This window comes from Peromyscus maniculatus, chromosome 5, assembly GCF_049852395.1.
Source record: "Peromyscus maniculatus bairdii isolate BWxNUB_F1_BW_parent chromosome 5, HU_Pman_BW_mat_3.1, whole genome shotgun sequence".
Lineage (NCBI taxonomy): Eukaryota > Metazoa > Chordata > Mammalia > Rodentia > Cricetidae > Peromyscus > Peromyscus maniculatus.
Genome location: NC_134856.1, coordinates 65,346,798 through 65,602,725, shown reverse-complemented (window position 1 = coordinate 65,602,725; position 255,928 = coordinate 65,346,798). Strand labels below are relative to the sequence as shown.

At 43.0% G+C, this 255,928-nt stretch overlaps 1 protein-coding gene, 1 long non-coding RNA gene and 1 pseudogene across 2 annotated transcripts; 1 reads left to right on the top strand and 2 right to left on the bottom strand.

Moving 5' to 3' along the window:
* Nucleotides 1-31,835: 31,835 nt before the first annotated feature.
* Nucleotides 31,836-244,505, bottom strand: Mpp7 (MAGUK p55 scaffold protein 7). The gene is made up of 17 exons (XM_006973903.4): nt 244,349-244,505; nt 176,433-176,576; nt 144,101-144,219; nt 107,156-107,233; nt 104,300-104,380; nt 88,857-88,988; nt 87,587-87,668; nt 86,537-86,622; nt 85,382-85,456; nt 85,057-85,253; nt 84,561-84,625; nt 59,455-59,625; nt 47,921-48,001; nt 38,855-38,948; nt 37,696-37,804; nt 35,402-35,545; nt 31,836-34,715 (listed from the first exon to the last, which is right to left on the bottom strand). Exons 2-17 carry the CDS (start codon nt 176,467-176,469, stop codon nt 34,536-34,538), a joined length of 1,731 nt encoding a protein of 576 aa, XP_006973965.1. The 5' UTR covers nt 176,470-176,576; nt 244,349-244,505; the 3' UTR covers nt 31,836-34,535.
* Nucleotides 76,537-77,529, top strand: LOC143273363 (uncharacterized). The gene is made up of 2 exons (XR_013051424.1): nt 76,537-76,641; nt 77,393-77,529. It is a non-coding gene; the product is annotated as an uncharacterized LOC143273363 (long non-coding RNA).
* On the bottom strand, nt 208,324-209,392 carry LOC102913045 (large ribosomal subunit protein uL23 pseudogene; annotated as a pseudogene).
* Nucleotides 244,506-255,928: the final 11,423 nt, after the last annotated feature.

Sequence of the window (255,928 nt, the reverse complement as noted above, 5' to 3'; positions counted from 1 at the left end):
CTCCTCCCAGATGTAGTTAGCTTGTGTCAAGTTAACACAAAACTATGCAGCACACAAAGAATCAAAGGAGTCCAGCCTCATCCGCCTCAGTGTGACCTGTGTTATTCCTTGTTGGTATACACTGAACACCTAACTCCATGGTTTGGAAGTGAAGTTGCCCCTTCTCCTTACAGGTAAGCCTTCTAGACACTCAATAAATTCTTTTTAATACTGATTTGTGCTGGGCACCACTCCATTGGCCATTTGTGTGGAGAATCTGTGGTGTCTGGTCAGCTGGGGCTGCCAAATCAACTTTGACTAACGAGAGACCTGTGTTTCACTGGTGCGGTTGATGCTGCTTAGCTGGAGCTGAGACATTATCGTTCAACATTCTAGCCAGAACACGCACAACCAGAGTTCAGTGATCTCTACTCGGGATTCCAAAGCAGAAAAAGACTACTGTCGTGACACACAGCATGCAAAGATGAACGAAGACAAAAAGGTGGGCGTCCTTCAGTACATAACCATCTATAAGCTCTGGAGAAGTACAGGATGCATACAGTAGGCCCTTTAAGTCATGATAAGGTCAAAATCTTACTCGAGGAGCAGAAGGAAGAGGTGGTTGTAGTTTATGGAAAGGTCTTTTTGTTGTGGTGGTTTGCCTGCAGTTTAGGTTTTGAGGCAGGATTTCCCAATATAGGCCAGTCTGGCCTCAAACTCATGGCTCTCTTGCCTTTGCCTCTCCAGTGCAAGCATTGTAGATGTGTACTACCACGGCTACTTACACAGGAAGATTTTAGGCATGGAGTGGTATGTATGACATGATTTGTGATGGGGGAGGAGGGCCTGGGGATGTAGCTCAGGTGGGAGAGCACTAGCATGCAATAAGCCCTAAGTTCAATCCCCAGGACCCCATAAAACCAGCATTATGGTGCATGACTCGTCCCAGTGCTCCAGTCTCTTGTGGACTTCTTTCTTGGCCCCTCCTTGGTTTCCTCCCCCCCCCCAGGTTTATTCTGTTCCCCAAACAACCTTCTCCATTCTGACCCTAGCCTCAGGAATCTGGCAGATCGATATGTCTACTGTCAGGTTGGAGTCCGTTACTGGCTACCATCATCCTAGACCTCTACCCACTGCTGGGCTACCGCTGACCTAGCCTAAATCTGACCTTCGGGAACTACTTATATTATTTTCCTGGCAAAGTCCTTCAGTCAAGCCCAGGTCTATCTTAGCACTATAGAATTTTCTCCACCGTTTATTACTAGAGCTGCGACACTCCATCTGTTTCTCATTCCTGGGACTCCTCAGGTATTAGTGCCTCCCTATCTCTCCTGCCTGCCCCCACTATACTTTGCCTTGAGTGGTCTCCTTAAAGCCCCTCTTTCCCCTGTCTCTCTAAATTGAGGTGAGGTATGGGAGGGCGGTGAGTCCCGAGGGGTGATCACTGGGGCACTTTCCAGAGAGCTCACCTGTGGACGTGGACCTATTTCCTCTGACTTCCGTCTGACTGTTACTATTCAAAGTTAGACTGTCCCCCACAGTCTTGTGTTTTCAACACTTGTTCCGAGGCTTTGTGGCATTGATTTTTTGTGGTTATGGAGATAGGCCCTGGCTGTGGAGGTAGGCTGTCACAAGGAGCCTCTGAAGGTTGTATTCTCACTGGCTCCACAGCCCTCTTCCTGGCCTGATGCTGTGAGGACAGCTGCTTTCACATATCCCCACCGGTGTGAACCCAAGGCCATGCTCTCCTTGCCACGATTGTCTGCCTGTTGGAAAGCATGGGCAAAGTAGCTTTTCCTCCCTTACATTGTTACTGTTGGGTACTTTGGTCACAGGTGGTGTGAGTCAGGTAATTATTTTCCAGTTCAAAGGTATACATTTTCATAACCTGGATTCATTCCTCACTCTGGATCAAATTGTCCATTATATTTTTTTGTTTGTTTAGTTGGTTGGTTTGGTTTTCTTGAAGCAAGGATCTTACCATTTGTTTCAGACTTGCTTCAAACTTGGAACCATCCTTCCTCTGCCTCCTGAGTCTGGGGTTACAGGTGTGTGTCACTATGACTGGCTGTCTTTTGTATCTTGAACTAGTGAAATAATTCTACAACTTATTGCTTAGGAATGTGGACTATGGACAGTAACATACTTTGAAAGATCGTGGTTGGGGAAGAAGTTTTGGGAATTTTTTGTGTGTGTGTTTGGTTTTGAATTTAAATACCTCTATGTTTTGACATGTCACAATGAACCTATGTTTCTGAGTAAAAAATTAAAATGGTATAGAGACAATAGGTGTGGTGGTTTGAAAAGAAATTGGCCTCCAAAGGGAGTAACACTATTCAGAGATACAGTTTGGTTGGAGTGGGTGTGGCCTTGTTGGAGGAAGTGCGTCACTGTGGAGGTGGGCTTTGAGGTCTCATCTATGCTCAAGTCACAGCCAGTGTCTCAGTTCACTTCCTGTTGCCTTTGGATCAAGATTTAAGGATTCTCAGCTCCAGCACCATGTCTGCCTGCACACCACCATGTCCCACCATGGATTAAACCTCTGAAACTATAAGCTGCCACCTCAATTAAATGTTTTTCTTTATAAGAGTTGCCATAGTCATGGTTTCTCTTCACAGCAATAGAAACCCTAACTAAGACAATGGGTAAATTGAAATTATATATTAATTAAACTTGGGATGGATGTCGAGTAATTAGTGCATGGGTTATTTTATATGAATTAAATAAGTGATTTTGATTTTAAAATAAGATTGTATAATTAATTGACATTTGGGTTTGAAGCAACTTCATGGGTGAAGGGCATTTCACCTGCCCCTTCCCTAGCATTCACATGTTCTTCAGAAAGTTGGTCCTTTGACTGGAAAACATGAGCAAGGAAATGATCAAATGACCAGTATCTCGCACTAAGGTATGGAGGGGGCAGGGTAAACATGTTACAGCCTTCAAAATCATCTAAAAGAAATGGGATGAATATTTTCCCCAGTCTGAAATAACAAGTAGATGGTAGGGTCATTGATATTTTTGGTAAACTTCATGCTATACCACTGACCTGGTTGGAGAGGGTCATTGTTGAATTTGGCAGCCTTCATCCTACACCACTAACTTGATTTTTTGGGGAAAACCCTGGTGTATTTAGTAAACTTCCTGCCTCACCACGGAGTTCCAGTCATATACAGGCATCATGAACATAATCAAAATTTGCTCAAATGATAGTGGAACAGGAAAGTGGAGGGGCTGAGCTAGGCAAAACATGTCCATAAAATGTGGGTGACAGAAAACAAGAGTTAAGTGGCTTAGCAGAAAGTGGGCGTGGCTCAGCGGAGTGAAAGCCAACAGAAAAAAAAACCTTGTGCATCTCGGACCCTGGAAAGACTCAAAGTTGTGTCTGAAGTCTGGGGAGTGAGTGGGCAGAAAACAAGAGGGCCATATATTCTGAGTAGCTGGGCCCTGCATGCTTTTCCTCCAGCAGAAGGGCTTGTAACTTGGGTGCCAGCCACAACTCAATGTAGCAGGACTACAGACGCTGAATATGGAGGGCCTCTCAGGCCCACAGGCCCTCTTTCCCATACTGGCAGCCTTCCTTCCATCTCCAAGCAGATCTGAGAGTGGCCAGCCCGAAAGCAAAGACTGACGGAGGGTCACATTCCACAGTCTTTCCGTCAAATCCTTCTTTCCCCCAGCTGCCAGTTATACATCTATGGACTCAACCAACTATACATCAACAATACTTTAAATCATTTATTATAAGGACATGGTGGCACAATCCTTTGATCCTAAAACTCTGGAGGCAGAAGCAAGCAGATCTCTGCAAGTTCCAGGCTGGTCTATTCTGTAAAGTGAGTTCTAGGCCCTGTCTCAAAACTATATGTTTTTAAAATGTTGCTTCTATTCTGAGTATAGATATACTTTTTTTTCCAGTCAATCGTTTCTTATACAATTAAACATAACAACTGTGTATACAGAATTTACTTTGTATTCTCTAGGGTGAGGACAATAGGATGTAGGGCCTAGAAGAGAGAAGTGTGGCTACAGAGATGTGATGGCAGCAGAATTGTATCTCCTTTCTCCATAGTAGAATTCAGTGATGATCTCTATGAAACAGAAGTTCAGCCATCACAGTTCAAACAAATGGTTTAGGAATATGGAAATGTTTGAGCAACATGCAAGACAGAGGTTGAGCATGGTTTATCCCAGTGACTGAAGGACACATTATCAGATGAAAGGACAGAGAAAGGGTGTTGTAGGGACACAACAGAGTTTTCCTTAGCTGTGAAGAAGAATAGTTTGGTCATTCCATTTCCTGAAAAATGATGTAACTGAACATCATAATATTAGATATTATAGATCAGATTCAGAAAGACAACTATCATGTGTTTTCTCTCATTTGTCCAGTCTAGATCTTATATAGGTGGATGTAGAAGGGGGAGACTGGGGAAAGGAATGAAGTAATAGAAGAGGAAAGTGGGATGTGGAGGGAGGGGAAGGTATAGATAATACATATTCTCAAAGTTCTGATACACTTGAAAGAAATCATCCTTATGAAACCCATTAATTAATGAAACTATGCCAGTAGAAAATTTAAAAAAAAAGAGTCAATAAAACAATTATAGTACAAAGAAATGGAGGAGACCCAGGGGTGATCATTGCCTAAGCTTTGCTCTTGCTCTTCATCTCCGGGGCCAGCCATTTGTCAGGAGAAGGAGATGAATCCAGTTGCGATGGTAAGAAAGCTCCTCTCAGAGGAGGTGATGTTTCTGTTGGTGTCTACTGTCACTACAATAATGCTGTGCCATCAGCTCAGTGGCATCTGTCAATTTCTACCATGCTTGAAAAGCTGTGGGCCACCCATGCTTCCGGTTGCAATCTCGCTCATTAGTGCTGTGGCTGTGTGGCTCTGGCCGCAGGCTGTTCTCTTCCACATGTCTCATCCTATAAGCTACGCCAAGGGGCGTGGCTACCTGCTGCATGCTCTTGTCCTGTGGATCATTTCACAGGCTTTCCCACTGACCAAAAGAAGTCAAGTGGCTAAGCGTCAAGCCAAAGGGTAGGTAATGTAATTTGTATGTTTAATGTCACTCAAAGGCTCGTGGGTTAAAGGATTGATCCCCAGCATGGCACTGTTTAGGGATGGTGAAACTTTTAAAAGGTGGAGCCTAACGGAAGTTTAGAGGTCCCTGTGGTCATGCTCTCACAGGGAATTGTGGAACCATGGTTGCTTTCTCTGTCACTTTCCCCCACAAACTTTGAAGTGATTGGGATTCCTCTAGACCACAGCATGAAAGCAATCGTGCAGATGACCATGGACTAAAGCTTCCAAAATGGTAAGGTAACTAAACCTTTCCTCTTTTTAATTTGATTACATCAGGCATTTTATTGTAGTAACAGAGGGTTAAAACAACGACGAATTATTATTTGCTCACCACAAAGTCATGGTGAAAGTACAGATACATAGTACCCCTATGAATGCATAAGGAAATATTATGAATATTAATTCAACCTGCCAAAACTCATGTCAACACTCATTCATCAAACACATCCTTATCATGCTATCATTTCTGTTATATCCAGCCTCTACCAAACGTATCTAGGATGAGTAGTAGAATTAATAGTTCAATTTTTCCTCTCTGTGGCTAGAGAGAAGCTCACTGGTTAAAAGCATACACTACTTTTGCTGAAGACCTGAATTCAGTTCCCGGCACACACCTCAGGTGGCTCACAACTACTGTAACTCCTGTTCCAGATGAGCAAGCACCCTCCTCTGGCCTCTCTGAGTATCCATACCCACTTGGCATATACTCATACAGACACAGGCACATACACATAAATAAAATAAACCTAAAAATACCCCACAAAAGGTATTTCTCTTTAGATACAGTTTTCTTAAATCTTTTAAAAGTAAATTGATATGTATGAATTCTATTTTATTCTAGGCATCTTTATTTTAACAATACGGAGTATCACATAAAAATTTGAAAATGGTTACGTGTCAAGCCACACTTATTCTGGATGTTTTTAAGGTACAAACTGGGAGCAAAGCACCCTGGAATGCAGGCAAGATTATTTGATACAGAAACTGCATGGTCTAGCCAAGGAGCGATTACTCTAGAAACCCTCATGGAGAATAAAGGATTTAACGTGAGACTTGATATTTTGGAAAAACAAACCAAGGATTAATAATATCCGGGTGATGTCTCCCAGTATCACCAAGGGAAACAATGAAGACTTCTCAGGAGAATGGCTTCCAGATGCACAGTAAATCATGTATCCATACTAAACATGAACATGGCTAAAGGAGGGTCTTTCTTATTTTGAGAAAAGAAGCATTCTTGGGCGGCTAGATGCATTTTACCCTTCAGACTTGTAGCATTATTAAAGAGGTAAAAGCCAACCCTATTCGCCTAAGTAATGAAAGGACGGAAAACTATGCAATGAAAATTAGCTTTGCCACTTGACATGATTTATTCACTTAAAAAATAAGCAGAACAAGGTTCATGGTGAAATTATCCGTTGACTTCATTGTCTGAAATATATCCGAAACTCTTGAAGTGGGAGAAGGCTAATTATAAAGCAGGAGGTAGCATAAGAAAACCAGTGTGACGCTGCCTGTGGGAACATTCACAAATACGTAATTTTAAAGAATCTGGAGACTGGAAACTTATGCCCTCAACCACTGACATCCACACATCCTTCAAAGAAGTTCAGGTATCTCCAGAGTTGAGTCGCCATGCTCCAGTGGCCTTTGAGGTCTTAAGTCATTTCCTCTGAGGAACTGCATCATGGACATCATGGATCTCAAGAATCGATGCCTGCCAGGACCTGCTACCTTCAGAGACGGCATCAGAAAGAGCAGTTAGTGAGGTCACCAGCCTTTTGTTTTCCACACTGAAACCTTCCTTATGTCACCCGGCAAGTCTTTGCACTTCAGCATTTCTTCCCTGGGACTCCTGGCTGGACTGAAAAACAACAGCAAAAGCCTCAGAAACAAAGCAAGTTGCTAAGGGATGCAGACAGATTGTATTCAGATGGGCTAGTATGGGAACCAAAATATCTGTATTTGCTAAGGAATATTCTTTTTAATCAATTAAAGTTCCTATAGAAGGCATTAAGCACAAATGGACCATTTGGCAGTTTCCACAGATATTAAGTACTTAAAGGAGGCAAGAGAGAGAGGAAGTCTAAATGAACCAAATTAATCTTCTAATAGCCCGTTTCCTTCCTAACTGGCTAATCAGATGCGTGTAGGCACAGAAACACAGATTAAGAAAACATATGCCACATAGGACCGCTTGCCATTTGACGGAAGTACTTTCTCTTCCCTCGTGTTGATTGTCTAAGTGTTATGGTAATATCTTTGGAGCACATGGGGGTGAGGGAAGCAATGAGGCTATTTTTTCCTTCCTTTGCAGGAGTGTCTACTTCTGTGACTTCAGTAAACTCACTGCAGATTAGCTAAGATCAAGTTTTGGTGAAAGAAACAGACTCCCAAGGCAGTGGTTTCCAGAAGAGAGAAAGTAATGACTCACAACGATCTGTGAAGAGCTTAGGGGTGAACAATCAGGTCTGTGGGGAGGTCTCCACTCTGCAGCCTCTATGTGACCCCGCCTCTCCCCCACTGTGCAGTCAGGTCCCTAAGATCCTCTCCTTGTCCAGCCATCAGTGCCAACAGGGATGAGAAAAGCATGAAGAAAATGGAGAAGACTGAGCTGTCATCTGAAAGAATAACTTCATGCTAGTTTTCTGTTTCTGTTTCATTGGCTAAAACTAACCACACAGATTTTTGCTTTTGTGTTAGTAGGTGCATAGAAATTTAAGTTTGTCATATTTTCTTGGTACTTCTTCCTCTGTGTGCATTTCAGACAAATATGAGATTATCTTCCTTCAATCTCTAGCAGGGCTGGCTGAGAGTTTCCTTTGGCAAATATCTGCTTAACAGCAAACTCCACTCTCTCGCTTCCTGATGGCTTGACAATGTCAGCTTCATGAAGAAAAGACAATTTTCTTTCTAGGCATAGAGCTTTAGGTTGAGAAAAGTTTTTCTTTCCTACATTAAGCATGCCAGTCCACATTCTTCTGGATTTCTTCCTGTTGTCAAGAGAAAAGCACATCCGCTTGTGGAGTGGTAAAAGGCAATGTTTCTCTTTATGGATCTGCCTTGGTCTCCTGTGGGGATCTGCCTTGGTCTCCTGTAGGGATCTGCTCTTGGTCTTCTGTAGGGATCTGCTCTTGGTCTCCTGTAGGGATCTGCCCTTGGTCTCCTGTGGGGATCTGCCCTTGGTCTCCTGTGGGGATCTGACTTGGTCTCCTGTAGGGATCTGTCTTGGTCTCCTGTAGGGATCTATCTTGGTCTCCTGTAGGGATCTGCTCTTGGTCTCCTGTAGGGATCTGCTCTTGGTCTCCTGTAGGGATCTGCTCTTGGTCTTCTGTAGGGATCTGTCTTGGTCTTCTGTAGGGATCTGTCTTGGTCTCCTGTAGGAATCTGTCTTGGTCTCCTGTGGGGATCTGTCTTGGTCTCCTGTAGGGATCTGCTCTTGGTCTTCTGCTGTGCAGTTGTACATGGTTTATCTAGTGGTGGATTTGCTTAGTTTCTATCCTGCCTGATTTTTCATTGTGCTTCAGATTCAGTCCAGAGGAAAACACTTCTCAGTGATTTAGTTCCTGTATTTCCCTTTTGTTGCTGGAAGGCTTCTCTCCAGGTTCCACCAAGCCCCACAGTCCCACAATTCGCATATAAAATAATCACTCAGACGCTTATATTACTTATAAACTGCATGGCCGTGGCAGGCTTCTTGCTAACTGTTCTTATATCTTTTTTTTTTTTTTTTTTTTTTTTTGGTTTTTTTGAGACAGGGTTTCTCTGTGTAGCTTTGCGCCTTTCCTGGACCTCACTTGGTAGTCCAGGCTGGCCTCGAACTCACAGATATCTGCCTGGCTCTGCCTCCCGAGTGCTGGGATTAAAGGCATGCGCCACCACCGCCCGGCTGTTCTTATATCTTAAATTAACCCATTTTTATAAATCTATACCTTGCCATGTCACTTGTGGCTTACCGGCGTCTTTACATGTTGCTTGTCCTGGCGGTGGCTGCAGTGTCTCTCCCCCTTCTTCCTGTTTCCCCAATTCTCTCTCCTTGTCCCGCCTATACTTCCTGTCTGGTCACTGGCCATCAGTGTTTTATTTATATAGAGCGATATCCACAGCACCTTTTCTCCCTCTTTTCATCTTGGAGCCACAATTAGACACATTTCTTCTCCACCCATCTTTCTCTTAATTGTCTCACATTCGAAAGCTCATTTATGTGATACATTTTGTATCATTTCTTTGTGACAATTGACCTTTGAGATCATTAATTCTCTCTTCAGCTGTGTTTAATCTGATGCAAAGCCCACCCACTGGGGGCTACTTGTTCATTTCAATTATTATATTTTTATTGTCTAGGTGCTTCACAGATCCTCATTCAGACTTAGACAGACATTCTGTACAGACATTCTGTCAAAGTTTCATTTCATTTATTTAATAATATGAAGAATAATTTTATAACATGTGTCTCAGAAGCCTGTCTAAAGAGCTTGAGTTTATTTCTGAAAGCTACAGTTTCTTTGTCCTCATCTTTGTGCCTTGTTTGACAGTATTTGAACTGACTTTTTACCTTGAGATGGTCATTTCTCTCAGGAATTTACTTTTGAAGGAAATTTTTGGGGGAAGAGAAGCTTGTGAGGAAGCCAGGAAGACACACAGAGATATGTCTGAGAATGAGCACTGGTATTAGCTGTGCATTTGGTTCATTTTTAAATTTGATAATATGTCATGCAATGTTTTCCTTATAAGCCAATTAATCTCTGTACTATTTTGAATGATACATAGAATTCAATAATATGAATATATTATTAGCAATGTTAATCCTTAAATTAAAAAAAAAATGGTACTAGGTATGCGTGGTACCACACTCCTTTAATCCCAGCACTTGTAAAGCAGAGGCAGGCAGATCTCTGTGAGTTCAATGCCAGCCTGGTCTACAGAGTGAGTTCCAGGACAGCCAGAGCTACATAGTGAGACCCTGTCTATTGGAATTAAGTACCACAGAGAATTTGCATTTTTACAGCTCTGTGTGCTTTTATAATCCAGCATGTTCATGTGTGTGTGTGTGTGTGTGTGTGTGTGTGCGCGCGCGCGCGCGCGTGCACGCGCGCGCACGCACATTCCTAAAAGTAGGACTGCTGTGGCAAGGAGAAAGGACATCTGAATATTAAAAAAAGTTACATGACTCTTTAATTTAATCTATTCACAGTTCATCAGTATATAACTACAGCCTTGAAAGCACTCAGTGTCCTCGGTCATTACATTTTGCTCATGATGGGAATATAATTGCTCGCTCCTGCTGACATTTAACTGCTAGCAAGGCTGAACATGCTGCTGGCATTTATTGACTATTTGCTTTTTCCCCCTTTTTGAGACAGATGCTCATTTACTTTGGCCACGTTTATGCCTTTTTTCTGGGTCATTTAATTGCAAATTTTCAGGTCCTCTTTGAACTTTAGAAGCTAATAGTGCCTTCTTTAAAACATCGTACACAAAAGTACTTTACAAGCATGAGTATGAACTGGCACAAACTAGTGCTAAATGTCTTTCATCATAAATCAATGGAATGAATACTTGACTTGAAATGTAAATATGTGTATCCTAATCAAGGCCAGAGAAGCTGTCAGTGGTAACTGTATATTTTAATGCTGTGAAAATGAAATCTGTTTCTCTAGGCTTTTAAAACACTGTTGGAGAGTCCTGTCCTAACTAGTTCTAGTCAGAATTTTAACATTTTACTAGAGGGATCATTATTTCAAGGAAACTTCTTCCTTAAAAAACTGTCTGAGTTTAATATATAATGGGGTTTTCATTGATGGTTCCATTCCCATTTATCTACAACAGTTATACTTACATGTCATAAAAATACTTTGTAGGAGCTTTTAATAGTGTTGGGATTTGGAATGGTACTAATTTTATACTTGGGGGAAATGTTTACTATCTCAAATGACTATTCAAATTTGTTTTCTGAAAAAGGTCCTGTTTGCCTTCCTCAATCAATTCTTTTTGTAAAGTTATAAGCAAGACTTTGACAATTATTAAACAGTTATTGTAGCTATGGAAGTTTCTTACAGGTTTTAACAATGTGTGAGGGATTGGCTAACTTTGTATGTTGAAATAAGTGGGAAAGTAAGAAAAAAAAAGCCGGGTCTCAGGCTAGCAACCCTAGTTACTTTGTAGGCTGAAGTGCAAAGAGCACAAGTTCACACCCTGCTAGGGCCACAAAGCAAGTTCAAGACCAACCTGAACAACTTAGCCAGTCCCTGTCTCAAAATAAAACTTCAAAAAGCCCGAGGATGATGGAGGACTTGCCTGGCACCAGAAGTTCCTAAGACCAATCCAACTACTGCAAAAACAAGTTTCATACATGGTATACAAAACGACACAGTTTTGGGGATTTGTAAAAACTGTTTAAATTCCATAGCATTTATTTAAATACTAATACTTTGCAACAATCATTATTAATACTTATTATGATTAATAATTATCAATTTTATTGCATTTAGTGCTAAATATTTATTCATTGTTTAAAGGTATTATATTTAACTAGGAATTCACACAATTTCATCAATGTATATCCCATAAATTACTTAAAAGAGGAATATGGCATTGCCTAAAAATCTAAGCAGATGCTGTAAGAAGAAAATTGGTTAGCCCTATAGGAGCTCAAGATAAGCAGGATACAGAAACCATATGTCTTAGAAAGTTCCCAGACAATCTGTCAGCAAACATATACATTCACTTGATCCAACATCGATCTACAAATAAGAGAGACGGCAACACCGCCTGAGCAAATCCTGCACTTCACTGAGATCACTGTGCCATCTGAGCGTTCTTTAGACTTCCATATCAAGGGTTCTTTGTTACTTCTTACTGTAGACACATAAAACCTTTAGTTCCAAAAGTTTAAATTCTATTTTTTAAATCAGATTCAGTTGATCATTCGAAATGACGAAGACAGGATGAGGGGAAAGGTCTTTTGGAAGTAGAGTTCACTAACCCAAAGACGTCCTAAAAGAGTGAATGCTGAATAATCGGCTTCCCCAAGGTGAGTTAATGACTGGTAAGCGTTGTAACCTTGGCTTCTTGAGTTAAATCAAGCTTTATTTATCTGATGTATTATGAGAGACACTGGTGCTTGCTGGTAAGTCATTACAGTCAGGTAATCTGGAATCTAGTGTAGGTCTTTCTGGCTTTGGGGACAGGTTGCTGTCCAGGACCCAAAAGAGTGAGATCAGAAGGGAAGATAGTACTGCAGATAGAGGAAGACTTCAGAGATTCTAGTATAGGAACCAGGTCAAACCCAGTTGGAACTTAGGACCCCCCAAATCACAAGAGAACGACAGGATCAGAGGGAGCAGATAGACGTGTGCAGTGATTGTACCTTTACCCAGGGATCCAATTCACCAGGATGCCACCAGCATGGAAAGAGAGATGAAAGACGTGCTTTCTAGCCTACTCTAGGCTCACCTGCCATCTTCCCTGAAGATAATTCCCTGGAAACATTTCCTAAACCTAGTAAAACTGCCAAGTTCCCCTCTGCAATTGATCCTGCATCTTATAGCAACAAATGTGTAAGTCATAGCAAGTACTGTGCCTGTTACACAATTATCCTTGTTTATATGTCATGCAAGTAACCATGTCATCATGTTTTAAAATCTCTTAGTTTTCTATGTTGAATATTGTCTAGTAGCCACTTCTAAGACAATTTACAGATGTTAAACACAATCTGTATGTTCCATTTCAGCACAGTGCCTACTCAGTTTTGTCCTTTTGTTTGATAAATAATTGACTCTGTACTTAAATCAGTACACAGGAAGTTTCATAGACGGTGAAAACCAAGCAGTGAAGCTTCAGTTTTAGAAAATGCCTCAGTTGAAAGGAAATGTAGTTTTTCTTTTCATGTAGACTTGTGTAGCACGAATCTTAACAGGTTTTATTAATAAAAACAAACCTGGAGCCAGGTATTGGGATAAATGCTGGAAGATCAGAGAAGCAGAACAAGCCACAGCCACCTCACCTCGCCATTTCCTCAGCTGATCCTGTTTCCTCAGACTGGAAGCCTCTGTGTCCTCATCCAAATGGCTCTCAGCTGAACTGTGCTGCTCAAAGCCTAAAAGCTTAACCAGCCAAATGCTTTCTAGTTTCTGGTCTTCACACCTTATATATCTTTCTGCTTTCTGCCATCACTCCCTGGGATTAAAGGCTCACTTTCTGGGATTAAAGGTGTGAGTCACCATGCCTAGCTGTTTCCAGTGTGGCCTTGAACTCAGAGATCTAGGCAGATCTCTGCCTCTGGAATGCTAGGATTAAAGGCATGAGTGCCATCATTTTCTAGGCTCGGTATCTAGTGGCTGTTCTGTTCTCTGACCCCAGATAAGTTTATTAGGGTGCACAATATTTTGGGGAACACAATGCCACCGCAGACTTGTATAATCAGATTCCCATGGAATTAAGAACGAATCCAATGTGTTCAAAATACAATAAGATACTTCTGCCTGACAAAGCTGAAGGGGACACTTTCCACATTCTAAGAAGTGACACAAAAATCAGGTGGGATGCACACCTTTAATCTCAGCACTTGGAAGGAAGAGGCAGGCAGATCTCTGTGAGTTCCAGGCCATCCAGGGCAACATAGTGAGACCCTGTCTCAAGAAAGGAAAAGTGACCCAAGGGTGCTGAACGGTTTGCCCCATTTTTGTCCTTCAATATATATGGAACTTCAGTTCTGAGAGCAAAATCCAGGCAAGTTCCACACACAAAAGTCTATGACTGCTTCCAGGAACAATGAAATTTGTGAGTAAAAGTGAAAATATGAACATAAAAGGTTTACTTCTTCGCCTTAGAATTCTGCTTATAAGTATTCATATCCACATTAATGTCAGATTTACAAAGCATGATGGAAAATTATACACACGCCATGATTTATTTAAACTATGTAGAAATGTGTGGAAAAGGGGACGGCAGGACTGGGAGGATGGCTCAGTGGGCAAGGCGCTAAGCATGTGGACCAGAGCTCAGATCTCTCGAACCCACATAAATGCCCGGGCCTGGCAGGTTTATAATCCTGGAGCTCAGGGATCAGAGATGACATCCCCAGAGAAAGCCGGCCAGCTGGAGTACCTGAATCAACTCCTGGTTCAGGGTTCAGTGAGAGACTCAATCTCACTAGCCACGATGAAGAGTGATAGAAGACAACACATAACTCTCATCTCTGGCCTCTGCATGCATGAGCACCAGTGCACACATGTGCCTTCACATGTGTGTGTCCACACACACGCAAATGTGCATACACACAAACATACGAACCATACATGTACACACCCTTGCAAAACCCTCCAAGTCTAGTGGAGGCTTTATACTCTTGCATGATTAGAGCCTTGGTTGCTTTGTTTGTTTTTGCCTTGATTTTCCATATGATAAATGATGTGATGTGCTACTGTTACTACACCCTGCAGTTATAACCCTTCTTTATTCTAATTCACAGTTCCACTTCTACCCTTTGCTCTTTGTTGAGCACCTGCCAAAGAAACTGCTCAAAAAATAAGTTCTTATCGATGTGCAGCTTACCCACAATTTGGCAGAAAAGGAGTTCAGCAGTTCTCACAGTGACAATCTGGAGACATGGCTGACCTTTTTCCCAGAATGCTATCTGCTCTGATTTGCCAGGAAAGCTGTCCCTCCATCCTTTGCCTGTCCCCATACATCTCTGTAAGTCCAGTCTTCGCTACAGTGTGTGACCTCCAGAATTCTGCCTTTCTCCCTCCAGGGTTCTCTCTCTAGAAATTATTCTGTGCTTAGCTTCTGCCTCTAAGATTACTTAGTAATTCCATTCCACCAAGGCACTCAGAAAACAAAAAGAAATAGAAATGAATTGCCAGGAAATACCCTCCTTTAATATTAATGTTAAATAGCCAAGTTACATAACTCTACACTCTAAAAGGAAACACTAGTGATTTGTATGAGCATTGTTTATGTCTTCGTGAATATAAATTAGAATAGTCCAAAGATCACACTGTGGCAATACTTATCAGCATGTTACACCCATATACCCTTGAAATCTCTGTGTTAGAAAAATGTTGTTCCACACAGGTTGCTAAGGAATCTCACCAGGCAATGGTGGCGCACACGTTTAATCCCAGCACTCTGAAGACAAAGGCAGGCGGATCTCTGTGAGTTGAAGGCCAGCCTGAGCTACAGAGTTAGTTCAAGGAAAGGCTCCAAAGCTACACAGAGAAACCCTGTCTCGGGGGAAAAAAAAGAAAAGAAAAGAAATCTCACCGAGTAAAAATGTCTGTAGATGTCACCAGAGCAGTGTCTGTATTGGCAAAAAATCTGTAAGTAACCCAAATTGGCCCAAATATGCCACTGGTTTAGAGAAATACTTAATACTCATGGACTAGTGCACCACTATTAAAAGAAGCGAAAGAGAGAATATTGACGGATAAATTCTCTTAATATACGTAAATATTTTAAGTCAAGATATTAAGGTGAAAATGCTCTCCTAAACCAAGTCCCTCAAAGGAAAGCACCATGGAGGAACATGGCCGGCCCATGGCACAAATGATACCTAGGGTGCCGCAGCACGCAGGCTGAGGGGATCCAACACTTGCTTCAGAGGTCTAACTTTTCCAGACCCAGTGATACGGCCACTTGCTCTCCTTTCTGGGGACAGCATGCTGGTGGTCTCAGCAGCTGAGTTCACTGTCCTAGTGAGTAGTCACAGAAGCATGGAGAAGCCGCTGAAGCCGCCCACCATCAGCTGGCCCCGTTGCTGCCCATACGGCGAAGCTCAGTGCCCAGGAACAAGGGCAGACCCGGGCCGGCCACAGAGAAGGGTCTAGAGAATTCTGCCGCACTGTGCAGTCTCCGTGGCTTCAGCAGCCCCCTCGCAGTCCTGCTTTATGCTGAGGCCAGCTGCGTCTGATTTCTCAAGGTTCCCGCGAGCACGTGACCCCGATTGCTGAAGTTTCTTTCACTACATCCCTTCACAATGCGGAGACATGAGCTCCCGGCTCTAACAAATAGCACCTGGACGCTCGCGTCCTGTTTCCTTCTGAAGCAATCGAAAACACTTTAATACAAAAGATTTACGACAACTTTTCTATTTTTTTCCACATTATATGTCTGCTAAATTCCAATTTTTTAAAACATTATAGAGAAAGCCACTGGTGGAATCACAATGTCTAGAAATGTTAAGTTCTCTGTAAAAATAAGGCCACTCAAATCTTGTTAAACTGATACTGTATTCATTGTGCCTCTTAATGCCCACGTTCATTCCAAAGGACTTATAAAATGAAATCATCAAAAAGTTCCCAGCTGCACAAGTCTTTTGAAACTTTCTGTCGTAACAGAGTCTGCCTTACATATTACAAAAACATGCAAGGGGGCTTAAAGATAGTTTAACAAAAAGACTAGAGAGGGAGCATGTCCAGGTGGCTTTTTAAGTGTGGAACATAATAAAATGGGGTTTAGAAAGTACTATGCCAAGACGTAATAACTAGAAAACAAGAAACTCCATTTACAAGCTGAAGTGTAACTTCAAGTCGTAAACAGAAGAAATGTTGAGAATGCAAAGGAAAATAATGACAAGCACACTTATTAAATATGGGGCCGACAGAAACCTTCAGCAATACATTAGTGGTGTGTCCACATATTTCAGCTCGTCCTTCCGTAGTCCTAGACCAGTCACTGCATAAGTCAGGGTCCAATCACGCAACAGAAGCCACGAGTATCTAAACCTGGTGCAGGAAACCGGTCACCCAGCTGCATGCTCAACAACCAAGAAGGAGACAAGTCAGAGACTTGAAGTCCCAGATTTGAAAGCCACTGCCTCCTCTCTGTCCGTCAGGACACCAAGAACCAGGGTCATCAGTGCGATAGGAAGAGACTGGGTATGAGCGACATAAAGAGTAGGAGGAAAAAAATAACCTAACTTCTCCCTCCCTCCTGCCCCCCACGGTGACTATGTCATTCCCAGTTTGGGGACTATCAGCAGAGTGGGGGCGGTGGGGTGAGCATAGCTCCAAGGATGAGCAGGACAGGGCTGTCAGTTTAGCAGATGCTGGCTGTGTTCTGGTGTGGTCCGCTGGGAGGGCTCTATGTCACCCTGCAGCCCCGAGACTCTCCCAAGCAGTACCTCTGCTCAGAGTAAGTCAGTTTATCCTGACTGCTCTTCGCCGTCTTGACAGTGTCGCCCAGCCACGGTATGGACAGTGATATTTCAGTTTGTGCACGCACACTTTTAAAAGGGCCCATTTGGCTTATAGTCTGGCTGTCTCACTGTAATTCATCCACTGGCCTTTGGGCAGAGCAAACTTTACAACATCAGAGGCAGGATAAGTGGAAGTCCAGCTGGGCAGTGGTTGATGGCATCAGCCTAGGAGGGGCACTAAAAGATCAGTGGGGCATTAAAACATCTGTGTTTGAAATGCCACTGGCTAGAAATAAAAAAAGCAATGACACATTTCTCAAAATTTTCTCTAAGGAAGAAGATAGACAGGTTGTCTCATGGAAAGTTTTGATTTTTATTTTGTATAGGTATGGGTGTTTTGCCTGTATGTATGTTTGTATACCACTCAAGCGCCTGGTCCTTACGGAGCCCAGAAGAGGGCATTGAATCCCCCTAGAACTGTAATAATAGATGGTTGTGAGCCACCATGTGGGTGCTGGGAATTGAACCCTGGTCCTCTGGAATGGAAGAACAGCTCGAAGCTCGTAACTTCTGAGCCATCTCTCCAGCCCCTGGTTGAGCTTTTAAATTCACTTTCAGACACTGTTTCCTACCAGATCCCAAGCAAAAAGGCTGTTCTTTGTATCTGCTTGGAAATAATTAGAAAGCAAAATTTAGTCAGTAAAGGAAATTTCTTAGTTCGTGTCATTAAAAATAAAGAGTTGGAGCAAACTTCAGTCTTGGTCCATGGTCCAATGAGATCACCAAAGCCTCTGCCCACTTCACATTGGTGGGATGTCTCCTGGGAGGGGATGAGAATGCCCCTTTCATCAACACTGGACGGTGAGTCTCTCCAATACTCTCTGCCAGTTTTATGACTTCTCTGCAAACACAGATGTACCCTGTCTCTCATTTGCCTTGTCACTGCTGCATGACCTAAGGTGTTGGGATGGCTGAGTAGTGGGCGTTCAGGCCAGAGTCGTCTGCTGTTACAGCAGTTCCCACTTCCTGCCTTCCCTGACTCTAGCCTAGCTTGTGAAGAATTGAGCATTTTCAGTGCAGAAAGGGCTCCTGCAGATTGACTGTCCAGGCCAGTGGCCAATCAACAGGAAGCTCTCCCAAGACAGACATAAGAACTTCTTCTCCCACATAGCAAGACCACCTGCTACTAAACCTGATTCAAAATGAAATTTTGTAAAAGGGTAAAAACATATAGAAAATGTTTTTGCTCATCTACTGCTCACTAACGTAATTTTGTGTGAATCTGTAGTCTTCTTTAAATATTTTTTCCACATAAATGTTAGCACCAGGACATGTGGGATTTTTCCATTTCTGTTTATCTTTCATTTTATTTTATATTATACTACTTTAAAAGTTTATTTATTGTGTGTGTGCACATATATTTATGCCTGTGCATAGATCAGAGGAGAACTTGCGATCTCTTCTTCCACTATGTGGTCCTTGGGCTTGATCTCAAGTCATCAGGTTTTACCTGTGAAGACATCTTGCTGGCCTCCATATAATTTCATTTTTGCCATGTTGGGGACCAAACCTAGGGTCTCTTGCATGCTAGTCAAACACTCTACAGCTGAATCACATCCAAAGGTCCTCTTTTTCTAAATTATAATGTGGAGTGAGAATTTAAAAGATTCTGTGAAATATCTGAGAGAGGAATCCTTTTACATTTTTATGATTTCCCCTAATTTTTATAGTTTGAGGCCAACCGTAAAGCAACTGACCTTCATCAAGTCCTTCCAAAGCATTTGATTTTTTACACTGAGGGGAAATCCTACCATTTTCATAACCATTCACTGCTTTCTATAATACTGTAGTGTTTAATTTAGCTATGTAGTTACAGTATGTATATGAATAGATACGTTTATGAACAAAGACACATTTGCTAGCCATAAAGGCCAGATGGTGGAAGGCTTGGTAGTTTAAGAGGAGCACCATGACCAAGGCGATGCTGAGGACTGTGGGCTTCCTGATGGATTACAGAACAGGGTATGAAGTGGCCAAGCATGTGAGTCCAGCAGAAGCTGGTTAGAACAGCAATCATTGTGGGTTTGTTTTTTTTTTTTTGTTTGTTTTTTTTTTTGTGCCTCCAGGAAAGCAACTCATAGTCTAAGCTTGTATTCCTCATAGAGACTTTGACTAAAGGTCACAAGATGTCTTCAGAATCTCCCAAATCCTGATTGTTTTCACCTGTCAGCTGTCTTCCTCTGATAGCCTTGGTAGATATGTGATCAAAGTCTCAAAATAAATTTTCAAAAAGATGGGGGCTGGAGAGATGGCTCAGAGGTTGAGAGCACTGGCTACTCTTCCAAAGGACCAGGGTTCAATTCCCAGCACCCACCTGGCAGCTCACAACTGTATATAACTCCAGATCCAGGAGATCTGGCACCCCCACACAGACCTACATGTAAGCAATACTCCAATGCACATAAAAGTAAAAATTTATATAAATAAATAAAACATTTTTCAAAAGGATTTCAAGGAGTGTTTTAGTTTTGTGTTGTTGTTTGCTAGAACAGACAAAGGTTACCAACTCACAGCTTCAGACAGAGGAGAAGCAGGGCAGCTTCCACCATCACAGTGCCTGGTGTCACAGTGCCGTGAGCTACACAGGCTTCATCCAGATATCTCAAACCACCTGCAGTCAATAGACATGGACACTGGTGGTGGGCCCACTTGTGATTATGGACACAATGTGGAACTCTGGGCTAAATAAAGGCTAGAAGGATATAGTTACAGCTGTGGCAATAGCCAGCACATTACCCTCAACTCTAGTTCCAACTGTGGGATCAACCAGCACTGCATGAGCTGTGTACAGCTTAGGAGGAGAGAGAAGACTCCTAAGAGTCTAACCCCAGGGCCTTCCTGAGTGAGCATGACCTTGTGCTGGTCCAGCTGTAACTGCGGTGGGCTTGATATGCAAATGGCCTATGAGGGCCAGCATGATACCTGCCTTGACCACCTGTGCACACATGGTCCTCACACCTTTGCTCCAAAGGCTCAGGGTTTGGCTCAGGATGCCCAAAAGCTGCCAAGCAATGGCCTCAGATTATGGGTGCATGTAAAAAAGCCCAACTAGGGACCCAATGCCAGTGCCTGTCTGGTGCCTCCTGGCTTTTGTCTCTCTACCTCCAGAACATCACCAGGCATGCGGCATAGTCCAAAGCATGAGTTTCAGGGATGCTTTCTTGAGTGGCTCCTGCTTTGGCTTTCACTTGGACACGGCCTGAAGCAAATGATGAAGCCAAGGCTGTGGAGAAAGGCTCCCGGGTGGAAGAAGAGAAGGAAAAGGAAAAAGAAAAGAAGAAGAAGAAGAAGAAGAAGAAGAAGGAGGAGGAGGAGGAGGAGGAGGAGGAGGAGGAGGAGGAGGAGGAGGAGGAGGAGGAGGAGGAGGAGGAGGAGGAGAAGAAGAAGAAGAAGAAGAAGAAGAAGAAGAAGAAGAAGAAGAAGAAGAAGAAGAAGAAGAAGAAGAAGAAGAAGAAGAAGGCGGCAAGGACAATTCAGAGATGGGGGTCTCAACAGCCCAGGATGAGAGCAGCCACACTAAGCACGAGTATAAGAGCTGGGATGAGGGAAAAACAAGAAACCAGCAGCCTCTGGACTTCATGGTGGAAAGGATTCATCTTGCAAAATTCTCACTGAGAATACTGAACCCTCTGCCAAGACAAGAGGGCCAGCCATCTTGACAGCACGTCTCCCGAGGAACACACAATAAGTAGCTGGGCACCACGCTCCCCGGGCATGCTTTAGACTACCTTCAGGGTAGCCTCAATCACAAGAGGAAGAAAAAAGAGAGGCCCCAAAAATTTATGGAGGCTCTCGATAGTATGTTCCAGGAGGCTAAAGAGAACAACCTGACCAATAAAAATATCACAGGATAACAACCAGAACTGTAGGGTCGTGGTAGCCCTCAGTACCATCAACAAGCTCCTCATCCTTGAGAAGCTGCATGCGGCACTGTTTTACAGGCAAGAACCCTTAACCAGGGCCCAGAAGAGGAGCAGGGTGATGTGGATAGACAATGGCACCCTGGATGAAGGGGAAGGATTGAGCAATGGGGTTCACAGGGGGAGCAGAGAGCAGGGGCAGAGTGCATGCTGGCACACCCTGCCTCTCCACCCCCACCCCTATTTCCCTAGCCTCTCCCTGGCTACTGTAGCTCCTAGAGGAGGAGGTGTGGTACCCTAGCTGGGTGGTGTGCTGCAGTGTCAGGAGCTCTGCATCCTGGGCTTCAAGATGGAGGTCCACAAAGATGGTGGTGGGGCGGGGGGGGGGGGGGGGCTGCCCTGTAACCCATACCTAGGGCAGGCAGGGCCTATATAGTGAGGTCAGAAGCCAATCCTAATGAAGTATTTTTCACTCCCTACCCACACTACAGAATCAGTTCTAGGTGCCTTGTACTGCTCTCTTATACAATCCCACATTTTAGAATGTATTCTTTGTATTCCGTGTGGGCACATTTTTTCCCTCTGATATAAATGGCCAGGAGTGCATTTGCTCAGTGCTGTGGTATTCATGTGTTTGCTTTGAATAAACTGCAGTTTTCCAGAGTAGTTGTACCGTTTTACATGCTCATTGGCAATGTAGTTTCTATTTTTTCTGCATCCTCATCAGTGTGCTTGGGCTACTATTGAAACACCGCCAAGCTCTGGGCAGCTTTGACAACACACACTTGCTTCACCCCGTCCCAGAAGCCAGTAAACCCAAACTGAAAGTGCCCTCCTGTTAAGTCCTTGGATAGCGCTTTCTTTCTGGTTTGTAGACAGATACCCGCATGCTTTTTTTTCCACATGCAGAGCAGGCTCCTGATCTCCTCCAAAGTTACTAATGTCCTCAAGATGGCCCAAATCTCAGGACTCATTCAACCATATTCATTTTCCAAAATCCCATCTCCAAAGAGCATCCAACTAAGGATGTGGCTTAAGTCTGAACTTAGAGGACACAACTCACAGATACTGGCCAGGGTAAGCACACGTCTCCCCTTTTGTGTCCCTCTATCCCAGGTACCCACAGAGCAGTAGTTCTCAGGGCTGGTTCAGGATGTGATAGTCTTAGCATCACTTAAAGCTCCCAGACTTCCTTGACTCCCACACTGTGGTGGGGCCCAGAAGCCGGGAAGTGGTGTTTTAACAGGCTCTCTGGCAGATTCAAACACCACTGTCTCAGAGAACCGCTCCCTTCCATCATCTCAGGCACCTCAGATCTGGGGTTGGAGCCCAGAACAGTCTTGTCAGTTCAAGCAAACATCAGGCCCGCATCAAATGTTCCCAGAAACCTCCTATTCTTCCAGCTGTTGGAATTGGTTCCTGGTCCAGCTGGTTTGCAACTTCTAATGGAGAACCTGTCTGAAAATAAAGCCAGCCGAAGGAAGAGAGTTAGCCGACAGGGCCAAGCCCTGGACCTCGACCCACAGACAACCAAGTCTTGATAGTGCCGCTGTTGAGCGGGCCCCATTCCAAGCCAGCTCTGCTCTGGGCTATTCAGATACAAGAGCACACTGCATTGGCACACAAGCCAGTGTAGCCCAGGTATCGGGACACTCAGGACCAAAGGTGTAGAATCCACATGCTAGTCTATGCCAGTCAGTGAGGATAAAGTAAATAAAAATAAGGCTACGAAACCACCCAAGAGCTTCCTCTTTACAGATAACCCCGCCTCCTAATCTAAGAAGAACTCTCACACCCTCCTCTACTCACACAGAGGAGGGGGCGGGCTCTCCTGTGCGGGGCTGAACACACCCTTGGTGCTCTTCCTGTCTGGAAGTCTCAAATATCAGCCCCAAGAGCAGTGCTTTGTTTTATTTAAGTAATTTTTTTATCCATTTTACATACCAACCACAGATCCACCTCTCATCTATCCTCCTGCCCCCCACCCCAGCCTTCCCTCCTGACATGCCCATCCCCTCCAAAAGCCAAGCCTGGTACATTCAGTTGAGGCAGGACCAAGCCCCTCCCCCGCTGCAGGGAAGCTGAGCAAAGAGTCCCACCATAGGTAATGAGCTCCAGAAAGCCAGCTCATGCACCAGGGACAGATCCTGATCCCACTGCCAGGGGCCCCTCAAACAGACCAAGCTACACAACTGTCTCCTGTATGTAGAGGGCTTATTCTGGTCCTATGCAGGTTCCACAGCTATCGGTCTAAAGTTCGTGAGTTCCTACAAGCTTGGTTCAGTTGTGTTTGTAGATTTCCCCATCATGATCATGACCCCCTTGAAGAGCATTACTTTTTTCTTTTTAAGAAATTTTCCACATACCATCCACAGACCTCCCCTCCCTTCTTTTACTGCCCCCCCAGCCCTCTTTCCCAAGCCAACCTGCATCCCCACATCACCAAAATCGAGGTCTCCCATGGGGAGTCAGCAGAGCCCAGCACACTGAGCCTAGGCAGGTCCAAGCCCCTTCCCACTGCACCAAGGCTCTGCAAGGTGTCACACCACAGGCACTGGATTCCCAGAAGCCTGCCCATAGACCAGGGACAGATCCTGATCCCCCTGCCGGGTGCCCCCCCAAACAGTTCGAGCCAGACAACCGTCTTCCATATTCAGAGGTCCTAGTCTGGTCCCATGGGGGCTCCACAGCCACCAGTCCACAGTTCATGGGCTTCCACTAGTGTGGCCAATCATCTCTGCACGTCCTCCCCTCATGATCTCGATGACCCTCGCCTACAGAATCCCTCCTCTCTCTCATCAGTTGGATTCCCGGAGCTCAGCCTGGTGCCTGGCCGTGGATCTCTGCATCTGCCTCCATCAGTCACTACTGGACAGAGGAAGAACAGTACTTCTACAGACTACCCACTGGTCCTGCTCTGTCTGGCTCAGTGAATCCCTCAGTTCTCACACCTTGCCACGAACTGGTCAGATGCTCTGAATTGCAGGCAGGAGGGAGGAAAACGCAGCAATTCAACACTTCTGTGTTCATCTTTCAGAGATGGAGAGGCAGGGGCATATAAACCAAAGGGCAAGTGGCCAGAATGCAATCATGCCAGCTCTAATTGATGCACATGAAGTGCTGGGAGGCTCCAGTATCAAGCCAGAGGGACCACAAAGGGCATTTTTGTAACATAATTAGTTTTTGTTTTTTGTTTTTTTTTTGTCTTATCCCAAAGACGTTCGAGAGTCAGGTCTCTACAGTTCATTTTAATTTTCTTTCAGAAAGTGTATCTAATTTTTTTAAAAAAAATGTTATGGAAGTACACTGAATTATGAGAAAGGGCACAATATATAAAGGGTATACTTTGATGAGTTCAATCTATCTTAGACGCCATTACCACAATTTAAATGGCCAGCAGAACCAGCCATTCCTGCAAGTTGTTTGTGTCCCTTTCTGTCACACCCTCCCCCATCCCCTGACATCACTGATTGGTCTTCTGTTGCTGTAAATTTAATATTTAAATATTCTAGAAGCAGAATCACACAGCATATTTTCTGTTCTCTGTTTCTTGCATTCAAGACAGCTAGAATATTAATAGTAATCCATATTATTTTATATTTCATTTGTTTATTCCTAGTGTGGTATTTTACTCCACTGAATGAACATGATAATTTATAGACACTTAGGTTGACTTCAATTTGGACTACAAATAGTACTAAGACAAATATTTGTGTAGAAGTCTTTTCATGACAAGATGCTTCCACATCTCTCTAGTAAATGTAGGAATGGAAGGGCTGCACGCATGGCGCTTAAGAACCAGGGGAATTGCTTTCCAGCTCCGCTTTCCTTCCATCCAACAGTGAGGATTCTAATTGCTTCACATCCTTGCTGAATGTCACTCTGCACTCTTAGCCAGCAAGTGTATACAGTGGTGTCTCTGTGTAGTTTCGATTTGCATTTCCCTGTTGGCTGACAAAGCTGAATGTCTTTCTGTGTACTTAGGACACATTTGTGGATTTTCTTTTGTGAAGTGCATGCTTGCATCTTTGCCCATTCACTATTATCAAGACCCTGGGGAATTTAAGCAAGAGAGTGGCATAATTGAATTTATGTTTCAGAAAAATCAAACAAGCAGGAAATAGTGAGGGTGTGACACTTGGCGAGGCCACAGAAGAGGGATGCAGAGGTGGGGAGAATCAAAATATTTAAATATTTTGGAAGAGCTAGAGAAGACGTTAGCTAGTATCGGGAGCAAGAGGCGCTTCTGAAACAGTGACTGGCATGGATTGGGTACATACCTTGTTTGCATGTGAGGGTTAATCAAGGAGTGAATTTGACTCCGCTGGATGTAAGGATTCCGAGTTAAAGAATATATACGTACCCAATACAAATTGTTTCAGTGTGAGTGTTCCTTCTGAAAGCTCGGGAAGGTTTATTGCTGTTGTGATGGGGTGGTAGTTGAGACTGCTGTGGACTTACAAGTGTCCAAGCCACGAGGCTGTGCCCTCATGCATGGATAAATTCCTTATTCTGGAGGTTTCTTTCTCCTCTCTCTTTCCTCCCACCCCCTCTCCTTTCCTCCCCATATCATGTGTTTTAAGAAGCATTGCATCTTGCAGCATTACAGGGTACCAGGTGGAGATTTTATGCCAAAAATTCCAGTGTAGGGAGGTAGTTCGTTGGAATGTTACCTGAGTGTAGCTTAACTTTTCTCCTTGAGGGAAATCAGATCAGATGGACATGGAATCCCTCAAATCTATTACTCTCCATGTCTCTACACCCTTTTAACTTTTATCCTTCGTCCTTTAAAGACTGTACTTCAGGAGACTATCAGCTTATTCTTCCTAACTCAGTGTTTAAGTCTGTAACAATGTCCATTATTTTCTTCAATTTTATTAGATGTTTTGTCCTTCACAGCCTATTCATAGCCTCTCTGTGATAGTTATCACATAAATACAGTATTAACAGAATTAAAGGGATGCTTTGCTATAGCTTGTATATTTTTAATTCTATTTTTTTAATTTTGAAAATAATTTCACACAGGTACGAAATTACTAACCACTCTCATCCTCAACCCTCTCCATCTTCTACTACCTCCCCCTCTTTCCTACAATTCTTTCTCATATTCATGTTTTTTTTTTTTTTCCATTTGTGAATCACTGAGTTAACCCAGGGCCATCTGTGTTACCATGATTTGGAGCTTTCTTTTGGGGCCTGTCTGTGGTGATACTGTGTCCCCCAATATATTGTGCACCCTGATACACATCTGGAATCAGAGAACAGAACAGCCACTAGATAGAGGCCGGAAAATGGTGGTACTCACCTTTAATCCTATCACTCAGGAGGCAGAGATCCATCTGGATCTCTGTGAGTTCAAAGCCACACTGGGAACAGCCAGGCATGGTGACATACTCCTTTAATCCCAGGAAGTGATGGCAGGAAGCAGAAAGGTGTGAGGACCAAGAACTAGAGCCTTTTTATGCTTTTAGCTTTTAGTAGCAGTTCAGCTGAGATCCATTCAGAGGCTTTCAATCTGAGGAAACAGGATCGGCTGAGGAACTGGCAAGGTGAAGTTGGCTGTGGCTGGTTCTGTTTCTCTGATCAGATTTCAGCGTTCACCCCAATAGCTGGCTCCGGGTTTGTTTTTAATTAATAAGATCTTTTAAGATTCATGCTATACTGTGGGCTCAACAGTGGTACACACTGAAGACCATGACTCACTCTCTCCCAGAACATATGCATAGCTAATAATTCAGCCATAAGGGGAAGCATCCTGTGGGTTCTTCACCCACCCATGACTGATTGTTCACAATGGCCAAGTGTTGTGAGTTCATGATTGAAATGACTCTGTCTAATCGAGAGGACAGTATTTTTTCAGCCCTTCATCCTACCTTCTGCCTCTTATACGCTCCCTGCCACCCCACAATGTTCCCTGACTCTTTGAGCAGGGAGATCTCAATCACTAGTTATGCTAAGCAGCTTGGGCAGCCATGAATCTCTGCATTCACCAACATTTACTTCAAAGAGAGCCTTCTTTGGTTCAGGCAGAGCACAGCTTTTGTGCAGGAGTATAATAAGCACAGGTGTTTAGAATGTAGCTTGATGGCGTGTCAATGTAGTTAAACAACACTAGGGTCTTCTCTTGAGCAGGTGGTTAACTGGACTTACAGTACAGGCAATGGGCTCCCTCCTGTGGAATGGCCCTCAAATCTAATCAGAAGGCAACTGGTTACCTCTACAACAATTGTGCTGCTGTTTCATAGGTTGGCACATCTTGCTCAGTAGGTTGGTTTTTGTGGCTCACAGGGTTTATGACTGGGTAAGCTCCATCAGCCTACACAACACCTTCCAACACTTGAAAAGCTGGCCAGCGGGGAGAAAGCTGCCAGCTCACTTCCAGCTTGTTTGCTCAGCATCTTACAACTGAGGTACAATACAATCCCATCCTTCAGTTCTGGTGGGCAACCAAGAGGACCAACAAAAGCCTCCATTGTATGGGGGGGCCTCTGGGGCCTCACAGTCCAACTCTTAAGGGTGCCTCCTACACTACTCTCATGGAAGGGAGAAACAGAGGAAAATCCCTTAAAATAAAAACATATATTTTGATTCATAAATGCTCAAAACTGGCTTCCCTGGAAGGTAACGGTGATCCAGTGTGTGCAGTTACTGCACACGCCACAGCAAGAGTGCACAGACGTGCTACACTGGAGACTCAAAAGCCACCGTGGGATTTGCTAGTGTCACATTATGCTTCAGAAGGGGCAAAAAGCTTCCTTAAGTTCTGGCGGGAGAAAGAGGTATACTCTTTTGATTTACATGGTTGTGCATTCCTAGAAAAGTCAGTAACAAAGCCAAAATCCTACTGGTGTTATTCTTTCCCAAGTTGCTGGAGCCAGTATTTTCTATATACCTTTAGAAGCATTTTTTAAGCTCCATCTTGGTCTTATTCCATAGATTCTGATGGTTTCATTGTTATTTTTCTGGATAAATTGAAATTTCATTTTATTTCTGTGGTTAGTTTTATCAACTTGATATAAACCTAGACATATCTAAGAGGGAATCCAAACCGAGGAATTTCCTCCATTGGATTGTCCTTTGGGCATGTCTATAGGCATTTTTTTTAAATTAATGATTTATGTAGGAGGGCCCAGCCCACTATGGGCAGTGAATCTCCTGGGCAGATTATTCTGTATGGCCCAGGAAAGCTACTTAACAAGCAATGAAGAGCAAACTAGTAATCAGTACTTTTCCATGGTGTCTCACTCAGTTCTTACTCCCTGATTCCTGCTTGAGTTCCTGCCCTTTTTTCAATGATGGACTGTGATGTGGATGTGTAAACTCAATAAACCCATTCCTCCCAAAGTTGTTTTTGCTCACGATGTTTATCACAGCAACAGAAAGCAAACATCTTTGAGATTTCATCTTACCCCAGATAGAATGGCTAAAAGAAAATAAATACTGGAAAGGAGGTTAAGAAAGAGGACCCTTATTCACTTTTGTTGGGATTGCAAACTGGTACAGCCACCCTGGAAAGCATTGTGGAGAATTCTCAAAAAGCTAAAAATAAATCTATCACATGATACAGCTATACCAGGCCTGGGCATATGCCCAAAGACTCAATGTCTTACTCCACAGACATGTGTTTAGCTGTGTTCTCGCTGTTCCACTCACAACAGCTAGGAAATGGGAATGACCTGAATGCCCTTGAGCCGATGAATGGATAATGGAAACAGTACACATACACTATGGAATACTGGTCACTGTCAAGAAAAGTGAAATCATGAAGGTTGTAGATAGTTGGATGGAGCTAGAAAGTATGACGTTGAGTGAGGCAACCCAGAGCTAGAAAGTCAAAACACAGAATAATCTCTCTCGTCTGAAGTTCCTAACTACAAATCTTCCGATATTAGTATATACACCTGGAGTAACAGCAAAAACCAGGAAACCAAAAAAAAGGGGGGGGGGCATAGGGCTGGGGTAGGAAAGGGGCTCTAGAAAGAGGAATGGGGTGATAAATAGTTGATATGGAAGTGGAAATGGGGAAATGTGGGCGGGGCTTTAACTGGGGAGGAGAATGCTGGAGGAAAGGAGTGAGGAGGTATAAACAACATGAAGGATGTTTGAAAAAGCCACAGAGCAGTGGTTCTCAACCTTCCTAATGCTGCGGCCCTTTAGTACAATTCATGTTTTGGTGACCCTCAACCATAAGGTTATTTTTATTGCTACTTTATAACTGTAATTTTCTACTGTTGTAAATCATGATGTAAATAACTGTGTTTTCCAATGATCTTAGGAGACCCTTGTGAAAGGGTCATTTGACTCCCCAAAGGCGTTGTGACCTTCACGTTGAGAACCACTGCCATAGAGCATTGTATTACTTTATATTTGCCTAAAACTACATGCAACACATGTAAGTCCTAACTTCATGCTAAATACTTATTATCTTTATACTCTCATTTATAAAGCTTCTCTTTGCAGCAGGCAGAGAAAATCACAGAAACCACAACTGGTCAAAATTCAGAGAACAACAGACCATAGGATGCCCGGCCTCAACTGATACATCTACAACACAACCCCTATACTTAAGGCTCGGAAAACATTTTTGGAAGTGAGGGGAGGGGTTATAAGAGCCAGAGAACCAGGAAAACTGCTGAGACTGTGCCTTCTGGAAATGACAGGAAAGCTATACCCATGAAATTTCAACAGTATGGTTACCTAAACAAAACCTGAACAAGGATGCTACCAATTGACATGCCAACATGTATGGGAGCGGGGAAATCTCATGGGGCTCCATCCTTAAAGTCATTTAATGACTGATGAGAGAGGGAGGAAACATCCTCTGCAGGGGTAAGCATCCTAACTGGATATCTAATACCAACTGGGCAGTCCTGAAATCATCTACATAGAAGCAACACTAAACATACTCAGCAGGTTGTATGTTTGCATGTATATATGTTGTATATATGCATGTATGTATTTATTTTTGTGTGTCTGTGTAAAACAATAATAATCAAAGGAGGCTAGGGATTTGAAATAGTGTGAGGGCATGGGAGGTGCTAGATGAAGGAGAGGATGCTGGGGGCATAATTATATTTTAATTCAAAATAAAGAAAGCCAACTAAGCAGGGCATGATGACATATATATGGTGGCATGGTGGTATCATGATGTGCCTTTAAGCTCAGCACTCTGGATAGGAAGAATGGGGGAGGGCATATGGATTTACACTTTGTGTACAGGTGTTTAACTCGGTTGTTTCTCCTAACTCCAATGCAAGAGGAACATGGAACCAGGACCAAGTAGCATGATCACATGACTCACATCAGTCATGCAAGACTGTCACGATTAATTCAGACCAACTTTAGCTTTCCTGGGGTATTTTATCTCAGTAACAGGAAAAGAAATGAAGACATAAGGTCCCCAGTTTCTCAGCTGTGACGTATGAGACAGACAGCCTCTCCCTCAGCAGTCAGTCAATCACACAGGCCTCCCATGACAAACACAACTCAGTCAGGCAGTGATGATGCAGTCATACAAGGTGGGTGGCATGCCAACAGCTTCTGCCTTCCAGGACTTTAAGCCTTAGGTAAGAAGGATGGCAGAAGGAAGGACAGCGACTCACCTAGAGGGTCTTTCTTTCAAATTGTTACTAAGTAATGCTATAGCAGAGCCAGTGGCTTCAGAATAAAATGTGATTTGCTCCCTACTAAGAGTTACCTATTAAGTAGGATGTGTTGTGTGGCGGAATGCAATGGAGCTTTTCCAGTAATAAAGCTTACTGTAGAAATTACTGGCTGTGACTCCTGAGTTTCTTACTCAGGGTGAGGAAGAATTCTCACCTATGACTAAACTGTGATGTGATAACCACCACCATCAAATGCAATTCACCATCACTGAGTGCTTTCATCCCTTGTTTTTGTTTTTGTTTTGTTTTTTAAGTACTCAGCATGGATTCTGTTACTTCATGCCCAGAGCATGTGATATTTGCTATTATTATTCACCTCTCCCTGGTTAAAAATTAAAAAAAAAAAAAAAAAAAAGGATGACTAGAGCTATTCAGTTTACCCACCAAGGTCTCAAAGGCGGTAATAGTCAAAACCAAAAATCAAACAAGAACTTTAGACTCCAGGCTGGGGACTCAAAGCAGTGGTAGTCATATGTATGACCAGCATGTGAAAGGCTCCAAGTTTGGTTCCGCCCTACAAAAATCAATTGATCACTCACTTGATCCATCAACTTTGGCTTCAAACACCAGACTCTTAACTGCTATATCAGAACTCTCCCTGTGGAAGCAGGGCTGGACTAACTATAGTGACTGAAGCAAGGCCAGTATTAGACACTCCATCAAGCAGAGGACATTTGGTTCTCCTGGGCCCAGCTGACAAGGTCAGTTTCCCGTAACTGAATCAAGAGGTGGATGTAGCATCCCGATTCCCAGTGGAGAAGGTGAAGATGGACATTTCCAACACACTCGTCTGGACCACCCATCCCATGCTCCTACACATCTTCAAACTGCTATACTTGCAGACCAAGACGAGCGAGTTCCATCTGTCCACTAATCTTGATGAAAGCATTATTTGAAAAGAAATATAACATTCAATTTTAGGCATGGAAAGATCAAATAAATTACATCATAGTGAAGGAAGGAATTTGTTCCACCGTGGAAAAAGGAACACAGGGTAGAACAATTATAGTGTGCTCAAGTGCTAAACAACTTTCAAGCAGATATATTGTTTGAAGATACTTTATTAAGATTAAAAAGAAACTTTCCATTACATTTATCTATAAATCCATCATAGGCCGAAGGAAAAATAAATAAAAATCTGTATCTTTAGGGACATTTTGACTCCATAGTTTTGTAAATCTGAGTTTACATGTTTGCTCATTTTAAATCACTACAGTTTAGGTACACGCAATGATTACATAGTACCAGGAATGTCAGCCTTATGGACGCCAAGTTTCCATATTACTCGGGGAAACCATGGTTATTGTTTCACTTTTATCTCTTCACTTTTAAGCCACTCTAACTGGGAGGTGGACAAGGAGAACAGCATTCCACACTAGGTTCAATTTTAACTGTACGGACAAACACTGAAACTCTGCTTTTCTCTCTAGTAGTGGCTGACACTCCATCCCAGGAACGGGCTGCTGAAAACTAGGAGCAAAGAGTTCCTCTCCTTGGTGGAGGGAGTGCTGAGGTCAGAGAGCAGAGAGAGGCCTCTTGCTGCAGGTATCAACAGCCCTTGGTTGGTCTGGCTCATTACATTTTAATTCAATCTCTTTGTAGCATCACAGCAGCGGGGGGAAGGCTACAAGCCACCCAATTTCTTACACTGCTTTTATTGCCATTGTTTTAAAGAAATAGTGTCTAGCTCTGCTCTCAAAGGTGCAGACATTTGTATTTCCATAACATTCTATCACCTATACTACCTAGAAGGACTCAATTTCCACTGCCCTATACAAGCTCCACCCCAAAATGAAGAAAGGAGACAACAATCCCCAGATGAAGAAAAACAGTCCGGGAAGATCTCTCAGAGGAAGGAACATGGGATAAAGTAGTCACAGAATGTCCTATGCTGGCACACATTCCTTATCACTCTTGGTACAGAAACTCGCTTTATGAGAAGTGTAGGCATCGCCCACGGGCTGACATATTCCACCCAAAGCAACTCTTTAAGACTTGTGCTTCTAGATGGGGCCACACCGGTCATTGGCTTCAGAACAGGAATCTGCTAGCCATCCTATGGTAAAACGGCATGGCTTATTGTTGAATTAATAAACACAGAACTTGCATGGACCGTGCTCATTAGTCCAATGATCTGAATGTTGGGTGTGAATGAACAGTGAGGTCACTAGAGCAGTTTCTGTTTCTGCTTCTCACAGTAATTTGACATGTCTTCAGGAAAGCTAGCAATGGCCACTATCAAACAGCAGTGAACACGTAACATGCATGTGGGCCTACCTGCCAAAAGGTCAAATATTTACACGGAATGTTGACCTTGTTTATAAAACTACTACTTTAAATTATGATACCTTTACATACAATTTATTTTATGAATAATAGCCTTATTTGATAACTAAAAAAATATGCCTTTCAAATATTTCACAAATATATAAAATTTCCCTACATTTCATTTTTCTTTAAACATGACATTTAAACTCTCTACAAAGCAACAAAAATAACTTTTGTATGAAAGTCACAGGTGTGATGATTTTTCTATTGACTGAATCACACTGCTCACCAGAATGGCAGGAGCTCCCTGAACTGGGGACATTTGTAATATTGCGAATTATTCACTTGCTGGAGACCTAAAACATCAAAGAAGAAGGAGCAGTGTCATCTAAACTTTTAAAAATCCATCTTCCTTCAGAACAGGTTGAGATGGAATCGGCCAATGTTAGCCATTTTGGTGACAAAGAAGTTAACACAATATAAGATTTCTAAAAACACACTGCGGCACAATTTAAATGTGTGGTGATTGCACAATACAGAAGCATGATCACTTTTTCCTTAACTGTACTCTCATATGTGTGCTACGTGTTTTAGACTACTTATCTCATTCTTATAATTCGTTGAGAAATTCCAAAGCAAGAGAAGAAAACATTTTGACTCCAGCAATATCTTCTGAAAAGTAATAGATGAAAACAGAAGGTGCTTTGTGATCATTATTGCCCTAAGATATCACCACTCTTACTAAAACACGGGGAAAGGTTTTTATCTACATCTATAATATTATTTAAATCCATTTCCAAGCCTGTTGCGGTGGCAAATGTACCCGTATTTGGGAGTCTGAGGCAAAGGAGGGCTGAGTTCAAGGCCAGTGTAGACAGCACAGTGAGACCCTAAACTTAAGAAAAAAAAATTCAATTTTCCCTTACAGCATATTTGCAGCATCTCTGATATGTACTCCAAAGGATTCCTTCCCTAAGCTATAATATGTGAGCTACTCCCTCAAGAAAAAAAAAAAACAACAACGCAGTTTCTCCTTTGTTTTTAAATGTGCACACTAAGAATATACCTTGTGTAGAGGAGCAGTAAGAAGACGGGGTCTTATTTCCAGCTCAGTTAAATCTGTAGCTGCTAAGTCCATGCTGTCAACCGCAAGCATGCAAAGTGAAGGGCACTGAGCACAGGTGGGCATGGACTCTGCTACATACTGCCTCACAACAGAGACAGAACTAGACTAAAGACAAGCAGGAAATTCAAAGTTCTGCTAAGAACATAGCACTGCGCAGATTTTGACTTTTAGACTGTACAGTCATATGCTTTAAATAAGGCCATAAAAAATATAAACAAAACCGAATTAAAATTTTATGAAGACTTTACATCTATGACAGTGATACGGGTTTTAAAAAATCCTACCCAAAACATGGTAGCTGACCTAATCATGCACTCTGTAAAAAAGACAATTATGGAAATTTCCTGAGTTATGAATGTAACCAGCTCACAGGGACCCAATGGGTATCAGTCTCTAATTTGTCAAATGTTGTTTTTAGCTCATTGAATGCCACAGTGAGATCATCATTTACTATGACTTTGTCAAAAAGATGGCCATATTGACTTTCCATTATCTGTGCTGATTTAATCATTTCTTGAAAGTCTTCTTCCTACAAAAACAAGGATTGACAAATTAAGTAACCAGGCAATTGTATCATTTCACATCAACAGAATGTTTTACAACTTTACCTGAAGCTGTGATGTGTTCAGACTTTTAACCAAGCCCAAATCAAAATCATCTTTCCTATCACTACTTTTTCAGGGATTTTAACTGCTAACACCAGGTATAACTGGACTCTCTGCAGGGTCATCACTAATGAACCATCAGCATAGGCATCAGGGCTGCTGCTGACTCAGTATGCATGCATAATGCTGTTCTTTGTTGTTGATGCTTTTTCTTTTGTTCATTTGGTGGCACTGGGAGTGAAGACAGACTTTTGTGCATGCTAGGCTGCCCTGAAACAGTGGTTAATACTACTGCTGTGGATATTGGTTGGAGACAGGAATCCTGCTCTGTTGACCATGCTGGTTTCAAACATGGCAGGCAGAAAAGAACGACCTGTAACTATCAATTCTCCTACTGCCGTGTTGTGAGTGCTGTGGATTACAGGGGTGCATTACCATATGCAGCTCTACAAAAAAGTAGAACATCGATTCATAAATACCAAGAAGAATTTACAATGCCATCGTTCAAAAATGCACAGACCAAAACACAACTGCCTTTTGAGAGTTATGGATCACAACTTCAACTAAAGCACTGTGTGCAAGCATTTCAGCTAAGCATCATGACACTTACCGTGAAGGGCTTCGCGGTCGCTTGGTCATCCCTGCTTGAAATAATCTTTGCATTTTTTCTTGTCTCTCTCAAACGCTCTATTGATGGAGGCTTTATAAATATCACATAGGGTTTGAACTCCTGTGTCCTTAAATGCTTCACTGTCTGCAACAGAGAAAAGATTTTCTTTTCGTATTTCTTCATAATCTCATACATTCTGGATTTTCTGAGGAAAACATTTCTTAAAATGATTCTTTAATGTCAGAAGGTTATTCTTCAGTCAGTTCTTGACAATTAAGGTGGCAATCTAACTGAAAAGCAGCTCGAGAATGCAACTTCCACTTTAAACATTTGGAAATTAACCATCACTACCACCGAAGGCAGCAGCTAAAACCACCAGAAAACTAGGTTCTAGACCAAGCTTCTAAAAGATGTGATGAGGTTGGTAACTTCCTGTCTATAGTTGTCCGTTTCTTTCTCTGTTAGAAGCTGGAGTCTGCACACTCTCTGCTCTCCAGGAGGTCTGCCAGCACCTCATGCAGCTCGTTTTGTTTTGAGACAGGGTCCTACTATGCAGCCTGGAACTGTATAGGACTGCATAGGAGCCTGCCTGGGATTCCTAATACTCTTGTCTCAGTTTCCTGAGTGCTAGATTACAGGTATGTACCAACACATGTGGGTTGTTTTTAATACATATTTTTTTCCCCGTTTTTTGAGACAGGGTTTCTCTGTAACTTTGGAGCCTGTCCTGGACTAGCTCTGTAGCCCAGGCTGGCCTCGAACTCACAGAGATCCGCCTGGCTCTGCCTCCCGAGTGCTGGGATTAAAAGTGTGTGCCACCACCGCCCAGCTATTTTTCATATTTTATTCTTCTCTCATACAATACAGCCAAACCACAGTTTCCCATTCCAGCTCTCCCCTCCCCCTCGCCCCTCCCCCAAATGTACTCCTACTTCATTTCCCTTCAGAAAAAAGCCGGCCTCCCAGGGATATCAACTGAGCACGGCATAACGAGATGCAGTAAGACCAGGCACAAACCCTCATCTCAAGGCTGGGAGAGGCAACCCAGAGGGAGGAAACCCATCCCAAGAGCAGGCCAAAGAGTCAGAGACACCCCTACACCCACTGTGAGGAGTCCCACAGAGACACCCAGCTATACAGCCGTAACGTATATGCAGAGGACCTAGCTAGCATAGTCCTATGCAGGCTCTGTGATAGCCGCTTCAGTCTCTGAGGCCTGATGATCCCTGCTTAGTTGATTCTGTGGGCTGTGTTCGGGTGTTCTGTGTGGGGGTGTCCTCAACCCCGCTGGCTCCCACAATTCACACCTGGGCTTTTAAGTGTTGACGTCTGCAGACTGAACTATAGTCAAGAGTAACTGGCAGAAGGGCCAGAACTGATATTATTGATGTCTCCATGAGGGCCTCCCCAGAGTCGGAATATTTCAGACATCCCACTTGTGAGGTTAAGCCGATGGACTCCATGTGTTAAAAGAGAGAATGAGTGATGGCGAGGATGAGGGGAGGACGGCAGAGTTGGGAAGGCACAGAGGTGCCGGTGAAAATGCACTTGGTGAGTCTGGAGTAAGCAGGCCCAGTACATGGGCAGGGGGTTCGGAACAAGCAGGGATGCCTCATTCTTCCTGGGGCCTGGACAGAAGGCAGCTTCCAAGTTGATGCTAAGGATCCTATAATTCCAGCTTCTCCATCCCTAAGAGGTGTGGAAGTCCTGCTGTAATTGGGAGGCTAAGCATCCCAGAGCACCACCATCATTAGAAGGAGACTCTTTGGAAGACTAGGGTGATGCTGGGCTTGGGTACCAATCAGAGGATGAGTTGGATGACATAAGGAATTGAATGTTTTCACTCACTAGCTTTCTTAGTTCAAAGTGCCCACAAGAGGCCCCTGGGCGATACACAAGGTCCCTCTGTGGCATCTCAGAGAAGACATTATTGACCAGTGCTTCACAGCTCTGCTGGGCTTTAAATGTCTACATTGTGTACAAGATCAAATTAGAGCAAGAGAACAATGATGTAAAAATGCCCCTGTCAGATTATAAACACTGAGAATAAGGCGTAACACAAAGCAGACTATGTATGCACCATTTGTAAAAGATCCTAAATGAACATGTAATAGCCAGCGAGCTTGAGTGAATAAAAACCAGAAACTGACCTTGGGGCTTCTTCCCCTCTTATTTCCTAATAACATTAGGCCTTTATTTTTCTTAACCAACCTACATGTAAGTGAGACTTCATGTGAAGTTCATCCTAGATGCTGTAGGAGGCTCACAGGAAACTGCATGCTTTGTTTACTTACATGAGGCTGGACATCCAACAGACAAACTTTGTTCTTAGCTAGGACGGAGCGAACTGAGTCTATACTTGTACCATAGTAGTTGTTTTTATATTCACCATATTCAATGAACCTGCAGAAAATTAGACACTCATCAGAATGGTTTGTGAGTATGAAAAAAGCAGGTGGCAAGTTACACTTCATAGGCAAAAGATATTTTTGCTGAACATGTAAAAATTTTCTTTGCTGTATTTAATAAAATAAACAGAGCCAAGCATTTCAGCAAATGTCAATTTAAAAAAAACCTTCTACATTTTCAAATCAGTAACACTTGCTTGTATTACACTTAAGCCCCAAAAAAGTACTTTGGTTCAGCAGAGCGTTAACGTTTTCCATCACCCCCTTCAGAACTAACGCAATGCAATAAAACAGCGAATAAGCCAAACAATAGAAACTACTGGAATTTCACTGCACACTACAGAGTACCAGAGCTGGGCACTGGAGCCACAGGAGCTGGGAGGTGGCTAATGGAACCAGGGCAGCGATTATGTGCTATAAAAACACACTCGTAGGGCCAAGCTTGAAGAAAGCATTTTGATGTTTCAATAAAATCCCATAATACTGCGTGAAAACACACCCTACTGCTGACGCCCTGAGTAGCCACACCTCAGCAGTGGAAAACTGGGGGAGAGTGGGGTAGGAGCTAGCTGGAAAAGACCGGGGTGTGCAACATGGCAGCTTTGTCCCAATGCTGTGACGTGCTGGCGCAAGACTGAGGTGTGCATGAAGAAGATTACGGGGCAAGCCTATCATATAGCTGGCCATTAATTTTTAAAATAAAGTCCTACCCAAGTTACATGTTGAGATTCAATTACTGCACTGGAAAAAAAAAGTCACAGAAACACACTGAGAAATTTCCCTCATGCTTCAAAATAATTACTATGGGTTTAGCTGAACAGAAATGTAGTAACTCCCAGGTACTAAAAAAAAATAAAAAATAAATAGATGTGAACATCAGTAATTGCTAACTAAACTACCACTTTTTAAGGGCTTCAAATATTACTGTAATAAGTGAAATGCATTTTAAATGGAAGGGAATCCTAGGCTATCTAAAACTAGATATACAGGCACCAGCTTAAGAACAATAGTAATAGAAAAAAAATTCAACCTAAATTTCACATACTTGTTATTTTGTACATCTGTCTCAAACAAATGCTTGGAAATAAAAATATATTCCACACCATCACTCTCTTGGCTTCTTCGTGCTCTAGTGGTGTCTGTAATTTGATAGAAAAGAAGTTGAGAAAAGTCTACATCAGTTACCTTAAAGTATTAAAAAAATCAAGTACATTAAGTTAGTTTCCTGCACGAGATTTAAAAACACATCGGAAAAAAAAGTGAATTAGCCGCTAAAATACAACGGAGTATAAATTCAGACTTTTCCACTGTTGTTACAATGTTAAGGCTGAAGATCGAAGTGCACCATGGGTTTGCTCATTACTCATACCTTTAAAGAATCTTTTTTTTTTTTTTTTTTTTTTTTGGTTTATTTGAGACAGGGTTTCTCTGCGTAGCTTTGTGCCTTTCCTGGAGCTCACTTGGTAGCCCAGGCTGGCCTCGAACTCACAGAGATCCGCCTGTCTCTGCCTCCCGAGTGCTGGGATTAAAGGCGTGCGCCACCACCACCCGGCTCCTTTAAAGAATCTTTAAGAGGAGTAAATACATAAAAGTAGTCGTATGTGTCGAGTTTAACCCACTCCCCAGGAAATCACCTTTCTTTTGCAAATAACTTGCTTATTTTGTCATGTCTTATCTTTCTTTGCTAAAGTAAGCATACTGTTGACTGTGTGGAGGGCTAAGCCTTCTTCACACAATGCACAGCGCATACCTTCAGTGTTCTGTTTTACTCACTGAATGGAATCAAATACCTCTGTGTGTTATTTACCACTCCCCCCAAGTCATTAACAACAGCATCTTGCAACCTTTTGCCAATGTTGCCTACTTATTTTTGAGTGAAGGATAAAGGAACAGAAAATGCAGGATCGTGGAAAAACAATGACCAAACACAATGCTTTCCCACATGGACACACACCTGAAACCCCACCACAACCTTACCCCGGCTGCTCTTACAATCAAGAGACCTGGATGCCTGACCGTCATCTAAGAACCTTAAAAATACACAAATACAGGAAGCCTACAGAAGGCAGAGAGCCTGCATGGGAGCCATGACATATACCAGAAACGAGGCAGGGGCTAGATTTCTGTAGGTAGTCTGGGAAAAGGGCTATGCAACTAATCACAGATGTTACACTGAAAACACATGCTGGACTTAAAAAAAAATGTTAGGTTACAAGAGTGAGGTAGGGAATGTCAAGGAAGAGAAATAAGAGGGCTGGTAGCTGGGTAAGAGACAGCCAAGCTGAGCAGGTAAGAGAAAGGACAGGTGCTCTAGGAAGAAGGGCAGTGTTGGCAGGCAGGCTGTCTGTCTGTCTGTCTGACTCCCATGAAGCCTTGGGAAGATACTGATGGTCTCTCACATACTCATGCTTCTTCTAGCGAAGCTCAGTGTAACTGACTAAATTGTGGGGAAAAAAATGGCTTTTAATGGAGGAGGTTCCCCTGTCCCAGAAAAGAGACTACCCCAGATCACCCCATGGATGAGGAGCTAGATATGAGAGAGCTACGAAGGACTGAGCTACATCTTGGTAGCTGTGTTAACGGGATACGCCATGATGAAATACAAGCTAGACCCACACATGCTGAGAACAAAGAGCAGTTTGACAGCTGTAAGGTTGACAGGGGCCATTCAGTCCTGACTGGACAGCACATATTCAAGATCAGCAGCCAACAGGCAGAAATCAGAGATGGGCGGGGTGGACTCCAGCCACCCCTTACTGGATGAGCAGCATGTAACAGAGCCTGACTATCGACCTGGCTGGACTACGGGGACACACCCCCAGCACATGAGCCCTCCACTGGCTTTGACTCAACATGCTCAAAGAATTAGTCCATCTCAATAGAAGGCATGGCAGTCTGTGTTCAGTTCCTGCCCCAGTCCTATGAAAAGCCCCAGGCAAGCAGCTCCAGGGTTTCTTCTGCCTGGGAACCCCCCTGGGCTCATGGGGATTTCTTTCATTTTTCCTGAAGTTTTCTAAGCAAAGGTTGCTTTCATTCCACTCACTCCCACTTGTCTGTGTCTTTAATATTCACTGGTGTGAGGCAGCAACCTCTAGAACCACCACCCCCGTTAACTTTTGGAGACCCTTGAGTTCTAGCACCTGAGTCCCCAGGCAGGTGAACCTGGGTTGAAAATGGCCCTGTCATCCAAAACCAACCAAACAAACCCAAACCCCAAACCTTCTCAGCAGAGTCCACAGGGTGGTTAAGAGTGTGGCGGGAACCCGGAAGTGGGGAAAGCACAGGAGGGAGTATGTTAATTCTCTTTAGAAACCAACACTGGTCTAAGACTAACTTCTGCCCTTCTGCATACAGCTCAAATTCAAACCAGCAGAATTTGTTTTAAGAAGTGAGTATGGGGACTGGAGAGATGGCTCAGCAGTTAAGAGCACTGGCTGCTCTTCCAGAGGTCCTGAGTTCAATTCCCAGCACCCACATGGTGGCTCACAACCATCTATAATGGGATCTAATGCCCTCTTCTAGCATGCAGGTATACATGCAGATGGAGTACCATATACATAAAACAAATAAATCTTTAAAAGTTAAAAAAAAGAAGTGAGTGTATGACTAAAATATACAGATCTTAGTCTAACCTCTGAGTAATGGGATGGCACACACACACATCACACACATACACACACACACACATATACACACACACCATACATACACACACACAACTACACATATCATATACACACACCACATACATCATACACACACACACACACATCACACACACACATACACACACACACACACACACACACAGCCTAGGGTATCATTATTCAGAAGCCATCCACTTTGTTTCTTTAGACAGGGTCCCTCCCTAAACCTAGAACTTACCAAGTAGAGCTATGCTGGCTGGCCAGAGAGCTGAAGGGATCCACCTGCTTCTGCCTCCCTATCACAGGAGTAGAAACACACGCCACCACTTGTGGCTTTTTTTTTTACATTGTGTTGTGATGACTGAAGTCAAGACAGCCTACTTACAAGCTGAGCATTTTCCCGGCGGAGCCAACACCCCAACCAGTCTTGTAATTTCTAAAAACACTAGGTCTATGGTCCAGCCATCCTCCTACTGACTTGTTCAAGGGAAACAAAAACCTATGTCTTTTCAAGTTCTTGTGCACAAAGTTCACCATAATGCTGTATCAGTTAATAGTCAACAGTGCAGGTGGTGGAGGAACCTCAGCATCCACCACCAGGTGAACACGCAGTCAGACTGTAGTATTTCCATGCCAAAAGATGCCACCCAAGGATTGCTGCTGTTTGAGATTGTGGGTGTAGGGCAAACTCATGTTAACTGGAAAAAAAGAAAAAAAAACCCAACCAAACAAAAAAGCCTGTGCAAAGACAAATTGGTTTTCACTGTGTGGTTCAACCTGGAATGCCGAGGATTACAATGAGTCCCCAGTGATGAGTGCCGAGCAGCACCTGACAGGCTGGAAGCGGCCCAGCACAGGCACCGGCATTTCTGAGATGGAATTCCTCATTATGTCTGTGATAATACGTGCACATGTGCAGACAGAGGCTGAAAAAGATCTATGCCCATTTCACATATTTCAATTCTATCTTTTAATAATGTTTAACAGAAAACTATGAACCGGGAAAAGTAATTTTTTTTTACTTATTTGTTGCGTGGGGGTGCATACCACGGTGTGCATGTAGAGGTCAAAGGACAACTTGTTGGAGTTGTTTCCCTCCTTCCGCCATGAAGGTCGTAGGATCAAACTCAGGTCCTCAGGCTGGGTAGCAGGCTCCTTTAACGGATTAGCCATTGTGCCAGCCACAAAGCAATGAATTTTTAGGCCAAATAATTCAGTTATGATCCAAATCCTAATTCTCTTTACCAAGCCAGCAAATATATTTTAATACAAAGCCCCTTCAACAGTTTCTCACTCCTCCCCATGGGACACCGAGAACTGGTGCTGTTCTTAATGCAATGTCACAGTCTTTCCAAAAGTAGGATTAAGGACTGATACATTTTATTCCATCATGAAAACAAGCAACACATTTTACAGTAGGCAATTATTTTGTTGAGTGTGTATTACAGGATACATATTCAAGAGTAGAAACAATATTTAAATGAGTACTTTTTTCTGCTTTGGAAAGGGAGCTAAATTCATTTATTATTTTTTGCTGTTGATATTTGCTGGTGTTCCTTCCCAAACACTGAACTAAAAAACAAAACAAAGAAACAAAAACCACAACACTGGAAATCAAAACTGAGACTTTTTTCTGCATTAATTTGCTGGTAATAAAGAAAAGACTGTGCTTGTCCAACTATAAGAGCTTTACATCATGACTGAGCATGTACAGCACACATTTAGAGATCATTGCCCTAATATACAGAGGCCCCTGAACCTACACACACACACACCAAATGAGACACTTTCAGAAGTACACCAGCTAGTAGGTAAGCAAGACATCCAGGACACTGAGGCCAGCTCCCAGAGTTAGCCATGGCTCCTGTTCCTTTACCGAGAAGAATTTCAGGGCTAAGTGTAGGTCTCCAACTCAGTAATAAGGGATAATGCTAAAGGAAGCCCTCACAGTGTCTGTGAGAAGATGACAAGGGCTGTCCTGTTCTAGAAAAACTCAGGTGAGGTATCCTTTAGACAGTGAGGTCTTCTAGAACATGGGTAGTTCTAGCTCTGTGAAAACACCGATGCTTGCCTATATGGGAAACCTCAGAAAAATGAAGAGGAAGTGTTGGCAATGATGGAAGGGGTTCAAAGCCTGGACGAAGGATTTGGAACCTACAGATCCAAATGTATTACCCATCTACTGCAGAACCTTCTGTTAGCCATGTCTTAGCTGTTAGAGCCCAAGAATAACAGCATTTACTAGATTTAGTATCCCTTTAAAGTACTGTCACATGCTGCACGATGACATCATGCATTATGGAATGCATACTTGACAGTAGCCTCACAGATTATCTGGTGACATTCTTGACAGCTTAGTTATACTAAGTCCAAATGATAAAATTGCACAAGGACACATTTTCCAAGATGAGTACTTTTACTAAAACATGTGACTGCCATTTTAAGTGGAAAAATGATATATTTGAACGTAGTTGTAAAAACAGCACAGACTGGTGCCACACCCTGGTCCCTCAGCTTCCTCCAGTAATATTGACACAATTGTAACACAGCATGGAAACCAAGAAGTCAAAAGTCAATGAATTATAATTAGTTGAACTATAAGAGTTCTATCTAACATTTAAAAACCAGACTAGGATATAGGAAAGTTTATATACAAGTCCTATTATGAATGTGTGTCAATATTATATGTGTGTGTGTGTGTGTGTGTGTGTGTGTGTGTGTGTATTACAAAGACTAATAAAATCCTAAAGATCAGCATAACCATATGATCAGGGCTCTAACACGAAGCAGAGCACTGCCAGCCTCTTCCTTGAGCTCCCTTCCTAGCCCATCTCCACAGGTTCTCTAACAGCACACACTACAGTTGCTGCACACTTAACGCAGTCTCTCTTTTGGACCTGTTTTCTTTTGATACAGCAAGAGCACTTGGTAGCTTTAGAAGAAGCACAGGTTAAAAATGTAAGACTGGAAACACCAAGGAATGCAAAGAGGGCTTTGCAGCTGGATATGAGATGACCAAGCTGACCTGACATGAAGAAGGACAGGAGCTGGGAAAACAGCAACGTTACTGTCACCAGGGGCACTGGCTTCCCCTCTCATGAGCCTCCACCAAGAAGCACACAGAGGTCAGCTTTCTGTATATCTTCGCTTCTAATGCAGCTATCTATAGCAGAGGAAATGGTATGATCAGCTTCTAAGAAGTCCCTATTTGTCCTAGAAATAAGACAGTCCCAGATCATCCTGCAGGCAGGGAGCTAAATATGAGGCAACCACGAACCACTGTAGGTATATCTTGATAGCCGTGGTAAGAGTTGACTCCCTGGAGAAAGTAAAGGAAAATGGTCCATACTAGCATTGCACGCTGGTCATGTAAACATGAGAAGACAGCATAGCTTAACTAATGTGTAGAAGACCTGGCCAAGGTCAGAGACCAGTGATGCCTGCAAGGTCAGTGAGCTGCAATGCTGGCAGGGGCTAACATAAGCTAACAGAGTTATCACCCTGATTGGGCAAGCAGCCCAGGTATAGCGTGTTATCATCTCCCTGGGTTGCACCAAGGGAACATGCACAGTTATGTGGGGCTCCCTAAGTGGCTTGGCCCATGACATACTCAGAGAATTAGCCAATTTTAACAGGAGTCATCTCACTCTTGCCCATTTTCTGCTATAAGCCCAAAGGCTCTAGGCCAGTAACTCAGTGGCTTTTCCTCTCTGAGGTCTCCAGAGTTTCCTCTAGTTCCCTCATAAAAACAAACAAACAAACGAAAACCATGTTCTCACTTTCTCTTAGTTGTCCTTAATAAAATTTGTTTCCGCTTTGCTTACTTCCATGTGTCTATTGTCTTTAGTAACACTGACAGACAATGAACTCAAGAGCGACTGACTCAGGTTGTCTTCTGGTGACTACTCAATGTCTGGCACCCTAGTTCCCCTGATCGCATACACCTGGGCTGAGACACTCCAGTGCTCCCAAAGATCTGCATCACTCTTCCTCAGTCTACTCTTGATGGACTCAAGTCATAGTAGAGTGCTATCCCCAGGCATTCTAGCATCTGTGCAAATAAGCTGTGATTTACCTATCTGCTCATTACTGGTGGCACCTGGGTAACTTTCAGCTTGGGACACTTATAAAAATGTTCCTAAGAGCATCAGAGTACATGTCTTTTGTTGCCAGCACACACTCTTCCACTGGGTGTGAAATTAAATTCGTGGCTCCTATGGTATTTGTGTAGTTTTATTGTACTTAGTTATCTAAAGTGTTGACTTGAGTTCCCATCAATGCACAGAAGTTACACGGCCCCACATCTCTTATAATCTACTGACTCTAATGGCTATTTACCACGTGTTTCAGAAAAGAACATTACAGAAGTATACATCAAACAGAATACTACTATCATCAAAACAGGAAGTTTTCTCTAAAATTCCAGGGTCTGCTCAAAGTATTTTGCAAAGCAATACAATCTGAAATTGCAAATCCGATCTTCAAGTATATTCCTCTCGAATTAACTAGGACACTCAGCCGCTGCTCCAGCTGTACGTGCCTGACACCACAAATCACGTGGGGGTACTTGCTGTAGACACACAACTAACTTAGTACACCTTCTCCTATGAGCCTGAGGGAGATCTTACCAGGCCTGGGAAACACTCTACATAGGAGTCTTTGGCATTAACATGTGTAAAACCAAATCCAAGCAGGAAGTAACTATAATGAGGGACTTTCTGGTAAATCCAAACCCTGGAACTTTCTTGATATTTTTTTGAGAGGATCTTAGTGTCTGGTTAATCTGAGGCCCAAGTGCTTTGTTTTGGAATTCTCAACAACACTGCAACTATCACAGCAGGCTGTATCCGATACACAGTACTTACCCTCAAAGGAAACTAAGTTTTTCTATTTACTGGGCTGCAACAGTTTGAAAGGACAGTGCTACACAAGAAGAGAATGAGAAGTGTCGTACTTTGAACATGAAGTGTTCCCATAAGTCTATGGTCTGCTGTTCCACAGCTGGCAGGACCATTTTTGGAGGCTCTGGAGCCTTCAGGGGTGGGGCCTGACCAGTGGAAGTAGATTACTAGGGACAGGCCTTTGAAAGTATAGGCTGGCCTCCAGTTCTGGCCTTGCTCTATGCTTCCTGGTTCTCTATCAAGTGCATAGTCTCAGCCACACATGACCACAGCCATGCCTTCCCCACCAGGTTGCAATCAATTCCTTTGCTCTCTGAGGCTGGTACTATGTTCACACTGAACAAAAGTAACTAACTCGAGAAGTGATGTCATAAAACCTGATTCCAAGCACAAGTGGAGCATTCTTTCAGCCAAGTTCCTCCTCTGTGATCTGTTCTACGATGCTGCATGGGGGTTCTAGAAATCAGGACACATGAAGGGGAAGACATAGAAGGAAAAGTGGCAAATCTATTTTGAACCTTGTAGGTTTCTCCCACTATTATGCACCTGATAAGGTTAGCAATTGTTTGGTAAAAATTTTCTAATTATCTGTACATTGGAATTCAACATCTGTAAGAGGAGGGAATTAAGAGGAAAAAAAACCAACCTGCAGAATTCCACATATTCACTTTCATCTTGGTTGTTGAAAACCAGAAGTTCCCTTACTTACAGCTAAAAGTGATTACAAACAGTAATTTGGAAAAATGTAGTAACAAGAAGTAACTGGAGGTAGCAGAACACTATAATTTAAAAATACAGTTGAACTCTTCCAAAACTAGAGAACATTGCTAAGGGCAATATACAAATGATTTTTTTTTAAACGCAGCACTAAAACCACTTGAAAAAGCCAACATTTCAATTTGGCCTTTCAGGCAGCTTTCTAACATCAACATATTAAGTAGTCAAATGGCATTTATTCTGGAGATCAAAATGTTTCAAGTATCATATTTCATTTGTAAAAATGCATATGAAAACCATTTTTATAAAAATAGATCTAATTCTGTGTACCCAAAAGAAGCCTACCATGTTTGGTCTATTAAGCTATGGAAAGCCTACTTAAAATGCTACCTGCCAATTACTACATATAAAAAGTAATTAAGAAACATTGGTGCTATGAGAAGTCTCCCCTGGCTCTCTGTGGTTTGGTCTTTCTAATCATAAAACTGGTGAAAAACTTTAGAAAACACTAGCACTTAGCTGGGGGAACAGAACAGTAAGACTTTTATTTAGAAGATAATTTGTAACTATAGGTTGGTGTCATCTATGCATTAAAAGTCGCCATAAAAATCTCAAGTAGGTAAGCTGAAGTAAAGAAGTAACCCATCAATAATCTGTGGAGTGTGGGGGAAATCCTTGAGTCTCTGGTGCCCCTGTTCCTTCTCCATATGTGATGTCACTGTGTACCGCTCAGGGATGAGGATGGTCTAGAGGAGAAATGTTGAGAACAGTAACCAGCAAACTCCCTAAGCCATTAACAACCACTGCTAATGTCCCCAGAGAACCAGTGTGCACTAGAGGACTCACGGGGCACTGTTACACCATAGTGCTGCGTGTCACTGATCAACAGCTTCCGCTTCAGCTCATTCAGGCCGACCCCAACGGGACCTGAAAAAGAAGGCAGAGAGATTGAGAACAAGGGTCTAATCCTTCATTCCAAGCAAGTGGTCTATTTCTCGCTAAGCTGTACACATTGAAAGAACTGGGTTTCTAGAGTTACTTCAGAATAATTTATATTCTAGAAAACTTAAAATAAAACATACTCAAGAATACCTTAGCTATTACCAAGTAATCCATATACAACAGCCTAAAATATATTCACCTACAAATCATACTGTACAGTCCTGAGTGATCACTTCATTTAAAAATATTTTTAGATTTCAATAAAAGGAAAATCATTGGCCTTGACTTAATTTTGGATACAAATTTAATTATGCATTTTAAATGTGCAAGCCATGTTCATGCTGAGCTCTGTCATGACATCCTACCCTACAGAATTTCAGACAGTCCTAAGCATCTGAAAGCTGCCACAGGCCTTACACATTTAAATCAACCAAATGCACAGACACAGAACATATGATGAGCAAGGCAAATGGCATGTGCTGTGTCCAAGAAAGATGGCAGATACACATCGCATTTAATGAAAATGACTAGTCAGTGAAGATATGAGGGCTAAATAAAAACCATCCAAAGGGTGGTTGTGCACACTAGCCTGAAATCAAAAGTCATAAAGATATCAGCCTCAGGGTTGGCATTCCTTCCCCATCTTAAACCTCAGACAGCTTGTGGTTAGGTCTATGGATGAACTGTAGAGAGAAGTAGACAGAGCACCTACCTGAGGCCAGCCTGCCCTGAGATAGGTCCCCACTTGCTCCTATCTAAACCTCTCCTCCTATGACACCAGAGAAGGTGACCCTGCCCCGGTAAGGTCAAGTACACCCTCAGTCTGAGTCACAAAGCTCCCTTTCTTGGGAGAAGGGTCGAGAACTCAGTACAGTACAGGAATACAGACTTTGCATTCCTTTATCTCCCCTTTCTCGTCATCTGTGGGCCAGAAGGATCCCAGGGAAAGGATAGTGATGGACTTACAGGCACACAGAGCTGAGGCCAGCCAAGCGGGCACTGTGAGTGAAGGGAAGCAAAGGGGCAGGACTGGGGACCATGCTTTCCTTCCCTAGTGGCACTTCTAGCCCCCCGCTCCCCATCCCACTACTGCCTCCTACCTTCCCTTCATGGTTGTCCGGAGCCTGTTTCTCCATCAATGCCCCTTTGTTCTCTAAGACTCCATGAGAACTCAATGATATGCTCAAGTGGTGCTCACTGTTACTATAACTTACTAGGACATACAGTTCCCCTCTCCAGATTAATAGGCTTCCCTAGCAATAACATAACAAAGAAAAAAAAGGAATGTAATTTATGACAATATAACTTGCATTTCAGTATATATGCACTTAGCATGACCAGAAGAAAAACTTGCAACAAAGTCAGATGACTGCACCCACTTAGGAGTTCAGATTTAAGGGCTCAAGAGCCATCATGTACAAACAAGAACTGAAACAAGGCCCCTGGGTATAGACAGACACCATAATTTGGGTAAAAACCATGACCAGGTTTACCGGAACATGAAGTATCATGGATCTGCTACTGATGTATTCTCCCTAAAGCTATGTTAAAAGCCTGGATGGCAGCTGATGTGACTGGATCATAAGGACTCCACTTGATCAATGGCTGAATGGTGGAGCCAAGTGAGAAGGCATACCTTGACCTTGGAGCCCTTCTCAGTTTCTCTCTTCTTCTTGGTCACCATGCTATGAGTAGCATCCTCCCCAGCACCCCCAATGCCCTTCCTCTCTGGCACTTCCACATTGCCAGGAGCCCCAAAGCAATGGAGTCAGCTGACCACGGCTAGACCCTCTGAAACCATGAGCTCAGATCAACCTTTACTCCTTTTAAGCTGCCTGCTCAGGTGTTTTGCTGTAGTGACAAAGGTGTCTGTCATAACGAGAAAGAGGGAGGCAACCTTCACTGACAGGAGGACAGCAGGTCAAGTGAATCAAAGTGAAATAATACAGATGACCAGGCTTGATTTAAGGGCAGCATGAGAACATGAACCAGAGTGATGGAAGTGTATACAAGACCACAGAAGGCTGGCTTCTAGCCCTCCCCTAACTTTGGGTTATGTACCAAGTTCATGGGTTTCCTACACTTTCCCACTTCAAAGGACCTACCCCACTAATTATACATGCTTGCTTACTTGCCTTGATCCTCTAACAGACTGTGAGGTCCGCGAATACAAAGACATCTCCTGCCTCACTCACCTACTATTTCCACAGCTGGCAAATTATAGGCACTTAGGTGTCTGTTTCGTGTTACTGGAGCAAGAGCCCAGGGTCTCACATATGCCAGGCAGGTGTGCTCCCAGTGTGGCACATCCTTAGGGCCCAAATCATTTGTTTACATTTCACGCAATGTGTGCTATCATGGGGGTAAAACGGGAGTGAACTACAGGCATGGGAGTTGAGGTTAAAAGGCATTTGCACCTAGGTCACCTGGATGTGGTGGTCAGGTCATACATTCAAGGACACGTCCTAAATGTGACTTTTAATCTTCAGCAAAAGCAGTGAGTTATGAAGGGAGTTTTAGGAAGGAACTTTAGTTCCCTGTATCCTGCCAAGGTTCACAATTCACTAAGGAGGAGAGAGCTGAGATTCCTGTGTGAATGTCCACAAGGCAAAACCTGACTAGGAAGACAGATCTCTATGGCGAGTGGCAAGCAGACAGGCACTTACTGACGGAGTGACTGAAACCACAGGGAGGCTATGCATTCTATAAGGTGCAAAAATATAAAGAATATAATCTTGAAAAAAAAAGGAAATGAGTGTTTCAATGGAATACCATTGTATCTTCCGTGTACAGATGAAGTGAACCCAGTTACGTATGCCCCCAAAGGACGCCAAATACTAGAACATAGAGGGCCCTGCTCCAGGAAAGAAGATGGTGGGAAACCCGTGTTTTTTCATAGGTCTCAGTCCTGAAGCTCTTCCTAGAATGAGAGACTCTTTGAGGAGAAACAGAACTCTCTTTATTTCATGCACTGCCCAAATCACAAGCAAACAAACTCAGAACACACACACACACACCTCAGCCTCCAAAACCAATGATTTATTTTAGCTCAGGAGAAAAAACTAGGTGTCTGACTTGGTAGGGAATGCTATGCCAAGCCCAGGATGTCACTCTTCAATTCTGGCCACACTCACTTTCAGTCCCGTGTGACAACTATGGACCTCACCCTCACAAACCAATTCTAGCCACCCAGTCATGAAGTTACACTCACTCACACCAGGAATGACTAGAGGAAAGGATTTTGTCTGAATCTCCTGAGATTTAGATTATTCTAGATCCTAATCTGCAACGGTAGACATAGTCTCATGAAAAGCCCCAAGGATAGAATTTCAAATCACTTATAAAACTGCTCATCGGACGCACGCAAGGCAGCTTCCTTGTAGGGCTCCTGCTCATTTTGCACCCGTGTGGGGAAGAATGCCAGCCTCTTATTGACTCCAAAAAACAAAAACAGAAACCCACATTCACACCTGCACCATATAACCCCCATTCATGAGGAGGGTGAAATCACATCACTTTTAGTTGGCTTCTTTATATTTAGAACACATGATCTATGTGCAGACAATGTAGTGATATGAACAGATTAACTCATACATGTGCCTCTGCTAAGAAGATTCACTCTGCTCTTCAGTATATGAACCTTTACCATACAGTGAAGTGCAGTCATATGACGTTATAGTTTGTTTCCAGTGGTTCTTGTTAATGATAAAGTGGATCAAGGTTTATGCTCAAGATCTTCAGTTCACAGGACTGGTTTGATGGACACTTTAATAGGAAAGGCCTTCATGTGGCAGGCATCTGTTACACAGGCCATTAGGAACCTTTAAAACATCTCCCAAAGTGTCACTATCCTCACTTTACAGAGGAGAAAGCTAAGATAATGAGAGGCCAGGTCTTTTTCTAAAGGGTACACTTGAATATGGCTCCCAGGTTATTCCAAAGCTCCAGTGACTGACAAGTCTACATTTCTCTACACTGCCTACACTCTTACAAAACAATGTAGATGAAACACAAAGTCAGGCTCTGCGCTGCCTATGGCGAAGGCTTCCAATGTCCTGGGCTTGTTTACTCCTTCCTAGTGCCCATACTTTCAATGGTGATTGTCTATCCTTGTGGCTAAGAAAACTGGTATCAATAAAATCTGCTGATCTCTCAACACACATTCTGAAGATACTCTAAGACACTGTAGGAAGGCTAAAATAACCCTATGTGTATACCAAAACTGAGCAACTTGGATGCATCTATTGCAATATTTTTCATTTACAATCACAGAAAATCAAACACAATGATATGCACAAGGGAAAGCCCCCAAGCTCGCTGAATTAACTTTACCTTATTAATTTGGAACTGAAATGGTAAACTAAGGTTGATTGTCTTTCTCTTTTTAAAAAGAAAAAGTGCTCATGGTCAAGCCAGGAATGCCATTCTGCAGCTGATTCTTAATAGAAACAGTCTCTCGTAGGGGAAGGAGGGAGGTTCACAGGACTTGGGTTTGTCATGAAACTGAGAAGCCCCAGGAAGCCAAGAAAGTTGTGTAATTCACAGGCCCCCCCTCAGGGTCACACAGCAGGAGCACATAACTCCACCAGGAGAAGAACCTTGTGTAGGGAGCTCCAGGGGATGCAACTCTTAAGTCACTGTCCATGCTGGGCCTGCCAGTGACGCAGCTGACCCGGAATCACCCATGCCCTTGTAAGTAACCCCAACAAGTCCGTTGGTTTGATGTGCTAGACTTGTATGGAGCTGTTTCTTTGGTGTGTTGTCAATGTCCTACTTGGGGTGAATAGATGTTCATGTCACCCCAGGAAAACTTACAGAACAAATGTAAATTAATTATATGCTTCATTTAAAAAACATTCTGTAGGGCTTAGGATGGAACTCAGTGGTGGATCACTAGCCTAGTATGCTTAATGCACCAAATTCAGTTCCCATATACTGAGCAAACAAATGGGTTGGAGAGACTGCTCAGCAGTTAAGAGCACTGGATGGACTTCCGGAGGACCTGGGTTTGTCTCAGCACCCACATGGTAGCTCACAACCATTTGTAACTCTTCTTCTAGCCTCTGAAGACACTGTATACAGGTAGTACACAGACATATATGCAGGCAAAAACACTCACACACATACAAATAAATCTATCTAGCCAAAATTTTTTAAAATGCATTTTATAAAAACTTAGAAAATCATATTGGGAAGAAGAAAAGGCACTATGTACATTAGACCCACATTAGAAATCTTTGGAAAAACATACTTAATTATTCTACCTTAATGAAAACAGGCAAAAAAGTGATTTTGTTTTAAAAAGCTAATTCATTTTAGCCAAAGAAATGCTGACCCGTACAGTATCAATAAAATGATAGAAAAAGTCCTCCCCTAATTTTTTGTGTTCATTTGTTTTCCAAGACAGGGTCTTATTGTGTAATCCAGTTGGCTTTGGCCTCAAGATCCTCCTGAGGCCCCTGAAAGCTAAGACTATTGAAGATGAATGTGTAAGAATGCCCCATGAATGTGACACCTCTTCTCCGATGGCCCTCAAATCTGTACACCTCATGCTTCACCACCCTGGCTTCGGGTTTTCATCTTTTTCTTTCATAAACATGCTCAAGGATTTTTCATTTCTGGTTCATTGTTTTGAGGCTCTCACTGTGCAGCCTGAACTGGTCTCAAACTTGTGATCTGGCTCCTCTGCTTCTAGAGTTCTGGGTACATAGGCATTGGCATCATACCTGGCTCGTATGCTTATCACCTGTAATGGTCATTGCATATGGCTCATTTTGTATCTGAATGTTAGCATAGTACACATTCAAAACTAACTTATGGTTGACATGGTTTTCACTCTGCAACAGGGTCTCAAGAAAGATCTATATTGTGAATCAGAAACAGTCACATCCAGCAAAAAAAAAAAATGCTAAAGGAATAAAGAATCAAGATAGGTCATGATGCCAGAGCCCGGAGTGATGCTGTGAAAACAGATAAAGTATCCTGCAAGAATGCACCAGCAATATGTTCTCATCGGAGCACAGAACTGCAAGACTACACCTTCATCATTCACTGCACACTGGGGTTTCAACTGTCTCCTTATTTATGTGGCAGTGCTATTTCAGAATGAATATTTATGATAAAGATGATTGATGTACTTTTATGGTGCAAATAGTTTTTATTGCAATTAGTGAAATATGGTATACATATATATATATACACATATGTCTCACAGTCTAAGGAAGAACACAAGATGCACAGAATATTAGCATAGTGTTTCTTTGTGTGTGAGAGAGAGACAGAGACAGAGACAGAGACAGAGAGAACCCAGAGGTTGATGCGAGCATCCTTTTCAATCACTTTCCACTTTATTTTTCGAGGCAGGGTCTCTCACTGAACCCAGAGCTTCCAATCTTGCTAGTGTAACTACTCAGCTACCCCAGGGATCCCCCATCTCTGCCTCAAGTGCTAGATTATAGGAGGACCACCAAGTCCACCCAGCTTTTAGGTGAGTGCTGGGGATCTGAACTTCAGCTCTCAAGCTTAGCAAGTGCTTTATCCACCAAGCATCTCCCAGCCCCTGTGTATAGTGTTTCTTAACGCTGATGAGTATCAGATTGAATTTAATAATTTAAATATAGGTGGTGCCTTACAGATGAAAGACTTAGCATATTAACAATCTATTAGCAAAGTAACTAAACAGAGAAAGATAAGTCAACAGGGACGGACAAACTACACATGCAGCCACTCCAGTAACACATTCGTGATAAAAATCCTTCTTGTTTATACATACTTCTTTTTAATATTTGGATTTACGTCCAATATTAAGTGGAATATTGGAAGGACATGTGTTGCTCTGACCAAGCGCTATTTATGTTTTCTCCTGCTCTTTGTACATCTTGGGACAAGCCAAAAACGGTCTATTACACAGAGAGTTACTGGCATGGATGTGGCTTCTATGATGTATCCAACCCCAGAGTACTTACTCTGCTTCACACAAAAATTCTTCCGTATTTCCCTACAGACATTTTTTTATCGTACTTGGCCAGACTTGTTATTCTTTATTATCCAGAGAAAAATACCAGAATTACTGGAGTCTGCCATAGGACCCAAACTGCATTGTTACTTGAAAAAAAAAAAAAAACACCACGCTCACTCATTTGATTTACTGCAAGATAAATCCAACCAACCCCCTAGGTATCTCTTGGATCAGACACATGCTATAAAGTGTCTACTTATCATATTGTAGCAATGCTCTTTTATTGCTCTCGGCATAAAATAAAAACAGCTATGCTATTATATTTGATCCGTGTCCATGGGATGGTCATGTTAGTGGGTGGCTGCAGTTCTGCGCTGGACAATGACAAATCAAACTCCACAAAGTTGAGCTGCGTTCACGGAGATTCAAGTCAGAGCTCACTTCCTCTGTCACTTTCATGAGAGAAGAGTGTTCTCAATGAGGCAACAACTCATAAAACAAATGCCAAAACATGACATGAAAACAGAGGAGAAGAAGAAAACAGAACGTTTGCTGAAGGAACGTCAGTCTAAAGCAGATGTGTGGACCCACCTATGTTCTCGTCCCCCTTCCTTGCCAGCTGGGACAAGAACACAATACAACTGAAAGGTCAATGGTGACTTCCTTCCTTCCTAACCCTTCTCAAGGTGACCTTTCACTGGGGATAACAGGATCTCACTCAAAATCCACTCTGTTCTAGTCCCATACTCAAAATTCCCTTAACCAGCACCACATGTCACCCACTATGGGGCACTTACCACCTCCAGTAGCTACACAAATGGCCATATCCATCAGCACCATCATTTTGTTACTATGAATAGATTTTCGGTTCATCTTCTCCCATTGGACTATAGATAGCTCAAGGACAAATGCTCCTGTTGTAACCTAGAGAGGCTGGTGCTCAGACGGCGCCTGCTTACTAAAAACCAGTTCAATGAAAAGAACTGTGTCTTATGCCAGAAACGAATCCCAAGTATAAATATTTAAAATAGACTATAGGCATAAAAAGCCAACTGTGATTCTCATAAAGATCATATTTGTCTCCTCTACATGGGATTATAATTTTAAACCCACCACACACTCATAAATTTGATTGTGACTTTTGGTTTTAGAGTATCTCTACAGACGCTTCCAGAGCAGACCCTACGAGGTTTCAAGGTTTCAAGTACAGTTCCATAAGAGCAGCAGGGATGCTAGCGTTCACAGTTGGTTCTGAACGTGATTTTCTAGTCTGCTTTATGTGCCACGGCCGTCGTTCTGTGGGAAATCGATGATACTCTTACAAATGCCCATTTAGTCAAAGCACCTCTGCACAGCAGGCCTTGGGCAACATGTATGCTTCAGCCCAAAGGAGGACCAAATAGTATGTAATGCTCACGTTGTAAATGGGAAATATACAGAGATTTATTGTTAGTTTCCTCCCGATGCCGAATAACCAGACAGAACAAGTCACAGATTGTCTGAATATCCACAAGATGAATTTTTGCCCTCATTTTGGCTTAAGCCACAAAAAGGGCTTTCGTGGCTTTTCAGCACCACAACTCTGCTCCTCCCACAAGCCCATATACATCATTTAACTTTATTACTTCACTTCTGAAAGAGATCAAGTTTTACTAAAGATGAAATACAATACATTGGATAGGACAATGTGCTAAGTGCCCCAGCATTCGGTCTAACACTTTTTAAGAAATATTTTTAAACGTAGGAAGGAATCTAACAGAACCATCACTGAGGTATCAGTGACTAAAATATGGCCCAGGAATAACACGCTTACACAAAGAAGAGAGAATCAAGTATTTCTGATCAAGTCTCACAGTTCTCAGATGCCGTAGTTCTGAATGGCACCGACTTGCTTTATTCTGATGTCTTCAACACAGGGTCTAAGATTACTGCACCCTAACACTATTGAGAGAAAATACCGTTTCTCCCCAGTGCTACTGACCTAACACTCTCTAGGCTCAGGTTGTCACTCTCCATGGCTTTGACAACATGGGTTAGAGTAAAAGAAGTAAAAAAATAAATACTCTCTCATTCCATCCTCCTGCACATGTCAAGGAAGTCAAGGAAATATGCCTTCAGCATGCAACCATGAAAGAAAACAGTTAACTCACAACAAGGTACAATTTCCAAAGCATACATCCAATACCCACATGATTCTGTCAGATGGTCAGCTGCTACATAATCTAACTTAACATCAATCCAAATGCCCAGGCTCCAAATCAGTAGGAATCTAAGACTAGAACACTTCATGCTTATTTTAAAAAGATTTCAGATAATCTATACAAGAACAGCGTTTTACTCAGACCATAGTAGCAGCTGCCAGGAGCAGGTCTCAGTCTTTGCTAGATTAGCAAAGTTCTTAGTGTCTCTGCATCTCAGATAGGGAAACTGAGGCAGAATGTTGGGGGTGCTCCCAGAGACTCCTTTCTTCTCTTTTTCGCTCTCTGTTGCTGAGATGAGCACTTCTTCTCCACCAAATACTCCTGCCATGGTGTGCTGCTGTCTCTCACAGGCCCAAAGCCATATGATCACTTGAGATTAATTTATATTTCAGATGTAGCATACAGCAGAAGTCATTGTACACAGTGTTTTGGGGTGCCTTGCCAGGATGATAATCTGTTACCTGGGGACAGCTGTGAGCTTCTCCACTTGTGGCATTATCTTGGTAATGAAGATTGTGAACCAAAACGAACCTTTTATCTCTATTAGCTAACGCTCTCAAGTATTTGGCTTTGCTGACAGAGGCTAACATGATATCCTTCTGCTGGTTCATCCTCTCCTAAGGTAAGCCCAAGGTGGTGTACTCTGTGTAATGGATGTACAAGCTCCTTCTGCTTGTACATCCTGAAGGAGCCCAGGAGTTGGCTATTTCTTTTCCACAACCATCAACCATCTTCAGGACCCTCCACACCTTGACTTTCTTTGTTCTTCTGTGGCTTCCATTCATGATACACTCAACTGTCTACTGTCTCTCAGCCCAGCAGAGAGGGCTTCGTGGTCAGTGCTTAGAGGAGAATAAAAACAGCAAAGTTTCTTCTTCCTCTGTTTGTCCCCACGGGAAAGAGCAAAGCTACAACAGCAAGATCACTCCATGGCGCACGTGGAAGGAAGGAAGCCAGGAAGGACAGCGCCATACTGCTCCTCCCCTTTCAGCACAGCACATGGTTCCTGGGGCTGAGGAGGAGAGGTGATGGGAATGGAAGGATGTGTGCTAGCAGGGAGGAGAAACATCAGGGACAGTGGGGCAGGAGATGGAGGCTAAGAGGCCTTAAGGAGCCTCCTTTCAGGACCAAAGGATCCAGCCAGACCTCTGGGTGTTATATGGACTGGAATCTGGAGTGTTTGAGCACTTGTGGGAAACAGTAACATGTATGAAACTCTCCATGGAGGTGTGGCCGTGGCTACCAAAAGGTAGGCCTCACTGAGCAAGGAAAATTTGAATCTCCTTTGAAGTTTGCAATCGTGTGTTTCTGAACAATGCAAATAATTTCAATATCTGCCAGGTTAGTGATCAACTCCAGTGCCATTTGGTGTGAGAAAACCATAGCCCTTCCTCCAAATCAACCAGTCTCAATTAACATGTAACAAACTTACAGAGGATCTCTCCTTACTAAAGTGGCTGATTCCTCACCCTTCCATTTATTCTCATTGCCCAAACTGTCGTCCTAAGTTTACAATGTAAGAATTAACAAGAGACACTATGCTCCTCTACCCCCAAAGTTTTGCAAAACCATTGGCTTCAATCCTGGAAGCTGACATAGCTCTCACCACATTTTAAAAGAAACAAGGGAAGGGAAGGGGGTGGAGGAACATAAGATCACGGTGGGTCATGTCCGTGAAGGCTGGACAAGACACTGGCTAGAAGGTTAATGTGAGTCAAAGCAACCCCTGTAGAAATGATCCGCCCGAACCTCACATCGTACAGTATTGGGGACGGAAGCCAATGCTAGGCGGTACCCTACTCCTGAGTCGCATACTCCCCCACATATGTGCAAATGGTTTGAAACCTCCTGGGGCTCTGCTACAGAGACTTATTTCATAATGGACTAACTGCTATAGGAAGCTGACACCGTGGCTACTGCCTCAAAATGAATTGAAAAGAGCATCATTGACAAATATTCAAATTTTCATTAACAAACATTCAAATATTCATTGACAAATACATAAATATCCAGTGCTCTTGACGCATCTTGTGCTTCAGTGCATTTGCTAACCCGTCTCCCACAGAGGCTCCACAAGCACACTGGTCCACTCCTGGGGTATGTCTCCAAAGCATCACCACAAGACAGAAACATAGCCAAACACTTTGCTTTGGAGACTAAGCAAGGTATTCCAGGTGTGGGGAATTTTAACCTGAAAACTTCAACTACAGTCAACTTCCAATGTCAGTTCTCAGTGTTTTCCTTATTTGCTCAGGATTACACACAAGATACATACTCACCAACCAGGACAACAAGCCTGTACTTCTCATGAGCCTGACGCCGATACGGCGTCACTTCTTCATAGGTGGGCACATCCGCCGTGTCATACTGGTCACTCTTCTTACATTCATACATAGACTTGTTTGTTTTCTTATCTTTTCTGCTAAGACGGAAACTTCTTCTAAAACCAGCTACAAGTAAAAAAAAAATAGACATATATGAAACTGTTTAGTGTATTTCAAACTAAAATTAATTTAAATTCAAATTAAAATCTCCCAAGCCAAATATTAAACTCCTTCCATATCAGCTCCACAATATAAGATAAAATTCAACTATCCTGTAAATGTGCAAAGATATATTTGGCTTTACAAAGAATATTGAGGGCTGGTGAGCCTGTCTGCCGAACCAAGTTCCAGCTCTAGAATCTGCAGAGTAACGTGAGAGAACTGACTCGCTCAACTGCCCTCTGACCTCGACAGGCAGGCTACGGCACGTGCACATCCACACATATCCACACACACATGAAATAAACAAAAGATAATAAAAATGAAAAATAAAAAGTAATAAATTGGGTAAGTAGAATACTTTCAGAGTTCTTTGACAAGGTACAAAAATGAAACAGCCATGTAGGTATGAATTTTGGAGACTCCCTAGGAAGTGAACAATGCTTCCCCTGGGTTTGAGGAAGGGAAAGGGAAAGGAAAAAGAAAGGCGATGCTGAAGTAACAGCAGTAGAGGCCGGGAATGAAGCTCAGCTGGCTGAGTACTTGCCTGGCGGGCAGATGCCCTGGGCTGATGCCGCACAGCATGGCACTGCACGAAACAGGCTCTGTGCTACACACGTGTGACTCCAGCACACAGGAGGTAGAGGCAGGAGGGCCAGAAGTTCAGGGTCATCCTTGGCTACATAGTGAGGTTGAGGTCAGCCTGGGCTACATGAAACCAAGTCTCAAATAAAGAAAAAAAACAACCAATGAGTAAATGTGGAGTTACCTGACATACCTTATGGAGTCAGGTTAATAAAAGGAAAATCAGCAAATACTTTTGCAATGGACAGTGTGAACTTACATTTTAACAAGAAAAATTTAAATCAGCAAAGAATGAATGGATTAATAAAAGTTATTCTGTGACTTTCTAAAGCTAACTCTGGTTTTGAGGCAACCTTAGGTTATTTGAGAGGAAAGGGTACTTACAAAGGGCTTCATACAAGAAAGTCTCACCATAGCTCCCTCAGAGGTAAAGAGGCATGAACGGGACCAGTCCCGAAACCCACTGGTGTCTCATAGAAAGAGTGAAATTTAAGTTGAGGCAGAGGGCAGCTGCCCCCCTGGCCCCAGTAGGGGAAAACATATGAATTCTAAAGCCACATGGGAGAGAATCCAGCATTCTGTGAGGGGTTCAAGGGAAAAGCTGCATATGACCCTCGGCTCTATTCCCAGGACCCCGAGGAATTGCCAAGAACCTGGTCCTCCAAGCATCCATTCCCCAGCCCCACCTTCCCAACAGCATGCCACAGGGAACCGAATGCTTACCATGTGCCTGGTGTTAGCACAGTGAGCTCGACCAGAGTCTCCGCCTAAGCTGGCAGAATCTACTTATCTGTGTCCCCAACTGTCATAAGTGACAAGGTTTGTGACCGGTTATTCTGGCTGAAAGAGGTGGGATGCTGGTGTTTCAGAGTTCGAACTGCAGTTCCCACAATCTCAATCCCTTCGCAGTTCTTTCTGGTATGGAAGTCACTATAAATTTTGGGTACAAGGACCAGCCAACACAAATGAAGTCCCAAGGCTAAAACTGGAGAAAATTCCAACTTGCATATTATAACTAAACCCTGACTTCGGAGGAACTGCTTACCTAGTTGGGTCTTTACACCTCATTGATTTTTTTTTTTTAACTCCCACTATAAACAGGAAAGTGAGAGCCGGGGAGGGGAGGAGGCAATCAGATTTCTAAAGTGAGACTATGAAGAACATAGGGATCGTGCTCCACAGGATGAGTGGGGGCACCTGCTCTGCCATGCTTCACATAGAACAGGTTCTTAAGAATTTGCCAGATTTAATTTTAAAAGATGGCAGCACCAACTACAGACCCACTCACACTGTGTTTTACCTTTGCAGATTCCAATCAAGAAAGCAGGATGTGTGGGGACTTTACACCAGAGCTGAAGTTGGGTGGGACTCTGTCCAGCATGGGTCTTAGAGCTAGCGGCACACCAGAGAGCATAGGCCAGTGACTGTTACCCTGATTTTCAGCCACACCCTCAGCTTTTCAGAAGCCATGTCCTGGAAGAGCCTTGCCCAAGAAACTCCCTTTACAAAACACAAAACAGTGGTCAGGCAGAAAAGTGGCCAGGTAGCCACAGAGTTCTGGAAGGCAGATGGCCAGAGTTCTAGAGAGCAAGTGGCCACGGAGGTCTAGAGAGCAGGTGCCCATGGAGTTCTGGAAAGCGGATGGCCATGGAGTTCTGGAAAGCAGATGGCCATGGAGTTCTGGAGGACAAGTGTCCATGGAGTTCTAGAGAGCAGGTTGTCACAGAGTTCTGGAGAGCAGGAGATCCGAAAAGGCTGGAATTGGAAAGTGAGGGAGGGACACAGACTGCCAGAGCTGCCCTGCCATACCGGCCGTGTGTCTCTGCAGTTCCAGGAATCTTATGTAAGGCTCATTTTCTGAAGCTTAAAACACAGATAACAGCTGCATCTCCCCCCCACCCCCCGATGGTGAAGGATAGGCTATTCACAGACTTGGCCCACAGCAAAGACTTCTGCATGTCTCTTACAGATCCATACTGGAGTGTGTGTCTCCCAGTATCTGACCGGGCCTTTAGGGCAAGCATGTGGATTCCCACAGCACAGACTCTCTCAAAAAGGAGAAAAGTACATCTGGAGGCTCATTAATCAGTTTTAAATGGACTCTTGTAAAAGAGGGAAAAATAGTAAAATGAAAGCCAGATTTAAATACGTGAATTGGGGCTGGGGTGTCGCTGTGTAGTAGAGCATGTGGCTTTTATGAGGCCTTGGGTTCCCTATCTCCAGCACTACAATTCATAAACAATTATTTTAAATGCCGCATTGACTAGTCATTTTAAAGAAACACAGTAGAAAGGCTTAGTATGTACTATTCTTTTTTTTTAAACATTCTTTTCTAGGAATACATGTAGTTTTTGTTGCCAAACTTAATTTTTAAGAGCATCTTTCTCTCCAGTCTTAGATTTTTTTTACTTACTTCTCCACATCATAAAGGTATATGTATTATTTACACAGCCACTTTACGTACATATACTCATGTGCATATACATACCAACACACATCTGTTAACATATACATGCAAAGAAAACAGCAAGAAAAATCCTCAGCTCAGAATCAACAGTTAGCAAGCTGTGAAATCTAACTTTGTTATTGTAATCTTTTTTTCAGGCAAAACTCCAAACCGAACCAACACACATTCAGATACATACACACATCCAAATACCCAAACCAAAACACACACACACACACACACACTCAGATTATTTTCCTAGAATCTGTCCCTCCACAGCTTGTGATTTCTCACTCCAGTTGGGAATACACGACGTGCCTGTCTGTGCCCCATGGCTGAGTCTACAGGGAAATCACTGTATCAAGGGAAGGGGGTTGGTTAAGAACTTCTTGACTTTGGCTTTTTCTTGGTTCTCTTATTAAATGAGCTAACTGCAAGGAAGCAGGGGTTCCTCTCAGATGACTGTGGTAACAGGGCATCTCGTCAGCTAGCGGTCAGCGGCGCTGCTCAGCCAGGCGGCTCTGGGAGAGGAGGGAGAGGAACTCTATCAAGGAATTCAGGGTAAGGAACAGTTTCCCATGAAATGTATTTTCCTTATAGTTCATATTTTTGTAATTTATAACGGGCTCAACGTTTTTATGGACAGGTTTGTTTCCAGGGAAGCTTATCCACAGCTGCTAGAAATCTGTGTCTTTGAAAGGAACAACGGGTTTTATTACAATAGGAAAGTGACATCCGAGGAAGGAGCCGCTGCGAGACAAGGCTTATCTAAGACTTTGCAGGAGTGACAGTTCACAGTAACCTGCCAATGCATCATCTCACTCTACCGTCTGCTTAAAGACATTAACCATGCAGGGGTGACTATAAAGAAAGCTGCTTGTTCTCCGAAACAGCTACTCTATATCCCTGGTCCAGCTGTATGCGTCGCCAATGATTTCATGAGGCTGTGTTGCTGGAAGCGAGGAGGCTCTTCTTGCCCGGGACTCCTCCGACGGGCTAATACCAAGGCCTGCTGGCAACTGCTTATTTAACAGTCTCCCACCACAGCTTCCCATCACTTCTTCCAGTCCTTCAGTGATGTGGCCAGTGTAAAGCTGGACATCACTGGCATTTAAGGTGGCGGTGGGATGGAACATTTCCATATCGTTGCTCTTTATGGCTCTCGTTTCTCTGTCATTGATGGTGAGTGCCCACTGATCAAGTGCCCCCAGTCAGCCCTTCATCATCATACATACATGTAAATGTCAGCAAGCCGATGAACCCTCTGCCCAGAGGTGTTCACCCTAATGCTGAATTGATTTTAAAGAAATCCTAAATCGTTTGTGTGCTGGCATCTGTAACTTTGCTTTTGATTTTTCCCCATTTTAAGGACTCTCCGCTCTTCTTATGTCTGATAAATATTCTCCGACATTCTTCTGAATTTTAAGAAATGGGATTCATGGCTTTATACTTCATTGTTTTTTTTTTTTTAAATCCCATCTGGAATCACTCAGATTAATCATGATGTCAAGCCTGTGAAGTGTGGCTGTAACTTTCCACTTTTCTAAATAATTAACCAATGGTTCTAAAATAATCCTGAAGGAGAAGGACCCTACACAACTTCATGTTGAGACGAATATGCAGAGGCTTCACACTGTTTCGGTCATGACAGAAAAAAAGGGGGGGGGGGGATTCTTGATCTGAGCTGAACTCCTTCACCAGTTAGTGTCGGCACCAAAACACACTCTCAGTGGAGGTTTACTGAGAACTTACCAGGGGACAGGCACCAAAACACACTCTCAGTAGAGGTTTACTGAGAACTCACCAGGGGACAGGCACTGCTCAAAGCACCTGATGTGGGTTAATTTATTCAGTCTCCTCAGCAACTCTGGGAGGGGAGTTGTGTGTGAACTGCCCTTCCCCTTCATAAAAAGCGGTAGGCAAAGCCTGGCTTAAGTATTCCACAATGAAATGAGATCACAAACCAAGTGAGAAATGCCACCTTGCTTTCAGATGTGGGACAGGGAAAGCGACAGCCCCTGCTACAATTTAACAGGAAGAAACTATCAAAGAAAAGCATCAGTTTAACTTATGGACTAAAAGGTTTTTCCTAATAGGTTTTTTTTCTTTTTCTTTTCAAATTAAGTAAGCATGTATGTCCCTTTTTATTCAAAGTAAGTTGTAAAGTAGAAAAATATAAGACTGTGTTACTTTACTGGCCTCAAGAAATTACTCATCCTCCTGGGACACAAAAAGCTATTCTCACATACTTATTAGTTTACAATAACTTTACAAGTTTTATAAGTTTGCACAACACGGGATCTTGACTGTAACTTGGGATTCTTTGAAAGACTTAGAATGTCTGATTTGACTTTTACCATTTTTTTTTTTTCGAGACAGGGTTTCTCTGTGTAGCTTTGCGCCTTTCCTGGAACTCGCTTTGGAGACCAGGCTGGCCTGGAACTCACAGAGATCCACCTGGCTCTGACTCCTGCCTCCCGAGTGCTGGGATTAAAGGCGTGCGCCACCACCGCCCGGCATTTTTTTTTTTTTTTTGGTTTGACTTTTACCATTTTTATACAAAAATAATAATAAACTCAGTTGTAATTTGGTCATTCTCAAAACTTGCATCATACTACATCCTTATAACACAGTAGCCAAGACTATCAAATTTAAAGCTTGTGCGTGGAATTTAAGAAACATTTGTTACTAAAATAAGCTTTAACATTGTAGGAAACAGCACATCTCTCTACTCCACAACACCATACACTGATATTCATTTTAGCAGTAAAAATAATCTAGAAAAGGAACAGAGATACAGAAATATGGAAATAGTTAAATGGTGAAATAACCTCCCAGAGAAATAGGGTTGAAATCATTAAAATTATACAGTATACAGCACCATAGAAGTAATGTAATAATTAGGAGAACTAGACAGGTTATAATAATTGCACTTAACATGATGAGCTTTGTTTTTTGCTGCTATAAAAAGTGTTATGAGGCCGGGCGGTGGTGGCGCACGCCTTTAATCCCAGCACTCGGGAGGCAGAGCCAGGCGGATCTCTGTGAGTTCGAGGCCAGCCTGGGCTACCAAGTGAGTCCCAGGAAAGGCGCAAAGCTACACAGAGAAACCCTGTCTCCAAAAACCAAAAAAAAAAAAAAAAAAAGTGTTATGAATACAGAAACATAGAAGAAAATACTTTAAAGAAAAACAATGGCTGCTCTGGGCAGAGAGGACTCTGGTAACTACTTTATTATTCAAATTCACTATACTGTGTGACTTTACAATTTGATAGGAAAACAAAACAGTTTATAGTATATGGCCACATGAATGAAATTGGATCTAGGCAGAAATAATTGTGTGTGTGTGTCAACAAAACACACAATGTACACTCCCTATCTCAGAAGCAGGCTCCAGGCTGCTGTATTCTGAAGTGATTACTCAAAACATGAAGTTTCTATATAGATGATGGTTGGAAATAGCTAATAAATACAAATACAAAGAAAACAATGAAAGTGAAACCAATGGAATGCTATAAAAGCATAACAGAGCACAAGAAATTAAGACCAAGAGGACAGAGAATCAGAGAAAAGGGTGAAGACAAAAAGGAACACATTGTTTCAAAAGCTCAAAATGGAATAAAACAGCTAAGGAGTTTATTACAAAATCAGAAGTTATCATATTCTTTTGCTCTCACAAGTAAATTCAATGAAAAGTTAATGTTTTAATTTTTATGTTTTTTTATATAGAATTGTGCCCTTTAGGATGACATGTCATTAAAATGCTAGCTTCATAATGAACTCAGAAGTCCTTCAGGCCGAGCAAATCCCACTGACACCGTCAGAGTCACACGTGGACACTAGGGATGTGTACCTTGACTTTCCGTTTACTCAAAGAAAATACATATCCCGCCATCATGTCATCACCTGTGATGTGTCCAACAGGACAGTTTCAATACCTGATTTCCACTGTTTTACACAAGCAATCCCCAGCCGATAACATTAGACGCTGTGCACTGCTAACGTTTAAACAAGCTTTCCATAGGATTACATTTCACAGATGTTCCGTGCACAAAAAGAGAAATCTTAGCAAAATCTTCCTGAATCCCAGCAGCGTAAATATGTCACGGGTACCTCAAAACTCAAAGACTTCTAGAAGAACCCATCTCAACCTCCTAATGTATGAAAAAAGTATTGTGATGCAGACGCAGTCAAAACGAAATGTTCAATTTTTCCTGAAAGGAACCTAAAACTAAGCATTTTACAGCTTTTATCTCCATTTTAAATATACTGAAATACAGGTCCCATTTTTATATACTGGGAGTACCGCCAAAGACATCATAGGAAAAAAAAATTTTTTTCTGCATCTTAAAAACCAGAACAATTTAGCCATGCAAATATTTACCTAGTATCTAAATTATAAGAAAGAGTAAATTTTACTCTAAAGGAGTGTTTAAAGAAGATTTTTAAAACCCCGTGGGGACACTAACAAAAGCTCAGCAGCTGCAAGTCATCTACAACATTAGGTTCTTGACAAGGATGCAGCGCGCATGTCCTCAGAAACATTCTGACCGTAAGGCTGGTGCCCTTAGCAAATCGGCACAGGCGTGATGACCAGCAGAGAGGCGACTTCCATTCGTATCACTGATAAAAAGATGCCCACGTGATCACATGACTTCAGTAATCGGTCAATTAAATATTATTCCAGAGATGATGAATGACAGGCAAGCATATCTTAAAGTGACAAGCAGCAAGCTTGGTGGGTGGAGGTTTGAACTGCACAGAAAAGTATGAATAAAGTGTGGGCATCAGTGAGATCTAAAAAGCCTGGATGAGTGAGCCCTCCAGCCATCTCACAGTGCAGGGAAAATCAATAAAGAAAGAACGATGCCATGATTATAGTAAGCTCCACACACTGTGAGTTTTTACTGCACAGGGTCAGGAGGAGAGTTTTTTGTTTTTGTTTTTTGTTTTTTGTTTTTTTTTTTTTTTTGGACAAATTAGGAGAGTACCTGCCTCCAGCACGGTACAGGTTCAGAGCTTCTTTTGTAGTGAGTTGTGTACAAATCCACAGTGGTCCTTGAACCATCCAGCTCATTTCAAGCTAAAAATAAAACAGAAACTCAAAGTCTCCGTTACAACCCTAGAAGCTAAACTAAGATATGAAGTGCAATTTCCAAGGGAAAAATAACTCCTATTTTAAGATTTCCCAATCACACTAACACCCAAAATTTATTGTTCAAATAAACAACTTAAATACACCAAAACATCACCCCCCCACACACACACACATAACAGAGAAACTGTATGAGAATTTAACTTTCTGCCAAGCAGCTAATAAAGAAATGAGTTCTTACTTATGCTTTCAAAATTATGACAAAATACAGTATGCACATATAAAACTGCAGCTCCAGACAGAGGGAAAAATTGGATTTGAAACTTCAGTATTTTTTTTTCTTAGCTTGAGACTATCCTTACAACCAAAAATTCCCCAAGCAGGGATAGTTTCTGTCAGGAAACAAATATTTCCAAGCAAGAGTCCAGACTCACTGAGATTCTGCAGATTTCTTTCCTGTTCAAGAATGAACCTGTATTGCTTTTTTGGGGGGAAATGCTTCTAAATATTCTCTTCACAAATTCTATCGCATGGAAAACATCACAGTGGTGTATTTCAACACTGCTGCACTACCCTGCCTAGCAACCTTACTAAGTGAGTCGACCACTGGACTACATGGGAATTTTCACTCGACTTATAAAATCAGCTGTTCTTAAACACAAGGAAACCATGGGGAAAAATAAGAGCCAGCCTTAAGAAAAGCACACAGACACAGAGAGATAAACAGCAACTTTTTTAAAAAAGTAATATCATGGAGTTCTGGTTTTATTATTTAACTTTAGGCTAAATACTTTGGTTAAATAGAATGGGCAGTCTAGGTCCCAAAACTGATCTTGTTTTAAAAGAATGCAGTGTGTGCTCCAGCAAGGACAGAAGCACCGAAAATTCAACTCTGCAGGAAATCATTTGCAGCAAAGAGTTAGAACACACATGCTTGATGCACAGCGCCTCCTGAACTGATTATAACAAGATTCCTATAATGAATTAGCCAGAGGAAGATATCCAATGATTCATACCAATGTTAGAAAACTGCTTCCTACTGATTATTTTGGGCTCAGGCAAGAAAAAAAAAATAGGTTTTTAGAAAGCTCTTCTAATGGGGACAAACACAAAAGCCGGAACACACCAGCTTCCACATCGCTCACCAAAGTGAACGAATTGTTCAAACCTTTAGTTCTAGTCATTTGTGTAAATATGTAGCAAACACACATGTATGCCATATACCAACCAATGATAATCTCTATATGTTCCTCATATACACATGTAGGATACATACACATATACACCATGTATCTATCAAAGGCAATCCTTAATGTGGGCAGCTCCTGACTTACAGGGATTCCACTTTAAAATGTGTTACAATTCCTCTTTGCTGCGTTCTATTGATTTATCTTCATATAATTATAAAACTTTACACAGACTACAAACAGTTTACATTGATCATCCATCTAGCGTCTTCCTGCTTTCCAATAAAATAGCCAAATCTTTTTCACTGATGACAACACTGACCTTTAGGAAACCGGTTCCATGCCAGTCAGAATCATATCACACAGTAAATCCAACCAGTGAAGCCTCAGTCAATAAAGGTTTAAGGCACAAGCTGCAGGGTGGAACACACCTGTAATCACAGCACTCAAGAGACGGAAGCCAGGAGACACAAGAGGGTGGCTGCTCCTCTGGAGCTGGAGTTCTAAGAGACTGCGAGCCACCCAGTAGGGAGCTGGGAACCAAAGCTGTGTTTTCTCCAAGAGCAGGACACACTCTTAACTGCTAAGACATCTTTCCAGTCTGTTCTCAGAAAGTGAATCCAGGTTTAAGATTAGGGGGCTACCCACACACTGCTTTGTGCTTGATTTTCATGTACTTCAAACAAAGTGAAAATCACCAAATGTCTCTCCCGGGTTGTGTCAGTACACGACGCCATGATCTGGTGTTGGAATCAAAGACGCTGGTCCAGGGATATCCTTTCTGCAAGGTAGAAAACGTCTGTTTTTCCTTCTCTGGATACGGAAGCAGATGACAGAGGGGAACAGTCCTAAAACAAGCCACAACCTTAGCTACTCTACTAATTAATCTTTGGAAAAGGTCAGGCAGAAAGGCCAGATTCCTAGGTGTTTTTCCAGAGATGTCTCAGAGCCAGATAAATGTGTGATCTGGCAAGGATGAACACAAACCTATCCCGTACAAGCCAAAGCTCTTCCAAACAAGTTAACTACAGTGTGTCTGGGGAAGTAAGAGTGTGTGCTGGGACAGGCTTATCACAGAATGTTGTGATCCCTTAGAGGTACACTCAAAATGCCTGAAATGCTAAGAACCAGTTCCACCCAGCTAACTCGGGCCATTTGGATTATTTCTCTTAGAGAAACAGTGGACATGGAAAATAGGTCAACAATCCAAAGGGGATTCTTCTCTTCAAAGCAACAATTACCGCAGACAGATCCAAAGTATTAGAAAAGCCAAGTGGTATAACTCATGACTATAATCCCAATACTCAGGAAGCTAAAGCAAGAGGATCATGAATCTGAGATAGCCTGGACAAATACCATAATCCTGCTTCAAAAAAAAAAAAAAAAAGCCAAAAACAAGGGGCTGGAGAGACAGCTCAGCAGTTAAGAGCACTAGCTGCTTTTTCAGAGGACTCTCCTTCAATTTCCAGCACCCACATGGCAGCTCACAACCACCTGTAACTCCAGTTCCAAGGGATCTGTTGCCCTCTTCTGGCCTCAGAGGGCACTGTATGCACCTGGTACACAGGCATACCTGCAGGCAGAACTCGCACACACACACACACACACACACACACACACACACACACACACTCACACATCACAGAAGGCAACAGTCTTCCCACCCTCCCCCCATATTGCCCAGCTATCTGGCCAAGATTATTGTGGAAATTCTTCTTGGTACAAAATAATAATATTCAAAGTATCTGTCCTGGGAGTAGTAAAGCAAAGCAGATCACTATGTGGGTGAGCTGTCTCTAATAAGCCTTGACAGAATGAAGACTAAGAACATTGCCCATAGGCTGTCCAAGAGTCCCCGTGTCAAGCTGAAGACCTTCCCTTCCAGTCTTCATTTATATGTTTGCATTGTGAAAAGCTGCTGGGCTTTGGCAAGTGCATTCCATCACAGCTCACGCTGTTCTCACCCCTCCTCCTGATTCTTGGCAGAATCATCCCTTCCTCCTTGTACCTTGTCTTCCACTTGTCTCTCCTGGTTTCTATCCTGCTTGCCTCCGGGCTCTCCTCTCATCAGGACCACCACTCAGTCTCTGGCTGCCTCATCTAGCTTCATCGTTTTAATAGACTCTGATAGTCACAGCTTCCAGACTGATGGCCTCGACGCCTGTTCCTCCCATATTTGTCCCACTGCCAATTCCACATGGATGTCTTCACCACACTGTGTCCAAAACAGAATACTCAGGCAGATCACTCCTCCAATCTTGCCTATCTCAGTAAACATTTAACTCCATTCCTGTAGTTACAATGACCCAAACCATATACTCACACTCAGCTCTCCTATGTCCAGAATCTGGTCTTCCTTCTACCTCCAGTGGAAATACCTTTGTTCAACGCACATCATTTCTTACCTGAATTACTACACTGTTTCTCTGCTTCTGCCCTGTTCCCTTCCAGATCCTCACCCCATCAGCCACTGTGACCCTTAAAATGAGGGTCAGGTCATGTTACCACCTTGCTCAGGACCTGTCGATAATTTCCTGCCTTCTATAAAGTAACAGCTAAGTGCTTCCTACATTTGTCATGTGTTGTTGCACAGACTTAGCTTCTGTTCACTCTGTTCTGGCCACACGGGCCTGTGGTGGTATTGTGTTCCCCAAAATATTGTGCACCCTAATAAACTTATCTGGGGTCAGAGACAGAATAGCCACTAGATACAAAGGCTAGAAAATAGTGGCACACCTGCCTTTAATCCTAGCACTCCAGAGGTAGAAATCCCTCTGGATCTCTGTGAGTTCAAGGCCACATTGAAAACAGCCAGGCATGGTGACTCACGCCTTTAATCCCAGAAAGCGAGCCTTTAATCCCAGGGAGTGGTGGTAGAAAGCAGAAAGGTTTATAAGGCGTGGAGACCAGAAACTAGAAGCATTTGGCCTGGTTAAGCATTTGGCTGGTTAAGCTTTTAGGTTTTGAGCAGCAATTCAGCTGAGACCCATTCTGGATGAGGACTCAGAGGCCTCCAGTCTGAGGAAACAAGACCAGCTGAGGATCTGGTGAGGTGAGGTAGCTGTGGCTTGTTCTGGCTCTCTGATCTTCCAGTTTACCCCAATACCTGGTCTCAGGTTTGATTGTATTAATAAGAACTTTGAAGATTCCTGCTACACAGGCCCTCTTGCACAGGCTCCTTCAGGTGCAGCAGATATCCTGCTTAGGTCTTGCACCATGCTTATTCCATACTTAGATGCTATTCCCTACAATGTCCCGCCTCAACTGTCCAGATCTTTTCAGGGAGACTCTCCTTCATCACTGTGTTTTCTTCTCAGTACTTACTACCATCTTATGGGTTATACACAGTTGCCCCTCCTCACTGCCAATTGGTCAATTTTACATCTTATGCTCCAATAATTATATCATTTATTTACCTCCCAACAGGGACAGCGACCTTTTTTTGTTTTTTCTTTTGGAAAAAAAACACATGGTAATAGCTGTGCATCTCTTCATGACCCCCAGTGCCCATGCTCTTGGGCCGTCCTCCCACACTGACTCTACCTTGGCCAGGAGACCTATTCTAGTCCCTAAAAGGACTTTAATCGCAGGAGCACTCCTGGAGTGCTGCTTTCTCTTGCTGAAGTCAGGAACCCTGAGAACCCTGTTTGGCAAGCTTCCTGGGGCATGAAAGACCACACAAGGGACTTGGGAAATGGCTTAGTAGGTAGAGAACCTGAGTTATGATCCTCAGCACCTATGTTAAAAGCCAGACATGGTAGAATGCACATACAAAATGGTGGGAGCAGGCATGTCTCTGAGTCTTGGTAGCCAGCTAATGCTAAATCAGTGAGCTCCATGTTCAGTGAGAAATCCTGTCTCAAAAAATAAGTTAGAGCATGATTAAGGAAGATACTTGACATTGACCTCAGGCTTTCAGCACATGTGCATGCACGTGTGCTCGCAGACACACACACACACACACACACACACACACACACACACACACACACACACACACACAAGCTCACTTGGCTAAACTCCCCACAAATCAGACAGACCCCAGCCACCAGACTGCAAAGACCCACCAAGCTGAGCCTGGGCAGAACCACGGAACTGACTTCAGATTCACAGGCCTTGGGGCTTGTGTGGAACTGTTGGGGATTTCAGGGAATGAAAGAGCAGGTGCCAGGCCACAGAGCAGTGGGTACATTGCACCTCTCTGAAAAGGCAGAACAGTGTTCTGTTATGAAGGCAGAACCCCTCTCTCTCTGGTGCCCCAAATCTTAGACTTTTCTGTAAATTCATGTGATGGTTGATGATATGAGACCTTAAGGATGAGAAATGGGAACGCCGTGTGTTTCAGAATGTCTGGTATGTTTTACAAAACCAAAACCCAAAGAGCAGCTGCAGGGAAGCAGACTACAGTTGTTGTCTTTATACAGAAGTGGGATGAATCCAGAAGCAGGAATTGTATCTTTTGGTTCTTAGGTGAACACCATATACTTCCCAGGCCTTAGTCTAATTGTCATAGAATGGATAAATATCCCAACCTCAATGTATTGGAGATGATATACATACCAAATACCTAGTACAGTATCCACCTGAACTCCTCAGTAACCAAGAGATCCTATCACCACACATGAGAGTGTTAATCTTAAAAGAAGGCTGAAAGGCAGATGCTTAGCCCTGTGTTTCCACAGTACCACCCCCTTGCTGAGCACAGAATTTGTTGGCTAAACATAGCAAGGGTAGGAAAGGCTGGAAGTGAAATGCAGAGGAAGACAATCTTGCTGCCTTTAATGATTTCTAGACATCTTTGCTTCTGTTTATAACATCCCCCAGCATCTCTAAACTAGAAAGCATTTCTAAAGCCATACATTAGAGACTAATCATAAGGCTTAACTGTATTTGTGTTATTTATGGGGTGGAAATAACATATCATAAGAAGATGTATGGAAGAAGTGATTTGAGAGGAAGAAATTTATTCAGAGCATTGAACAATCCCAGTGAACTCAACTGCTTAGAAAAGTCCAGAAACCAGCACTGAGAAAAGTTATTATTAACACCATCAGTGTGTGTGCTCATCCTCTATCAAGAAGCATATAATCATTTACAAAGCTGTATGGAACGCTCCCGGCGTAATACCTACAGTGCACTGTAGAATCCTCTGTATCCAGCCCGCCAAGCCTGTAATACAAGGTTCCTGCTTGCCTAGGTGTTGGAGCATGCTCACACAAACATGCTGATTTAAAGGGAACAATGTAATTATGTTGAAGAAAGCAACAGAAAGCAAAGAAATCTTCTTCTACGGCCAATTGCTCACCTATGTAGGTTCCGCTGCTGTTACCGTCATCTCCGGCATCTTCTGGGTAGAAGAAGGTAAAAGCCAACAGAACAGAAGTCAGGAGACAAAGCAGAATGGTTAGGAGCCCAGCCCCAGATGCCAAAAGTCCATTACTGGAAACAATCATGGAACGCACAGCATGGAGCAGCCCTGACAATGGCATTCTTAGAAAACATTTTGTTTTCAGTTTAAGTTCAGGTGTTTTGAGACCTCATGCAGGGTTTGTTTTTTGTTTTTTTTTTCCCCCCTTTCAACCTTCTTCAGAGGTTCCTTGATGCAGTTCCAAAGAAAATGATTTTTTAAATTATCTGAAATGTTTATATTTTCACAGTAAAGAAAATTACGCCAGTTGACTCCCAAAGTAAATGTACTTTCATAAATCAGCTCTTTGATAATATGTAAAATAGAGCATTTACTTTGGCTGGCTGGAGTAGACAGAAAGGTGAGACTAAAATACACCCTTGCTGACAGGTACTGATCCCAAGTTGGGAAGGGAGAGAAGAATAACATTGTAGTTTCATTAAAAAAAACATAGAACAAATAAAACATTTAAAATTAAACATTGTGTTACTGTTTGGGGGAATTAGGTGACTTCTGGCCTACACTTGTCTTAAAGCAGTGAAGTAGCTGTTGTTTGTCCCAGAACAGTCACACACACACACACACACACACACCCCTGGAATAGACCAAGCAGATACCTAGGCTCTGAGAAGGCCAGAGCACCTGCCTGTCGCCACACAACAGCATTAAAAACACTGCTTTTTCCATTTACCTTTACTTAAGGCTAGTGACAGAGATGTAAGCACACTGTGTAAACTGTGATTATATGTTAGCTAGTTCTTCCATATGAAGGAAAAAAAAAAAACACTACATCTCTTTCCAAAACAAAGTCCAACCATGATTTTTGATACTGAAAAATGGAAGTTTGTACTCATAAAGAGCACTCTGCCACAACTGCTTGATATATCTGATTCAATCCTACACTAATATTCACTAAGTAAAACTGTTAACCACACAGGGGAATTGTATACATGTACCTTTAATTTCCTCTGAGAAGCATAAAGAGAATGAAAAAGAAGATGGTTACACTGACAGAAAATACAATGGAAGTAGAAAGATCCAAATCAAAACAACTCAAATAAAATCTACCTACCACATTCAACTGATTCCTCATCTTAGAAAAGCCAAAGGAGGGAAAATACATATATTTAAACATCGCAATAGTAGACAGTGCTGCAGCTGCATGTACAGAATGTATACATTTTAGCAAAGACACCGAGTGGTCACAGAGCTATAGTCAGCCACCAAATGGGAAAAAAAGAACTAGAAAAAAAAAAGGTCAACATTTTTACTCAAATCTTTTAATAGATTGGTTGGTTCATAAATCAACCTGTTCAATATGGTGAAAAAGCTTCATGAAGAGTAATCGATCAAATGAAGAAAGGATCTTCGAAACAAGCAAGTTTGCCCTGGACAGGTCTAAGTGTTCTGTAATTTCAACACCATCCTGACAAGTCAATTATCACATATATTATTTCATGGAAGATATTTTAATTTTTTTTAACTTGAGACATGTCACCGTATAGCCCTGGCTGGCCTGTAACTCAATTATGCTCCCTTCCTCCCTCCATTACTTCCTGTCCATCTTTACCTTGTCCTCTCCCACATCTCTCATACTCTCCTTCCCTTCTTAGTTTCTTATCTTTTTGTTTTTCCCTAGCTTCCACCTGAAAACATACATGCTGTATTCATTTTTTGTGAAGTGGTTTATCTCACTTAACATTGTGATATGCTATTTATCCATTTCCAGCAAACGATATTTTATTCTTCTTTATGACTTAGTAAAAACCTTCATAACACATCCCATTTTCTTTTCCCATTCATTTGTTGATGAGTATCCAGACTGAATCTATAACTTGGCTGCCACAGATAGTACCATAATCAACATGGATATACAGTTATCTCTACAATAAATATTATTATTATTATTTGTGTGTGTGTGCACGCGCGTGCGCGCGCCACAGTGCACAAGTGAAGATCAGAGGACAACTCCATGGAGTTGGGCCTCTCCTACTTTTCTGTGGGTTCTAGGGATTGAACTCAGGTTGTCAGGCTTACATAGCAAGCCCCTTTACCCATTGAGTCATCTTGCTGGCATAGCCTTTCATCCTTTTAGTTATCTGCCAAACAAACAGTATGGCTGGATTATATGGAAGTTCTATTTATTTAATTTTTTTTTAGATGGAGTCTTTCTGTGTAGCCCTGGAACTCACTAGGCAGAGCAAGATAATCTGGAACTTGAAAGGGTCCTGCTCTCTCTGCCTCCCAAGTTTTAGGACTCCAGGTATGTGCCACATGCCCAGGCTTGTCTTAATTTTTGAAGAACCACAATGAAAAGGACTTTTAAAAAGAATCCTTTATTCATGAATTACTAATAAGATAGCAACTTAAAAGGTTGGCTAGGAGACTTCTCTCCAGTAAAGAAAGGGAAATATATTGGCAACATACCCTTAGCAAAATCTCACCCTGACTCAAGGTGGAACATTCTTCACTGCCTGGCCATATAGAGTGAACAGGGGTGATGAAAACCTCCCACAACTACAGAACAGCAGCCATAGGTAATGGCTCAGGGAAGGTGAATACCGCTGGGTCAGTTCTACATGACCGCCGTTATCAAATATGATAAGCAAAGATTATTATTCAGGCTCACGCTATGAGCTACTCAAATTAGGATTTATGCATATTTCTCACTAGTTCTGACATGCTAAATGCATCTGAAACAAATGATCGGAAAACAAAGAATAAACTGCGTGATCAGTTAGCAACACCAGACATTGAGGCCATGCAAAATGACTTGAGAATCATTGTGCTGTGCATGGTAAAACACACATGTAATCCAGCACTCATTGGCTGAGGTAGGAGGATTGCATTGAGCTTGAGGCCAGCCTGAGAAATAGAGTGAGTACCAGGGATAGATACCAAGACCCTATCTCACCAAACAAACACATATAACAACAAAAATCCATCAATGTAAAAATCTCATGTACTGGATTGAAAAGTAGATTGCTAAATCTTGCACATGTCTTTCTTGACAGGAATTATAGAATAAGTTGAACCTTACACCTCTGGTTAAAGACTCAACATCATGGTGATCAGATGATTAAGGCCACAGAGGTAAACAAAAACTTGGAATGCCAATAATCAACCCACAATGAACGTTTTATATTACAAATAGTGTACTTATTTCACATTCCAATAAAAAGTCATAAATCCATATGCTCAATGAATTCAGAAGATTGTTTCTCCATACAGTTATTGGGGAGAATGCTATGATTTTTTTAAGCATAGTAAAATTAGAGACACACATCCAACAGGAAGTCTGTACTTAATGAATCTCACATGGAAAAGGCAAAGGATTCCGCTAGAATTGCAAGGTTTGAAAAATGAGGAAAAATATACAAAGTGTTAATCTCAGAAGAAAGCTGGGGTAAGCTATTTAACATTCCAACAGTTCCATGAGGATAGGACCACTAGCCCCAATATACAGACGGAAACACACCCATGTAGTGAAATACAAAGGCTGTGGACCCAGAAGCCTGGCCACATGTGTTTAAGCACAAATGCCAAATGTTCATATCAGAACCATTTTGCAATTATTCAAGATGAGCTAGAGAATCCACTAGCAGAGGATGGTTCCCTGTTTCCTCCATGTCACCTGTACATCACCATCACCACCAACACTTGCTCTTGCCCCTTTCCTGTAGCTTCAACAGCCCCGTGTGCTTCCCAGGAGGACTTGGAAAGGTTAGCTCCTGCTCCCATGTTATCAGGATTCTATGGCTTACTGATCTCAAGCACTGGAGAACAGGACACGGAGGCTATAAAACCACAGAGGAATGGCTCCCAAGGAAACCAGAGGATGGACTGGGAATGCTGGAGGGGAGGATGCCCTGAGCTGTGCACGGCAGAGCTGCGGTCAGCTTCTCTTCTGTTAGCAAGGGGGCACCTGCTTTCCTAGGTCCCCTCAGCCCTCTGACTGCAGTGTGACTAAACCATGACCACAGATCAGACCCCTAACTGTGAGCAGACTCTTCCCAACATGCCACTGGGTCTCCAGGAGGAACTGCATAGGTTGGAACCCTTCAAACTAGAAGAATCTTCCCCGAGACTTTTTCAGAAGTGATACCATCAGCTAGACAGAGAACCTACTGAGTCGGAATCATGTGAACCACTGGATGTAAAATTGACAGCCTAGCTCATCAGCACCTCTTCTCACAAAGCTCTGACCTGTGGAATCTTCCCAACAGTATCACTGAAGATCACGGTGTTATAGCTAGGACCCAGGTTGCCAAAGGTCCACAGTGCCAAGCTATGGGAGGAAATGAAAGCTTTATAAGGGGACCTAGTGGGGGGGGGGGCTTCTGACCCCCAGAAATATGCTATGAAGGGTACAAAAGAAACCCTTTCCTCTTCATCTCTTAAACACCCTAGCTATGACATAAACATCTGGGCTTCACATGTAACCCCTAGCCATGACCGGCTCCTGGCCACAGGCCAAAAACAAGGAGGTCCCATGATTATGGATTGGACCCTCTAAATCTGTGAATCAAAATAAACTGTTCTCCTTATAAAGCTGATCAGCCCAGGTATTTGTTAAGGTATTAGAAAGCTCACATAAAGAGAAAATATTCACAGGGTCTTTAAATTAATATTTTAAATCATGTGCCTGTGTATGGGTATGTAAATGGAGGGGTGTGAGGAGGTCATGGGTGTCAGATCTTCCTGAAGCTGGAGATATGGGCAATTTGTGAACTTCCTGACAGAGGTGTGGAAACTGAACTTGGAGTCTCTGCAAGAGCAATACACACTCAACTGCTGACTAATCTCTCTAGCCCCTGACACGAAACTCTGTGTTTCTGTCCACTCTAAATGCTACCAACATTAAGAAAATGCTTGACAAAGTTTTAGACATACAAAAATTTTTAACAGCATAAACGATGTTTCTAAATTGATATAACATGTACAAACACTAAATACACTGGAGACGGCATTAGGGAGGCGTGTACTCAACGAGAAATACTTTATTGCAACAGCATGCAGAATCTGAAATGCAGGCAGCACATACAGAAAATGACATTGTTTTACTCAGTGCTGAAACTATTTCACTGGATATTATGTCTGTCGATCCATAATGAGCAAGTCCTACGTGCTTCTGATAGATGCTCTTTGTCTGAATTTAAGCCTTTCCTTTTGTGTCTATGAGCCCCAAATCATAATTGGTTACAGTGAAGTGTTCTGTGATTTTATGTTTTGAAATATCAAAAATTTTGCACATTTATTTATCTAATGCCAAGAATTCCACAGAGCTATTTTTAAAGAATTTAAATTAATATGATTCAGTTTGCTGTATGAAAAATGTTGAGGTATTTACACTTTGATAACTGAAAAGGAAAATTAAATACTAAAAATAGAAGTCATACTTTGATATTCTGCTGTGAAATAATCTACGTGAAAAAAGAGGTTTCCCTCCCCATCCTTTCTGAAAGCCATAAATACTGAACTTCAATACAGACTATATCTGGATACAATTAGGAAGATGTCTGTATTTCAACAGAAAAGGGATAGTATTTCAAATAAAGAAATGTATATGTCTTTCTTACAAGCTAATTGAGGTACTAGGATATAGCTCATGGTAGAACACTTGCTAGCACACACAAGGTCCTGGGTTCCATTCATGGCATGGAGTGTGCATGTGAGTAAATCTAATATTCTTATACATGCAAATGAAGCACAAAATAAATTATGGCAACATAAGAATTACAAGCTGACAAGTCTTCACCATCAACCACTCCCATGTGCTCCTGGAGACACTACCCCAGACCCAGGACTTAAGCAGCTGCCTTTTTGATATACTAACCCAAAGCTGGTCATTATCAAAGGAGGCCTATCAGACACCTACCTCTGTCCTCTGTCCATGTCACCAGTACAGAGTCACTATGTGAAAACAGTAGGAAATGTTTTCTATTATAGTTTTGTTTTTCGTTGTATAATTTTTCAAAATGGGGGGCAGGGAGACAAAGAGAGAAGAGGGGATTGCTCTCCATGTCAAGCTCCCAGGTTTAAGAATAGGCGCACGCCTTTAATCCCAGCACTCAGGAGGCAGAGCCAGGCGGATCTCTGTGAGTTTGAGGCCAGCCTGGGCTACAGAGTGAGTTCCAGGAAAGGCACAAAGCTACATAGGGAAACCCTGTCTTGAAAAACAAACAAACAAACAAACAAACAAACAAACAAACAAACAAAAAGAATACTTTCATTGTAAGAGTTCTGTCTTAGTTTTCAGGAATGGTTTAGAGGCAAACACTGCTGTTTGAGAAGCCTGCTTTCTGGATAAATATTGAGATTTCTTGGTCCTTAAGGAGAGCTATGGATTCACCATCAAGGATGAATGCCACCCACACATACACTCAGAGTTTTGCACAAAAAAAACCCACTAGTTTCAAAGTCTGGAGCGCTCATTAGTGCCTCGTTGGTTTAATTTTCATTGGAGCTAAGAACAAGTACTCTAGCACAAAGACAAACACAAAGGTAACATGACTAGAATTTGTCTTCCTTTGTGTTCTATGTTGATATTCTAGAATTATCTTCTATGAACTCTTTTTTCCAGTTAGGAAATCAAATAAGGAGTAAAATTACACAGACACAAGCATTCACATCATGATAAGGGGTAATTGAGTCATTTAATGTGTTATCACATGGCGAAACTTAGTACTTCCAAGTCAGTGCATACTGTAATTCCCTGAGTCTGAAGTACACTTAAATTTTAGTTCAAAACATTTTAGAAACTGTGGATATAGCTCAGTCAGTAGAGTGTTCTATAATACGAAAAACACCCTGAGTTCCATCCCAGCACTTCATAAACTATTCGTGTGGTACTGCACACCTGTAATCCCAGCACTCAGGAAGTAGACACAGGAGGATCAGGAGTTCAAGGTTATTCTTGGGTGCACAGAGAGTTCAAAGCCAGTCTAAGCTATATAAAACCCTATCTCAAAAATTCTGTTTCATTATTGTATGTTTTTTCCATCAAATTACAAATCACTACTTCCAAGATTCTTTTCTTAAAAAAAAGATCTATTATTGTATGTGTGCATGTCTATGTACATGTATGTGGGTGTCTAAGGAGATCAGAAGAAGGTGTTGGATCCCCTGATGCTGGAGTAAGAGGCAGTTTGTGAACTACATGCTGAGGGTGCTCAGAACCAAATCTGCTCCTCTTCAAGAGCAGAGCATGCTCATAACCACTGCTCCATCTCTCCAGCCCCATCAATGACTTTCTTTCAAGCACTGAACATCATTTCTATCAACTTGCTATTTTTCTTCCTACAGCTGTCCTGTAATGCGGGGAAGGCTGTGACAATGGAGGTTTCTCATCCTAAAACTGGACTCAGCATTCAAGTCAGGCAGTCCTTACAAAATGCTACACAGACAAAAAAAAGAGTAATACATAGGTTGACGTGCTCTTAAATGTTACTGTATCATCCAGAGCTAGCACAACCGTTTCTGTAGACAATGGCCACAGGAATTTCAAACAGAGCTTCAATCTCTGAGAATAAAGGATACTGGCTTTCAAGTCGCACAGAAACCCACTCTGTCTGAGCAATGCTATTTTTAAATATATGCTGGTGGTTTATTTGGATAATCTTGGGCAGGTTTACTTGAACTATAAATAAGCAGGTAACCTCTCTTAGTGAATGAAAATCAAGGTATAAAAGGAGGAAAAGTTGAGGCACTGGGGAAGTGGAGACAGAAAGTCCATGAGGTTGACGCCGCACTGGGACCCACTTCGAGACCTTGTCTCAAAGATCCAAGAACTAAGAAGCCAAGAAGGAGTGGGGAGGAGAAGGAAGAGAGAAAGAGGAAGAGCAGGAGGGCCAGTCAGCTCACTTCCGCCTCTGCTCTTGTTCTGCAGTGCTGGGACAGGACGCCCAGACCGTGCTGGGGGAGCACTCTACCACAGTTATGCTCCCCGAGTATTTGAATGGAACTCAAGAGTTAAAACAAAATCAACCAACCAAACAAACAAACAAATCAAGATGATAATTTGGTAAAGATACCTCTTGGAATAAATACTTACCATATCTAAACAAATATTAACATAAAAATGAAACGATGCCAAACAATGGACAAAAGCCTCCATTACAATTCATGTTTACACCAACACTCTCCCTTCATACCCATACACGCTCAAATCCACACACATCTAGACCAAGTTGAGAGAGCAATTAAAAAGCTATCCCTTCTCGATAGTTCTTTAAAGAAATATACAGTGAGCTTATATAAGTGAAAATTCACAATTTCTTCAAATGATATGTCTCCAAGTTGTCTATAGTTCAAAGCAGAGTACATTTTCAAATTTGAGTGTAGTCTCATTTCCCTTGCTGTTTAGTGGCTTATTTCATCTAATAAGCACCAAATATATTCCGAGTGTGCAAACCCTCATCTAGTATCCAGGCTCAGTTCCTTGAAGCTGGATGAGCTAACAATGGAAAGTTACCACACTTAGAAACAATGCACCGTTAAGCCTTCGACCTTCTGACATTTCAGAACTCCACATGCAGTAGAAGAGGACCTTCCTCCCACCCAGGCTGAACACAGCAAAAGCAAGCAGGCTTTTGATTCAGTAGTGCATGCCCATACTGGCTTGCTGTGAGATTTACATTTAGCTGTAGCTTGGCTTTCTTACTACGTGATTACTGAGCTGTATGTGTCTGCAAACTAAAGGAAATAACAGGAGATGTGAAAAATGCAACAATACTAAAAACAGATGTTGGTATAAAGTTTCAGGGCCATTTATTTGTTCATTTCACCTTTTAACATGTAATCTCTATTTTTTTTAAAAAAAGGGGGAGAGTCCATTTTTGTTTTGTTTTTTTTTTCTCTTAAAATGCCCAGACACATGGAACATTTAGAGAGATGAAGTGTATAAGACGGAGACCTGAGAGGGTGAAAAACAGGAAATAAAGAAAGGGAGAAAGAAGGACAAACTAAAAAAAAAAGAAATGTCCCCAAGCCCTCTCTCTTTTTCAGGACTTATAATATGAAGTCCTTCTTCCTCTCATTTTCCTTCCTTTTGGTCTGGCAACTCTTTGCCATGAGGTAAAGTTCCCAGTTGTGATTTGTAGATAAGGAATTAAGAGGTATGACTGCTCTTAGGCACAAATGCTTTTGTGTCCAGGAAAACAATAGTTTTATTTTGTTTGTCCCCAATGTTTAATGAGAAATACTTACCCCAAACCTTCTGGTTTGGTGAAAAAACGAAGAAAGAAAGAAACTAAAGCCATAGTTGTACTGTAGGCTCTCTTTAGTCAGTCCCTAAGAGTCAGCATTACTGATGACTGTCTCCGACAGTGAGTCGCACATCACAATGGACAACCTACCATATTTTTTTCTTGCAAAGAGTCACATTACTATCCCTACTGTGAGTTACTTCTGTGTTGGGTTTCTGAGAAATGATGGCCCAAGAGCTACTTCAGGCTAATATGACCCCCTCCCTCCCAGAGCACCTCCCTGGAGCACCTCCCCGGAGCACCTCCCCGGAGCACCTCCCCAGAGCACCTCCCCGGAGCATCTCCCCGGAGCACCTCCCTGGAGCATCTCCCCGGAGCACCTCCCCGGAGCACCTCCCTGGAGCATCTCCCCAGAGCACCTCCCTGGAGCACCTCCCCGGAGCACCTCCCTGGAGCATCTCCCCGGAGCACCTCCCCGGAGCACCTCCCCGGAGCACCTCCCCGGAGCATCTCCCTGGAGCACCTCCCAGAGCATCTCCCCGGAGCACCTCCCAGAGCACCTCCCTGGAGCATCTCCCCGGAGCATCTCCCTGGAGCACCTCCCTGGAGCGCCTCCCTGGAGCACCTCCCCGGAGCATCTCCCCGGAACATCTCCCTGGAGCATCTCCCTGGAGCACCTCCCTGGAGCATCTCCCTGGAGCACCTCCCCGGAGCATCTCCCCGGAACATCTCCCTGGAGCATCTCCCTGGAGCACCTCCCTGGAGCATCTCCCTGGAGCACCTCCCTGGAGCATCTCCCTGGAGCACCTCCCTGGAGCATCTCCCTGGAGCACCTCCCTGGAGCATCTCCCCGGAGCGCCTCCCTGGAGCATCTCCCCGGAGTGCCTCCCTGGAGTGCCTCCCTGGAGCACCTGCTCTAACAGTCAAAAGCCAACAGCAGGATCAGGTTTCCGTGCATTCTTATGAACAAACTTACATGATTTCCTGTTGGAAAGTTTCAGAGGCTGGACAACTATTTCTGGTCGTCTCAGAGCCAGTCTCCTGGGGAAAGAAAAGGTCAATGTGCCTATCAACTTTCAGCACAGGTTCAAGGTTAACACAGCACCAAAATACAAAACCCACAAGGACACAAGATGATCTGTAAATGAACTAAATCTGATATTTTTCAAATTTTAAAGTTACCCTCTTTCCTAAAACGACCATATGCTTTCCCTGTAGCATACACTCAGATATTAATGCGCTAGTGTCTGCTTGTCTCACAACGATGACCCAAGAGGACCTGGCACTGTCATATTACTTTTGGTCATTTGTCATAGGGTTAGACAAAACAGATCTTCGAATCCAAACCCGAGGGATAATAGATTCACAGGCCGGGTCTGAAGCTCATTTTATCATAACAGTTCTAGGATGATGTTCCCCAGGGAACGGAAAGTCATCTGCAGAAAGGTCATTCTGCCGCGCCAGTGGCTCACCGTTCCTGGAAGGGCTTGGAGGGAATCAGGCCAGCTCTGGGGTTGGCGTCACCCTCGTGCTTTGCCTGCCACCATGTCACATCATCCTGGCTCATAATCTGAAGAATGTCTCCCTTCCGGAAAGACAGCCCTGCCTCCTTACACGGGATCGCCTTGTCCTCCTTTGGATTGTAGTCAAAAAGGGCTTTGATAAACACCTGGAAGGATACACAGGAGAGGAAAATGTGAAGCTGTTTGTATTCGTGCAACTTTTCAAAGCAGGTATGTATTAGTTAAAAGAAATAACATTAAGTCCCCCATGGCAAAGAGTATTTTAAAGACTTACCTTGCCTTCCTTGGAAGCCGTCTCCTCTTTGGCGCTGGGTATGATCTTAAATGTAATTGCTCCCTGGGACTGACTCTGGTATCAGGGATCAAAGAAAGGGTCATTAGAGAGTTGGAGGCAGGAGGAGAATGAAACAGACAGGGAGAAAGCTAAACACAGGAATGTACAGCATTCTACTCAGACGAAAGCAGACAAGTATGTTTGTAGAAATTCCAGAAACACGAGAAAGCTCTGAAGTATGTCCAGTCACTTAAAGACCAGTCTTACACTTTTACGTCCTGTGCACTTAAGTTATCAATACATCTACTGCCTTCCATGTTAAGTTACATCAAAACAGAAACATATGAACCAGGCTTGGAATGAGCACAAGGGTCAGTGTCTAGAGCAGATAACATAGATGAGATCCCGGCATTTAAGTGTTGGTATCCTTATTTGGTGAAGTAAAAAGCTGACACCAGATGCTGTCATTTCTGTGGTTATGAATATGGGAGTCATTTGGCTGCAATGCGCATCAGAAAAAGTAACTCAGCGCAGCCAGGTCAGTTTTATTCTAGTGGGATAAACATCACAAACAAGTCCACTGAAAGATTTAAAGACAGATGGAATTAGTCTACTCAAATTTAACTAAAACCATAATTCCATGACCCGCAGGTACTTGCTGATTATCTAAGACCACAACAGACCTTCTTGTTAATGGACATGTATGACAACATCTGTTTAGGGATACTCGGGGAACTTTCTAGTGCTGTAGGTTTGCATGTTCATATATAAAGGGGCAGTCTCCATTTTACCCCTACACCTGAACTTAAGACTTAACAATCCCCATGCCTAAGACAACTTCACTCAAGCTTTAGCTCTAATGATCAGGGACAGAGGCAAGAGCCTCACCAACAGCAGTGCAGAGGCCATCTGTCCACACTGACCTGAAACCCCGCATATATTACTATAACCTCACTTGACCCTCAAAATACATCAGCCGATCACTGCTTCTCCTTACATTCATGTAAATGAAAATCTTAAAGCTACATGGACAAAAGCGTTTCTAAGTATGTGCGCAGCACTCTGAATCTGGAGGGCTCACTCCAAATCGGACTGAGAAACCTGAAGCACAGTGATTTGGTTTTCACTGAAATTTACAATAACGTGACAGCTTACCAAGATCTGTATTATTTCCTCAGGCCTCTTGTCTTCCACTGGAATCCCATTCACTTCCCTCAGCTCGTCACCCACGTGAATAAGACCTACCAAACACAAAACCCAGTAAGTCAGCCATGTCACAAAACGACACTGTGATCTGTGACTGCTCCCAACAGTCAAGGGTCAGTCATTCTCAAATCAATGAAGTATCAGAAGAGAGACCTTCTTCCACAGCTCACACGCTCCAATTCTGCAGTTCTCTGACAGTGAGTATAGCAAATCAGATAAGAGTATCTTGGTCTCTATCTAGAAGTGCACATGATTGGTACCTTTGAAAATAATTCACTTTTATTATTTACTTATTATTTTTATTTGGTGTGAGTGTGTACACGCCATGTGTGTCATATGTGAAAGAATGTATAAAGGTCGGTGGTCAAATCTGGCATCATTCCTCAAGTGTGAACTTCCTTGTTGTTGAGAACGGGTCTCCTACTGGCTTGTAGTGCACCAATGTCTGATTACCCTGGTTGCCTGTGGACTCCACCTCCCCAGAACCGGATGATAAGCACATACTGCCATGTTTGGCTTTTAATGTGGATGCTGTGGGTTAAACTTGGTCCTCACACTTGGACAGCAAATACTTTTCCAACTGAGCTATTCCCCCAGCAGCTAAAATAATTTGTAAATTTATCTTTAAAATTGCATGCTCTCAGTAGCATGTATTTTCCACATCAGAAACAATAAAATGGGTCATAATACAACTTTGCAGGCTGGGCAATATCTCTGTGGTCTAACACTTGACTAGCACAGCCATGGCCATAGGTCTGACACTCGGTACTGTGGGGAGAAATCAGGTGCCTTCAGAAGCCTGTGTAAGCTGAGACCACAGAGGGAGATTCAGCTGTCATTTATTTGTATAGTGTCCACATTTCTACAAGGTGGAAGAAGGTCGTGTTCCTGGTTCTGCTGTATTGCATCAAACACCGTTAGCACTGAGTTACTCACTGGAACTGTCACTCACAGAACACAACACAGTTTGTCCTTATTCAGTGAATAAGGGGCTCTCACCACTTCTGTCTGCAGCCCCTCCCCGCATGATCCGGGCCACGAGGATTGCCCCCGTCTGCTCATCCTTCTTAATGGTAGCACCCTTTCAAGGCAAAAAAGGGGAGAGAGGAAAAAAAGCATTTGTGGGCAGATTTTCAAACTGTGCAGTAAGACAGAGATGTAAAATAACTTTTATCTGGAAAACACAGAAACTACTACAAAGAGAAAGGAACAAGGCAGGAGGAGGAAGAGACATGTTGACTGTCCTTCCAATGTTCCTTACAATGAACCAAACTCAGGCTACACGTCACCTGAGCGTTCCAGTGCAATTTAAAGACTGGTGAAATCTTCTGTCTTCCAATTCATGCAAAACAATTTTTTTTCTATAAACTACCTACCTTGTATTGCTTTATTTTGGAATACTTTCTCATTTCATTTTATCTGTATAATATCCCATGATGGGGGCTGGATAGATGGGTTAGGGGTCAAGAGCACGGGCTACCAGAGGACCCAGGCTCAAATCCCAGCACCCACATGGCAGTTCACAACCAGCAGTACCTCCAGTCCTAGGGGATCAGTGCACCAAGTGTAGATGTGGTGCACATACATATAGTTATACACACATACATACATATATACACACATAGATATATACACACATACACACATACATACATACATATATACACACATAAACACAGACAAAATGTCCCTTTGGGTAACCTAGGATGTTTTTCTACCTGAGATCATAGCAGAATCATGGCAAGTCAACCCAGGGTTCTAAGAATTAGGACCTGACTTCCTTGGTTGTAAATGGGGCAATATTCCCCCAGTCCCAGGTCCCTTGATGTGGTCCAACACCACAGAAATTCCAGTGCCAAAACAAACAGTTCTATTTATATTGTGAAATGTTAGGTTCCAGGTTAATTTCTCTTCATTATTTTAAAATAAATCAGCTTTCCGGAACAGCCTAAAGCACTATTTTTCAACTGCATCATTTAATTTCCAACCGGCCATACCTGGCTTCATGTTAAACTTTCACTTACAGATGTTAGTAGGCTGTACTTTCAAGGCTATTCCTATTAAAAAGCAATAGGATGCTGTTATTTTACTTGGAGTTTTGTTAGTTGTTCTAAGTCATAGTCTCTGGATGTAAATGTCCCATTTGTTTTAAGGTGTCAGGACCCAGAAGCAATGCATCTTAATGACAAGTGTGACTTCTGGAAGCCCCTCTCCATCAGCACCCCATGAGGCCTCCTTGAAGCTGAAGACGGATGTAGACCAGTCTCACCAGGGGCTCTCTGTTCTTGACCAGGCGTATTATTTTCACAGAGTCTTCCTCGTCATCGATATCTTCAGGCATAGGAGGCAACACAGGATCGTAACTCTTTTGAGCCACAGTATCATGTACCGACAGCAAAGCCTGTAAAACCAATGGTTCATGAAGAATTCATCAGACAGGAAACCCTAAATTCATCAATGTACAAATAAAGCCAAATGTTGTGGGATAAACTTTTTGTACACTGTGAAGGTGTGTCTTTGCCAAGGCACCTTCTGATTGGTTTAATAAAGAGCTGACTGGCCAATAGCAGGGGAGAAGAGGATAGGTGGGATTTCCAGAGAGAAAGAGGAACTCAGGGTTAGAATCTAGGCATGCAGGAGCAGGAGAAGCCAGTGATACAGTGAGTAAGTCAAATGTACAGAATGGAGGACAGGTGAAAAGCCACATAGCAGAAGGTAGATTAATAGAAACAGGCAGAATGTAGATTAATAGACAACCCCAAGTAATGACACAGAGACTTCTTTTATGAAAGCTTGTCCTTAGCTTACTTAGGCTTATTCCCAACTAGCTCCTATAACTTAAATTAACCTGTTTCTATTAATCTATGTTCTGCCATGTGACTTTTCACCTCTCCTCCATTCTGTATGTCTGACTTGCTCCTCGTCTTGCTGGCTTCTCCTATGTGCCTAGATTCTAACCCTGAGGCCCTCTCTCTCCCTAGAAATCCAATCTATCCTTTCCTGCCTTGCTATTGGCCATTCAGCTCTTTATTAAACCAATCAGAAGGCACCTTGGCAAAGACACATCTTCACAGTGTACAAAAAGATTATCCCACAACAGCCAAAATAGCATAACCCTGTCGGCACACTAATGGTAAGGAAGCCATTGAAGCAAGGCTTCTTCAGCTCAGGCAGTGGGGGAGGGACAAGTCCCATGGGATTACAGAAAGCAGACAAACTCAACTGCACCTCCACCTCCACGTCCAGTACCGCTGACAACAATCTGCATTAAATTTTTTCTAACCTCTATATTCTCTAGTAATCCCAAGATTGGTAGCCACTGGGGCAAAGGTCAGGAGTATTCTTTCTGGAGGAAAAAAAAATGAGGATTCTGACACACTGCCAATGAGCCAACAGAAGTTTGAGATACTCTACATTTTTCTTTAATTTTTAAAAACATATATGTATATACATGTATATAACTATGATATATATATATATGTGTGTGTGTGTGTGTGTGTGTGTGTGTTTGTGTATATGTGTGTGAGTACACATGGGCCATGAGTGAACTAGCATTTATGTGGAGGCCTAAGGTTAATATGAGGTGTCATCCTTCATCTTTCCACCATATGTGTGGAGGCAGAGCTTTTCACTGAACCCAGAGGTCAATGTTTTAGCTAGTCTGGCTAGCCAGCTTCCTGGGGATCTCTTCTCTACCTCCCTTGTATGGGATTATACATGACTGCCACACCTTTTACAACACTTTTGATCCAAATCCTGTTCCTCACATGCAATAAGTGATTTACCCACTGAACCATATGTTTTTAAAATATTTTTTTCTGTGCTGGGGATGTGACTCAGGGCTTGCTTAGATGAAGTCCTGGGGTGACTCCCAAACATTGTATAAACCAGATGTGGTGGCACATGTCTATAATCCCAGTACCTAGGAGGTGGGGGCAGGAAAATCAGACATTCAAGGTCATCTTTCCATACACAATGAGTTTATACATAATATCCTCTCTCTCCCTCATATGCATATACATATATATGAGTATATTTTCTCATATATACAATTATTCCATTATTCATATATATATCAGAAATACGTTTTTTCTCATATATATAAATCTTCCTATCAGCAGAGAATTGGTCAATTCTATTATTCATTGGTTTCTGACAATTTTTAGTGTAACAGGTATATATAAAAGAATAAAAATATTTTATAATGTTTTCTCATACAAATCAAAGAGGAGAGAAAATGCTGGAACTCTGCATTTCCTATTTCAGATTACACATTTGACATGTCTCACTCACTTAAGCACTACCTGTTCCTGACTCTAGCTGGAGGCCTAGAGATCATGCTCTCTTCTCCCTCCAGTCCCAACATCCAACACGTAGCTTACCACATACACTTCCCAAATATATTGAAAACATCCATCCATCTTTCTAATCCAACTCAAAGATCATCAAAGTACTCCACCTGCTTCTGTGAGCTTTGATGGGAACTGTCATACTAGTGAGTTCCTGTATTGTCTATGGCTTCTGTCATGCTACAACACCAAGGTGGATAGCTGGGACAGACACCTCCAGATTGTGATTGCCGTGCCTACAAGACACTGCCATAGCTTCTGTGTGGTCCAGCTGCACTCACTGTCCCCCTACTTTCAAATTTACAGTTCACGGTATAGCCAGAGGCACTGCTGACTGATTAGAACTCGTCTATCGCTGCTGCTTTACACTCCAAGATGAATCCATTCTAGCATCTTCTCAAAGTCTTTCCAACATCTATCACATCCTTCTTTGTGCATCGTAAATAATTCCTTTACAAAGAGGCCTGGCCAAAACATTCATTACAGAAGGATGCTCCTTCATTTATTTGTAAAACATTGTGTTTATTTTTATCATTTTCTTTTTATCTTCGTGTTTGTATATGTCTGATGAGTGTCTGTGCAGACATCTGCACCCCAGCACATGTGTGGACTGGAGGCAGTCATTGCCTCCCACCTTGCTTGAGACAGCAATCTCCCTGGCCCTCCAGCCTCTGGAGATGCTCCTGTCCACACCTCCCGCCTCCACTGGGGAGCAGCACTGAGATTGCAACACACTACCAGGCCTGCTTTCCCTGAGTTCTAGAGGAAACAAGCATCTTACCCATTGGGCCACATCCCCGCCACATTCCTTGACTTCTCAGCATTGCATTTGCATTCACACATGTTTGGAATAGATAACGGCACATGTATTATACCTAATATTTTATATCATTCCATTGTTTATGTCAGCTATGAAGGAATCAGAAGCTCTAGGATGGCAAAATGGTGTCAATTTTTAAATTAAACAACTTTAATAGCTAACATATGCAAACAAGTGTCCCTCTGCATCTCAGAGGATTGGTTCCAAGAGCCACACTGACGTCCAACTCCTCAGGTGCTCACTTCCTACCTACAATGGTATGAGATGCACATATAGATTATGTGTATCTCCTCACATACTTAAACCACTTATAGATTATTTTCACTTGATGCTATAAAAATGGCTGCTGTACTTGGTAAACAGTGACAAGAAACGAATTTCTATACATGTACAATACACATTCAACATTGTTCAGATATATTCAACCAGCGTTTGGTTGAATGTGCCTCTAAGACCCTGACCTAAATAACTTCTTTTTTAAAAAATAAATACCCAGCTTCAAATACTCCACATAGCAACAGGAAACAGACAAACACATCCTGTATAGCCTGTAACAAACTCTAAAGTTTGCAGAGGGTGAGGACAGCTCCTGTTTTTTACTGTAGGGGAAATCCTCATGACTGGGGAGGGCTGCCTGGCAGATATTACCTCAGTATTGTAAAGATAAAACCAAGATTGAAAGTTGTGACATGCTAACTGAACAAAACGTAAAAGTAAACCTCTGAGAGCCAAAACTCTTCCAAGTAACTTAATTGTATGACAGAAAAATGATCATAGATATAGCCTATGAGCAAGGGGCATCAAGATCATGATGGGGAAACCTACAGGGACAACCAAACCAAACTAGTGGGAACTCATGAAAATTAGACCAACACCTATAGAGCCTCCAGGGGACTGGACTAGGCCCTCTGCATAAGCGAGACAATTGTGTAGCTTGATCTGCTTAAGGGGCCCCCTGGCAGTAGGGTCAGGATCCATCCCTGGTGCATGAGCTGGGTTTTTGGAGCCCACTAACCTATGGTGGGACACCTTAATGCGGGGGGGGGGGGGGGGGGGCACAGACCTGCTTCTACTGAATGTATCAGGCTCTGCTGACTCCCCATGGGAGGCCTTACCTTCTTGTAGGAGGGAATGGGTGGGGGGAAGGCTGGAAGGATGGGAGGAGGGAAGAGGGGGACCTGTAATTGGTATGTAAAATGAATTAAAAAAAATCTTAAAAAAATAAAAAAAGAACACTATCATACTCAATATCAAACTCACATGACTAGACATCAAAACTTACCAGGCAAGCCAAAGGTTAAAAACATTACTCATATGGATGAAAAACTTAAGCAATAGAAAAAAAAAAAAAACTCTGAAATTACTCGGAGATAGAACTAGATAAAAACAAACAGTAGTCCAGGATATTAAAACCTACTGTGGGAGTGGGAGTTGGGAAGATGGCTCAGTGGGTAAGTTCAGGATCCTCAGAACCCACATGAAAAGCCAGATGTGGTAGTGAGTATCTGTAATGCCTGCACTCCTCTGGCTAAATGCGAGATGTAGACAGGAGAATCACCTGGAAGTTTGCAGGTGTACTAGCCTGGTGCATGCTGTGAATCATCAGAGACCACAGAGACCCTACCTCAAAACAAGGTGAAAACCAACTGCTAAAAGTTGTCCTTTAACCTCCATATGCAGGCAATGGAATTTGTACACTTACACACACACACACACACACACACACACACACACAATGACACTATACCATATTCACATAAACAGAAAGTAATTCTGCAGAAGACAAAGTAATACAAACTATCCAAAATAAAGCAAGAACAAAAATAGATTAAGAAAGGGCTAGAGAGATGGTTCAGCAGTTAAGAGCATGGGTTGCTCTCCCAGAAGACCTAGGTATAACTCCAGCACCCACATGATAACTCACAACTGTCTGTAACTCCAGTCCCAAGCATTTGACCTTCAAGGCCACCATATGTATATGTGCATGATGCACATATACACAGACAAAACACCCATACACATGATGGAATAATGGGAAACTGTGGGATTTTAAATTCAGACTCTCTGAAGAAGTATGACAATTTTTTTTTTCAGGAAATACCTGAGCACATGGAAAAAAACACTAAATAATCAAAACTGCTCAAAACATGTTGAGAAAATTCTAAAATCATGCACCAGGAAAAAAATAGCACATTACCTCTAAAAGAGTGAAGATGAAATGACTTCCGTATTAATATAGGATATATACATCAGATATAAAGCAGCTCACAAAACAACAGAGCAACGTCTTTAAATCTGAAAAGAATACTATCCTGCTAGCATTCTATACCCAGCAAAGGTATCTTTTAGCAGAGAAGACTTTTCAATGAGATGCAGTGTTTTTAACGTATCACCAGCAGACCTGCCTTGGAAAAAATGTTATAGGGAGTCTTTTAGAAGGGAGGAAGATGATGGTCCACCTAGAGCAGTGAAGGACACCAGCAATGAAATGACTACTATCTCAATATCTTTGTCTGTCAACCACATTCCACATGGTGAGAACAACAGACAGTTAATTAGAACGTTTTAAAATAATATAGTTACAACATTACAGACAATATTAAAAACAGCAGCTATTTATCTTCTCGGCTTTGGACTCATTTCAGTGTCTAAATTTCAAGAGAATTTTGTAGATTCCAAGTTCATCATGTTTAACAGCTTTGCTTTAGGAATATTGTTGCTTGGCAGCATTTTGTAGTGTGGACAATGAGAAGTCATTTGGCATTCCATTTTCCTATTTTCACTGAGGTGATTTCATTCTTCAACATACAGATTTTCCTCTCAAAGGGCAGAACTTAAATAAAAACTGTGTTTCCATGTGCCATAGCCACCAATCACAGCTGATGGTTTTACCTGTTGCTCAGAAGCAACAGCAGGAAATTGAACACCAGGCCTGTAACTCGCCACCACTGTGGACCCCTGGAGTCAATGCTATGCGGAGCGTCTGACAGGTGCACAGAATTAAGTGCCTGCTCATCAGGATGAGGGACACTGATTTATCTCTCCAGAAGGGAGCTCAACTTTTCCTCCAGCTTCCTCTAATGAAGCCTCATCCATCCTTCAGGCTCATGCCATGAATAATTTCTGGTAAGTAAATGTTCTGGAAATCTGAAACAAAGCTTTATTTTTTACTCTAGCATGCTTTTTTAACCTGCCAAATTTTCCCTAACACCCTCAATTATAATACTTTGTTCCGGAGAGGGTATCCCATTACTGTTTTGTCAAAATGAGCACCAGGATGATGCAGGTTAATTTGCCTTTACTAGAGCAGTGTGTGTGTAGGAGTTTGTGTTCACTAACGAGCACCTTTGCTTGCTGAAAGCATTCATCCATCAGTGCTCATGAGCAAGGCAACACTACTGTTCCTGTCCACACATCATGGCAGCACACACCTGGATACTCATGACGTTCACCTTTTTCACCCTTCCCATGTCTCTTTCATATATTTTATTGGTCTTCCTAGACTGTCAGTTCCTAAAAGTGGTTTTGGCTGATAAAAAGAATTTATTTTTAGATGGTAATAGTACAGATAACATTGGGCATGATCTTTAATTTTTTTTGATAGTCCTCAAGTAAATGTGATGCTGTAGAATAACAAATCATCCCCTAAATATTAAAGGGTCACAGCTGTGGGTCATAGGAAAAAGAGTGACTACTCTTCAGAAGCAACAGGTTACAATATTGGATTATCAATAATAATATGAATAAAAACTTTTAACTACATGGCAGATAAAAAGAGTGTAATGGAACTGGGAAGAAGTTTCAATATACCAAAATCCATGCCAAAGCAAACTGTCTGAGATTAATAGCTTTTTATCCTATATTCCTATATTCCCCTAAATTATAACAAACATCCATGACCCACAAAGTAGCTAAAAACCGCCCACACTCCCTAACTCTTGGGAATGTTGACGTAGTTTTCTCTAGACTACTTCCTGCTATCTGTGGTTGAAGGCATCTTTTTTAGCGGTCCCTGAGAAAATTTGAGATAATGGTCAAATCCTGGGAAGACCAGCTATAACTTTTGTTGATAGATGTCACCTGTTAAGAATCAGGTGCTCTTCTCCAATCAAACCTGATCCATATTATTCCTGAAGGAATCTATAGCCTCTCATCTCCTGTGGGAACAAAACTCCCAAGCATTTTTGATTTTCATTGACAAATATATCTTTTTATTTTTTTTTAAAGTTAAAGCATTCCTAAAGTATCTAGATTGGCTCAGCCCTGCAGTCCTGCTCACAATCCCATGTCTCTTATCATCTACTGTTTGCTTGTCAGCATGCAAAAAAATTTAAAATCAACACAATAACATACAGGATCCATACTCCCTGTGCATTTCCCATCTTATGTGTTTTTTTTTCTTTTTTTATTGCTCTCTTTAAAGATTTTATTATTTTTAAACTATTTCTTTCTACACTCTCCATACTTCTTTTCTTTTCTTACGCCTGTGCACATTGTTAAATACACTGTAACCTGTTTAGAGTTTTTTTTCCATCTGGACCTCTTTTACTGCATATCTTTTAGCCTTTTTTTTTTTGTCTGCACAAGCAAAAAAAATTGCTAAGCAGAGCGGCATTGGTGTATATTGATACAAATTTAAAGTTATTTTTGTTACATTGCATATATGTTTACACTCTTGTTTAAAGGATTTATATATATATTGATAAAAATTTAAGGTTATTTTTGTTACAACATATTATATGTATGCTTCTATTTTTGTTTGAGTTATTGTTCCTTTGCAGTTCATTTGGAAATGTAAGGTGAAGTTCTAGTTTTTGAAAGCTAGTATTATAAACTATATAGAACAATCTGGAACATAGGTTAATGATTAGTTATTTATAACAATCAAAATTGTAGATATATTAGGTATGCTTTCCAGGTCATATAGATATATTTTAGATACATAGATGGTCTTCAAACCTTTCAAAGACCTACAGAATATAGCATTTAAAATGTTTTGTTAACTTAGGACTTTTCATGACAATGAGACACATCTGTTCCTGGCAGCACCAATTTACTTCAGAGATGATGAGCACTGAAGAAACTTCTTATGGAGTTTGCTTTCAATGTGGCAAGGCTAGTCATTTGTGCAAGAAGCTACATTGGACTGACTGACAGCATGTTGTATAAACTGGACATGCAGGACCCGCAGAAAGTGATGACTGAACTTTCCCAAAACAAGGCAGGATGGTCCTTCAGGGTTCCTGCTTCCCAGAATAAACAGCCAGACATTCTGCAGGACACAGAGGAAAGTGACTGGCAAACTTTGTCAATATAGGTGGGACAGTCTTTCAAATTTCCTGCTTCATTAAAAATTAGCCAGATACTATGGGCCTATAGGCTGAAGATGGATGCTCCAATGTTGCAGAGAAACTTTGGGTGACTGTCCAGGCAGTCAGATGTCTCTATCATTGCTAGAGTTTTTGGAAGTTGTTTGCAATACATTTTGTTTACTTAAATAATATTATATCCTTCCAGGGCCTTTGATGGAATTGAAGACTAGATAGTTATAGTTGCAGTTTTCCTTAGGAATGATAGAAAGTAAATTAGATATGAAATTTTGGATTCACTAAGATAGGATAGATTATGGAATATTTTCTTTAAATTTACCACACATAAATGAACTGGAATTCATTACATTGTGAATGTAATCTTTACTTGATAATTGTTCTTATTGTATACAGTCTTATTTTGTTGAAGTTGAAACCTTTCATTTTTTGTTTAGACAAAAAGGGAGATGTGGTAGAATATTATTTTAAGGTGTGTTACTTTTGTTTATGTTGCATTTCTTTAACTCTGTGTAGCTGTGCTCCTGTGTCTGTCTAAAACACTTGATGGTCTAATAAAGAACTGAATGGCCAATGGTGAGATAGGAGAAAGGATAGGCAGGGCTGGTAGGCAGAAAGAATTAATAGAAGGAGAAATCTGGAAGGAGAGAAGAAAGAAGTAGACAGAGAATGAGGAGGACATCAAGTGCCAGCCACCCACCAGCACAGCAAGCCACAGAGTAAGAAAGAAAGGTATACAGGTATACAGATGCAAAAGACAGACAGGTTAAGTTAAAAGAAGTGGGCAAAAAATAAGCCAAGCTAAGGCCAGGCATTTATAAGTAAGAATAAGCCTCTGTGTATGATTTATTTGGGAGTTGGGTGACAGCCCCCCCCCCAAAAAAAGAGAAAAACCAACCAACCAACAATAGTGTTGAATTTTGTCAAAGGCTTTTTTAGTAGTTAGTGAGATGATCATGTGGTCTTTTTCTCTTCCAATATGTTTATATGGTGGATTATACTGATACATTTTTTTGTATGTTGAACCATCCTTGTATCTCTGGGATGAGTCTACTTGATCATGTTGGATGAATCTTTTTGATGTATTCTTGGATTCAGTTTGCCAATATTTTATTGAGTATCTTTGCATCAATGTTCACGATAAAAATTGGTTTGTAATTCTTTTTCTTTGTTGAGTTTCTGTGTGGTTTTGGTAACTATGACCTTATAAAAAGAATTTGGCAATGTTCCTTCTGTTTCTATTGTATGTAATAATTTGAGAATATTGGTATTAGTTCTCTTTGAAAGTATGGTAGAATTCTGCACCGAAACCCTCTGGCCCTGGGCTTTTTTTGGTTGGTAGACTTTAATGACTGCTTAATTCCTTGGGGGTTGTAGGTCTATTTAAATTGGATATCTGGTCTTGATTTAATTTTGGTATGTGGTACCTACCAAGAAATTTGTCCATTTCTTCTAGATTTTCCAATTTAGTGAGGTACAGGTTTTTGAAGTATGAGACATAATGAGTCTCTGGATTTCCTCAGTGTTTGTTATGTCCCCCTTTTTGTTTCTGTTTTTGTTAATTTGGATATTCTCTCTCTATCTTTTAGTTAGTCTGGATAAGGGTTTGTCTATATTTTGTTGATTTTCTCAAAAAAAATCAACTCTTTGTTTCATTGATTCTTTGTATTATTCTTTGTTACTACTTTATTGAATTCAGACCTCAATTTGATCATTTCCTGTCATCTACTCCTCCTAGATGAGTTTGCTTCTTTTTCTTCTAGAGCTTTCAAGTGCATTGTTAAATCACTAGTGTGAGATTTCTCCAAATTCTTTATGAAGGCACTTAGTACTATGAACATTCCTCTTAGCACTGCTTTCGTTGTGTCCCATAAATTTGTGTATGTTGTGCATTCATTTTCATTGAATTTTAGTAAGTCTTTAAATTTTTTCTTTATTTCTTCCTTGACCTAGTAGTAATCAGTTGAGAGTTGTTCAGTTTCCATGAGTTTGTAGGCTTTCTGTAGTTTATGTTATTGTTGAACTCCAACTTTAACCCATGGTGATCCTATAAGATACAGAGGGGGTATTCCAATCTTTTTGAGATTCACTTTGTGACCAAGCATGTGGTCAGTTTTAGAGAAGGTTCCATTAGGTGCTGAGAAGGTGTTTGCGTAAATTGTTCTGTAGATGTTAAATACATTTGAATCTTAACATCTGTTAGATCCCTTATTTCTCTGTTTAGTTTCTGCCTAGAAGAATTGTCCAGTGGTGAGAGTGGGTGTTGAAGTCTCCCACTATTAATGTGTGGGGTTTAATGTGTGGTTTAAGTCTTAGTAATGCTTCTTTTAAAAATGTGAGTGCCCTTGTATTTGGGACATAGATGTTCAGAATTGAGACTTCATCTTCATGAGTTTTTCCTTTGATAAATATGAAATATCCTTCTACATCTCTTTTGATTAATTTTAGTTTGAAGTCTATTTTGTTAGATATTAGAGTAACTACACCAGCTTGCTTATGTCCATTTGATTGGAAAATCTTTTCCCAACTCCTTCCGCTGAGGTAATGTCTGACTTTGAAGTTGAGGTATGCAGTAGAAGAATGGATCCTGTTTTCGTATCCATTGTTAGCCTGTGTCTTTTTATTGGTGAATTGAGTCCACTGATATTAAGAGATATTACTGACCAGAGATTGTTAATTCCTGTTATTTTTTGTTTTGGGTTATTTTTGTTGGTAATAGTAGTGTGTGTGTGTGTGTGTGTGTTGTTTCCCTTCTTTGGGTTTTGCTAGTGTGAGATTATCTATTGCCTGTGTTTTTGTGGATGCAGTTAACTTTCTTGGGTTGGAGTTTTTCTTCTAATATCTTCTGTAGGGCTGGGGGTTTTTTGTTGTAAAATATCTTGTTTTTTCTGTGTATGGAGATTAAAAGTTTTGCTGGGCATAGTAGTCTGGGATGGCATCCATGGTCTCTTAGTGTCTGCAAGATGTCTGTCCAGACCCTTCTGTATTTTAGAGTCTCAACTGAGAAGTCAGATGTAATTCTGATAGGTCTGTATTTACTTGGCCTTTTTCCGTTGCAGCTTTTAATATTCTTTATTCTGTGTTTAGTGTTTTGATTATTATGTGGCAATGGAACTTTTTTAAGAGTCCAGTCTATTTGGTGCTCTGTGAGCTTCTTATATCATTATAGGGATGTCCTTTAGGTTGGAAAAGTTTTCTTCTATGATTTTGCTGAATATATTTTCTGTGCCTTTGAAGCTGGGACTTTCCTTCTTGTATTTCTACTGTTCTTAGGTTTGGTCTTTTCATGGTGTCCCCGATTTCTTGGATTTTTGTGTGTGTATGTGTATTAGGAATCTTTTAGATTTAACATTTTCTTTGACTGATGAATCTATTTCCTCTATTGTATCTTCAATGCCTGAGATTCTCTCTTCCATCCCTTATATTCTGTTGGTGATGCTTGCATCTGTAGTTCCTGTTCACTTAATCAGATTTTCCATTTCCAGAATTCCCTTGGTTTGTGTTTCTTTATTGCTTCTATTTCCGTTTTCCGGTCTTGAACTGTTTCCTTCACTCTTTGATTGTTTTTTCTTGGCTTTCTTGGCTTTAAGAGGTTTGTTGATTTCTTCCTTTTTTTTTTTTTTTTTTTTTTTTGTTTGTTTGTTTGTCTTTTCTTCAATTTCTTTAAGGGAATTTTTCATTTCCTCTTTAAGAGCCTCTTTCATCTTCATAAAGTTATTTTTAAGGTTGTTTTCTTGTGTTTCAGCTTCATTGAAATGTCCAGGTCTTGCTGTTGTAGGATCATCAGGCTCTGGTGGTGACATCATTTTTTCTGTTATTGACTGTGTTCTTACACTGGCATTTAGGCATCTGGATTTGGGATGATTATAGGTCTATTTGTTGATTCTTGCATTTGTCTTTGTTGGAAGTGTGTATTGTTCCTTTGTTTTCTGTTTCCTCTCTTGTCTTCTAGCCTAGGTGGCCAAGGGTTCTGGTGACTAGCATGTCTTCAGGTCCAGTATCTGTATTGAGGTTTGTAGAGCCTTGGGCTATGGGACCCAGTGGAGGAGTGGTGTCCTTCTGACTGGTGTGGCTGTACCTGGGCCTATGAAGTCTGCTGGAGTTGCAGGGAAGGGCTGACCATGGGGATGATGATGAGGTGGGGGGGGTCGGACAGTGGAGTGGGTCTTGGGGGTAACAGGATCCAGTGAGTGGTGACAGTCCAGCTTCCACTAGGCAAATATGCTTCCACTGAAACACACACACACACACACACACACACACACACACACACACACTTAAACCTTGAATCTATTTGGAATTCATTGCAATATGGATTTCTCTTATTTTTGCCTCTGATTATCTATTTATCCCAACATTATGTGTAGAATTGTGCCTCAAAAATGGACCATGCCCTGTCTCCACAGGGCCACAAGCACATTGCACTTGAGTCCTTTCAACAGACTCCCAGCTGGCTCTCCTCTTCAGCAGGGCTTCTACTTCCTCACTGCACTCTACACAGGGAGGGATCCTGCCACCTTGCTACTTAAATCCTTTGGATGGCTTTCCCCTGCACTCAGAATGAAATCCAAATTTCTTCAAATGCTTACAACTAGGGTGGTCATATCATTTCTCTCCCTAGTAGAGTGGCCTTTGAAGGCAAAAGAAAGCCTATTAAAAACAGCAGTGCACTCGCAGACCACACTAGGCAACTCAGCTCCGAGCTCTTGCCTATCCTCTAGCACATAGTGCCGTCTGGCCAACGAAGCTCATTTCGTAGCTTCAGCCTTTACAACCTCTTCTTTTTATTAAGACTTCATATACTATTCAACTTTACCTAAGGCATTTCCTCTTCACCTCTCACACCCAACCCACTATGGACATCTCTGGCCTCTTCTGTCTACCTCACGCTCACCCACAAGTCAATTCTTCAACCCAAATATGCATTTCTGTCATTCCACAGTATCTGCTGTGTTTCTTCGCTCAATGGGCACCTCTCCTACCACCTCCATTATTCAAACAGATCACCCACAAGTTCTACTGAGGGAGTCAGGCACTAAGTAGACATCTAAGAAACAATGGTTGGAGGTATATCTCATTTCATTTGCAAATTACCAAAGATACGCTATGAAACTTACCCAAGAAAAATGTGGCAAGCCTGTGAGGTCTATATGTTTCTATTCTATAGTGACCATGTATTTGACTGAACATATCTTGGTACGTTTGAGGGGGGAAAGTCTTACTATTCTGGGGGTACATCTCAGGTCTCTCCTCAGTACTGTCAAATAACTGAAACAAAATAGCAGTCTAAAATTAAGCAATTTCCTTTATCCACTAAAAATTTAAAAACTGCTTATATTATATAAGAATTGTAGAGATACTGTATTCGCTTTATCTCGCTTCCTGGGATAATAGAATTAAGTCGTTATATTCTAAAAAAAAAAAAAAAAACCCTAAAATTTGTTAGTAAGATAAGCTTTTTAAAAGAATCACCCATAAAAGTGACACCCAAGAGGTGGCAGCAATAGAAATCGTTCAAGGAGACTAATGTCAAAGGTTAAGACAACAACAGGAGAAAAATACACTCGTCACAGAGTGAGGCGACTCACTGAAACACCATGTCTGGCTCCCATCCACTCTCCATTTACATTTCTTGAAAATACATCTTTCATGCTAACCTTGCATCCAGGTTTGGGTCATAGTGCTTTATAAACATGAAAACTAAACAGATCATCCATCTAACATATTTTCCACATGATGAAGTTTAGTTGTTCAATCACTGTGATGTTTTATCATATAGATATTCACAATGTCATTGAATAACACTGACTCTTGAACCAAATATCATTTTCTACCCAGAATGATGTCCTTATTATTAGCTAATTTCACTTCAAGCACTATGGGATAGAACAGCAAAACCTTTCATTCCTCATCTGAAACATTGCTTTCAACTTCTTCTTATTTTTGACAACAATCTCACTAAAGAATTTAACCAGCCTCTCACAGCCACCACACCGTGCCGTGGTGAGGGTAATTTCTTACAGGCAGTACAAAACCAAATGAAGCAATCTTCAGAGCATTTGTCTGACTGGAAAGCTTCCTTCCCGAAGCACCTTAACATCAAGCAACATTTGCTCCAATCTTATCTTGCTTTAGAATTAAAATTTAACTTCCTGAGCCATTACAAAGCAATTAGGCTTACGGTACCATTTATAGTCCATTTACTCTTTACAGTCATGTATTCGTACTTTCTCTCTAGGGATTAGACATCATAGTCTATGCATGTTTTACTCCAACTCTGATTCATCACTATATTTTTTTTTAATGTAAATCTAAGAGCAAATAGAGCATGGCTCCAAAAGACATTTCTCCCAGAAGGGCAAAAATCAGGTTTTTCATCTTGAAGGAGTTGGTGGTGGGCAATCAATATGATCAAAATACATTTTATGAAATTCTCAAAGAATTAATAAAATATTATTTAAAAAAGAAACATCACCCAATATCCTATGATTATCAGTAATCTTCACAAAATAATCCATCATTTAACTACATAATTCAGATGAGACAATATTTTATACATAATGGCAACAGTGTAGTGTCCAAATGCATACAATACAGGACTTTACACAGTCTGATTCTGTGCATTCATGACCTCAGAACAAGAGCAGGAAAACTATGAATCACCTTCTCTAGATACCTCCCATCTAGAGGAAGGACAATGATAAAATCACAAAGTAGTGAAAACAAGAGAACTAAGGTCTGGCCGCCAATGTTCTGCAATTATTTTATACTTAAAAACCACTCCGCTCTGTAACACAGAATGGCATCATGAAATAGGAGTTGGTAAGAACAGGAAGTGGGAGATGCTAAGGAAGGAGGAAGAGAAATGCTGAAATCCTCCTGTCGTGAAGCACCTACCATCAATTAGCCAAGAAGAATAAGCCAGCCTGAAATCACCACAGGGTCTCTCTTCTGTACCCACTACATCAATGGAAACCTGACTTTCAAAGCAAATCAAACTCGTTAACTCTGATTCTGGCTTGCAATTACAGTCCTGTACAGTTTGAGCACTTCATCATACTCTCGAAGAAGCTCAGTTATTTTTCCCTGATATGATTTGGGGTACACTGTTTGAATGAACATTTACTTGAAAATATAAACATGTGACGCAGCTCGCCCACAGGCCCCATACACAGCCCCCGAGAAGGTGTCCATTACAGGTGCAGCACGTTCTCACCTTCACATTCGGTTTTGACAGCAGTTTTAGCAGCTCTCTGCTCTCACTGTTCAGGGGCCTGTTCTGTAGCTCCTCAGCCAGCTGCAAGGGAGATCACAGCAATGTGAGCAACAGTTCGCAGAACACCGTAAGGTTCGCCGGGTCACAACTGAATATGGTTTGCTCAAAGCTACTGCTTTCCAGGGCTACAGGATAAGTCAGCATGAAATGAAGCAGACCATCAACCCAAGCTCTTCTTTCCAGGCCCACAGCAGACCAGATCCAAGCCTAGGATCTGGGCGCAACTGGAGCAATCCCATCAGCCAGTTCACCTCCTGATTTACTGCCAGGAGGGCAAATCCCGGCACTTCATCTGTGTGAATGGTCTTCTGCACACAGACAAAGGGCCATTTGTAGAAAGGACTGGATCGGCTTTGACAGTGTACAAAAAAAGCAAAAAAGACAGCTTCTGAATGAGGTGGTGAAATCCTCAGGACTTCCAGAGACCCACAGTAGTTGTGCTGTGCAGAGCTGGGATAAAAAGAACTCCAATGCTCCTAACAGAGTCAATGGTCTGCGGCTTTTAGTGTGTTTCTGGACATGGTCTACAAAGTCTATTAAATATGAGCCAACTTCATCATGAACCCATAGCAGTTCGGCAACTACTCTGGTAACAACAATGTCAGAGCTACTTTATTGTAACCATCAAGAATGCCTACCTGCTGGTTCAGAAGAAAAGACTGGAATTTTGGACCTGCTCTCCACTAAGAGATGTGGAATGTTTTCACCATAAAGAAGTATGTTGAGGTAGCAAACAAGCTAACTGCTTGAGCTGATCCTTATAAAATGTGTATGTGTGTGCAAGGGTACTAAACCACATCCCATAAATACATACAATTATCATTTGCTGATTATAAACAAGGTAAAATGTAAAAAGAGAATTTCCCAGCATTTTCTAGTCAATTTTAGGCTATAAGAAATACATACATACATAGAGAGAGAGAGAAAGAGAGAGAGAGTTAAAAACAAGATTCAAGATTCAAATAGTACAAAAAAGATTAGAATTATGAAATATATGGTGTGTTATTAGAGTATATATTCAGTATCTCTTCTTAAAACATGACATGAAACTGCCATTTGCCCCCACTGTCCCCACAATGCTGGCCGGACAAGGTGGTTTTTATCTATGGAAGAGGAGCTTTCTGCAGAGGTACAATATATAGAATATACAGAAGTAAAAAAATCAGAGGCAATTGATAGATTCATCAATTACACTACAAAATAGCTTTTATTTTATTGATATACAGAATTTTTTATGATGTTTAACCTATAAAAATAGTTCTTTACTCGTTACACACATATGTTTTAACATTTAGATTCACTAATCCAGTGAATTAAACACTATGGTTTATTATGATTACATGTATTCTAAAGTGTGTTTATTTCTGGAAGTTCTGGAGCTTGAATCCACAGCTTCTCACCTGCTTGTGACATACTCTGATGCTGACTGATATTCCCTGCCTTGGATTCTTTTTTATTTAACAAACAAAAGCAAAATTGGGGGCTGGAGAAAAATGACTGTTGGTCTTCTAGAAGACCTGAGTTTGGTTCCCAGCACCCACGTCAAACAGCTCACAACCACTTGTAACTCCAGTTCCAGGGGATCAGACACCCTCTTCTGGTCCCCACAGGCACATGCACACACACACACAAAAATAAAAAACGGTAAAAATAAATCTTTAAAAGAAGTTATTATATTTTGTTTGGGAGGGGGTGTTAGTTTCCACACAGATATTTCCAAACCTCCCTACCCTCCGTGTTTTCATTCTGGTTTTTAAAGCCCTTTCAAGTTGCAACTGCAGCAACTTATACAACTATCTTTACACCTTTATTCACCTTTAAAAAGTCTGGGTTCTGTGCTGCACAAGCACACTTCTTTACGGGACATGTGTTAAAACACACTCATGTCTGCAGAGAAAAACAAAAGGGACATGCCTGAGGCTAACCAGCCTTCAACTCGAATGTACGGGGCTTTATTTCACATATCAGGATATAAAATCAACTTTGGAAGACGGTTGATTTGTTGATTGTATTGGGGCCCTGACATTGTGCAACACCGAGTTACAGCTTGCTTTGTACACCAAGGGCACAACTGAAGAGCAACAATTAGATAGAGCACTCAGTACCACACACCAGCACACGTTTGTCTAGCTCCATGCCCTTACAGTTTATCCAGGTGTGTTCTCAATTCATCCGAGGCTGAAAGCTAACAGTAGGAATCAGCAAGTGAGTTCTCCTTCCCCAGGCTTAAAATAAAATTATAGCGACAGGAAATTAACTACTCCATCAATGCCAAATGCTTCTAAAATTTATTTTTTGGTTATGAAGGTAATTTGGAATGGTCTAATATCCATAAATCATTACTATGCTCCATAATCCATTTTAAAAACAATCCTGCCTTTTATGGGTTTAATATGCCCAATTCCTATCCTAGTATCTGTCATTTTTGGTACTGTCAGCAATGTAACTATCTCATTTGTCTTTATTTCTCCAAAGCATTCCCCTTGTGTGACTTTCACAGAACACTGATGCCAGACAGTTTTTCTCTGTATAGAATCTGAAGCCTACAATTTCTATTACATAGTCACTGAGGCATAATACCAGGGTAGCTTTACGCACCGTTTTAGAAAAAAGAAAGCGGGTAGAAATCCACACAGCATCAGCACAAGCTTGGTGATGACAGGGATTTGGGAAACATTTGCAACTTCTTCTAGTTTTCACTCAAAGGATCACACACATCTGTCTGCAGTGGGGTGGGTCCCGTTTGGGACAGGTCCGTGGCTGATCCATCCTACAAACCCAGAAAGGCACACTTACATCATCAGCCAAGGCTGCTGCACCATGGAGAATGGGCACGGGGCTCTGCTTCTCATAGTAGTGGAGTTTTTCATGAATCTGGAAGAAAATCAGAGCAGTATGAGTTCACCTGCTGGCAAAGCATCACAGACACTTCAGATACTTGCACTACTATGAACAGAATCAGGTCTCTCCACCATTTTAAAGTCATGTGTTCAAATCAACCCAAAGGATGGCAGAGATGCGTGTGCCATGCACCAATGACTGCCCGGGGTCAAAGGGCAAGAGTACCCTCAAAGAGAGTAAAGGCAGCGAAACCCTAGTGTCTCCTCCCAAACAGAGCCCACGGTTTGTGAGCTACACTGCCTCAAGATTTCAAGTATCACCTGTAGCATACGCTCTCCCACAAAACAACAACAAAAATCCATTCTGAACAAGGCAAAGCCATGAGGAGCGTTCCCCTTCTGGGGATGGCCTGCAGGCGCTGCAAAGGGGGTAAGCAGACTCTGGGGGCTGATGAAGCCAGGCACACATGCACCTGACTCAGCATGCTGTTCCCACAACCTGTCTCCCCCCACCACCATTGCGGTCACTTCCCAAATCCAAATCTCAGAGAAATTCAGGGATTTCTTTGGACCTCAGGCATCTTCACTATTTGGGTTAAATAACACCATGCCCCATACTGTCAAACAAGTAAACAATATTAAAAAGTAAAACCGACCCCTCTTCCGTGCCGCATCATCAGGACCCAAGACACACATGCAGGGATGTATTTTAATGCACTATTAGGCAATCTGAGCTTCTGTAAAAATATTTGGGCGGGGGAGATGGCTCAGCAGTTAAGAGTGCAAATGCTCTTTCAGTGGACTCAAATCCCAGCTTCCACATCAGGCATCTCACAACCACCTGTCACTCCACCTCCGCGGCCTCTGCCTCCACGGCCCTGACACATGCCCACATACCCGCATATAGCCACACATACAGACATAAAATGATATAATAGATCTTTTAAAATGTGTTGTGGTGTAGTAAGTGAAACCCTCTTTGACCCATGTGTGAACGAGCATCCTCATTTATGTTTTCTTCATAGCATTTAAAATACTCCAGCACTACTTTAGCCTGTTCTTACTCACAGTCAAGGAAACTATCCTCTCCTGTGTTTGAAAAACAATGTCTCACCAGCTCCTGTTAATTATACTCAAAGCTAGCCAACCCCTTGTAAGAGTCTGCAGGAGAGATTTTATTTTGATTGGCTAGACGCTCCTGCTGAGAGCAGATCCTATTACTTTTGGCAACTTGGTATAAAAGGTAGGACATCGGGGAAAGGTCTGTGACAGTTATGGCATTACCAGAATGAGCAGAGTAAATTGTTTTTAATTTAATATCTTGGAGCTGTTAAGTTTAAATATTTATCACAAATTGTAAAGAATGTTAAGACATGAAATAATTTTTAACAAAGCATGAAATAATGATTTGAAACAAAACTCAGGCATACTGAAAGCTAAATATATTGTATTTAAACAATTAACCTAGCACTGGGCGGCTCTGTCATATCCAACCAGTGGACCCTACCTTAGACTATGATAAAACTCACCTAGCTTTACTACAGCTGCTTTTCAGAATGCTTCCTGTTAGAGTAAACAGAGGCTCGTACTTAGGAGGCATATTTTTAATCCCAGCACGTAGGATCAGAAGTTCAAGGTCATCTTCAACTATGCACGGTGTTTGAGGACACAACCATCTCAAACAAACAAACAAACAAAAACCATGTTCATTTCTATATGCAATCAATTTTGAAAAGAAAGCTATAGATACCTTCAATTGGATACATTTTAAGAGTAAATGTTCAGTTTTAGTAAGGAAATCTGCTGTCAATGTCTGATTTAGTCACACATGGAACCTGAAGTGAAGCTTCAATCATCAAACTATACATGGAATTTAGTAAGTAGTTGCCATGCAGTCACTGAAACTAAACTCCTCCATGACTGTACAGGGCATTTAAACTGGCGGTGGGGGGGTGGGCACTGCCACCACAGTCACCTGGATGTGATCAAGTAAGCCATCCCTGTGGTCCTTCACCTGGCTTCTAGGTATTGAAACACTGACTCTTGCTCAGGCCATGTCTAGGCAGCCATGTTGGTGAGACTTCCTGGTTAGCTTCTGACAGTTCTGAATAAGGATGGCGCCAATAGACAGGCTAATGCTGACTAGGATAGAGGCTCACAATGTCACCATCCTATGCAAAGAACTACAGACAACTAATAAATGCTGAGAGCAAGAGAAAGTCTTCCCCAGGGAAGAACACGCCAACCAGCTATCCAATGCCAAACAGTCAGCCATGTAACATATACATATACTTAAATGTAACATTATACAGACTGAGCAGGTTATATTTATATATTTAGGAATACACACACACACACACACACACACACACACACACACACCACCACCACCACCACCAACAACAACAACAACAACAACAACAACAACAACAACAATGAAAGAAAAAGAGGCCTTGAATTTGAAAGAGAGCAAAGAACAGGGTACTTGGGAGGGTTTAGAGGGAGGGAAGGTGCAACTGTTATTATAATCTTAATTTTTTAAATGTTAAAATAACACTGATACTGCCTGCTTGATAATCTTTCTACAGTGCTCCTAGTGTCCTGCTGCTGGCTCACTCCTGCACACAGAAACCTCTCTGCGAACTTTCTCTAGTTTGTTGTCCTTTGCACCATTTTGCTTTCAGAGATAAGGCCTCTCTGTAACCCTGGCTGGCCTCAAGCTCGAAGTCTCCTGTTCGAGTCTCCCAAGTACTGGAATTACAGGTGTACACCACTGCCCTGGCTACGTTAGTTACTTAAAATATAGACGTGGGAGGTAGGGTAATTCCGGTTATTAAAAAGAACATTACAGTCAGGAAGAGTTAGAAATTATTAGGATTATTTTTAAGCAATGATGGATCCTTTTTTCTTAAGTAATGAAATGTCATGGGTGGGGGGAGGGGCAGAAGATGATTTTTTTAAAAAAGGAGAAAGTTTAAGCCACCAAATACAACAGAAACCATTGTGCAAAAGCAACAGAGCCAGCTGTATGTCCCCTTTCAAATCTGAAGCTACTAACAGTCTGTGTTTGGGCCTAAAACTAAGACTGGTAAGAATCCACGTCCTTATTTTAATGCGATACTTTATTGCTTCACTTAATAAGTACATACTATCATGTGAACTCAGCATTATAAACTCATCAAGAATATTTAAAAGTATTCAGTTTTACCCACTGTCTTTTGAGCAAACACGACTATACTATACTTTTACTGTGCTGTGGGATTCCTCTGTTTTGTTTTCTCTTTAGAATTTCACCATTAATCTTCTTGAGGCCAACATTAGCTTCTCTGGCACTGTCTCCACCGAGTCTAAGTGCCCAGTGTTATATTTATTAATGTGCTGAGTTTATCCTCAACTTGACACACTGAAGAGTCACCGGAAAAGAGAAATCCTCAATTGAGGAACTGCTCAGATCAGACTGGCCTGTGGGCATGTCTGTGAGAGACTGTTGATTGAAGGTTGAAGTAGGAAGGCCCAACCACTATACATGGACCTGCTTTTAGGCAGGTGGGTCTGGGCTGTATTAAAAAAGCTAGCTGAGCATGAAGCAGAGAGCAAGCTAGTCAGTAGCATTCTCCACCATGAAGAAGTTCAGTTCTTGAGTTCCTGTGGTAGTGGGTAGTGACTTCTTCTAGTGATGATCTGTGACCTGGATATATGTGTTGAAATAAACCCTTTCCTCCCTAAGTTGCTACTGGTTTTTAAAATATGAAAGCATTTTATCTTTTGATGTGCTTTGAAAACACCTCCTGCGTTACATTCTCCTGTTTCAACACCCAATGCTGGGCTCCAAATCGCTGGGTCTGTTGTATTTTGGAGAGGCACTTTCCTGCCCAACTTGATTTCTTCCCATTTGGTTCGAGTAATTCCTCTCTCTAAGGCTCCTCTCTCTTCTCTGAGTTGTAGAAAACAGAATAACTTATTTCTCATCTGGCCTTTTAAAAATTTACCCGATCTATTTAAGGAAAATACACTCTTAAAACTTACTGAATTTACTTTTACCCTTTTCTACATCCCAGCTTCTCTTGGTGTTCTCTCTCCATTTGCCTTTCATCCCCTCACTCGACTAACATGGAGTTTATATATTATCAGGGAAGCACCTTTTAAATTATTCTGCCATTTCTGTTTTCTATTGTTTTTATTTTTCCATTTTTATCTTAAATCTTTCTTTCTCTCAACCTTAAAGTTAAATCATGTGCATCATAAAAATTATTGGCAAACAAAAGATAAACCATACTCCTCTGTTTGAATTCTGCTTGTTTATAAAGACATTGACTGAAACATCTATTCCATGAGGACTCTGAGCCAATCTAAAAATAACATGTATCAGGAGTGTAGGCATCTTTAACCTTTGTCCGAGAAGACAAGATGTGGACGTGCACACACCCTCTCCAGACTCCGTGTAGTTTGCTGAGCACGGCACATGTGCAACATGCTGCAGACAGATGTATTTCACACGCATGGAAGTGGGTGACAATCAGTGTAGGTTTTTGTCAGTTTAATTTCTATCATCCTTTTAGAACTACTGAAACACACTATCTGTATGGCACATGATCAGTTGTGCTACTGGTAGTGTGACAAAGACATGGAGTAGATGGTAGAAATAACATGCCTTCTCCTCCAAGTCTCACCTCTGCTCTCCATTCACAAGACATGTACAATGATAAGGAATATGCAAAGACTCCACAGGGATTTTGCTTGTATTCATTTTAGTCATGATATGGAGCATACAATGCTTACTTATGCTTTAAAACATGGGAGTGGCTGAAAATAGAATCAAAGCCTGTGCATGCCAGACAAGTGTACCACTGAGCTACGCCTTTAGAAGTTTCTTAAACATGTAGAGATGAAAATGTGGTGTAGTCAAAGATACTTGCCTATCATATTCAGGGCCCTGGTTCCATGTCCAGAAAGAAACAAAACTCTAAAAGCCTCACACACAAAGCTCAAGTCTGTGTAATGGTTGATACTGTCAACTTGACGGGACCTGGAATCACCTACGACACAAAGCTTGGGTCATGTCTGTGAGAGAGTTTCTAGATTAGATTAATTAAGGTGGGAGAACCCCACTCTAAATATAGTATCCCATAGACTTATGTCCCAAACCTAAAGGAAAAGGGATAAAGATGAGCACCAGCGTTCACCTCCCTCTGCTTCCTTATTGTGGGTACAATGAGACCTGCTGCTTCATGTGCCCACCATGAACTCCCTACATGATGGGCTGTACCCTCCATCTGTGAGCTAAAATAAACCCTTCCTTCCTTAAATTGCCTTTTGTCGGTGTCTCATGACAGGGATGAGAAGAGTAACTAATATAATGTTTCATTTCTGAAATGAGTTTAACCTTAAAGAAAAGAAGCCAGCCAAGCATGGTAGCACATACCTATAATTTCCACATTCCAGAGACCAAGACAAGAGGATCCCATGTTTAGGGCCAGCTTGGTCTACATAGTATAATCCCATCTTTAAAAAAAAAAAAAAAAGTTAGTTAAAAGGAAAATTAAAGAAAAAGGAACACCTGTATTTAGTATCAAGACCAAACAGACATTTAGTATACATACTTTAGACAGCTTATAAAATAAACCATGAGGGGCTGGAGAGATGGCTCAGCGGTTAAGAGCACTGACTGCTCTTCCAGAGGTCCTGAGTTCAATTCCCAGCAACCACATGGTGGCTCACAACCATCTGTAATGAGATCTGGTGCCCTCTTCTGGCCTGCAGGCATACATGCTGTATACATAATAAATAAATAAATCTTTAAAAAAAATAAAAAAATAAACCATGAGAGAGATGGCTACAAACTCCACCTTCCTTCTCTTTCTTCATGTCCTCCAAGAGGAAAAATAGTGCTGAAAGTGCTGTATCCTTCCTTATACACTTGCAAGCATGTACCCACAAACACTATCCGCTATTACCTATGTCTCCAATGGAGACGGTGCTATAACACATGAACGTGTACTGTTAAAAATGAAAATTTAAAAAATTCTGTTTGTGTTCTACTTGTCAATTGTCTTAAACAATACAATGGCCCTAGACAAGCAGACATTGTTTGAAGGGCTAAATACCTTGAGCTTTTTCTTTCTGGGCTGTGCACTGTGCTTTCTACCCTAAGACCAGAGAGATTCCTGAGGCTTCTTGACAGTGTTCCAGCGTCACTGTGTACAAGAAACTCTCCACTGTAGTCACGACGGCCTCCAGCTTCATCTTTTCCCAAAAGCAGCCCCACTGTGATGGTTAATCTCAGCTGTCAACTTGATGAGCTCTAGAGTCACCTGGAGACCCGCCTACGCATGACTGTGGGAGGGGAGGTTATCTTGATTAGGCTTATTGAAGTGGGAAGACACATCCCTCTTGGATAATATTAGAGGGACCAGCCTTAATATTATATATCCCAAGGGCTCAGGAGAGAGAACTACTAACAGCGAGAACTATTTTCGGGAAATAGAATCTCAGCACACCGAGCTCTATAGTCCACTTGCTTTAATTCCTCTGGCATAACATCCTTTATACACAGCTTCAGTTCTGTTCTCGTGCCTAGCTCCTTTCTTGCCTGATTTCTCTCTGTTTATCTACTGTTCCCTCTTAAATGCTATCTTAATTCTGCCTCATCTAGGTCCTTTTCACCTTGTTCTTACCCAGCTAGGGCTATCCCATCTGACTCTTCCTCATCTTTCATCTCCTTCCTCTAGTACTCTCTTCTAGCCCTTCAATCTAATTCTTCCCCGTCTAGTTCTTCCATTCTCGTTTCTCTTCTCTGTCCTTTGCCCTGGAAGTCCCAGTATATAACGGGAGGGTCCAAGCTGAATTGTGTAAAGCTATTACTTAACGTCCACCTCTCCTAGGTGGTGTCTCCTTGTGGAATTTACCTTAAGTCAGGAGACTTGCACGTGGGCTGTTACCATTGTTATCCTCGGAAGTTGGGCACCCACTGGGTGGTATTTCCTGTAGTCCTTGAGAGTGGTTAAGGGAGATAATCTGATTTCAGAGAAAGCCTTTCCTAAGGCAGTTCTCCAAATACCTGGAATGTGTATGTCCAGGGAGTGATCAGTCCACACTGTTAGCCCTTCTTAGGGGAAAGTCAATTGGGAAAACTATGAAGGCACACATGATTTTCATAACAGAATACAGCTGATATATGACAAGCCAGTAACACCAAAAACTCCTTGGGATTTGGCTTCCTCTGGAGGAATTCCCTGATCCCTCCAGGTAGTGACTTTGCCATAACCGGCTGAGTTCTTATGATAGATTCCTGCGTCCTGCAGCACATCCCTTCCGGGTTCCATGGATCCTGAACTGCAGAAAAGGGAGAGGCAAGCCAAACACAAGCATCCACGGCTCACCGCTTCTTGACTGTAGATGCAGTGTGACCAGCTGCCTCAGGCTCCGGCTGCTGTGACTCCCCTGCCACGAGGGACCACAGCCTTGAATGTCAGCCAAAATAACTGCCCCCTTAAGTTGGTGTTGTCAGATATTTGATAACAGCAAAAGGAGAAGTCACCAAGACACCCACTTAATCTCTTCCCGCTGATTTTAATGCCATTTAAAACTCACATACCAGCGCTCAAGGCACTGCTCAGTGGTTAAGAGTAGCTATTGCTCTTGCAGAGTACTCACGTTTGGTTCACAGCTGCTGTGGGATAGCCTTCTGTATGCTTTGAATATGTGTTGTAATGATCATTTAATAAAGAAGCTGCTCTGGCCTATGGCGAGTCAGATCATAGCCAGGCAGGAAATCCAAGGGAGGGGGGAGAAGAAAGGCAGAGGCAGAGGAGACCCCAGCTGCCACCAAAGGAGAAGCAAGATGCTAGCAGACACCATGGTCATGTGGCAAAACACAGATTAATAGAAATCGGTTAATTAAAGATGAAAGAGCTAGCTAGCAAGAAGCCTGCCATAGGCCATGCAGTTTGGAAATAATATTAAGCCTCTGGGTGATTATTTTATAAGTGGCTGTGGGACCGTGGGGCTGGACAGGACTGTAGGGCTGGGCAGGATTGGAGAAACCTTCCCAGCTACACCTAGCACCCACACTGATCACTTTACTTCCTGTAGTCACTCTAACTCTAGGGAATTCTGACCCTGCTGGCCTCCACAGTCACCTACACTGACATGCACATACACACATACACATAGTTTAAAAATAAGTATTTTTTTAAAATGAAACACAGCTGAGCACAGTAGAACCTGCCTGCACTCCAGCTATGGTACTTACTCAGGAGGTTTGCCAAAGCCCAGAAATACAAAAGACCACCCTGGGCATCGAAGGGAAATCCTATCTAAAATATAAGTATAAATTTTTTTAAATACATAAAATTTGTAGCTAGACTCTACACTGCTTGGTTAAAACAATAATTATTCCATTTTTGTGATAACTATTGAGGCCAGACCTTCATTCATCAACATGGCTTTCATAATCAGTCTAGACACTTGGATTCCATGGAAAACCAACTTCATTTTCTCTCAACATTCTGTTAACTCTCTTCCAGTTCATTATTTAAGCTGGGTCTTTTATGGGGTTTCCTACAAAGGCCTCGAAGGTTGGTAGTAGACCCTTTTGGAAATTAGCTTTTAATTAGAAGGTTGTTTTGTTTTGTTGGGGTTTTTGTTTGTTTGTTTGTTTGTTTGTTTTTGTTTTTTGAGACAGGGTTTCTCTGTGAAGTTTTGGTGCCTGTCCTGGATCTCGCTCTGTAGACCAGGCTGGCCTCGAACTTACAGAGATCCACCTGGCTCTACCTCCAGAGTTCTGGAATTAAAGGCATGCGCCACCACTGCCTGGCTTAATTAGAAGTTTTATTTAGCTTCTGATCACTGACCCTGTAGTCTCAGCAACCGACTGCTGCTTTCCCATATAAAATTGCCAGACTTGGTGAATAACAACCATCAAATCCCAAGCCATGGACCAAACAGTCTGTGGTTACATATTCTTAAAGCAGAATCTTTCCTTCCTACCATACCACAGAAGAGGTAGGCCTCTTCTCTGTCATCTCCTTAAGGGGAAGAATTTCCCTATCATCCCACTTATTAACAGAGAAACCACAACAAATGAGCAATTTCTATGTGTGGCACAATAACAATTCTCTATTCATGCCTGGCCTAAATTTCGGGAGAGTAACGCCCACACCCACCCCTGACCAGGTCCCTTCACAGTAGCTCAACACAAACTGAAACAGTTAACAGTATGCAGTTTGCCCTTCGGTTCTGAAACAGGCATTTTCACTGTATTTCCCTTTAAACTTAGCAGCGCATTAAAAATAATACTTGCCAATACTAAGAAACTATGGGTATAAATATTGTTGTTTTTATAACAGCTATGGGGAAGCCATTAACAGTAAATCCATTTACTGTCAAAAATCAAGACACAGGGGGAAAAATGTACTTCTCTTAATACTGCTAGCCACACAGCAGTATAATTTACATTGCTAGTAATATTTATTAATAAAAATTATTAAACCATACGATTTAAAAAGCTTTCAATTGCCCATAATTTCTAATTATTGTAGAAATTAAAAGGTTAAGTTTGCAACTTAATGCAAATTAACTCTGGCTTCCAACAGAACAGCAGTTAATTTACTTATGACAGTGTTATCACGAAAGGGACCACCACTACTTATGCTCAGGAAAAGCACTCAGGCAAATGTACATCAGAGTCTGCAAGAGTTGTTGCATCCATCCAGCTCATGTGGTTCATTCTGCTGGGCACCTGTGCCTGATACTTTTTCCTTTCTTTTAATGTGTTAAGGACTGCACCCAGGGCTGCAACCATGCTGGCTAAGCATGCTTCCTCTGAGGTACACCTTAGTCTTTTTTTTTTTTTTTTTTTTTGAGACAGAGTTTCTTTGTGTAGCTTTGTGCCTGTCCTGGATCTCACTCTGTAGACACAAAGATCCACCTGCCTCTGCCTCCTGAGTGCTGGGATTCAAGGTATGTGCCACCACACTGAAAAGAACAGTTCATCTCATTTAGAATTATTTTTCAAGTTACAACAGAGGTCCGTAGATTTCTGAATCACAGAGAGTTTGTGGGTATGGTCGTGTTCATAAGCATAGCTGAGACACAAAGCTTTGAGTCTGTTCTTTTCCAAATACATATGCAAAACATGGTGATGATGAGGATACCAACAATGAAAAGCCTTCTACAGGAAAGTGTTGGAAGCAATGAGTACCATGCCTTCAGGCAAGGTGTCTGCAATATCTCTATGCAAATGAGTAATCCCTGTAAGGAACACGGTTACAAAACCCTAAAAAAATGAAAGTACTACAGCAGCTTTTAGGCTGGAGTTAAATTATTAAAATGCATCAAATCATTAATTTTATTGTGCTGGATGAAAATGTGGTAGTTCCATTTGAAATTACTCCTTAGAACATTCTATACAGCCGAATTCCCTCAGTTCCTAGAACAATACTCCAGAGAAAGTAGGCAAGGAATATTTGGGAACCTTTCAGCAAGTCAACAATGAAAAATCAACTTGAATTATACAACCCAGAAGTAGGTAATCTGCTGTGTTCTGAAGCAGCCCAATATTTTACATACATCTTTCAGTCTACAATGATCAGATTCCCAAAACATATTTTCATTTATTCTATATTAAACAGACTTAAAAGAAAAAACAAACAAGGACTCGACAGCCAAGATGAAATGTAGCTGGTAATTTCTCCAGCTTCCTCAACACACACTGAAATACGTGCTTGTTTTTTACATGAGAGCTTGGTGTGCGGATGGCCCACACTGTTCAGTGTCCTCGCTTTGATCTGGGGGCGATCTCAGCACTTTTAACCACGAAAGCAAGAGTCAACACAGGAGAAGCAGCAAACCCATCAGGATATTCTCAGGAAAAGAGCTTTGACCTTTCAGTTCCATGAAATAGTCTTGGGGACTTTGTGGTTCCCCAAACCATATTGTAGGAACTAGGACGACCCCATACTGTAAGAACCTGAACACATGAACATGTCACATCGAAAGGAACCCAGCATAGCTCCTGTGGCAGTGCAGCTCAGAGCCATTATTTTAACCTTATGATAATCTAGGACAGTGGTTCTCAATCTTCCTATTGCTGAGGCCCTTTAATGTAATTCCTCATGTTGTGGTGATCCCCAACCATAAATTTATTTTCATTTCTACTTCATAACTCTAATTTTGTTACTGATATAAATTGCAATATAGCCGGGCGTGGTGGCGCACGCCTTTAATCCCAGCACTTGGGAGGCAGAGGCAGGCGGATCTTTGTGAGTTCGAGGCCAGCCTGGGCTACCAAGTGAGCTCCAGGAAAGGCGCAAAGCTACACAGAGAAACCCTGTCTCGAAAAAAAAAAAACCAAAAAAAAAAAAAAAAAATTGCAATATAAACATCTGAAAATGCAGGATATCTAATATGTGATACGCAGGATACCTTTTGACCCAACAGGTTGAGAACTACTGTTCTAGAAGGCTCATTGATTGCAGATTGGCAGCTGACCACCGGGTTCTCCCCCACTGAACTCTGTTGGTCTACGCAAACTGAAGCCACACTTGGCAAAGAGGCAGCTTTATGTCAAGCTCCCCATTCTCTATGTACTTGGGCCTCAGTGACGTCTCACAATCTCACAGTCTCACAATTTCCTGTGCATGGGTGTTTAATATTCTCTATCACGGTTAAACTTACAGTTTCTACTGCTACTATACATAGGGTAGTTTGGTTGCTTTCAATTTTCTTTTTCTGTTGGTTGCAGATATCTAGATATACAGGTGAATTTGTACACAGACCCTGCAGTTAGCCACCTGCTCAGCTCTCTATTAAACTAACCTGAAGATTTGCTTCAGAAACAATCACATCCATGAATTTTGACAGTTCTGTTTCTTCCTTTGCAGCCTTTATTCACTTCCCATTGGCTTGCCAAGCTAAGGAGGTTCTCATTCCTGTGAGGTGAAAGCAGACCACTGACATGTCTGTGCAGGGACACTCAGGGACGAGATAACCTTATGAATGCTTGGACCTAAGCAATGGCCGTGTTGGGAGGTGGCGAGTGTTCTCTAATGAGCCTTTGAGTCCCTCCTAACTCTGAGACTGTGACTATCATTGTCTTCTGAAAACTGTTTCCATCTTTTTCTCCTTCCCCTTTTAACAATCTATCCAGAAGAAGGTCCACACGTCACCAGTTCTTCTGTAGATCAACTGTCATTCGCTGTGTCTCTTCATTTCTGTCCTAATTCCTGTCTCAGTGGTTCTTCCTTTCTACATGATTGTTCTACTGCCCTTTTAAAATCACTTAAGATGAACTTTGCTTATTGCTTTAAAAAAAAACACTTTAAAGACACTGTCTATTCATGTTGTCCAGACTGGCCCCAAACTCATGAAACCCCTACCTCAGTGTCTCAAGTAATAATAGGATTTGAATCATGCGCCACAATGCCCAAGTCTTCATTACATTTATCCTTTCTCTTATGGCGCTAAATTTTGACTTTTAAACACTCAAAAGTTAGGTCCTTTCTGTCTCTTACAGCTTCCACCTTCTTGACCATTGTGCATACACTAAGAGCCTCACTTTTAGTGTTGATCCAGTTTTTCTCCTTTATTTCTCCAGTACCAAGGGTTTGAAGCTTATATGCATTCTAACCATGATGCAGAGTCAGCTCGAATTCTCACACATATATATTTAGCTGAAGTCCTAAAAAGTTAAACACCATCTGCACACAATTTACAGATATGATACACTTCAAGTCCTATTACACCCCTCCCAGCTCATGCACTACTATGTCTAATGTAGTGTCAAACACACCAGTCCAACACATGGATCACATCCTGGCCTTTGCACTTCTTAGTATTCTTCATATTTTCTGTCACTGTATTATATATTTAAGCAGAATAAAACATGTAATTATGATATATTGGGCCTTGCCTTCCTTCCTGCTATTTTCTAAAGACATATTTCATACTTAGCAGTTTTCTTCAAGTCTGACAAAGTTGCAATTCAAGCCTTTAAATTACAAGTACATTTTTGAAGTTACATTTTTCACTACACGTAATAGGTCATTCCTAATCATCTCTGCCTGCAGCTCCCCGTGGAATCATGTCCCTTATATCTGCAACGGTTACTTTTGGGTGTCAACTTGGCTGGCTCTGCAGTCAACTGGGCCATATATTTTTGAGCTGGTCTATTAAGGGGATTTTGTGGAAGGATTACCTAAGGCAGGAAAGACCTTCCAGCAAAGCAGGAACATCTTTAGCTGCAACCCAGACATATGGAAGTTGGAGTGAAAGGCTTTTGCTTTTGGCCATGCTAGTGTGTGCTTGCCATCCTTCACTGGCATCAGAACCCAGGCACTTCTGGTCCTGAAGCTTCCCAGTGTCAATGTGGGCTGCGAAGAGCAGCGCTCCAGGAATCCTCCAGGCCTTCACTGATAAATTGGGGTGCTGAGGCATCCAACCTCACAGACCAAACAGCTAGGAAGTTCTCAGCCTTTCCAGTGTGTAGATGGCCATGAGAAGAAGCGTATAAACCAACTTAGTAAATCCTTTTTTAGTGCCTATCCTCTTTGTATTTATAAAGAACCTTGACTAACACAGTATCTTTACGGTTTCCCCGTTTTACTTTCAGATTTCGGTGAGAGGTTTAGACAAGTCTCCCATAAAGTAAAATAACTATAGCTATATATAATATAGAAAACGTAAGATAAATATAGCTATAAAATAGCTGTACATTCTGAGTTAGTAAACATTTAATTTATACAACTTCAGTCAAATATTTCATAATGGTTCCAGGGGTAAATTAAAAAGTTTAAATTCCGCAAATGGGAGCTGGAAGGGGGGCTTAGTGTTAAAGCACTTGCTGCTCTTGAAAAGGGCCTGGGTTACATTCTCAGTACTCTCATCAAACAGTGAGCAACTGTCTGTAACACTAGTTCCAGACTCGGACATTTGCTCCTGGCCTCCACAGTCACCGGCATGCACATGGTATAATATACATAAACTCAGGCATGCACATACACACAAAAATTGAAAATAAATATTTTTAATTCTGTAAATGTCACTTATGTACAAAATAGGAAGTATCTACTAGTATTAAGTACTATGTCTCACCAGCACCAAGCAGATAGAAGGGATAAAAAACAACTCACACCCCGTTATCTTGAAGTATATATCCAGTAGAGGGCTTGGCATTTCGGAAAATTAATTACAACTAAATGCAGTAGCTCTGACTTGCTTTCTAATCAATTTTCTAAAAGCAGAGAAATCAATGACAACCAGAAGCTGAAAAGTAAGGGAAACTTCTACAAGTCACTTCTCCTTCCTTTTGTATTTTTAAGCGTAAGGTTCTCTGCTGTGGGAAAAGCCCATTTTCCTTAGGGTTTTACATTTTAATAGCTGGAGAAAAATTGCTGGTTAGACCTCGTGGCAATACAGAAAGTAGGCCAAACCATAGAACTGAGGACATTTCAAGTGAACCCATAGATATTCAAAAGCAAAAAACATGTTATCTCACTGGAAAGAGAAGCTATAATTTAATCTTCTCTGCAAATACATGGAATCATTTTCTTTCTTTGCTGTGTATGTGTGTGTGTGTGTGTGTGTGTGTGTGTGTGTGTGTGTGTGTGTGTGTGCCTGAGTGTAGGTCTTGTGCACTACATGCCTCACAAGCCTGGTCAGAAGGGGCATCAGACCCTCTGGACCAAATAGTTACAGATGATTGTGAGCCTCCCAGTGGGTGCTGTGAACCAAACTTGGGCCCTTTACTGGAACTGCTGAGCCGTCTTATTTGAAGTCTACATTTGAATGAAACCAGACATCTCAACTGCACCGCAGTCTAACCCTGGCAGATACAGTACTCTGTAGAATCCACAGTTAAGTCATCTGTAACTCTGCCACATCTGCACTAATCTAACTGTGGTGGGATGCGCTCCCATGGCGCTTCTACCGTTTTATTCATTCTTTGCACAGTCTCTTTCTAAACAGCAGACTTCCTACGGTTTAGATACAGCGTCCCTTTTTGGCATGTCTTTCTTTGGCAAGCAAACAGTGAGAGTACCTGGTCTCTGAACATCATGCAATTACTCAAAACCCAAGCACCTTTCTATGCGAGTGGCTGAGCCACATCCTAGAACTCCTTACGTGCACTGAACAGCTTTGCCAAAGGAGCAGCCAGAGCTATCTCACAACAAGATCCTAAGCTAAGGTCTTTGCAAGCTCCCAGAGCTGCCAGATCTCAAATGATGCAATGTACTTTCATTGGCCCACAGAGAGGATGATGTCACAGACTCTGGCAACCCACTTTCATGAAGTTGTAAGACGCCAAGTCAAGCTGTCTTGTGAATTCCAAAGTATCACTTCATCCAAGTGTACATTAGGACTGTACCCTGCTGTGGATTTTAAAATTTGGCAGAAATAAACATGATAGGAAGTAAAATTTGTCATTTAGAAATGGGTACTGTTGGAATTTTATACAACAATTTCCTAAACATACCTATGTCGATCCCACTCAACCCTTAGCCACTCTATTACATGGGAAAGCTAAGCAACTCCGCATAGCACATGCTGAGACTGTACTCCCCAGACACATGCCCTGTCCCAGACACATATATATTAAATTTCTGCCTCTGCCAAAGCCGCTACTGTGGAGGTATCCAGATTTTCCTCCACAGGCTCAGATCGCAAGTATACCATGCATTTGGAATGGGTGGTAGCACAAAGTGGACTGTGGAGCTGAAATGAATAATACTTTTCATCAACCTTCAAAGAATCAAAATAAAGCTAATATCATTAAGGAACTCAATATTAAAAACACTTTGGGTTATAAAAATTATGCCAGCTATACTACTGATTGCTCCTCGTATATCTGTTTATGTGACTGCCAAAATATGAGTCAGGCTCACAATAAATTAATTTTATTTTTATATTTTCTTTTAATCACTGCCAACTTTAATATTTTATTCAAATAGGTATTTTTCTGTTGAATGAATGACTATGGTACCTTCCAATGACTATTAATAATTCTAATGCCAATGCATACTGAGTGCTACTGTAGCCAGACTTGGTACACTACGTGTGACTGACCTCTTTGCACTTCACAGACATCCTCTGAAAACTATGATTCCCACACTACAGTCTACATATTATAGCTTTGGAGGACAGCATGAAGTGCTGGGGCTGCCTAGAATAGAAACTGAAGCACAATTCAAGCCAGATATTCTGTCACCGAGCAGCACCGTTTCCAAGTATATTCTCATAAGAACGTACTATGTACACAAGCAGTTGAAGGAAACCCGCTCCCCAAGTCTACACACAAAGGCATGTGGAAGAACATTATCACCATCCACACAGCATGCAGAGCAGAGCTAAGGATCCTCAACACAGCCTGGGGAGCAGAGCTAAGGATCCAAGTCCTTGCCCAGCATGCCCACAGCCTTAGGCTCAACCTTGAGCACAAGAGTGAGCGAATGAATGATCGAGGTCCAAATGTCTAACAGTTGAACAAACCATGCTATGTTTAAGCAGAATCCAAGAAAACACAGAAAACTAAGATACTGCAAGGATGTATTTAAGAAACTGTCCACACGGTTTCAAGTTAGACTAGAGATTTACCCTCAGAAAGCAGGAAATGAGGCAGTAACTGTGGTGGGCAGGACAGAGTGTTTTGGAGTTTGATAGAATTTAAAAACAAAACAAAAAACAACAACAAAAACTGATTATAAGCACAGGTGACGAAAAGAATAAACAGCCTCTGAGGAAATTAGCACAGAACGGTCTTTGAAGACTTGGTATGAAAGAAAATACCTCATACGCACTAATACAAAACATTCTAAAGGGAAGTTATCCTGGCCTCAGACTCAGACATGAGCACTTTGTACTGGAAACCGAAAAAGCAAATGTAATCAGGATAGCAAAAAAGAAATTATAAACTTGAGATTTAGTTTTAGCAAACGGACACTTAACTACTAATGTAAGGCCAAGAATGGAAGAAACGAAGGAAAGAAGGGAGGGAGGGAGGGAGGAAGGGAGGGAGGGAGGGAGGGAGGGAGGGAGGGAGGGAGGGAGGGAGGGAGGGAGGGAGGGAGGGAGGAAGGAAGGAAGGAAGGAAGGAAGGAAGGAAGGAAGGAAGGAAGGAAGGAAGGAAGGAAGGAAGGAAGGAAGGAAGGAAGGAAAGAAGGGCAGAAAAAAAGAGGTAAGAACTCGGGGAAAAACTGATTCTATGAACCCTTTCCAGGCCAACTCTACCACAGCACAGCCTTCAGAGCAAAGGCTGCTGGGCTGGTGGTTAGTCACTGTGGACCTGGCAGTCCCAGCTGAACACAACAATCCAGGATGGGAGAGAGAATGCATGAAAAATGATGACTTCACTGATTACCTTGCTGGTATTTACTGGAAGTCTTAAAATGTTCCTCATGAGAAGTTGTTCAGAGCTGGGGAAATGAACGTCTAGGTCACTGTTAGGAACCAATGGGCAACACAAGAGAAAGCCTTGGTTCTAGCGCTTCACCTTGAAGTCCACAGGGCGGGGGGCTGGGGGGTGGAACTAGCCTCAGCCATTCTGTCCAGCAAAAAAGCAAAGCCTAGTGGAGCGGTGTCAAGAACACCGGCTCCAGGCAGAGGGGCTGCCGCTGACCAAGGCTGGAGTGCCCTGAGTGTCAGAAAGAGCAGCAATGGCCGGGGCAGGAACTGACTGCGCTGAGCCATGGAGTCATCCTTCAGTCATGATGATGCTACCTGATGAACTGACGAGGGTGCTTCAAGGAGACAATTGAGAAAGCTAGAAAGTTAGGAAAGACTGAAGTACCTATTATCCCTACATGAACTATACCTGAAAATACCTCAGTGCTAATCATACAGGAAAAAAAAATCTGCCCAACCAGGAGAAGATAGTTAAATAAATCATGATGTATACAGCTGGGGATGGGAAAATGTCACTAAAAATTATAGTAACAAAGCTGAGTGGCAGGCAACAGAGTCAAGTCTCTACACGGTACTAAAAGACTTCCTTTTGTATTTTATTTTTTTATTCGTAGTGGAGGCAGGGAATACATGCCCATTCGTCTGCAAGGAGTGAGGTCAGGCGTCTTCTCTCACTCACCACACTCTGGTTTTGGGGACAGGGTCTCTCACTGAACCTGGAACTCACTAACTGGCTACACTAGCTCCTCTGGAGGTCCTGAAATCCTCCTGCCTCTGCCTCCCCAGTCAATACTGATTGGGTTTACACACACTGAGCACCACACTTGACTTCCTATGAGGGTATTGGGCAACCTGAGGCCCTCATGCTCATATAGCAAGCAGTTTACCCACTGAATCATCTCCCCAGCCCCACACTAAAACAATAGAAATACGGTAGTCAGAAGACAAGAGCACTCATCAAGCTCTTTTTAGAAGAAGAAAATCACTAAGTAAAAACTAGAACAAACAGAGAGTAGAAAAGAATCATTCAGCCTAGATAGGTCTGCTCAATGCTCAAACATGCTGGTGTTGGAGAAAGGGGGAGTAGAGCGGATGAGGGAGAGTAGCACAGGCTAGGGAGAGTAGCACGGAGTGGGGAGAGTAGCATGGACTGGGAAGAGGAGCATGGACTGGGGAGAGTAGCATGGACTGGGAGAGTAGCATGGACTGGGAGAGTAGCATGGACTGGGGAGAGTAGCATGGACTGGGAGAGTAGCATGGACTGGGAGAGTAGCATGAACGGGGAGAGTAGCATAGACTGGGGAGAGGAGCATGGACTGGAGAGAGGAGCATGAACTGGGAGAGTAGCATGAACTGGGAGAGTAGCATGAACGGGGAGAGGAGCATGGACTGGGGAGAGTAGCATAGACTGGGGAGAGTAGCATGGACTGGGGAGAGTAGCATGGACTGGGGAGAGTAGCATGGACTGGGGAGAGGAGCATGGACTGAAGTTCTTACCCATTAACCTTAAGCCCATGCTGCAGGTGCTAGGCTTCCTTTGATCAAAAACCTGAAGAGCCATGAAGCTGAAAAAAGTGTGTAAGTTCTAGAATGATGACCTCTCCTATCACATACCAAGAGTACAAGAGGCTTCCCTTCCTATACCTTAAAGCTGGGCTTCCCATACAGGGCAAGCACATCTGGGCTGCATTCTTCTGTGTTGGAGGAGGCTGTTCCATGCATCTGGAACATGGTTAGCAGCATCCCTGGGGCCTCTACTCTAACCTGGCAGGTAGAGCTTCTATTCGGCTAACTATTCAGTATGGTCAAGGATGGAACAGAGTGAACCTCAGTAGATACCTAAGGCAAGCCTCCAGGAGAAACACCAAATGGATGGACAGACCGAAAAGGGAAAAGTCCCAGAGTCAAGAAGGGTAGAACACAACATGGAATAATTATAAAATAAAACCAAGTTCTTTTCTTTCGTTTTTTTTTTTTTTTTGGTTTTTCGAGACAGGGTTTCTCTGCATAGCTTTGCGCCTTTCCTGGAGCTCACTTGGTAGCCCAGGCTGGCCTCGAACTCACAGCGATTCGCCTGGCTCTGCCTCCCGAGTGCTGGGATTAAAGGCGTGCGCCACCACCGCCGCCCGGCTTTCTTTCGTTTTTTGAGACAGGGGCCTCATCTAGCCCAGGGTGACCTTGAACTTCTGATCTTCCTGCCTCTACCTTCTGAGTGTTGGAATTATCAACACACCAGGTTTATGCAGTACTGGGGACTGAAGCATGGCAGGGAAGCACTCTACCCAAGAAGCTGCCTCTCCAGTCTGAGAATAACACAATGCTTAAGGAACAGGGCTCGGGTCAGACAAACTAAGTTCAAAACCAGCCCTATCCCTTGACTGGCTGTAGAACAAGTCAACACAGTGTCTCCATAAGGACCAGTGTGCATGTCTTAGGGTTGCCGGGAGACTGAATGGGGCACTTGGAGCTTTCAAAAGCACAAAGAACATGATAACCAATGAGTACGTGAGCTGTTCGGGGATCAATTATTTTCAAAAAGATTCTGTATTACATGGAATAAGATTAGAAGTTCTTAAAAAAAAAAAAAGGCAAGGTTACCAGACAGCCCTCAGTAATTACTGCAATTTAATATTTTAACTGCAATTAAAAAAAAAACAATAGAAAGATAAAACACTGAGAAATTTTTCAGAAAGCAAAAGCTGAAGAACAACTCAGACATGAATTCCAGAAGACAATGTCTACCTCAAAGAAGTTCTAAAAGAATGAGAGGAAAATACCCTGAGAGAAACTACCAACGAAATAAGAACTGGCCATAACTAGCGGATCTACCTATTCCAGAGACTGGGGTACAGATGAAGATCCCTGAACCCCACACTATAAAACGTCTCCCCCAGCTCACTCTTACCTCCCTAACATCCCTTTCACCTGATTCCAGGTTTCTGAAGCGTAGCTCAGGCTGTTCTGAAACTTGCTATGTGGTCCACAGTGGCCTGAAGCTCATAGTCCTTGAACCTTAGACTCTCAAGGGCTGAAAGGTACCTGCTGTGCCCAGCTTAATTCTTAACCACACCAGTCATCTCTCAACTAGCTCAATGGTCAATTACTCAACAGAAAACTGAGCAAACACTCTTTCTCTACCCATTACATAGTTTAAGTAGCAAATTTCATTTATTAGTAGTAGTATCTACTTATTGATGTGACTGAGCTGGATTCCCAGAATCATGACAAAAGACCACCAAGCCCATTTCTACCACTGTATCATCATCATCATCGCCTAACACACTATACATTTAAATATGCTTTACATGAAAGAGCCAAATAATACAATCAGATTCTCTGGAAATGTAATACATTATCAATCATAAATATTTCTACCACAAAGCTCCACAGCTCTTTACATGACGTAAGAAAATTTCACACGTTTTTCCTACTGCTTTGGCCTGAATTTGCTTCTTTTAGTTTTAACCCATCAATGACAAATGGACAAGGTCCTTGAGCAAGGGGTCAAATTTCCTAAAGGAATGGTGCCATCTAGTGGGCATCTGGAGATTAAGACAGCCTGAGACTCACTCCCTATTAACTTTTTTTTTTTTTTTTTTTTTTTTTTTTTTTTTTTTTTTTTGGTTTTTCAAGACAGGGTTTCTCCATGTAGTTTTGGTGCCTGTCCTGGATATCGCTCTGTAGACCAGGCTGGCCTTGAACTCACAGAGATCAGCCTGGCTCTGCCTCCCGAGTGCTGGGATTAAAGGCGTCCACCACCACCACCACCACCACCACCACCACCACCACCACCACCAACAACAACAACAACAACAACACCCGGCCTCTATTAACTCTTAAAAGGCACAGGGCAGTGACCAAGCCAGGGTTTACTTGAATTAAAAGACTAAGATGCACATCTCTTTTGTCAAGTAACAGAAATAAGATTTTTATCATCTGTATCACTTAAAACTGTTTAAACAATGGCTACCAAGAGACAGTGTATTTTTAAGTCGCTGGTTAACCTCATTTAGTTTTGAACTGAAACAGAAACATAAATAATGAGGGAAAAGCAGAGATGATGTGCTTCCCAGGCACAAAGGAGAATGAGAGCACAGTCAAAGTGCTTACTGTAGACAAAAGCGTCTGCGACACCAGGGCCACTGGTCTTTCTGTTAGAAGGGCATCTGTGCGTCTTTGATACTCAAAGTCCTTGCTTGCTCTTTGCAAGCAAAACCCGTCTGATATTTAATTACCAGACAAGGGGAGGTAAGAAGAGTGTCTTTGTCACAAGCCACTAAAATTTCAGGGTTCTGTATTCACACACTCTTAATGTGTGTCTTCACCAGTGTCTTCGCCGCATTACATTTCCAAAGTTCACTTAGGTAGACATGAGTCTTTGGACCTAGTGTCTAATTTTTTTTTTTCTTCAGCATTTGCTTTCTGAAGAGCTGGGTAAGCACAACTGAATTTAACACACTGGGTATAAACAAAGACCCAGGATCTGGACACACCAGGTGCTTCCCATAAGCCAACTATGGGTCAGGGATGTGAAGGATGGAAACAGGAAGCTGGCTGTCCCATCAACACATGTTCAACATGGTCCAAGGTAAGAATATTTGTCTTCCATTTTACTGGTGATGAGGGATGGTCCCAGATGACACACACCTGCTCTAGTCCACAACTCTGGGACTGTCAAGCAAAAGCATGACATAACACACGCCACTCTTCCTCTAACCCTGCCACCCCGGTTAGGAGAGAGACACGTGTTTATCAAGGAAGAAAATACAGAAGTTACGATGTCTTGACAAGAAGATGAGTATTAACTTTTTAACCAAACAACTGTCGGATCATAGCAATCACTCAAAAATAACTAACTTCATGGAATGTGAATGACTGCATTTGTTATGAGTTCACCGTATTGCCAACTAAGCTACATCTGGGAAACAGATTTGGAATGTAATAGGGTGAAGACACTTGCTAGAATTAAGCATGCTAAATTGTGCAAATAACGAATCCTGAAATCTTAGTGACTCTTGACAATGAAGGTTTATAGTCTAGCTCTCTCACACACACACACTTGTCCTCAGAGAACCCTGCTCCATGTCCTTATGTGCTCAGACCCAAGTAGACGGAGCGCCCAAGGGCTGAAATACAAGACGGCACAGGGCAGAGAGGCGGGAAGAGGAACGCAGTTCACTGCCTCTGATGGGCCTTTGCCCAGCGGTGAAACATCCCATTTCCATGCACATTTTAGTCAGTACACCAACGGCATGGCCATGACTAACACCAGGAGGCAGGACAGTCAAGTTTTCATCTGTGAACATCATTCCCACAGGATGGATGGGGAGAGGGGAAGATGGAGGAGTGGATAAAGACATAAATACCTTTCTGAATTAGAGCGAGCCATTCTATACTAATTTTACTTCCGATACACAAGAAGGAAGAGACTGTGCATGGGGATGCACACCTTTAACCCCCAGCACTCGGGAAGCAGAGGCAGGAGGATCTCTGTGACTGTGAGCCCAGCTTGATCTACATATTGAGTTCCAGCCTAGTGGAGGCTATTACCAGCCTTTAAAAAAACAGCCTACAATCTCATCTTTAGATTTCTTACAGTATAAGCTTATTACAATAATTATTAATACCTTAATCACCAAAATTTACAATTGCTTTCAAACTTTAAAAAATACTTCAAAAATGTTGAAGTTCTTTTAAATATTATATATGGCACAGAAAGAATTTTAAACCAATCTAATTCCTGCCTTTCCTTTTGATAATATCACCAGAAAACATCTTTACAGACATATACAACATGACATATTGAAAATAGAGTAATTAAAATACTAAAAATAACATTCACTTTAAACCAGGTTAATAATGAAAATCTTCCTGAACTACAAATCTATCTGTAAGAAAGATAAAACAATTCACGCCACAATTTGAGTTGACTAAAAACCCAATTATCTATAAACAGCTACAAGTCGGTCCACCGATCACAATAGGTTGTGAATCTGCATCACTGTGCCTCAAGGAGGCCACCTACATTTTTATGAAATGAATGGGAAAACAACTGGGAAAAAACAGATTGGAAGAGGTTTTCTCAAACCCCCACAACAGTTTTAAACAACAAGGAATATAAAAGAGCAACTTAGACACAGATGATGCCCAAAAGAACCCCACTTCAATGAACAAGCTACCCCTAAATTCCAAGGCACTAAGAATACATTATATACCTTCCTACCACAAAATGCCAGCATGAGGTCAATGCAAACAGCCCCCTACGCAGCCCGCAAACACAAAGAAAGCTCAGACTGGACTGGGGGCTACAAACACCTCAGACTCTGGTGAGTGTTCCCAGTAAGACTGGAGAGCTGAGGTTTGGATCGGAGAGGGGGTCTGCAACACTTTTGCTCCTACACCTAGGACAACCAGAAAACTTCCTGTGGGGACGTGTGTCTCAACACTTATCAGGCAGAAGGAAGTGAGCACAGACACTTACATTGCATTACAAAGATCCAAGATGAGGACCCACCAGGTGATCGCTACAAACCCATTAGAGACAGGCAAACCGCCAAAGGGGAGGAGGCAAAGGACATAAAAAGGATCAGAGCCAGCCCAGAAACACAAGGTCGACCTCTAGGATTCAAGTGAAAGTGGACTAAAACTAAAAGATGGCATTTCCAGTCACATCTGCCGGCAAAACAAGGAAATCTATCCATTCGAGCACAGCTAAGGATGTGCTGCAGCTCCGACAGGCCAATTCTCTACACACAGACCCAGGAACAGGAAAACAAACAGGAGAAAGAGTTCATCACATAATGCCCTGCATAGCAATGTAGAATAATTGGAGGTACTTCTCGTACCACAGATACATCCAGCCAAAACCAAAAGAAAGAAAAAGTGGGTGCAGAAAAATGAGTGAGTTAAGTATGAGTCTACTTACAAAAAGGCATTAAAACATAAAATAATATCCTGCACTGTCCATGAATACAAACCCAAGGTGAATATTATTGGAGGGCAGGGACACCAGACTTCTACTAACTGCAACGATTTATTCCCTAAGATGTGAGGTGGATACAGGAGTACTTAATTCATTGATCTCACCTTTAACGCCCCAAAGGTCCGGTGCCATTTTTAACTGAAGGAAAATTTAGAAACCACATTTGGCTAACTCAAGATCTTTGTTAAGAATTTCTCACCATACAATGCTATTGAATTTTTGCTGCAATTTTAAACAGGACAAAAATTAAAAGGCATCAAAACAAAACTGTGTAAGGCTAGAAAAGACTATTCTGAAAAATGTAGCCAGGCAGCCAAAGGGATATTGGAAAGAATGGCGCATCAATGAAAATGGCTTGCAAAACAGTCATAGAAAAGGGATGGTGAAGGTAATACTAATTAGTCTCATCACAGTTATAAGTCACTATGCACCAGACCACTTAAAGTACACTTTAATACATATATTCATTCATTCATTTGAATTTGATCCATCAATAATCACTCTTCATAATAAGCATTACCAGAGTCCAAGTCAATCAATCTAATTGCGCAGGGTCAGATCTGAACTAGGACTTGAGATATGTCTTGGCTGATAGAGCTCGGATACGAGAACACTCCCAGGTGTGAACAAGGACCTGGTGTAGGCAATGGTTCACAGTGTGAGAAGGAAGAGAGAGGTGTGGGAGTGTGGGCTGGAACCCAGTGGAGATGAATCCCAACTGCTGTTCTGCAGACACAACGCTCCTCTCTGGAAAGTGCCCTGCCCTCCTCTGGCTGCACACTGGACTTCCATCTCTTTCATTTCAAGGTGGTTAACTCATGGAACCTAACTAAACTTTAGGGAAATTATCCAGTTCTTCAGCCCAAACCAGCTTATGTAAGAGGTTTACTTGTAATTCTTATTTGATCCAAGGCAGTAGAAATAAATACAAACGCATGTTTCAAAAGCCTGCCTTCCCGTACTATGGTCAATTCTTGGTAGAGTGACCTGGCAATACCTCCTGAGGCTGGGAGTGCAGTTTCTGGTGTGGCCCCTGCCCTGCGAAGCACTATATCTGGGGAAGCTGGCTATCTTCCTGCTCTCTGGAATTCCTATTCACTGGATTTAGGGAGTAACAGAAATTGCCTGGACATAGGAAATGAAAATATTAGAGACTTCTTGACTCCAAGCATTCTAATGAATGACTGTTCTCAAGGCAGTGATATTTCTAGGAAAGAAATGTTTTTGTGGGACTAATAGATTCCTTCCCATTAAATTATGGCTAAACACACATGTAAGGTGGTTGTTCTGAAACCATGAATTCTTGAGGAGTCCCTGCATGCACTCTAACTTTCAGAAGGCACTATTCCATTAGAGTAAAGGCAGACCTGGCAGAAGACACAGCTCCATCAAGGCTTCACAAACCTGGCTCTGATTCACTCTCTCCTCCCTGGCAAATACCTAAGAAGGGCTACATATGGCCACTGTTTGGAGAGTATGACTTACAAAAACAACAATTTACCCAGAGCCTCAGGAATTCCTATCTCCGGCGGGTTGTACGTGTTTCTGTGCCCAGGAAAGTGTAAGCTATAACATATGAAATACCTCTGTCTGGTTTCTCCAACAGAGCTGGCTGGACAATTACCTTTGATTGGCCCAGGAGCATTACCAGCTGTTGAGGCCCAGCGACGGCTCCATCAGACCAGGTGGCCATGGATCATTCACAGTGTCTGGCTGTCTTTTTCTTTTTCCTCCTACCCAAGGCAAACAGTACTGCAGAGGCAAGTAACATAACCCCACACACACACAAGGGGCTCGCTCTCTAAACATGACACCGTTCCCCGCCACATTGATGTGTTTCCAAAAAGCCGTGAACTTGTCCCTATCTTATAACATTATCTCAGCCTAGGCTCTAATTCACTAGCACAGGAATATCACCCCAATGACTGCCATTAAGCTTCTCACTGCTTCTTGATAAAACGAGAGACATGGACAATAACTGAATAGGAAAGACTACAAAACCATTGGGTAGCTAGTTAGATTTCAGCAGGCTTGGAGATCCCTGCAGGTGGACCCTTCCTTCCTAACCAGCAGCTTCCGAAACCAAGAACTGGGACCACAGGACAGTGATGCTGGCTAGAAGAATAGAATTGGTGCTGTATCTCAGCCCCTGGGCAGAAATGTGGTATTCTGAACATCTGGCAAGGCCTAAGATCAGTGTCTAGCCAGATGCTTTCTAGTAAAGGACACAGACAAAGGCTTTGTCGATCCCCTTAAGTATTGATAAAAACGAGTCTGGCAAGCACTGGGTAAGAAAACACTTTAAATGGAAACTGTCTGGCCCCGAGACACTAGAAATAGAATACCAAGCCTGCCATGAACGTAAATAGGTACAACTGTGCCCTTAGCCACTGTCCACGGTTACCATTTCATAGCATCCCACTATACGCTGTAGTTAAATCCCATCTTCTACACTATACCCTAAGTGTCTCATGTGAATGCTTTTAATGGCCAGCACTAGGACTGGGGACCCAAAAGGGAGCCAGAGGGAGACCTCAGTGACAGAAATGTGTGTGTCCTCAAAGCATTCCACTGGAGTAAAGGATGGACAAACGAGATTGCATGGTACCAACAAGTGTTGCTTGAACTTAGTTATATGTATAACTGGTTTAAAGAGAACTGATAACCAAACCACGGCATTTCACTTGTAAGAGGAATGAAAGGTTAATTGTCACACGTCCCTGACATCTTTCATGGGAAAATATGGAGGCCTCCTTCATGTTCTCTCCAGTGGAAACGAATCCAAACAGTCAGCAAATAAACTGTATGAATGCAATGTTTTCAAGTTCAGAAACAAGTCTGTTGGAGGGTGTTGGGGTCAGGCTGCTCTTTTCCCTAAGTTACTCTACATTGTGTAAAACAGCAGTTTTTCGGGCTGGGCCTCACCCTGAGAAACCCCACTTTTACAAATAACTTTTGACGCCACTTTGAAGATGGAGGGTGACCTTGTATCTAGGTGTACTTATGAACTGTACCATATGTCTAGCACAACTGATACCCCAAAGGCTTAAAATGACTTCTCTCTGGTAGTAGAAAGGATACCACCCTATAAATGAATCAAGCTAAATTAATACTGTAAGGGCACACAAATGTATTAAAATAGTATGAGGAAAACCAGGCCTAAGAACTTACTGGACACATCTGATCAAGGGTGTAACTTAGACCCCAGAAAGAGGGGGAACTCAGGACTGAACAGTGGAGGTCCCCATCAGTCTGTCATTGGGCCCCTAGTGTGCATGTTAAGGAATCGTGACCTTCTCAGCTGTCATCTGCCTGTCCTTGTGTTCACCCAGCTGGAGCTGCCATCTCTCCTTGCACCTTTCCTTCATCTGGACCGAGTCCTGCTCTTTCATCTCCGCAGGGGGACTCATCTTTGCTGCTTCTCTCTCAATCTTGTGATGGGCATGGCCACCACCGCTTCTTCAGAGTCTCCCCTACAGCTTATCAATACCTCTTATCAACATTTGCTATCATCTTATCAATATAAGGACGCTTCTGTTCCTACTGGCTTCCCAGCTGGGCATCTCAGCCTCTTTGATACTCCTTGTAACCACTCTATAACGTACATATGTCCATATATACATAGTTATATTTACTATATGGTGTTTGATGTGTTATCTGAGGGTTTGTATTACAAACTGAGATCGGCTTGAGAATTAAAATCTCCTGGGGGCCCCCGTCAGAGACGAGTCCCCACACTATCTTCCATAAGAGCCACCAATTTTCAGGGCTGAAGTCAGGGAAAGGATGCCTGGGAATTTCAGTTGTAGGAAGGGAAAATAACTATGATTAAAATACATATGCCTAGATAGACCCATCTCTAAAAATATTTTTAAAACTAAAAGACAAGCACTTAATAAGAATTGTTTTCTAACAACCGACTATCACCCATATGTCTGCAATGATCTCCAATGAATTAGAAGTGAGAGCTTTGAGGCATGACTCTAAAGAGGGTTTTTTTATAAAAATCCAAAGGCAAAGGGCTGAGGGGCTAGAGGAGAAGGGCAAAAAGAAAACTCAAGTCTCTGGGACTAAGCTACACACACCCTGTTCCAAGCCACAGCAACATAAAAACACACAGTAAAGGTCTGATCACCCGAGTTCCTGGAAGTCACATGCAGCTTTCAACAAAAAAATTACAAGGCATGATAACCACAGGGAAGGAAGGCCTAAAGAGACAAAACAAGTAACCAGGGGCACCAGACAAAGTGGATTTCACAAATGAGATGAGGAATTTAAGATAATGATACCCGATATGTTGAATGTTCAAATGGAGAAAGCGCGGGACCGGCCACAGCAGGTAGTGTAAGCAGGGACTGAAGACACAAGTCATCCACAGAAGATTCTAGAAATCAGAGAATGATTGTGTAGAAACAAATGCTGCCTGTGAGGTACTATCAGTAGAAGGAACGTGGCAGCCAGGTGTGTCCTTTACTTTTCTGTTGCTGTGATGAAATCCTCACCCAAGAGCAACTTACACAAGGAGTTAGCACTAAATGTTCCTTCTGTTGCAGGGGAGTCTGTAACAGCAGAGGAGGACGGCAGTAGGCAGCCCAGCAGAAAGCCAAGAGAGCTCACTGAAAGTGGAGCAAGGTTATAAACTGAAAGTGTGACCCCAACAATGTACTTCCTCCAGGAAGGCTCCATGTCCTAGAGGCTCCTTAACCCTGACCGCCCCCCACCTCCCCAGGCACACCACCACCAACTGGGGACCCAGTGTGCAAACACTGGAGTCTCTAGGGAACATTCTCATTCAAAGCCCCACACCAGGGGAGGCGGGGATTTGATGGCAACTTCCCCTGTGGAAATGCAAATGAGATGAGTGAAGAAGAGAAACAAAAATCTAAGAGCTGAGAGACATCAGAAAAAGGGCAACACAGAATGGAAGCCTTCGAAGAAAGTAGAACACACACCTGAAATGAGAGGGCTGAGAATTACCCCGAATTAATGACAAACACCAAACCACAAGTATGGGAATCTAAAAAAAAAAAAATGCATAAAGAATACAACAAACTGAAACACCCACACCTTTGCCCATCTCATTAAAATTACAGAGGACGGAAACTGAGGAGGAAATCTGAAAGGCAGAAGATGGTGCAAGGACCACCATAAGACCCTCATCTTTAGTGAGCCTTTCTTCCACGAACCTGGATAAGATTAACATCAGTCTTCCATCAGAAATCGTGTAAGCAAGAAAAAGAATGAGTGAAAGATGTTACATGTTGGAAGAAAAAGGAACACCACTCTAGTTTCTGTATCGAATGAAACGACGTGTCAAAAGTATAGGGGAAGCATGAACTTTTCGGACAAACAAGAACGCAAGGAATTCATTCCCGTAGATCTGCCTTCCAAAAAGTATCACGAGACATTCTTCAGAGATTAAAAAAGATTATACGGAGCTCAGGTTAGACACTGAGATCTACATAAACACAGAAGAACATCATGAAAGTAGAGAGAGGGAGTTACAACCCTTTCTTCTTATTATTCTGAACTGATTGGCTAATGCACAGCTGTTTGATTCTAGCATATGGTAAGTAAAAGACTGGACAGGAGCAGTAAGAGAGACAGAAGAAGGAAGGGGAGAGGGAGAGAGGGAGGGAGGGAGGGAAGGAGGGAAGGAGGGAAGGAGGGAAGGACTGTGCTCTGATGTGGCAACTTTACCACCTGTGAAATGGTAGTGTTATCTGAAGACAGACCCAAGTTGTACATGTATGCTTCTTACTAGGGGAAAAGCAACATTGAAATGCTAAAAGGGTAAGCGGAATAATATCAAGTATCCAACTAAACATGGGGAAGGAGTAGAAAGGGTATGGTCAAAGTTTAAAACTAACAAATGTACTGAACAGAAAGCTACTGAGGCATGATAAATATTAACCCAATATACAACTTATGGTCTTAAATATGAATGGTTTGAATTTGTACACTCTAAATATTCTACCACTCCAGTGAAAAACTTGAGGGTGGTACATTAAAGACAAAAGAGGTTTGCTTCCTCAGATTTAGAGGTCTAGATCATCAGTCACGCTCTGGAGAGATGAGGCACTCTGAAGACACATCAAGCAATGTCACATGAGAGGGGGAGCATGAGACAAGGGAGAATGTCAGAGTGCAGCTCAGGGGCCAGACTCACTGAGAACTAATCAGAAGCTCCACAGAGTTACCTTAATCCCTGAGGGTGCTGAGGGCAGCACCCTCAGTGACCAGCTCAGATCCCAACAAACTCTCCCTTCTTAAAGGTCCCATCAGTGCTCAGCATCATCCTAGTGGAGGCCACACTTCCAGAATATGAGCCTTTGGGAAGTATAACCTATATCAAAACCATAGCATACAGCAATGAAAAGTCAGAAACTGGGAACCAGCAAGGTGGCTCATTGGGGAAAGTCCCATACCACCAAGCCTGACAACTTGAGTTCAATGCCTAAGTGTGTGTCTGCGCATGACGAGCATGCTTGTGCTTGAGGAGGCAAGGAAAGAGCATTAGATCCTCTGGGGCTAGAATTATAGATGGTTTGTGAGCCACCATATGGTATTGGGAACCAAACCCAAGTCCTCTAAAAGAGCAGCTTATGTCCAGCTCTGAAATCGTTCAAAATGGCAAGAAACTAGATTTTTTTTTCTCCCTGAAATAATTAAGAAGGCAAAGATGGCCACTCCAATCACTGTTATTCAATACTGCACATGATTATTAGCTAACATCATAAGACAAAAAAAAAGGAAACAAAAAATATATATTGAAAATAAAGAAGTTGTGTTTATAGGTGACATGATTATGTTGACCTGTCTTGAAAAACCAAAAAAAAAAAAGAATCAACAGCAGCAAAAATCTGGGCACTCAAACAATTGTAACAAAGATATAGGATACAGGCCCAATATGTACAAAGTCAACTGTTTGTCTATATATAATGAAGAGCTGAAAACAGAAATTAAATATACAATACCATTTCTATGGTCACTTGAATGAGACAGCCCCCATAGTCCTGGGCATTTGAATACTTGGTTCCCAGTTTGGGACACTTTAGGGGTAGGATTGGCACTTCCTTGCTGGAAGAAGTATGTCACTAGGGGCAGACTTTGTGGTTTCAAAAGCCACATGGTATGGCACTTCACCCTTTCTACTTCTTGTCTGTGGGTGGAGACACGAGCTCCCAGCTGTTACTGCCATCATGCCTGGTGCCACGCTTCCCCATCTTGACAGTGATGGACTCGTCTCTCTGGAACCATAAGTGCAAAATAAACCCTTCCTTCTGTAGGTTGCCTCAGTCATGGTGTTTTATCTCAGCAATAGAAAAATTATTAAGACAATTTTAAAACCATAGTACCAAAAATAAAAACATGTGCAGGCACCAACATAACAAGGTATGTACAGAATGGAAATAGGGGAAACTCAAATGAAGAAATCAAAGGGTATCTCAATAAATGGAGGTGCTGTCTTCATCACAGCCATACACACACAAACTATAACATCATCAGGCACTCTCAAATTATGAGACCAGTCATACGTGCAACTGGTCATTAACAGCCACATCATAATTTAAGAGATTCCTGTACTTCATCTGGCAACGTTATACCTAAATCTATTATCTACAACTTTCAACATATTTATCCTCAACTCTAGATGCATGAGTCTAATTACGTGATTATCCCCTAAATGCTAAGCAAACATTTAAAACATCTAAAATCACTTCTCATTTCCTCTGGGGAGATAGTCAAAAGGTATGAACTGATATGCTTGTAGAGAGCTCCCAGAGATGTCTCCTGAGTCTCCTCCCAACTCCCAACATCTTTGCACTGGTGGGAAGACCACAGAGCAGGAGGAGTCTCACTATGACAGGAAACAGCACTGCCAGCATGCCCCTCAAACTGCAAACCAATGCTCTGCTTCCACCATCCTCATCTTGAAAATCCCATGCCCCATCTAGCCTCTACAGCACACCAACTTACTTCCAGAAGAAAACCAGTCAGTCGGAGGGCTGTTCTAGTAGTTAAGGGCATGTAGTGCTCTTTCCAAGGACCTGAGTTCAGTTCCCAGTGCTCCATATTTAGTGGCTCACAGCCATCTATCACTCCAGCTGCCGGGGATCTAATGCCCTCTTCCGACCTCCACAAGTAACTGCACTCATGTGCACATAGCCACACATCCATATGTACTCACACACATAATTAAAAATAAAAAATAACCCTTGGACTGTGAGCTAAAATAAAACATCCCTCCCTTAAAAAGATAAGTAAAATAAAAATAAGAGCTTAAACGAAAAGAAAGAAAACAAGGTGTTTTTTGTTTTTGTTTTGTTTTGTTTTGTTTTGTTTTGTTTGTTTTGTTTTTACTCCCCTGCTTTCACCCTTTCAAGGAAATGGCTCCCACTGTCTTGGGTTTACAAAGCCACTCCTGAGAACATCTTTGCCTTCTTGGGCTTTGTCATACACCATAAGTCATATAGCAGCCAAGCATGCCCCATTCTAAAAGCAAAATGCTCACTCTTGCCTCTGGCGCTGAACACTACTCCTTTAGTCTCCTTCTTACTACCCCAGCAAATACTTACCTAAGAAATCCTACTCAGCAGGCAGGGTCGAGCTGAGGAAACCATATCCTCCAGGAACCCATACTGGAACTAATATTGAGTTACACATATGATCTACCACAGGGCACTGTAACTGCCATGTATGTATCTGTGTAGAACTCCATGAAAAACTGGAGATTAAACAAAAGATTGTGCCTTCCATCTTGGAAATTCTCTCCAGATAGTCCAGAAAATGCTCAGCACATAGTAAGTACTGAACAAATACAGAAATACAATAATTACATAGTATTAATTATTCATCAGTAACCATTATTCAAACTGGGACTGGGCACACGAGTGATGTGCGGGTCTAACTGTTTTTATCCTAATTGAGGATAATAGTGGGAAAGGGCAGGGTTAGGGTGTATATACTCATGAAGGACAGAGGAGAATGGGTGTCATTCCTCAGGTATCTGCCACTTTGGTTTTTAGACACAGTCTCTTTACTGACATAAAATTCATCAAGCAGGCTGGGCTGGCACCACGGAATCTCCGGGACCTGCCTGGCTTTGCCTTCCTACTTCTGGCATTATAAATACAGGCTTCCGAGTCTGCTTGCTTTAACATGGGTTCTGTGGAATCAAATTCAGATCCTCATGATCCTCACAGCACTCTACTGACTGAAGTTCTCAGTATTGTTGTTTTAAACATTGAAATCCCAGAAAAACATACAGTAATTCTGCTGTGCAAGGAAAGTCTCCCTTAAAATACAAATTTGTGTTTATTGAAATACTCGAACCTAAAATAGTATAAAGCTCCAGTAACTTCTTTTATTTTCTTCATATCCACCCCACACACATATAACTACTGAAAGGGCAGAGAAACATGTGCAAGAATTTAAAAGTCATAACGATTGGATAGTCTCATCCTAGAGAGCCAACACAATTTTGAGTTAAAAACCAAAGTTTCTTGAGGAGACACAAATACAACCTAATTTAAAAGCAATCCAATATTTAAGCAAGTTGTTATACCCTATCTTGTTCTAAAATGAATTTAAATCAGATTATAAATATAGACACAACTAAAGAAAATTTAAATATGAGATCTCATTCTTTTTTTGTTGTTTTTTTAAAGTGGTAAGAACAGAAGACAAATCTAGACATGAAGTGAGGGCATAAAGCATATGCTCCGTGGACCCTGTACATTAGCAAAAGATCCATCCCCGGTGTGTTCCCTTGTGCTGACTGGACTGAGTGAGCGACGCTTCCCAGTCCTCCACATGTGCAGATCTCCATTAAGCAGATGTGAGAGTTCTCAGACTCTCTCAGTACTGTCTTCCTCCGGAGGCTCAGAGTGCCAACTTGAGTTTTCTATTACTCAGCTTTTCCACCTAAAGTTTTTTTTTTTTTTTTTTCAAAAATCACTCTCGGCTGACACCTTGCAGGCACATCTAACTACGAATGTGTCCCAGTGCAAAATCATAAACTTATTTAAAATACTGGGACTTCTTTGAGATTTATTTACTCATTTATTTTTGAAACTCAACTATGCTGCGTTGGGGCATCAACTTTGTAGGTGGTAATATTGGGGTGCATTGTCAAAAAGTTGGACAAGCTTGCTAGGATCAACCTTGCTTTCCAGTAACAATCTCAATATCCAAAGGAGAGTGTGGTGCCTCTCACTTAGACTGTAATGTGAGTCTCTTCTTGAGTATATTCTACATTAGATCCCAAGTATATTAAACCTTTAAAACTGTGTGGTAATTTACACCACACACACACACACACACACACACACACACACTGCAAGGACCATGAAAATTCTGTGCTAGAACTAAAATCAAATTCTGCATTCTCCAGTTCTAAATCACACACTAACGGCTTTAACTTCAGGCAAGAGCATAAAACCAAAGCACATTTTGGTTCACTCTATAACAAATCTTTTCAAACAAATTCCTTTGGCTCTAGCAAGATTTATGTACAAAAGCTAAAGGTTTCTGTCCTCCAGCCCTAAATAGAGGCATTTGGAATACAGCTAAGAGGTTTGTTCCAGCTGTTTTCAGCTAAGAGCCCACGAGCTTGCCTCCTGGAGGCACTTTAGACTTTACATATTTAAAACTAATAGACTGGGTCAGGCAGAGGACACGCTTGAGGTCTGCATCTGATCAGAGGGGAGGATGGAGGAATCGCGGATACCACGCTAGCGGCATTAAATAGGACTCATTTGAAAAAATGCATTTTAGAGCAATTACTGAAAACATTTGGAACAGTACACATGTCAACTGTGCTATCCAGAGGCTGGTAACACCCATCCATTGACTTCATTTCTTGGGGGGAACCCTCTCGGATGCTCCCTACCCTATCCACCGGCTACCGACAGATATTCTGGAAAACAGCCTATACTTAAGGCTCACTGTCCAAGGTGACTAGGATTTGTTTTATACATTAGTTTCATCCTTTTAACAGCAATAACCACCAGCTCTGGAGTTCTTTGACCTTTTATGTGCTCTGATAACCCTTTTCTCAATACTTAATAAATCGGCTTGACTTACATAACTATCCAAGAACTGAGATGATAACAGGTTTATAGACATTGTCCATTTGCTGAAACACATTCTGACTTCCACTTTAGATAATGAAATTATAGATATGTTATAAATAAATGCAAATAAACATGCATCTATTATTTGGGGGAATGTTTACTTAATGACTCAGGGATGATGGCATTTCAGATACATGTTATTCCTTTTGGCAAATGCTAAAATCAGTATGCATACATCTGTAGCTACTTAACTTCTCTATATTCAACACAGAAGCATTTTTTTATTATTACTATATCAAGGCATGAATTCCTCAATTGTAATCCCAAGATCATTTCTCACTCACCCCAAAGAATTAAGTAAGCTGTCTAAAATGAATTAAAGCATAAAGATACCTTGGCAATTCCACTATTATGAAAAAATAAATGAATGAATACCTCTAGGCTTTAAAATGTGCTGCCGGGGGGCACCACATACTGATTTTAGCTTCTTTAGTATTGTTGCTACTCAAAACAGACAAATTTCAGGAAAAGAAACACATAGACCATTTCTGTTCTGTAAACAGTGGCAATTCAGAAGTGGCCCATTTTCAAATACTATATATCAGTTAAAAGCCTCCCCTCATGACAGACAACCATAACAAAGTTGGCCGAATGAAGTATAGGTCCAGATTTCACAGAGACATGGGCTTCTACCTCCTACAGACACAAGAAAGACTCGGCAAGTCTTTCAGCTTGAGTTAAATAAGAGAAAACGCAGTTTGTGTTTCCAGAAGCCGGAGCGGCGTGTTTTCCAGTGAGTTTCTTGTTCTCATTTTACTATTTTAAGAGTGCTGGTCACTCCCAGTGTTTCTGTAAGACGGGATCCGGTTCCCGGTGGCTGACAGTTCTCGTGGCGGGATGCTTTCCCTAAAACGGTCTCCAAAAAACTGTTTTTATTCGTATTTAGCTCCACTGTATTTATCTACAAAATACCATTTCAATGGAGTCAGGCCAATAAAAGAAACAGCTTACTAGAATTTCAGTTGACTTTGTTAAAGGAAATTATTTTAAATTAATGTGGCTTCTGGACTGCTGCCGTTTCTGACCTCAGAACACATATTCCTTCTAATTTCTGCTGTGAACATTTGTTTATTTAAGTGAAATTCCAGCTCACGAATGTCGACCATGACGGAGTCTCAGCCTTCCTGCCACTATTCTGTCCTTTGTCTAAACAAGGGCAGCCGCACGCCGCCGCATTAGCATGCGCAGCCACATCGTACCCTTCTGTGAAGTCATCTATGTATTTTTGGTAAGATCTTTAACAACTTCCACGCCCAGCCGTGAAATAGAACAAGGCTGTTTTGTTTTCAGACAGTAACAATTTCATCTCTGGTTTACTAGATGGCGCTCAGAATATTTTTCCATATGTTTTTCACAGAGAGAACTTGACATCAGTGTGGGTTACCTTGACCAGTGAACGCAGGCACTTCTCGCCAAACATGTCCCAGAGGAAGGTCAGGTCCTCCTGGCTATCCACATGTGGCTGCAGCTGGGCGGGCAGAGCAGCCAACAGCTCATACAGACCTATAAAATGAAAATAAAACACAAAGTGTAATCTTAGGGTGATCTCATTAATTTCACTGAAGGTGTATGTGTAAGTGACGGCTGGAACATGTCATTTTTACTGGATTTGTATTCTGGGCCATCAAGCAAAACAGTTCTCTCAAGAAGCAGAGGAAGTGTTTTGATTTTTAAATTCCGAAGAAGTATATATTAGCAGGATAGCTTTTTTTTTCCTTTCACACTTGTCCACATTTTACAGTCATGCAAGTTTACATAACCCAAGACAGAAAATGTGTACAGTTCTCAAAAAAAAAAAAAAGAAGAAGAAGAAGAAGAAGAAGAAGAAGAAAGAAAAGGCATGCATTCCTTTCCTTAGCCGTTACTGCATTCCCCTCTTATTAGCCATGGAGCAGAATGAGTCATGAGGAGGAAAAACTTCCTTAGGAGAAAATGGATACAGTGGTCTCAAAAAAGGCTTTGTAGTTTGCAAAGAATCCCTAATAACATAAAGCTTCAGAACATTTGCATTATCTAACATGCACATAAAATTCTGCCATGTAGGGCAAAATCAACCCCACATGGCAATTCACGGGCTGTTCCAACGCTGTGGACTATGGCTTTTCCCAAAAGGACTGTGCAGAATGTAGTTTACATCTGCAGTGTACAAAGTTTATTTGCTTCCCCTCTGGTGGCAGATGCAGGCTGCTGTGACACTCCTGGCAGAGATGCTCGAGGCAGACAGAAGCACAGTGTTCCACAGGAGCCCCCCACCGGAGTCATCCATCGCAGTCAGAAGTGGCCAGATTCCAGTCCAAGGACTCATACAGTGGTGCTCGCCCATGGCTCTGGAGGCAGGGGACCTGGCAGGAGTCGATATCAGATCCCAGCACATGGTGCATTTTCTAGCAAGATTACATGAGGTAAAAAGGACACAATTCCTTTTATTTCTGTCTGCTGTCAACAAAAACACTGAGACCTCCTGAGGCAAGAACATACAGAGCTGCTATTCCTGGTCTGAGTAAGGGCTGCTGTTCATCATAGGGACAGCTTTACAAGACATTTAACAAGCAAAGAATGGTAAATTAGGGACTCTTGATTAGTGCATCGATTATATTTCTAACACATAGCAGTGCTAATTTACAGGCAGATGCACGGGGCACCACAGTGAGTTCAGATATGTAACTGTGGATATCTGATTGAATCCAAACATCCCAGGGGCTGTATTTAGCCAAAAATAGTCATAAGAGTAACCCCAAATTAGACTATGAAAGAAATCCAATTATATTTTTTAAGCATTCATGATATTTTACATTAATTCTCTTTAAAACCTGGCACTCTGCCTAAACCAGCTCTTCTTTACGATTAACAAAGACTTTAAAATATCTCAACGTATTTCCACCTATCATACAGTACTCACGCCCTCCCTTTCTTCCTAACTCCCACAAAGAGATACATCCCCACACTCCACAACTGTCAATGTCAGTGGTCATGTCAGAGACTTAAAATGTAAAATTATGTAAAAAGAGGAATTTTTTTTTCTGCTGATTTCAGGAGATGTAAAACAAAAATGGCTATTCCTTGGTAAGTATATAATATAGTTTTCATAGGCAACTCAGTGAAATCTGCTACTAATTATTGCTGAAAAACCAAGATAGATCAATATTTGATCCCTGTGTCTACATTTAAAGCATTTTGTAGGATTTATCTGACCCTCATGTCCTTTGTGTTGAACGAGCCGGGGGGGGGGGGGGGGGGGGGGGTCAAGTCATCACAAGGGAACCCACAAGAACAACTAACCTGGACTCATAGGAGCTCACAGCTTCTGGACCAACAGCTAACGAGCCTGTATGGGACTAACCTAGGCCCTCTACATACGTGTGACAGTTATACAGCTTGGTCTACCCGTGGGACTCTTGAGTAGTGGGAGCCGGGCCTGTCTCTGAAACTTTGGCAGGCTTTTGGGGATCTATTCCCCACACTGGGTTGCCTCACCCAGTCTTAATATGGGGGGGAGGAGCTTAGTCCTACCTTAACTTGTTATGCCATGCTTTGTTGACCCACAGGGGAGGCCTGCCCTGAACAGAAACAGAGGAGGAGTGGATTGGGGGGGGGAGGTGGGGCAGAAGAACAGAAACAGGGGAGGGAATAGGAGGAGAGGAGGGAGGGGAAACTATGGTCAGGATATAAAATAAATGAGTAAATTTAGTTAAAAAAAAAAAACAAAAGGTAAGTTGTACATGTAAAGCTAAACCAACATAAAAGTGAACAGAAAGCTGTGACTGAAGTGTGAAGAGTGTTTCACATCGCCATAGCTGACTGCCCCAGACCGGATAATTAATAAGAAATGCAAGTTTACTAAAGTGTGGAGACTGTTTCACATCGCCATAGCTGACTGCCCCAGACTGGATAATTAATAAGAAACGCAAGTTTACTTGGGCCCCAACATGGAGGTGAGGCACCTCAGGAGACCATCTGCACTATGCCATCCCATGGTAGAATCCAGAAAAGCGAGAGAGCAAGAGGTGATGGAATGCTTGTACATAACCAGCTCACTCCTGCACAAGGAACACTACCTCATTCACGAGGGATGAACCCTACTGGACTGACCACCTCTTAAGGGCCTCACTTTCCCCATACTGTTACCCCTGGAACTAAGCTCACGGCACCTGAAATTTGAGGAATACATTCGAATCACAGCAGGTTGTTTCAGTGACAATTTCCTGGCTGCCACACTTGGCTGTGGTCGGTGTAAGAAGTTAACTGGAAGGAAGGGAGTGATGTGAAAGTCTGTATCAGTTCTTAAAACAACACGTGACTCCACAGTGATCTCAAAATAAAAATGGCAATACAAAAATACTAAGGTCAAATGGTTGTCTTAAAATTTCAATGGAATCATGGGGCTCTGAGCCCAATGCACTTGGTATAAAATAACATTTTTTCCTTGATGCATCTTCCTCTAGAACAAAACACCACTGCATTCCAATGGTCCAGAGTCAAAATAGCTTCAGCGGGCATTCCAAGTGGATACAGCATCACGCCCCTTTACACATGGAAAGTGTTAATTCTACACAAGTATTGCTTATATTTTGTGAAACAAGCCATTTCATACTTTGAGTTTTAAAAAATCATTTTCCTGCTAGCAAAGGCTCAGAAACCTGAGTTTTCTGCCTTTTCTAGCATTACACAGTCCTTATTGATATGTCATTACCACAATCTGTCATTCCGGTGACAACCACAGTCCCTTCAGCTACCTGATCTGGCAGCCATAACCAATGTTAGAAGAGACAGGTTAGTGTCAGCCATAAATCAAAGGCGTGGAGGCTGAGCCAAGAGGCCAGAAGCGTGCAGTCTCAAAGAAGGCAACAGAGGCGTTAGAAGCCACCAGTCCACGAGCAAAGTGGAGCGAGTCTCTCTGTCCTGACCTGAGACTGAAAATAAACCTATATTTGAGTCCCATCAGTGAAGAATATTCTTGAAGTCCAACCAAACATTTCCAGGACTAGAGATTTACAGGGCACATCTTTTAATTTTTTTTAACTTATTCTTAGTCTCTGAGCAAAAACTGGCATAATAATATTTACCCTACATTTTGTAAGCATTCAAACTCAACAAATTATTCTAATAAACAATTACAGCAGAGACAAATCATGTGCTTTAAAGTACAAAACTGACTGGGTTGCTGTCCCCTGGGGTTCACAGTGCAGCCAACAAGGAAGCGTGAGGGAAAGGAGGGTCAACTCCTGCCAAGGAAGAAATCAGGAAAGAAGTAATACCTAAGTTAGGTGTTTATGATTTGAGTCCCAAAAGCACGTGTTGGGAATTCCCCAATATGGTATGTTGGGAGGTAAAGAATTAGATGTGACTGGGCCATGACGACACTGTCTGAAGGAATTAACACTAGTATCCTCTAAGATGGTTCCTTACATGGTAGATGTGAATTCATTATAAAAAGCAAGGTCAGCCTCTCCTGAGTCTCCTGCTCCTCCTGCTCCTCCTCCTCCTCCTGCTCCTCCTGCTCCTCCTCCTCCTCCCACCATCTAAGGACACTGTCAAGCATGCCCCATGCTGTCCCACACTGGCCCATCAGTGCTCAACTAGATCTTTGGAACCATGAGATGATCAATTTCTTTTCCTTATCAATTAGTCAGTCCAACACTGGTCACCCTTACCCAAGGTCTCCAGAACATGTGTGAAATCACAGATAGTATATACAAACATGTGTAAGTAATGCTGCACTGTTTCCTATGTATACTTTTGTGCCTTTGGGGTGATTATTACATAAATGGAAGTTATATGATGGACACAAGCACCATGATACTATGACCTATAAGTAAGGCCACATAAATGATTAAGGGGCAGGTGGCCTCTGCAGTGTGGATACATTAGACAAGGGGCTAATTCACACTCCAGGTGGGATGCTGCAAAATTTCATCACCCTACTCAAGAAGGCGCACAATTTAAAGCTTATGAGTTGTTTATTTCTGGAATTTTCCATTTAATATTCTCAGACCACAGTTGATGGCAGATAATGGAAACTACAGAAAGCAAAGTCCTTGGAAACTACTATATTCTGTTTGGCAGCACAAAATGGGCTAAGTCTTTTTAAAGCAAATTCCTAAGAATCAACGTTTAGTGAGGTCTTATGTTCAAATCACTATTCTAGCTCACCGAATTGAGAAAACACCTCTCTCTTCCTCCAGCATTCTTATGATCTTTGATGATATATAAGACAGACAGATAGGTGGGTATGCCAAACATAAAACAGCCATAAATATAAGAATCTCCCCTTTTCCTGAGACAATATGGATCCAAAATGTATCTTCTAAGTAAACAAATGTACAATTAAACTACAAACTATAGATGATAGATAGATAGATGATAGATAGATAGATAGATAGACAGACAGATAAATGATGATGATGATGATAGATAGATAGATAGACAGATAGATGATAGATAGATAGATAGATAGATGATAGACAGACAGATAGATGATAGATAGATAGATAGATAGATAGATAGATAGATAGATAGATAGATGGACAGATAGATGATAGATAGATAGATAGATAGATAGATAGATAGATAGATGATAGACAGACAGATAGATGATTGATAGATAGATAGATAGATAGATAGATAGATAGATAGATAGATAGATAGATAGATATAAAAGTTTGTAATATGGCAATAAGTTAAACATAAATTAATTGTCTGCTACACAGATAAAATGTTCATGCCTTTCTTGTGGATAGCCCACTCTTTGCACCTTCTTATGTTTCACGGAACCACTCTATTTAAAGGCTTCGCAATGACTTCCTCACTTCTGGTACCAGAATTAGAACATGCCATTTTTACCTCTGGGCAAACTCTGTGAGATCCGGCGTGTTCCCCTTAACTGTGTGGTATGCCACCGCAAACCGTATTCTGCCGGTTGGGATTTTCCTTCTCACTTGGGTGCATGTTTCATTATCTCTACAAAGGAACCATTTAACTACTTTTTTTAAGTCTCTTTAACATCTGCAAACATAAGATTCTCCTCTAAGAAACCAGAAATACCCTACAGCTGCCTAAGATCGTTCTGGGGCAGCAGACAGTGAACACCCCACCGGTGGGTGCACAAGAACACAGAGCCCAAGAAGCCAAGCCAGCACGTCGTCTATAAGGCTCGCTAGTAATCTCTTTGTGGGCGTGTAGCTAAAACTCAAAGTGGGTAAGTGCCACCGGAGACTCCCACATGGGCTGTTAAGAAGCCCAGGACAGAAGCAAAACTCAGCAAATGAAAACCACAGATCAAGGCCAGCCTCCTCCTGCTGCAGTGTCCTGCCAGCGCCCTCTACCGACAAAGCTTATCATTGACAGCGGCAAAGGAAAAGTACATCAACGTCTCATCAATTTCCACAGAGCAGACAATGAAATCTGCAGCTGAGGCTGAGAGGTAGTTAAATGTAAACTGGATTCATCTACAGACTGATCTGAGTGTGAGTGTCTCTTCTTTGGGGAAGGAGCTGCCTTTCTGCTTTTTTTGGGGGGGTGGCTTTCTGCTGCTTCACACTGGGATATAATTAAAGTTATTGATGAGTAAAAATTGAGGCTTTATTAAATTGAGGCTTTATTTGAAAGAGAAAGCCTATTAAATCAAAGGCTTGAATTGACAATGTTTGTCAATTTGTAGTACATTTGCTTATCATGCTTGAGAAAGGGGAAGGAGAGAGAGGGGAAAGCAGAGGAGAGGAGAGAGGAGAAAGAGGGAGAGAAAGGGAGAGAGAGGGAGGGAGGGAGGGAGGGAGAGGGAGAGGGAGAGGGAGAGGGAGAGGGAGAGGGAGAGGGAGAGGGAGAGAGAGAGAGAGAGAGAGAGAGAGAGAGAGAGAGAGACCAAGACCAAGACCAAGACCAAGACCAAGACCAAGACCAAGACCAAGACCAAGACCAAGACCAAGACCAAGACCAAGACCAAGACCAAGCAGAAAAACAGAGCCATGGTGCCTGTGTGGAGAAGTTGGTTCTTGCCTTCCACCACGTGGGTCCTGGGACTGAATTCAGGCCCTCAGTTATTATGTCAAGTGAGCCATCTCAAGGGCCCTGCTTGCCTATTTTTAACAGCATGCAAACCCTGAACTCAACATCTCAGTTGGGGTAAATGAACTAAGCCTACATTCTAAATTAAACAAACAATGAACACTTTCACAATGACTGAATTTTACATGTCACCTTGACTGGACAACAGGGGTCCCCAATCACTCATAGAACCGTAGTAGTTCTGGGTGTGCCCATGGGGGTACTCTTGGGGGAAATACACATTTGAATCAGAGACTGAGTACAGATGAACCGCCTATCCCCATCCACATGTCCAGGCACCATGCACAGAGGGGGGGGCCAATTCCCTTTCTGTCTCAACTGGTAAAGCCACCTTCTCATGTTCGCACGGCAAACACAACAGCTCGCAGCTCTTTGAACTTCAAACTCCAGTGCTTATACCAGCACCCCAATCCAGTGCTTATACCAGCACCCCAATCCAGTGCTTATACCAGCACCCCAATCCTCATTACAGCCCTCGTTCTCAGGCTTTAACAGTCGGACTGTGACCTACGCTACCGGCTCCTTCTTCTCAAGCCTTGATTAATCACAGCAGGGTCCCCTGGGTTTCCAGGATGCAGACAGCGGCCCATGGGACTTCTTGGCTTCTACAACGGAGGGAATTGATACCTACGATTTTTTTCTTATGATGTGTATGTACACATATAGATAGACATACAGATCTTATATTGATTGTGATTCTTAGAGAACATTTATACAACTCTTCCCTATCAAAATAACACCTGATTTAAACTTCTTCACAAATGTCTGGTAGCTATGAAAGAAGACAGATCATGGTTTCCTCACATTAACACAAGAAACAGAAGCCGGGATTGTACTGCATTGACAAATCACCTGCCTAGCATTCGTGAAGCTCCGCGTTTGACTGTCAGCATTGCCAGAGTAATTAATAACAATTCCTACACATGGGAAACACCACAGAAAATGGCATGAGCTATGGAAGGTGTTCGGAGTAACTGGGTTGACTGCAGATAGACACCAAGATTTTAAACAGGTCACTGGCTCCTGCTGTTCGCTAATGAAATCTTCCAACCTATTCCCTCCTTTGCAGAGCATTGTATATGGCAAATTCCAATACACTAATGAGAACACTCTCGGTACAACATCAAATAGATCATTCTGTGAGGCAAGGCACTAAGCCATCCCCTGTGGGCCACAGTCTTTGTTTCCTTATATGATTGGGTTTAAATGTGTTGGCACTGGCTTCATTAGCCATGATTTAAACCTGCCTCTTTTCCTTGAAGGTTAAAAACTATATGGTTCCAGCCACTGAACTGTTGGACTGGACTTAAAGATGCTGTGACTATCTTCCCTGTAGCAATGTTCAATAAATTGCCAGTACCTGTCATTATCCTTAAAGATAAAAGACTTACTTGTCTAGGCAACAACCTCTGGTTCAAAATCAGGTTGAGGTTTGTCATAATCTGGGCAGCGCAGCTGACAGAGGCCAGTCAGCACTGAACACACAGGTCCAAGTCAACTGATGGTCATTCAGCACTGAACAGACACGTTTAAATCACGAACCATCCATGTTTAGAACAGCAGTACTGTGAAAATAAACACGTGCTGTTCCCTAATCCTCCTACCTTTACATCAGACACAGAGGCTGGGGAAAGCAGGAATACTGACCTAATTCATAAAAATCATAACTATGGTGAGCAAGGGTTTCACAGGAAGTCGCAACACACTCACCAAGTGTCATCACCTTGGTTAATAAGATCTTCCAACATTTTAAGTTCATTAACCACTAGAATATATCAGAGGACTTTTTAAAAAAAAGGCATGGTGCCGGTATATGGCCCAAGCTGGCCTCGAAACTCGTCATTGGCCTGCCTGTCTCCATCTTCAGAGTGTCGGGGTTATGATCGTGCATGCCCCCAGACCTGAGAAAACAGCAAAGCGGACCAAGACTAGCCTGACCGAGCAGAGGCAGGGAGAGCAGAGGCAGGGGGAGGAGCAGCGCCAAAGAGGATGCAGGGTGGAGGAGAAGGGAACTCCAAGGGCTTCGGAAGCTGCCACTGGGGACACGGGGGCCGCTCAGATCTAGACATGCTGAACTTGAACGAGCCCACGCAGCAGGCAGACACACAGGCGACAGAGACGTCAGGAGAGTAACGGGGCAGAATAGGTTAAAGACTCACACTTGGGACATAAAAGGCATCTAAGCCCACAGTCCTAGGTAATACTCCCGAGGGTATCAGGCTGAAGGCACAAAAGCAGCCCACCTCCCCAAGATGCAAGACAAGAAAGAAGGGGGGATGGGATGCTCAGCCACTCAGAGAGGAGGACCAGGGGTTGGAACCCAAAAAACAAGTCTAGGAAGAATCAACAATCTACCCTATAAACACAGAGACAAGAAGGCTGAAAACTGGCCTCTGGGTGGAACTGACAGAGCAAACTAAAGGAAGGAGGCTAAAATCAGGAAGAAACATGGCCAAGGAAGTAAACACAAGCAGCCCTTAGATGTTTTAGCACAAAAGAAGACTGTTACTTCTAAGTGAATACAGGTTTGTTCTTTGTTTTTTGGGGGTTTTTTTGTTTGTTTGTTTGTTTAAGATAAATAAGACCCCGGCCTAGTAGCACAGACCTGTAATCTCAGCTACTCAGGGGGCCGAAGGAAGCTGATCAGAAGTTCAGGATCAGCGTGCACTATGGAGTGAATTCAGGGCCAGAGACTGGTCTCAAAATCAAAGGGAAAGAAGGGTGGGGATGGAGTGTGGTGCTCGAACCCTTGTCTGGAATGTGTGAGGTCCTACATTCAATATCCAGTCACTATTCTATGAGTATCCTATGAATGATCAAGTCAGCACATACGTATACTAACAGCAACAAGATGGCGCAGCAGGAAAAATCTACTACAGATTTTGCACCCCAGTGAGCATATCTAGATAGATCTAGGCACAGGGCCCATACACGGGAGAAAAGGAAAACTAGGTAGGGCTGGCTGTCAGCAGCTGTCTGCTCTCCAGAGGTGACAGCACATACGAGCGTATTTGGAGGTGACACCACGGTCATTCCTCTGTGTTTGTGACAATATTTTCAGTCAACTAGCCAGCACGGTCATCTGCTGAGAGCAAGGCCAGCAGAGAATGGCTATAGTTTCAAAAGGTTAGACACATGGTCTAACCGATTTATACCCAGAAGGTATAAAGTGATATATATTACTGGCAAGATAGTCATATAAAGCTGGCAGCCCCTTGGATGGAGAAATCCACCTCCATCCCAAAGTCACTGCAGTCCTAAGTGACAGAGGGCCACCTGCAGGATCTACATGGACCTGATGCCCATGGTTATCTAAGGAAGAGAGACTGGGAGCCGAGGCAACGACTTTCATTTTTCCTGTGTATATGAAAGGACAGATCTTATCATTTTAAAACTGAAATTCTGAGCAACAGTCTGACCTCGTTTTTCTCCAGAGCACAGCTCAGAGCCTCCTCAGGAGTTCTGTTCCAGCCACAGAAGACAGCACTCGCTCCATCCTGAGGTTTTAACTTCCTGACACCGGCTCCCCGGTAGCTGTCACAGTCCCTCCCTTCAGGCTCAAGACTACCCAAAAGACAAAGCAAGCCTTGGGACATGCCTACACCTAAGCTCCCCTCTTGGGTGACACATCTACACCACTCCAGGTGCAGCATGTCATACCAGAGATTTTGGGGGTGCATCTAGGCATCTGGCTAGCTTCCTGATCCCCTCACATTACAGTACAGTTCCTCATCTTGTGGTGAGCCCCAATCATAAAATTATTTCATTCCTACTTCCTAACTGTAAGCTTGCTACTGTAATGAATTGTAAATATTTTTGAAGATGGCGAGCTGCCATGGGGGTTGCGACCCACAGGTTGAGAACAGCTGCTCTAGATCTCTCCTGACCTCACTCTAAATAATGACGCTCGCTCTACATCAGGCACCGTGAAGGGACTGGGGGGGGGGGTACACTGATGGGAAGGGAAAAGAACAAAGCTGTCTCCCAGGCAGCACAAGAGCAGACACTGTCACAAATGCTGTGACTTTGACAGGCACAATAAGGAGGGGCCTGTAGCAGGAACATGGGACAGTGCAATCATTTCAGGAACAGCTTCCCTAAGGACACAGTGACTGTGTGAGACCACTGGGAAAGGCAGGCATTAACTATAGGGCACTGAAGTGGGGAGAAGAGAAACCTCATAGAAGGGGAACCCTATTTCAGAGGCGGTATGTAGAGTGGCATACCTAAACTCTGTCACCAAATAAAATACTAACTCTGCAACTGGGCCATCTGAACATCTATATTTTCATCCTTGTAACCACAGCTCCAGGGGATCCAACATCCTTTTCTGAACTCTGTGGGCACCCATCCTCCGAAGTACAACACCACACACAGACAGACACATAAACCCATAATATAAAATAAAATAAATCTTAAAAACAAAACCAAACAGGCAGTGGTCACTGTACATCTGGTAAAGAATGAGAGATGAGGAAGTCGGGACGTTGAGTCTGATCGCACCCTGAGTCCACTCAGGTTACATTTACACAGGGAAACACACGAGGGAGACAAGAGGAACCTGACAAAGGGTCTCAAAACTGCTTGGTTTCAAGATCGAGATGATCATTCATCTTTCAGCCAGACTGGATTGACGGACGTCTACGGGGTCAGCAAAGCACAGGGCTAGACAGCTTCTGTCCAGCTCGGAACACATCCAACAGGCAGATGTCCATTCAAATGATGCGATCCTCCTGGCTCTGTACAACTGGCTTCCATAGAGATGGCAGAAAGCAGCTCACTGAACACAGGATCATTGCTTCATGAGCATGAACAGTGGCATCCCCATTATGTGGGGCAAACTGATACTTAGAGAACCCTGGCTATCTTCAGAAATGTTGAAAATAGCAATATAACTCATCTCAAGGAGAATTATTTTAATAGATCTCAGTTGGGAGATTTTAGGTTTAGTTTTCTCGGCAATTTTTCTAAAAATTCTTCATATAATTAACATATGCATAAGAAAACTGTAGAAAATTCCCACTTCAAGTTTCTTATTTACTGTTTCAAAGTGTTGACTTTTTTCATCTTCCATTTCAAAAGCTATATTAATTTTAGGAAAGTACTTGGGATTTGAACCATAACAAGAATATCTTTCATATAGGATACAACATACTCCAACAACAACATCAATCAGCAACTTATACAAGAGGCTAGCGGAATGGCTCAGTCAGTAAAATGTTCATGAGTTTGATCCCCAGAGCCTACTTACAAATGCTGAGTGTGGGAGCCTGCCTTTGTAAATCCAGTGCTGGCTAGGGAGCTGGAGACAGGTGATCTCTGGGCTCACTGGCCAGCCAGCTAATCTAGACTAACTGGTGAACTTCAGGCCAGTGAGAAAGCCTCCATCAAAAGAAGTAGACAGCCGGCTTGAGGATGACTCCTGGGTTTTTTTTCTGGTACACACACACACTCACATACATTTACCATACACACACACACACACACACACACACACACACACACAAGTTGTGGAATAATCTTTTTGTACACTGTGAAGATGTGTCTTTGACAAGGAGCCAAGGAGCCTTCTGATTGGTTTAATAAAGAGCTGAATGGCCAACAGCTAGGCAGGAAGAAGTTAGGTGGGACTTCCAGGCATAGAGAGAAAAGGAGATGAATCTAGGCGTGGGATGCCAAAGGACACAGAGAGGAAATAGGAGGTACAAGATGGAAGAGAGGTAAAAAGCCACAAGGCAAAAATGTAGCTTAATATAAATGGATTAAGTTATAAGAGATAGTGGACAAGCCTAAGCTATAGGCTGAGCTTTCACAATTAATAATAAATCTCCATGTCTTTTTTTTTTTTGTGAGAAATCGTCTACACACACACATGCACATTAAGGGGAAAAACAACTTATCCAACTAAACAATTTTACCAACCAAATCACAAAACGATGGTGATGACGAATCATGGATGACAAAGAGTCATTTGATAGAACAACTGTACAAATTCATCTCTATTATTAAAATAATCTTCTCCACCACTAAGGTGGGAATGGGAAGACAAGAACGGGGGAGAATGCCAGAGGAAAACTGCCCAGCTGCCACGCTTGTCTAATGACCAGGAGCCATCTTTTCATCAAGATGACTATAAAGTTAGGATAAGCCATCTGTTCTACATCAAAGCAACCCACAAGCAGAGCAGAAAGGAAAGACTGACTTCCAGAGGGCTAGTGGTCTGGAAACCCCAAAGAAATTACACAGCAAAACACGCGAGCTGGGATTTCACGAGCACATCTTGCATGGAGGTGATTCATTTCTGCTTATGTAGACTAGATGCCTGGATGAAAGTAATAACCAACATGGAATGTGCACAGGAGGCCTGAGCAAAGTGAGGAGCAGACATTAGAAGCGCGATGCAGCCAGCCTCAAGTCTGTGTGTGGGGAGGGGACCACAAGAATCCAAGAGGAAAGTGTCTGGGTTCAGAGGAGACAGGGATGCTTGGAAGGTGTCTGGGAGCAGGGAACATGGTGTAGTTGGGGACAGAGAACACGAAGCAACATGATTCTGTAGCAATGAGTCTTCAGAATAAAGGGCAGTTGTCACGCCCAGTCTACCCCACTGGTAAACCTACAGCTTGAACAACAGGGAGTGTGAAGCAAAGATGCAGCTTGGTGGGTTCTATGTAATGAACACCGACATAGTTATTTTAATCTTAAATCTTGATTTTAAATAATTTTTAAATTAACAGAGGCTGGTCATGTTAGTGCGTGCCTGCAACCCATCACTCAGGAAGTGGAGGCAGGATGAACAGGAGTTCAAGGCTAGCTTTGGCTACATGAGTGACTGTCTCAAGAAACAAAGGTGTGGGCTGGGAAGATAACTTAGCCAGGGACGACCTGAGTTTGATCCCCCAGAATCCATATAAAACAAAACTGTAAACTGTTGATGCCACACATTTGAAATCTCAAGGCTGCAGAGGCCAATACAGGTGGACCCCTTGGGGCTCACTGGCCAGCCGGCTAGCCTAGCCCAATGAGCAAGTTTGTCTTTAAACAGGAAAAAAGTAGACAACACTGAGAAATGACACCTGAGGATGACACCTCAGGGTGAACTCTGGTCCCCAGCACACACATACTAAGCACACAGACACAGAATAGCTAGCATTCCTTCTCATTCCCTCTCTATTGCTCTGTGTGTGTGCAGCTTATGTGTGTGTTTGTACATATATGGGTGCACACACGCCTGTGGAAGCCAGCAGAAGCCAGCAGTGGACATCGATCAGGTGTCCTCCTCAACCCACCTACTTTTTTAAGACAGAGTCTCCCGCTCAATGTGTAGCTCACTGTTTGGCTAAAATGGCTGGCTAGAAAGTTCCAGAGGTCTGGCTGTCTCCATCTCCCCAACACTAGGATTTCAGATTTGTGCCACCCTGCTATTAGTTGAGTTGAGGATCCAAACTCAGACCCTCATTCTTGCGTGGCGGGCACATTACTGCCAGAACCGTCTCCCCAGCCCTCTATAGTGCTTGTTAAGAAAAGAAATCTAGGCCATAGCCAATATAAAAGGTGTCACTGTACATATCACAGATGCTCTGAAAATCGGAGGGAAAAGACGACAAAGCATAAACCGCAGCCTCATCATCTAAACTATAAATTGTTTAGAATAATTCCTTTTCTACTGCTTTTCACTATATTTGGTCAACTATAACTTACTGCTAACTCACCCAAAAGAAATGAATTTAATGCTAAAACGCAGCACTGACTCTCAAAACAATGACAGAGCTCAAAAGAAAAATGCTAGAAAAGGCAGAAGCATGAGGAGGACTATTCCAGCTCCAGGAAGCTGCTTCTGTAAAAATACAGCATTCTGTACAAGACAGTAGTGGCTCCCCGGAGAATAAATGGCTCAGAGTTTGATGAAAGTGTCCCTGCAGTGAACGGTTCACTCCGCTTGCAGATTCCAGATGCTCTACATTCCTGACATCAGGGTGGAAACATTTACTGGTAGTCTAGAGAAATTCAATGCCATCATTCTTGTCATATCCCTCATAGCTTCATTACTAGCTCGAGTCTGGGGAAGCTATAAGCCTACGCTAAATGAGAAAAAGGGTGTCCTCTGTGTTCAGCCGCCCTGGATGCGAGAAGCAACCGAAAGGTTTAGAAAGTATTTAGCAAAAGACTTGGCAAACAGGAACAATTATGGATTTGCTTTTTTCTTAGTTTGGATATTTGCGTTCTACCCAATATGGACAGGCAGTGAACCAAACCATTTCACTATAACCTGGGGCTAATAACCACTAAAGAACGCATATCAACACCCAGAACAACACTGTTAAATTTTATGGTATTAATAAAATGGGACACCAAGTAAATTTTCCACTTTCTTAAAGGTAAAATAATCAGCACTATTTAGTGCCGTTCCTAATGGGCCTCAATTTTTCTCATTTAAAGCATGGTTTATTTCCAAAAGTGCCTATGTGACTAAAATCCCTGAATTCAACAGAAACATTCTCCTCATTACACTATCTCTCAACTTCAAACAACATTAAAGCATCTGGCACACTGAGATCTTTAAATATGCAGAACAACTTAAATAATCCCAATATTGCAGCTTGGTTAATAACAATAAGAGGCAATTCGTTCAATTACCTGGGAGTCTATAAAATCAGGGTGGGTTACCAGAAAGCAAGTGCATATACTCACCGAGAACTTTCATGTTTAGGAGCTATCTCTACGCTTGAAGAGGCTCCTGTTTGTAATTAACTCCAAGTCAGTAGCCTGTGGCTTTGCACAAAGTATTCCATTACCACCAAAGCAAGCAGAATAGAACTTGGATTTTTTTTTTTCAGTAGTGTTCACACAAAAGATACAGGCATAGAAAAGTAAAAATGGGTTCTAAAATTTACAGTCTGTGGTCAATCGCCACCCTTTAATCACTGACACCACAGCAAACCAGTTACTGAGCCAGCGGGGACGGAGTAAGGTGGGTATAGAAGTTGTGGGGTTTGAATGAGAAAGTCCTTCACAGGCCTCATGCACTTGAATGCCTGGTCATGAGTGGGCAGCACTGTCTGGGGAGGTTTGGGAGGTTTGGTTTTGTTGGTGGAAGAATGTCATTGGAGGCAGTCTTCCTGAGTCTAAGCCCCCACCATTTCCAGCTGCTCTCTCTGCCTCGTGTTGGTGGTTGAAACGAGAGCTCTCAGCTTCTTGTTCCCGCAGCCCTGCCTGCTACCTGCTACTATGATTCCCTGCCATGATGGACCCTGGCCCCTCTCTAGCCACAAGCCCAAATAAACTCTGTCTTCTATAAGTTGCTTTAGTCATGGTGTTTTATCATAGCAATAGAAAGTAACTAATACACAAGCTAAAACATCATATTTGCTATTTATAGCATGATAGGGCTTTTTCAATCTATTTTGATGCTTATTGTTAATTAAAATTAAAGACAACAGAACAATTAAACCAGATAAAGTAGGAAGTGGAGCTGTATCATGCATCTGTACCCTCAAAGGCTTATTGGTAAGTATCAAGCACAAGAAAACCTTCTGGCAGAGCACAGGGGATGGGACCATCTTTAATGCTTCTCTCTTCAGGATTGTCCTGAAATATCCTTCACTATGTCCCCAAGACACACCTATTAGTCAGCTATGCACCAAATGAGTTCTTCTAAGACACTTCCTGTGATCCAAAAGAGATCAAGACCCATTGTCATCAGGGAAAGATACTGTTGGTAGTAAAAACTACGGTACTTCCACACATGCATTTTAAAAATAAATATCTAAGCTGTAAAAATGTCTTATTTGTGTTAAAAATATAACAAATCGGTGATTTACACCTAAAAACAGACAAGTCGATGCTTCCCAACCTTTCTGCCCACACTCAACTCTTCTTGAAACATGAAAGTTTGCTTTCAAGAGAACTCATAGCTACCTGGGAATGCAAACACTTTCTTCTCAAAAGACCAAAAGTGTGGCTGGGAAAGCTAAGGCTACATTGAGCTGAATAAAGAATAAGGTGCTGTTTCAACTCAGTTAGGCAGTGAGGATGCTAGAATCTACAAAGGACACTGAAGTCTGGGGTTTCAGTGTGAGTGGAAGTGGTCCCCAATCTAGATGCCTCCATATTAAAACCAGTCATCTCACTACATCCAAATCGTGTCACGAAAATTCAGTGTAAGAGACATTTTGTTATGCAGGTGTGGAGGGGCCTTTCACCCCACCACTTGGGGGGCAGTTTGAGTTTGAGGCCAGAGACCTGTCTCAAAGGTGGGGAGGTGAATAAAATTCTCTCCAGGTATTGACGAGCACAGTCTTTCCGGTTCCTTTAAATCCCTAACTTGTCAAGAAACCAAGCAAACGGGCCAACTTCACACATTCTGAACTGTGCTAATATTTTTTACAAAAAAAATTACTTTGTAATAATTATGGCTTGATCAAATAAAGTCTTGGGGTTTGCTGATCAGGTAAGCGTTATATGTGCGAACAGTGTACCTAAAACTTGACTATAAAAACAGTCTACCAAGGTACCTCTTTTATTCACTTGGAATGGTTAACTTCATTCAGTTGGTGCTCATTATTTGATCCTTTGTATGTGCATGATGTGTGTGCACATTTGTGTGTATGTACCATGGTGCATGTGTAGAGACCAGAAGACAAATTTAGGTGTCCATCCTGGCCTTCCACCTTGCTTGAGACAAAGTCTCTTGTTTAAACTGTGTAAGCCAGGTTACTTCACCCTCAAGCTTCTGGGGACTCACCTGCCTCCCACTCCGGTCTAACCATAGAAGCACTGGGATTAGATACTCACTTCTGCACCTAGCTTTACATGGGTTCTGGGAGTTCAAACCCAAGCCCTCGGCCTTGCCTGGCAACCACCTCACCCACTAAACCGACTCCCCAGCCTTTCTCTTTAAAAGGAACTTATTATAGCATTTTCTCCTAAACAGGAACCTGCTGAGGAGGCAAGAACGGCCACTTTCCAATTCATGCCTGTGAGGAAATCACACAGGAAAGTAGATCAATTCTTGCTTCTTAGGGTGTGGTCTGTTGTGTCTGGAGAGTCCCCGGTGGTCTCTCACAAGGTCCACAAGCTGCTTTCACTGGGAATTTAACACTAGCAAAGAAGAGTAGATTCTGCAATTGAATCTGCAACAAGGGGAAGCAGAGTGGATCCATGTATGATGCATTCATGTGTCGAAAAAAATCAGTGAATCCTCGTAATTTCTATAATGTGTAGTAACCATTATAATGATAAAAATGAAAGTTGTGACAGCAGTATCGATAATGTAGAAAGTTAGTCCTATCACTGTCACACGAGGGTATACAGAATATGGGAGCCATGGTTGCACCAGCTGCCAACCCTCTGATCAGCAGTCTAGCCTGGGCTCATCTGGCTCACAAGGTAGCTGTACCTTCCCTCAGGCTCTACATATGTTGCTGAATGAACCTGTGTGCTTCATAAGAGAGGACACCCTTCCCAACAAGAGGAAGGTGGTTCTCGGATCAAAGGCATGTGAGTGATTGGCCTCCTTCCCACAGAGCCAAACAGACCCCCCCAGGCTGTGTAAGTGCTTGTCAGCACTCTTCAGATAACATCCACTCCTAATGCTTCCTCCTCTCGTGTACGCTTGGCAAAGGAACACTTCGCACAGTCACAGCTATATAGAGGCACATATCCTCCTGACCGAAAGAGAGCAAAGGCTCAGAATGAGTGCTAGGAAGCAACAAATAGTAATCAGAAGAGTAAAGCCAACACAGAGGTCTCCCAGATGCCCTTTTTCCCCACCACAGAGACCAGCCAGCACGCAGTTACATGCCTGGAAACCTTACTCTGCTATGGAAGCAAACTGAAAATTGGAAACATGATACGGTCAAATGCGGTGTATGCCCCTCTGAAAGCTACTGGAAGAAAAGTGTACCCAAGTTGAGACTTGATTTTCCACAATGAAATCCACCATCAAGGGGAAAAGTTGTTACATGTGGCTTTGGGGTTTAGTTTGGTTTATTTTTATTTCATTTTTTTTTTAAATGTTTTCTTTTGGACAAGGTCTCACTATGTAACCCTTGCTGGTCTGGCTTATTTTTGAGACAGGATCTTGCTATGTAGCCCAGGTTGGCCTCAAAGTCATGCTCTTCCCAAGTGCTAAGACTTCAGTGTGCTATAGCACACCTGACCAGTCCTTGAGGACTGGTTTGTTTTAAATGGACAGTAACACAGTGTCTTAGAGTTTCTATTGCTGTGAAGAGACACCATGGCCACAGTAATACATATAAAGGAAAATATTTAATTGGGGCCGGCTTACAGTTCAGAGGTTTAGTCCATTATCATCATGGCAGGAAGCATGGTAGCATGCAGGCAGACATGATGCTGGAGAAGTAGTTCAGAGTTCTACATTTTGATCCACAGCCAGCAGGAAGTAAACTGTCCCACACTGGGTGTAGCTTGAGCATATATAAGACCTCAAAGCCCTCAGAGTAACATACTTTCTCAAACAAGGCCACACCTACTCCAACAGGGCAACACCTCCTAATAGTGTCACTCACTAGATGCAAAGCATTCAAACACACATCTATGGGGGCCACACATACTCAAACCATCACACATAGTATTTTCATGACACTGGAAGAACAAATAACATCTATTTTTCATGATCTCAAATGGCTGCTTTTAGTGGGGGAAGCTCACAATGTGTCCAGTATCCTCAATAAACTTAATCTACCACTTTAAGGATAAAAGCATCATGATTTTTGTGATGGAATTAAATTGAATGAGATTTCCTAACCAGACTGGCCTATGATATGGACCCTGAATATCAGCTGGCAGTACTCCTCAAAGAGGGCACACACTGCTGAGAGAGAACCACACTGGCAGTAGAGGAGATCAGGAGGAGTTCAAAACCGAATAAAACAGAAGGCAGATGCCAATGCCATAAACAGTGGTCAAATGACAATCAAAGACTTCAAGTGTGACATGAATTCAGATGGCATGACAGCAGAGCACTGACTGCAACAAAGAGGGGTGTGTGTGTGTGTGTGTGTGTGTGTGTGTGTGTGTGTGTGTGTGTGTAAGAGTCAACTATGCAAGCTTCCCACTGTCTTCCTTATTTTAAGAAATGACCACCTTCACCGGTCTCCAGCCATCACCGACAGAATCGCTGACTTTCCAAGACTTCATATTTTTGAACAACAAAATGTTTTTCAAATAAGGTGCACCCTGGTTTTATTTCTGGTGCTGTGATACGACACCGTGACAAAGAGCACCTTCGTGCAGAAAGGGTTTGTTTTACCTCACGATTCCAGGTTCTAGTCCATCACAGCAGGGAAGTCAAGGCAGGACCCTGAAGCAGCTGGCCACATCCACATCAAGAGAGGAGAAACAAATGCAAACCCAAGAATGGCACTGCCCACAACGGGTAGGTCTGCCCACTCCAATGATCATATCATGGCAATCCCACAAGCCCCCAGACATGCCCACAAGCCAACCTACCTGATCAAGGTAATTCCCCATTAAGAACATGACCCCAGGTGAGTCAAGATTGTGTCAGGCTGACAATTCTGACAAGCGAAACTCACCACCCGGTGTGGACACTGCAAATGTAGTGTGTCACTGTGTTACATCAGATGCAATGGAAAACAGAAAAATGACTCACAAAATTGACATATTTGCTATAATGCAATGGTTTGAGACCAAATCCACAGTATCTCTGAAGTATGCCTGTCGAGGATACTGGAAAGGCTTAGTAAGCCTGGGCTAACAGAAACATACAGCGTTATGCCGATTGCTAAAAGCATACCCTATACTTATTGAAACTGAACATAAAGTTAAAAAAAATTTCCCTAGGATTAAAATCATGTGAATTCAGCTTCCTGACCACAAAGTAGAAAAAAGTCAGTAACAGAAAGACAACTGGAAAAAAGCCTTTTTTTTAATTCTAAATAACCTATTTAAGATAATTCTAAATGACCTAAAAACTTAATGAAATGAGAACATGATGGGACCTGGTAAAATGGCTCAGTGGGTAAAGTTATTGTCAAGCCTGACCAGCGCAGTTCCAGCAGCAGAGCCCTCAGCAGGAGAAAAGAACCAGCTCTCAAACACTGTCTACACACACACACTCAAACTCACACACACACACACACACACACACACACACACACACACATACACATGCACATACAAACATACACTCACACACATGTCCACACACCTACACACACACATATATATACACACACACATATATATACACACACACACATACACCCACTCACACACACATACACACTCACACACCTACACACACACACACCTCACACACATATACATTTAAAAATAAAAGAAAACAAAAACAGCAGGACTAATACCTGGTCAAACTGACAAAATGAAACTGTGATCAAAAGAGTAAAAACAGACACCAGATCAAAACCATCAACACAGAAAACACAGGCATGAAGCAGTGTTAGGATGTGCAATTTTAACCCCCAAAAGTTTGAAATTTTTGATAAAATGGCCCCAAGAAGAAATAGAAAGCTATGATATTCTTAAAATCTTTAAGCTAAATAATACAGAAAGTCTTATAAAAAGATTTCCAGGTCTAGTAGCCTATCAGGCAGGTTCTATCCTAGGAGAGGAAACTTCAATCTGTCACAAACCTTTCTATAGAAAAAAGAAGAAAGGAGAATCATTGCATTGCACCATGTTGTGCAAACGGGTTTTTAAAAGAGAGAGAACAGGTCAGGCAGAGTGTGTTGACCCTGGAACTGCTGAGGCAAAGATCTCAAAGCCAGCCTGTGCTGCAAATGGAGAGCTGGGGGGATAGCTTGTCTTTTGTTTTTGTTTTGTCTTAAAAGAAGCATTCACCAGGAGTGGTAGCACATGCCTTTTACTCCAGCCCCAGAAGCAGGCAGATCTCTGAGTTCAAGATCAGCCTGGTCTACATAAAAATTTCCAGGAAGCCAGAACTACAAAGTTAGACCTTGTTTCAAAAAAAAAAAAAAGTAAATAAACAATAAACTCAATAGCCACAAAGAATGTGAAAAGGAAATTATAAGCTAAACCTACCCCTTAAAACAAAATATAAGCAAACCAAACTCACTACATTAAAAAGAGTAATAAACTGTAACAAATTTGAGTATCTTCCTAAGAAGCGATCTGGTTTAACATTTAAAAACTGATTAATTTCCTACAAACTAATCATATGTTCATTAAGATGTATAAACAAACCCCTGATAAAATCAAAGGCTAATAATTCTTTAATTACCAGGAAAAAAAATGCCATTTGCAAACTAGTAATAAAAGGCAACCCTTTTAACATAACAAAGGGTGTGCAGGCCTTCTGATCTGAGGCTCAGAAGAGGACAAAGTACAACTCTCTTGACTTATCATCCACCGCCAATACCCAAATCTGACCCTCACTGAGGTGGAAGGGAAGGACACCAGAGGTTGTCCTCTAACCTCTCCATGCATGGATCAAAGCTGGATTCCTGAGGTTGGTGTCTCATCTGTCTTGACCCCCAAGACCAGCTCCCTGAATCTGTCCAATACTCATCAACATATGGACGGCACAAAATGGACGAATTGGATCTTTAAAATAAAAATGTTCCAATGAATCTTTTTTAAACGCCGATGACACTGCCAAGGCAACCTGCTGTGGGATGTCCGTCTATTCCCTGTGAATGTGTGCTGCTCTCATTGTTGATAATAAAGCCAGGCCGGAAGTATGGACGGGACAACCAAACTAAGGGAGGGAAGAGAGCAGGTGGAGTCTGGAAGATGCCAGCCAGGAATCAAGATGAGAATGTCCTACTGAGAAAAGGTACCAAGCCATGTGGCTAAACATAGGTAAGAATTATGGACTAATTGAAATGTAAGAGCTAGTGAGTAATAAGCCTGAGCTACTGGCAGAACATTTATAAGTAATATTAAGCCTCCGAGTCAATTATTTGGGAAGCAGCTGTCCAGGTATTTGGGAGTTGCTGGTGGGACAGAAACTTCTGCTTACAGCAACCAGGGGGTGGAAGGACTGGAGATTATAGTGTGATTGCCCATTCTGAACAAGCAGACCCAGGCTGATGGGTGGCTTTAGCCTCTGCTGTGCTCACTAAAGACCATGGGGAGTCACGAAGAGAGAGAGAAAGAGAAACATCAGCCTTTGATAAGATTATCAATACTGCCAAATTGGGGACTGTTATCCCGAGAACTCATGGAACCATTGAAGAGCCTGGGCTCTGTGGGCTGCAGTGTTAATGGCACTGCCTTCCTGATGGAAAGATGGCGGAGGAGGTACTGCACAGGAAAATAAACAGATCTCAGAAGACGAAGAGGCAATGTTGACATGCTCCCCTTGAGATGCAGACCCTAAGCCAGTGGACTCACCCTCACCACCTCGATTTCACACTGCAATGAAGGCCCCGGACACTGGCACTGGCACCAAAGGGAAAGAGCCACGCTTCTCAAGTCAAAATGGAACAAGAGGGTAACTGTGGAGAAAATCCATCTAGAAGCACACCTCAGACCTTCCCCAAAACGCCACTCTAAAGTGTTAAATCCAACAGATACATGAGAAAAGGACTAACTTGACAGTCATGTTTAGGAAACATTTGATGACTAAAATACAGCGATTGCAATCCTGAAGGAAAGCGGTGTTCAACAGCATGGACATTAGTAACAGTGGGCATGTAGTAGGGAAGGGCTGTACACACAGAGGAAAGGCAAACCGCAGAATACATAATGGATGGTGGCATTTGAAAGAATCTAATTAAGGATGAGTTGCCACTGAAGATAAATTTAATTTGGGTTTAGTGGGAATGTAATTACGCAGTGGGCTAGTCAAATAGTTCCTTAGTGCTGTCCATGTTGAACTTATTGTTAGGGAAAGCATGCTGGAGATGACAGCAGCGGCCAAGTTGGCCTCCTTCTCCTTAAAGGATGCAGGTCCAGAGAGTGGACCCGTATACAGCGGTGTTCTGCTTCCAGGACAGGAAGCCTGAGCCAGACCGAGGCACCAGACAGTTGGTAATACACTCCCTAAAGCTCTGAAACTGTGTGCAAAAGGGTCTGTTTTCATTTTGATCTGTCACAGGGGGTGTCGCCTTTTGTGAGGAAGACACTATCATGTTCCACTGATCATTTTTTTTTTTTTGTTATTGAGAACCATGGGAAGTAGAACTTGCTACAATTTCTGTGGAAAGATGACTGTGGTTTACACTCAAACTATCAGTAGCTTTAAAAAAAATGTTTACTGGTAATAGAAAGACTGCCTTGTTTTTCTCTTTTTATAAGAAATATACAGAGTCTGGGGAGATGGCTCAACTGTTAAGAGCACTTACTGCTCTTCCAGAAGACTCGCACTCAGCTCCCAGCACCCACAACAGGCTGCTCACGACCATCTTTTACACGTCTCAGGAGAGCTGATGCTTATTCCTAGCCTCCTTAGACACATGCACACACATGCACATGCACACACAGTCATGTTCATATATATATGAACATATATATACACACACACACACACACACATATACACTCAAAAATAAATCTTAAAAAAGAAAGTGTGTAAGGAAGCATACAAAGTAGACAGGTAGAGCTTCAGAGAGGGCTCAGAGCAAAAGCACTCACCACATAAGCCTGTTGACCTGAGCTTGAATCCCCATAACCTGTGTAAAAAGAGCCAGACACAGTGGCACAAGCCTCTGCAATCCAGAGTGCCCTTGCGGGAGATAGAAGGGACAGACAGGGGAATTGTCAGAGCTGTGAGGGTCAGTTGGCTTAGAGTAGGCAGTGGTCAACAAGAGAACCTGCCTCAAACAAGGCAGAAGATGACGACTGACCCCTGCGGTTGTCAGCTCTCCCGCATGCCCTCACCCACATGGACACATGAAGACAGACAGACAGACAGACAGACAGACAGACAGACAGACAGACAGACACACACACACACACACACACACACACACACACACACAATCGTACATACACAAAAACAGTCAAAAAACACTAAGGAAAACATTATAAAAGTGTGACTGATAGTTAATTATAAGGCTATACTCCCCCCACCCACTATTATAAATACTGTACTCCTGTATTTTAAAATGCTTACATCTACTTTTTTCATGTTTATAAATTATATGATTTTTTTCTCAACAGAATACTAACTTTCAGCCTATACAAATAAATATGGTTCAATTCCATTTGGAAAGTTAGAGAGTTAACAAAATTCTACCACACTGCAAAGGACTACTTAGGCAAATCATAAACACAGTATGGTGAGCAGCAGAAATTTTTGCCAGATCCCCGTCTCTCAGGAGGTATGGCTAAGAAGCCGGTATTTTCAAGGTCTCCAATTTCCTACTGTAGGTGGCAGTCACATGGGCATTGGTGTTATTAGCACTTTTAAAACTCTACTTATAAAGGGTTTTAATTCATTTCTGTACAAATATATTTCACATTATATGTTTATACAAATAATATTTAATGAAATTACAAAATTAAAGCTAACATTCAGCCAAGGCATGATTCTATAAGATGTTTTTTTAAAGCACACTCTATTACAGGAATAGAAATAGTAAGATGAACTCTGAGGACAGACACATCCCATGGGTTAACAATTCTAGCACTTCTGTTCACATAAACTGTACCTGAATGAGTAAGTAAATGAACGGGGGACCCCACTCCTGAGGAAGGGATCTACAGACGTGCAAAGGGAAAAGCCTAAAACTACCTACTTACCAGTTTAGAAGTGGAAACATAAGCAAGGGCTTATATTAGCTTACTACAACCCCAATTGACCTAAACAGAAATATTCATATGACCTTGTGGGTATTTAGACATGGGTAAGTACATATGTACCCATGTCTCTACTTTGTTAACTGAGAGGGTCTAAAGTCACTGTGGTAGTTAGAAAGAAAATGACCCCCAAAGGGAGTGGCACTATTAGGAGGTGTGGCCTTGTTGGAAGAAGTGTGTCACTGTGGAGGTGGGCTTTGAGGTCTCATATATGATCAAGCCATACCCAGTGTCTCAGTTCACTTCCTGTTGCCTGCAAGTCAAGATATAGGAATCTCAGCTCCATCTCCAGCACCATGTCTGCCTGCCCGCCACCATGTTATACCATGATAATAATGGACTAAACCTCTGAAAATGTAAGCCACCCCAATTAAATGTTTTCCTTTATAAGAGTTGCTGTGGTGATGGTGTCTCTTACACAGCAATTGAAACCCTAATTAAAGCAGAAGTTGGTACCAGGGACTGGGGTATCGCTGTAATAGGCCTGACCATATTTTTGTTTGAAGGAATTCAGACTCTGAGACTTTGGGTTAGGAAAGCAGTGGAATGCTTTACATGCTGCTCACTGGGCCATACTCGTAGGGGCATGGACGACAGTGGTGCTGAGGGTGACTGGAACTGGGCGGGGCTGGCTCAAGAGGTTTCAGAGAAGAATTTTAATATGTTGCCTAAAGATCGTTCTTGGGATATTTTGGTAAAGAATGTGGCTGCTCTTTGCCCTTGGCCAAAGAGTCTAGCGGAGGCTTAAGTGAAGATGTAATTGAAAGATCTCCTAGGTCAAGGCCAGGCTGGTCTATAGAGTTTCAGTACAGCCAGTCTTAGGCAGTGAAGGAAACTGTTGAACACAGAAAGATGGTGAAGGTGTAATTGGACAAGGGAGCCATGGTCCAGCCTGAGTTATCAGTAGAACTTGGCAGCTTTGGCCATGTGGTTCTGGAGTTAAAGATAGAAGAAAGGAACTATGGAATCTCCCTCCATAACTAAGGAAAGCTACTGAGCCCAGGCATGTGTCAGGGATGTCCCTGAATAGAGACCTGGGGAGGCCACTGTGTGAAGCTGTGAAGGTGAAGCCTGGATTGCCTTGGAGACTCCAAGATGTGGAGATGCCAGAACATGGGATACCTTCTGAGGGGAGCTGCTAACAGGGAATGGAACCAGCGCAAGAAAAAGAAGTGTGTTGCAGTCAGCAAAGCTGAAAGCAGTTGGAGATCTAAAGAGTGCTTTGACATCAGACATGGAGATGCAGAGTTTGGAGTTTGCCCAGCTGTTTTTCAGTCTTGCTTTGGTCCAGTATTTCCTCACCATGCTCCCTTCTCTGCATTTTGGAATGGTAATGTATATCCTGTGCCATTCTATGTTGGAAGTATGTGATCTGCTTTTTTACTTTGATTTTACAGAGGATTACAGTTAAGAGATTGCATGAATCTCAGAAGAAACTTTGAAGTTTAGACTTTTAAATAAATGGGAGGCTATTAATAGGAGTCTATGAGGACTTTTGAAGTTGGATTGAATGCATTTTTGCCTTATGACATGGCTACAAGCCTTTGGGGGCCAGGGAGCAGAATGTGGAGGTTTGAATGAAAATAACCCCCAAAGGGAGTGGCACTATTAGGAGGTATGGTCTTGTTGGAGGGAGTGTGTCACCGTGGAGGTAGGCTTTGAGGTCTCATATAAGCTCAAGCAACACCCAGTGTCTCAGTCCACTTCCTACTACCTGCAAGTCAAGATATAGGAATCTCAACTCCATCTCCAGCACCATGTCTGCCTGCACACCACCACGTCCTGCCATGATGATAATGGACTGGACCTCTGAAACTGTAAGTCACCCCAATTAATTGTTTTTCCTTTATAAGAGTTGCCATGGTCATATGTACAGCAACAGAAACCCTAACTAAGACAGTCACACTCTCTTTACAGCAACAGAAACCCTAACTAAGACAGTCACACTCATGAGGCAGTAGGCAAAACAGCTGCCCAAGTCTCCATTTCTAATCCTGTTCTCCACCCAAAAGAGACTAGGCTCCTTGGAGAAATGGCTACTTGAGGAATAGGGCAAGAAACACTCATGATGAGCTGGTGCCCCTTGGCTGCCGAAAGCAAGGACATGCTAAAAAAAAAAAAAATCAGCAAGTCCACATCGATGGAGGTTTTTAAAGAACAGACTGAAAGAGCTTCCACCAGGCAAAGCTGTAACAACTGGGATAATAACATAACAGTGCTGGATTATAACCCCAAACACAAGCCAAACAGACACTAGTCAATACCAACAATGAACAAGTGAATAAATGGAGGAGAAGAAGACAAGATCCAAGAAACCTATACAGATATTTCACCCTAAAGGGGGAACAGAATGTCCCTGTGGTTAAGTGTGATCTTCACCTGGACATGCCCACGGTTTCTAATATGGAAAGCAGAAAAGGAGAGAAACTTCTGAGTGGAGAAGCTGAGAGCCAGATGAATGTCAGCATCAGCAGTCTCCGTCAAGTTGACAGTGAGCACCCTTCCTATGATTTCATGCGATGGCGCTGACCTCTATTACTGACCCACCCCACCCCCCAAAACACAACTCCATTCCCTTCATGAGAAAAACACAGGACAAACTCAAACACAGACAGCCTTCCAATGTGCCTAACTACTGTACCTCAAAACCCCTAAGGATGTCAGTCAACACAAGCCTGAGAAAACGTCAAGACCAAGAGCAGCCTGATGAGTCACAACGTCGCAGGCAGCATGCTGATCCAAATGACAGCCTAGAAGCAAAGGGAGAGGGGGCAGGAGGGAAGAACTGAGGAAACAGAGACAGTTAGAGTTGGTTAGAGTCACTGCATCTGAATCAGTTCACAGATCGAGTGGAGTCTGGCACATGAATGCAGAAAGTTCACAACAGGAGAAGCTGGGTGTGAGGCACTGCCACTTTCTACATTACCTCTGTAGTTCTAAACTTACTATAAAAATTGGATTATTAAAAACTGTAAGACGAAATCAACAGGTCATTATAATCTAGAAAGAGAACCAAGAATGTATGTAGCACTCATACATGGTAAAGAAAAAAACTATGAACTTTGGTGGAAAGAACGGAATATGGGGTCATTAATTCTTAAGACGGTTGACAATCTGTGAGAGGAAAGAAGATCTCTGCCTCACTCTACATGCAAACTGCAGTCAGATTAAAATTCCATGTGTAGAAACAAATCTTTAAATGTATTAAAAGAAATCATAGAGAATATATATGCTCTTGGGCAAGAGGAGACATACTTAAGCTGAAGGGGGAAAGCAATAACCAAGATGTGCTTACATGATTTTCAACTCTATAAAAGAAATGGGACTATTTAAGGGGGGGGGGGGAATTAAAAAGAAAAGACAAGTGGCCAGCTAGAAGAAATGGCCCGAAGAATTAATGTATATAATGTAAAATGATAAATTCTGCACATCAATTAGAACAGGGCAAGACAACACAATGGTGGAGAAAGTTAGAATAGACATGTCCAGACGGGAAAGTTCAGTACACAATGGAAATGTGCTCCACAGAAGGAACAATCAACCTTTATCACTTCCACATCCCATGTATTTCCTATCAGACGACAGCAACTACAAACACTGACAGTATTGAACACTGGCAAGAATGTGGAGGCCGGGATCTCTAATCTGCTCCATACATGGCTCGCTGGCTTAAGAAGTCTGGAGGTCAACCTGACAACATCGTTATATGTGTGCATCTTTCCTGCTCAAATCATTTCAAAAGGAGCAAAAATCAGGCTTCCCTTTACAGCACTGTGAGCCACGGCATTGTGAAGTCATGGGAAACAGCATGAGTCCACAGATGATGCAGGGCAGATATGTGAAGAAACAGGCATGACACACTTTACACACTCATACACTCCCTGCAAACATCTATCCAAGAAACAGCATCTGCTATGCACAGTTGGAGATGTAGCTCAGAGTCAGAGTTCCTGCCTAGTATGCACAGGGTTCTAGGTTCAGTCCCAAGCACTGCAAGAAGAAAGAAATGATAATACAATCTGCAGCATATGATAAAATCTGTGATTGTTTGTCCGTTTGTTTTAAGAAGAGTCAAACATATGAGTTTTTCTGGTGCCACTGATCAAACCCTGCGCCTCGCACATGCTAACCACGTGCTCTACAACTGAGCTACATCTGAACTATGTGAAATGTTGAATACACACACACCTCTTGAAGAATAGTTATCAAGATGAGAAAGAAAGTGAGACTAAGGAGATGGGAATGTTTTCACATTGTACTTACAAAACTCACTTTTTCTACCCCCTCAGTGAAATAAGCAGAAAGAGGAAGATGGATCAGTGCTAAGAGTTTTTCATTAAAAAGCATTTCTGGGGCTGAGGAAATGGATCAGAGGGCAAAAGCGCTTTCTGTGGAGGCATAAAGATCTGAGTTTGAATCCCTAGCACCCATATAAAAAGCTGTGTGTGTGTGTGTGTGTGTGTGTGTGTGTGTGTGTGTGTGTGTGTGCGTGCGCGCGCGCGCGCGCATGCATGCATGCATGCATGCATGCATGCATGTGGTGGGGAGACAGGAGGATAGATAAGGCTTGCTAGCTGGCTGCCCAACAGCCTGGCCCCATGTTTGGTGAGAGACCCTGCTTCGAAGGAACAGGGCACAGAGTGATAGAGCAGGCTATCCACATCTTTCTCTGGCCTCCACATGTGCATAAGGGCACCCACGAGAACACACATTTGGATACCACAAATACACAGAGCATTTTCCCAAATGACTACACTATGCACCGACACTAAAGTCAGGCACCTTTCTTCTGTGCCTGGGCCCAGGACCACCAGTAAAACGGTAACTTTATTCTCTCGGGGACTCAATGGCAAGATAACATCAACAATGTTGCTAAGCAACATAACATTAGTAAACAGAGCTTCGACTGCACCTGTACAGGATATCTAAGCAGGGACTCTAAACATCCAATGCACATACCCCACTGTGACTTCCGTGAGTGGACTGACCTGGGAACAGGCATGCCTTCCATGCCTGACTCAAACCTTCTGGCACACAGGTTCAAAAACATCAGAAAGCAGGTGTCGTATGTCAGTACATTTCTGCTCTAAATGACATGGTTGTGTAGAAAAGCTCTTTATAAATTCCATACCATCCATGCTATTTTCTGTGACCGAGAGCTCTCTGTTATAAATACTTATTTTCATCAGCCTTTGAGTTTTACACCATTAGCAATACTTTGCTATCCATCAAGCTAACACAATTTTGGTGAATAGTGAAGTATAAAATATACTACACAACCACAGTACTTTTATGGCTAGAAAAATTTTAGCTATAATTACCCTGTTACTACAAAAAGTTCAATTATTCATTTTACATAGTACAACAAAACACAGAACTACATAAAAACTAAAAATTCAAAGGAGTTAACTTCCAAATTAACATCCTAAGAGAGAAAAAACTGAAGTTTAACAGAATTTAACAAAAAATTAAAGTTCCTTACAACAAAAAAATAATCCACAGTCCAAGTCACTAGGCAAGAAATGGCTGTAGATGGACAGAGACAGCCAGGCTGCACTTGCTGTAAGCACTGCGTGTGCTTGAACTGGACACAAGGACATCGGCCAGAACAGCAACTGGAAAGGATCAATGTGGTACCCAGGATTGGAATGGCTGGGGTGGAGATGGTTACCTCAGCTGGAAAGAGTATGCAAGATCAGGAAACCAAAGCCATCATGGCACACAGGACATTGTTTTCCATCACATTATGCTGCTACTTCTTTTAAGGAGTCTTAAGGCGTGGCCTGGGCAAGGTGGCACTCACGATGCTCCTAGCCCTTGTGAGGCTGAGGCAGGAAGACTGTGAGCTTAAAGGCTATTCTAGGATGCACGGAGCAAAACCCTGTCTCAAATCAATCAAAACAAACACAAAGACGATGCCCAGCCTATTTCCCAAGCACGCTCATTTCTTTCTCTTTTGTGTTGTAGATTAAATCCAGTGCTCACACACATTAAACATCCACTCTACTGGATCTCAGCCCTAGTCCCTCCCCCTTACTCTGAACAGGTCTAAAAAGCCTCCAGGAATCCATATTTAAACAGTGTTCATAGCAAGGACGCTAACAATTGCTAGACTGGGTCAGAAAGGAGATTTTATATACATGACATGTGTTTTGTTTCTAAGAAATAGTTGTTTATCTGAATCTTACAATTGATGGGATTTGCTGAGTATCAGCTGACACTGTTTTTGACATTTACTTATTTATTGTGAGTGAGGGTCAGTAGGTATGCATGGTGAGAGTGTAAAGGTCAAAGGGCAACTTTCAGAAGTAGATCTCCTTCTACCATGTGGGGCCCAGGGATTGAACTCCGGTCATCTGGCTTGGCAGCAGGTGCCTTTCCCACTGAGTCACAGCAATAGCCCACGGTTTAGTTTTAATATAACTTCTCAAGGATGTGTAGGGACTTCCAGGTGTATTTTATCCCTGGTGATAGGTTAAGAGAATAAAAACAGATAAATAAAATAGGAAGCAATAAGTCCGAGGCAAGTGTGGCAAAAAATTCATGTCTGCTGTTAAAGGTGCGTGACAGTAGTGTGGAGGGCTATTACATTATTTTCCAGAACACTGGCCGTTCTCAAATGCTTCATTTTAAGCAATTAAATGCACAGTGTTGTTCCAAAAGCAAGACAAGGGTATGGGCACGCATCACCACCACCTGGAGAAGGAAGCAGTCTGAATGTCCCACAGTCCTCCTGTCTAGTCCAGACCTTATTGTGACTAATTTCATGCCTCTCATGGTGGTCACAGATAAACAAATGTAGTTCATTTGCACCCACAAGGCTACAATCACTGGGAGCGATATTGATATACGAATGTAGGGAAAACTGTCCCCTTGGGTTCTCGTACCCATGTCACCAGCAGATCCTGTGGACAGCGCTGGCATGATGCAGGCTGCCGGTGCGTGACCACCCTCCACTCTCTCGTCTCAGGAAGCTCCAGGGAATTCAATGGCCTGCACTTCACCCAAGAGTCGGATGTCCTGTTAGGCCCCTAGGAAGAAAAGAAACAATTATATGTATATTAAAAAAAAAAAAGCATCACTAAATCAAACATCCTATAACTAATTCAAAACTTATACTCGACACCAGTGAGATCGTAATTCTTCTACAGAATTTTTTCTGCAGTGACAGGCTGGTCTTTAACAGGGGAGTTTCTGGTTTTGATGTGATTTCTAACTGAAAGCATGCTGCCCCTGCATAGGCCAAGGCTTCTGAAAGACGGTGACGTTTTCTTTAGGGGCTGCTGATTCGATGCATCGTGACCTTTCAGAAGATTCTGTACGGTCAGTTCCTCCCTCTCTTACCCTAACTCTGGCTATATTTCCCAATGTGGAACAAAGACTATCTGAGTTACCAGCAAACTACAACTCTGTGTTTCCATAGAGTTCATTCTAGTCCAACAGCTGCAAAGTTCTCTACCGCAGGCTGAGCGCGTCTTGACAAACTTCGTCAGCTAGGACAGCAGCGATACAGATTCACAGAAGTGGTAGCACTACAAGCTAAGCCTTCTTTGAGTAAAAGTTAAGCTTAAGATGTATCCGGGAAAATATATTGTTTTCAATAACTGGCATAAGTTTATCTCTAAATAAGCAGGGAAGGGGATAGAGTGTAAAAGCTGTGCAAGGTTACCTCTGGCTTTACCTCTAATCTTGCTGGCTCTGTAAGCTTGAGTAACTTACTTAATCTTATTAAGCCCGAATTTCCTAATGTGCAAATGAAGACAATAACTTAGAACTGTGTAATAATTAAATATACCGAGGCATGCAACAATGCCTTGCATGGAGTAAACAAACAATAAAAGCTAGCTTGCGATAGTTTCTTTCTTTAATTCAGGCAACAGAATTATAAAATTAAAACATAAAAGAAAGCAGCAAGATTACAATTCACCCAGCCTAGCACCTAAGAAAGAGCCCGCCATGTGTTTTGAATTTGGATCACTGCAGACTAACAACGGAAAATACACATCATTTACATTTTTGTTGAAATCATAACTATACAATGCATTTTAGTTCGCCTGGCCCCCATTCTCCATACAGAGAATTCAGTCATTTAAAAGCATATTTTAACCTATCTTAAAGACAACAAGAAAAACAGACATTGTAAACACTGGGAAACGATTCACTTCAATTCGTAAAGCTTCTAAATTGCTGATTCATATTACAGAATCACGACAAACAAGCTTGCCAGCTTTTACTTGAGAAAAATACAACTGTTAAATTCCAGTAAAGCCTTCTAAATTAGCATTTTAATTGCCAAAGTGAAAACTGATATTAAAAATCCACCATCAAACAGACTTTCTTGGACTTGACTATCTGCTGTGACGTCTTACCATCTGCTTTACATTATACCAAAGACAAACGCAGAACACACATAATACACATCCATACAGGGAGAAATGCTAATTAAAAATAAGGTGGCAGTCATTTAAATTCCAAGTAAAAATGTAACTCACTGAGCTAAAAATTAAAATGAAAGGAGAGGGCAAGCCAGGCTCCACTCGTGCCCAGCCCCCACGCTGCTTCTTCTCCAGTAATCTTAAAGAGAAACTTGGCTTTGGTCTCAGAAATTATTCTAATCAGGATTAAGATTTAACTACATAAAAATATTCCTTATATAAAGCAAGGGGATAGATGAAGCAATTCAAAGGCAAAAAGAACTCCAGAAAGACCACAGATAATAAAGAATATATTGTTAACAGTCTTTGGCCTTACTAACAGAAAAAAGAAAAGAAAAGAAAAGAAAAGAAAAGAAAAGAAAAGAAAAGAAAAGAAAAGAAAAGAAAAGAAAAGAAAAGAAAAGAAAAGAAAAGAGAAGAAAACTATTTAAAATGTATAAAGAGCATGCATACATATTTCTAGCATTAGGGTAATACCTCTTCATGATGTAAGCAGATCCAGTGCTTTCTGTGTGTGTGTGGGGGGGGGGGGTGTATATATAACTTAGCTCTTAAGGCCACAAGAAGTCAGAATGTGCATGGCACCGACTGTCACCACATACACAGAAATACACACACTCTATACTTCCCGCACCATGAAATCCTCCCCTTTACCACCTAAAGAATTCACAATGCTTCACATTTATGAACTACATATACCACATAACCCAATTTATACTTTTATCAAAAAAAGTAAAATTTGATAGAATGTGGTACATTCTCATTCCAGAAATAGTGACAAAACCCTGAAATTCCACTTCAAAACATCTTTTTAAGCCAGTGTTACAATACATGAAAGGACTTAGCATGTCTTGCTTTTTTTATAACCAACAGTCAAGGTTAAACTTATCTAATGCAGTACATTTATCACAAAGTAATAATCTTCTAAGTATGCATTATACTACATAATTATCTTCCTAGAATAGTGCAAATACATGAATTTTTTAAAAACAGTTCGATATAATTCTAACTAGAAAAATGCTCAGTATTTTATGGAATGAAGTAGTGTTGCTGGATTTAACTTTCAAATTGGGTTAAATTTTTGTGTAATAATGTTGTTTTCTTTGGCCAAATTGATTGAAAGGGCTTTGGAATTCATCAGAACACAGCCGTAATTATTACTGACTGTTGTATGGAACCGATTTACTACAACACAAAAATACCAGCTGTTACAGTATGTCCTGAGAGGGATTACTGGATATTCTTAAATTGAAGTTCAATCCATCTTTCCATAAAAAAGAGAAAGACCTGAATGCCAGGAACATAACAGCAGTATCAAATGCACCTGAGGCATTTACAACACCCAACAGGACCATTATAGCTTGCCTTTAAAGAGGCTTATTTTTGAAATTTCACTATTCCAGTTGTACCTTGCTTCTATATATCACACTGTATCAGGTTTTCCTGGCATTGATGACGTGGAAACAGTGAACTACAAGAAGGTCTACGTGCTCACAATGTTCAATTCTACCCTGGCTATATTCAAAGCTTCTGTAGCAATCCTGACATCTAGTGGCCGATCGCAGAAGTGCAAGTGCTTGCAAGACGATTGAAGATGATGTTAATGATGATGATGATGATGTTGATGATGACAATGATGAATCTGTGTGTGTTATGCATTCGAGAGAGATGAATGTCACAGCACACATATGGTAGTCCCAGGACAACTTTGGGGATTTGGTTCTATCCTTTCACGGTGAGTTACAGGGGTCTAACTCTATTCCTCAGGCTTACACAGCAACACATGTACTCGCTGTGCTATCTCATCAGCCCAAGTAGTTTCTTTTTATTTATCAGTAAAGCAAGAGTTGACTTTATTCATCCAGCGACATAGTTCCCTTCAAAATTATCGTTTAATGTGAATACATATGGTGAATAAAATAATAAATCAATCTCTACTTGAGAAAGTATTCCAAAACATGGAAGCATTTCCCCCACGTAATAATTATCAGTAGCCTGTTATTTCAGGAGACAATGGCCATGGTCAATGATTTAACAGTTATGCTTCCAGTTCCTAATCTAACTGAGCAATGAAATAATCCACACAACAGTAATGTGTACAATATAAATCTATTTTCACCAATCTCTAAAGGGCAATTTGAGAAATTCATTAGTTAATGTAAGCACACTGTTATCTGTTAACATAGCTGCAAATCTTCAGAAACACAGTTGTAAGAATATGATAGAGGCCAGACAGAGCCACTTGTCACAAATCTGTTTACGTGAACTGGTGTTGCGGCCTGGGATGTAGCTCACTGGAAGGGCCCATGCCTGGAGTTCTTGACGCCCTATTCAAACTTCCAGCACCATGCACAACCAAGTAAATAAAAACCGTGGGCATGCCATGCACATTAACAGTCCTCAAAGCATGTGCACAGACCACCACGATCTTAAAGGCCTTGCCAGAGAGACCCATGAGGTTAGACTATGTTCAGAAAAATGCCGAGACACTATTTCTCTTTTCTACTTTCAACATCCAGGTAAAAGCACTGGTTCCTTGGCATGAATCAGGATTTCATGAAAGCATAGTCTTCAGGAAGCAGGCAGCATTCACGTAGGTCCCAGTTCAGAGTTCTCTCTCTGGGCCTTGTTTCTGAAGTGCATGGTGTATGCAGCAATCAGGAATTACCTTCTACCTCTAGGGGGCAACCGAGGGCAAGAGCAATAGGCTGTGTGTTTGGGAAGTCTCACAGACAGCTCCGGACAACAACTCAAAGAGGGCTTCTCAGGTATGGTGTTGGGGTTTTTGTTAGGTTGTCATTGGCTCTTGGAGGGAGAGCTATCATCCTAGATGAGAAGAATGTATTTAAACTACATGTATATTAATACACTAAATTACGTACACGGTAGGATTTTTGGTAAGTAGTTTATAGTGACTCCTAGTGGCTTTTTCAGCCATCCATATTGCTATTTTACCCCACCTCCTCCTGCTATATTTAACCCCTCCTCCCCAAGGAGCCCCCTTTGCCCACGTCCATTATCAGATCACTGTATCCTCCAATTCCCCTTTACCTTTTCACCTTCTTCTATATTGCCTCCCTAGGGAGCCCCTTTTCCCACTTCCCTATGATTACTTACACCTTGGTATTCTCCTCTCTATTGCTCCCAAATGCCCCCGCCCCGCCATGCTGACAACGGTTCCAGTTTACTTTCCTGGACTCTGTAGTTATTACTGACTATATACTCACATCTAAAGATTTGGAGCTAGAACCCTCCAATAAGAAAAACATGTGACATATGTCTTTCTGGGTCTGGCTTACCCTCACTCAGTATGACCTTTCCTAGTTTTATTTATTTACCTGCAAAATTCATAGTCTTGTTTTTCTTTACCATTGAATAGCGTCCCATGGTATATATGTTCCATATTATCAATATCTCTTTTTCAATTCTAGGGCATTTAGGTTGTTTCTATATCCTAGCTATTGTAAATACCGTGGCAATGAACATAGCTGAACAAGTATGAGCGGTGTATATTAGGTCCTGTGGAGTGGTAGCATGGTTGGGTCCTATGGTAGATTTATTTTCACTATTGAGAATTCTCCACACTGATTTCCATAGTGGCTGCATCAGATGGCAACCCCACCAAGAGTGAGGGATGGTTCCCTTTCCCCTCATCCCCTCTAGCATTTGTTGTTGGTTGTTCCACTGATCTTGGCCACTCTGGATGGGGTAAGGTGAAATCCCAACGTTGTTTTGATTTGCATTTCCCTAGTTGATAGGAATGATGAACCTTTTTAAAGATATTTCTTAGCCTTCAGGTTTTTCTTTCCCTTCATCTTTCGAGAATTCTGATTTCAAGTCACAGACCCACTTCTCAAATGGGCCATCTGTCTTTTGTATTTGGGGGTGGGGTTGACTCTGTTTTCTGAGTTCTTTGTATATTCTAGATAGTAAGCGTCTGTCAGATGTACAGCTGGCAGCCACTCCCCCCCACCCCCACTGGACGGCCTCTTTTCACCCTCTTGACTGTTTCTTTTGCTATGCTCAACTTGTTAGCTTCATGAAGTCCCACTTGTCAGTTATTGGTCCTATGTCTTGGGCAAAGGGAGTCTTATTCAGGAAGTCTCTCCCTCACCTATATCTTGTATGTTTTCTTCTAGCATTTTCAGCACTTCAGGTTTCCATCTTTGATCCATTTGGGTTTGGGTTTTGTGCAAAGTGATAGACACAGGTCTAATTTTACTCTTCTGCATGTGGACATCCCACTTTCCCAGCACCACTTGCTGAGGACGCCTTCTTTTACCAGCATATTTTTTTACATCTTTGTCCAATTTTAATTACTTGTATGAATGCTTGGCTCTTTGATTTTTGTTCTATTAGTCTACATGTCTTGTTTTGTGTCAGTACAATATTGTTTTTGTTACTATGGCTCTGTAACATTGTAATTGTAATCCTACAGCATTGTTCTTTTTGCTCAGGACCGTTTTGGCTTTCCAGGGCATTTTGTGGTTCCATACCAACTTTAGGATAGTTTTTTCTATTTCTGCAAATGAGATGGGAATTTTGATTGGAATTGCATTGAATCTGTTAATAGCTTTTGGTAGAATGGTCATTTCCATAATGTTAATTCTACCAATCCAGCAGCATGGGATGTCTTTCCATTTCCTAGTGTCTTTCTCATTTCTTTCTTCAGAGGTTTAACGTTTTCATCATAGGGGTCCTTCACTTTCTTGGTGAGGTTTACTCCCAGATATTTTCTTTGAGAGTATTATAAATAGGACTGTTGTCCATGACCTCCCTTCCTATATGTTTGTTGTTCGTGTTTAGAAAGGATGTTTATTTGTGCAAGTTGATTCTGTATCCTGCCATGTTGCTGAATTTGTTTATCATTTCTAGAAGTTTCTGGTAGATGTTTTTGGATCTCTAGTGTGTAGTATCATGTCATCTGCAAACAGAACTAGTTTGACCTCTTTTCCTAGTTACTGTAGCCCTTTAATTTCCTTCTCCTGCTTTATTGCTCCAGCCAGTTCTTAGAGTACAGTATTGAAAGGGAGTGGAGATAGTGGACATCGCTGTTTCATTCCTGACTTCAACTGGATTGCTTCAAGCATCTCTCTATTTAGGATAATGTGGCTGTGGGTCTCCTGTACATAGCTTTATTGTGCTGAGGTATGTTCTCTCTAGCCTATATTCTCTAGGACTTTTGTCATGAAGGTATGCTGGATTTTGACAAAGGCTTTCCCTGCATCTATTGAGATGATCATGTGATTTTTTTGCCTCTAAGTCCATTTATGTAGGGTATCACATTTATTGGCTTCTCTATGTTGAACCATGCTTGCATTTCAGGGACAAAGCCAACTTGGTCATAGTGTATAACCTTTTGAATTCGTGTCTGTATTTTGTCTGTAAGTGTTTTATTGAGTATTTTTGACTCTTTGTTCATTAGAGATGAGCACAGTTTGGCCTGTAGTTTTCCCTTTTTGTTGTCTCTTGACTTGGTTTGGGTAGTAGAGCAATACTAGCTTCTTAGGAGTTTTTGAGTGCTCTATTATAATATATATATATATCAACAGCCAGGCATTTGTAATAGATTAAGAAGGCCTGGCTGTTGATATTCTTTGAATGATTGGTAGAATTCTGCTGTAAATCCATCTGGTCTTAGCCTTTTTTTAATTTCTTCTTCTTTAATTAAAAGGTTTTTTATTGCTATTTCAAGCTCCTCATTTGTTATTGACCTCTTTAGATTGTTGAGTTCTTGGTTTCATTTTGGTGATTTGCCTACCTCTAAAAAATCATCCATTTCTTCTAGATTTTCCAGCTTCATTGAGTACAGGTCTTCAAAATATTCCCTTATTCTGAATTTCTTTAGTGTCTGTTGTAATGTTTCCTTGTTCATTCCTAATTCCATTCATTTGGGTTCTCTCTTTCTTTTGGTTAGTTGGGCCAAGAATCTGTCAATTTTGTTTGTCTTCTCAAAGAACAGCTCTTAGATTTGCTGATTCTTTGTATTGTTTTGTTTCTTTTTCCTTAGTTTGTCCTTGTTTTTCCAAATTTTTGAGTAACATAATTAAACCATTTATTTGTGATGTTTTTTGTTGTTGTTGTTGTTGTTGTTGTTGTTGTTGTTTTAATGTAGGCACTTAGAGCTATAAATTTCTCCTGTAGGACTGCTTTCAATATATCCCAGAGGTTTTGTTGGGTTTTCATTTTCATTTTGTTCCAGAAAGTTTTTATTTCCTTCTTGATTTCTCCTTTGATCTAGTCATTGTTTAGTAATGAGTTATTTATTCTCCATGAGTTTGCATGTTTACTAGAGGTTTTCTTTGCTGTCCATTGTAAGTTTTATTACATGGTGGTCAGATAAGATCACAAGAGCATCACAAGGAGGGACTGAAATATTTTTGAAGTTTTAAAGGTTGGGGGGTGGTTTTGTTTTATCTCAGGATGTGGTCTGTTTTAGAAACGCTTCACTGTGCTGCTGAGTAAAATGCTTGCTCTTTAGTGTTTGGATAGAAAATTCTGTAGATATCTGCTCAGTCCATTTGATGCATGATGATAATTAATTCTGATGTTTCTCTGATTATTTGAAGGAAGTAGAGTATTGAAATCAACTACTATAAATGGATTAATGTTAATCTGTGTCATTAATTCCAATAGTAGATTGTTTATGAAACTGGGTGCCCTGAGTTTGGTGCATATATGTTTAAGATAGTATGGACTTCCTGGTTAACTAGTCCCTTGATTAGAATGAAGCGGCCCTCTTTATCTCTTCTGATTAGTTTTAGTTTAAAGTCTATTTCATAAGAGAATAGTGACATCTGTTTATTTCCTGGTCCCATTTGATTGGAGGACTTCTATCCATCCTTTTACTCTAAGGCAGTGCCTATCTTTAAAACTAAGATGTGTTTCTTGTAGACAGCAGGTAGATGAGTTTTCTTTCTTGATGCATTCAGTCAGCCTGTCTCTTCTGATTGAAGAATTGATGCCTTTGATATTTAAAGTTATTACTGAAGTGTATGAGTCAAGGTGGTCATTATGTTGTTGATTTTCGGTGGTATTGTTTGTATTTTCAATGGTATTTTGTGTTTTGATAATTATGGTTTTGTATTTATTACCACAGTCTCTCTGCTATGTTCCTTCCTTTCTTCAGCCTGAAATAATGCTTCCTGCATCCTCCTTAGGTTTGGTTTGCTGTTTGTAAAATTTTTAGGCTATTTAAGTCAAGGAAAAAACTTCTTTCTCCTTCAATCATAGCAGATGGTTTTGCTAGGTATATTATTTTAGGTTGGCTGACACCGTCTTTTAGGATGTGGAATGCACTATTCCAGGCTCTTCTGGCTTTCAAAGTTTCCACTGAAAAATCAGCTGTTGATCTGATGGGTTTTCCTTTATATGTGACTTGCATTTTTTTTGTCTTGCAGCTTTCCATACTTTCTTTGTTATGGACATTTAGTGTTCTAACTACGACATGCCATGGGGGATTTTCTTTTCTGATTTTGTCTATTTGGTGTTCTGTGTGCTTCTTGTATCTGTATACATATGTCTTTCTATCATTTGGGGAAATTTTCTTCTGTGATCTTATTGAAGATCTGGTCTATGCCACTGACTTGGGAGTCTTCTCCCTCATCTATATGGATAATTCAAAGGTCTGAGTTTTTTGTTTTTGTTTTTCATGGTGTTCCCCATTGCTTGTGTGTTCCTTTCCTGTGTTTTTATTTTTATTTTTCCATGTTCCTTGCTTATTTGGTCTGGATCCTCTATTTTATCTTCAAGACAAGATATTCTGATATTCTGTCTGCTGTTTGATTTATGCTTTTTGAATGCTTTCCTATGAGGGTTCTATTTGAGTAATTGGGTTCTCAACCTCCCTAATGCTGTGACCCTTTAATACAATGTCTCATGTTATGGTTACCCAAACATAAAATTATTTTTGTTGCTACTTCATAACTGTAATTTTGCCACTGTTATGATTTGTAATGTAAATATCTGATAGGCAGGATGTCTGATATGTGACACCCAGAGAGATCTCAACTCACAGGTTGAGAACCACGGCTCTAGACCTTCCTGGGAAGGTCAATGGTAACATCAGCAAATGTGCTGTGTGTGGATACTATGCCCATTCTTAGAAGATGTGAAGACTTAGTAAGCAGGATTTTCCAATTTTCTGGTAATGTGTTAGAAGATCATACATAAATAAGATTCATCCAAAGCACAGTATAAAACCACCAGTTAAACATCCAATGTGAGTTTGCTAATGTATTTTGTGATTTTTATCAGGCACATCAGGCTTTGAGGTGAACAGAAAAGAATATCCATGACAAACTACAAAAACCATCTGCAGCTGTGTTAGCTCCAGTGTCTCCATCTTTAAGCAAGACATAGAATAACAAGTTGGAAGCCAACATAGCTATAAGAAAAAACAACCGTCCTGTTGAGCCAAGAATTAAACACATTTGCAACTAACGGGGGGAGGGGCAAAAATGTTGCATTAACAAGTAAGTCAATGCTGTTATGTAAGGATTCGTGTGTGCGTGTGTTCATGGGTACCAGTGTGTGTGTGTGTGTGTGTGTGTGTGTGTGTGTGTGTGTGCATGTGTGTGTGCGCACGCTTGCACGTGTGCATGCATGTGTCCATGCAAGTCGAAGTGTATGGAACTAAAGATCAAGCCCAGGAAAGGACTCTAATGCCCATACACTTCAGCCCCGTTAGTGATGCTATTTTTAAATTACTTGAAACAGTTTTTCCAATCTATTTTTAATTTTCATATATGTTAAATATTTCAATATGTTAAATATTGACTAGTATCATTCACAAAATCACAACCATACTGTGAATAATTTTTAAGAGTCTGGAGACCAAAGGTGTTGAGAACTGACCGTCTACATCAAGGCCCAGCAAACATCTTCTATGAAGGGCCCCACAGTAAACACATAAGGTTTCGGGGTCCACAGCCTCTGTCTCAACATGATGTGTGCAAGTATGTGACTGGGTCCCTCCAGTGCTTCCCCGAAACTCAAGGCCAGGTGGGCTGATGACCTTCTGTATCTTTTCACGTTTTCTGCTAATATCTTGCATATCTAAAAGGACCATGTCTTCCAGTAACGTTTTTATTAGTTATTATTCAAATAGTCAATGTTAACTTCTTTTCAATTATTCTTTGTGCTTTAGGATGCAAAATAATCTCTAAGACATCATTGTTAACCATGAACAAAATTCCATTCCTTTTCACTAGTCCAAGAATCTTCGATTCTGTCATAACAGACACGCCTTGGCCTTAAGTCCTGAGAAGTACACACTGGAAGTTGAAAATAGCGTTAAGTCAAAACATTGACTATCTCAATCATCCCCAACTCCTAAAGCAGGACTGTGGGCTGTTTCCCCTCTCAATTGCAAGACTGACTGGGAGCCATGGCTCACTTCCACCACTCAGAAACAGAGCAGTACCACTTAGCATGAACCCAGGAAAACATCTAAATTCAAAGTGCAAAGCACACACACAGTGTGCCTCATTTTCCTCATGGTGAACCATCAGGACTTACTGTCGACACAGATAGGACATTTCTAGGCATGCTCAGATCTGGCAAAGTGCCAGGATGCTGTGAGAACAAAGCGCTCTATGCCACCAAAACCAAAACATCCAAGTTTTCAAGCAAAGGGAAGCTACTCAACATTAAAGCGTCTCACATTTCACAAATTCAACAGGGATCATTTGTTACGGTGGCATGTGAGACTAGCATGTGTTTACTGTATGGCCCTTCACAAAAAATGTTTGCTAGTTTCCACAAATAGTGAGGCAAAGGCCAGAGTCACAGGAAGGAAGAATCCCAGGGAGGAACCATGAGCCTTCAGGATGGCATGAGAAGGCCCGCCACCCTGCCATGGACTCCGCAGGCAGTAATTGGTGGGCAGCCCCGCTCCTCCCGGAACTGCGGTTCCATGCAGGTGCTGGGAACTGAACCCTAGTCCTGAACAAGAGCAACAGCTACTGAGCCACCTCTCTAGCCCCCAGTACTATAACTTCTTCTAAGTAATAAATTATTTGTCCTGTTTATACTGTTATTTCTTTTAACTAATTAACATAATATGGCTCAAGGAAATAGTTTCAAAAATACAACCTAAAGTTAAAATGAATGTTAATGAACATGATTTTACGTGTTTAATAATCTACAACAAAACCTTTCGAACTGGTTAGTTTTGTAAGTTTCCTAGGCAATACATGATAACTGTCCAAAAATAAGCATTCTGGGGCTGATGAGATGACTTACTGGATAAAAGTGGTTGCCACTAAAGCCTGCCAACTTAAGTTTGATCCCTGAAACCCACACAAAGGTACATAGAGAAAACCAACTTAATAAAATCGTCCTCTGACCTCCACACACATACACCATGGCCTTCACATACACACACATGCATCAAACATGTGTGTACACGTATACACACACCAATAATAAGTAATTTAAAAATAAGCGTATTATGAGGTAGGGATATGGCTCAGTACATAAGCTGCTTTACATACAGGCATGAAGGTGAGTTCATTAGGATCCCCAGAATCCACATTAAAGTCTATCAGACACGGCAGCACCTATAACTCCAGTACCCTCGATATCAAGAGACAAGAGATCTCTGGGCCTAGGTAGCCAGCCAAATGACCTGGAAACAGCAAGTCCTGGCCTCAGCAAGAGATCTGTGTTGATAAACAACGTGCAGGGTGATCAAGGAAGGCGCCAGACATCAACTTTGAGCTCTACACACGGGCACACACCTAAGCATCCACCCACACACAAATGTGCCCACATACACAGGAATATACATACAAACATGTATACACTACACATACCCACGCAAAAACTAAAAACCAAACCAAATAAAAAAATTAGACAACATTTCTACCCAGTATGTGGTGCATGCCGGTAATTCCTTTCTGGCCTATATAGTAAGTTCTAGGCCAGCCAACACGGCATAGTGAGATTCTTGTCACAAGTAAATAAATAAATAAATAAATAAATAAATAAATAAATAAATAAATAAATAAATAAATAAATAAATAAATAAAAATAAAGAAGATTTCCAAAATCCAATTCTTGCTTTAAAACCAGCATGTGACTCTGTCTCCACAGTGCTTTCCAGAAACTCAAAGCCAGGTGGGCTGATGACCCTCCGTATCTTTTCAACCTTTTATTCAACTGTATTTTTCACCCTCAACACCAAAATTAATTGTATTTTCAAAATAGTAACAGCTCTAAGAGGGTTAAACTAAACGTAACACAAAACAGTCATGTTAATGCCCATTTGTGATATGTGTGGTTTTTGGGAATATCAAAAGCAGACAGTGATACAGTGGCATATGTAGTCGAGAAGAATTGCTCGTTCATAACAAATATTTGTATTAACTGGGTTTTTTTTCCATGGTAATCTAGCACTTGGAAAAAATCCCCACTGCCCCTGATAGGAACATATATCCATGTTCTTTTATCATACTTTACTGATTTTGAAAGCTGAGAATAGATGGAAATAAGCCCTTGAGACCACTCAAAACCCCAACATTATAGTGTAGAGAAAAGCTGCCCACTAAGCAGGAGGGCAGTCTTTTTTTGTCTTGGCCCTTCGTGTTTGAAATCTTGAAGAAGCTCGCAAAGTCTATCAGACCCAAACAAAACCTTACCCTACATATCTTAAGACTGTTTTATTTACTGATGTTAATATTTAACCTTCGCTCACATTAGTTGCTGCAGTCTATGGGCTCTATTCTGTAATGCTTTTAATTTACATGCCATGGCTCTAGATCAGAGTATTTTAGTTTCCAGGGTGAATCAAGAGAATAGAAAAGGAAAAAGTTAACATTTCCAGACTGGTGAAAACAGAAGAGAAATTAAGTTGCTATGGAAAGGAACATGCTAGTCACTGTCCAAAAGCTAAGGGAGTGTTTATCCAAAAGCACATTTCACAGAACTACACAAAGTCACTGAGCCAACTCACAGACACACTCTCCTACACCACCCTCTGGAATGGCAGGACAGAATAACGACAGCACTGTGACAAATTTACTCTCCAAAAATCCAGGACGGAGGATCGAGCTGAGAGGTAGAGCACTTGCCTGGCGTGTGCTCGAGCATTCACCAACACCATGACAAAAAGAAAAAAGGAAGAGAAAGCTGGGGGCCAGAAGAGGAACTTCAGTGCCATGGGGGAGGGCCTGGCGTCAAGCAGTAATAAAAAAAAAATGTTTAAGACCATATGGAAGCCAGCTGTGAGTCACTTCCACGCATTTCTCCAGAGGAGACATGCCCACACAAGAGAGAGGAAATGACACCAACTTTGAGCAGGAGCCGCTGCACCTGGATGAGTGAGAAAATGCAAGCTGCAGGTGGCATCCCCAGGACTCCTTTAGCAAGTTCTTCAGAGACCCCACACACACCCCTCCTTGCTTCTAAATTTGCAAATTTGCATGTCTATTTCAAGTATCATATTTACTATGCATCCTTCCTACTAGAGTACACACCACAGATGGGCAGGGATTCCGTCTGTGTTTATTCACTACTTCATTTCTGGTTAACTCCTAACAGTGATCAGCAAAAAGGCGGCTCCATGAGTGGAAGGGATGGATGAATGCTGGACCTCCTGCCCCCTTTAGCTGTGAGAACATGCATCCGGTGTGGTACATACCATTCACCACACCATCCATCCCCTCTCCAGTTGGGCTCAAACGAAGAAGAGTGCTCCTCTCCACCTTCCGTAGTTAAACAGCATTTCCTGGACCAAATGTATGACAAGCAAATTCTCTGCTAATTGAAGGTATCCAGGTCAGCCTCTGTGCCCTCGGCTCTTTGACATTCCTGTCCCCTCTCCCAGCACTAAATGTTCCCTGCAGGAGCCAGACAACCTGCTGGATGCTTGTGTGCATCACAGTCTGTGTGTTATTACAGTTTGTGTTACCACAGTCTGTGTGTTATCACAGTCTGTGTGTTATCACAGTCTGTGTGTTATCACAGTCTGTGTGTTATCACAGTCTGTGTGTGGGTTATCACAGTCTGTGGGTTATCACAGTCTGTGTGTTACCACAGTCTGGGTGTTATCACAGTCTGTGTGTTATCACAGTCTGTGTATCACAGTGTGTATTACAATGTGTGTGTTAACACAGTCAGTGTGTTATCACAGTCTGTGTGTTACCACAGTCAGTGTTTATTCACCGTCAGTGTGTATTCACAGTTTGTGTGTTATCACAGTCTGTGTGTATCACAGTTTGTGTGTTATCACAGTCTGTGTGTATCACAGTTTGTGTGTTATCACAGTCTGTGTGTATCACAGTCTGTGTGTTATCACAGTCTGTGTGTTATCACAGTCTGTGTGTTACCACAGTCTGTGTGTATTCACAGTCAGTGTGTATTCACAGTTTGTGTGTTATCACAGTCTGTGTGTATCACAGTCTGTGTTATCACAGTCTGTTTGTATCACAGTCTGTGTGTTATTACAGTTTGTGTTATCACAGTCTGTGTGTTATCACAGTCTGTGTGTTATCACAGTCTGTGTGTATCACAGTCTGTGTTATCACAGTCTGTGTGTATCACAGTGTGTGTGTTATTACAGTCTGTGTGTTATCACAATCTATGTGTTATCACAATCAGTGTGTTATCACAGTCAGTGTGTTATCACAGTCAGTGTGTTATCACAGTCTGTGTGTATCACAGTCTGTGTGTTATCACAGTCTGTGTGTATCACAATGTGTGTGTTATCACAGTGTGTGTTATCACAGTCTGTGTGTATCACAGTCTGTGTGTTATCACAGTCTGTTTGTTATCACAGTCTGTGTGTATCACAGTCTGTGTGTATCACAGTCTGCTTGTTATCACAGTCAGTGTTATCACAGTCTGTGTGTTATCACAGTCTGTGTGTTATCACAGTCTGTGTGTTATCACAGTCAGTGTGTATCACAGTCTGTGTGTTATCACAGTCTGTGGGTTATCATAGTCTGTGTGTTATCACAGTCTGTGTGTTATCACAGTCTGTGTGTTATCACAGTGTGTTATCACAGTCAGTGTGTTATCACAGTCTGCGTTATCACAGTGTGTGTGTTATCACAGTCTGTGTGTTATCACAGTCAGTGTGTATCACAGTGTGTGTGTTATCACAATCTGTGAGTTATCACAGTGTGTTATCACAGTTTGTGTGTTATCACAGTTTGTACGCCATCACACAGTGGGACCAAACCTGTGCACAGCGTGGGCCTGAGTTCTCTCAAAAATGTCCACTTGTCTGGGTTCTTGATGAAAGGACCCGGTCCTTGCCCCAGTGGACGAGCTATGGCCGCCTCTCTCTAACCAGGCTTCTCTCTTCCCACAGGGATGTTCCCCTCCTCACCTGCCCCAGGCCACTGCCTGCCAAGACCTATGACCTCCTGACCTTTTTTCCTAATCAAAACAAAACTTGCCACGTTTTTGAGTTTGGGCTTAAAATTTAATAAGCATCTGCTACACAGCAGTCTCCAAAGAACTCAGAAAAGGAAATATGACATCACCATAAACTAATAACGGTGGAGTCAATGTGGTTTTCTCACTGACAACAACTATCTTTATGTCCAAAACCTGACTGCCTGACTTGACTCGCTACCCTTCCAAGGGCAACCTCTATTGGAGACATGCTTTGTAAAGTAGTCATGTGATGGTAGTAGCAATTTACTCAGAAATACTTCGGCAGGGAGAGACCGGAGGAACACATGTGTGGCAAAATGTCACAAACTCTGGGTCTCCACAAGGTGAATGGGTGTTCACTGTACTCGTGTTCTTCCTGTATTTCGGCATCTTAATACTTTTAACATGGATTCCGTGTGTTTATGTGTGTTAGTGGTACACTTGTATATGCAGGTCGTGGACTCAGTGTCGTTCCTCAGGAGCTGTCCGCCCTTTTTTTTAAAGACAGGGTCTCTCACAAGCATGAAACTCACCAAATAGGATAAACTGTTTGCCAGTGAGCCCCAATGACCTGCCTCACCAGCACTGGGATTACAAATGACCCAGTGTTTTTAACCATGGTTCTGGAGATCCAACTCCAGCCCTCATGCTTGTGACAGCACTTTACCAACTGAGCCTTCTGCACAGCCTAAAAATCAAAAGACAGTGACAAAAACCCATGTCTCCCAGTGTCCTATATCTCAAAGCTCTGTGTCTCCCAACACTCTAATTGGCAAACTTAATGAGCGATCCTCACGCCAGGCCACCACGTCTCTAGCCCAGGCTGTCAACTTTCTAAGACAGCTGTGTGATCACATGACTGCTCTAAATAAAACCAGATGATGACTCCCAAGCACTTTCATGATAGAATTTAAAGGCCTTAGAATGCAATCTTTTGGGTTAATTTTAAACTCATTTTCAAATGTCACGTGGATACCTCCCTCAGAGTACTTCCCACATCCCCGGGTGTGCTGGGCCGTTCTGCCCCTCAGGGCCTCTGCTCACCAGAGCTCTGCCTATTCCACAATGTGGCTTTAACTGCACATACACACGCCTAAGCCTAATAACAGGCAGTGTGAGCAGAAGGGATCATCACAAAGGAAAACAAGCTTAAATAGAAGAAGTCTGTTCCCGAAGCGGATTAGTCCTACTCAGCAACTCCTTTCTACACCAGCAGAGGGCACCCTGATTTTATTTATCAAAAAGAAAATGAAACCTTAAGGACAGCAAATTTCACAACCTTCAGGTGAAATGCTAAAACCTGTAAAAAAAATATATATATTTATAATGAGGGTTTTTTTTAATAACTACTCAATATGGACCTGATGTGGGCAAACATCTCTTTCAATTTAGAAAAGAGGGGGTGGATCACAGAGGAAGAATCACACCACTCAAGTGCCAGCTCTGGTTCAGCATTTGTGGTTAGTGCTGTACCCAGCATCCGTCAGAGGAGATTCCTTCTGCTGCGGGCCCTGGGGTCTACAGTGCAGAAGCCATGACCCTCTGGGTGGAGAGAATAAGAAAAGGTGAAGAGCTTGGCCCTGAATGAGACAGTTCTGGTCCCCCATAGGCTCAGGGAACACTGGAAGACGGGGTGGAAAGAATATCCGAAGAGGCAGGATGATGGGCAGGGGTGGAGCAGGACACAGCCAGCGCGTCCAGGAAGGCACTGCAGTTATGGGTGTGAGCAAAGAAAGGGTCAGGCCCCACAGCATTCCACCCTGAACCGGGGAGAGGGCCTGAGGCACCCACCTCTTCCTGAGGCACTGTTGGCAGCTGAGGGATGTTGGGGAGGGCGTCATTCATTCAGGGGGGTAGCCACTTATAAGTCACCCTTGTTCCAGGAAACAACCCTGACCTACACTCGATCAAGAAATTCTAACTAGACTCACACACGAAGAAGCCACTAAATGGTGGGGACTGGATGAGAAGAAGAGCTCCGGAGAGAGAGAGAGGTGAAGAAGAGAGGTGACTGGAAGGGGAAATAACTAAAACGCCTTTCATAAATATATGAAACCGCCAAACAATTTAAAAGATAACAAGAAAAAGAAGTAACTTGATAATATACCAACATTCTCAATGTGATTAGACTCTCTGGCCCAACAATTTAACTTGTAAGGAGGTTACCCCCAGAATTAATTGAGTAAGTCTACAAGGAGGAGTCCATGGAGCTACACCAGACTGCAACAGAATGTTCTAGTTTAAAGGAGGTGCTTCAATCATCCCCTCCCCACTGTCGCTCACACACTGGCTTCTCCTGCGCTCTCAGCCAGCTCCTCCTGCCTGATCAGGTCTGGCTTTGCTGAGTCAAAGGAGGCTAACAATTTAGTGACCGCATTTTAGAACTGACCTTGAATCTTAACTGATACAGTCCAACACCGTTTCATCTGTGACTTACCATACGCATTGCTTATAGTTATGAAGCAATGATTAAAATCCCAATGAGTGGCACCACGCCAGGCAACTAGCAGAGCCTACCAAACCACAGAGGTTTCATGATCTTAAAACCAATTCCACTTTCCAGAATGCTTATCTGCAGGCACAGATTTTATTCTGCCATTATGCTCAACTTTATAGACTCAAGTCAGCTGCACCAAAGCATCCCCTGTGCGCGTTCTAATCGTGGCTAGATTCCATGCTTCCCTGAAAAAACGAGGAGAGAGTGCTGAGCAGGAAAGGAAACACCTAGGAGTAATGTAGCTGTCTGGGCGGTATAAAACGTCAGGCCTGCTAAAGCCTGGGCTGTAACACGAGAAGCCGGCATCTTTCAAGCACACAGCCTCTCTCTCAAGGTCCTCCTTTTCTAGAAACTCTGCAATGGGACACCTTTCTGTTCTGTGAAGAAAGGTCTATCGGAATCAACAGGTGCACTAAACAGCTACGAGATAGGATTTGCCATTCCATCTTGACAAAATCAACCCCCTTCTAGTGGAAACTGAAAATACTCTTGGAACTGCTTCAAATCTGAACCTATTGATGTAACAGCAATCAACAGATAACCTCCCAAAAAGGGAAACTTCCATTTCCGATACACATTTCAGACAAAGAAAAACAAACCAACAAACAAACAAAAAAACCTACTACTCCCATCACTCCAAATCTGTCCTGTACTGTGTGGTATTTTGATCGTGTTCTGACAAATAAAGCGGACTTGGAGTCAGAGGATGGAGCTAGCCACTAACTGACCAAAATTAACCATAGAGGTTTGGAGGACTGTAGACAGAAGACAGGAGCTCAGCCCTTGTGCAGGAAGGCACGGAAGAGGTCAAAGGCGACCCGTGGCTGGTCCCCTGCTTCTCTGATCTTCCAGGCTCTTACCCCAATATCTGACTCCCGATTTTTTATTGCTAAAGAATAATTAGTTAAGTCTTCAGTCCTGAGTTGCTACAGAAAAATGCTCATCTGAATTTCTGTCAAATTCAAAACGGTTTCCATTTTGGTTAAGCTAACAGGGGGGGATGATTGACACAGCAAACAGGGTTGCCAACCCCACCCCCCAAAACTGACTTAGTATTTAAGACTACAATTGTAGTCTTAAAGGTGGCTGAGAATGCTCATGTGGGTAATCAGATTGATGAAGAATCAGGAAACTAAACAAGGAAAGAAATGAAGAAATAGAATTAAGAAAAAAAATTAGATTTAAAAAAAAAAAAAAAGGAGGTGAGAGGGGAAGAGGAGTTGGAAGGACTCTTGATTTCTGCAGCATCAGCAGCAGAACCAGGTTCGGGAGTTGGATGACTCAGAAGACGGAAACAAAGGTGTGCCCCCGCTATTTCAACACCAAGGAAAGCTGGAAACACACCATGAAGAAACACTCATGGATACTTGCTTCCACTTCCTCGGTCTACATGATGACTCATAATGAAAACTCACCTTTCTTAAGTCTCACCATTGCCCAAGTGACGGCTCACATCGCCTGCCAACCTCTAAAAGGAGATGAGGCTCTAGGCATTATGGGAATTCTCTTCAACTGCACCACAATATTCTCCTTAAAGTAGCACTGTGCTAGTGCATGGCTCTACCATCTTCTACACCTGAGGACACTAATGTCACAACTGAGTCAAGATGTCTAACAGAAAAATCACAGTTGTATGAAAGCCAAATATGAGACTAAACAGAACGGTTTTCTGAACCAACTCCTTGAAAAATAAACCACTATACACAAGACAGGGGAAAGACTGTTCGATTAAAAAATAAAAACAAAAAACCAGATTGTCGTTCAGGAAGAAATGACAATGTTAGGGCAAACCATTTGGTGGCAGAGGAATTACTTGGAACCACCATGCTTCTGCTCTGAGCATTAATGTTGCAAGGCATGGCATTGCGGCCAATGAAGAGATCTGAATCATCGTAAGATAATGTTGATCTTATCGCCTTTCATAGCAAGGAGTCCAAGAGTGACTAGAATAAAACGGTAAACAAAAAGATGAGAAATACACTTCAAACCTATCAGACAGAAGTAGCCCAAGTGCAAATAAGAAATATTACACAAGAAACCACAAAATAGGTTTGTTTCAATGTAAGAGGGGTGGATTATATTTGACTAATTATGCTATCTGTGCTCTAGACAGGGCTCGTAATCACAAGAGTCCTGGCAGGAAACAAGGCGAAACTCGCTTCTTAATCATCTACAGTGGAGAGCTGGCTGGCAATCAAGCAGCCTGCCCAGACATCCACTCAACCTGATCGTGACCTCAGGGAGAGGAACCGAACAGACCAAGAAGGAAACCCGTCCAACACCAAGAGGAAAACTACCAAGCCCTGCCAGGCCAGGGCTGTGGGTCATGGCTTTGAGCACGGTTATAAACGATGGGGGAGGAAGGATTCCAGTACCACACTGGAAACATATAATAATCACAAATGCATCCAGCTTTCCTGGTTATTCAGGAGTTGTCTTAAAATGGAAAGTAGAAACTGTCCAGTTTTTAGCGCTTTTCATTTCCTCTAAATTTCCTGTGCTTGTTCTAACATAGTTCAACGGCATCCGGGGGCGGGGGATGTTTAAGATGGAGACCTGAGTCCCTCCTAGAATCCCACTAGAGGGCTCAGTGGAACACACGTGTGATGTGGCCCAGGAGCACGCTATGCATGTGCCTGAGTGGCTGTGACTAAGATGCCAGTGGGAGGACAGAAGGGGTTAAAGGGGAAGAACATGATAAGCATGAATGACACCCCGGCACAAGCACTGTGCCTCTAAGTCAACTCTCTGACTGAACAGGCCTCCCTTTGGAGGCCCAAAAAGTTCTGGAAACGCTGCTCTCTGCAGGTGCACAGCACAGTTTTCTTTGCTCTGGCCATTACAGGGCTGTGCCGAGCAGGTCAGCTAGCCCAAAGGGACATCCTGAACTATGGAGCAACTAGGGCCGGAGGGCATTCTACAGAAGGGTGGTATGGGGCAGCGGTGGTTTATGGGAAGGGAGGAGAGTGAGCGATACAGGGAGCTGAAAAAAAAAAAAAAATAGGATCAAAGGCAGGGTTATTTCCAGAAGACAGACCTCTGTCGCTGTGGTTAAGCCACTGAGAGGACAGTGGCTTCCAACACACTGTCGTCAACCAGTCAACCACCAATACCACTTACCTATTTAGTTGGCCTTAAAAGAAACTGGAAAATCTAGGGACACGCAAATCCACGTAGGAAGTCATAGACTATAGCCAGGTCGCTACTTCTAGGACTGTCTCTAATGGATACAATTTGCACCACGGGTAAGCAGCATTACTAAGCAACATTTACCAAGCAATTGATGGCAGGGGAAGAGGTAGAGCCGACCTAGAATAAACCAACCAAGGGTCCAAGGCATGAGTGAATACAAAATGGAACATGGAGAGAGCTTAGAGATAAAGTAGGACTAAATCTTCAACACTATTTTTCACATTTTTTTTTAATTTGCAGTGATTTCATGTCTCAGATAACCAAAAAAAACAAAAAAAAACAAAACAAAAAAACAAAAAACAGACAACTCTACCCACTATTTCAACCTTTCAAAAACAAACAAAAAACCACATACACTGACTGTGACACAGTATATCACAGATCTCAAGGCCTGTTTAACCCACTAGTGTAGATGTATATCAATATCTGTCTCTTCCATTAGACTAAAACTTCCTTTAAAACAAATAATTCCCTTTCATGGTGCCTGGCATAGAGATGCTCATTAAACACACACTGAGTGGATACTCAAGCAAACACACATCCACCCACAACTATGCAGTAAGCAGGAGGTGGTCCTCGGGAATCACATGGATGTCAGAGAGCGCCCAGTCCCTTAGGAAGGGACTCTACAGATCCCTCACAGGTTCTCTCACTGGGTGAGGGCAGTAGACTGCGGAAGGGGCTTACATGAGCTAAGGCTAGGTTTTACTTCCCCTCAGAACCCCAAACCAAACAAACATACAAAGAACAACCACACAGAGGTGACAGCAGTGGAATCTTAGGAATGTTAAAAAAAAAAAAAAAAGTGTTGCTGGAGAGCGTCTCTCCAGGTTCCACCAAGCCCCGCAGTCTCACAATCCATGTATAAAATAATCACTCAGACGCTTATATCACTTATAAACTGTATGGCCGTGGCAGGCTTCTTGCTAACTGTTCTTATATCTTAAATTAACCCATTTCTATAAATCTATACCTTGCCACGTCGCTTGTGGCTTACCGGCGTCTTTACATGCTGCTTGTCCTGGCGGTGGCTGTAGTGTCTCTCCCTCCTTCTTCCTGTTTCCCCAATTCTCCTCTCTCCTTGTTCCACCTATACTTCCTGTCTGGACACTGGCATCAGTGTTTTATTTATATAGAGCGATATCCACAGCAAAAAAGCAAGAAGGACAGTTCACTGTCTCATGGCATGCTACAAACTATCAATAATGTCACTTCTTATCTGGCACCCTGAAGATAAGTGTGGGCTTCAATAAGCAAATCAATTACATTTCTTTGCATTCTGTGATTTCAAATCTGAAACAAAAATCAATCGACTAGAGAAGATAAAGAATTCATATAAAACTCCAAAGAAAACATCATTTATTTTCACAGAAACTAAAGCTTATTTCCACTAGCATAACATTGTCTTTACATCAGGTTGTGCTTGTAACAGCTGCAATAACTGACCAAGACACAATCAACAACAGACCTCATGAACACCAGGAAATAAACAGGGAAAATCATTCGTAGACGCAGCCAGAGATTTCTAATGGGTCCGTACTTCCTATCGATTCATTACATGAGTGTGTTTTGGGGCTAGATGTGCAGAGGGCTTGCCTAGCATGCATGAAGCCTGTGTCCCCCGACACATACACACACATAAACTGGTGTGTGTGGTGGTGGTGCACTTTGTAATCCCCCGAGCTTGAGAAAAGGAGAAAGGGAAATCCAAAGTGCAATGTCAACCTAAGCTATGTGAAATCCTGCTTAAACAAATCAATACATTTTTAAAATAAAATAAAATGTATTTCGCCGTAGAGCAACAGACTGGAAATCAAATCCAATTACTCACCAGGCCTTTAATGTTTTCCTTCAAACAGATGTTTTGTTAGTCTTAAAAACCTTCTGCAGTCCACATCTAGTGGAACTAGCTTTACAAGTGACAGTTCCCAAGTTGAATTTTTGCACTGAATTACTAAAAGTCATTAAAAAAATAAAACCTACACAGTTCCTGCAGCTTCGAAGTTCACTAGGGTACTGAGTCAGTAGCAATGTCCAGGGTGAGGATGTTAAATTTGTCAGTTGTACGACATCAGTTAATAACAGAATCTGATTCAAAGCTAGCAAGCATTCACATGAAAGCTTCTCCATGAATGGAAGAAAAAAAAGGAAGATTTGAATCCATTTTTTTTTTCAAAACAAGCTTCAGATGTCTTACCGGTGTAGCTACCCTATCAGTACACATGAGTGTGCAGTACTTATTTAGCAGCTTATTTGCTTTGCAGTATTCATTTACCACAGCGAACTCTAAACTCACTAGACTGTAATTAATGTTACAGTCCTTACATTAATTAATTAATGGAGTCCTTCCAAGGACTTCCAGGGAACAGTATTATCTTGGTTCCTTTCCTTGCTGTGCTGAGACACCATGACCGAGGCAACTTATAGAAAACAGTCTACAGAGGCTTACAGTTTCAGATGGTGAGTCAATGGCCATCGTGGCCGAGAGCCGGCAACAGACAGACAGACATGGTGTTGGAGCAGTAGCTGAGAGCTTACGTCTTGAGAGAAAGAGAGAGCTAATTGGGAATGGTGTGGGCTTTTAAAACCTCAAAGCCCACTCCCAGTGACACACCTTCTCCAACAAGGCCACGCCTCCTAATATTCCCAAACAGTCCTACCAACTGGGGACCAAGCATTCCAATAGGAGGCTATGATGGCTGATCTCATTCAAACCACCACAGCTATCCAAATACCTCAGCCCCTGCCTTCTGGTGATGCGTTTGATATCGAACTCAGGGATTTACTCATCCCCTGGGTAGGAGTTGTCTCCTTACAATCTCACTTGTCATCAACAGGCTAACCAAAAACTCTATTTTATAAGTAAACCATTTTACATTTTCCTTTCTCCACTGCAGGTTCCTAACATGGTATCCAAAGTTCCTTGGCAGACTGGCAAGTTACAGGATTTTGAATTCCATGATGTATTTAAGTTGTAGAGTGACCGTGTGGCCCTGCAGCCAGTTTCATAACTTGGTGTGATTAGAATGTGACTCACAAAAGAATGTGACTCACAAAAGAATTCTTGTTTTGTCCTTGTACGCTTGAAAAACTGATCTCATGCACAGCATGAGACAGCCATGTTTGGGGGTGCTGGAGTGTCTGCTTGGTGCCACTGCCTCGTTTAATAACATCCCATGTGAAAGAGGGGTGTGGGTTGAAAAGAGAATTAACTACAGCCTCAAGTTCCCATGTGAAGTCATCTTTTACTTACAGTTATTAATGACAAACTTAATTGTAGGCTTCTACGCTTGCCCTCTTAACCTACTGCTTTCAAGTTCTAATCCACAACCATCATTTTGTGCCAGGAAATCAACCATGTCTACCTTGAAGCATGTCAAATAGAAAGCAGTTAACTTTAAGTATTTCAGTTTCTCAACATAAATGTTTCAAATATTTTTAGGTTACCTTTATTTTAGGAATGTATGGAAAAGTTCCATGGGGAGTAGGGGAAACTGAGTCCAGCAGACAGACAGCTCAGCAGGTAGACCAGCTGCTGTCTCCACTGTGGGAAGAACTAATGCCTGAGCATTACCCTCCACCCTTCCCACCCCTGCTGTCACGTTCCAATCACACACAGCTGGGAAAGTAGCTGTGTGCAACTATCACACACACAGAAAAAGTAATGATTGTTATAAAGGCTACTAGATGCTTAAGATGCCCGACAATCTGAGTTCAGTTCCTTAGACCCACCTGGTAGGAGAACAGAAACAAGGGCCATGAGTTGTCTTAACAACACACACACACACACACACACACACACACACACACACACACGCACACGCACGCACGCACGCGCGCGCGCGCGGTTTTTGTTGTTGTTTTTGTTTTAACTTTACAGGGGCTACTCTGTAAGCAAAATAGAAAGTGGAAAAAAATAAGTTAAATTTTCTTGATCATAATAAATTCTAAAACAGTAGTAAATTATTTTTTTTAAAAAAAAAACTACGTTCACTAAATTACTAAATCAAGAATATTTGGGGAAATCACTTTTCTAAAGCTTCAGAGGTAATAATCCCATTAAATTTAACTGGGCTCAATGATTTGCTTTTAGAAACAAATATTTTTTTCTTAGGAAAATGTCACTATAAAATTCCATCCAAATCAGACTGGCTAATTGTTACATCAAATGCCAAACACATGTAAAGGTGACAAGAAAATTAATAAAAATCAATTTACTGCTCTATCACATGCCACGGCATCACTGCATCACCTGTGGTGATGGTGGAGGAAAAGACAGACCAAAAAAACAAAAAACAAACCTGTGTTCAGCTCACACCTTGCCCAGATGGGAGGGTGAGGCAGGAAGGACAGAAGTTCCGGACCAGCCAGGGCCGTGTAGTCAGAACTCATCTCCAAACAAAATTAAGGACCAGAATGCGGCCGAGCTGGGGCACTTGCCTCATAGTCTGGGGTTCGAATCCTAGCACTATGGGGGAAATAAAAGGTTAAGAAGGAGGAAAGGCAGTGAGAAGAGCTACACAGCGCTGGGAAGGGGACGACTAGAGTTAGAGCCAGCAAAGCAGAGAGGGCTTTTTTGGCCGTGACCCCAGGGTGGGGTGGCGTGGGGGGTGAAGGGGTGCTGCAGCCAGAGGAGCATTTTCTCAAGAGGCTCACAGATCCTATGCAAACCAAGGCAAAGAAGCCCACGGATAGAACGTGAGCAGAACCATGAGAAAGGAAAATACAGGAATCCAGGATTCAACAAAATCTGAGGACACTTTACATTCCACCAGATTTTATATGCAACCCAAGGGACCAGGGAAGACACCTGGGAAACTAACCCTGGAAAAGGAGCATGCAAATAAGCCGGACTGAAACAGCCTGACCGGCTCCAGCTCAGGAGATCTAGGTGGCTCCTCCGGTCTGACCTTGTGCAAGAAGCTAAGGAAATCCTACAGAGGGCAGCATCGTCGGAGCCTCTGGAGTGTCCAATATTGGACCAAAAATTACTAGACAGGTCAAGACAATAGAAACGGCTTCAGAGGCTGCAGCGAGAGGGCTGAAGAGATGAAAGAGTGCTGGCTGCTCTCACAGAGGGCCGCTTTGGTTCCCAGCACACAGGCTGGGTGGCTCACAACTCCCTGCAACTCCAGCTCCAGGAGATTCAACATCTTCTCCTGGTCTCTGAGGGCGCTCACACATGAATGCACAGACACACAGAAAGACAAATAAGAATAAATCCTTTCTAAAAAGAAAGGAAATAAATTCACTGGTGATCTGGATACTAGAAATCACCAGATGTAAACATTATTAATCACAGTTAGAGGTTATACTCATCAAAATTCAAAACACAAAGGAAAACTTCCTGAGGGCCTACATTACCCTGATTAATCAAATGAACAGGTAAAAATGACAACTCTTGGAGTACCTGTCAATCAACAGAGCTGCACTCACCACTATCTATCCCCTGCTTAATGGAGACAATAATGTTTCTCATAGTGTCGCTGCAATTAAATGTCTTCCATGTAGCTGTCCTGCAGAAACTATCAACCAACCTTAAGTCACCTATGATTGCCAATGAACATGACATCAGAATCATCCTGCTCCAGGATCAAGATGGAGTCTACTTTGCTAGCAATGCAGCAGAATCACACTGTTATCACATCTAAAAAAAGGACCAAGTGGGAAGAATCAGGTCTATTTTTGTTATGTTGTGTTTTCAATCACCAGCAATATATTCTGAGTCGACCAATGCATTTCAGAAAAGATATTTTAAAAACAGAGAAAAGTGTTTACTGGTGCGTACCCTGCCTCCTTTCCCTTTAAAATGGCAGCTCATGGGGATACGCATAAGATGGTAGCTGGGCTTCTTTTGGCTGATGGGCACTCCGCCTCATCCACCCAGGTCTTGAGTTCAGCACACTCTGGAGATCCACTCAAGAACTCTTTCTAGTGGCTTGGGAAGGCTGGTAGAAAACTAAACCTCTGATACAAAGGGAAATGTGAGTCTGCATCTGCTTCACAGGATGTCTGAGCACCTGTAAGTCAGATGCAGTTATAAAACGTTTCACAGAACATCCACAGCTCTCCAGCGTTGCGTCTTCAGACTGAATGAAACAGCTGCTATGGGTCACAGCAGCAGCAGCTCCCGAATTGGAGAAAGCAGAAAAGTGATCTGAGGGGTCCAGGAAAGGCGGGGCTACTCGCATCATTCTTGAGACAAATACTCAGAAAACAACAATTGTTCTTTTCAGATTCAGGGGGTGACTGCTATGGAGGAAATACAACCTCCAACCTCATGTCCCTTCTACTTGCTGGGTCTTAGAAGTTCCCCAGAGCTACATTTTCTATCAGTGTTGATGTAAGGATCAATCAATTGGGCTCAGGACCCAAATACAAAAATACAAAAAAAAAAAAAAAAAAAAAAAAAAACCTATAAAATTAGCACTGAACTCTTTCCACTTCTCAGAACATGGTCACAGAGCATGACCTGAGCAGCCAGGAGGACTGGGAAGGACCCTGGAGATGGGAATCTGGAGATGGGAAGTGATGGGAGGAGAGGGCGGATGCACAAGGCTGCCCAGCTTGTCATCAGGCAGAGGACCTGCAGCTGAAGGAGTAAGGTAGGGAAGGGCAGTAAGTACTGGAACTGGGAGGCCACAGCTTCAGCAATTATGTAGGTAGGATGCTCATATCTAAGAGGGGATCCTTTGGGGCCACTGGCTGTGGGTCCATAGTCAGAGGCAAGACTCCATCTCCAGAAAAGAAATCGAGACCAACAGTCCAAGAACCTAGAGAGAGGCTCCATCCTAAGGCCTGGGACAAGGGGTAGCATGAAGAGAAAGTGAGGCACCATGGCCCAGGTGCCTGGCCTCAGAACTCCAGGCAGATGAGCTGTACAATTCCCAAGGATGGCAAACTCCACACTTGCTCAAACACCTTCCTCAAATGGTCTAGGGTTTGCACAGGGCCCACACATGCCCTCCGGTGCATGCCAATCATCTCCGGGTCACTTATAATACCTGATAGAAGAGAAGCACTGTGAAAATTGTTGTTGTTCTGTGTTGTTTAGGAAATAACAGTCAGCAAAACAAGATCTGTATACGTTCAACACAGACACTTTTATTTCTTCATATTTCTCACCTGCAGTTGGCTGACTCCAGATGCCGCACTGTGGGTATACCTGGCCTGGTGTATCGTGCAGGCATGAAACCTAGTTGAGCTCTGAACTGACTTGGCTGGAAGGATGGGATGGCGGTGACCAGCAAAATCTCCCTGAGGAGACTGAGATTTCAATTAATGCTGGGGTTTGCTTTGATGAAATCAAACGCCATCCCTGAATCCCCGAAACCCTAGGGTATAGGAGCTAAATAAAATGTCACTTCAAACTATGTTAGTTCCTTTTCTCGGTACTCTGACCAAACGCCTGATGAGCAGCGACTTCAGAGCGGCACGATTTATTCCGGCTCACACTTGAGGTTCCAGGCCGTCATGGTCGGCCGCAGGAACGTGCTCCCATCTGAGCAGTTCAGGAGACAAAGCCAGGGGAATGCAGTCATTCAGATGACATTCTCAGCTTGGGACCCAGGCCCACAGTTACGTCACAGTTTCAAGGTAGGCCTCCTCCACAGTTCAACCTCTCTAGAAAGGCTCTGGAGGACATGCCCAAAGGCATGGCTCCTCAATGACTTCTCATCCAGTCAAGCTGACAGTGAGTATTAACCATCGTCTCAGCTATCAAGAAAAGGGCAAACAGTATGACGAAGACTGAGGATTAATCCATGCTATAGCAACAGCTTGTAGTGAACACCTCCCGTGGGAAGCACGCAGCATGATAAGGAAACTGTGTCTGACAGTTGGGATAAACACACGAGGTAAATGCTGACGTAAAGGTGGGAGATAAAACTAAAAAAGAAAGCTCTCAAAGGTCAACTTGGGGATGGGGCCTGTGAGGACAAGGACCTTTACCACCAGGCTTAGAAAATCTGTTTAGCAGTATCGTTGCAGATGCTGAAGAAGGGGACTCGGGATGGAGGCAGAGCCTGCATCGCCGTGTGCTGCTGGTACCGAGAAACACAAAAAAGACTCACCAGAAGGCATCCTCTCCACCAGCTTCACTCACGACATGGGTGACTCCAGGGTGGAAAGCTGATGGAGGGTAAGGGACAGGATGCCAAGTGGTGAGAAAAGTAGAAAACACAGCACCGGCATTCTAAGCAAACAGGCAAACCTTTGTTAACAGGAGGGAGGGCAGGAGACAGTGCCTGGGGTGCCCGCAGGGGGCGTGGGGGAGAGGGGGGTACTGTTTGCATGGTTGCTGTCCCTGTCTGAAGAGACAGTGCCTGGAGTGCCCGCAGGGGTGCTGTTTGCATGGTTGCTGTCCCTGCAGGTAGAACTGAGCCAACAGACTAAAGAAATTAAACTAGGTAAAAAGACAAGCAAGAGGCGGTCAGAGGGATGGATACACTTGTATTGTAAGGTCAGCTCACATCAAAATGTCTGCACATCTTTAAAAAAATTAATTCCACTTTCAATCTCTTTCTCCAATGGAGCACTTGGCAGAGAAAATCCCTACAATCTACTCAACACTAATAGTGCATTCACTTTGGACAAACTAAGGAATACACAGTGGGGATTTTAACTTTATCGTCAATGCATACATTGCACATACATGTAATGCAAAAATGCATACATGCGATTTTAATGGCAATACAAGAATGGGAAGACCACAGTTTTGAATTACCCAGGCCTATGTTTGAATCAAGTGCTCACCATAATGCAGCCATGGTGCGGCCTGCATACTTCCAAGCACGGGTGCTTCCGTGCCCAGAAACTTAGAAGCCTCTTTCATCTCACCTTTGCAAGAGCCTCTCTGGTAAGAAGTTCAAAACTACGCAAGTCTGTAAAGAAAGATGTAGGCTGAGGACCTAAACCTGAGTGTGACCTTGAAGTCAAAGGATTTTATATTCAAACTTCAAAGCCAAGCTCTACGGTCTCCTACTCCCTCTAAGCTCTGGGTCTCCATAATGCCTTCACATAGTTTTGTTATAAGTTTTTAACAGGATGCACACTATCCATACACTTTGGATACACTAGAGTGTATCCATACACTAAAAGCACTAGGACTAATTGCTAGCTTATTTCTCAACAGGCAGGATCCATTCAAGGACCAAAGCCTTTGCCTACCACCAGCCTTTTATCTGGTTCCGAGTATCTAGCATGTAGTATATGATCAGTAAATATTTTTTGTCTCAACCCATTCTGGTTAATGTTTAGACCAATTGCTGTATCTGCCAGGATTGGCTTCATCCTAAACCCTTAGTCATGAAGCCCATCAATGTCACTTCAGATGTCAGGGCTAAAGTGCATCCTCTGCAATATGTTCTGCCCACGTGCTTAGTTCAGAGGCCAGCAAAGGCCAAGCTGGGCCATCACTGTTTCTAGTGATTAAGTTTTACTGGAACACACCCATATCCACATGTTTACATACCACCTGAGCCACTACTGAATTTAGATGGCTGAGCAGAGCACTAGCAGCAGAGATCAGGAGGTCTAAAAGTATGAATATATTTGCTATCTGGCCCTTTACAGAAATACTCGCTGACCTCGCTGTTCACTGGATCCACTCGGTGAGTCAACAACCATAAAGTCCTTACTACGCACCAGCTCCTGCCTTTGGGCTTTGGGCTTATCATGAAGAACAAACTAAGGAGAGCCCTATCCCTGCACAGCGCAGCCAGCTAAACCAACCAACACCCAAGGAGCCGTGACACTGAAGCAAAGAATACTGCAAAATGAGATAAGCACTAAAGGAAAAGAGAATGTTCTCTATGAGAGGATAACAACTGTGAACAGTGAGCAGGCGCACCTTCTTGCACTGGGTGAACAAGGAATTTCTCCAGGAAGATGAAATTGAACCCTGGCATGAATCACTCAGGACGGAGAAGAGAGGCTGCAGCCATCTGAGAGATAAGGCCAGGCCAGCAGAGGGTCCACCGTGAACCTAGCTCTGAGGAAGAAAAGCACTAATGTGCTCAGAGGAGGGAGAAGAAGCCAGAGTGCAGCACTGACTAACATTTGGAGGAGGCAGGGGTCCCACCACAGAGCACCTTGCAAGTTATCTTACAACATGAACGCACATTTTTAGATTTCTAAAGTACATTGTTATTATAAAAACAATTTTACAAGCTTATATTTCAGATTCACACAGGTGGCCCCCTCCACACTGGACTCTGATTTTGTTTGTTTGTTTGTTTTGTTGTTTTTTTTATGGTAAAAAAGTATATTTAGAATTAGCCTGCTGGACTCAGTTTAGATGATCCCACTTTTGTTGGCAACATCCAGAACATCATAGTCAGGAGGCAACCGAACATACACCTTCTTGTCTCCATCAGGCCTTATGAGAGTGTTGACTTTGGCCACATCAGTGTCATAGAGTTTCTTCACAGCCTGTTTGATCTGGTGCTTGCTGGCCTTGACATCCACAATGAACACAAGTGTGGTGTTGTCTTCTGTTTTCTTCATGGCTGACTCAGTGGTCAGGGGAATTTGATGATGGCATGGTGGTCAAGCTTATTTCTCCTGGGCGCACTCTTTAGAGGATATTTAGGCAGGGTCTTAGGCCGCAGGAACGTGGGTGACGTGCGGATCTTCTTCTTTTTGTGGCTGTGGACGCCTTTCAGCACTGCCTTCTTGGCTTTCAAGGCCTTCGCTTTGGCTTCAGCTTTGGGAGGGGCAGGAGCTTCCTTCTTCGCTTTTGGCACCATCTTGGCGAAAAGGATTGCTTATATCCAGGCTCTGATTTTGTAGGTGAAGTGCATAAGGGATAGATAAGGAGGAGATACTTGGTTTGCTGTTCCCCACAGCTCAGGGAATGTAAGGAGGAGAGGGCAAATCAGACCTGTGCTACCCCATCTTCCAGGGTTGTAAACACCACCAAAAGGGGCTCTACCTCTAATCACATCCGCTGCTCTGGAGAAGGACTGCCCTTCCACAGTATCTGAACCTTCTAAGCACAATGATGACCAGTTACCACACCACAGCTAGGTCCAACAAAGCATTCAGCTTCACAAACAAATCAAATACCGTAAAGGAGACCTTTCTTCCCCAGCTCCAGACTGACCCGTCTTTATCACACACAGACCCATAAAGCTTTCCCTAACCACAAAACACAGCAACTAATCTGCATAATGTGATGTTTCTTTCCAGTGGTACCTGAAGAAGGGTAAGAAGACATGAAGGGCTAGTGTTTTAAAAGGAAATGGAGTTTTGTTACAAAATAAACTCATTTTTATGTTACAAATAAAAAGTATTTACTCCTTTATACCAGTCAATATTTTTTCAAAAACATAAAATAGTAACAGTATTAAAAAAAAAAAAAAAAAAAAAAAAACCTGTTCTAGAGCTGGGCATGGTAACATATGCCTTAAATCCCAGCCCTTAGGAGGTAGAGGCAGACAGATTTCTGTAAGTTCAAAGCTACCACGGTCTACATAGTGAGTTTTAGAACAGCCATGGTTATATAGTGAGACCCTGTCTCAAAATACACAATTGCCCTAAGCACTTCAGCCATGTGAACTCACTCACTCCACAACTACTTGACGAAACTGGCATTCAGACACAGGGTAGATAAGATGCTGAAAGGGCCTGTTGTTCTAACACCTTGGCACGGCCCCTCCCTCTCAGTGATGACACCCTCGGTTAGTGTACCATAGAATGCTTTGCTGAAAGGTGGAACCTCTCTGCAACTCCTGAGTACATTGTCTGTGGGATGTCTTTATCCTCACAAATTTAATTTCTCATTGCCACAGAAAAAAATAACAAAAACACCTAAGAGTTGTGTTGCTAGGAAAAACCAATGACCAATAAACCCTTAGCACATGATATTTGCTTCCTTGGATACACAGAGTGTTGAGGCAGGAGTGGCAGCGCCAAGCATCTCTTGAGATCGCCTCTACGTAAGGCTGGCATTCTACCTTAGTAATCTCATTTGTCCTCACGAATTGCTATTGGTACGAATTCTAATGCACACAGAATGAGTTCAGGAAGGCCAAACATCTTCATTCCAAAGCTCCTGTCCTGATTATTCCACACACTGTCTAGAGGTCAAGCGTTGCCTCTGTATAGTTGAGATCACGGAGACTGTGATCATAAAATACTTCATTTGCATAAAACTTTCTTCATCTGACTGACCTAGGACCTCTGGTGGCCGATGGAGAAGCTCCCTGAGCATTCTAATCCTACTGGTCCAGCTCTAAGAAGAGAGGAAAGACACCAGACACTGTGGTAGACACGTATAATCTCAACACTTAAAAGCTGAGGCAGGAGTATCATGAGTTATAGGCTGGCCTGGACTAGATATGAAACTCTGAGGAGGATGGAGAGAGGAAAGAGGGAGGGAGAGAGGGTAGGAAGGAAGAGGAGGAGCGAGGCCAACAAGATGGCTCAGCAGGTAAAGGCACTTACTGCCCAAGGCGGGTGGCCTGAGTTCAGTCCCAGAAACTCACATAAACACTGAAGGAAGAATCCTCTCCATGAGTGTGCTGAGGACATGCACTTCTCTTACCAGGAAGCGCCTTGGGAGCACCTTCTGTGCACAGGGCTGATTCACAGCCTCGGACTATGACTGACAGCAGTATCTGCTCAACCAATTGTGCCTGAATTTAACTGGATTGCTTATGAGTCTAGACAAGGCTTATGTAAGCCCACACTGGGTTCCCGTGCTGTCCCCAGGGTCTTCAGACAGTACCACAGAAGTCAATCCAGCATGACCTTCTCTAAATCACCACCAACATGAGGGAGTAACTGTCCAGAAACGCCATCTCCAAAGTTTGGATATTTAAAATATACAACATTTTTGTCCTTCTGGGTTTGGCTTACCACACTCAGGATGATATTTTCTAGTTCCATCCATTTGCCTGCAGATTTCATGCTGTCACTGTTTTTCTCTGCTGAGTAGTACTCCATTGTGTATATGTACCACATTTTTCTTAATCCATTCTTCAGGTGACAGGCATCTAGGTTGTTTCCAGGTTCTGGCTATTACGAATAGTGCTGCTATGAACATAGCTGAACATGTATCTTTGTGGTATGATTGAACATTCCTTAGGTATATGCCCAAGAGTGGTATAGCTGGGTCTTGAGGGAGATTGAGTCCCAATTTTCTGAGAAACCACCATACTGATTTTCACAGTGGTTGTACAAGTTTGCATTCCCACCGACAATGGAGGAGTGTTCCCTTTGCTCCACATCCTCTCCAACATAGACCGTCATTAGTGTTTTTGATCATAGCCATTCTGACAGGTGTAAGGTGGTATGTACATAGTATGTTCTCACTCATAAGTGGATACTAGATATAAAGCAAAGAACAATCAGACTGCAACCCACAGAACCAGGGAGGCTATATAGCAGGGGGGGACCCTAGGATGACTGTGGCTTATAATAAGTTTTGGTTTTACTCAATTACTGGACAAGCCTCAATGAAACATTTCACTATTAGGATAAGAATTTGTACTGTATCAAGTTGATAATAGGAAAAAAATAAATAAATAAAAATGAAAAAATATAAAATATTTAGCACATCAAACCACATAAAAACAGACAATTGTAGTTCAGACTTTGACTAATGAAGAGTGCCAAGACCTAGACAGGGAATCTGACTCAAAAAGAAAAAGACCTACAGAGTTAGGAGATATGGAGCCAAAGGGGTATCGACATGGCACTAGCCAAGCCCACATTCCTCTGGGTCTCAGCTTTTTCCTCTCTGTAAAACAGGCAGGTTAGCCTAGTGTCAATTCTGTTGCTGTGATAAAACACCCTGGGGCGGGGGAAGCAACTTGGGGGAGAAAGGGCTTAAGCAACTTCCAATTCCAGATTACAGCCTATCTTTGGGGAATGTCAAGACAGGAACTTGAAGCCGCTGGGCAGTATCACATCCACAGTCAAGAGCAGAGAGAATATAAATACACTTAGCCCACTCTCTACACTCACACAGGCCAGGACCTAAACCTGGGAATGGTACCAGCCATTGTGCTGGCCCTTCTTACATCAATTAATGCAATGGAGGCAATCACCCACAGCATGCCCACAGGCCAACCTGATCTAGAAAATTCCTCATTGGCATTCTCTCCCCAGTGACTGATTCCAGAGTGTGTCAAGTTGATCATTTAAAACTCACCAGCATGTACTCATTTATAAATGGATATCAGCTGTAAAGTAAAGCATAATCATGCTACGGTCCTCAGATTCTGAAAGGCTAAGTAACAAGGGGGAGGGGGTACGGGAGGAAGCAAGGATCTCCCTGGGAAGAGGAAAGAGAATCAATTTCAAGGTGAACTGGGGCAGTGGGTGGGGGTGGGAACAGAAGGGATCAAGTGAGGGGGGAGGGAGGGAGAAAATACTGGGAGAGACACTGGAATTGACGAGCATTCTGGGGGTGAGGTAGAAACCTAGTGCAATGGAAACTCCCTGGAATCTACAAGGGTGACCCTAGCAAAGACTCCTAGAAATGGGGGACACAGAGCCTGAACTGGCCATCTTCTGTAACCAGGCAAGGCCTCAAGTGGAGGGACTGGGAGACCAACCCAGGCACAAAACCTTTGACCTACAGTCTGTCCTGCCTGCAGAGTGTTCTGGGACCAGAGCACAGCAGAGTCCTCATCAGAGAGACCAGAGAGACTTCATTTAGCAACTGACGGGAGCAGACGCAGAGTCCCACAGCCAAACATTAAGCAGAGCTCAAGGAGTCCTGCAGAGGATGGAGAGGAAGGACTGGAGAAGCCAGAGGGGTCAAGGACACCACAAGAACACGGCCCACAGAATCAACTGACCTGGACTCAAGTGGGCTCTGGGAGATCAGGGGGCCTGTATGGGGCTGACCTAAGTCCTCAACACATATGTCATGGTTGTGTAACTTGGTGTTTTTGTGGGGTTCTGTAGCTAGAGTTGTCCTGCCTTGCCCACAATCAGGACAAATCTTTATCACCCACCAGTCCCACAGCCGCTCAGACCCAACCAAGTAAACACAGAGACTTATATTGCATACAAACTGTATGGCTGTGGCAGGCTTCTTGCTAACTGTTCTTATAGCTTAAATTAATCCATTTCCATAAATCTATACCTTGCCACGTGGCTCGTGGCTTACCGGCTTCTTCACATTCTGTTTGTCCTGGTGGCAGCTGGCAGTGACTCCTTCTGCCTTCCTGATCTTTCTTTTCTCCTCAATCCCACCTCTACTTCCTGCCTAGCCACTAGCCAATCAGTATTTTATTTATTGACCAATCAGAGCAACACATTTGCCATACAGACCATCCCACAGCAGGGTTCCTAACAGGGGGAGTGGGGATGTCTCTGACTCTTTTGCCTGCCTTTGGGACCCTTTTCCTCCTACTGGGCTGCCTCATCCGGCCTTGATGTGAGAATCTGTGCCTGATCTTAATGGAGTTTGTTACGCCTGACTTGACTGATGTGCCTGGGAGGCCTTCTCTTTTCTGAGGGAAGGTGGAGATGGTATGGATCTCAAACAAGGGGAGGTTGCAGGGAAAGATGGGAGGTGGGGAGGGGGAAGAAGGGGAAATTGCAGTTGGGATGTAATATATGAGAGAATAGGGTTTTGTTTTGTTTTTTTAAGAAAAAAAACTTTATCACAGAGTGAGTTCCCCAAATCCATTGCAGCTTCCCCATTCAATGACGTGACTTTAAGGTTGACAGACACCATGAGACTCTCAGGTGGCCTGTACACTTAAAAGAGTAAAAAGCTCCAGGTAAAAGTTCATCGAGCTAGCCCCAAACAGGAGGATTTTAACACAGGGAAGGAAGGCCTTAAACCAAACCCCACTGAATCACTAACCACACCTTCATCTGGCAAAAGTTCCCAGGATGCCAAACCTGGTTATTCTCAATCATTCAGGAAGCCAACCATTCTGAGTCTCTAAATCAGCAGTTCTCAATCTGTGGATCTTGAACCCTTTGCGGGGGTCAAATGACCCTTTCACCGAGGTCACCTAAGACCATCAGAAAACACAGATATTTACATTACGATTCATAACAGTAGCAAAGTTACAGTTACGAAGGAGCAATGAAATGATTTTATGGTTGGGGGTCACCACACCATGAGGAACTGTATTAAAGGGTTGCAGCATTAGGAAGGCTGAGAACCACTGCTCTAAATGCTTTTAAAATATTATTGTAATTGTGAAGACATAAAAGAGAGAAGGAACAATTATGGACAGCAACTCCAACTTCCCTCTAGTGGTCCACCGAGGAGCAGCACATGTGTGTCTGATGGGCCCTGCTGACTTGTGACCACCCTCGGTTCTGCAGTCCTTAAATGCTCAGGAGGACTTGGGTGTATTTATTGAGAAAGGTGTGTAAAATTATCATACAGCCACAAGTTTAAAAAAGAAAAAGACTGGAAAATCTGCCGAGAGGAGTTCCTGGATCCCGCCAGCTGAGACACTTCCGCTGTGGTGACAGAGAATGAGCCACAGTCCTCTGAAACAAGTGTGTGGTGCTTTTCCTCTGGTGCCCATAAATGACATGCTTAGTGGGGCTTCCCCAACCGCGTGCTTTTGAGTCCTTGCATGCAACACTGTGGCTAGTGGTGTGGACGGGACCAGAAAACACTTCCAAAGCAAAGCTGTTGGCCTTGTTATAACCTGCAGCTGCTGCCCTGTTTTAACTTTTTCCGAAGAATTGCTTGAGGCAGGAGGTTTGGATCGGTGGGAGACTGCTGGCCTAGCCTGTGCCAGGAGTTCAGGTCTATCTCCAGCAACATCAAAAAAATGAAAATAAAAAAATAAAGTATTAATTGAAGTAGTATGACTTCACACTACTTCATACACTCACACAGACATAGTCACAGTGAATTAAATATTTTTAAGTACGTTCTAATTACCAAGTCTTCCCTGAACTTTGCCCAATAGTCTTCAACCATCAAAAGCATTTCCAACATTAACATGGAAACAAAACATGATTTCCAAACTCTACCTATTTTCTTAATGGCTTTCTAATAAGTTCAATTATTCAGTTTCCACAACCCACAAAACCAATAAAATAGATTTATAGACCAATCACACACCACATGACCCAAGGCTTGCACAGCACTTACATTCCCCGCACTGAAATACCAAGGCTCAAGTCACAGGCTGCAAAGCAGGCATCTAGCCAGTATGTCCCCCAACGGAAACTAAGTCGCTACCCTCTGTTCCTGGTCTTCTAAGTGCTATTAAACTCTGCATCACAAATCATCAAGAGCCATAAGCTGCCCTCAGCATTCACCTCCTGCATGGCTCATCTACTCCTGGCCACCTTCCATTTAGGTTATACTTAAGAATGTAAGTTTTTGCCCAGGTCTTTCAAATAATAGGCACTCAATGGATCCTGGTGAATCAGCCAGTTAAGGTGTTTACACGACACACTCCTGAGGTATTGCTGAACCAGAAAATGTTGGTGCCACAGCCTCTGATACCAGCTCTCAAGAGGCTGAGGTGAGAGGATGGTGAGTACCAGGCCAGCATTGGCTACACACAAGACCCTGTCTCAAGAAGAAAAGGAAAGAAATAAAACAAACTATAATTACCACCTTCATGCCACCATCTCCAGCTTCCTGTACCTACCTTTGCCCCAGGCCCACCATATTAGCCAAGTGTCATGTTCCCTTAGCACACCAGCACCCCAAAGTTAACACATTGAAAACTGGGTGTATCTCTGCTACCTCCTAAAGCTGTTCATCTGCCCGCCCAGCCTGTCAATGGCATGACCGCCATCCAGATGCCAAATCACAAATCTTAGAGTCCCTGGTAAGTCTCACTTCCCTTACCGCTCACACCCAGCCAATCACCCTGTCTGGCCATCTTCCTACTACATCCTGAGCAAGCCACTCCTGCCTGACCTGCAATGCCACCAATCTGCACGTCTACGCCATTATGTTCTACTATCCAAACAATTTCCTAGCCAGTCATTTGTTAACTATTCCTGACCAAAAAGACTATCGTGTGCTTTTACTCCAAGCATGAACATTAACAAGTAGTGGGCTTTCTTGTGGTATGGCCAACCCAGAAAGGATTCATAACTACTTATAACTGACGTGAGGCAAGAGCCTCCTTGTACTCGAAAAGTGCTCAACTAGACGGTAGTACATAATATTGATAAACCACGGTGAGTTAATGCCACAAAAAAATAAACAGGGCAAAGGGGGGTTTTTCAATTCTGGGCCCACCAGGCTCCAACTGAGAGCACCAACCCAGAGCCACACAGACGGCAACGCTGAAGTCCCCTCATGGGTCACAAAACAAAAAGGGGGAGGGGCTTGTAGGAAAGGGAGGGTGTCGGGGAGGGGCAATGAGAGAGGGTGGGGCTGAGAGCAATCAGAATGCACTGGATACAATGTATAAAATTGTCAAAGAAAAAAATCCGATAAAAACAAGAGGCTATTTGGTTGGTTAGCTTTTTCTCTCTCTCTTTTTAAAATTTATTTAAATGTCCTCACAGGAACATGTGGTATTGTTCCACACATTTCCCCCCCCACCCACCCACCTGCCTGCCTCAGTTAAAAGCAGACTGGGACTAAAGATGAAAAGACTATGAAAAACAAAGACCCCGCAGGGGGCTGGAGCATGCTCAGTGGGTGGGGTTGTAATCTCCAGGACCAAAGAGACACAAGCAGATATAGCATAGAAGCAAAGGAAAGGCACCCCAAGTGAAGAACCATGGCTGCCGGTACCGGGGAAGCAGGTGTGTGTTCCCAGACTCAACACGGTGTATGCCTGGGCCAGAATGAGGGGACAGCAGTTAAAAGACCAAAGAAACTGCCTTGATTACACAACAGGTTTATGATGTTTTGAAAAGGATAAGGCTGACTGCTCCGAGGAGAGCAGGATATGAGGAACAATGGAGCAGGGGAAGGGCTCCAGACTCCAGAGGATCTGTGCCAGCTGCAGCATTTCAAGTGTACACCTGTCCCAAGCCTCCCGCCGCTCTCCACGCAGAGGACTGTTATGACGACTACCTCAGCCAACATGCTCAGATACTCTTAGACGTGTTCACCGTCCCAAGGTCCTGTAAGTGGGAACTGTTCTAATGGGCTAGAAGGAGGAAGGTCGCAGCAAGGATTACAGGATCCCGAGGCCACGCTTCAGAATGTAACAGCAGGAGAGGCGAACTCCAGGTGCCTGAGGTGAGCTGGGCATAAATAGACCCGGGTGACAGTAATAAAGTGGAAGATAAGAAAGAGCTCAAGGCAGAATGATAAGGGGGGAGTGGATTTTAAAGTGAAAGGAGGACCTAGGACCTGAAGATGAGTCTAAGCTCACCCCGGAAAAGCCTGGGATCCCCAAACAGAAAGTAACCGTTTTGGATTTTGGTCTGTTTTTAAGTGTCTTTTTTATTGAAAGGCTAACACAATGTCTAGCTGCATTTCTCTACTCCCCAAACCACAAACTGGGTAGTACAAATCTCTAGGCAATACGCAAACAGCTAAGAAGACTGAAAATTTTAAACAGGACAAGGGTTAGGGAGATGGCTCAGTGGTTAGAAGCGGATACCACACCTGCATCAGACTGGAGTTTGGCTCACGGCTGCCTGTAACTCCGGCTCCAGGACGGTGTGATGCACCCCTGCCTCCACAGGCACAGCACTCACATGCACAGACTCACACACAGGTACGTGTGCACATACTTAATTGAAAAATAAATCTTTAGAAACAACAACATTAAAAACCAAACTAGTCCTCAGGCCCAGTTAAGAGAGCCCCATGGCAGGCAAGCTTATCAGCTAGAGGGATGCTGTCTGAACAGGAGGCCCAGATGCAGCTTAACTATGCGCCCAGTACACCAACTGCAAGTTGCCCTTTGCAGCTTCCAGCCCACGAGTGGAGACCACATCTGTCGATTCCACTCTAGGACCAGTTTGCTAAGTGGTTTACTTTCCAACACCATCTCCAAAAAGTTCAGACACTGACAGGACAATTAACCAGGAAGAAATCGCTTTACAGAAAGAGAGAAAGCCCCAAATCCACTTTCCACGGAGAATAAGAAGTCGGTTTTCTCAAATAAATAACAAAGAAGCCAGGCGGTTGTGGTGCACACCTTTAATCCCAGCACTTGGGAGACAGAGGCAGGCAGATCTCAGAGAGTTCAAGGCCAGCCTGGTCTACAAAGGGAGTTCCAGGACAGCCAGGACTGTTAAACAGAGAAACCTTGTCTCAAAAAACAAAACAGAAAAGGAAAGAAGAGAAGAGAGAAGAAGAGAAGAGAAACTTCTGCCCATATTGGAAGGAACTCGGGCACGGGTCTGGAATCTAATGGAATCTCCTCAAAGGATGCAGGGGATGAGGCTAACGTTATTCAAATACAATTGGTTTGCTGCTGGTCTGTGACAAGCAGCACAGTGTAACTGGGATTTGGAGTGAGCCCTCCCATGCAACGGTGGCAGACACACACACCACCTGTCACACCACTACTTCCTTCTGAACCTCGGCCTGCTCCTCCTCAGGACAGCCGTGTTTTATACGGAGAGCTTGGGGAATCTCCTCAGGAGTCCTCCTTCAGTCATCCTGGCAACAGTCTCGCATGACATCAAGAAAACCGTGGATGTGGCTCAGAAAATCCGTGGTCAACCTTCAGGAGTCCTGGCCGGCTGCTCGCTTTCCTTCTCATGGTGCTGATGGCGGGAGCGCGCTCAGAGAGCTTTTCCAGTATGGCTGCACTGACGCTCGATGGAAGAACGGCTTCATATCTTCTTAGTTCACAGACTGTTCGGCAATCTCTACATCAACTTCAAACATCTCTCCATCAGAACTCTGAAGCTCAATTGAAGGCATGGTGTTCAGCTCTGGGACAAGAGACGAGAGTGGGGCTGTGTCCATACAAAAAGAGAAAGAGAGACAAGACCACTAGGGATCTTTTGAATACAGATATGACCACAGGAAAATATCCAACAGGTAGGGTTAGACCTGGGTCGACGGAGGCTAAGTGGAAAGAGAAGAAAGCAGGCAGGCATGTCCAGAGTGGAACTGTTCTTTAGTCAGAACAACTGAATGGCCGCAATCTCTCCAAAAAGTGAGACTGTGCACACACATGGCATGGAGGTTTTACAGGAGAGAAAAGGGGGAACTTTGGGGATGGGAGCATCCATTTGCAGGTCAATTCCTTGGCAGTCTGGAAGTGGAAGATACCTTCGGATTTGGTATATAGATCTCCTCATCAGAAGCTTCACCAGGAGTTATCAGTCCAGTCAACTTTCCTTCCAGAACTTCTCAGCCCACCTGAGGCTTTTAGGTAATTACCCCTTCATTCCAGATCCTGAGGACAGGTATGAAGGGGGTGATATATTCTCTCACTGGCTACTTCCTGAAGAAAGGGCACAGTGGAAGTGGGGGCTACGTTCTGTCCCCAGAATCTAAGGGGTCATAGGTTGTATTGACTTCATGTAGCAGGAGAATTTTAGCTTGATCAGCTGCCATAGATCATGTGATCGCCATCATCATGTGCTCCAGAAGAAACCTCTGAAAAACAATCATTAAGGGGCTAAAAACAGTGATTTGATTACAGAGTAAAACAGAGATTGCCGAGGAATGGGGGGGGGGGGACAACAACAAATAGAACCCAGTGAGAGGAGGTGGGTGTCCACAGATACAGGTTTCCCACATAGGGTCGAGGACGGACTCACATTGTGTCTCAAAGGGCTGGGGTGAGTCCGGTCAGAACGGGAAGGGTGCCAATGGTGAATAACTTGGAAGACAATGATGGCTCACCATGCGGGACTGCAGAGAGAGTAGGGGACTGGAAGAGACTGAAGAATTGAGGCCATCTTGGGACGTCTGTAATGGGTATAAACCTGGGAAAGGGTCAGTTGTTATGTAGACTGGTTTCAAAGGGGTGTGGGTCCATAGTGACGAGGGGACACAGGCAACCCAGAAGCCCTGGGCCTTAGTGGGCAGACAGATCCAACAGTGGGGGATGTGTAACTGGCCACCTTTAAAGGATAGTGAGTTCTCCTTACACCTGTTAGAATGGCTAAGATCAAAAACACCAATGACAACCAATGTTGGAGAGGATGTGGAGCAAAGGGAACACTCCTCCACTGTTGGTGGGAATGTAAACTTGTACAACCACTATGGAAATCAGTATGGCGGTTTCTCAGAAAATTAGGAATCAAACTACCTCAAGACCCAGCCATCCCACTCTTGGGCATATACCCAAAGAATGCTGATACATACCATAAAGATACATGCTCAGCTATGTTCATAGCAGCACTATCTGTAATAGCCAGAACCTGGAAACAACCTAGATGCCCATCAACGGAAGAATGGATGAAAAAAATGTGGTACATATACACAATGGAGTACTACTCAGCAGAGAAAAACAATGAAAGCATGAAATTTGCAGGCAAATGGATGGAACTAGAAAATATCATCCTGAGTGAGGTAACCCAAACCCAGAAAGACAGTTATGGTATGTACTCACTCATTGGTGGATTCTAGATATAAAATGAACAATCAGACCACAACCCATAGAACCATAGAGGCTATATATATATAGCATGGAGGTCCGTAGGACGACTGTGGCATATAATAAATTTCAGTTTTACTCAATTATTGAAAAAAAAATAGCCAAATGAATGGAAACACATGAACTATGAACCAAAGACTGAGGGGCTCCCAGCTGGATCAGGCCCTCTGAATAGGTGAGACAGTTGATTGGCTTGATCAGTTTGGGAGGCATTTAGGCAGTGGGACCAAGTCCTGTGCTCATTCCATGAGTTGGCTGTTTGAAACCAGGAACTTATGCAGGGACACTTGGCTCAGTCTGGGAGGAAGGGACTGGACCTCCCTGGACTGAGTCTACCAAGTCGATCACAGTCCTCGGGGGAGGACTTGTCCTGGAGGAGATGGGAATGGAGGGTGGGCTGGGGGTAAGGGGAGGGCGTGGGAGGGGGGAGAATAGGGGAACCCATGGCTGATATGTAGAACTGAATGGTATTGTAAAATAAAAAATATATATCACAAAAAAAAAAAAAAAAAAGGATAGTGAGTTCTGTTTAAGAGAGGTATCCAGCTCTCTTGTGTGGCGATTAAGGGGAGAGGTACGAGTAGAGTCCATAAAAGGATCAGATCAGAGGAGGAGGAGAAAAATAAAAGGGTTGTGGCTAATGAAAAGGATAGTTCACTGTGAAAAGTCAGAGATGGAGGGGCACCCTAACGGGGTGAGGGAAGGTGGTGGCATTTGAAGCAAGGACGGTAGTTCAAGCAAAGTGAAACCCTGCTAGGAGAAGTTTTTCCTGCCTGGTCGGATCATTCCCGGGGACTGTGACTAGCACTGCTCCCAGGAGTGAGTGCGGTACCACAATAAGCTAGCAGAAGCAGGAGGGGGCTGTGGTGAGTGTGAGATGGATTAGGGGACCTAGCCAGGGTAGCTAATGTGGACCTGGAGATGGTGGTGATTTGATCCAGGAGGAGCGTCTGTAAAACATTTGAAAGACAGGATAAAATGTACGGGGATAATAAGGAGGAAGAGGGGGAGCCAGGATGGGAGGGACCCAAAGCCCTTCCACGGGAGGAGGCATGTCATTGAAGCTTTGTCTTTGGCTCCATCTTGAACAAGTTTGGATTTGCTGGAGCTGAAGTAGCCCTGTTCCTGGAGGAGGGCATGAATCCCACCCTTAACAGCAGCCACAGGACCTGGTCCTCTGATTTGGGAGTACCACAGCAGTCAAAGAATTCAGTTGGTCCTGAAGGATGCTGAGCTAATCTGAAATTTCGTTAAGGTTTCCTGAGGGCTGGTGAGTGAGGCTAATGGATGCAAATATGACTTCAGGCTAGCTGTTTCAGTTTGGAGTCCTAAGGGGGGGGGGAGCCTAGGGTGGCACGAGGTCGCTCCAGTTGCTTTTAGGGGCTTGGAGGCACAGAGCTCGCTCTCTCAGCTGCTTCGAGCTGACTAGAGGAGTGCTACAGGAAGAGAAGCAGGCAGAGTGTCTCAGAGGAGGGTCCATCTGCGGGGCCACAATCAAACGTAACACAGGGCAAGATCCAGAGCCTCAGACACCCACCCATTCGATGACAGTATGCATCCTTGGAGTGTGTTATGTGAGTGAGGTGGCATCTGGAAGACACAAGAGTGAGACTGTTACACTAGTGTAATTCCTACTGAGAGTGTGGTTAAGAAAACAGTCAGGGCAGTCTTGCCTTTATTAGAGGGAAAGAATGGGCAAGAAAACCTGCCAAAGAACCTTCCGCAGTAGGTGAGTTGGTGAGACTGCTGATTTCTGTCACGGTTGCCCATTACAAGATGTAAGGGTTTGGTGGAAGTTTGAGACATTTTTCATTGGCCAGCATAAGTTCAGAACCAACCATTGGGTCTCCTCTATCACAAGCTTGTGGGGAGCATTAAGAGATGACATTAATTAGGGAAAAAAATTAACATCATGATTAACATGTTTTGTTTAGGAATGTGAAATGTCATTGTACAGCTGGCTGGCTAGACTATGTACCAGAGCCCCATAGAAGGCTAAGGTACCTGTAATAAACTGTTTGCTACATCAGTCTCCAGCAAAGGAATAAGCGCCTGGAAGCTTTGCTAGAGATGTCAGTTACAGCCAGAGAAACAGAATCCTATTGAGTCATTTTTATAGGATTGTCTAGCGAAGTTCCCAAGGACATCACATGGGTAGCCTGACTATTCCCCAAACCTGTGAGTTTGATGACAGAGTATCTGTCAGCTCCCTTTAATCAAGGAATGTGGATGGTTAGGGTACAGAAAGCCATATTATGACTGTAAGAAGCACTCTTCCAGAACTAGTGTTCCATAGTTGGAAATATATCCTCTAAGTCTTATCTTACATGCCTTAAATAACTTACTCAGACCTTTATAACTTGAAATCACTTTCCAGGTTGATTTTCTTTTACCATTCTGGAAACACCCATCCATCCAACTTAATGTTCATACATAAATCCTTCTTTACTAAAACCAATTTCAACCTTTTCATCCTTGTAACTTTTTTATTTCTTAATACCATGAGACACAACAGCATTAACAAATAAGTGGATTTACTACCTGTTCCTTGAATTTCTCCCTGAGGGAGAGGGGAACTAAGCAATATCTGTCCCCTCCTCATAAGGTTCCAATGACAAACCAAAGCTAAGTTCATCAACGTTCACCTTGGGAAACCAAAGTTTCACTTGGCTGACTTAGAAAGGGAGGGGGTGGCCTTAATTTACTGATGGGAGTGTGGGTGACCCAGAAGCAGTCACACCGAGAAGGCTTTACACAATACGTATGATGACATTTTATAGACACATATAATGATCTCTCTCTTCTTTTTATATATATAAAATCAGCTGAAATGGCCTGTTCATTTCCTCTTTTTGAGAAAGAGTATTAACATTTAACAAGTCCCTCTTCAATCATTTTAGACCAGCACAGCTGAAGGTATGAAATATTAATCATTTAAATCAGAAGACAGGACACAATCCCTGTATTGGATCTTGAAAACCCATTTGTTCATCTGTTTATTTTTCAAGAGGCTGTAGTGGTCAAAAATATTCTTAAAATCCTTCAAATGTTTGTATTTATATTTTTATATATAAAAAACATTTAAAAGCCAGACATAAATTATTCTTATCTAAAGGGAGGGAAATTGCCCAATAGGAAAAAAAAAAATTCCTGGAGTAGGAGCAATCACCTTTTAAAGTTAATTTATGCCAGACTTCAGACTACAAACAATAACAAATTCAGAACTGATAATGTTACCAGGTTCTCTATCAAGATGGCTAGAAAGCATCGAAACAGACAGAGTTAAAAGGCACGAGAGAAGACACCCGTGGTTCATCCTTCCTTCCGGTCAGTAAACACTTAACACTGCACACGTCCGGAAACCAAGAAAGCCCGGGAGAGAACCATCGAAGAAACACTGTCTCAACTCCACAGGGGAATAACCTGGACCCCTGTAACAGTGCCGAACTCAGCAGGTCACTGAGAACTACGCACGCCATGGAAGGTGGACGTCAAATGTTTGGGGTGATGAACCAGTTGGTCAGTTTCGTTTGCTTGTTCCAGGCTGTATTCACAAATCATGGCATCAGTTTGTACCCATAAGTACACACAGCTACAATGTGTCAATGTATGATAAAGTTTATATATATACATAAATAAACAGAAAGAGTGAGAGTATCAAAACTTTTTTTTTAAGTAAAAAGACTAATTCCTATTAACAATTATTTCAGGAAGAAAGGGAGACAGAGTTGGGAAGGGAAACAGTGTATTTCAACTTCACATTTCATTTCTTTCATTAATTAAAAATTTTAACAAAACATTAACAACCATTAATACCCAGTAAAGGGCATGAGGTGCTCCTACCACCATTAAGCACTGCTGAATTTCACCATTTATCTTAAAAAAAAAATAAAATAAAATAGGCCGGGCGTTGGTGGCGCACGCCTTTAATCCCAGCACTCGGGAGGCAGAGCCAGGTGGATCTCTGTGAGTTCGAGGCCAGCCTGGGCTACCAAGTGAGCTCCAGGAAAGGCGCAAAAAGCTACACAGAGAAACCCTGTCTCGAAAAACCAAAAAAAAAAAAAAAAATAAAATAAAATAACCTCAAAATTTCTCAGAAAGTCCCGAGACCGTATCTGGCGTGATCCCACCTAGTAACTCTAGGACAGACAGAGAAGCGCCTTCTTCACCACGCAGCCGTTTCTATTTTGGACTTGTAGCAGAGTTCTTGAAATAGACTGATGCCCTAGCACACTGGAATTCTGGTTTCACGCCCCAAAGTTAATCTACAACAGGGCCTTCATTACACACAAAAGGAAATGTATTTACCTCAGCAACCCCCAGGAGGAAGCTTCCAAAGGAAGGGGCCGCTAAAGAAACTTTGGACAAATCCAACGTCTCCCACTGTCCTTTCCGTCACTCCAGCCACCGCCCCCTCCCCTCCCCAAGTCCTTAAAAAGCCAGCCACACGTAAATGTCTACCAGTCCTTCGCCTTTAACTGAGACGCTCCTGAAGGAGCCTTTTGTCTTTGCTCATTCTTGAACTGTAGCGCATGCTCCTGCATGGTCACAGCAGTGGGCAGGAGCTGAGATAGCTCAATGGGTAGTGCCAGCACTGTGACCTGGGTTTGATCCCCAGGGTACACAAGGTGAAAGGACAGAACACACAGTTGTCCACTGATGTCCACATATGTGCCATGGTATAGGGACAGGCACACACACATACACACACACACACACACACACACACACACACACACACACACACACGCTAATTCTAAAGTTATTAATTCATAGTCACTCAAGCATGAATACAAGAAGGGACGAAGGATAAAATAAAGGTGAAATCTCTGACTTCCAAGATGCTTTTATTTATTTTTCCTCCTCTTAATTTGTTACTTTTAAGGTCTCTCCATCATCACCCCAGGAAAACTCAAGACTATATACCATGGTTATAATTCCTAAGAACTGCCATCATCATGAGCCACGGAATGGAGAAACAGAGGTGAGAGGGGGTGGCTGAAGAAAGCCAAGCTTAGGTTGTCCGTGCTCCCCTCCCCTCCCTGAGACAAGAGTCTTGCTATGTAGCACAGGCTGGCCTTAACTCATAATCCCCTAACATCTGCCTCCTGAGTGCTGGGATTACGTGCATGCATCGTCATGACAGGCTGCTCTGTGCTTTTCTAATGTTCTTGAATAACACAGGTGACCTGACCACATCTACCCCAGAATAACAGGTGACCTGGCCATCACCTACCCAGGACAACAGGAGACCTGACCATCACCTACCCAGGACAACAGAGCTTAGAAAGAATAAGGAGCGCACATGCTTACTACTTTGTATTCCACTTCTTGCCAGCCAGAGACTCTTAGCAACTGCTGAGACCCCTATACCTCAAAGGACAGAAACAGCAAACATTATTGTCTGCGTGTTCTACACTCTTACATTTAGGGTAAAGAAGGAACAAAGCAGCAATACAGGGCCACCACGCTTCGACCATGAAGGCAAAGAATTCATTTCAACAGGGCTAATGCATAAGAGAACATTCGTCTAGCGCTCTCTGGATTACCGGACAAAGTTATAAAACTTCTCATCCATCTGACTGCTAAAGACAAGCTAGGGCCCAGAAAGGAAGAGGGTGCGGCTTCCCAAGTCACAGTGATCTCAGAAGGTCACATAACAAGGGCAAAATGCTCCCATGAGAGACAAACGGGCTCAAACCCAGTGAAGCAATCCACAGTGCCAGTTTATACATCGTAAGTGGAAAAAGTTCCCTTCTCAGAGTACACCCCTGCCATGGCACCGTGAAAGCTAGCCCTAGCATAGAGATGCTAGTGTTTGATGTAAAAATGCCCACATGCGCTAGTGTTTTGAACACTGGGTCCCCAGCTTATGGCACTACTATATCGAATACTGTGGTGCTATTAGAAGGTGGGGCCCAGCTGGCAGAAGTCACTTCAGGGCTGGCCTCTGGAGGTCACACGCAGCCGCTGGTGCCAGTATAAGAGCTCTGCTGCCATGCTAACACGGCAGGGTGCCATGCTCTCGTCACCAAGGACTGAACCGTTCCACCACACCTTCCCCACCAAAAGCCCTCTGCAGCCATGAGCCAAATGAGCCTTTCCCATGTTAAGCCGTTTCTGTCGGGCATTGGGCACAGTGGTGTGAAAATAACTAACACAATGTGTAAAAAAGAGAATGGGCAGGCAGGGGGGTGCACAACTGCAGTCCAAGCATTTGTTGGGTACAGACAAAAAGATTAGGAGTTCAAGGTCATCCTCAGCTACAAGGTAGGTTCGAAGCCAGCCTGTACCACACAAGACTCTTAAAAAAAGAAATTAATTAACCAAAGGAAAAATAGTAACAGGAATTAGCGATCGGTAAGTTCCTACGTGGTTGGGTGGCTCCTTAAAGTTGCACAGCAGTTACAACTCTGTGTGGCAAATCCAAAGAATCAGTGGCCATCTTAAAAGAGGCAGGTGACTCTGGCTGCTTCCCAGGTCAGCAAGCAGCAGACTGCAATCTAGACCACAGTGTCAGTCATAAAGGAGGAGGAAGGACGGAAGGAGGCACTATGAAAAAGAAGCCATTTGGTTCCTGACCCCATAACAGAGTGGGGGAGCCCCTTTTCAAAAGAGAATTTAGTAAATAACCATCATCGACTCTGGCCTCCTGCGGACGCTGTGCTTGGCTCTATCTGGTGCTTCATCATCCTCACACCTGTCATCTATAGTGAATTCAACCATCAGCCTGTTTCACAGAAGGAAACTGAGGATTGGAAATACTCAATTGCATGTGTCTGGAACACCCTCCAAAAAGTCTGTATGTAAAAGCCACGATCTTCAACTTGGCACTATCAGGAGACAGAAAACTTCAGAAGTAAGGCCTGGGGGGAGGTATTTGAGTCATTAAGAGCATGCCCCTGTAGAGGAGAGCAGGATCCCATTCTTTCTCCTGCTCTTTCTAAGCCTCCCATCGCAATGTGTTGTCTTGCCCCAGGCCTAAAATCAACAACCAACTGACCACAAGATGGGCCATCCAAAACTGTTAGCAAAATTAACCTTTGTAAATTGTTAAGTTAATTTACTCAGATATTTGTCATAGTAAGGAAAAGCTGACCACACTCGTCCAGTCATGGACCAGTCCTCAGCAGAGTTGGAACAGAAACCCTAGTTTCCAGGGTTAGTTTTACAGTCCACCCTCTTCATGATTGGGGTATGTGGCTTTAAGGCGTCCAATTGGTGGCTAGGACGGTAGACATTGATTATACAATGACAGTTGCGGCAGCAGACCTACAGAACACAGGAGGGCTGCAAGCAGAGTTGCTGAAAACAATGTCAATCCATCTTTCTCCTCACGGTGAAGCATTGGGTTCTGTTCATCAGGGACGGCAGACAGAGTTCCTGTGAAGTCTACTGGAACCACGATGTCATATCTGACCTTATCTCAGGCAGCGGCATGCTTCACTGGGAACCGAGGGGGCAGAAAAAGTCACGCCACCTAAGCCACATCTGTGGGAGCCAACAAAGCCATTGACCTTCCGGGTTGCTTCTGGGCCTCTGCAGTTATAGGGTACCTTGCTCTAATCATTGCCAACACATGAACATTCCCTTCTCCAGACATGCATGATACCTTAAAATACCATGACTGGCTTGAGAGGGGAGAACAGTTCAGATAACACATGCTAACTCTGAGACAGTCAAAGTCTAAGAAGAACTACTGCAAATTCAGATTCTGAGGAGGCCCGATTTGGATCTCAGTGAAGCAACAGGCAGGGCCATAAAGAAATCAAAACCGACCCCAAGGCAAGGTGTAAAGGCATATGTTAGAGGGCACATTGAATAAGCAAGTCCAAACCTTAAGGTCCCACAATTAAGGAACAGGAGCAATTCAGGGAAACTAGTGCCAGAAGCCAAGAAGAAACTGAGAAGTCACAGACATAAGCCCATGGCATTCAGCCATCTAATCTATCACCGTAATTAGCACTGGCCAAACCTCCATCAGCTCTCCCCACCCCAGCCCACAGACCGCTTAGTTCCACCCATCACCATCGTCTACCTGTGCAATACCAGTGAGCTCCCTCCAATCTGACCCCCACTGTCCACCCCACGCTCGATATGGAATTGTTATAAAGTTCTAGAGATGCATGCCTCACACCGAAGTTCACTGTGGGGCCAAGGGGTAGGAGTACCAAAAAAAATGCACATCTTCTCACACTCTGGAAAGCCATCTCCCATCTTCTACATCGAGCATAAATTGCAGAACAATTTCACAATTGCAGTGAGTTAATTTTATGTGTCTCCTTTACGTTTGTCTGGGGCAGACTCTTACCATTAAGCTGTGTGCTCTGGTAGAAAACATTTAGAGACCAGCCAAGGTGGTGTGGCGTGCTGTGCACTGTCTGGATGATGGTTAGGATCCAAAGCGGGAAAGATTACAGAGCTGTTCCAAAAGTGTTGGAGTGGGGCAGTTCCCAACACGAGTTCACTCGTGCCATTGTCACCCATGTCTCTCATGTCCTGGAGTGGGGGTCACTTAGGTTTGACTCTCCTGGCCTGGCCACTAGCTATAATGATTCACGATGCAATCCGTCTATCTGTAAAATGAAAGAACATCATGGAGCTGGTAACATTTGAATAGACACATATGTTTGCTTGCTCAACACAGTTCCTAGCATACAGCCCAGGACAGACAAGCAGCAGACACCATCTACGGCTCCAGTCCACAGCACTGCCAGCTGTTGCCAAACCCAAACTTGCCAGTCTTTGCCTACCGCTCACCATCTTAAAGGATGCCTTATCTTTATGCAAAAATGGGCTACTTAGTTACCCAGTTGAAGACCCATTTGGAACTGAGAAGCCTCCAGAACATGTCAGATCAAAACCAACACTGTCACCTGCAGAGGTAAGGTACTGGGCTGAAAACATTTAACAGACCCTGGTGTTGGTTCAGCAGTCAGTCCTCGTGCTGATAATTAAAAAGCACTTTGCTGAGGCCACTGTTCTGAAACACCCTGGAGAGAAAGGAAGAGGAAAAACCAGAGTAACAGGCCACAGTCAACCGGTTCCCAGCAGGGCTAAACAAACGCACAGGGGCACTCCCGTAATCTTCCCTCACCTAGGAAGTAAATACTTGTGTATTCAGCAGTCACTCAAATTATGAGAAGGAATCTGGGAGGGATGAAAACAGGTCTAACCCAGAGTGGAAAAACCTGTTCTAGAGCACAGGCCAGCAGAAGTGTGGGGCTGCAGACCAAGGCATTTGCTTCTCTTCTCACTCCCGGGTTCCTGACACAGGAGCTCCTGACAGCAACAGGACTTGCCCCACCCAAACAGCTACCAGCACCTTGAACGCCTTCATTTCTGATCCATCTCAACACAAGGCATTTCAAGGAGTGAAGAAGCTGGTTTGTCGTTTTACCCATGAAGGTCAGTCAAATTTCTATCAACAGCCAGGCACAGTGAACACAGCTGTCATCTCAGCAGCAAGCAACAGCTAGGCACCCAGTGGGCATCCTAGAACCCCAGCAGCCCCAAGCAGAGGCCAAGCACACAGTGGGCACACCTAGAACCCCAGCAGCCCCAGGCAGAGGCCAAGCACACAGCGGGCACACCTAGAACCCCAGCAGTCCCAGGCAGAGGCCAGGCACACAATGGGCACCCAGTGGGCATCCTAGAACCCCAGCAGCCCCAGGCAGAGGCCAGGCACACAGTGGGCACACCTAGAACCCCAGCAGCCCCAGGCAGAGGCCAGGCACACAGTGGGCATCCTAGAACCCCAGCAGCCCCAGGCAGAGGCCAGGCACACAGTGGGCACACCTAGAACCCCAGCAGCCCCAGGCAGAGGCCAGGCACCCAGTGGGCATCCTAGAACCCCAGCAGCCCCAGGCAGAGGCCAAGCACACAGTGGGCACACCTAGAACCCCAGCAGTCCCAGGCAGAGGCCAGGCACCCAGTGGGCACACAGTGGGCACACCTAGAACCTCAGCAGTCCCAGGCAGAGGCCAGGCACACAATGGGCACCCAGTGAGCATCCTAGAACCCCAGCAGCCCCAGGCAGAGGCCAGGCACACAGTGGGCACCCAGTGGGCATCCTAGAACCCCAGCAGCCCCAGGCAGAGGCCAGGCACCCAGTGGGCATCCTAGAACCCCAGCAGCCCCAGGCAGAGGCCAAGCACACAGTGGGCAAACCTAGAACCCCAGTAGCCCCAGGCAGAGGCCAGACACACAGTGGGCACACCTAGAACCCCAGCAGTCCCAGGCAGAGGCCAAGCACACAGTGGGCACACCTAGAACCCCAGCAGCCCCAGGCAGAGGCCAGGCACCCAGTGGGCATCCTAGAACCCCAGCAGCCCCAGGCAGAGGCCAAGCACACAGTGGGCAAACCTAGAACCCCAGTAGCCCCAGGCAGAGGCCAGACACACAGTGGGCACACCTAGAACCCCAGCAGCCCCAGGCAGAGGCCAGACACACAGTGGGCACACAGTGGGCATCCTAGAACCCCAGCAGCCCCAGGCACACAGTGGGCACACCTAGAACCTCAGCAGTCCCAGGCAGAGGCCAGGCACACAATGGGCACCCAGTGAGCATCCTAGAACCCCAGCAGCCCCAGGCAGAGGCCAGGCACACAGTGGGCACCCAGTGGGCATCCTAGAACCCCAGCAGCCCCAGGCAGAGGCCAGGCACACAGTGGGCACACCTAGAACCCCAGCAGCCCCAGGCAGAGGCCAGGCACCCAGTGGGCATCCTAGAACCCCAGCAGCCCCAGGCAGAGGCCAAGCACACAGTGGGCAAACCTAGAACCCCAGTAGCCCCAGGCAGAGGCCAGACACACAGTGGGCACACCTAGAACCCCAGCAGCCACAGGCAGAGGCCAGACACACAGTGGGCACACAGTGGGCATCCTAGAACCCCAGCAGCCCCAGGCACACAGTGGGCACACAGTGGGCACACCTAGAACCCCAGCAGTCCCAGGCAGAGGCCAGGCACACAGTGGGCACACCTAGAACCCCAGCAGCCCCAGGCACACAATGGGCACACAGTGGGTATCCTAGAACCCCAGCAGCCCCAGGCACACAGTGGGCACACCTAGGATCCCAGCACTCACAAAGCAAAAGCAAGAGGACTAGAAGTTCAAGGCCAGTCAGGGCCCTAAAGTGAGATTAAAAAATAATATATATTTTTAACTTGTTTATTTATATTTACACACATACACATATACATACATATATATAATTTCATATATGTGAAATTAGGGTCAGTTTTCTCCTCCTTTATTACTCTGCAAGTACTTTGAAGACAAAGATGTTTATACATTTTCAAATCTGGAAATACAATGTATTATACATGACAGGATAATTATATGTAATTCACAGACAAAAAAAATTCTGTTTCAATTTTTTTTAATTCCAGTTCCTTTACCAGCTCTAAGTGGTTTCTAGCTTATATTTATTCCAAATGAATTAAGCTACTTTCAGACTATAACAAGAAAGGCTCTACTATTAGAGCCAGGCTCTCCCCCAGCACCGGGGAGAAGAGCCTCCCTCAGAAGTTCCTCTAGCTGACTGATATAAGCAAGCTCTTCCAAAAGCTCTACCTGGGACCTCCTTCCCGAATCCTCATTAAGGGGGCACATTAAAGGCGTGTCACTGAAGAATGACCTCACACCAAGACGCTTTGTCTCAAGCTAACTACGGCATGTTCCTCCGGCCCAGGTTACTCCCAGAGAATCACAAACTACTTGTCTATACTTTGGGCCCTGAAAACCACTCACTATCTCTTCAGAATGTTCTCCATGCCTCCCGCCTCCTTCTCCCCTGTGACAAAGGTAGTCTAGCTTCCACCCTCTGCCTTCCTTTGAAATTCATGTTTTTGATGGTCCCCATGTTTATGCATTTTTAAGAGGCTTGCACGGCCTCTCTCCATTGTCTGTCTGTCTACTGTCACCTACCTCAGCAAGCATACAGAGGCGGGGGCTTCCCCTGCCCCCACAAGTCACCTTTCAAACAACTCCTAAAATCTAGTGCACTTTTAGCTTGGCATTTTTTCTAAAGGAAAGTGCTGTAGAAGCAAATTTAGTTTGCTCATCCTGAGCAGACATGTTTTATAAAAGAACAACTCATAGTGTTGAAGTCTGATTTAAATATTTTTCAAATATTTAGCCTGCTTTTTCTCTCTTAACGGTATCTCAGAGATAATGAAAGTAAGTTTTGAGATGCCAGCCTGCTGGGAACCCAAGGACGGGTGCAGGCGATGATTAGCACCTGTGCTCAGAGCATCCCAGACAAGCAACAGAAACTCACGCCCAACAGAAGAGTTCTGCTAAGAAGTAGAAATGGAATCAAATCCAGATCAGAGCTCCACTCACAGGAACTAAAACAGAACACGCCGAGCCTTCATTAACGCAGGAGGCAATGTGCCCTTGTGCCTTTTTCTAACTGAAGATGCCCCAGCGATAGAATCGCAGCACCGCCAACAAAGGGGCACCGCATCTCACAGGTTCTCTTTGTGAATTTAGGAAAGTGCATCACGTAGATCAGCGTGTTCATGGACGGGTTTGTAGCTCGAGTTTTCCGCCTGGCCCACAGTCAGGACAAATCTCTGTCACCCGCCAGTCCCACAGCCGCTCAGACCCAACCAAGTAAACACAGAGACTTACATTGCTTACAAACTGTATGGCCGTGGCAGGCTTCTTGCTATTTTTATAGCTTAAATTAATCCATTTCCATAAATCTATACCTTGCCACGTGGCTCGTGGCTTACCGGCATCAACGGCTTACACGGTGTTTGTCATGGCAGCGGCTGGCAGTGACTCTTTCCGCCTTCCTGTTCTTTCTTATTTCTTCTTTGTTAGTCCCACCTATACTTTCTGCCTAGCCACTGGCCAATCAGTGTTTCATTTATTGACCAATCAGAGCAATTTGACATACAGACCATCTCTGTATGTCACTGTAATAGCACACATATCAACAAAAGTAACAACATCCCATGGTCAGGCATCCCTGGGTCCAGAGACACTATCTTTCTAGCTATATTAAACTTCCCTTCAGGGGCTGCCAACGTAAAGCTTCTGCTAAGCAAGCATAAGGACCAACTTCAGATTTCCATCATCCAGGTGAGTGTGACTGTAGTCTTTGTACAGAGAAGGTGAAAAGCAGGGGATACCTAGAACAAGCTGGCAAGCCAGACTAGCTTTATCATTGAGCCCTGGGTTCAGTTGAGAGAGCCTGCCTCCATGAACCCAAGGTGAAGAATGATTAAGGAAAACTCCCAAAGTCACCTTGGGCTTCCACACACATTCATCCCCCCACATCTAACATGCACATACACTATACACATACACCCTAAAAAGTAACAATTTCACTTGCAGAAATGCATCAGAGATGAGTCAAAAGGCAGCAGGCTCCTGCTTCTAGGAGGCTTCAGCAGTTAGTGGGAAGGGTGGGTCTGGGTCAGCACCTTGGCAGGGAGACAGAGAAGAGGAGCTGGCCCTCAACTGTACTGGCAAAAGACGCTATCAGTCTACTGTACCCAAAGAGGCCCAGGAACTCTATGGATCCTTACGAACTTTTCAGGCCATCCAGCATACCAAAACTGTTTTAATAAAAAAAGCTGGAGGCATAGCTCAGCAGGGAAGCACATGCTTAGCATCCATGAAGCCTTGGGTTCAATCTCCCAGAACTGTTCCCCCAAAAAACTGACAGACAGACAGACAGATAACTGAGTAACTGTGAGTAAAGTGATTCTGATTCAAAGCTTGAAAACTTTGGCTCCAATGAGATAGATCCAAGGTCAAGGTTATGCTTCTTCAATGAACCTTCAGACATGACCTCCTCTCTGCTTTGTCCGCTGAACCAAACACTAAAAGTTGAGACCAATGGCAGACCAAGAGTACTAACTACCACCCACCAGAGCATCCTGAGAATATTCTGGGTCTGCCCATTGGTGGGAAGCCAGGAGGCCCGGGGCAAGCGATTTTTGGCAGCACTTATTACTTCTTGGCTCAGGCACTCTTTTCTGGAAGATCTGAGCACACCCTAACATGGAGGGATGGTGGGTACGATGAGCACCCACGCACACACTCACCTTCAGGCCACAGTCTATTTTCACTACCTGTCCTAGTCAGGGTTTCTATCACGGTGATCAACACCGTAACCAAAAGCAACTTGTTTTTATTTCAGCTTACAACTGTAGCCCATCACAGAGGGAAGTCGAGGCAGGACTCAGGGCAGGAACCTAGAAGTAGGACCTAAAGCAGAGACCACGGAGGAACACTGTTTATTGGCTGGCTTCCCCAGGGCTTGCTGACCCTACTTGCCTTTTAATTTTTTTTTTATTTTAAATTAAAATTTGATTGCATCCTTCCCCCCTTCCCTTTCCTCCCTCCAACCCCTCTGCTCCCTCTCAAATCCATGACCTAAATTGTTAGTGTTAGACATGTATGAAATGCGTAACTATATAAACATAACCGGTTGAGTCTGTTTAAGGTTACTTGCATGTATATGATTTCATGGCTGACTGCCTGGAAGGAGATAACCAATTAGGGGTTCGTCCCTGGGGAAGACTAATTCTCCTTCTCTTAGTAGTCCTCGGGTGCCCGTAGTCCTTTGCCAAGAAGTGGGGCCCTGTGAGATTTCCACCTTCTGCAATAGTGTATGTATTGTTATTCTCTTTGTTCAGGTCTTGGTGAGGCAGCCATACAGTTGAGGTACCATAGGTGTTGCTTTCCTTTTGTTTCCAGGAGACACAATCTCACAACGGACTTCTCAATTCTCTGGCCTGCTTTCTTATACAACCCAGGACCGCCTGCCTAGTGGTGACAGGACCCACGGTGGGCTGGGCATCCCCACATCAGTCGTTAATCAAGAAAATGCCCCAAAGACCAGGCCAATCTGATGGCAGCCTGTTCTCAACTTCCCGGAGACACTGGCTTTTGTCAAAGTTGACCTAAAAAAATAAATAAATCTACACTACACTCCCTCCCTACTCCCAGTTATCATGCAGTTGTTTTTAAACCTGTTCTCTTTCTTTAAAAATATTATAATGTTATGAAAATTTAGGAAAAAGGACAATCATGGCAAAGTAACTCATTTATATTCTTATTGCCTACTAAAGTTACTTTTCAGCTATTTCAAACATGGACATTAATAGCAACCATTTATTAAAAGGTATTTATAAACAACCAAGAGGATTTTGCATGAACATAAACTTACTCTTTATTACTAAAGTAGAATTATCCTAGGTACAAGATTTTATATTTTACCCACTGTGCGGTAATAATCCCCACAGAGAATAACAAATACCTACTGATGCACATTTAGGTCAATTCTTATTTTTTAGGTATTAAAATGTTGTAATATATTATACATATAGGTATATACAGCTCATAATGCACACTAGCAAATGGTATATACATTTAATGAAAGAAACAAAAACAGACTTGGGGCTAGAGAGATGGCCCAACAGTTTAAGAGCTCTGGCTACTCTTCCAGAGGAACCGGGTTCGATTCCCAGCAACCACACAGTGGCTCACAAATTGCCTGTAAGTCTAGTTCCAGAGGATCCAAAGCCCTCCAATGCCCTCTTCTGGCCTCTGTGGGCACCAGGCATATATAGAGTACACAGACATGCATGTAAGTAAAACACCCATACACATAAAATTAAAATAAGAAATATCTAACTAAAAGAAAAAATAGGCTTCCAGGTGTGAACAACGTAGCAGAAATGAAAGACAGAAGACCCATGAGACCTGGGGATGTGGCTCCTGCAGACAGAATGACCAGGCAAGACGCACCGGCCATGGACGGGGACTCACCTTCATGAGAATAAGCAAGCACATAACTTCAACTGAAAATTCTTTCCAAACGCAAAGCACTCCCAGAAGGCATGGCGTTTGGGGAACTATTAAAGAAATATTAACAAGTTGACCTGACTTGACTGGAAATTTTAACTCAGCATTACCAAGCATCTAACACATTAAAGCCAAAATGTTATGCACAGTTTCCGAGAGAAAAACAACACAGGAGGCACTCGCCTTTCTAGATGCCTCTCTACCATCATCTACCAGTCATCCATCCATCCATCCATCCATCCATCCATCCATCCATCCATCCATCCATCCATCCTTCCATCCACCTATCCACCCGCCAACCACAGTAACATTAAAAGCAGAAGTGTGGAACTGGAACAGGAACAGTGTGGAACTGGAACAGGACCAGTTTGATCAGAACAACACAGAGAACCCGCAGACAGGTGAGTGGGCGAAATGTCTCTTGGTGTAGGACAGAATTAGCATCACCACCCTCAAGGCAATTTAATAAAAGACACTGAGGAAAATTAACCCTGACACTTTTTTTTAATGTAGAAAGATGCCTTTTTTAAAAGAAAATATATTTTCTAGACAAGATGGAAGGAAGCAAAAACGGACGGATATCAAAATGACAATTTTGTTCAGAACAGGATTTTGAAGAAAAACCTTTAATATAAAACAATACTTTTTTTTTAATATTAGGGATCAAGCTCCAGAGAAAAAGATACTGTAAACATCTAAAATCAAAGGAGAGGGTGATTTCTATAAATCAGGACAGAAAGGCAGGGGAGGGACAGGGAACCCTAGTAGAAAAATCAGGAAAAAAAAATGAATAAATGTTCAAACCACAAAGGGGAAGGGGAATCCCACTCGGTTAACAAGCATATGATAGAACACATGGCTGTGTTAGCGACGAGAAAAATACAAATAAGAGGGCTAGCTTGTCCCTCTGCGTCTGATGGTTCCACCTGTTGCAGTGGATTGGAAAAACTTATGAAGTCAGAAAATGTGAGGCTCCAGGAAGAATGTGGGAAACAGCGGCTGGCGAGAGCGTGAGCCAGAACAGCATCGCAGTGGGCGCTTCCAAACAAGGCATTCACACCAACGGAGTGAGCGGGGTGAGCGGGGACAGAGACATGAGCAGGAGGAGGTGAGGGAGGGCAGGGAAGAAGGGGCACACAGCATGAACACTGCTGCCAGGGTGCCAAGACCTGTACATTATTAACTGAGTGCCAACTCAGGGAACGGAGAGGGAGCCAAGGAGGAACCATTTCTTCAGCTAACCAACAGCTACTCATTCCCCACATACCAGCTGTTGTGCCCCAGGCCGGGGGTCCCAGCATCAAAGGTGACATCTCTGATCTCAGAGTTTACAATCTGACGTAGGAAACCATGGCAACTAGGCAAAAGTCAGGGTACAGGAACTGCCACAAAGGAAATAAAACCATGGGACTGTAGCCGTCGTAAAGAAAAGGATTCTACTTGCAGAAGATCACCAAAGAGATGGGGGGCGCTCAGCTCTGCGGAGAGAAATGAATCAGGCATGTGACAAACTGAGGCTCTAAGAACTGCATTCGAGGTCACGGAGTACAGTCCCCGAATTTCTGCAGGTGGACAGCGTCCAAGAGGTGACTGCCAGGAATGTCCTGTAATTTCACTCATGAACAAACTTAAAAACCCTGTTACTGTCCAGCTTGGGGGCACACACCTGTGATCCCAGCATTTGGGAAACTGAACGTGTAAGTAGAGCGTTCCAGGACAGCCTCAAAAACATTGGGAGTGCTGTAGACAGAGCTCAATCCGTAAAGTGTTTGCCGTGTGAGTATGAGAACCTGAGTTCAATCCCAGCACTCACGTGAAAAAGCCAGTCACAGTGGCCCACATGTGTAATCCCAGAACAGGGGAAGTGGGGACGGGGGATCCCAGGCTGGCCGGCCACCTACTTGGTAAGCCCTAGGTCAGTAAGAGACCACTCAAAACACCAGGTGGGTGGCTCCTGAGGAACCACACTCATGGTTGTCCTCTGGATACAACACACACACACACATACACATGCATGAATACCCACACACATATATGTACACCCCCACACACATATATACACAAAACATAAAGAGACTGTCCCTTAAAAAAAAAAAAAAAAAAGACTTGCTGCATTAAGCCCAGACTACAAGGCTTACTCTGAGAGTCCAAAATACTGTAACAAATTAATTCAACCTTGGAGAGGGGCACGCACCCTGAATATGACGATTCGACATCTCTAAAAGCTACTCCTGTGTTCCCTAAACAGTAACTGAGATCACATACTAGTTCCCGGTGTGGTGCAGGGAAACAAGGATCAGTGTAAAATCCCCTGTCTTTAAGGCTCTTCCTTCAGTTGATAAGACTTGGGGCTCCCATTGTTTCAAACCCTAACTGCTTTCTGGGATTAAAAGCCAACCATCATTGCATGCTCATCACCCGCCAAGCACAATCCAGGAGCATAAAAATTCATTTAATACCAACATGGTAACACCAGTATTTACCCTTTGGAGATGAAAAGCAGAGGACATGACAGGACCACTGCAGTCCCGAACTCAGCAGCTCTTGGTGACCTCACAGCCCTGGACAAGATCACACCAGTCACACTGCAACATGAATTGGGGAGGGGCCCACAAGGACCCACCCCCACGTGAGGCGCTTTCGACAGGTGAAGGGCTGCCCGGGGACTAAAGCAAGACTCCCTTTTCTTCAGGGGTATGACTCCTGAAGGTTGCCGGTGTGTGACCTCATACCCATGCACATATATGCAGGCAGCACTAACTGCACTCAGGAGGAAGAGGAAATAGAAATGAGGTTGGGAGGAGGATGTGTTGGGGGGGGGGTTCAAGCCAAGAGGAGTTAGAAGGGGGAAGTGGGTATGTGGATGGTTTAACTACATTGTGTTTGTGTATGAAATTAACAAAGGGTGTGTGTGAGTGTGTGTGTGTGTGTGTGTGTGTGTGTGTGTGTGTGTGTGTGTGTGTGATTTGCCTAAAGCACTGTCCTTAGGAAGTGGTAAGGATTACATTCAAATCAGCACCTCTCAAACTCCAAAGGCTGTATCAACAACGAAGCTTGTACCTCCCCCTAGGATTCAGTCAATGGTTTTCACATGTCAGCAGCATCGCATTAACTTGGAACTTACCAGAACTACGAGAAGCATGGGCCAACCAAATCAGACACTCTGGACTAGGGCAGTGGGCCACATTTTCACAAGGCCTGCACGTGACTTCAGGACACACCAACATTTGAGAATCACTAGCCTATACTTTGTATTAGGGGTGAAATGATCACCATGTTGAAAAACCTTAAACGTAGGCTTCTGTCCTAGTTTAAATGATTCTAAATATTTCGAAATAATGTCAATGTATTTCCTCGCTACACACAGGCCCCAAACTCTCATCAGCTTCTCCCCCAAACTTGAAAAAAAAAGGCCTACTCTGTATTTTGACAATGCCACACTCAGGAAAACAAAAAAGACAAGTGAGGGCCCAGTGGGATGGCTCAGTGGGTAAGGGCATTCGCTACCAAACCTGGTGACCTGAGTTTGATTCCTGGAACCCACGTGGGTAAGCAACTCAGTTGTCCTCTGACATACCCCTCACTGTGGCGAATACACACACGCATGTGCACATGCAATCGATGAATATACAAACACAATTTAAAAAATTTACGGCAACCGGGCCCAGAAACAAATCAGCCGAGCACAGTTGCACCTGTGCACCCGCACGTTTCCCCCTCTGAGGACTCAATGCACTGTGGGTCAGAAAAGCTGTGGGTAGACCGAGCACAAATGACTTTCTTCGTCATCATCGTCCCCTAAACAACAGGGTCTAGCAGCTCCTCGGGTGCCATTTACAGCACAGTGTAGATAGGAATGGATAGGAATGGATCTGGTGGCCCTCAAAATCTAGAGATGATTCAAAGCAGGAGGGCTACACGCAAATACAGGCCATGTTGTACCTGGAACTTGAGCATCCAGCCTCAGATGTGGGTACCTATGGGGGTACTGGCACCAAGTGAGGGTGAGGGGATCCCCAGGGAAGAGAGCAGATCCTCCGTGCAGGCTCGCCTAGGAACTGAGCTAAATCTGAACTATGCTAAAAGTCTATGCTGGCTGTTCAGAAGTTAAATCAGAAGACATATTGGGAAGAAACCGAGCAATATGATCAGGGGAAGCCTGATAAATCCGGCCCATAGCTCCATCATCCCTCTAAGCCTGAGCTCAACTCCAAGTTTTGGTACCATTTCAACAAGCTTCCATTTGCCGAGAAAGAAGCCACAACCCTCAAAACTAACTGATTCTTGAGGTTCAGACTGCTTTACATACGCATCCAGAAAATCTCTTCCCCAGAGAGTTTAAGTCACAAACAATGCTAACCAACAATGTGGCTGCTCCTGCCCCTTCACAGCTCCCCGCTGGTCCTGCTCTTCTCAGAGCCGAGCCCTGTTCCCAGCCTAAGTTCTCAGCCTGAGCCACTCAATAGGTGAACTTTCCAGGGCATGCACTTCTCAATCGGAGCTTTTAAGAAAGAAGACTCTTTTGGAGTCACACAGCCATGCACCTACCATAGCCCAAATACATACTGCTCAAAGCTGTTTCCTTATACACCTGGCTCATTCGACTGAGCAAGTCCAGGATTCCACTTATTTCAAAAACTGAAGCTGGGTGTAAAGAAGGATGGTGATTTGGAAAGACCAGGCTGGCCTACCCAGTGAGACCCTATAGGAAAGACACAAAACTAAAAACATAATTGCATGACTGGAGCGCACCTAGCCTGAGTCTGGCCCTCAAGAGAGCCTTAAAGCTGTGCAATACACACTGGCCTGGATGCTGCTTCAGAGGGGAAGAGGACTCTAGGCAGCTGACTCCAGGGCTGCCACTTAGAGCTGCTCACCTTCTGGTGCTCATCACGCTGTCCGTAAGCTCCCAGCAAATCATCCTGTCTCAGCCTCTGGAGTGGGATTTGAGGTCCGAGCCATCCCACAACAACTTCCAAGTCGTCTTTACTCTCCAAGAACACTGCCATGTGCTTACCTAAAATAACTGCTGCTGTCAAAGGGACAGCTATTTACTCACTCCCCTTCTTGCAACAACTAATAAAAGGCAATCCGATCAACAGCAAGCCCAGCTAATAGCTCCAATCACCAGAGAGAGGAAGACTCCTATTCATCCCTCCTGATAAGGCAAACCACAGAGAAATGCAGTAAGTGAATATTCAAGGAAAAAAAGTATTTGCAGACCTAAAGGGAACACCTTACCAGCAAAACATCCGTCCACAGTGAGGGGCACACAACCTTACCACGTTCACTTCACCACGTCTTTTAAAGAAACGAGTCCTCTAAGAAAAGAAAATCCAAGATACACTCAAGTAGCTTAGTCCTGGGTCATATAAACAAAAACAAAGCCTTTTTTTTTTTAAGCTTGAGTTTACACAAACACAGACCTATAAATCTTCACTCTGGTTTGGGTCATTGCTGACCACACGGAGGACCAGGAAGCTCACAATGGAGGTTATTTATGAAAGCACCCGAAATGTCATCTCTTTAAGTTAAACCATCCTGTCCTTCCAAATACTCCTGCTTAATAAAGTTCCAGGTCATTCGCCACCTGCATGAGAAAACAGCTGCCCTTCTACATAGGCATCCTTGTCACTGAAGTGTTTACAGCAACAATAGTAACAGTAATCAAATGGTAAAATTACAACAGTGAAGGTGTCCACAGCAGCACCAGGCACACCATTTAGTGGAACTCATATAATGTCCTAAATAATTTTGGGAAAAATGCAAAAACCACTAGATGGGGATGGGGGGGGCCCTCAGTAGGAACAGACAAGTCTCTATTTCCCATTTGCAGGAGAGCTGGGCACATGGAAGGGCTTGGGGCTTTAAGATTAGCAGTCACAAGTTTTGTTACAGAAATTTTTGCTTCAAATTTTCAGTCGACAAGGGAATGAAAGTAAAACACACACATACACACACACACACACACACACACACACACACACCAAAGCATGAAGAAACAGCCTGTCCCAGTGGACAATTCTGTAATTCCAGCACTCAGGAGGCAAAGGCAAGAGCATCACTTCAACTTCAAAGCTAGTCTGGGCTACATAAAGACCCTGTCTCAGAACACAGAGGCAGAGATAGAAAAGAAGGAGGTGAAGGAAGGGACAGATTGAAGGGTGGATAGAAGGATGGATAGAAGGACGGATGCAGGGTTTAACAATCCTTTTGTAAGGTTTTCTTGTATGTTTCACAAATAAGTTATAACAAAATGTAGTATACCTGTAATATACCACAGTGAGTTACATAAAACACAAAAGGGATTACTTCATAAGAACAGTCCCATTTAATAATTCATGAGACATTTCAATATTTCTAATTCCTTTAACAAAACCTAAGAATCTTCTAAAGTTCTCCAAGCCAGACATCACCCCATACTGACCCCCTACATTCCTATGCTTGGATTATTCTAATAAAAAACATGATTGCTACATTTTAAATCCTTCCATAAATTTAAAGACTTCCCCCAAAGTCATCTTATAATCAATATTCATCAAGAAGCATTCTCATTATTTCAGATCAACTCACAAAACTCCTGAAAGGCACGGCTAAGCTAGGTGTGCAGGGGTAAAGCTCTTGGATTTGCAAAGCCCCTCCCCAAAACATGTCAAGAGAATCTCATGAAGCACTATCAGTTTTATTTGTTTTATTTTGCCTATGTGGAAAATTACCTTTCTGGGAACTTTCAAACTATCCAAGTAGCAGCCTAGGAAAACTAAGAGCCAGATTTTTGGAAAATCGCCATCTCTGACCCTGTACTTTGCTTGATAAATTCGAGCCTTACCCGGATGGCAGATAAAGTGGCAGGTGCGTGTCCCCGCGACAGCGTCTTTCATCCCAAGAGCTTTCAGTGCTTGCGACTGTGAAACGGGCATGCCCTTCGGAGTTGTGCCCGGGAAAAATGACTGGCAAGTGCTGTGGGCTTTATTAACACACCTAAGGGAACCTGTGTGCACCTGGGCAAAGAGAAAGCACTTCAAAGGACACCACTGCGCCACAGATGCTAGCCCTCTAAACCTCAGTGAGCGGCATCATTTCACCTGTGGACAGATGGCGTACTGGGCAGGTTAAAGGAAAGTTAACAGCCATTCAAGGTACTCCTTCCTAAGACCATCCAATCGCGTATTGAATTGCCTAGGCTCTGCCTGCCAAGTATTCAAGTATTACTACAGGAGCAGCAGGTGCAGTCCTGAAGCCTCAGGTCCACAGAGTGCTTTTTAAAAGGCTTTTTCTGTGTTAATGCTGTTGGTTGGAGAAAGAGGAAGAGAAAAAGAAAAAAAAAGGGAGAGAGAGAGAGACTGAGAAAAAGGGAGAGAGGAAGGGAGTAAGGGAGGGAAGGAGGAGCTGGGGGGAGAACCACAATTCTACTCCCACCCGTGGCATGACAGCGGCAGGTCCACCCCCACGGTACTCTCGAACCTGCACGGGCATCGTCTGAACATTCCTCCCCCATTCCTTTTACCCTTCCCTCCCCACTTCAGCCCAGACAAAGGTGAGTCACCAGTCACTGTGCTGGGTCCACTTGTCACTTAGGGAAACGTCCCTAAACAAATTCTACTTTAAGTAAAAGAGCAAATAACATCGCAGTGAACCGCGTGAACTCCGCAGTGCCTAGAGGCTAATAAACCTAAATTAAACACGACTCAAGTAAAGACGTCTTCTGGCCCAAGGGGGTAAAAAAAGGCTTTTCACCACTTAGCAGGTCCTAGTTCTCCGCAGCCTCATCTCCCACAGGTCTTCCCGCCTTGGCTGTGCCGCCGCGTCCCGCAGCGCCCCACAGTCCCAGGGTCCGCCCGCACCCGCACCCCCTCCTCCGCCCGCCTCTGCGCAAGGTGCTACCGCGAGGCGCCTGGAGGCCGGCGAGGGCTCCAGGGAGCGCGGCCGCAGGAGCCGGGACCGCGAGAGGCGCCGCAGTCCCCGTGCCCCCTACCTGCTCGGCAGCAGCCGCGGTCCACGCGCCGCCGCTCAGCTCCACAGCTCACAGCTCGGGATCGCAGCTAAGGACAATCGGGAGGCAGATCCGATCCGCCGCCGCAGAGCAGGACGAACCAGCTCACTGCACCCGCCGCACCTCCCGCCTCGGCCCCGCCCCGGGGGTGGAGGCTCGAGGGGGCGGGGTCATATGGGGGCGGGGGATGATAGGGGCGGGGTCTCCTTGGGTGGGGCCTGGGAGGGGCGGGGCTATGGCCCTATGGGCCGAGAGTAACGCGGACTGTCGGTCAGGGCGTCTGCTGATGGATTGCCTAAGGAAAGGTCGTCTCAGAGCTCCCTCGTTGGTTGGCAAGTGCGAACACAGCAGAGCCCCGATTGGTAGCGGTGCTGTAGCTCCTCCTCTCCGGCCCCGCCCCGCCCCGCTGCTGTGTTTGCCCTTGGCTTCTCAGGCCCAGGTGGCTGCAGGATTGAGGTGCAGGAGGAAAGCTAAAAACCTCAGAAGAGAGCTCCTTCCCTGCGCAGGATACCAGCGATCCCGAGCCCCTACCATCTTGTGGTTTTTGCGAGACCTTTTGTTGAATAACATCTCATCTTCACTATCATATTTATTTAGTGAGGTCGCTGGGATGTATTTTAAGATGCTGCATAAAATTCAGAAAGATGTGAGACAGGAAAAAAAGTCACGGGATGTTTTCACCTTTGGTGAGACTGGAAGTGAATTTCTTACTGCTTGTCTGTGTTCCGTACAGAGTAGGCATTAGTTTCATAATTTTTAATAAAAACAAACATTTTTTTAAAAAATAGAAAAATTGATAAGGGAGGAAAATAAACTTTGGAAATATGTAAGGGACTAGTTCTTCCATGATACAAGAAAATACATTATCTACACCCTTCAGTCTCTTGAAGCAGTTTACAAGAATGACTGAGATGTGTCTATCCTTCTGATGTATTTATGCAACACATAAAATAACATGTAAGAATTGTTACAGCAGGACTCAGTGATACAAAGAATTTTGTACTAAATAAATAAATCTTTGGCCAAAAAGGAAAAAAAAATGGCATAGAAAGAAATTCAAGTGATACAGTGGAAAGCTTAGCTGGTGGAAGAAATAAGAAAATGTGAGTTTCAAGATGTGACATACACTTTGAACATTAAACGTCAAAGGAGGCAGAGGGGTTAAGGATCAGTGCCTGTGGTTAATCCAAGTAATGGGAATGCTAACACATTTCCAGACAGGCCGGATGCCTGACACCTTGCCCAGCAAGGTGTGAAGCAAGTTCCACTCTGGAATTCTCTCAAGCTGCCATACCAATCTCACAAATTCTGAAACAGGCCATAGGAAATTAGGCACTTCTTCCAACGACTCCACGAACTATACAATAGTGAGAACAAACGGAGGCAGACAAAGCACTCATTTTTGTGGAGATCCAGAAGCCAAAACCAAGGCTTGGAGGGTAGTTGTCAACCTTCTCTGAAAATCTCTGCTTTGTTTGGCTTCCAGATGTCCACCACCCTCCCTGCCCAGGTCTCCTGCAGCTGGCCTCCCTGTCTGAGGTGTGCCTCTACTGGAAGACCTGGCGAATGTGAGTGAGTAAACACACTGCTGCCACTCAGTGAGACCATCACAGCAGCACCAAATTCCTTGTCCCTTCAGCAGAAATCTTGGAGGAACAGATCTGACCCAGCATGAAACAATCTCATAACTTTTCTAATGGCTCAGAAGTAATAAAAAACAAAAACAAAAAAAAACACTTCTTTTAATTAGCCCCCCAATTATAGGACTTAGAGGTGAAGGGTAACATTTTGGTCAACACTTCAAGCTTCCTTCAAAATAAGGCCTTGAGCTGGGGTGTGGTTCCACGGTAGTGTGTCGGTCTAGCACACTGTGTGGGGTCCCTGGTTTGATCTCAAGCACTGCAAAGCAAAACAAACAAAACCCACACTTCCAGGCAGGCCGGCTCTGTACTCCCTCAAGGGAAAGGAAATCTGACCCTCCATCACCAGGATCCTCTTTCCAGTTCATGAAGAAAGGAGGAGGAGGTGGAGAATCCAGGGCTGGGGCATTTCCATCTGCCCAGTGTGGTTGCCCTAAAGGTTTGCTCTCAGTGAACCCAGGATTGACCAGAGCTTGTGTCTCCTCACCAGAATTTTCAGTCATTCGTAGCGACCTGGACTTGGGCGTGTGGCTGCAAGTCTCAGGATCCAGGCACTGTCTCTAGCTGTCACCTCTCCCTTGGTTTCCTGCAGCCTACCTTGTGGCGATTGTCCTCTCAGTTCCCAAAAGCAACTTAGACATGCCTTCTTCCCATTCGCACAAGAGCGGCTCTGCCCTCTACAGACCCATTTCTCTGTTCTTTCTCCTCCGCTCTATACCAATGCCTGCATCTTCTCAACTTTAGATGGCTGAGGTCAAGTTCAGACACTCTAAACAGTGAGTTGCCCTTGATGTCCTGCCAATGTCCCCCTCCAGTGAGATTAGAGACAACACTATAGAAGTTACCAGACTCACAACATTGCTTCTTCAGAATAAATTCCTTCATTGAGCTTTTCCTCACCGCCCCTTCCTCCACCTCTTAGGAGCTTATTTTTGAGTAAAGCATGTTTAAAAGTCACCAAGTAACTACATTCCTTTCGCAGTTTGTTTCTTGCTCAGGCAACTTCAGAATTTTGCACCTGATTTGCCTCTTGCTGTTTCAGTCAGAACTATGTACATCTTGCACTGCTAGTATGAATCTCTGACAACATTTCAGTCAATTAACACCAGAACATAGGCTAAAAACTAGTTCCCATAAGTCACACTCAAGTATAGTGCTATTTGAGTATGAGAACCACGAACACACACTTTGCCTGTCAGTCTCTTGACTTAGAGAAGCAGCCTTGGTTCCCAGCCTGCACACAGGCAGGCAGACCTGTGTTCTATTCAGGAATTCAAGGGCACAGCTCTCCACACATTACTCTTCCTTCTTTTTATACAGGGTTTTATATAGCAGCCCAGGCCGACCTCAAGCTCATTGTGTAGCTGAAGATGACTTTGAACTCCTGATCCTGATCCTCCTGCCTCTACTCCTAAATGCTGGGATTACGTGTGTGTATATAATCTACCATACCTAGCTCTTTTTATTTTGGCTTGTTTTTTTTTTTTTTTTTTTTTTAACAAAGGGGGTATTTTTCTTTGTTTAAATATGTCTCTTCATATGTAGCCCATGGTGATCTTGAACTGGGTTCAAATAATCCCCCTGCCTCAGCCTCTAGAGTACTAGGATTGTAAATGTGTGCTACAATGTTCAGCCACATTGGTCTTTATAGTTCCGAAGGAAATAGGTATGCCTTGAACAAAAATACTGCTTCATGTTAGTAAGCTGATGCTCATAGCTTGTGTGGCATGGCTTCTCCCCGAGAGGCATGAGCAAAGCTCCATGGACTCCAGTTAGGACACTAAGAGCAGGCAAAAAAACAGCTCTGCTGAGTCCGGCCTGCTGAAGCAACTAGCTCACTGGGGTTACTTACAGGAGCACAGGTGACTGAAAGCAGCTGTACCATCTTAAAGCCCACCCCAGCTCACAATCTGCGTCCCTAGAGTCGAGGAGCTACACCTGAGAGAATCTCCTCCAGCTGCAAGTGTTTCGTGCTTATATAAGTGGGGGGGGGGAGGTTGTTGCTAGCTTGTGAGTCTTGTAACTTCCTGAGCTTCCTGGGCCTTGCAAATCTCTTTTACTTCCTGAGTTTTATGCCTGGCTCCTAGGAGAAAACTAATTCAGAAGAAATAGCTACATACCATGTTCTGCTTTGAGTCTATCACAAGACTTTCTCCCTCATTTTTACTAGATTTTTATTTATTTATTTATTTATTTATTTATTCATTCATTCATTCATTCATTTGTGTGTGTGTGTGTGCATAAATGGAGGTCAGAAGACAACTTGCTACCACTGAGCCATCTTGCTTCATCCTCTCCTCAAATTTCATCTATGTCCTAACCCTTGCCTGCACACACAACTCCGCTCTTAGCTTGGTGCAGTCCCCTATTCCCTTATCACTCTCCCTTGTTGACCGACCACAGTAGACAAGGTTGACCTAATAAGGTTTGGCTGTTGGGAATTATCCTTAAGAACGAGTTCTTGAAACCAGGCATGGTAGCATGTGGCTTTAGTACCAGCACTCAGGAGACAGAGGCAGGAGAATGGCAAATTTAAAGCCAGCTTGGGCACATAGCCAGACTCTGTTTTTTAAACAAAAGGAGACAAAACCAACAAATTAAATTGAGAGATTTGTGCTGTCTATAGTGTGGGAATGAGGCACATCAGTCCAAACTTTTGGCAGCCCCTGGAGTTTGTGATCCTTATTTCTATTTGGCAACTCTTCAGAACAGCTCTCTTGTACATTTTGCAATCTGCTGCTTCTGTTAAGACATCTGTGTGCCAACTCCCATCTGACAGCCCTGAGGAGGTCAGGTTAAGAAAGACATCGAGATACCTGGAGTGTTTGAAGTTGGATTGCTACTGCTCTGTGGATACCTTTATGTAAACTCACGTGTGGGCTGCGGCATAGAAAGTGACCATAGGAGTCCAGTCAAACGGCCAAGAATTTCTCGTCTGATAAAAAAGGAATGCTGCTAATTGCTTCAGTACCGGAATGCTCACCTGGAGCGCCCCAGCCAGTTAGTAATTTATTCTCTGGCTATTCCAAAGAGATGTGCCCTGTAATGTATGTGCATCTGCCATGGTGTTGGGCATCCTCTCTGAAACTCCTGATGAAATTTCCTTGCCATTGGAACCATCCTGGGAGGAGCACCTTTAGGAGATAACTAGGTCATGAGACCATCACTGCCAAGAGTGAGCTAAGCTGTTATTACAGGGCTGGGTTAGCTGTAAAGAAACAGTTCAGTCTCCCTGCCTTCCCACTCCTGCTCTTCCTGTGCCTCCCACTGGGCGAAGCTCAGCAAAGCACAGCAAAGAAGTGCTATTGCTTTGGTGTAGATGAGGTCCGGCTATGTAGCCTATGCTAAACTGAATTTGTAATCCTCCTGCCTCTGCCTGGCAAGTTTGGGGATGACAGGCATGCGATATCATCTGTCTTAGTTAGGATTTCCATTGCTGCAACGAAATACCATAAACAAAAAGCAAGTTGGGGAGGAAAGGGTTTACTTGGCTTACACTACCACATTACTGTTCATCACCAAAGGAAGTCGGCACAGAAACTCAAGCAGGGCAGGAACCCAGAGGCAGGAGCTGATGCAGAGGCCATGGAGGGCAGCTGCTTTACTGGTTTGCTTCCCCTGGCTCGCTCAATCTGCTCTTATAGAACCCAGGACCACCAGCCCAGGGATGGCACCACCCACCATGGGCTGGGCCCTCCCCATTGATCATAAACGGAGAAATGCTTTACAGCTGATCTTAGGGCATTTCCTTGGCTTGAGGTTCCTTCCTCTCCGATGACGACTCTAGCTTGTGTCAAGTTGAGGCCGACAAAACCAGCCAGTCCACCATCTTTAACTGCCGGTGCCTCGATACTGAACTTCCTAGCCTCCTGTGAGAACTAAGTTTCTTTTGTTATCATTTACCCCATCTCAGGTTCTGTCACAGCAACAAAATCAGACTAAGGCGGCCTCTGATTGAAATATTGGCAGATGTGTATATAAGTAAATATGCATTTGCACGCGAATGGGTATGCGTATACTTAACACACCACACACACGACACACATATATAAACACTGATTCTCATAGTAAACCAAATAAACCTCCATCCTCCCACTGGCCAGTGCCTAGAAATCACAAATCTGATGTTATTTAGAACGTTTTAAAAACACTCTTCATCCACACAAGTTGGGATCAGACAGTAATGTTTTGTGGAGGGGTTGGATAGGGTAGGGTGGCGTGGGGTACATATATGTATATACGTATTTGTGTGTACATGTGTGTGCGTGTGTGTGTGCGCGTGCGTGCGTGCGTGTGCGCGTGTGTGTGTGTGTGTGTGTGTGTGTGTGTGTGTGTGTGTGTGTGTAGGCCACAGACTGATCACACCACACTAGCTGCACGTAGCTTCTTGCAGTGCAGATCCCAGCTCAGGTCCTAATGTTTGCTGAGCAACCACTTTGCAAACTAAGCCATTGCCTTGGTCTCCAGAAAACAAACTTCAGTCTCATTTATCTTTAAAAACAAAACAACAACAAAAACTTAAATCAAAAGCAAGCCTTGATGGCACAGGTCTATAATCTCCGTGGCTCGGGAGACTGAGAGCTGCAAGTTCAAGGCCTTCCTGGAGTAACTTTACATTCAGGAGAACAGCTTGCCCAAACTCTGCCTCAAAACTTTAAAAGAAGATGTCTATGGTGCATGCTAGTGGCAGAATTCTTGCCTAGCATGCTGAAGTCCCTGGGTTCCATCCTGGTGCCCACCACCCCGGATCAAAATCCTGGTACAGTTGAGAGCACTTTCACATGTCGCCAAAAGCCACCTCAGTGCTCGCTAGCCACACTCACCCTGTAAAGCCGAACAAGGAATACAGAACTTCAACACATACGATGTGGGTGAGCACTTTGTGAAAGATGGCTCTGGTGAGAAGGTGTGCAGCCTCCAAGTTAGGTAGTGAGGCCCTTGTGCTTAATTAAGCAGGGTTGCCTCTGTGTTCTCGGCCTGGAGATCCCAGGGGAGCTCTGCAGGCACAGTTACTGTCTAGCTCCTTGGGTTTCCTCAGAAACAACCCTGACTACACCATCATTAATTAATTAACGCTGACCTAGAAGTCAGCAGCTTCCAACTGACTCTCCACTTAAAAGCTAAGCACCTCCTTGCCCCACATCGAGGACTGGGGACTCAGGTCTTGGCAAAATAAAACTACAAGGCAGAAAGGAGGGTGGGTGAACTTTTGATACTCGTGAGTTAAGTTCAAAAATATGTAAGATGATGCCTTGTACCCCACTCCCAAAATGAATCGTGATCTATTCAATAGTCAGTGCTAAGTGCTGCTAAGAAATTGGCTAAAGGAGCAAGGACTGGTCATGTGCACCTATAACAGCAGCACTTGGGAGGCCAAGGAGGTGTGTTACGTACATGTACAAAATGCCATAATAAAACACACTATTTGGACATATACATGCTAATAAAGATGCTTATTAGATCCATGCTAATCAAAATCAGAAAAGGAGGTACCCGAACTCTGAGCTTGATCATAACAAAAGCAAACTGGGAGGCGTAGCAAGGCTGAGTCCTGAGCAACTCTTCTAGTTAGACACTAAGGGCGTGGGGGTGATCTTGGTCTCTAAGCACATGGCTGAGGCTGGCTCCTTACCGATAACATGTGCAGAGATTCATCCACCCGCCACTTACCCTCAGAGGTTATGCTGAGCAAGCGCAAAATACGTGGAAAGAGGAACTCATTTGTCACAATTTTCAAGACCATGGAAAAGTCCAACTCACCAGTTCCTGCTTTTAAGCAAATGTAGGTACAGGAAGATGCCCTACTTTCCTGCTTGGCAGCACTGGGCAGGACCAGGTGTGACCCTAAGAGCTGCAGTTTGCTTTTCAATCTGCCACGCACCATGCCTGGCTCACTGCCATCACCCACCTGACCCCACCCTCACCGCTCTAGATATGTATGTGAGTTTCACCTCCAGCGTTAGATCTGTTTTGTTTTGTCTAAGACGGGGTCTTGCTATGTACTGAACTAGAGTTCGTTGTTGGAAATCATAGGAATTACCTTAAATTAATATATAATATAAAGTTATGATTACTGACTTACACTAATTTGAAATATGAATTTTTAATGGAAAAGAGCATTCTGTATAATAATAGAAAATCTTCTACCCTTAAGGAGCTGGAACTGCTTTCTGTGTCCCTCCAGTATGACCAGGACATAGTGACCCACTTCCAAGAGTGAGTATGGAAAGGTGAGAAGCAGAGAAGAACACCATGGCAAAACCTGACTGACACTACCTCAGATGGATGGCTTCGTGGGTGTGTTGTTGGCATGTGGAGTCTTCCTCCTCAAAACCCATGACCCCAGTCTAATCAAGAGACAACCACCAAGTCACAACAGAGGTCCCTCCTACAAGACAGTGGACCAACACTCCTCCAGACTAAGACGGTCATCGAAGACCAGCCAGGTCAGAGACAACAGTAGTCAAGAGGAGCCCAAAGAGACACATAACAAGAAGACAGACTGTCATGAATGGGAACAGAACAGGGAACGGATGTCATAGACATCTGAGGAAATCTGGATGACATGTGGGCCTTAGTGACAAGGCGCCAATACTGTGTTCATGGATTATAGCCAATGTACCATAAAAATGTAAGATACTTAAGACGCAGAAGAGGTGTATGGAAACCTGCTGCATGATCCTATCAGTCTTTCTGGAAATCTGAAACTTTTTAAAGAAACAGATGGCTTTTAGAAGAAAATGTGTATCGGTGTGTATACATATCTACAGAGGATCCTGAAGCTGAGCCAGGGGTAGGTCTGAAGTCTGAAGACCAACTCAGACAATGAGATCCCCAATCCCCTTCCACGCTCTGTCAGAGTCACTGGGCTCCATCATTGCTCAGGCTTTGCAACTTTCAATTCCACATTTCAATTTCCTCAGAGAGAAAACCTTGTGGCTTCAGCCTGGGGAAGAATTCATCAGGCCGGGGGGCTGTGGTAGAATGACCACACCTGGACCTGAGCCTGTGCGTGGCTAACCCTTTCCACAGGGAAGAGCTGTGGGTCCAAGAAGCCTCCTTGCACCTGAAATGCTGAGAACGTACCAGGGGAGAGGATTGTGGTGTGTGATGGCCCACCTGTGACACCACCACAGAGAAGGTTGAGATGGAGGGTAATGACCTTGGAGGCCTACCTTGACTTCATAGTGAGGCTGTGTCTCAAACCCAAACAAACCGAACAGCCAAGATTAAAAAGAAGGCTTGATTGGTAATCCCTACTTGCTCAAACTCGAGGCTGGACATCTGAAACCAATGAGCATCTTTAGTCCCTTTTGCCAACTAGAAAGCCCCTGGGCTGTCTGGGAAGCTTTACACATTGTATGAAATAAATACACTATACACTATTTTCTATAAAAATAAATTAGATCCCACATATTTTCATCAGCTTTTTTGACTTTTAATCGGTGTGCCTTTTAGAAGAAAAGAAAAAAAAAAAAAACCTGTGTCCAATGGGAAAATCTGAAGAATTCACTGTCATGGAGACCATGGCAGTGGTCTTGCTAATCCAGGCAGGGAGCTGAGCCAGATGCAGACCAAATAGGAGACAGCAGGGAGGGTTAGTGATTTAAAGTTGTGTTCACTTCTTCTAGCCTGAGAAGTTATTGCTTGAGCACATATTAGAAAAGGCGCCCTTCCTCAAGATATCTCGTCTGCATTGTTGGAGGTTGTTAGCATACACTGCTTTGGTTAGAATGAGACACTTCTCTGACATCTTTGAGGAATTGGTCACAATGAAAATACAACTGTGTGATGCTGGGAAGCTAGCAGGGTCCCGTGCAGTACAGAAGTTGACTGTGGTTCCTCGTATCAAGCTCTGAGGAGCAGCTTTGGCAATCTCGAGCACTTCACACCTCCCTATACATAATTCTCCCAACACAGGGAACCATCCAACATTGGTGGTAATTGCTAGTTTGTTTATCTTGGAATCGAGACTCGAGTTCCTGGCAGGATCCTAGAATTGCAGTTTCCTCCACCAGAACAAAGGCAATAGTGACACCCACCACACAGGGAAGCAGAGCAGAGCACCCGACAGACAGCGAGTCCTCCATGGATGCTTGATTGGTGTTTCTTCCTTGCTTGCAGGACAGAACACTGGAGCTCTCAAGCCGGGTCAGGATGCTCCACCAAGAGAGAAAAGAGTGTGGAAGCACCCTCAGGCATGCAGTCTTTCAATATGTGAAAAGTTAGAAAGGTTCTCACTTGTCTGGCCTCAGTAAAGGCAAATCCGAATATCACACAGCCTCTGAACACTTCCATCTGCCAACCAGCCATTTCTAAATGTGCCTTCCATAATCTAGCTAAACTGAGACTTTGTGTCTGTTCTAGTTTACTTTTCTGTTGCTGTGATAAACACAATGACCAAAAACAACTTGGGGAGGCAAGGGTTTGTTTCTATTTACACTCCTGGGTCCTAATCTATCAGTAAGGGAAGCTGAGACCACACTAAAGCAGAAACTGTGGAGAAACGCTGCTTTCTCACTGGCTTGCACAGGGAGCTTTTTTAAATGCACAGGCCCACCTGCCTAGGGATAGAGCTGCCTGCAGTGGGCTGGGCCTCCCACACCGATGTTCAATCAACACAGTTCATCACAGACATAGCCACAGGCCAATCTGATCTGGCAACCCCTGCATTGAGGCTTTCTCAAATGACTCTAGGCTGTGTCAAGTAACAGCTGAAGCTAACTAGGATAATACCCTAAGTCAGCTATTGTACAAACTATACTGACCATGAATAAATTCAAATTCTGTGTGTTTACACATATCTTCTTCAAATTCTTTATATTTTAATTTTAAAATACAAGATGCATATTCAAAGGACAGTCTTACTATGTAGACCAGGAGGTCATGTCTTCCCGCCTCAATCTCAACAGTGATGTTATCATATTATCGTGTATGTGCGTGTGTGCCTGTGCGTGTGTGCCTGTGCGTGTGTGTGTGTGTGTGTGTGTGTGTGTGTGTGTGTGTGTGCGCGCGTGTGCATGTGCGTGTGTATATGTGTGTGTGTGTGTGTGTGTTGTTTGAAACACAGTCTTATTCTGTAATCTAGGCAGGCCTCAAACTTAGGATCAGAAGAGATATTTAAATATTGAAACAGAAAACGTCTTGCTCTTTCTGTTTCCTTGTCTGCCACCAAACAAGCAGCTGCCGCCACAAACTTCCGTGGCCACTGTGGTGGACTGAGCCACTCTGCCACGCCTTCCACACTACGAGAGACTGAAACCCTTTGAAACTTTGACACAAAATGAACCTTTCCTCTCTTGAGCGGCTCGGGCACTCAGTCACTGTGATGCAAAGAGGAGGAATGCAAACCAAGCTGAAAAGGACACATTTGGACCTTCTGGTCGACCTCTGTTGCCTAACTTGGTGTGTGTCAGACAGGGAAGGCGTTTACGTTTACCTTCCAGTCACATATAGGTCACGTCACCGGAAGGGAATCTGTTCTTGTCCCTGGAGAAGGAGAGTGAGACACGGACATGAACTCCAGGGACAAGAGCTGGCGGGACAGAGGCTGAAGTGCCTGGAAAAGGACCTTCTCTCCGGTATCGACCAGGAGTGGAACCTTCCAGGCAACCAACTGGATGCCTTTAGAGGACAGCGAGGACGCCAGGAACAAGCAAGGACTCTGGTGGGGAAGGGCCACCACAGTGTGCTGACCTACTTTGGCAGGTTGAGAAATCTGGACCCTATCCTAAAGCCAGTAGGAGCTGCGGAAGCTGTTTTAGCTCGAGAGGAAAATTGTTATTTTAGGAAAATTAACTTAGTGGGGGGGGGGGAGAAAGGAAGAAAGTTTAAAAGTGAAATAATTTCAAGTTTATTTATTTATTTTACAATGAAACAAGAAAGGTTTTAAAGGGCCTCCTAAGGGAAAAACAGAAACGAT

Excerpts from the sequence above, each read along its gene's own strand:
- Mpp7 (XM_006973903.4), bottom strand. The coding sequence starts at position 176,469 with ATGCCAGCGCTGTCCACAGGATCTGCTGGTGACATGG. Across the intron at positions 86,623-87,586 it reads AGGGGCTGCAGACAGAAGTG|GTCTTATTCACGTGGGTGAC; the intron begins GTGAGAGCCCCT and ends TGTGTTTGGTAG. Across the intron at positions 84,626-85,056 it reads TCCAAGCCCTTCCAGGAACG|GAGACTGGCTCTGAGACGAC; the intron begins GTGAGCCACTGG and ends TTCTTTCCCCAG.